General features: G+C 40.7%; 1 protein-coding gene across 1 annotated transcript; it reads right to left on the bottom strand.

The window, feature by feature from the left end:
• Positions 1-8,257: 8,257 nt before the first annotated feature.
• mcu (mitochondrial calcium uniporter) lies at positions 8,258-207,927 on the bottom strand. Its single transcript, XM_034184314.1, has 9 exons — positions 207,754-207,927; positions 96,712-96,822; positions 30,186-30,249; positions 27,466-27,636; positions 27,066-27,170; positions 21,160-21,320; positions 15,911-16,114; positions 10,254-10,370; positions 8,258-10,158 (listed from the first exon to the last, which is right to left on the bottom strand). Exons 1-9 carry the CDS (start codon positions 207,868-207,870, stop codon positions 10,078-10,080), a joined length of 1,131 nt encoding a protein of 376 aa, XP_034040205.1. The 5' UTR covers positions 207,871-207,927; the 3' UTR covers positions 8,258-10,077.
• Between the last annotated feature and the right edge of the window lie 2,233 nt (positions 207,928-210,160).

Genomic DNA, 210,160 nt, shown 5'->3' with positions numbered 1-210,160 from the left:
CATGAATTATTATATGGTATGGGATTTTGCCAACTTCTGATTGGCCCACTCGCCACTTTCTGAGCTGTACCGCATGCCGAGTTGACCGCTGGTGGAGTCGAGTAGACCGCGTGTGCAACTAATCGAGCGACAGCTTCTATTGATAACGACCAATCAGATAAAGCGATACAACACCTACTTTGGCTGTCAGTTTGTTGACAAGATGGCAGAAGACAGGTTTGCGTCTGTTAGCGACGCTGAGTTAAAACGAATTTTACACTAAAAAGATTTGAAGAACACCCGCAGAAATACACAGTCAGCAGCCAACCTGTTTCGCAAGTACGTCACTGAAAAGGGACATGCAGCCAAGTTTGAATCTTATGACAGACGGATGCTTGACGGAGTACTCGGTCGATTTTACGCGGAAGTTAGACAGGTGAATGTCGAACTTTATAAGAAAACAAGCCTGATGACTCTTCGTCACGGACTTAATAGGCATCTCCAGTTGATTGATAGGATGTCAGTTGGTGCAGTATGACAGTAATAATAAAGAGTTGAAACTTGAGATTGATTTTTCAGTTTTAGTATGTTTGACAAACTCCCAATTTTCTTGTTCACCATATAATAAAGCAGTTATAAACTTTTGGTTTCAGTGTACTTGTGATTATGCGGACCTGGTCAGGATGAAGGCCTCGGTGAACCCCATCCTGACCAGGTCTGCATAATCACGGGTAGATCTCATCTAAAGTCTATAATTGTATATTATTTGTATACTACAGTTGGGACAAAGGAATTTCAAGGTGCCAACTATTTTAGTTGCCATTGGTCCCATCCTAGGTAATTTGTTTTTGTATCTGCTACTGAAGTGGTTGTACCAGACAGGAAAGTGAAAAGTTAAAACCATTTCAACCATTGTTGCATCTATTAATTGTGAAGATCTGCTGGCTGACACCAGTGCTGCTGAATTTTCTAAGAAGGGCACATCTCTTGAATAGATACTCTTGTGTTGTAACAGACGCTCCCCTGAGAGTCCAGGATTGTGCTATGTTTTTTAAAATTCTCTAAATTCAATTTTAAATTCTTTAAAAATCCTACAATGTGATTTCCTGGAGTTTTTTCCTCATTTTTTCTCTCATAGTTGAAGTGTACCTATGTTGAAAATTACAGACCTCTCTCATCTTTCTAAGTAGGAGAACTTGCACAAGCGACTGTATTTAGTCAGGGACTGACTAAATACTTTTTGGCACCATTGTATGTGTACACACACACACACATATATATATATATATATATATATATATATATATATATATATATATATATATATATATATATATATATATATATATATATATACACACACACACACACACACATTACTATTTGTTATATATAGCCCTGTGGACTGACACACAGTGACACAAATCCCTGGTGACATTAAAGAAAGTCTCTGACCCAGAGGACCATCCCAGAGTTAATCATCAGATCAAGATTCAACTTTATTCATCCCTAAAAGGGCAATTCATATCTCACCCAATTACATCAGACAAAAAATACAGCAATTAATCTACAATTATTACTATTTGAACGTAATAATGGCACACATCACAATTAAAATTTTAAGACAGTATGAGTGTGGGGGAGCCACAGCAGTCTCCTGCACAGCCGCCAGCTTGGGGGAAAACAGAAAGCTGCAGCAGCTGAGCCGCGCTGCCTCCTGGTGGGGGGAAAGGAGCAGCATTCACAGTCCGTTGAAGTTGGGACTTTGAAGGTTGGAGCAGAGACAGAGAAACACAGAGGAGAGGAAGGAGGAGGAGATGCGACCGCCCTCACCGAAGTCCCAGCTCAGATCAATGAGCCTTTTCAGAACGTTTGTCTTCACTGAACTAAAAACTGAGCGACACTCTACAACCACAGCATACCTTTTAGGATGCATTAAATATCTTGTAACTGTGTTAAATAAAGCCTGTACAGCATCATCTGTGCCTCTTCTGCTCTCGCAAGGAAATTGAAAAGGATTTAACATGGTGGCTGCAGAACAGGTTCATTGACTGGCCAAAATTTGGTCCTTAAGTCTTACACTCTGGAAATTAACCTCTTAAACCCTAGAGTCCCCAAATTTGGGGACTTGCCCTGTTTTGGAACATTTGAACACTCATAACTAACCAATGCTGACACCAGCATACACTTATTATACATCAAAATGTCAAGCGAAGTCTACTCTACAAAAGTATCCACTTCAATCACATATCAACTAACCACAGCTGAAACGCCAAGCAAATAAAGACATAAATCTGAATTCATTTTTTAGGGGGGAAAAAAAAAACTCATTTACTCCTACCAAGTACGAGTATTATTTACTTTCAATTTTTTTGCATCCACAACATCCCCTAGGACCTGTCTTTTAGCTGATCCAAACTTTTGCATTTTTGACCTTGTACAAGTTGAGAAATAAATCATAATGTATGGGCATGTGATTTTGGTGAAATAGGCTCTAGGGCTTAAGGGGTTAATGCAGTAGGCTTTATGTCTGTCTGGTGTCAGCAGTTCTCAAAAACTGAGCAATTGTGCAAGAAGCTGCATGAAAGAAGCCACCTAGACAATTCTGAGTTATAGGTTCTGTGGTTGTGATTTCAGAATCCGTGGAGAGCACGTTTGTCTGTTCACCAGTTATACAGTATCATGGTGGATGGGTGCAGAGAACAGAGCTAAAAACACAAGAAATTTCAGGTATAGGTTGGTTGTCAAAATGCACACAACAGATTCAAGCCTGGATTTGATGTTTTCTTGTATGAACATTCTTCTCTGTTGAACTCTACCGTGAAGCACAGGGCACAGCTTCTCCAATCAGTCACAGAAGCCTGTAAATCCTTCAGAGATGTCATGATTGTCTTGGTGGCTTCCTTCACTTCCTTCTTGCACAGTTAGCTCCTGAGAACTGGCTGCTCCAGATTCCTCACAGCAGATCTGGTACAGAATGACACTGAAAGTTGCCACAATTTTTTTCTTCTTAAATTAGACCAGATGCCCCTCCTGGTATAATTCATTTTATGAAGGCAAACACACCTACAGCACAGTGTTCCTAAGCAAGTCTCCCAGCCAGGATCGACTCTGCTTTACGTCTGAGGTCTGACAGGATCAGGTTGTGCTCAGGGTGGTACAGCTGTGGCATTTACTGAAATCTGTATTTCAGAACGACTGATGTAAATAAAGTCCAGGACATATTCAGTAATTTGGGAGAAAAAACTGGCTGCAAAAGTCAACAATAATGCTTTTGTATATTTGCTTCCAATTATTTATGGGCTCTAAAAATGGTTGGACTCCATATAAATGGTTGTAATTCTTTACTGGTTAACTTCATAAACCTTTTGAATTAAAGCTGAGAGTTCACATTAGAAACATGATCATTTTATTGCATTACTTATGGATGTGACTGTTCCCAGAAAACACAATTGCTTTTAATTAATGCATCAATTTGTAGAAAGTGTCAACAGAAATGTTGTACTCACCTACAGCTGCAAGAATCTTCTGCAGCAGAACAACAATGGACAAAAACATCATGATGTGTGTTTGGTCGGTGTAGGTAAAATCATATCTGAAGCTTTTTTCTGCTTCACTCTTTGGTAAACCCACCTTTATTAGGCGTCTTTTATCGGTCTGTCATGAGTCTGTACAGCCTTGACCTTGTGACCCCCAGAGACGCACCAAATAGGACCACCCTCCCATTGTTCCAGGCTGCACATTCTTCATGCTTTCTTCCCTCCATCTGTACACACACATGCACATGATAACCACGTGCATGTGCTGTCCCTTCCTTCCACTTTTAAGACAACAGTGTAATCTGCAGTAGCATTAATCCAACTGGATTAATCTCCTTTGCGTCGCCGTTAAGCATCTTTTGGGGTTTACAGTCGACTTAGACTTTCACCCGCAGCAAACCTCCTCATCCAGCTCATTACCGTACCATCAATCCAAACCGGACAGCGTATAAACCTCAGCCTTTTCATTCAGCAGCTGCATAAAACAAAAGCTGATGCGGCCACGTTTTGTTTCTCACTTGTAATTAAATCAATGATGTTAATCTATGAGGCTGTTGGGAGAAATGAGGTGGAACACGCCATTCTCCTTTTGTGATTACTCCTGGAAATGAGACACCGCCGGTCCTCCTGGATTCAAGCCACCGCAGCAGACACAGACTCAGCATTTTTTCCACAGTACCGAAAATGTGAACAATTGTAAACAGAACCAGGCTTACAGGGTATAAAATTACCTCCACCAGCCCACAGGCAGAAGTTCTGTGACCATCTGCGTACAAGCTCAGTGAAAAAGTAGACAACAGCTTTTGTGCACACAGTCGTTGCATTGCAAAGGGTTTCCAAAAATTGTTATTCCATTTGATTTCCTGCCACTTTTTATCAGCAGTGTTTCATTAAAACTTTCGTATTTGAGAGCGGTTTGAGATTTGTTTACTTTTTGATAAGCGACCATTCCTTTAAAAGTGGCCTGTAAGTCAGTTTTCATAGAACATTACAACCACAGTGTGTGTGCCGTAACTGCACACATCAAATAACTTATTTTTGGCTATCTTGAAGGACGTCCTGTACAGGGCGAGCTGGAGATCAAGGTTAGCCGGAGGAGGTGGTGACGACCTTGACAAGCTGTCTGTAAACATCTTAAACGTATGAAACCTTCACCACCAGACACCAAAAACCTAAACTGGACCATCGGCTCCAAAACCTGGATAAGGATTTTATTGATAATTGTATTACATTTCTCTTTTATACATATTTCATAAATGATACAGGATTTTACATGTTCTTTTTGCCAACATTACAGCATCATATGTCGAAAAAGGAAAAAGAAAATTAACATAATGGTCAGAACAAAGAACAATATCCTTTCAAGCCTATGTTCTGCTTCACTCTTTGGGCATTTTGATGATATTTTAGTGTAAGTGCACAAAAACAAGAACTTCAAAATAGAACACATGCGCAAAACAAAGATTAAACGTTATTTTGGGTTGAACCGGCTGAAGATGGGTGAAAATGGCAGGAGAGCAGGGCAGAAGAACAACGTTCTCTGACAAGATCATCAAGTGTGTCGACACTTTCCTTTGGACTGAACTCTAGGATGATGGTATCTGAGGTCAAGAGGATGGAAAGCATTTTCCCATTTACTGGAAGTACACCGTGCTAACCAGAGAAAATTTGGCAGTGATGATGGGACTGGCTGATGTTCAATGGATACAAGTTGGTTGGCTGAGATTAAGTCACATTTTAAAGACACAGACCCTTCGACCGGCCTTTAAACTACCAACCTCTACATACCACATTCTTATATATTTCCTTGATAAATCTTTATTTCTTTTACATAATTTCCCATGTAAACATACATTCATGCAACACCCTCTTTTTTGAAAAGTTCCTTATATTTCATATAGATTTTTTTTATATAAGACAGAAAAACAAAGGCAGTAAATGGTGGATGGTGTTATTAAAGAGAAGGATGTGATGGAGAAGTGTGGAAGCAGCAGCAGGGAGGATTGGACAGAGGCCTCCAATCCCCTCAACAAAACATCTCCAAGGAAACACCAGCTCGCCGTGTGTGCGTCTGTGTGTGCTTGTCTGTGTAATTGGCCTATTCTGAAAGAAAGAAGTAATTTAAAGTTAACAAATGCCATAAAGCGGGATTAGGATGAAACTGATTTAAAGCGCTATTGACAAACTGATTCCAGGGAAAGTACTCATGAATGTGCAAATCTGCACTTTGCACTTAATGTAGATTCAGCACGCACACGCACACACACACACACACACACACACACACACACACACACACACACACACACACACACACACACACACACACACACACACACACACACACACACACACACACACACACACACACACACACACACACTGATTTGGACTCCAAAATGTTCATGTTGGTCCTGCTGGATAAAAGGGCTTTTTTTTTTTTTTTTTAAATCATCATGTCTTTTCCAAACTTTGCTGCTTCTATGTGATTAATTTTAAGCAAAAGGCACAGTTTCCTTTAAAAACAAACACACTTAGGATCAGACTGCACCAAATCCTGCACTGACACCTGAATGCTTTACTTTGGATCTGACCTAAAATCATGCATTTTGATAAGAAAATCGCCAGTAATAGACACAGATCTCTTCTGCAGGATTCAGCCGACCACATACAAACAGATGATGCTGAAGTAGAATTTAAGCACAGGGACGTCATGTGGTATTTCAACTCTTCAGGTTTTAGCCTACAACTGTCAGCAAGTATGGCAGCCAGAAAAAGTACAGAAATCCTTTAGCTATTACACATCAATGTTGGAATGGCATCAAATTTTATATATGCCTTTATTTATTAATGCTTCTGTATATAATAAAATAAAAAATTATGCTCTTTAAAATGATAGTGGAAGCTAATCTCTAAAATGCACAAGTAATTGCACTTTTTACTGTAACAGATGTAGATCATCACTTTTACAGCCAGTTTTGTTTAGACAAGTCAGGAGATGGATACATGAACATTTCCAAGTCACTGAATATGTCTTGGACTTCGTTTACATCAATCATTAAGAAATACAAACAGTATGGGGCTGTATATGAAATCTATCTGTAGGAGGCAGTTCTCAAAAACTCAGTGACCGTGCAAGGAGGAGACAAGTGAGGAAAGCCACCAAGACAACCCTGAAGATGGTATAGGTTTCTATTTGTGATGGAAGAAATTGTGGATAGTGCAAGTTTTGCATCAGCACTGATTGCTTCATGATGACGTGCTGTTGAGCATTTTCTTAAACTATGACTTGAAGGTTCAGCTAGTTTGCCAGAAGGCAGCTAGGAGGTGCAAGCCTAAATTTAATCAGTTTTGCTGTATGAAAAACCTTAAATCCTTCTCTGCTCCACTCCATTATGAAACTGTGAGTGGTGACAACAAAATACAAAACTTGCACTGTGCACAATTTCTTCAATCGCAGCCACAGAATCCTATATCTTCATCAGGGTTGTCTGGATGTCTTGGTGGTTTTCCTCACTTGTCTACTTCTTGCACAGTAACTCAGTGTTTGAGAATCTCCTCCTCAAGACAGATTAACTGTACAGTACCATACTGTATAAATTTATTAATGATTGATGTAAATGAAGTCCAAAACATATTCAATGACTTGGAAATGTTCATGTATCCATCCCCTGACTTAACTGAAGAAAACTAGCTGTAAAAGTGATAATTTATTTGTTACACTAAAGAATGCAATCACTTAAGCAACCTATCATTTTGGTTTTTACGAGGTCTGTTAGAAAAGTATCGGACCTTTTTATTTTTTGCAAAAACCTGATGGATTTGAATCACGTGTACTTGCATCAGCCAACCTTGAACCTTCGTGCGCATGCGTGAATTTTTTTTATGCCTGTCGATTGCGTTTGTGTGAAGTCGTGTGTAGTGCGCTTGGCGGATTTTCATTGCAAGGAAAAAGCAGGAACGACTGGAGCAGCACTGCATCAAATTTTGCCAGAAACTGGGCGACAGCCAGGTGGAAACCATTCGGAAGATTCAGACGGCTTTCGGTGATGATCCTATGGGCATCACACAGATTAAGGAGCGGTACAACCGGTTTAAAGACGTCCGCACAAAGGTGGAGAGTGAGCCACGCTCCGGTCGGCCATCAACATGCTGAAATGACCAGATCATTGCCAAAGTGAACGCTGTGGTGATGTGGGACCATCGTGTGACTATCCGAGAAATTGCGGAAGAGGTGGACATCAGCACTTTTTCGGCACATTCCACTGTGATAGAAGATTTGGCCATGAAAACAGTGGAGGCGAAATTCGTGCCGAAGGTTTCGGCACAAAGCTGCTGATGGCGGAGCAAAAGCACCTTCGTGTTGAAGACTCACAGGACATGCTGTGACATGCCCACCTCTTCCACAATTTCTCGGATAGTCACACGAATGAAAAGCCATCGAAAGCCGTCTGAATCATCCGAATGGTTTCCACATGGCTGCCGCCCAGTTTCTGGCAAAATGTGATGCAGTACTGCTCCAGTCGTTCCGTCATTTTCCTTGCAATGAAAATCTGCCGAGCGCACTACACATGTCCTCACACAAAGGCTGCTTACAAGCAAATGACGCAATTGACAGGCATGAAAAAATTCATGCATGCGCACGAAGGTTCAAGGTTGGCTGATGCAAGCACATGTGATTCAAATCCATCAGGTTTTTGCAAAAAATAAAAGGTCCGATACTTTTCTAACAGACTTCGTATATTTTATTTATGTTATGTAGAGTTTAGTTTTTACAGTGAGTTTAAAGGGCATCATATTAAAAATGTTTATATACAGAAGCCTGACATATATTTGATTTTTATGTCATTCCAACATCCAGATGTTTTCTTGACACTGTATATTATGAAAAATAAAGGCTTATAGAAATTAAATGATCAGAGAGTGATGTCAATCCTGGTCAAAAACAAGTGAAACTGACAAGATTAAGTTTCTTTCAATAATGATAATAATAACAACAACAACAAAAAAAAAAATCAGAGGGGATGAGACTTCAGACGCGTCAAAGAAATATGTCCAATTAAGTATAAAAATTGCAATAATGCTCCTACACATTCACAAATTTCTACAGAGGGCATACCACAGCATGCAGTCTACCCTGCCTTGCCATTAAGGGAGCAGGGGGGAGGGGCAACAGTGGGAGGAGATAACTCAATGGCGCGTCTGTGATTGGATGCAGTTTTACATTATTGTGGTTAGTCTCTGAGCTTCACGAAGGAGAGCTCCAAAAGTCATGCTGCTGAATTCAAGCTCAGTTTATATTAGGAGAAAAATTCTGCAAATGGCAAGTTTTTTCCAATAAGAGTAATGCATTTAATTAGAGAAGGGGGTAAAAAACAAACGCTTTTAGCATATAAACAGTGTTTACTTTAATGCCTTGCATGAAGCTCTAAACATTTCTACCAAAGCCTGCGTGATCTGGCTTCAGTTGTGTTTTTGGGAGTCGTGCACATGGGCGGCAGTGCCCCTTAGGAGCCAAACAGTGACTGGATTATATGTCAGAGTCATCAATAGTAAACAGATGAAGATATAAATAATACTATGATGCAATGACATACTGAAGAGAGCTCCTCCCCCCACTGAGAAAAACTAGCCTCTGGTCATCTGTTATTTGATTGTATACATATATTTATATTACTTTCATAACAAATATATTATGGCTTTCAAAATAAAAAGTGCCAAAATATTTTTGGAATAAAAGAACACACAGTGATGTTGTTGTCGGTTGTACTCTCATCTTTGCACGGACCGGGACTTTAGCAGGAAGAGGACACGAGGCATCCGGCCTGTTGTCATTTCTATTTCCTGCGAGCCAAGATGTACTCTTGACAAAGGTTACACTGGAAAGGGCAGCTGTCCATCACCTGGAGAAGGCGTGGCCCAGAGGCAGCAGAGTTTAGCCGCAGGAAGACGGCCGTTCACCTGATGGTGCGTCTGCAGCGTGCACCGCAGTGGGCGTGGTCAAGCACTTCCTTGTAAACTTTGAATGCATGACATAGAGACAATGCTTGCCCCGAACCAGAGGAGGCATGTATGTGTTCACAGTTTGACTGCTGTGATGACAGCTGACAGGACCAAGTCTGACAAAGTCCTGCTCATGCACACAAAAATGGCCAACCCTCTGCAGGTCGCCTGCTGTGGAATACAGAGAAGTGTGACAACATCCGCCGGACCCCTGGAGCTCCCTGCAGTCTGTCCCTCCAGAGTCTTGAGGCATATCCATCTTCATCTTTGTTTTCATCATTTCTCACTTTCCTTTCGGCTGTGAGACGTTTGAAGCTCCCCATAGTTTCACCATCAGTCGACTTTCAGCAGTTTCACTTTGCAGATCCAACTGGAGTATTCAGTAAGGAAAGAAAAACAAAAGCCAGAAAAGAAAAACCTAACTCCCACAGTCAAGAAAAAGATGGGCCTATTGGGTGAGGGAGGGAGGGAGGATGGGATAAATAGTGGGAAAGGACGTGGAGAATTGGACAAAGGGAGGCGGGGCCAGGAGTTGGGGGGGAGCTCGTACTTCTCATCAATTTTTACTGGCGGTAATCTGCTGAATTGGGAGCTGAAGCTGGAGAGGGTCCCGAAGACGCTTTAGATCCAACTCCACCTGAGACAAAAATAGAAAAAGTAAAAAAGTATGAAATTTGCACTTGCTACTGCAAATGCACATACTGAAGTGTAAAACATGAAAGTTGTTAATACCTCAGCAATGGCATCTTTCAGCTTATTGTACTTCTCAACGTCAAAGCGTGTCCTTTTCACCCCCTTATGAAAGAACAGCAGATACTGTCTGTCTCTCGCATCGGGGTAAACGTACTCCTGCAGGAGACGCACACAGAGCAGACTGTAAGTACAACCGATTTAACAGATACACTAATGTTCCACGAAAAGGTGAACAATGATCACTGCCTCCGTTTATCACCACAGTGGAGTTAAAGTAAAACCATTAAGATGCGCTTGAAGTGTTGACTTTTAGCTTGAATTCAGCAGTTTAACAAAAAATATTACAGTAACCATTCAGGAATTACAGTCATATTTTACATGCTTAACCATTTTCAGAGGCCATTAGTAATTGGACAAACTAAAGAGAAGTATTGGTGGTCATACAAATAATCACTTTTACAACCAGTTTTCTTTGGACAAGTCAGGGTTGGATTTCTAAGTCACTGAATATGTCTTACCACGGTTTAGCTGCAGTTTGCCAGAAGGCACACTTAAGCCTGGATTTGATCTGAAGTGCCTCCACCATGAAACGGTGAATGAGAAAGAAAAAAGTTGCACTATGCAGTTTCACTAATCACAATCACAGAAGCCCATAACATTTTAAGGGTTATCTAGTTGACTTGGTGGCTTTCCTCACAAGCCTCCTTGCACAATCTTTCAATTTTTGAGAATTACTTACTATAGACAGATTTATGGTACAGTACGTTACTGTTTATTTTTTTAATGACTGATATAAATGAAGTGCGAGACATATTCAGTGACTTGAAAATGTTCATGTATCCATCCCCTGACACGGGAAGAAAACTTGCTTTGAAAATGATGTTCTATATTAAGAACTTATATTTAGTTTGTCCAATTACTTATGGTGTGACTGTGTATGTAAACGCGCATAATTCCTAAATGGTTAATGTAAACTTTTTTTAAAGCCCACTGAATAAACCTGAAAGTCTACACTACAAACATATTGTTTCATTCCAATTCCATTGTGTTGAGCAGAATCAAAATAACAATTGCTTTACTGTCCAGCTCCCTTATGAGCTGTCTGTACCATATATCGTTTGCATTTTTATCCAAATCACACAGATGGATAAAATCTAAAGCCCCGGTCACACGGCACTAACGAAGGACACCGAAGCCAAAACAAAACAAGAAATCTGGACTTATGTTGACTTTCGGTGACATTATCCATTGTCCGCCTTCATTTTTGTAGCAGGCACTTGTCAGAATTTTCAAACTGTTGAAAAATGTGAACGAATCCTGACGACAACCTCAATTTGTTCATATTCTATTATGCTTTCTGTCTTGACAGTTCGTCATCATTTGCATAGTTCCCGTACCATCAGTGTTCCGTTTTATTGTCGTTCCACTTTGTCCAACCTCCCAAGTCCGACGTCTTGCATGAACATTGATGATATCTGAATGGATCAATAACTAAATATCCAAAGAGCTGAACATGACTCGTCCAAGTGTGAGACGAAAAGCAGCATTTTCATACAGAAACAATAGTGACTCGAACGTTTGATCAACTACTTTAACTATTAACGCACACTGCAGCCATCTCTGGCTCCAACATGCATGTGCGCGCACACGTTGTTGTTGTGAAGACAAACCTGTTGTCAAGACAACGCAGCTGCAGGTGGCTGTGGAGAGCACAGACTCGCTGCAGAAATGATCACAGCATCAAGGTCGTCGTTCGCTTCGTTTTTCTTTTGTTAGTTTTGGTTTTGTTTCATTCTTTTATGCGCTCTGCACTCAGAGGCTTTTGGTGATGGGAGAAGTGCAGGCTCATTCGTCCACTTTTTCTGGACAATTTGTGGCTTTGTGACTGTTTTTCCTTCATTTAGTTAACGCTGTGTGCCGTGTGACCGGGCCCTAAGGGACTCCACACCACTGTAGTTAAAAACAGTTACTTATAATTATCTATGACATCCATCCATCCATTTTCTTCCGCTTTATCCGGAGTCGGGTCGCGGGGGCAGCAGCTCAAGCAAAGCCGCCCAGACCTCCCGATCCACACACACCTCCTCCAGCTCCTCCGGGGGAACCCCAAGGCGTTCCCAAGCCAGCCGAGAGATGTAGTCCCTCCAGCGTGTCCTGGGTCTTCCCCAGGGCCTCCTTCCAGTGGGATGTGCCCGGAACACCTCTCCAGCGAGGCGTCCAGGGGGCATCCGGAAAAGATGCTCGAGCCACCTCAACTGACTCCTTTCAACGTGGAGGAGCAGCGGCTCGACTCCTAGCTCCTCCCGAGTGACCGAGCTCCTATCTCTAAGGGAGCGCCCAGCCACCCTGCGGAGGAAACTCATCTCGGCCGCTTGTACTCGCGATCTCGTTCTTTCGGCCATGAGCCAAATCTCATGACCATAGGTGAGGATCGGAACGTAGATCGATCGGTAAATCGAGAGCTTTGCCCCCCTACTCAGCTCTCTCTTCACCATGAAGGTCCGATACAGCGACCGCATCACTGCAGATGCTGCACCAATCCGTTTATCGATCTCACGCTCCATCCGTCCCTCACTCGTGACCAAGACCCCGAGATACTTAAACTCCTCCACTTCAGGCAAGGACACTCCACCGACCTGAAGAGGGCAAAGCACCTTTTTCTGGTCGAGAACCATGGCCTCGGATTTGGAGGTGCTGATTTTCATCCCGGACGCTTCACACTCGGCTGCAAACCACCCCAGTGCACGCTGAAGGTTCTGATTTGACGAAGCCAACAGAACCACATCGTCCGCAAACAGCAGAGAGGAGATTCTGTGGTTCCCAAACCAGACCCCCTCTACACCCTGGCTGCGCCTAGAAATTCTGTCCATAAAAATAATGAACAGAAGCGGTGACAAAGGGCAGCCCTGGCGGAGGCCAACATGCACTGGAAACAGGTTTGACTTACTACCGCCAATGCGAACCAAGCTCCTGCTGCGGTCGTACAGGGACCGGATAGCCCTTAGCAAAGGACCCCGGACCCCGTACTCCCGGAGCACTCCCCACAGGGCGCGCCGAGGGACACGGTCGAATGCCTTCTCCAGATCCACAAAACACATGTGGACTGGTTGGGCAAACTCCCATGAACCCTCGAGTACCCGATGGAGCGTGTAGAGCTGGTCCAGTGTGCCGCGACCAGGACGAAAACCACACTGCTCCTCCTGAATCCGAGGTTCGACCATCGGTTGAATTCTCCTCTCCAGTACTCTGGAATAGACCTTACCAGGGAGGCTGAGGAGTGTGATCCCCCTATAGTTGGAACACACCCTCCGGTCCCCCTTCTTAAACAGAGGGACCACCACCCCGGTCTGCCAATCCAGAGGCACTGTCCCCGATCGCCACGCGATGTTGCAGAGGCGTGTCAGCCAAGACAGCCCCACAACATCCAGAGACTTAAGGTACTCAGGACGGATTTCATCCGCCCCAGGAGCCTTGCCACCGAGGAGCTTTCTAACCACCTCGGTGACTTCGGCCTGGGTAATGGATGAGTCCGCCTCCGAGTCTCCAGTCTCTGCTTCCTCTTCGGAAGACGTGGCGATGGGATTGAGGAGATCCTCGAAGTACTCCTTCCACCGCCCGACAACATCCCCAGTCAGGGTCAACAGCTCCCCACCCGCGCCGTAAACAGTGCTGGTGGAGAGCTGCTTCCGCCTCCTGAGGCGTCGGACGGTTTGCCAGAATCTCTTCGAGGCTGACCGATAGTCCATAGCCTCCCCGAAGTCCTCCCAGACTCGAGTTTTTGCCTCTGCGACCGCACGGGCTGCGGCACGCTTGGCCTGCCGGTACCTGTCAGCTGCCTCTGGGGTCCCACCTACCAACAAAGATAAGTAGGACTCCTTCTTCAGCTTGATGGCATCCCTTACTTCCGGTGTCCACCACCGGGTTCGGGGATTGCTGCCGTGACAGACACCAGAGACCTTGCGACCACAGCTACGAGCAGCCGCATCGACAATGGAGGTGGAGAACATGGTCCACTCGGACTCCATGTGTCCAACCTCCCCCGGGATCTGGGAGAAGCTCTCCCGGCGGTGGGAGTTAAAGACCTCGCTGACAGAGGGTTCCGCCAGTCGTTCCCAGCAGACCCTCACGATACGTTTGGGCCTGCCAGGTCTTACCGGCTTCCTACCCTCCCAGCGGATCCAACTCACCACCAGGTGGTGATCAGTCGACAGCTCTGCCCCTCTCTTCACTCGAGTGTCCGAGACACGTGGCCGAAGGTCAGATGATACGACTACAAAGTCGATCATCGACCTCCGGCTCAGGGTGTCCTGGTGCCACGTGCACTTATGGACACCCTTGTGCTCGAACATGGTGTTCATGATGGACAAACTGTGACTAGCACAGAAGTCCAACAACTGAACACCACTCGGGTTCAGATCGGGGAGGCCGTGCTTCCGGATCAACCCCCTCCAGGTCTCACTGTCGCCGCCCACGTGGGCGTTGAAATCCCCCAGGAGAACAATGGAGTACCCAGTCGGAGCGCTATCTAGTACCCCTCCCAGGGACTCCAGGAAGGTCGGGTACTCTGCACTGCCGCTCGGCCCGTAGGCCGAGACAATGGTGAGAGACCTGTCCCCGACCCGAAGGCGTAGGGACGCGACCCTCTCGTTCACTGGAGTGAACGAGAACACTTGGCGACTGAGCTGGGGAGCAATAAGCAATGCGACCCCAGCTCTCCGCCTCTCCCCGTGGGCGACGCCAGAAAAATGAAGCGTCCAGCCCCTCTCCAGGAGTTGGGTACCAGAGCCCAAGCTGTGCGTGGAGGTGAGCCCGACTATCTCTATTCGGTATCTCTCAACCTCCCGCACAAGCTCAGGCTCCTTCCCCCCTAGTGAGGTGACATTCTATGTCCCAACAGCCAGGGGCTGTGAGCATGGACCGGGCCGCCGGGCCACCCACCCTCGACCGCCACCCAATCCTCTCTGCACCCGACCCCCATGGCTCCCTCTGCAGGTGGTGAACCCACAGGAGGGCGGGCCCACGTCACTCTTTCGGGCTGAGCCCGGCCGGGACCCATGGGCTAAGGCCCAACCACCAGGCGCTCGCACGCGAGCCCCAACCCCAGGCCTGGCTGCAGTGTGGGACCCCGGCTCCGCCATACCGGGCGATGTCATGGTCCTTGATCTTTTACTGGTCATGGAGGTTCTGAACTGCCCTTAGTCTAACACGTCACCTAGGACCTGTTTGCCTTGGGAGACCCTACAGGGAGCACAAAGCCCCAGACAACATAGCTCCTAGGATCATCCGGGTACGCAAACTCCCCCACCACGATAAGGTGGCAGCTAGAGGGGGAGATTATCTATGACAAACTCCGAAAATTGAATGATAAAATACTGCCATTTACTGTCAAGTTCTAGTGTCAACAGCACGAAATACTGTTGCTGTAAACAGCTGGGGGAGGTGCGGTTTTCACACAGAAATGTGCATGTCATATCCGAAAAATGCAATGTGCACTTGCACATAGGTGAAAGTAAAAAAAGCTGTGGGTTTCCAAGCGTAAACCACCCCCCCAATACATGTATTTTTTTTTCTTCTCCCAATGCACACATTTCACATGAACAGCCCAGGAATTTTTTTTACAACAGTGAAATCCTTTTCAAAACTGAAACATTTCACCATGCATGTGCAGTTGTAATCGCAGTCATGTCATGACCTACCTGGCGAGTAAGAACGTAGTAGGCATACATGGCCATGGCGGTACCATACGTGATGAAGTAAGTGACAGGCTCCATGATATCCCAGGAGTATTCCCACCAGGTCAGCCTGGCCAGGATGCCAAACTGGGTGGCCATGTATGCCATGCCGCCCCACAACACCCAGGTGGTTCGACGCTCTGCCTTCTTACTCAGCTCCTCCTTCGCCTAAACAGAAGAAAGATGTCAGTCGGCCTAAAGCATCCAGAAGTACACAGCTGATGACATTCTAATGAGAAGAAAATATTAAAATTACATTGTGTATTTTCAGTGCTTAATTACGTGGAAGCTGAGAGTAGCTAAAAACACCCAACTCAAATTTTAAATTAAAATAATTTGTGTTGTTATTATAGAAATTTATTTTCAGGTGTTCAAAGAAAATGCCTCATGTTCATGTGCAGTCTCTTGGCAAGCCGTTAATAAACAAAATAACTCAGAAGGATTAAAATGATTTGTTTTTTTTCCCAGATAAAGCTCACAGCATTCACCCCTTAACCAAAATCACTACAGCACGACTGGTTAGACCTTCTTTAATTACTGACTTTTTAATGAGAGAAATAAACCGTGCTTGAAATCTTGCCAGTTGCTCCCAGTGTGTATTGAATACCTTGCATGGCAGCACCCCGACGTCCTTATGTGTGTGTGTATACGCACGCGCATGGGTTAGTGTGAGGGATCAATGGAAAGTGGTTTGATCATGAAAGCACTATATAAATGCAGTGCATTTTCTATTTACATTTTGAGATTATGTAATCAATGTCTGTGCATAAACAAATTTATATCAAATTATATAAGGAATATCTAAAAAATACAAAACAGTATATGTGTTCCTGAGAAAGAAAAAGTTACAGGGTTCATAGGAGAAAACAGTCTAAAAACATGCGGCTAACATGCATAAATCTTCAATTACTGTGTATAAAAACAAAAGTTGTGAAAAATTCCAAATAGCAGAAGTGAACTTAAACAGCCAGCAAAACAACATATTGACACAAATCACACACTACCTGGAACTGTGCACAGGTGCTTCATATCTTATTTTGTACACAAATTTTCAAGCACAGACATGAAGCCCAAAATGCTCACACCAACCGAGAAGAACAGGAAGAAAGTTTTCTAAAAGAGAAATCAAGATTCTTGTGTGTGGTCACAGCATTGGGATGATTAAAAAAACAACAAATGTGGCAAATGGCAACACTAGATGGTGATGACGAGTCCACAAGTTGTTTGGAAATCCAATCATTTGTCATAACATTCACTAACACTGCTGCATGTTGCGTCTCAATTTTGACATTACCAGACATAAATTTAACAAGCTTCTTACCACTAGAATTAGCATAAAATCTTCCAATTAAGAGTATCTAGATAAGTACACCATTATCTACTGTTAAAGTTGTCTCAGAATCCTTTGCGTGATTGTGATGTCACCGCACTGCTGTTTTCATCAAGATAAAATCTCTCCAAATAAAATTTGAGAAAAAAAAAAGTGTTCCCATATTTAACTAGAGCACAACGATAGTACAGCGCAAACCTCCGCCAACACTAGTTTCCAATTCCACAAATTTTTACATTGGAAAAAATTTAAGGTCGAAGTCCTGTTGGAAGTGGGTTTTCATAAGCTAAAATATAATACAAAACATAGATCAAAAGGGCTTTCAATGTTAAAAAGAATCAAATATCCACTAAACCTGCAATACAGATCAGATGCGGATCAAACAGTCCATTCATTGAGAGTGCCAGTTTGCACCTCACTGTCACAAACGAGCATGATTGAGACACTTTTGATTGATATACAATGCAAAATCTACATCATATGGGCTTTTCAATATTAAATTCAAATGTCTACAAAATCCACAATCCGGGTCAGATCCAGATCAAACTTTGTCAGGCGATAGTGAGTGTCAGTTTGCACCTCACTTTCAAATATGAACGTGATTGGGGCACGTCTGATTAACATACAATGAGAAATATGCATTAAAGGGGGTTTTCAATGTTCAATTTAAATGGACACAAATCACAAATTTCCCCTACACAAACTTTGTAAGCCGATAAAATATACTGTCCTACATGAAGCTCTCAAATATGAAAGAGATTTGATCTTTTTTGACAGAGTTATGATTTTCTTTTTTTTTTTTTTTACAAATTCATTAAATGTTAAAGATAGGGATATTTCCAATTATCCAAGATTTTTCCTGACATTGCCGTTGGACCTCTGACCTTGAACATTTAATCACTTCTTGCCTATCAGGATATGAACCTTCAGTAAAAATTTCATGATAGATGAAAAATTATGGGCTCCTGGCTGTTCACAGACAGACAAGCAGAAAAACTAATGAAACAATAACCTTCTCCAACCTCATTGGTCGAGGTAATAAAAAAATTGCAGGTGGGAAACAATTTGTTTCATGTCATGTTTCAGTATATGAGGCAAGACTTCACACACTATCCAAATGATTGTGATCATTTAATTATGTCCAACACTAATATATTTACATTTAGTAGCTGCGGTGCGAGACAGTCCTGTTGAAATATTAAATGTGTGGTTTGATGCAAAATCAGAGTTGGCTTAGGTATTTAACAATTGAATAGTCCATCTGGAATAATTATGGCTCACTATCACATCTAACAATGTTAATTTTTAAATTTCTGATTACAACGTGTGTTATTAAGTTGAATAATATATGTATGAGTTATGACTCGAGCACAAAGCATAATTTTGTGTTTAATGCTGCCACTTACGTTTTCTGACTATCGGGCTTCACTTCACCATCTCAAAAAACTTTGTACGCACGAATCACAGTATGCGTGCAAACCTTTTGCTGCCTAATTTGTTTTTATAAATGACAACATATGCGTTAAAATTGTTGTGCGTCTCTTTTAGGTCTCATTTTGTGCATCCCCTTCTTATAACCCCAATTCCAATGAAGTTGGGACGTTGTGTGAAATGTAAATAAAACAGAATACAATGATTTGCAAATCCTCTTCAACCTATATTCAATTGAATATGCCACAAAGACGAGATATGTAATGTTCAAACTGATAAACTTTATTGTTTTTGTGCAAATAATTGCAAATAATTTGTGCAAATAATTTTCTCATTTTGAAATGGATACCTGCAACACGTTTCAAAAAAGCTGGGACAGTGGTATGTTTACCACTGTGTTACATCACCTTTCCTTCTAAGAACACTCGTTTGACAACTGAGGACACTAATTGTTGAAGCTTTGTAGGTGGAATTCTTTCCCATTCTTGCTTGATGTACGACTTCAGTTGTTCAACAGTCCGGGTCTCTGTTGTTGTATTTTGTGCTTCATAATGCGCCACACATTTTCAATGGACGACAGGTTTGGACTGCAGGCAGGCCAGTCTAGTACCTGCACTCTTTTACTACAAAACCACACTGTTGTAACAGGTTTGGACTGCAGGCAAGCCAGTCTAGTACCTGCACTCTTTTACTACAAAACCACGCTGTTGTAACACGTGCAGAATGTGGCTTGGCATTGTCTTGCTGAAATCAGCAGGGACGTCCCTGAAAAAGACGTTGCTTGGATGGCAACATGCGTTGCTCCAAAACCTGGATGTACCTTTCAGAATTGTTGGTGCCATCACAGATGTGTAAGTTGTCCATGCCACCCCCAATACATCACAGATGCTGGCTTTTGAACTTTGCGCTGGTAACAATCTGGATGGTCTTTATCCTCTTTTGTCTGGCGGACACGACGTCCATGATTTCCAAAAACAATTTGAAATGTGGACTCATCAGACCACAGCGCACTTTTGCACTTTGCATCTGTCCATTTCAAATGAGCTCGGGCCCAGAGACGGTGGCGGAGTTTGTGAATGTTGTTGATGTATGGTTTTTGCTTTGCATGGTAGAGTTTTAACTTGCACTTGTAGACGTAGCAACAAACTGTGTTAACTGACAATGGTTTTCAGAAGTGTTCCTGAGCCCATGTGGTAAGATCCTTTACACAATGATGTCGGTTTTTAATGCAGTGCCACCTGAGGGATCGAAGGTCACGGCCATTCAATGTTGGTTTTTGGCCTCGCCGCTTATGTGTAGAAAGTTCTCCAGATTCTCTGAATCTTCTGATCATATTATGGACTGTAGATGATGGAATCCCTAAATTCCTTGCAATTGAACGTTGAGAAACATTGTTCTTAAACTGTTGAACTATTTTTTCATGCAGTTGTTCACAAAGTGGTGATCCTCACCCCTTCTTTGCTCGTGAATGGCTGAGCCTTTTGGGGATGCTCCTTTTATACCCAATCATGCCACTCACAGTTAGTGTTCTCAGTTCCCAAATGCTTATTGAGTGTTATTAGAAGGAAAGTTGATGTAACACAGTGGTAAACATACCACTGTCCCAGCTTTTTTGAAACGTTTTGCAGGCATACATTTCAAAATGAGCAAATACTTGCACAAAAAGAATAGAGATTACCAATTTGAACATTAAATATCTTGTCTTTGTGGTGTATTCAGTTGAATATAGGTTGAAGAGGATTTGCAAATCATTGTATTCTGTTTTTATTTACATTTCACACAACGTCCCAACTTTATTGGAATTGGGGTTGTATGTATGTATATGGCTTTATTTTGACACGAAACACTCTCCGGTCAAATAGTGTGTCCCTATGAGTACATCAGACGTACCCCTCTCTTCAGTCCTCTTGATGAGTCCAGTGTCTTTCAGGTATTTAAAAAGCCAACACTTCCCCCTTTCACTTGACCTCATGCTCACGGACCCTGATGGTGTATGTTAGAGATACAATGATTAATTAGTTAATAATGTTACTATTAAATTAATCACCAACTATTTTGGTAACCAATTAATCAGTTTGTCTCTCTTTTTTTTTGGGGGGGGGGGGGGGTCAAATTTTGTGATTTCATTTTTTATATGTGAATATTTTCAATATTTTTTTCTCCTCTGCCAGTAAACTTTCCCAGTCTTTTGTTGCCCCGTCCCAACTTTTTTGAAACGTGTTGCAGGCATCCATTTCAAAATGAGCAAAGATTTGCACAAAACAACAAAGTTTATCAGTTTGAACATTAAAAATCTTGTCTTTGTGGTGTATTCAATTGAATATAGGTTGAAGCAGATTTGCAAATAATTGTATTCTGTTTTTATTTACATTTTACACAACGTCCTAACTTCATTGGAATTGTGGTTGTAGTTGTTACTTGGATGCGGAAAAGTGACTGTCACAATTCAGACCTTTTCTAAGGGACGGAGTTGAGAGTTGAGGTCCTCCAGTCGTCCAATAAGCTCCCGTTCTTTGGTGAGCTGGTGCTCCTCAATGCGCAGGGTGGTGTAGAGCTGCTGCACCAGAAACTTGACGTCATTCAGCCTCTCTGCCTCCTCATGGGGCAACAAATCTGTATAGAATAGAATAAAATAGTCTTTATTGACATTGTACCAGGGGTACAATGAAATTGGGGGGGCTCCTGCAGAGCTACTATACACTACAAAAAAAAAAAAAACTGTTGAAAGGGACAAGGAGAACAAGATCACAAGAAACAAAGCAAAAAGAAAAACAAAACAAGGGAGAAATGGTATGGCAGATTGGGGAAGGTATTCTCCAAACACTGACATGACAAGTCAGGGTATAATATATACTGTGAGATGCAATATGCACAAATTGAAATATGTACTGTATACTTTTATACATCAATGTAAACATATGAATAAACTACAGTTTAAGAAAAAGTGACTGTAAAGCCCCTTTGAGACCGGTCCTGCGTAGAATTGCATTGCACTGCGTATCTAGTAAGCAGGAATGGCTGTGTTAGTTACGCACAGGGGGGAGAAGCTTAGCTCCATGATGCTGTTTTTGCAGACTGCCTGGACACGCAGATGGATTTGATACACTGGAAAAAGTCATAATACATTATTTCCAGGAGTTAATGGACTTTATTTAACGTGCCACAATCCTGAGTGAACTTATGGCCCAGTCACACGGCGAGGGAAAAAGTAAAAAACGTTACAATTCGTTGAGAAAAGGTGGATGAATGAGCTTTTATCACCGAGCAGTCTGCGAAGCAAGAGCGCAAAAGGAACGAAAGAGGAACTTAACAAAACCGAAGTTCACGATCTCAACGAAACGCACCTGGAGCCACTGCTGGAGCAGAGCATGTCTGGAGAAACTGCAAACAGAATCTGTGGAGATCTGTGTGCATGTCGATGGACCACCTGCTCTGGTTCCTTGTCCAGAACAAAAGAGGGATCATCTCCATCATCATCAGAATCCACACTGTCTGTCGACACGATGCGTGCTCCAATTAAAAAAAAAAGTGTTCCGTGTTCACTGCTGTATCACTGTTTTATGTTCTAAGACATATATATTGATTTATAACAGAAAACTGTCAAAAGGGAGAATAAATATAAATATAAGTGTAAACAGGGCCGCTGCTAAGGTTTTGGAGGCCCTAAGCATAACTGGTCAGGGAGCCCCCCCCCACCCACACACACACCCACACACACACAAAAGTTCTACTCAAACCGTTACTATTTATTAAAGCGTTTAAGTTTATCGTTTAAAGCTATATCAAATCAGCAAAGCCAACGCAACCTAGCTTAAACAGCACCACTGAACATTAAGTAATCAAAACAATTTAAACCTTTAACACGTACTTACCAGCAAGGGATGCAAGGGCATCATCTTTTTGTTTCTTTTTCCTCCGTTTTTCAGCTCCAGACTCCTGCTGTCGCTTCATTGTTTAATTGTGGCATAGTGGCAACTTGTCGTCTCGTGTCAGAATCGAATGTGGGCTAGCAGTGCTACTTCAGTTAGGTGCAGGGTTGCCAGATTGGGTGTTTTCCCATCCAATTGGTTTGTTTAGGGTAAAAATATGGCACTGGATGAGTTTTTTTGTATAGAATTGTCACACATTTTAAAAATCAGTTCAAATTGCGCAGGATTTAGTGCCTCCATGCATTTTTGAGCATTTATTGGACTGGAAATCGTCACATCTGGCAACCCTGGATAGGCGACACAGCGAACAGAGAAAGATGCAAACAGGGCTGTACCATTTCAGGGAATCGGGGCGGGGGTGGATGGGGGCTTTACATTAAGCAAAAAAACTGTTAATTTGCCACAATTAAGTAATGGGGTAGGGGCCTACACAATGTTTAAAGACAAAAACGATGGGCCTATTCATAAATAATTCATAATGATTTTGAAATGTAATAATCAGTGTTGCCACAGTTACTTTGATAAAGTAATCCAATTACTGATTACTCCTTGAAAAAGTAAGTTAGTTACTTTACTGATTACTCAATTGTACAACCCCTGGCAAAAATTATGGAATCACCGGCCTCGGAGGATGTTCATTCAGTTGTTTAATTTTGTAGAAAAAAAGCAGATCACAGACATGACACAAAACTAAAGTCATTTCAAATGGCAACTTTCTGGCTTTAAGAAACACTATAAGAAATCAAGAAAAAAAGATTGTGGCAGTCAGTAACGGTTACTTTTTTAGACCAAGCAGAGGAAAAAAAATATGGAAACACTCAATTCTGAGGAACAAATTATGGAATCACCCTGTAAATTTTCATCCCCAAAACTAACACCTGCATCATATCAGATCTGCTCGTTAGTCTGCATCTAAAAAGGAGTGAACACACCTTGGAGAGCTGTTGCACCAAGTGGACTGACATGAATCATGGCTCCAACACGAGAGATGTCAATTGAAACAAAGGAGAGGATTATCAAACTCTTAAAAGAGAGTAAATCATCACGCAGTGTTGCAAAAGATGTTGGTTGTTCACAGTCAGCTGTGTCTAAACTCTGGACCAAATACAAACAACATGGGAAGGTTGTTAAAGGCAAACATACTGGTAGACCAAGGAAGACATCAAAGCGTCAAGACAGAAAACTTAAAGTAATATGTCTCAAAAATCGAAAAATGTACAACAAACAAATGAGGAACGAATGGGAGGAAACTGGAGTCAACGTCTGTGACCGAACTGTAAGAAACCGCCTAAAGGAAATGGGATTTACATACAGAAAAGCTAAACGAAAGGCATCATTAACACCTAAACAGAAAAAAACAAGGTTACAATGGGCTAAGGAAAAGCAATTGTGGACTGTGGATGACTGGATGAAAGTCATATTCAGTGATGAATCTCGAATCTGCATTGGGCAAGGTGATGATGCTGGAACTTTTGTTTGGTGCCTTTCCAATGAGATTTATAAAGATGAGTGCCTGAAGAGAACATGTAAATTTCCACAGTCATTGATGATACGGGGCTGCATGTCAGGTAAAGGCACTGGGGAGATGGCTGTCATTACATCATCAATAAATGCACAAGTTTATGTTGATATTTTGGACAATTGAAAGGATGTTTGGGGATGATGAAATCATTTTTCAAGATGATAATGCATCTTGCCATAGAGCAAAAACTGCAAAAACATTCCTTGCAAAAAGACACATAGGGTCAATGTCATGGCATGGCATAGGGTCAATGTCAATGAGCAGATCTGATTTGATGCAGGTGTTAATTTGGGGGATGAAAATTTACAGGGTGATTCCATAATTTTTTCCTCAGAATTGAGTGATTCCATATTTTTTTCCTCTGCTTGGTCTAAAAAAGTAACCGTTACTGACTGCCACAATCTTTTTTTCTTGATTTCTTATAGTGTTTCTTAAAGCCAGAAAGTTGCCATTTGAAATGACTTTAGTTTTGTGTCATGTCTGTGATCTGCTTTCTTTCTACAAAATTAAACAACTGAATGAACATCCTCTGAGGCCGGTGATTCCATAATGTTTGCCAGGGGTTGTAAAAGTAACTAAGTTAGATTACTAGTTACTTTTTTAGTTACTTTCCCCAGCTGCCGACAACAACCCTCTGCCACCTCAACATGACAATGATACCTGTTTTGCCAAAACTCACTTTATAGTCACCCTTTCTTGACTTCAATGAAATACTTGTTTTATAAAAAGTAAAATAATCTTTCTTGACCTCATATTTAACTGTTGACAGCACTGTAACAGTAAAACTTGCAATTTCTAACCTACATTTTTTATAAATGTAACTATTAAATTCTAACATTTTTCTAACATTTAAATTCTCTATAAACATTTTACTTGTCAAAATTATTATTATTTTAAGTAGTATTAGTAGTTGTAGTAAAAAAAACGGCTTCAAAACTGGACCTTTAATCTAGGGGTGTTGTGAGGGGGGCACATCCCTGCCCCACACCCCCATTCCATCTGGATTCGCCCCTGCTTTGGCGTTTGAGCACAAAGAATGGATAACATTTATTTATGCAGAAAACATGACCAGATTTACAGGTAAGAAAGTTTTATTGTGTTTTCACATCATGTGGTCCTCAGAAAGAGAGTTTAGGTGCATCTGAGTGGAAAATAGTGTTAGTTGTTGACGCGTCGCGGAGGATCAGCTGTTTTTAACGAGACGATATGGAGCAGCTCAGCTCAGAATTCTAAATAAAGGAGAAAAAAGCATAAAAATGACTTTGTAAAGCTCAGTGCAGGTGTGCTGTTTTCACCACGCTTTAAGAGGTGACGACGAGTCGTAGCTGATGAAAAGCTCACAGCTCGCTTAAAGTGGGCAGTTCAGTCGAGCCCGGACCTCCTGCCCACGGACCAAGTTTAATGCTGCTGTCGACCCACAATGCAAAAATAACAGTAACGCACAGTGACATGGAGAAGTAACTTTCTGATTACTCATTTGGAAAGATTAAAGCGTTAGATTACTCGTTACAAAAAAAGTGGTTAGATTAGAGTAACGCGTTACCGGCATCACTGCTAATAATGTAATAATTTCAACACATTTTTCAATCAATTGGAGGCCCTGCAAACTAGTGCAACATGGTTGGTGCCCCACGCAGGCTGCGTAGCCTGCTTATGCCGAACGGCAGCGCTGCGTGTAAAGATGATTGAATATAACAGAGCAGTAAATTAATCAGTGCGTGTGAATGCGCGCATTGACTCGTGCGGTTATTTCCACCAGCTGATCACTGATCCACAACGTGAATTCTTCCTTGCAGAACAGCTCTTTATATCATCATTTTGATTCATCTGCCTGTAGCCACATGTACAGAAGGACTGGATTGTCATTCCTACACTCATATTGTTATATTTAATACAAAATAATAAGCGCACGCAGGAGCTCCTGCTGCCGCTGATGCTGCATTCAAGTACTGTTGGAAATTACACAACTTTTTCGTCGTTTCAAATTCAATAGTTGCTTGTGGCAAAATAATTAATTCTATCCACACAAAAGATTAATTCTGACCTATGTAAGGTGACTGAGCCCATTGAAGCTGCCCCCACACAAATAAAAAAATCCAAGCAAGCAGGCTGAGTTTGCCCTGTAATTTCCAACGGTACATGAACGCAGCAGCAGCCTCAGCGCTCACAAACTGGCTTCTGCACTGTGTGAAAACGTTCAGCTGCTCCAACGAAGTCAAATTAAACAAAAACGTTACAAAAACTACACAAACGATTAAAAAACGTCAAGAACGACAGCAAAACGAAACACAGATGAACTGAGGTTTTCGTTGCCCTTCGTTCAAATTTTTCAACAGTTTAAAAATCCTGACGAAGCTTCCGCTGCAGGAACGAAGCTGCGCGAAGGTTAAAGGATGTCAACGACAGTCAACGAAAGTCCAGATTTCTTGTTTCATCACCCTTCCTTAAGTGCTGTGTGACTGGGCCATTAAGGAGATGAAGGCGGAGCTGCAGCTGGCAATTGCACGCAAAAGGGATTTTTTGCATGTGAAGGTTGTGTACAATTTTGGAGGCTTGGTGTACAGTAGTCCAGTGTTGCACACACTTGCATACAGTAGCAGAGTGTTGTGTAGACTTGCGTGGAGCATTGCGTGTGGTGCCGAAAGTCAGCAAAAGTCCATTTCGCGGACCGTTTTGTGCCCCTCAAAGTATTGCCACGTAGATCTGCATAAGACCAGCGTAGTTGGTACGCTGCATTACACAACTCTACGTTGGCCTGGTGTGAAAGGGGCTTAAACATTTGAGGCAGTGATTGTGTACACTGGGGGCACAGAAGCCAGTGCTGTTAAATGACAACACCCCATCCCCCCCCCACTTCTAACTTTTATTGATATAGACTTAAACAGGAACATCAATGCAAGTTCTCACCTCTCCTTGGTGGTCGCACAAGGTGTGTTGTGTCATTGATGACTAACTTGAAATCATCCAGCAGCAGGATGTCTATACCCGTGGAAGAGGCCACTCTTGCTCCATCTGACAATAACAGGCAATAGAATAAGCTCTTCAAATACCGTAACTTATAGATAAGCATTCTGTCTGACCATTATGAAGTACAAAACAGACGCATGTACACACAAAGAGATTTACAAGTTTGTCCTCAACAATGAACCTTTTGAGATGTGAAACAGTTTCATGGAACACAGTCAAAGCTTGTTCAATACTTACAGTAACAGCATAAAAACATAGGAACATTTGAAAGTGCCTATCTACTCAACACTCTGGATCAGTGAGTGGAGAGTTATGTGTGTTTCCACATCTATGAGCGTACCTGTGGAGTAGATAGCTACCCGGTCAATCCCTCTGTCTTCTGCTTGGAGCTGTTGCAGGAAAACTCCTACACAATCACTGAGAGGCTTAAGGGTGAACTGACAGCGCTCCCGTCTGGACGGCAAACTGACAGAGATCACAGGCAGCCCATTCTGATACACCACTGTCACCTCTGAGGGGGTCATAGGCAAGAAAACAGGAGTCATAGAAACAAAAGATGCCAACTTGAGTTGTAACACAGCTGTGTGATGTCTGAAAATTTATTGAGGACGAATAAGGTTTGTCTTAGGTGAGGAAACGTCCCTGTTTATCTTGCACTTTCATGGAACACCTCTGAGAATTAAAAATAATTACGTATTTTTACAGATTTTTTTCGTGCTGACTCCAAATCCACTTGTTGGGGGTCATGAAATCCTGCAGTTTTGTTGTTGTTTGAAAAATGCAACTAAAATAAAGAAAGGAGCCCATACATAACATGCCATATTGCATTGCACTACCACTGTAATAAAATACGTATTGCCCTTATCAGCCAATGAAAGACTGTAGCTTGCACATGTGATCGCCATGGGAAAACATTAAGGCAGCTTCAACGGAGAACGTTATTTTCGTCATTCTGTGGTTATTTGAGGAAAGTTTGTCACTTTTGTGTCATGCATTGTCTTTATATATATATATATATATATATATATATATATATACATACATACATATACATATACACACACACACACACACACACACACACACACACACACACACACACACACACACACAGTGGTCCCTCGTTTATCGCAGGAGTTACGCTATAAAAATAACCCGCTATAGGCGAAATCTGCAAAGTAGTCAGCGTTATTTTTTACAATTATTATAGACGTTTTAAGGCTGTAAAACCCCTCACTACACACTTTATACACTTTTCTCAAACAGGCATTAACATTTTCTCACTTTTCCCTCCTGTGTAAACACTCTCAAAGTTCAAACCTTAGTAGAAAAATAAGTCCAGTATTATAGAATGAAACCAAAGATCAAAACCTGTTTTCAGGCCCAAACATTTTTTTTAAGAAATAAAAATAGAACGTTTTCGTGTAAATAATTATGATGGCTTTTAGAACTAATGAATTTAATTTTAACGATCAACCTACAAGGTTGGACACATAAAAAATTATTAACATGAATGTCTTTCCATACTTCTGAGCTGAGCTCTTACAGCTGTGCTGTGCTGCACGTTAGAATGTAATTCATAAAGAATGCAGGATGTCTCATTTTGGGAGGAAAAAACATTTTAGTCGATTGTAGTTTATTGTCTGTATTACAGCGTTTGGAAAGAGGTGTCATTTTATTTAAAGTGGCAATTCATTTTGAAGTTATTAATTTGGACCGGAGCTGCGCAGCGTTTGGAGCCGTGTCAATGGGACAGTGGACGATTCTCGTTTCTTGACTGCAACAAGAGAAGAGTCCCAGTTAGTGACTTTAATCCACACCAACGTGACTCACGATTGACATATTTTAATGGCTTTGAGAGGGGTTAAGAAGCGGACTTGCCACTTCTGAAGAGCAGCGATTCAAAGAACCAACGAGCCAAAGAACCAGTAAGCCAGCAGATCGAAGCATTGCTTCATTGGGTCATGCTTCAAAGTGGAGTTTCGCTGCAGAAGCAGTTGATTACAGACCCGCTGCAGGGTCTGTAATCAGCGTAGAGAAATGAACATTTTCCTGACAAACACCTTCAAAAACAAGGGCTGCTCTGAAGGACCAATAAGGGAACCGTTAAGCAAAAAGACTTGATATCGGTGGATCGAGTAATTTCTTAACGAAACCCGAAAAGAACTGGCTCTCGATACCCAACCCTAACCGTCTCTAACCCATGTCCTCTTGGTCTGCTACCAAAGAGTGGTTAAAATGAGCCTGCACAGTTTAAACATTATCATGCTGAATGGTCTCTAATGGCAGAGCACTGAATCGATGTGAAGGGCTGCAAGCCCACAGCAGAGGCAATATAAGTGCCCTTGGAGCTGCGTCTTCCTGAGGACCACTGCAGTGAATCAGCAGATCTCACAGTAAGAAAAGAAAAGTCACAGCCGACACTGGAAGCAGCAGCCGGGCTCGTTTTCAAGATGGTCCCGTCAATGATCAAAGACACACAGGCACACCTATTTCATTTCAGAGCAACTACATCAATTATAGTAGCGGTGCAACATTGTGCCCCAAGTGTCAAAGCCTTTCTCTTCCAGCACCTACTCCCTTTGTCCTCTCTGGTTCCATCATCCCAAATGTGCAAAAATTCTCTGCCTGTTTCTGCTCCAGTGTTGTGCCTATTAAAACTCACTTTAAAATCTAATCAGCAGGTTGTGCAATGCTGCTGCGTTTTTGTCTCAGGCCCCCCAACACTCCCCCCTCTGTTCATGCTTTTCACGCTATCCCGCCTCTCACACGTACAAGCAGATGCTACCGAGACAGATTCCACATTATTGACTGCTCACTCCAAATGAGCCTCTCCTGTCTGATCAGTGCTGAATTCCTCCCCAGCGTTGAACTCATTTGTATTAAAAGAGGCAACAACTCTATTTGAGGTTTTATCCAACCACAGAAACAACAGCTATTTTGTACCTGAAAGTTAGTATGCTGATGCACACACACACACAAAAAAAACACCGCTCCAAGCACAGCACACAAGTTTGTCTGCAGAACTAGTGTAAGACTTCAGATAAAATGAAGACCTACCTTCTGGAGCAGAGGAGGTACACAACAGTTTCTGGCCATGCCATGAGGGGGCGCCACTCCAAACCTGCAGACAGGATGAGAGAGAGAGAGAGAGAGAGAGAAGGGTTATTTCATTTTTATGTGAAATTGTCTCAAACATGCTCAAACATGTCACGCTGCAAGCTTGACACTAGGTCTATGCAAATATCTGGCACATGGTGATACAATCCACTGTATACTGCAAACTTTTAATAATTAAAGAAAACCTCTATATTTTTGAGTTCATGTCATGTAAAGTTCTTCAGTTGCAGTAGACAAAAATGCTCCAATTTCCTGACTCAACTGCAGCTGTTCATTCATGGAAATACAGTTCATCCAGAAAGTATTCACAGTACTTCACTTTTTCCACATTTTGTTATGTTACAGCCTTACTGCAAAATGGAGTAAATTAATTTTTGCCCTGTTTTGCCCAAAATTTTACTCACAACACCCCATAATGAAATCACGATAAGTTCTTTTTTTTTGTAAAATTGTGCAAATTGTGCAAATTTATATATATATATATATATATATATATATATATATATATATATATATATATATATATATATATAAAAAACCCGAAAAGGGTTTTATATATATATAAAAAAACGAAAGAATATAAATTACATGTACATAAGTATTCACACCCTTTGCTCTTTACATTGTTGATGCACCTTTGGGAGCAATTACAGCCTGTCTTCTTGAATATGAAGCTACAAGCTTGGCACACCTATCTTTGGGCAGTTTTGGCAATTCCTCTATGCAGCACCTCTCAACCCCATCAGGTTGGCTGTGGAGCACAGCAATTTTTCAGATCTCTCCAGACATGTTCATTCAGATTTAGGTCTGGGCTCTGGCCGGACCACTCAATGACATTCACAGAGTTGACCTGAATGAAGCCACTCCTTTGATATCTTGGCTGTGTGCTTAGGGTCATTGTCCTGCTGAATGAAGAACCGTTACCCCAGTTTGAGGTCAAGAGCGCTCTGGAGCAGGTTTCCATCCAGGATGTCTCTGTATATTGCTGCACTCATCTTTCCCTCAATCCTGACTAGTCTCCCTGTTCCTGTCGCTGAAAAACATCCCCAGAGCATGATGCTGCCACCACCATGCTTCACTGGTTTCCTCCAAACATGACACCTGGCATTCACATCAAAGAGTTAAATTTTTGTCTCATCAGACCAGAGAATGCACCTGAGCTCAATTTTGAGCTTCATGGCAAAGGCTGTGAGTACTTACATTCATGTGATTTCTTACCTTTTTATTTTTAATAAATTTGCAAAAATCGTATTGTCATCATGGGGTATTGAGTGTAGAATTTTCATCCATTTTGGAATAAGGCTGTAACATAAACTGTGGATAAAGTGAAGTGCTGTGACAGTGATGAAAGTGAGTCATGGAAAAAAACAACCTGAACATTTTTGACAAGAGCCAAAGACCCAAAGCCCTGGAGGGGGGGCTGAGGGCTCTCCCATAGAATAAATTTAAATCTCAGATGCATTGTGGTGCATTTTCAGGTCTCTTTACCCCCCCCCAAAATACATTTTTTGTTGGGTCAGGTCCATTTTTCCACCCCAGTCTTTTCACACAACTTGCATTGTGCTAAATGTCTTTAATCCAAAAAATATACATTGTAACCAAGAAAAATACACAGTAAAGGAAATGACAATTCAAAGAACTCAAATAATAATTCTCAGTATCAATTCAAATGGAACAATAGCAGTTTTCTCAAGGTCAGCCCTACATCACCAGGCAAAGTGGCCAATCCGAAAGCGAGAATTCGTCCTTCCATGACTGTCTGCTCGGTGACAACACGCTCGGTCTGTATGCGTTTTTTTTTTTTTTTTTTTTTAAATCAGCTAGTTTTTATTCTCTACCTTGCTTCTAATGGTCAGCTGACAGCTCTCAAACGGTGAGATTTATACCCTAAGATGAGCTGAAATGAACCATTGTACATTACACTGACTTCATTGACGAGTCTGACCCCTTTGAAAAATGTCCAAATTACATGTATTTGCATGAGCTCGGCGATGTTTTCACCGAGAAAAACTCGCCCCTCGAGGTTAAATTGCCTGGATACCGACCTTGAGAATTTGTGGCACAATGCCTCAACTTGTTAAACCATCCCTCACTTCAGAGTTTTCCTAGTTTTGGGGGAAAAAAAAGTCAGGTCACTGTTCTGGTCCTTTTACTCGACCCAGCCCCATTTTCTGATGAACTTTAAATCATCTCATGCAGCAGAACAACATTTCATCAGTTTGTTTTGCAGTTTCAGCACGGCGCGCAGTTCACGGTAAAATCTGTAACGGCGTCTCTCACTGGCTGCCGTGTGGACATGCGATGACACGTTAAATAATCCTGCAGTCTCCATTTCACCACACAACAAGCCAGATTATTCCAGGTGTGACATAAAATATTCAAAACTAGAGCACTGTGCTCACAGAGCGCAAACGTCCTAAAGGATCAGATGTCTCTGTTGCAGTACACACACAGAGTGAAACTCTCGTCGGATTTAATGTTGCATGCTAATAGCGCTAGCACTTTTAGCAGCTGTCGGTAGCTTCACCCGTTAGCTCCACATAATGTATGACTACTGTAAAGACTACGAGGCTCATAACTTTTAACGTCCACAACAAAGTAAACCGTTAGGAGAACCGCCGCACAGCCCCCAAATATATGATTTAATAAACACCCAAACACACGTTAGGTGGTTTGGACTTCATAGAGAGGTGTGTTCAGGTGCCTTTCGTCACACGTAGAGCCACGCACGCTCCACCCCTTAATACATTAATTAGTTCTGACTTTCTGATTGGCTGAGAAATATAACTAATGCTGCGGCCAGCAAAACAAAAACAACTCTTCTTTTAAGTTTACTGGTGGCTTACAAACCAACACAGCGCATTACCGCTGTGTTGCTAAGTGTTTGGGAACAGAACATTAATGGATTTTGATGTATGTTATCAAAAATTATTCAGAAATGTCCACCACGTAAGTAAAAACCTGGATTTCCGGGCAAATTCCGGGAATTTCCAGACAACTTTCATCACTGTATGAATGCAGATGCACTGTACAGAGCGCAAAAAAACAAACAAACCAAAAAAACAAACAAAAAAAAAAAACAGAGGCAGTAGCCTGACATCGGATCTAAATAAAGTCATATCCAGGGGAAATATTACCACTTGGAAGAAAACATGACCAGAGGAAACAGAAATAAGGCAGCCAAATGAAAAACGATTATGAGCAAGAATTTTCCTCGTGTCAGAGGGAAAAGAAGGAGAAAAGGAGAGAGAGAGGCTTGAGGGAAACCCCTTTTCTTTTTATTGCAGCTGCATTCTGGCAAGTGGGAGTATCCACATGTACTACAACTGCAGAGCTCATTTTAGTCTTTTGATGTACAAGACGTGCTGTTGGATCTCTGCTGACTAAGAAGGTGAAAATGACACATTAGTACCCAAGCCAGAAGAACTGCCCAAATTTTAATGTTTCAATTATATGTGCACACAAAAAACATGGTTGCAATGCACACAAACAGTCTGTGTCACAAGAGAAGCGTGACCATTTATACTTCATCTACTCTGATGCAGAGGCTCATTACTAAATCAGGCTCCCAGCAACACATTAAATCTCCAGTTTGTGGAGGCTCAGCATCTTTTTCACACAGGTACTCAAAAAACACGACACTCAACATGCTTCAAGAACAACAGGAAAATGATCTATGTACAATTACACAATTTCTGATAACTAAGAATCGTTCAAATCTGGTTACAAGCACCAAAATTTGACTGTGTATACCTTTTGGTACATATTGTAGAAAAATAACTTTAGCCATTTGAATTTTCAATAGGGGACCAAGTAGAGGTCAACTGAAGAACTGCACAGGGGTCAAAAAAAATGCTCCAATCATATTGAAAGCTATACCACATTATGTGTCTGAACACAAAGATTCCATATAGATGGACCATCTATAACTGAATGTTCTGGAGTTATGGGGTAAAAACAGCAAGAATGGTGACAAAAGTCAGTTTCAGTTTGTACAGGGGTCAAAAGTTAAAGTTGCTTCAGTTTTGGTAAAACGTGGTGCAAATTATTGGTTAAACTAATAGGATTAACAAATGGAATAGTTCTGAATGTGTTGAATGTTTGGTCTCCAAAGTAAAGTCAAAGAAAATCATCGTCCATTGGATTCTATGACATGTGACATATGTTACCCTGTAACATAACTAAGCATGAAACATAGTGCAAACTATTCCTTTTTAAAATCCTACTAACTCAACCAATAATCTGCATCATGTTTTACCATAATTGGAGCAACTTTAACTTCTGACCCCTGTACAAACTGAAAGTGACCTTTGTTGCCATGCTTGCTGTTTTTACCCTGTAACTCCAGAACGTTCAGTCATAGATAGTCCAAACTATACCTTTTTGGAATATTTGTGATCAGACTCATAATGTGATATAGTTTTCAATATGATTGGAACATTTTTTAACCCCTATGCAGTTCTTCAATTGACCCCTACTTGGGCCCCTATTGAAAATTCAAATGGCTAACGTTATTTTTCTACAATATGTACCAAAAGGTATACACAGTCAAACTTTGGTGCTTGTAACTGGATCTGCAAATATTCTGTTATCTGCTGCACTATTAGGTGACATTCAGTTTTTGCGTAGTACAGTGATCCTGGCTAACTTTGTGATAAAAATCACTAACAGACCCTGCTCTGTTTTCTGTAGTGTGTCAACTCATTGGGTCTAGTGACACTAGCAGGGTTTCCAGTACAGATTTGTACAAAAGTTAAGCAATTTTTCAGAATTTTGCCAAAACACTATAGCGAAATACATCATTTCTACTGAGTGAAATTAAAGAACTGCTGGGTTTTGTCCTCAAAATAAGGGCCACTCCAGCAAGGCTCTCACAAGAAATGTAATTCCAGCAGTTTTGGTGACGGATGGGTAAGTTCAGCTAAATATTTGCATTTAGTTTGTTTTATGTAATATTGTATTAACGCCATAGCTTATCAGGTTTAACAACAAACTATCAGACTCTTAATCTGTCTACACATATTACACCATGCATTTTAGAATATCAATTAACTCCTTCTGTACATCACGTGACATGTAATAATGCAAAAATGTGTTTCCCTTCCAGTTTCGCAAAATAAGTCGCATGCAAGTGTTATTTATTTATTTATTGTAATACCTGAGCCCCCTCCAAAAAATGTTTTTCAATTAAGCATATTTTCAATCTGGCACTTCAAATTGCACAGTTTGGAAGGTTATCATCTGTGTAAGTTTGAAAAATAAACCACTGTTCGGACATTGGCAAAAATTTCTCTGTGAAAGGTATGCAAACGGAAAAAAGTATTTGAATGTACTTTGTGACACAATGCATTCCATATGGAAAGCCCTCAGTCAAATAAAAGTAAAATTGCTGAAGTAATTTCCAAAATCTACTAGGCCACCTTTTCTATCCAGTCTGACTATCAAAGTCTAATACTTCAGGCAAGTTAAAACAAATGTGGGAAATTTGACACTGTCAGGCATTAAGAGAGGGCAGAGCAGCGGGATGGACTTCTTGTAATCTTGGTCTCAAACTGATGCAGAGCTCTGTGGCAGAGGTCAGACCTGCAGAGCTGTCAATCACCCACTGTTGATTATAACTGCTGGCTGTTCATCATGGAGAGTGACAGCTGATACTGACTCCACAGCAGTCTAATCCAGGACAACAAGGCCTTCAGTCAGGCAGTCTCAACTACTACAATTCAAACCTCATTAAATACAATTAATGACAATGTGGAAGAGAATGTTTAAAGTCCAATCTCTGCTGTGTCAAAAGCAGAATATGGCTTGAGAGTTCTCCTCAAGCGAATGTTCGTTCAGACAGAATGAAATGTTCCTCCAGCCCACTTGATCATCCCTACCTCCCTGTTTAAAAAGGTCTTTCATTCTATAGGCCCGGCTATTTTAGTGATAATAAACAGGTAATATTTTAAACAGGCAGTCATTCACCCTCTTTTAAAAACCTAACGCTGACCCTTCGGTCCTTCAAAATTTTAGACCAATTTCAAAATTGCCTTTTATGTCTAAAGTTTTAGATAAAGTGGTGGCCAAACAGCTAAATAAGATTTTAATTGAACATAATAATTTTGATAATTTCCAATCTGGGTTCCGTCACTTGCACTCGACAGAGACTGCCCATCTCAGAGTTTCAAATGATATTCTAATGGGTTGAGATGCAGGTGAATATTCCATACTTGTTCTTTTTGATTTATCTGCAGCTTTTGATACGGTTGATCATGGAGTTTTAACTGAGTGATTAAGGACTCGAGTGTGCATTTCTGGGTCTGCTCTGGACTGTTTTTTATCTCCTCTTTTGCACAGGACTTTCGTTGTTGCCACTGATAAATTTATGTCCTCTTCTGCCATGTTATCCTGTGGTGTACCTCAAGGCTCTGTTCTGGGACCTATATTATTTGCTCTATATTTGCTCCCACTTGGTCATGTCCTGAGCTCTTTAAAGAGAATTCTTACCAATGTTATGCAGATGACATCCTGCTATATATTTCATTCACTCCTCAAACGGGTTCCAGAGTTTCTGATCTTCAGAGATATGTTGAGTTTATTGGTGGCTGGATGGCAACTATTTCTCCCTTAACACAGCAAAAGCTGAGGTCCTTGTTTGTGCCCCTGATGAGTTTGTTCTCACTGTGGTTGGGAACCTTGGTTCTCTGGCCCGTCTTGTTAGCTCAGCGGTCCGGAATTTAGGTGTTACTTTCGAGCAATCCCTCAATTTTGATGTGTATGTTACCCGCCTGGCACAATCTTATTTTTTTTTTTTTTCTCATTTGTGTAATATTGCCCATTTGCGCAGGATGGAGATCATCGTTCATGCGTTTGTCTCATCACGTCTGGATTATTGTAACTCGTTGTTTTTTAGCCTTAGCAAGTCCTGTCTGGATCGCTTACTAATGAACCAGAATGCGGCTGCAAGGCTTCTTATGGGGTCATCAAAGAGGTCACATGTAACACTGATTCTTTCCACTTTGAGCTGGCTCCCCATCCATTTCAGACTTCAATAAAAATTTTGGTCCTGACTTTTAGCTGCACAATGAAATGCTACCTTATATCACAGAGCTACTACATCTGTATGTGACAAGCAGGCTTCTGAAGTCTTCGGAGCTAACCCTGTTGGTTGTGCCTAGGACTGAAGACCAGGGGAGACTGTGCTTTCGAGGTGGTGGCTCTAAAATATGGAATATATTGCCTTTGGGCCTACGTTCTGTGGACTCAATTGAAATGTTTAAAGTGAAGCTCAAGATGCATTTGCATAGGCTGGCTTTTACCTAGTTTTATGTTTCTGCTGTTATTAATTTCTTTGTTCTTATGTAAAGCACTGATTTTATCTTGAAAGGTGCTATGTACATACGTATTTGGATAGTAACACAACTTCTTAAAATTTTGCTTCTGTACCCCACAATCCAGATATGACTAAAGTGTAGTCTTTCAGATTTTAATGCAACTGGTTTAACAAAAATATTGCATTACCCATTGTGTGTACATGTGTGATGCTTATAGAAGTCTACAGTTTTGATGCTATCTTCACCAAATTTGGTGTACTGATGGCTTGGGTCACTAGACTCCATATGGACATATTTAAATATGTTATATTATGCATTAAACAGGATACTAATTTTTTTTCCTTCTATCTACTGTATAATTCCCTCAGCTGTGCTAGCGTAGCCTGGGAGGGACAAACAAAGCCCAAACACTCGCCCATCTCAGATTCACCAATCAAGCTTCAGTTAACAAAGCTAGCCTTGGTTTTGGTGATTATTAAACCATATTTTTGTGGACAGTGTGATGATTTGATGACAGCTGGCTTGAGTGCAGATATTAAAAAATTAGGACAAGCTTGCTGACTCACTGTGAAGTGTTAGGGTTAGGGTTTATTGGAACTGACACCAGCTAAGCTACAATAACTGCTAACATAAATCAAATAACACTAAAACTTCACTCGACAGAAATACTGGAGCACCGAGTTTTAGATGATCTGTTAGGAAAATCAACCACACAAGCCATATTATTGTGGACATTTGTAATAAAATGCTTTTTTTTTTGTTCTTGTTTTTAATAACTTGGATCACTGGGTTCTGTGTAGGTATAAGCTTTCTTGCACATTTAACATCTGTTCTTCTATAGCGTTTAACCCATGAGCAGCCTTGCCGTGGCTATAAATAATAGCCAAACTAGAAATGGATAAAGAGGATGAGTGTGGGTATAACCTAGGTGGGAAGAACACAGGCCCATCTCGGAGTTATTGAACAAAGGCAACAGGCTAATGTTTTCCTGTCTTGAAAACAACATATCCTCCTAAAAAAATCATGCCTTCTTGAACATTTGTAAACACAGAATTGCCAGGAATGGGTTGTAGATTACAAAAGTATACATATAAAGTAAAAAGTACCACAGCAACTTCCTGCAGGACTTCTAAAATGACTGAATATTAAGGTTTCACTAGCTCTGGGATCAGAGGATTCCCTAATACGTGCGTGTCCAACCAGTCGATCCGTTTGGGTTCCAGTCAATCGCATCAATAAATAAATAAATAAATAAATAAATAAATAAAAACTTTCACTGGACTCGAGAGGATTTGGTGCTGCTATAACAGACTGATGCAGCAGGTAGCAGCAATGCACCAACAAGGATGCCGGCTGCCATTAAACATCAGAGTAGAAGAAGAGCTCTTCTTCTGTGGTGGATAAGAAAAATTACAATTTTCATCCTGTATTATTTTCATGGCAAATCCATCTGTTTTATCTGTAATGTAAATGTGGCTTTACTGAAGAAAGGGAAATTGGAGTGGAATTTCAGAAAATTCACAAGAAATACAATGCTAGCTTCTAATGCTAACCCAGCTAAATCCCCTCTGCTCGCTTCAAAAGTCCAGGAATTGAAAAGTCAGCGAGCAGCATAATGATTCATGGTCCATAAATATGAAGAGTGATGAATGTGGCAAACAAAATTGCAGTGTTCTGTTCGGGCCAGGAGTCTGAGGATACATTTACTCTGTTCACAGCTGGAGGAGACACACATCTCCTGTACACAGATGTTAGGTGGCTCAGCAGAGGAAAGTTTCTGGAATGGTCTTCTGCCTGAAATTAAAGAATTTCTGAAATGTTCAAACCATCCTGAATATGCACAGCTTTTGGATTTGAAAGAAAGCTTAAAGGCATACTACATGTGCTATCAAGCAGGCTGCAACAGTGTGACCTGCAGAACTTACCACATATGGACACAGAACTTAAGCACCAGGACACAGACTGGGTGGAGGCTGACAGTGCAAGTTATGTTCATCATGTGCAGAGCATCTTGTCAGAATTTGACAGGCACTTTACTGACTTTGCATCCAAAGAGCCTGTTGCCAGTTTTGTCCATTTTCCATTTGGGGAAAAATAGATGTGGACTGTATATCATCCAATGTGGCATCACTTTCCAACCTGGATCCTCACACTGAAAAATGACATTGAGCTCAAATCCAGAGCAACACCTGACATGAATGTCCAAATCTGGAATCTAATGCAGAAAGAGAGTGCCTGAGTGCCTGCTTACGGCTGCTCTCAGCTCCTACTGTCTGGACTAAGAGACCAGCTTCCTCCTCTCGGGGCCAGAAGTCCCACTAAGGTAGGGAACAACTTTGCCAACTTGTGGCCAGTCGTAGGCCTACTTGTGGTTATTCTTTTCCACCATGCACATTTACTTCAATGATGCATTATTATTGTTAAAACCTGCCAGAAAATTGTGTTATTATATTGGTGCACATTATACTGTAGCTACGCTGTGGCATTCAATATGGCTTGGTAGATATCGATATACTGTCAACTTTAAAAATAGATCTTGGTTAGAAAAAGATTTTGCACCCCTGCCCTAATATATGTTTATGGTGATACAGCCAATCTAAGCATAAGAGGAAATAAAGCTTTTGACAGGAAACAGGACCAGAAAACTTGTTTTCTGTAAAGTAATGAAACATGTAAAGAATACTCAGATCAGCATCCCGCGGTCTGAGTAATAAGACCCTGTTCAGATTGGGGGTGGCAATGGGGCACAAACTGGATTCAGCCCAGTCAGGTTTTTTTCTGAATCTGAATGGCACTATCCAGATTTAAGCTGGGTTATTTTCTCTGAGAGGTGGGCTGAGCCGTATCTGAGCAGGATTCACCAAGGTCTGAACACAAACGTGGCTTTAATCCAGGTAACTCGGGAATCATGATGTCATACTTACTATATTTGTGCGCCACAGTGTCCTCTCCACTGTGATGGCATTCAGTGTGGCTGCAACGACGAGGACACCAAACAGTTTTGTTTTCCTCTGTGGCACCTTCTCAACAAAAGAATTTTCTGGGTGCATTCCCTTCCATGTCTCACACACACGCGTGCATGCCTCTTTCGACTTGAGCCGGATTGCTCTTGAATACGTATCTGTAATGAGCCACATTTGAAAAACAGGTCTGAATGCTATCTGGCTAAAAAGGAATCTGGATTGCCAACCTCAGTCTGAACGGGCTCTAAGTGGAGTCCAAACAGTGATTAGACTGCTGATCAGATAACAAGCTGGTGGGGGGGGCTGTGCTGGAAGAACTGCAGAGTGTGCACAGAGTAGCCCAGCGCTGCTTAACTCATTCATTAATTTCAGCTCCTCTGAGCCAACAGGAACAATTTTATTTTGTGCAGATATCACTGACACTGTCCCACGTTTCCTGAGAGGGGCAGCATCACGAACATGTGAAAATGTGGTGCCACCTTTCACACTGTGTATCCACCTGTGCACATATATTCTTGTGTGACATGTACATGTGAACATACCTCTGTGTTTGCAGGTGGTGAGTGGGTGCATGCGTGCTGATGCATCCACCCATCTGTTCAGGAGTCTGGCAGTTACAGAGCCACTGAGTGAGCCCCCTCTCCCCAAACCCCTTTCTCCTCGTTCTGTCTTCCCCACCTTGGGCACAAAACTACTGAAACGCTGTCTGAAACATTTAACAACATAGCAGCAGTCAATAGTACAGCAACCTTGGAACCAATGTCATACAGCTAAGAGAATGAGTCAAGGAACAAAACTGGCATTCAGGAGGAATCGGAAGATGTACAGATGAGTAAGATGTGGGGAAGTGGGTGGACACAACGATAAATGGAGGAGTAGCACAAAAGCACGGGAGATAAATCAAAGCTGGAGTAAAACGGCAAGAGTCACAAGTACACTTGCACTGCTAACCATGTGCTGCATACGCTTTATCCTGCAGCAGGGAAGCCCACCCCACTAAAACATCACTATAGCGTGAGCCACTCTAGCAGACGTGGCAGCAAGCAAGAGAGAGGGCGAGGAGGAGGGATTACGGTACACAAAGAGGAAGCACAGGATGGAAAAGCCTTGAGTGTGAGGAAACCCTGAGGAAGCGAGGAGCGCTAGAGGAGATGGGTGGGGAAACGGCAGAGGGGAGGCTGGGGGGAGACTGCTGATCACTGCAGTAAAGGAATCCCTCATCTTGAAAGGGGGGGTTGCCCCTCGTCCTTCTTCACCTCCCTCCCTCCCTTCCCGTCTTCCTCTGAATGCTGATGTGCCAGTTTGAGCTTCCTTTAACTCCCATCTGCACTGCGCTTAAATGTGGGATGGATTTCATCATACTCCATGTGTACACGTGAGCAAGCCCCTTTAATGAAACAACTCCACAATTAAAAACCTCTGCTTCTCTCCATTTAATGCACAGCAAACTGGGGCACAGTGCGACATACACACTGGAAGCAGAAAATTAATTTGATTGAGAAGCCGAGTCCTCTCTTGATCACAAACACACTGCAATAACATATGCAAGCGATATGGCATGACTCCTAATTAATATCATCAATCGCATAAGGATGGGCAGCAGCAAAGCAAACAGATTTGCATGCCAATTTTTGTGGATAACAACACCAGGGAAATTTGACTGTTGCAGCTCTGACTACTAGCATTATTTACCCCATGTGCAACAGTTTCTTTGTTGGATTATTGCGTTAATTTCAATCCAAATTATGCATGTGGAGAAATTTGCAAGATTTATTAGCGTCCTCCTCCTCCTCTGCTGCAATCACACATTCATAAACTAGCTGCAGAGGGCAGATGGAAGCTGCTGCAATGACTGTACAGAAAGAGAAAAGCCAGGTGGTATTGAAAGAATGCAAGCTTATTTTAAAGAAAGCTTTCAGAAGGCTACAAAATGTGCAACATCTTACTATGTATGTTTTATACATGCACATCCACTGTGCTGCCTGCAGAGCATGCCACGTCTTACTGGCATTGGTGTTACACCTAGATCTGAGCAGAGGAAGGAATGCACCGTATGACAATTTAAAAAGATCTTCCACAGAATATCTTCAGTCCTGACAGACCGCAGTGGGAAATTTAGGTGTAGAGCTTGGAATAAAGACACCAGTGGAGGGGAATAATGTCACTGACATAATTCTCATTTAGTGATGCCCTTGCACAAAAAATGAAAACCTCTGCATTTAATTAGCCGATAGGAGCATCGAACAACTTGGTAATGTGCTGACCTGGGTCCTGACTGCGGACTGGATATCACAGGCAGTCATTGTCAATCAAAGCTGCACAGGCCTGTACACAAACACGGGGGCTGCAATTAACACATATTTTCATGATTAGCCAACCTGTTGATTATTAACTGGATTCATTCAGTTGTTATTTGGTCAATAAAGTGTCAATAAATGGTGGAAAATAATAAATTTTTCTCAAAAGCCAAGGTGATACCCCCAACAGTTTACTGGCAGAGGAGAAAAAAATATTGAAAATATTCACATATAAAAAATGAAATCACAAAATTTCACCCCCCCAAAAAAAAGAGATTCAAACTGATTAATTGGTTACCAAAATAGTTGGTGATTAATTTAATAGTAACATTATTAACTAATTAATCATTGTATCTCTAACATACACCATCAGGGTCCGTGAGCATGAGGTCAAGTGAAAGGGGGAAGTGTTGGCTTTTTAAATACCTGAAAGACACTAGACTCATCAAGAGGACTGAAGAGAGGGGTACGTCTGATGTACTCATAGGGACACACAATTTGACCGGAGAGTGTTTCGTGTCAAAATAAAGCCATATACATACATACAACCCCAATTCCAATAAAGTTGGGACGTTGTGTGAAATGTAAATAAAAACAGAATACAATGATTTGCAAATCCTCTTCAACCTATATTCAACTGAATACACCACAAAGACAAGATATTTAATGTTCAAATTGGTAATCTCTATTGTTTTTGTGCAAGTATTTGCTCATTTAAAATGTATGCCTGCAAAACGTTTCAAAAAAGCTGGGACAGTGGTATGTTTACCACTGTGTTACATCAACTTTCCTTCTAATAACACTCAATAAGTATTTGGGAACTGAGAACACTAACTGTGAGTGTCATGATTGGGTACAAAAGGAGCATCCTCAAAAGGCTCAGCCATTCACAAGCAAAGATGGGGTGAGGATCACCAATTTGGGAACAACTGCATGAAAAAATTGTCCAACAATTTAAGAACAATGGTTCTCAATGTTCAATTGCTAGGAATTTAGGGATTCCATCATTCACAGTCCATAATATAATCAGAAGATTCAGAGAATCTGGAGAACTTTCTACATGTAAGCGGCAAGGCTGAAAACCAACATTGAATGCCTGTGACCTTCGATCCTTCAGGCGGCACTGCATTAAAAACCAACATCATTGTCTAAAGAATCTTACTGCATGAGCTCAGGAACACTTCAGAAAACTACTGTCAGTTAACACAGTTCGTCGCTACATCTACAAGTGCAAGTTAAAACTCTACCATGCAAAGCGAAAGCCATACATCAACAACATCCAGAAATGTCGCCACCTTCTCTGGGTCCAAGCTCATTTGAAATGGGTGGAAAAGTGTGCTGTGGTCTAATGAGTCCACATTTCAAATTGTTTTTGGAAATCATGGACGTCGTGTCCGCCGGACAAAAGAGGATAAAGACCATCCAGATTGTTACCAGCACAAAGTTCAAAAGCCAGCATCTGCGATGGTATGGGGGTGTGTTATTGCCCATGGTAGGGGCACTAACACACCCCCATCAATGCTGAAAGGTACATCCAGGTTTTGGAGCAACACATGCTGCCATCCAAGCAACATCTTTTTGAGGGACGACCCTGCTTATTTCAGCAAGACAATGCCAAGCCACATTCTGCACGTGTTACAACAGTGTGGATTTGAAGAAAAAGAGTGCAGGTACTAGACTGGCCTGCCTGCAGTCCAGACCTGTCGCCCATTGAAAATGTGTGGCACATTATGAAGCGCACAATCCAACGGAGACCCCGGACTGTTGAACAACTGAAGTCGTACATCAAGCAAGAATGGGAAAGAATTCCACCTATAACTAGGGCTGTCACGATTAGGAATTTCTGGAGACGATTCATTGTCAGACAAATAATTGCGATTGAGGAATATATTGTCTATTTTTTTTCCCTTCTTTATATTCTACTACTGTAGTATAATTACACAACTCTGGAAGAACATTTGGCTTCTGTGAGTGGAGAAACTGGGAATGGTGCAACATTTTTATTTTTATCTTCATTTTACATACAGTCCTTCCTTCATTGCCAGTTAAATATACAGTTTTACCTAAATCTGGGTATAGTCAAAACATACACTTGCTTTCTGCTACTTTATTCTGTGACTATTTGCTGAGCTGTGTATTGTTTAAAATGTCTGTGTTCCTCAAAGATAATGAAGATCATGTTGACCACCAAGACAAATTGTGTATGTTGTAATAAGGGGTGGAACAATGCATGTATTCATACCAAACAATCAAGGAACAAACATTACAGTTCAATGCAGATAGCCACAAAAATATGTAATATGTAAATATTTTAATTTTAAATATGTAAAATATGTAATGCAAAACCAAGTTTCACAAGGTTCTAAGGCTCACTCAAAATCATCTGTCACTCTTCTTTTGTTGCACAAACTCCGTGAGTGTCACTCGTGCCAGTGTCTCTCTTGGAATGCTCCACATTCGATCACAAAGCTGTTGCTTTTTAAATACCATACTGTCATTAATATTACACCATTCATCAGCTGTTCACAGACCAAAACCTGTCAGCAAAGACAGAAAGACTCTGCACTGGGTAACACAAGCCGACATACAGAGAAAAAAGGGTATGTATCATTTGTACACCCCAAGGTACAGCTGGAGTGACAAAAAAAATTTGTCCGCTTTTAGGTTCATTCCTGGACCTTGATTTCTTCATGTGCAGCTGCCTTAGGGAGCCAATTCAGTGTTTAAATTTAAAAAGGCCAACCAACAACTGGGAATAGACTGTGTCTACTCAGGCCCCCATCAGCTGCTTTGAGGAACGTGTGGATGATACCCCATTCATTATCCCACTGAGATCCCTGGGTTTTGTATCCTTGGGTTTATGGCTCTGTTACTCCTTTATAGCTCACTAAAATATTGTGGGCTCTAAAATTCCATGGTGGGCTGTAACTGTTGTTTTCTCTGAGAAATAATAAACAGTCGATTAAGTTTAAAAAAAAAAAATCCCTCTTCTGAATGATTATTATTTGTACCTAAGCACAGTGTTTTACTAACTTCCAAGCACTGCAAAATCAAGACTGCAGGATCAGGCATGTGAGATGCATGACAGATGTGGGTTTGCTTTGACAAATCAGAACTGAGCAGAACAATCTTTAACTGGGACAGTGCTATTTTATCCCTGAGACTTGACAGTTGTCTGAATTCTCTTGCAATAGCGAGGACCCTTTCACAAACATATAGCCAGTGTCCTGTTCCCTATTTCATTGCTATGCTGTGGGTCAACTCCTCTCTACTGGTCTGATGGAAAGGTCAAGTCCACTCAGCTCCTTGCCCCAACACCTCCTCACCACGGAGTTTACAAGCTGGAAACCACAGCTGCACTCATTTGAAACCACTCACCATCCCCTACGTGTGCACAAACTCCCCAACAAAAGCATGTACACAGATAAAGCAGCCACACGTCTGCAAAAGAGACTACATTTGAAAAGTGTGACAGTAATCAGTCGGTTTTCCTGCTTTGATCGTGTAACAAAGAAAATACTATCTTCTTTCACTGCTGCTTTCCACCCTGAGCAAAGCCTATATATCAAATCTGCAGCCACATTCTTAAAAACCACAATGATAAGGAATCGCAGCTCATATACTGAGAGGAAATTTTAACAAAAGCACGTGACACCTCATGAAATCTCAAACCGATCTGATCTCACCGCTGCAATGCACAGTCCCTAACAAAAACAAGCCACAATTATATCAACATCCCAAAATTCCAACAATTACTGTGAGACCTAAATGACTCGGACCTAACTGCCATTTAGCTTTAATAAATTACAGGTCCTGGCCATGCTATGATTAATTAAAGCTAGCTCATGGCCTGTTTAAGGGCAGGATGAAATCTCAGCTGTGAAAGAACCACTCTTTAATTTGGAGTACACTGCTCCAGAAGAGTCCAGAGGACTCCCAAAACCACCTCGGACTAGAGATGCACCAATCTACGTTTTTCTCCTAAAACCAATTCCAAGCCTCAAGCATCGGATGATACAAAGTGACAGAAATAGTGCTTAAAATGACATGCATTAATTCCTGTACGGTAGATAATGGGATCATCCTTTTTTTTTTTCCTGAATAAGGCTCAATTTATACATTCTTTCAGAAAAACAAGCCGCAACATTACAGTAAACATTTTGGCATGAGAATAACTGTATCTTGCACAGTTGAAGCAGCATTTGCAGTAATCTAGCTGCATGCGCTTGCATGAGTGCACCCTTCTTTGCCCTCCCTGGGACCAACAACACTGGCACCTGATGCATTATTGAACAATAGTGCAGGCTCACTCTTAAGCCCATAAACGTACTGTAAGCATCAGGACATTACACCTCACAAGGCTTCACAAAATACAGTGCAGATGAGAAGCTAGACCTGCATTTCCTCCCATACTAAACCCTCTGTTAAGATCACAGCTGTATGGGAACTGAAAGTTGTTGATCATTCATAATATAAAGCTGCCTCTCCTGTGTATGTGGTCAGTCTGTAGGTGCAGTGTGATTTCTGAATGCTCACACACCAGATGGCACTAGCTGCTTGTGTCAGTGTTCACGTCAGTGCAGGCCGTCCACAGCAGTGTCTCACCTGCTGGATGAAATGTCTCATTTATCCCCCCCCCCTTCTGGCTTTATTAATGTTCTCCTCTCCCTACAATTAAATAACACCCTAATCATCTAAAGAGTGCATGTCTGTGTATTTATGCATATTCCTATCATAAATAATGTCATTCCACATTGGTCAGCATCACACAGGTGATCAACTCTGTCTGATTCAGCATCAGCAGTGGACAAGGTGAAGGGCTGCAGCTCCTCATTACACAAATCACACATCAGTCAGTGCTGCTGAGTAAGCACGACTTAACTCCTACTCTTTCTCTCTGTCTTCTCACCCAGTGCCGGCCCTAACCAATTTGGCGCCTTAGGCAAGCATTTTTAAATGGTGCCCCTCCCACCCACCAACACACATACCTCTTGACGATCAATGCTTGTCAAAATAAATGGGGAGAAACTCTGCTCAAAGCCTCTACCAAATACTCCCACCCCAATGAAACACAGTTTATTTTGGGTAGGTCAGTTTAGGTAAACCTCACCCCAAAATGCCTTAGGAATTAGCAAACCATGGATGAAGGTACATTAACACTGCGTTAACACTACCTGTTGCAATACAACGGGAAAAAATAATTCATTATATTATTGTTGCAGCTGCATGGAAGAACAAAGACCAAGCCAGAGCTTTTGTCATTTCTGCATTCTGCCACAAGGAGGTGTTTTTGTTTTTACACAACATAGAGACAATGGCAGAAGTCATCAAACATTCTACACTTTACACTTATGGTAACAACAACATGACACTCAATCAAACTGACAACCAATTGAACTACAAAACACAACAAACCAACAACACTAACAACACTGCTAAACTAACATAAACCACAATAGTAACACTTAAACCCTCAAACCCCGAACTCCCATAATGCATTGCAGCACAACAATTTACAGTCTTAGCGTCTGGCCTGGCGATCACGTCATTATTTTTACTGCACCTCTGTCTTGGTCCCGTTTTTCCTCCTCTTGTTTTGTTTTTTTCTTCCCCTGGGCATCAGACAGTTTGGGCCGTTTTGACGCTGTTAAATCACGTAAATTGCAATCCAACACCAGTTTGATGTTATGTCGCAATGACCCAGAAGGGCTCATCAGACACTTTTGGGGGGATGAGGAACTATTGAATGGGCGCTAAGACTGTGAAGTTTTGTGCTGCAATGCATTATGGGAGTTCGTGGTTTGGGGGTTTTACATGTTATTGTGGTTCATGTTAGTTTAACAGATCCCACATGCTCGGGGTTTTTAATGGAAATGCATTGCGATCAGACAGGACATTTTATCCAATGTGAGCACAAAATCAGTTATATACGGTGTTTATTAAATGGAAAACAATACAAAAATATTGAGACTTTTTTGTGCGGTGACTGTGAATATCTGCTTTATACGATGACGGTTTAGGTGAGTTTTACTATACATGGGACTGAACACTAAATTTACCTCTCAAAGCTTTGACAATGAAGTCGCTTCCATCCCACACGGCTGACTATTTTTCCCAAGTTTTTCTTCTGTTCAGATCTGAAGGGAATCTGTACATCATGAAACCTTATTGTGTCTATTTGTACATCCGAATGCACAACAACCCAGCATTTTCAGCGAATAAATAAATAAAACAGCTGGATTTACATGCAGACAGCTTAACAGTGAATGCTATTTTGGCCCCAAGATGACACCACGAGTCACGTGACCCGTTTTATTTTTTCAGCTCGTCGTGCTGCTACTCTCTGAATAAAGGGACTCTACAGATGGAAGCCTATAGGCTGGGCCGGCTTCGTTCTCACAACTACTGTATTAAGCAGCTGCCAATCTACAGTTTTTACAGCAGATAAATAAACTGACATTTTGCACCATTATTTCTGATTTTCATTACGCTATATCATAACAAAAGATAAGAAACTTCCTGAAGGAAGAAATAAAGTAAAACCCTTCCTGTTCTTTCTCTCGGAGATAGCGTAGTGATCCTCTGTGACCACAACACTCCTTGTTGTAGTTCCAGCTTTGGGCAACACATAAACGGCAGTATTCTATTGAGGTTTACACAAACGTTTGGCCTCAGGAAAGCCTGTCAATGCACCGTGAGATTCAGGTCCATAAAAGAAGTGAAAGTACAACTTTTAAAATGTTTCATATGGCCAAACCATTCCCTTAAGGATTCAAAGTTCGTGATCGCATTTATTGAACTGTACACTAAATAAAATATTCTGTTCAGTGCACATGCATTAATACTAGGTCTTCACCAATTTATCTCTCATCTATGATGCTGAAGGGTACAAGATGCTCCACTTTTCCCCTCCACTGATGAATTTCTCACACTGCTTTTATGACGTGACCCCCCCCAAATTATGTGCACACGAAGAGATGGAAAGAAAACCTTGCAACCAACATTTATCTGCATTTGTCTTTGTCTTAATTTCTAAGACACATTGTGAGCTATGAATTGAAATTAGCAGTTCTGATTTGCAGAAATGTTTTGGCAAACAAGAGCAATTATTATGGATAAAGAAGGATGCAAATATTTAGTTGAATAGTAGTGCCTGCAAGTATGACATCATAGATACGAGGGCTGTCAATAAAGTATAGGTCCTTTTTATTTTTTTCAAAAACTATATGGATTTCATTCATATGTTTTTACGTCAGACATGCTTGAACCCTCGTGCGCATGCGTGAGTTTTTCCACGCCTGTCGGTGACGTCATTCGCCTGTGAGCACTCCTTGTGGGAGGAGTCGTCCAGCCCCTCGTCGGAATTCCTTTGTCTGAGAAGTTGCTGAGACTGGCGCTTTGTTTGATCAAAATTTTTTCTAAACCTGTGAGGCACATCGAAGTGGACACGGTTCGAAAAATTAAGCTGGTTTTCGGTGAAAATTTTAACGGCTGATGAGAGATTTTGAGGTGATACTGTCGCTTTAAGGACTTCCCACACAGTGGGACGTCGCACAGCGCTCCCAGGCACCGTCGTCAGCCTGTTTCAAGCTGAAAACCTCCACATTTCAGGCTCTATTGATCCAGGACGTCGTGAGAGAACAGAGAAGTTTCAGAAGAAGTCGGTTTCAGCATTTTATCCGGATATTCCACTGTTAAAGGAGATTTTTTTAATGAAAGACGGTGCGGCGGCACAGGAAAAACACCTCTGTGTTGATAACCATTTGTAAAATCCAGGCGGCTTTTGATGGCTTTCAGTGGAGTGAGTATCTGAGAAATTGTTTAACAGCTGGGCATGTTCCAACTTGTCCTTAAGGCTTCCAACAGAGGTGTTTTTCCTGTGGCGGAGCGTCGCGGAGGCTGCGAGCCGACCCAAACGGTTTTACATAATTATTGTATGGCCTTGCCTTACAATATAAAGCGCCTTGGGGCAACTGTTTGTTGTGATTTGGCGCTATATAAAAAAATTGATTGATTGATTAAGAGCATTAAGAGAAAAATGGTTCACATTGATCATCAGAAATAGACGTATTGTGTATTTAAAGCAAAGCAGTGTGTGTGTTTCATGTATTTTTTTAAAAACTCGGCACTGTGTGTTGCTCACCACCTCACAGGTACTGAAATGAATGATTTTCCTTATAAAAGGAAAATCCTGAAAATTATTAGGGGTGCCCAAGCTTTTGCATGCAACTGATCAGGTCTTGACTTCCTGTTCCGGAGCACAGCGGTGTTCTGCTGTATCTGTTAGCTGTTTGAACTGAGCTGTTTGAGTTCTTTGAATTAACAGTCTTTTTCAAGACTTTTTAACTTTTTTTTACTTTTTCGCCGTGCTCCAACGCCTGGGGAGGACCTCTGGCGGTCGAGGCATTTATTTTTTAGCACTGTTGTCGTGCTGCTCCACAGCCTGCCTAGTGGATTTTTGTTTTGTTTTGGCGCTGTTGTCGTGCGTTACCTGTGCTGCTCCACAGCCTGCCTAGTGGATTTTTATTTTATTTTAGCACTGTTGTCGTGTGTTACCTGTGCTGCTCCACAGCCTGTCCAGTGGATTTTTATTTTATTTTTTAGCACTGTTGTCGTGCGTTACCTGTGCTGCTCCACAGCCTGTTCAGTGGATTTTTATTTTATTTTTTAGCACTGTTGTCGTGTGTTACCTGTGCTGCTCCACAGCCTGTTCAGTGGATTTTTATTTTATTTTTTAGCACTGTTGTCGTGTGTTACCTGTGCTGCTCCACAGCCTGTTCAGTGGATTTTTATTTTATTTTTTACCACTGTTGTCGTGTGTTACCTGTGCTGCTCCACAGCCTGTTCAGTGGATTTTTATTTTATTTTTTAGCACTGTTGTCGTGTGTTACCTGTGCTGCTCCACAGCCTGTTCAGTGGATTTTTATTTTATTTTTTTAGCACTGTTGTCGTGTGTTACCTGTGCTGCTCCACAGCCTGTTCAGTGGATTTTTATTTTATTTTTTAGCACTGTTGTCGTGCGTTACCTGTGCTGCTCCACAGCCTGTTCAGTGGATTTTTGTTTTATTTTTTAGCACTGTTGTCGTGTGTTACCTGTGCTGCTCCACAGCCTGTTCAGTGGATTTTTACCTGTGCTGCTCCACAGCCTGTCCAGTGGATTTTGATTTTGATTTTATTTTTTTTAGCACTGTTGTCGTGTGTTACCTGTGCTGCTCCACAGCCTGTCTAGTGGATTTTTATTTTATTTTTTACCACTGTTGTCGTGTGTTACCTGTGCTGTTCCACAGCCTGTCCAGTGGATTTTTATTTTATTTTTTACCACTGTTGTCGTGTGTTACCTGTGCTGCTCCACAGCCTGTCCAGTGGATTTTTATTTTATTTTTTAGCACTGTTGTCGTGTGTCATCTGTGCTGCTCCACAGCCTGTCCAGTGGATTTCTATTTTATTTTTTACCACTGTTGTCGTGTGTTACCTGTGCTGCTCCACAGCCTGTCCAGTGGATTTTTATTTTATTTTTTTTTAGCACTGTTGTCGTGCGTTACCTGTGCTGCTCCACAGCCTGTCCAGTGGATTTCTATTTTATTTTTTACCACTGTTGTCGTGTGTTACCTGTGCTGCTCCACAGCCTGTCCAGTGGATTTTTATTTTATTTTTTTTAGCACTGTTGTCGTGCGTTACCTGTGCTGCTCCACAGCCTGTCCAGTGGATTTTTATTTTATTTTTTACCACTGTTGTCGTGCGTTACCTGTGCTGCTCCACAGCCTGTCTAGTGGTTTTTTGTTTTGTTTTGGCACCGTTGTCGTGCGTTACCTGTGCTGCTCCACAGCCTGTCCAGTGGATTTTGATTTTGATTTTATTTTTTTTAGCACTGTTGTCGTGCGTTACCTGTGCTGCTCCACAGCCTGTCCAGTGGATTTTTATTTAGCACTGTTGTCGTGCATTGCCTGTGCTGCTCCACAGCCTGTCCAGTGGATTTTTATTTTTATTTTATTTTTTAGCACTGTTGTTGTGCGTTACCTGTGCTCCTCCACAGCCTGTCTAGTGGATTTTTATTTTATTTTAGCACTGTTGTCGTGCGTTACCTGTGCTGCTCCACAGCCTGTCTAGTGTCGGATTCCCTGTTTGGGAGTCCGCTGGCTTGGCGTAGCTACTAGCTCTTGGCCGTTTTGGCATGGCGGCTTCTCCTGTCTCTCCCGTGCTTTTCTGCTCTGGGTGTGAAATGTTTAGTTATTCCTCGGCCTCTTTTAGCAGTAACGGTACTTGTAATAAGTGCAGCTTATTCGTAGCTTTGGAGGCCAGGCTGGGCGAATTGGAGGCTCGGCTCCACACCGTGGAAAATTCTACAGCTAGCCAGGCCCCTGTAGTCGGTGCGGACCAAGGTAGCTTAGCTGCCGTTAGTTCCCCCCTGGCAGACCCCGTGCAGTCGGGAAGGCAGGCTGACTGGGTGACTGTGAGGAGGAAGCGTAGCCCTAAACAGAAGCCCCGTGTACACGTCAACCCGTTCACATCTCTAACCGTTTTTCCCCACTCGACGATACACTCGCCGAGGATCAAACTCTGGTTATTGGCGACTCTGTTTTGAGAAATGTGAAGTTAGCGACACCAGCAACCATTGTCAATTGTCTTCCGGGGGCCAGAGCAGGCGACATCGAAGGACATTTGAAATTGCTGGCTAAGGCTAAGCGTAAATTTGGTAAGATTGTAATTCACGTCGGCAGTAATGACACTCGGTTACGCCAATCGGAGGTCACTAAAATTAACATTGAATCGGTGTGTAACTTTGCAAAAACAATGTCGGACTCTGTTGTTTTCTCTGGGCCCCTCCCCAATCAGACCGGGAGTGACATGTTTAGCCGCATGTTCTCCTTGAATTGCTGGCTGTCTGAGTGGTGTCCAAAAAATGAGGTGGGCTTCATTGATAATTGGCAAAGCTTCTGGGGAAAACCTGGTCTTGTTAGGAGAGACGGCATCCATCCCACTTTAGAGGGAGCAGCTCTCATTTCTAGAAATCTGGCCAATTTTCTTGGATCCTCCAAACTGTGACTGTCTAGCGTTGGGACCAGGAGGCAGAGCTGTGGTCTTATACACCTCTCTGCAGCTTCTCTCCCCCTGCCATCCCCTTATTACCCCATCCCCGTAGAGACGGTGCCTGCTCCCAGACCACCAATAACTAGCAAAAATCTATTTAAGCATAAAAATTCAAAAAGAAAAAATAATATAGCACCTTCAATTGCACCACAGACTAAAACAGTTAAATGTGGTCTATTAAACATTAGGTCTCTTTCTTCTAAGTCCCTGTTGGTAAATTATATAATAATTGATCAACGTATTGATTTATTCTGCCTAACAGAAACTTGGTTACAGCAGGATGAATATGTTAGTTTAAATGAGTCAACACCCCCGAGTCACACTAACTGTCAGAATGCTCGTAGCACGGGCCGGGGCGGAGGATTAGCAGCAATCTTCCATTCCAGCTTATTAATTAATCAAAAACCTAGACAGAGCTTTAATTCATTTGAAAGCTTGTCTCTTAGTCTTGTCCATCCAAATTGGAAGTCCCAAAAACCAGTTTTATTTGTTATTATCTATCGTCCACCTGGTCGTTACTGTGAGTTTCTCTGTGAATTTTCAGACCTTTTGTCTGACTTAGTGCTTAGCTCAGATAAGATAATTATAGTGGGCGATTTTAACATCCACACAGATGCTGAGAATGACAGCCTCAACACTGCATTTAATCTATTATTAGACTCTATCGGCTTTGCTCAAAAAGTAAATGAGTCCACCCACCACTTTAATCATATTTTAGATCTTGTTCTGACTTATGGTATGGAAATAGAAGACTTAACAGTATTCCCTGAAAACTCCCTTTTGTCTGATCATTTTTTAATAACATTTACATTTACCCTGATGGACTACCCTGCAGTGGGGAATAAGTTTCATTACACTAGAAGTCTTTCAGAAAGCACTGTAACTAGGTTTAAGGATATGATTCCTTCTTTATGTTCTCTAATGTCATATACCAACACAGAGCAGAGTAGTTACCTAAACTCTGTAAGGGAGTTAGAGTATCTTGTCAATAGTTTTACATCCTCATTGAAGACAACTTTGGATGCTGTAGCTCCTCTGAAAAAGAGAGCTTTAAATCAGAAGTGTCTGACTCCGTGGTATAACTCACAAACTCGTAGCTTAAAGCAGATAACCCGTAAGTTGGAGAGGAAATGGCGTCTCACTAATTTAGAAGATCTTCACTTAGCCTGGAAAAAGAGTTTGTTGCTCTATAAGAAAACCCTTCGTGAAGCTAGGACATCTTTCTACTCATCACTAATTGAAGAAAATAAGAACAACCCCAGGTTTCTTTTCAGCACTGTAGCCAGGCTGACAAAGAGTCAGAGCTCTATTGAGCTGAGTATTCCATTAACTTTAACTAGTAATGACTTCATGACTTTCTTTGCTAACAAAATTTTGACTATTAGAGAAAAAATTACTCATAACCATCCCAAAGATGTATCGTTATCTTTGGCTGCTTTCAGTGATGCCGGTATTTGGTTAGACTCTTTCTCTCCGATTGTTCTGTCTGAGTTATTTTCATTAGTTACTTCATCCAAACCATCAACATGCTTATTAGACCCCATTCCTGCCAGGCTGCTCAAGGAAGTCCTACCATTATTTAATGCTTCAATCTTAAATATGATCAATCTATCTTTGTTAGTTGGTTATGTACCACAGGCCTTTAAGGTGGCAGCAATTAAACCATTACTTAAAAAGCCATCACTTGACCCAGCTATCTTAGCTAATTATAGGCCAATCTCCAACCTTCCTTTTCTCTCAAAGATTCTTGAGAGGGTAGTTGTAAAACAGCTAACTGATCACCTGCAGAGGAATGGTCTATTTGAAGAGTTTCAGTCAGGTTTTAGAATTCATCATAGTACAGAAACAGCATTAGTGAAGGTTACAAATGATCTTCTTATGGCTTCGGACAGTGGACTTATCTCTGTGCTTGTTCTGTTGGACCTCAGTGCTGCTTTTGATACTGTTGACCATAAAATTTTATTACAGAGATTAGAGCATGTCATAGGTATTAAAGGCATTGCGCTGCGGTGGTTTGAATCATATTTGTCTAATAGATTACAGTTTGTTCATGTAAATGGGGAATCTTCTTCACAGACTAAAGTTAATTATGGAGTTCCACAAGGTTCTGTGCTAGGACCAATTTTATTCACTTTATACATGCTTCCCTTGGGCAGTATTATTAGACGGTATTGCTTAAATTTTCATTGTTACGCAGATGATACCCAGCTTATCTATCCATGAAGCCAGAGGATACACACCAATTAGCTAAACTGCAGGATTGTCTTACAGACATAAAGACATGGATGACCTCTAATTTCCTGCTTTTAAACTCAGATAAAACTGAAGTTATTGTACTTGGCCCCACAAATCTTAGAAGCATGGTGTCTAACCAGATCGTTACTCTGGATGGCATTTCCCTGATCTCTAGTAATACTGTGAGAAATCTTGGAGTTATTTTTGATCAGGATATGTCATTCAAAGCGCATATTAAACAAATATGTAGGACTGCCTTTTTGCATTTACGCAATATCTCTAAAATCAGAAAGGTCTTGTCTCAGAGTGATGCTGAAAAACTAATTCATGCATTTATTTCCTCTAGGCTGGACTATTGTAATTCATTATTATCAGGTTGTCCTAAAAGTTCCCTAAAAAGCCTTCAGTTGGTTCAGAATGCTGCAGCTAGAGTACTGACGGGGACTAGCAGGAGAGAGTATATCTCACCCGTGTTGGCCTCCCTTCATTGGCTTCCTGTTAATGCTAGAATAGAATTTAAAATTCTTCTTCTTACTTATAAGGTTTTGAATAATCAGGTCCCATCTTATCTTAGGGACCTCGTAGTACCATATTACCCCATTAGAGCGCTTCGCTCTCAGACTGCGGGCTTACTTGTAGTTCCTAGGGTTTGTAAGAGTAGAATGGGAGGCAGAGCCTTCAGCTTTCAGGCTCCTCTCCTGTGGAACCAGCTCCCAATTCAGATCAGGGAGACAGATACCCTCTCTACTTTTAAGATTAGGCTTAAAACTTTCCTTTTCGCTAAGGCTTATAGTTAGGGCTGGATCGGGTGACCCTGGACCATCCCTTGGTTATGTTGCTTTAGACGTAGACTGTGGGGGGGTTCCCATGATGCACTGTTTCTTTCTCTTTTTGCTCCGTATGCATCACTCTGCATTTAATCATTAGTGATCGATCTCTTTTTCCTGGTTCTTTCCCTCAGCCCCAACCAGTCTCAGCAGAAGACTGCCCCTCCCTGAGCCTGGTTCTGCTGGAGGTTTCTTCCTGTTAAAAGGGAGTTTTTCCTTCCCACTGTGGCCAAGTGCTTGCTCATAGGGGGTCATTTTGACCGTTGGGGTTTTTCATAATTATTGTATGGCCTTGCCTTGCAATGTGGAGCGCCTTGGGGCAACTGTTTGTTGTGATTTGGCGCTATATAAGAAAAAAGTTGAAAGTTGAAGTTGATGTGCACTTTCAGTGAATCAAGTTTAACAATTCAAAAAATGCCTTTATTCATATTGTATTAGTTTTTAATCGAACAAGTACACAGTGGATTCATCAACGCAGCTTTTGTGGAAAAGCAGCATAGTTTTTCACAGGTTGCGTTTACTCGCATGCACAGCCACTCCACTGAGGGTTTCACCGGCCGCCAGCGCTCACGGTCTGGGATAATTCTGAGACTCATAACGAAGTAAAATAAATAAATAATTGCTTGGGAAAACAAAGTGCAAACACCCTAAATCTGAAAATCTGCATGATAACACAGCACTGTTATGCCGTTACTTAAAGAGAGCCCTGAATCTTAATGCTCGCCATTTACAACATTTAATTTAATGTTCATCACATTCCAGCAAAGTCAGCAAACAGATAAAATTAATGTGGAAACCAAACATTTCTAAGATTGGTAACCTACAATATTTACCTTTAATGATAACCGAGACAGCAAAATGGCGTAGGCTTCTTGATTGCTGCTCTCTACATGCATGAATGAATGAATTTATTTATTCAGCACACAAATCAACCATAACAAAAACTCATAAAAAGAACAACTTAATAGCATACCCATGTGGCTGAAAAGGTGTAGGCAGAAGCAAATTGTAAGCGAAAACAAAATGAAAACAAATAACTGTATTAACCAGTTACCATTATTTTAAAATAAAAATTCTGTTCCAGAACATAAAAAATTTAAAGTTTCTGGTTTCAGTTTTGTTCCTAGTAAAATACCACAAGGTTCTGTTTTTTTTTCTTTTTTACATTTACTGGTTCAAAGCCTTGCTTTAACTTGATAGGGTTACATTCCTCCCGCACCCAACTAATTAGGTGAGGGTGTGAATGTGTTTGTCTGTCTATATGTGGCCCTGCGATAGACTGGCGTCATGTCTAGGGTGTACCCTGTCTCACGTGGTATGACTGCTAGGATAGGCTCCAGCCCCCCATGACCCTTAATTGGAGTAAGCAGATAATTACTGTGTTTTTAAATGTTTCGTGTTTTGTCATACTTTACTGCATTTCCTATGCTACACTAAAAAAATTATTATTATTATTATTCCAACAGTGATATAAACTCTGTGTCAGCCCAGAACATACTTGGGGGAATATGTATCCTTTCTGGTTCAAAATGACCTTGGGATCCCCTGGGAGCTAGGTGTTGAGGCTGGTCTATCTTGTTTATCTTGCTACCCCTGGGACTTGAACAGCCAAACTCTCATAGCCCCTTCAAAGTTCTCGCAACAAGTAATGACCAAGTCCACTCTTCCATGACATGGAATCTACATTACCCCCCTAATGTGTTAATCAACAATGGAACCTCCTTTCTGTACCCTTGCATAGGTCTTCCCATGCTAAAGAGCATATTTCAATCTTACTACCCTTGAAACAGAGTTACTATTTATAGAGTCAAGCCTGGGAATGAATGCTGCTTTTGAGGAACACTCAGTATTTTCTTCTCAGGACCTCTGTGCCTTGAAAGCACACACACACACACACACACACACACACACACACACACACACACACACACACACACACACACACACACACACACACACACACACACACACACACACACACACACACACACACACACACACACACAATGCCAGAAACATGCAGCCGCCAGTACTTTGCCTCAGTGCCTGGGGTTATAGTTGGACTGAAAAATATAAAAATCAATGGCAGCACTCATTAAAAATACCCAAAATATCAACACTTGAGCCTAGCAAACTGTGCGATCTGCCAGGATCCTCTGGTACTCAAGCCAAAAGAGACATCAGTGTAGCCTCTTCAGTGGATGAGAACTAAAATGAGAATAGCTCGCTACCCCCATGTGTCATTCCTTCTTCATTTATACAGCACATGTGATCACATAATATGTAGCTGTACCAGAAGCAATGAACATCACAGGGTTTGCTACAGCAATTTGTCTGTAGTCTGTAGTTCACACAGCAGAATCATATTGTACACTACATTTCACTTGAAAGTAATGTTATAGTGATGTGTGTTAATGAGAAACGTCATGAGTCCTTTGATGCATACAAACGTAGGCTCACAGTGCAATAGAACAGGACAAAAGCAGAGCATAGAGAGTGAAGCTGGGAGGCTATGCTTAAGCACTACGTTAAGTTTTTTTTTATGTTGTCAGAAGCACAGCATAGCAAGTATTTTCGGCTCATTATCCCTCTGGAATCCAGGGCATAATTGGCCGTTTTTGACAACCTTTGGTTTTACCTTCATAATTTACCTTAAAAAACTTTGTACTTTGTCTTGTTTGGTGTCATTTTTTTCCACCACAACTTCATTTGTGTGACTTTACAGTTTTTCTTTCATTCTGACATACTGTATTAATGCAATAAACAAATTCACACAAAAATCCAAATAGAAAAGTTTGGGGTTTTTTTAACTGTAAAAACCACAAACATGTTTAACAAACCATTTTTGTAACTTAGAATGCAAATATAAATTGTAAATTTCAAAAACATATGTATAAATGTAACAAACAACAAAGTTATATAAAACTATTTACATTAAAATGCAGGAAATGCTTCAGGATTTTTTTGTACAACTATTTACAATGCAATAAGGTACCACACAAATTACTTGTGCCACTCAGAAAACAAATTCTGCCCAAAACAAGACCACTCTGATTTGTTTTGGACATGGTCACAGGACAGACATTTTCCTCCTGTTGTCCACCTGGAGGCAGCACTGGCACCTATTAGTCGTTGCTAGCTTTTTTTTTCCCTCAAAAATACTATGTGAGGTAAATCCACATGGGGTTGGTCGTTTTGAATGGTTTACATCATGTGTTTTTCCACCAATGATAAGGGGAAGAGGTCCCACCCCCAACCCCCTGACCCCAGGCCAAAGGTGGCAAAAGAGGAAAATGTTCATGCGTGCGCTGAATGCAGCACTTCCGCAAATACATGGGTCGGGTTTTCATTTTTATTTGGTTTAGGACGTGCATTTTCCATCAAATGATAAAGGGAAAGTCAGGGTTTTTTCCCCTTGTAATTGCTCCGGGCAGAGAGGAGTTAACAGGAAGAGAAGTCCCGTTCGCACATGTGCTGGACAAAGCGATCGCAGGAAGTGTCACTCCATACATTACCATAATAGTCAGGAAAAACCCTGGCAAAAATGATTAATCATTATTCAAGTTTTCCTGGGTCTATCAACAAAATTTTAAAACAGGAATATAGGTTGAAGTTCAAGACACATTCAAACAGAAACTCAGAGTGTGGGTGATTGGATGGTATGACCACTTAATTCAGTCATGTGACTGACGCGTCTCTGCGTCAAACGACTCCAGAGTGTTAAGAAACTATGGCTGGCAGTCACCGTCTATTAGTTAATGGGAAACATTGCTGATGACTACAGTAATGACAAAAATATTTCACAAATTTTGCAAAATAATTCGAATTTTGGTGATGTCAAGGACGTCTAAGTGAACCCAGATATCAGTCACACAGATAGGTTAACAGACTGAAAAAAGGCTGCATTTTATCACATTACACTTTTAAATTGGAATGACAACAATGATCGTTAATTTAGAGGGGCAGATATGAATCAAAGTGACCAAAAAGTTTTGTCTCTGTGGATTTTTAACTTACACACATTTAGGCTGTGTACATAATTACACTTTTGCCCAATTTAATCAATGACAATTTCCACTGTGTGCTGCAGTTCAACCATGTGCTACACAACCCTCCATCAGCCTGGACAGAGTGTAGCTACCATATGTCTCCTCCTTACAGTTGCCAGCTGCTCTTTTAACCTGATAGCAAAGGGTCTTACTGGAAGAGCACAACAGACAGGGAGATACTGTGGTGCCAGCTGAGGTGAAGGCATCACAGCCAAGAGTTTTATGTCCATTATTCCCTCCTGTCTCTATGCAAAAGTCGTGGATAGCGGCATTAGATCAGTGTCTGCACCAATTCAAATCCACATTACAGTCAGAAAACAATAGCAGTACTAAGCATTGCTACCTTGTCTTTCAACATTTGATTGAAAGTATGTTGAAGAGCTTTTATATAGCTCAGCCTCAAATAACTGACTGAAAACTAATGTCCACACAAAACCAGGAAAAATTATTTTCTTATCATTTGCTAAACTTTAACCAATGTTTGCTGTTTCTGAAAATATTCCATATACACATACAATGACAATTGACCTTTTGACAACTGGCAAAGTGTTAATAGACAAAGACCTGACTACCAGTCTGTACACGCATATCTGTGATCACACCTAAATAGATCCTTGTCATTTGATGAATGGTGAATTGTATATCACATGACACTGAATGTCCCATTCTAGTAAGATTTGCCTTGCATTTTTGGCCCTTACTTTTTGCTGTATGGCACGGTGCCATTAGCTTTTCATCGGTTCCCATCAAACAACAGGGCAGTGTTGTGTTCACAACTGTAGGTGTGTTATTTGTTGGTAATAATATTTACTACTCTGCTTTATTGTGTGTTATTTGTGTTAGTGTTTTTTATGTGTGTTTTCAACAACATTTTGGTAGATATTGATGTGGGGTCCCATGTGATTTTGGACCTCTGGTCTGTAGCCCAGGCAAGTGCTTTATTCTACCCCTGGTTCTGTCATTGATTTAACTCAAATATACCAAAATGTCATTCACAGCTGACACAGATCTTAGCTAGTATTTTAAGAAGCGAGATCTGTGATAAATAGAAATATTAAAGTTAATGTGCATGCTGCACAGTGGCTGAAGGTTCTCTGTATCAGCGTCCAGGGCCCCCATGTGCTTTGTTGCACACGAACTCAGCCATATAACTGAGCATGTTCATGCATTAGTACTAGTAGTAGTGGTAATGATAATAATATGATGATGATAAATAATATGAATGACGTTGTGTTCTGTCAGTCGAGGTGCACAGAATACTTTCATTTCCATTTTTGTGCAGCCAAATGACACCATTATAACCCAATTCACAATATAAAATAGCAAACTTTATAGCAGTTTTCATGAAATTTATTGCCACGTTCATTTGAAAATTACATTAACGTACATCAGTGACAATAATGACCAACAGTCGCACTAAAAAGTACTTTGTGTTCAGTGTAGAAAAATGCAGACCTGTTCTCCATTTGTTACAAATGGAAGTATTTATCATTCAAGAAAAACACAAAGTAAACTGTAAATTTTTTGAATGAGTTATATTATTCTGTCAACAAACAGATGACACCTTTTGTAGCCAAGTCTCTTTTCATATAGAAGGCTGTAGCGCAGAGCACACACCTTAGAAAATAATGTTTCAGAGCACATCACAAACCATGAAAGGGCCTTTACCACTCATCAAAACAAGAGTCATCAAGAGCTGACTTATCCCCCCCCCCCCCCGGTCCCCACAAATCAATAATACAAGGTGTCGGGAGATCACCTCCCGACACACGCTTATGCTAAATATGAATTAAATTTGTCAACTGGTTCATAAGATATCACGCTAACAAGCGAAGACAGATGGACATGCTGATCGCTATCTCCCCCACTTCATACCAGTGGGATAAAAAGGGCAGGAATCCTAGTTTTTGCAAGTAGCACAAGTATTTTACATTCACCACTGTGGTGATCCATAAGCAAACTAGGCTTGCCATATTGTGCGTTCAATCACCATGTGTGACGTGGAGAGGGATAGGGTGATCCCTGTGATATTCTGATTTCATAGAGATGAGCTTTCACCACTGTATTTGCACTGTGGTGAAATACTATTCAAAGATTTATTTTCATACTGACATTTTGTCATGCTGGTCTGTCCATAAAAAAAAAAAAAGTTAATTCTCAGCCACAGATATAAAGCATCAAATATTCACAGGTCACTTCCTTTGGAGTGGGGAGCACATTTTGGACATTTTCTTAAAAATGAGCCAGCAACTATCACTCTGACCACCTACAGTGCTGAGGGTATGGAGGTCACTGCAGTTAAAGAAGGAGACAACCCTAAGGAGAGAGAATTCCATCTCCTCTAAGTAATCCTGCATGTGATGTGATGGTCCCTGCCTATCAAGCTGTCATATTTCTCCCTACGACATATAGGAAAACCCCACCCAGAATGCAGTCAACATCCGGGTTTTGTTTTTCTGCTGTCAAAAACACTTCCTGTAGCATTATAACAGCTATGATTTTCCCTTAGCCTGCGCCTGACTAATGTGCTTAATGTTTTTATTAGTAGTATTTGTTTACGGTTCCTTTCACATGTGCTGGCTTAAAGTCTGTCATCATGGAGGAGTGCGACAATTTCAGGAATATGACAATCCCACAGCTGAAAACATTTCTTGCAATAAGTAGTATCATTTAACAAATAAAATTCATTTATCATTTCAAATCCTGAAAAATTTTCTTGTTAATTTCCAACATACAAACACAAATAAGCAAACTCAACAAAGGTGATAGTAAACTGGAGTGGAGTCTGGCAGAGACCAGCTCCGTTTGTGCCTGTACGGGTGACTCTGTGTTGGACTTAGTAGTGCAGCAGATAACTGAAACAATCCCTCACATGGTGATACAAGTATCAAATTCAGCACAAATACTCCGTAGACATTACTCTTTTGAAAAAACCGAGTAGCCACTTGAATTTTCAATAGACGGCCAGGTAGGGGTCAATTGAAGAAATGCACAGGGATCAAAATTTAAAAAAAATGTTCCAATCACATTGAAAGCTATACCACATCATGTGTCTGATCACAAAGATTCCAGAAAAGTATAGTTTGGACTATCTATGACTGAATGTTATGGAGTTATGGGGTGAAAATATTAAGAATGGTGGCATAGGTCAATTTCAGTTTGCACAGGGGTCAAAAGTTAAAGTCGCTCTAATTATTGTAAAACATGATGCTGTGACGTGCCACCGGCATAAAAAATACTGAATACGCAGCATACGTCGAATAAGCTATGCAGTTGTCACACCTTGATGATTTATCCAGTGTATGCTGGCAGCTCCTTTGCCACCAAGCGGTCCGGGTCGAAACAGTTAATCCTGCCCTGGTTTCTGTTCCCACGGCCGGCAGAACCCTTTTGTTTGGCAGGTGGAACAGGTAAATATTGAGAAGCACGTCATCGAGCACACGTACACTGTCACACGGCCCCTCTCCTCCACACAGAGGCCAAACACAGCAAATTATCATTTTAACAATTTTATTTTATTTTTGTCTTGATGGATCATGGGATTTATTTTCATTGTGTGCAGACTGCTGAAGAATCGACTGATGTCTGTGATAAACGCAACCTGGTCTCACGGCAAGTCGTGCTTCAGCAGCACGAAATATACATTAATCTATTGGTTTGTGATATTGTGATGAAACACGCCTCATTTTCATCACAGCAGCACGAATTCATTCTCATTCATTCTGTGATGGCTGCACAAAATTAAAAGTGAAGGGGGGGGGTGGTGGTGGTTATGGTTAGGGTGGGGGGAAGGCATAAGATTAGGTTATGGTTAAGGTTAGGGTCGGGGTGGGAGTAGGGTTAGGACTAGTGAGTTTAAAAAAATCCCCGTCACGAAAATTTGACTCATTTCATCATGGGAGCACGAAATAAAAACATGAGACTGGGCTGGATAAAATCTGACATGAATGAATGCGGCACTGTGACTCTTTCAACTTTTACAATAAGTCAATTTTCTTGTTGTGGGACAAAGCGCCGGTGTTCTCTGTTTCAGGCTGAGTAACGCACAAACCTCCGAGGGACTTCAGTCACGACAAGGAATTAAAGCATTTTCAGACGTCCTTTTCCAAAATCAGGATGCTTTATATGGATACGTTTTCCTCAGGCTGTGATGATGAATCCAACAGAAACGAACAGGTAAGATTAAAACTTTATATTTCCTCCGTGTGTGGATGGTTTTAATATTTGTAACAGTTTGAACTGTTTGCATGAGGACTGCAGCTTTCAGTTGTTCAGCCAATCAATGGACAGCATCAATGGATGTATTTCGACTTATGAGTAACTTACAAGAAACACGTGTCAACAACCACATAACTTATTTACAACCTACAACGGGAGTTCTTGGTCATCCTTATGGCACAGTAGCTTTTGCAGGGAACTTAATCCATCTGACAGTCTTCATCCATAGATATTTCGTGGGTTTTCTCCTCTTCACATCATGTGACCGGCACAGGGAAGCCTCACATAAGTAAACCACGATGCTAACTCATGAATAAAATTACCATAATCTGTGGTCTTAAATGCTAAAATAAACAGTGTTTCAACACATTTGCTCTAGCTTACTTTTTTTCACACCATAGGTTCCACAGGAGGCAGAGGCAGAAATGCGTTTGCCGGTAAACCTTGTAAAAATCAGGCAAAAACAAGTAGTGTGCCCTCATGGCAGTACATAACTACCTATATGTGGTTGGCCAAATTGGGACTAACTCCTCTCCCCTCATTAAAGGGTGGACATCAGAAATTGAGGATGCAAAAGAAGGTCTATAGAGGTAGATGATAATGCAGGCTCACACTGCCTTGCTGATGTTAACTTTAAGATTGTCTCTATTTTTTCCACTGTGGCCAGCTCTCGTCTCTGCCCTTCTATTTGCTCTGAAGAACGATATAGTCTGAAAAGGAAATCATCAATCTCTTCAGAGTTTCCCTATGTAACCCAAGTTTGACACAAAGTAATTCCTGCAGTACGCAAAGATTCTTCCAAGACAGCTAGTACCAAAGACATCCAGTTGTTGCCTTAGGCCATTTGTTACCTTAGGCCACTTGTTAGCATCAAAGTCTTAGCAAAACAGGAAACAACAGGACCTTAAAGACTTAAACTTTGTTGTCCTGCAGGTTTTAGCATCACCAGACACCACAGGTTTTTCCCAGATGTCTCTTGACCTCAAAGACCAAAGATCCAAAGACATGAATGTCCCCAACAAGCTAAGTAAACCTCTTGTCAGGTTCAACACCTTCAAGGCACACAGACACACCTCTGAGGACAAAGTCCAGGACACAATATCAGGCACAATATCTTAATTCTCATCAGTATGCTGCCCATTCTGCAGTCTTTACACTTCGATTCCTTTGGCTGGATTTCATTTTCCATTTTTCTCATGGGTTTCCCTTAATCATGTAACACCCCAGAGCTCTTTTTTCTTTCATCTCCTGCTTTCTCTCTCTGCATGACTGTGTCTTGCTTGGATTTCAGTGAGTGAGCCCAGGCCTCCCACAGCAAACTAAAAGCAGTAACTATATGTTTCCCATTAAAGTTCCCAAAATTAATTCAAGTAAGTCGGGTGCCTTTAAGCAATTGTTAATAATAATACTATGCCTTAGTCTGCAAGTGCTATTACTGCAACAAAAATAGAAGATTGATGGCCCAATAGACATGGATTTCTGGCAGCTGATACTGAAGCTGATATCAGGTAGCAAAACATTTATGACACTGATATATTTGCTAATATATACAGTTGTATGTAAAGGTTTGGGCACCCCTGATGATTTCCATGATTTTTCTTTATAAATCATTGGTTTGGATCAGCAATTTCAGTTAAATATATCATATAGCATATATATGATATATATCATATAGGATTTACAGAAAGTGTGCAATAATTCTTTAAACAAAATTAGGCAGATGCATAAATTTGGGCACCCCCAAAAAAAACAAAAAAAAAAACATTAATATTTAGTAGATCCTGCTTTTGCAGAAATAACAGCCTCTAAACGCTTCCTATAGTTTCCAATGAGAGTCTGGATTCTGGATAAAAGTATTTTGAAACATCCTTCTTTACAAAACATCTCAGATTTGTTGGTTTCCGAGCATGGACAGGCCGCTTAAAGTCACACCACAGATTTTCAATAATATTCAGGTCTGGGGACTGAGATGGCCATTCCAGAACATTGTACTTGTTCTTCTGCATGAATGCCTTAATAGATTTTGAGCAGTGGTTAGGGTCATTGTCTTGTTGAAAGATCCAGCCCCAGTGCAACTTCAACTTTGTCAATGATTCATGAACACTGTTCTCAAGAATCTGCTGATACTGACTGGAATCTATGTGACCCTCAACTTTACTGCACTGGCCATACAGTGCCACAGCATGATGGAACCACGTCTAAATTTTGTCTGTAGGTAGCAAGCATTTTTCTTGGAATGCTGTGTTCTTTTTCAGCCATGGATATCGCCCCTTGTTATGTCCAAATAACTCAGTTTTAGTTTCATCAGTCCACAGCACCTTATTCCAAAATGAAGCTGGCTTGTCCAAATGTGCTTTAGCATACCTTAAGCGACTTTGTTTTTGGTGTGTACACAGAAAAAGCTTCCTCTGCATTACAGCATCATACAGCATCTCTTTGTGCAAAGTGCACTGTATAGTTGAACAATGCACAGAAACACTATCTGCAGCAAGATCATGTTGTAGGTCTTTGGAGCAGGTCTGTGGGTTGACGATGACTGTTCTCACCATCCTTCACTGCAGCTTATCTGAGATTTTTCTTAGCCTGCCACTTTGGGCCTTAACTAGTACTGTGCCTGTGGTCTTTCATTTCCTCACTATGTTCCTCACAGTTGAATCTGACAGCTGAAATCTCTGAGATAGCTTTTTGTATCCTTCCCCTAAACCATGATGAAGAACAGTGTTTGTTTTCAGGTCATTTGAGAGTTGTTTAGAGGCTAACTCATTAGAAGAGAAGCAAAGAGGGGAAACATTTGAAAATAGCCACCTTAAATACCCTTTCTCGTGATTGGATTCATCTGTGTAAGGAGGTCAAGGGTCAATGAGCTCACCAAACCAATTTTGTGTTTCAATAATTACTGCTAAATGTATTCAAATCAATTAAATGACAAGGGTGCCCAAATTTACGCACCTGGCCAATTTTGTTTAAATAATTATTGCACCCTTTCTCTAAATCAGGGCTGTGAAATGAAAATTGTGATATCTGATGAAAATTCGCAGGGGGTCTGCCCCCCGAGGAGCTGGGGTCTAGGGCCTTGTGGGGCCCCAGAAACCAAATTAAATTTTCATCTACTGATACATTTTCAACATCTCCTGGAAGAACAAATCTAAAAAAAATAGTGTATATTTAAACGATCCTAGATTCACCCTTTCATTTGAACCGTCAATGATCATGTTGAAATAACAGAATATGACATGGAAGTAGGACCTGGTATGATTTTCCTTTTAATTGTAAACCAAATTATGCATTAACTCAGAACAATTAAACTACATGAAATTCATGAAGACTGAAAAGACTGTTAAAGTATTTCAAAAACCACAGCTATAGCTTGTAGAATATTTTAAAAATCAGGGTAAAATATCAATAAAATACCTTATAATAAAAAGCCACACATTCTTGTGTAAATTCCTGTAAATCCACTCAAAGCCACAATGTCTTTTTTCCCATGAAAAAAGTCTACATTAATAAAAACTAATTTACATTGTTGCGTAAATTCATGTAGCCTAAATTCATTCGAAGCCACAATGTCTTTTTTTCAATGAAAGAAAGTCTAGATTAATGAAAGAAAAAAAGGCACATAGTCTTTTCTGAAATTCTGTTTGAACAGCACAATGTTTATTTTCCAGAGAGAGAAAAAAAATTCTTACCAGTTCGCTTTTCCCATTTCTCTTTCAGGTGTGTTCATGAAGCCAGCAACAATTCCACAGATTCTTGTCCTTATCAGACTTTTTCAAACCGTCTTTCTCGACATCTTCGCTCTGTCTGATGTCGCTCCGTGACACAGACATGCTGCAAAGTTCTTCTTTTAAAAACTTGAAACTTCTAAAAGGTTTGCGATGTCCACATGCTACTTTTAGCTAAGCTTCGCACAGGAGCCACACAGTGTCACCTCAGCAACCAACCAGTCCCGCTTTACAGCGGGACAGACGTTTATTCTCCTCGAAACTCCGCGGATCCAAGGAAACTGATTTGTATCTGTAACACACAGATCAGTGTCCGTGGACTTATAAAACTTGCATGATGTCGTAAAAAAGAACGCTTTGCGATAAGCATTTTAAAAACTCAGTAACGATCACAATTAAAGAGTACAACACTACCACCCTAGCCCCCCTCCCCATGATGAAATCCGCGGAATCCCGTGGATCCGCAGAGTTTTCACAGCCCTGCTAAATACTAGAAACGTCATTTCACTTCTCAAATATCAGTGTGCCCATCTGTTATACGATATATTTAACTGAAATTTCTGATCCAGACAACCAATGATTTATAAAGGAAAATCATGAAAACTCTGCATACAACTACACAAAAAATAGCAAAGATTCCTAACATTTCATTACCAAATCTTATGCCAAAACCATTGAACTGTATCTGTGGTGAAAATTTCATCATAATCCATGCAGTAATTTTGACATAATCCTGCTACCACAGACAGACAGACAAATAAATAAACGTCAAAGATTTTATTACGTCCTTGGCGGATGTAACAACAACAACAACAACAACAACAAAACCCGGTACCAGCAATAAGGATGGCAATCAAAAACTGGTTCCAGTTGAAAATTGGATCCAAATTTTTTAATCCTTTGGAACTGTATGCCTCAGATGTTTATCAATTCCTGTTATAAATGCCGCCATGTTTTCTGGCAGATTGATGTGGCAAAAACTCATGCCTCATGATAAGACATGATGCCATGACAACAAACTCTGCATCTACAAAGAAAGAAAATGGCTGCATTAATGCTGAAAATGTGGTGAGAGCTGCAATTATCCCAACACACAGAAAGAAAACTGATCAGGAATCAATAAATGAACTGAAAAAGAAATAAAATAAAATAAAAATCAATAATAGCAACACTATCAATAAAATCTTAACAAATCCCATTCATTATCATACAACTGTGGTCAAACTTTTACATACATTTGTCATGGAGATCAATGTCATTGCAACATTGGGCTTTCAATTATTTTCTTTGTTTAAAACCTCAGGAATTACAGAATTCAGAAATTCCAAAATGTATTAATTTGCCACGGCTCCTTAATTTCCTATTAGTGATCATGAGTGACTGCAGCTGCTAATGTCTCTGTGCCAACAAAGTGTTTGACAGCACTTAAATGAATGGACCAACACACAGTAAAATGGTAAAGTCCAAGAATCTTAGTGCAGTTCTGAGAACAAATTTACACAAAGCAGGAACTTCTCTTTAAGCCATTTCAAAACAATTGCAGATTCGAAGACCATCGTCTTTTGGTCATGACAGAAAGATAACTGTATATCTACGAGGTCTGTCCAAAAAGTAACGGACCTTTTCATTTTTTCAAAAACTATATGGATTTGAATCACGTGCGCTTGCATCAGCCAAGATTGAACCTTCGTGCACATGCGCAAGTTTTTTCACGCCTGTCGGTTGCGTCATTCGCCTGTGGGCAGGGAAATGGCTGAGCGACTGCCGCTTTGCTCCATGAAAATTTTTTCAGAAACTGTGTGAGACAGCCAGGTGGAAACCATTCGGAAAATTCAGATGGCTTTCGGTGAAGATTCTATCGATGTCACACAGATTAAGGAGTGTTACAACCGGATTAAAGACGGCCCACACCGGCGGAGGGCGTGCCACGCTCTGAGCGGCCATCGACAGGCTGAAACGACCAGATCATTTCCAAAGTGAAGGCTGTGTTGATCCGGCACGTCGTGTGACTACCAGAGAAATCGCAGAAAATGTGGACATCAGCACTTTTGCGGCACATTCCACTCTTACAGGAGATTTTGTAATGAAAGACGTGCGGAGGAATTTGCGTGTCGGGAGGGAGCCGCTCATGGCGCACAACAAACACCTCCGTGTTGGAAACCATTCGGAAGATTCAGACGGCTTTCGGTGGCTTTTCAGTCGAGTGAGTATCCGAGAAATTGTGTAACAGCTGGGCATGCCACAACATGTCCTGTGAGACTTCCGACACGGAGGTGTTTGTTGTGCGCCATGAGCAGCTCCATCCCGATGCGCAAAGTCCTCCGCACGTCTTTCATTACAAAATCTCCTGTAACAGTGGAATGTGCCGCAAAAGTGCTGATGTCCACATTTTCTGCGATTTCTCTGGTAGTCACACGACATGCCGGATCAACACAGCCTTCACTTTGGAAATGATCTGGTCATTGCAGCCTGTCGATGGCCGCTCGAAGCGCGGCGCGCCCTCCGCCGGTGTGGGCTGTCTTTAATCCGGTTGTAATGGTCCTTAATCTGTGTGACGCTGATAGAATCTTCACCAAAAGCCATCTGAATTTTGCGAATGGTTTCCACCTGGCTGTCTCACACAGTTTCTGAAAAATTTTTCATGGAGCAAAGCGACAGTCGATCAGCCATTTCCCTGACAATGAAAATCCGACGAGGGGGCTGGACCAGTGCTCACTCAAAGCCTGCCCACAGGCGAATGACGCAACCGACAGGCGTGAAAAAACTCACGCATGAGCACGATGGTTCAAGCTTGGCTGATGCAAGCGCACATGATTCAAATCCATATAGTTTTTGAAAAAAATAAAAAGGTCCGTTACTTTTTGGACAGACCTCGTACAATCACCAAAGTTAGGTTGGAGGCATAAAGGTGAAGCATTGAACTACAGGAACACTGTAACACCTGTTACATATGATGGCGGCAGCATCATGCTCTGAGTGTTTTGCTGACAGTAGAATTGATGCACAATTTTTCAGCAAAACCCAAAACTTGGATAAAATTTGGTGTTCCAACAGGAGAATGATGATAAACACACATCAAACCTGGTGGTGGAATTTATAAAGCAAGTCAACATTATACCTGGAATGGCCTTCCTGAAGTACTGACCTCAACCTTACCTACATACTAAGAAACAACTTTGTGTGTGTGTGTGTCCCTGTCATGTCCAAATGGCACCTCGGAATTGAGCCAAACTTGGCACACATATACTTTAACATACGGGGAATGACACAAACTATTGAGCACTTTAGTAGTAGCAGTAGTAGTATTAACAGTAATAGTAACAGTATCTCACACAATTCTTTCTATGTGCGCATGCGCAAGGTCAAGATGTCGTGAGGAGTGACAGTGGAGAGAGAAGCGAGCGTACAATGGCGGAAGTGAAAAAATCCAAAACTTATCATTTTCATCCAGAGTGGGAGGAAGATTATTTTTTCGTTTATTTGAATGGCAAATCCATCTGCCTTATCTAGAATTCAAACGTGTCATTTCCAAAGAAAGGGAATTTGGAGCGGCATTTCAAGATGATCCACAAGAGCTATAATGCTAGCTTCCCGGCAAAATCACCTCTTCATGCCCGAGAAGTGCAGGAATTGAAAAGCCAGCTTGCAGCGCAACAGGCTGTTTTTACCCAGCCAGATACCACAAGTAAGGCTGCAACCACAGCTCCTTATTGTGTCAGCCGTGTTCTTGCAAAAAGAAAGAAATCTTTCAAGGATGGTGAGATTGTGAAAGAAGCGTTCATGGAAGCTGCAGATGGGGTCTTTGCCGGTTTAAAAATCGAAAGAAGATTGTGTCTGCTATTAAGGATGTGCAGCTCTCAAGAAATTCTGTTACATGGCGATGCAAGGGAATGGCAGAGGATATTGAACATCAACTGAGGAATGATATTGAGGCATGTGAGTGTTTTTCTCTGCAATTCGATGAATCCACTGATGCTGTGGACGTGGCTCAGCTATGTGTTTTTATTAGAATGGTTTTTGACGACATGAAAGTAAAAGAAGAGCTGCTGAGCATTTTGCCTTTGACAGGGCACATGAGAGGCACAGATATTTTTCAAGCTTCTATGGAATTTGCTAATAAGAGCCAGCTGCCCCTCTTCAAACTCATTTACATTACCACCGATAGGGCTCCAGCGATGGTTGGACATACTGCTGGGTTCATCGGATTGTGCAAACAGTGTGAATCTTTCCAAGACTTCCTGAATTACCATTGCATAATTCACCAGCAAGGGTTGTGCGGAAAGATTTTACTGCCCCTTACAAAGAACCAAACTGATAAATTCCTCATTTTTAATTTATTGAAGGTCACGTTGAAAACCAGGCCTCGGTCTTCAAAGACGACAAAGATGGCGTTCACTTTTGTTCATACACTGTGGGCATTACAGTGGGTGTGGTTTAGTCTATGTTCCTGGCTCTCACAGACAGGGGGAGCCATCCCTGTATCTGAAACGTGGACATGCGTGATGGATGCGGAACTTAACTCTTATGTTTAAACTTTAAACCAGATCTCAGAGATTCCAAACATGTAACAAAGGCAAATACTTGATCACTAACATAAAATAAGGAATCACCACAGATATTATCTAACACGGCCAACAAAATTGCGTGTTATGGTCGAGCCAGGAGTTTGCAGAGGTGATTATTTCATGCACAGCTGGAGGAGACAGGTGCAGAACACAAATATCTGCTGCTGCACACAGATGTTCGATGACTCAGCCGAGGGAAATTTCTGGAACAGTTTTCTCAGTTGTTGCCTGAAATTAAAGAAGTTCTGAAACATTCAACTCATGCTGAATCTGCACAGCTAGAAGACATTCAGTGGCTCATGTATTTAGCCTTTCTTACTGATCTGAATGACAAGCTCAATAACTTGAATCTAGAACTTCAGGGTAAAGACAAACACATCATCAACATGATCAGCTCCGTGAACACGTTTAAAACCAAGTTACACTTGATATCAAGCAGGTTGCAACAGTGTGATCTACGGAACTTTCCACACATGAACGCAGAACTTAAGCATCAAGGCAAAGACTGTGTGGAGCTTGAGAGTGCACATTATGCTGAGCAAGTGCAGAGCATCTTGTCAGAATTTGACAGGTGCTTTACTGACTTTGCCTCCATTGAGCCTGTTCTCACTTTTCTCTCTTTTCCATTTGGTGAAAATATTGATGTGGATTGTATAACATCCAAAAACAGCATCACTCTTCAACCTGGATAGCTGTACTGTTGAGAATGAGATCCTCACACTGAAAAATGACAGAGAGGTGAAATCCAGGGCAACATGTGGCATAAACATCCAATTTGGGAATCTAATGAAGAAAGAGAACTACCCCAACCTCAGACAAACTGCACAGAATCTGACTGCACTTTTTGGATCAACTTATCTGTGTGAATCTGCCATTTCACACATGTAAATCATCAAGTCAAAATATAGATCCACCATGACGGATGACCACCTTGTGGCCTGCTTATGGCTGGTACTCAGCTCCTACTTTCCGGATTACGAGAGACTAGCTGACTCCTCTCAGTTCCAGAAGTCCCACTAAGGGTAGGGAACAACTTTTCCAACTTGAATAAAGGATGGTATTATTTGAGTTGTTTGTTGTGTTGTTACAGGCCAGTCCTAGGCCTAATGTGCTTATTCTTCACACCATGCACATTTACTGCAATAATGTATTATTACTGTTAAAACTTTATATTTGTGCCAGAAATTTGTGTTATTATACTGGTGCACAATAAATTGGGGCTACGCTATGGTGTCCAATATGACTTGGTAGATCTTGATACACTGTCAACTTTAAAAGTAGATTTCGGTTCAAAAAGGCTGGGCACCCCTGTACTAGAAGCTTGTTGACCGCAACAAATCTCTGGTAAAGGTGAAAATTGCTAATGGTGTTTCATATATAGTGTAACTTTGATTATGTGTTGATTTCAGAACAGTTCAAAGACCTCAATGTGACCTCAATTTGACCATGAATGTACATTTGACATACAACACATAGACATGAACAATTTTTTGCCATTGACACTTTAAGGCTCACTGAAGCTTTTAACACAACAATAATGACTTGCTGAACACTGGCAGGTTACTGTGAGTAATAGGTAAAGGTGAGTAGATCAATAGTTCTTTTTTTCTTGCACTATAGAATACTGGTACTTTGGCAGAAAAGGTCAGATAACATTCTGAAAGGAAATCTGATAAGGCTGCAGTGAATTATTTCTTGCCAAAAACAAATCATCTCTCCCAGTTACTCACACAAAGTTTACTCAGAATGGCAGCCCTCACACATTCTCATTTTATGAAACTTTGACTGCAGGTGTTCTGAAACCTGATTTTCACTGTGCGATACATCACAAGCACACTGATATTTCATTTGGGACCCTCAAAACAGCTGGAGTTACGCAGTCCTCCTCACACGCCCTTCATTTATATGCCGACTTCACAAGTTTGTTTGCACATATTCACACGCTGCGGCTCATATTTGCATTCACCCTGCAGACCCAACGCCTCAAAATGCAAACAGAAATGAAAAAATATTTCCAACATAAAAAAAACCTGCACTATATATTTATTCATGAAATATAGAGTATATTAGAAAAGGCATCCACATGCTTAGATCCATACCATAATTAGATACAGAGCTTGTATCACAGTTTAACAGGCCTGTTAAAGCTTTATTAGGCCAACCGTAATTACTGATCTGTGTGTCACGATGAAATCTATGATGTGATAATGAATTTGACTTGAAGGCAACAAGCACCATGCCACAACAATTTCTCATCTCACTTCCTTTACTCAGCAAAGCTGCACTAACATGAAGTCATTTAGATACAGTACAGTGATTTCCCCCTCCTTATTAGCTGACAAATTTCAAACAAATTAAATTGCATTTTATGTCTGCTCCAGCATACAGATCTGCCTTGTAATTTATATGCACTCTGAACTCCCTTGTGAAGTATTTTCATATCTTTTTATTTCATGATGGGGCCTCCACTCTATTTCTACGTTTACTATTCAGAAATTGTTTGCATGATGGCAACAAAATTTGTCACAGTTGTTTTTTATTGTCCAAGAGTGACACTTCTCAACAGAGAGCAGTAATAAGACATAAATAAAGCTATTTTGAATCACAACCCACACAGCCAATAAATACCCTTTATCAACATGCATGAACACACCATGTCCTGCACCTAACCGGCTGAATGAGCTACTAAAACTAACAATAAAACAAGAGCTCCACAAGGAAGCTCACAAAATTATACCCCGACTCTGGCGTAATAGTTTCTGACATAGTGTAATTCTTTGTCATTCTTTTTGATGAACTTCCCAACTGTTCAAAGTCTGTACTGAAGAAGCCACAGGGCCAATGCAGTCAGCTAGCAGAAATACATATACATATAGAATATATATAGAAGACATAATGCAAAAGAACAAAAACATAAATAAATAAATAAATGCAATGACCACAATAGTCAGAGAATAAACCATTTGAAAAAGACTGTAAATATTGGGTGGTGTAATGTTTTTGTGGGAGAACAATGGTTACGGTCATCATCTTGTACTGTTGCACAATACTCTGCTCACGCAAGCTGAAGAAATTACTTAACTTTGATCAAAGTACATGTAAGATCTAAGCCAGTGGTATAATTTAAATATGCATTTAAGTTCTTTCAAATATCATTACCATCATGTTCACTATTCAACAAGGTCCAGTCATCTGAACACATTAGGAGCGTAGCCGCTTTGAGTGACAGCTTGTGTGTTGTCGATGAGATTTGTGGACAGTCAGAGGCTGCTGCCTTCTGTGGAGGCCAATTTATGTATTTATTTATTTGAGCATTTTATTCATCTAAAATAATATGGCTTGTTGTGTAGATAATTCTCCAAGCATCTAAGAAATGTATCCGGTAGTATTTGCGTTAAGTGAAATGATCTTGTGATGTCATTTGGGATGCTAATGGTGTTAGCATTTTTAGCACTTGGGTCCAATTAAGCCATGATTTCTGAGGAAATAAGCATGTCATAATTTTGAATGCCCCCAACAAAGCAGAACAGTTATGAGAACCACTGCTCAGCTCCCAAACATATGATTTAATAAACACCTGAACGAAGGTTATCTTAGCTCGTCTGTAACTCTCAAGATGGGGGCATGTTCAGGATTCATTTGTTGTGCCCAGATCAGACACGGTCTGGCCCCTGCTCCACCTCATTATCCATACAGTGCATCCATAAAGTATTCACAATGCTTCACTTTTTCCACATTTTGTTATGTTACAGCCTTATTCCAAAATGGAGTAAAGTCATTTTTTTTCCTCCTCAAAATTCTACTCACAACACCCCATAATAACAACATGAAAAAGTTTTGTTTTGGTTTTTTTTTTTTAAACATTTTTGCAAATTTGTTACAAATAATAAACTGAGAAATCGTGTACATAAGGTTCACACGCTTTGCTCAATATTTTGTTGATGCACCTTTGGCAGCAATTACAGCCTCAACTCTTCTTGAATATGATGCCACAAGCTTGACGCACCTATCTTTGAGCAGTTTTGCCCATTCCACTTTGCAGCACCTCTCAAGCTCCAACAGGTTGGATGGGGAGCGTTGGTGCACAGCCATTTTCAGATCTCTCCAGAGATGTTCAATCAGATTCAGGTCTGAGCTCTGGCTGGGTCACTCAAGGACATTAGCAGAGATGTCCTGAAGCCACTCCTGTGATATCTTGGCTGTGTGCTTAAGGTCACTGTCCCGCTGAAAAATGAACCGCCGCCTCAGTCTGAGGTCAAGAGCGCTCTGGAGCAGGTTTTCATCCAGGATGTCTCTGTACCTTGCTGCATTCATCTTTCCCTCAATCCTGACTAGTCCCCCAGTTCCTGCAACTGAAAAACATCCCCACAGCATGATGCTGCCACCACCATGCTTCACTGTAGGGATGGTGCCTGGTTTCCTCCAAACATGATGTCTAACATTCACACCAAAGAGTTCAATTTTTGTCTCATCTGATCAGAGAATTTTGTTTCATGTGGTCCGAGAGTCCTCCAGGTGCCTTTTGGCAAACTCTTAAGTGGGCTGCCATGTGTCTTTTACTAATGAATAGCTTCCGTCTGGCCACTCTACCATACAGGCTTGATTGGTGGATTGCTGCAGAGATGGTTGTCCTTCTGGAAGGTTCTCTTCTCTCCATAGAGGAATGCTGGAGCTCTGACAAAGTGACCATCAAGTTCTTGGTCACCTTCCTGACTAAAGCCCCTTTCACACCAGGCTTACGCAGAGTTGCATTATGCTGCGTATCAAGTACACTGGAATAGCTGCGTAAGTTGTGCGCAGTGGAAAAAAAACCCCTTGCGAGCAGGGTGGGAGAAACTTGGCTTCATGACACTCTTAACAAATTGCTTGAACACACAGATGTATATGATACATTGGAAAAAGTCAGAACACATTATTTCTAGGAGTGAATGGACTTTATTTGAAGTGCCACAATTGTGAGAGAACTTAAGGTGAAAGCGCCGCGGAGCTGAAGGCAGCAATCGCGGGTGATCTATTCATGAGGAGTGGACAGTGGACATGTCCTCTCACTGGCGATCCCTCCATGAAGAGTGGACAGTGGACCTCCCGCAAGATTGTACCCCCCCACCAAGCCATTTGTTTGCAAAGGTGTAAAAACATTTAAAACATCCCTTTTTTAAATCAATACCCTTGCTAAGAAATACATCATTCATCTTTTGATAGTGAGCTACACTGACATTATTGTGTTTTGTCTCTGCCACCACAGCTGTCACAAAAATCAGACATGGCTGATATGAAAATTACTTTTATATAATTTTTAAACCATAAAAAAAATTTAAAAATGGCTTTTGTAATGTTAGCTGGGCTTCAGTGTTGAAGTCCACTACAAACTGTAAAGATGAAGCAGAACAAACTGATGGACTTAATCTAATGCAAAGGTAATTACAGCTGAACAAGTCTGCTTGTGCTCTGCAAGTGTTCAAGTGGAACATTGTGTATGATTGCAGTGGATGAACACTGATGGCTTATAAGAGGTCTGTGATTGGCTCCGAAAGGGTTTTCTTGAGGAAGAACAGTGATAAAAAGATGTGAATCACTGAAATCAGCTACAATTTGTAGAAGGCACTTGGGAGACTTTAGCCCAGATGTGGTCCATTTTCTTGTAGTAAAGCACCACTCCATCATGAAGCTATGTGACTGGTGATGCAACAGATTTGACGTTCCTTAAAAGTTCCTTTAAGGTGTGTTTACACATAACGACGACAAGTCATGAATGCCACGAAGCATACATTCTTGGCCGCTGATCACGAATGTGATTATTCTGGGCAGAGGCATCAGGTGTCCTCAGGAACTGCTGCAACCTGTTACCACACATTATGATTAATGGCACGTGTTGCTGGAGAATTATCAGGAACCATTACGCACGGTCAAGAATAAGTTTCCGCATTGTTGCGCGTAACAGCACATCAAGTTCTGTTACGTTGTGAATGAGGCGAATTGTCTCCACACCCATATTCATCCATCAGCTGCTGAACAATTCAGATCGCTCCAGTCTGCTCCACAGAAGAACTTTGTGACTGCATGTTTAGCTGGGCTGTGTGCCATTGAGTGGCGCAGAGAGGAGAAGGAGACAGAGACAGCCAAATGTGTGGCTCGACGCGGCTCTCGTCTTGTTCGTTTTCCCAAACCTCAGGCACATGCAGCAGGTGGAACACCTGTAGGAGCACGCTGAGGAACACTGGAACAAAACTTTTAGCAGACTTGGCATCACTGTACTCCTTCAGCATACTGCAGCAATGAAATTGAATGCAGTGCAGCAGGGTTTAATTGTGCGCACGTCAGAGAAGAATGCTGTCACGCTTTATTAAAGATCATCACTAATCAAGACGGATCAACACGCTCAGTTGCAACCTCCACGACATGAGGCGAAATGAGGGTGGTGCGTGACATTCGTGGAAGATTTTTTGACAGCCAAAAATATGCTCCATGAAAATCACAAATATCACGCACCAACACGCACTATTAAGAAACCTATTCAGATGGGTTAAGTCACGTTAAGAATGTCAGGAATGTGCCAAGAACGATGCAAATATGACATTCGTAACGCGTCTTGCCTATGTGTAAACGCACCATTAATTTTGAGGTGGATCTCTAAAAGGGGCAAAGATGTAGGCAAATGTTTTACAGATATCACAAAATCGCTAGTCACATTTTATACATATTCATTCATTCATTTCATTTTCTATAATTTATTCCAATTAAGGGTCACAGGGTGGCTGGAGCCTTGGCCAGCAGTCACTGGGCGAGAGGCGGAGTACACCCTGGACTAGCCGCCAGTATATCGCCCTGGCCGACACACAGACTCATTCACACTTGCACTCATACCCACGTAAATTAGAGTCACCAATTCACCTAACCTATGGAAGTGGGGGAAAAAGCCAGAATACCCGGTGGGATCCCACACAAACACGGGGAGAACATGCAAACTCCACACAGAAAGGACCAAGTGGGAAAGGATCCCAGGACCTTCTCATTGTGAGGCAACAGTGCCAACCACTAAGCCACTGCGCTGACCATTTCACACATATTTAGGATTTAAAAAAAAACATTAGTTTAGTGAGAGAGGATGCATCATAATGATTTATGAAGTTGTGTTTACCTGCATTGGAGAATGTGCACAAATGGTTATAACAGACATAAATAGCCAAGACTTTCCTGCATGAGATATGAGTGAGTAAAGGTCAGTCGATCCAAATACTTAAGCTAGAGTCATAAAGTACTGGCTGGCACGGCCATATAAAAAGACTGAAGACTGACCTGAGTAGAATTGACGCAAGAAACTGAGCATCAACAACCTGTTCAAAGTTTTTTTTTTTTATGATCAGAACCTTTTGTTCCCATGTAAAAATTAAAATTATTTAGGCTTTAAATTGAGTGTTGACTTGTAATGGCTTGGCCCAGACTGACAGAGAAGAGCTACGGGTTTGGACGAGCTTCTCCACACTTTATGGCCAATCGTTGTAAATGGAAGCTGTGGCACAGATTCTTGCTGACACGCAACCATAAAAGGAGAGGAAGAAATGGAATCATACACAGAGAAAGAGCAGACGGGAAACAGAACGCACTCCACAAGCCGTGCTTCTGAAGAAGCATTTTGTTTGAAGAAACGGATATGCAGCACTGAGTTCAGCACATCATTTCTTTGGTGAAACAAACTCTTTTTGTGGTTCATTTCAAAAAACACCAGCTCCAGGTGAACAATGTTTTCAACATGAGGCAATCTCACAACACCACACAATGCTGCTGTAAAAATGAACAGTCAGATATCTAATTAAGGTAGCTATAACTGTCCCACCTGCAAGATATCAGACAGTATGTGATTTTGCGTGCATAAGCGAGATCTCAGCACTTTGCTTCCTCATTTTTGCCTCTTACCCTTTCTGGGGTGCCAGCTACTTTTTCAGGCATTACCGCCATGCTTTCTAAAGCAATGACAGTTTCTCCTAGCGTGCAGAGGCACCAAGTTAAATGTAACAAGATTCCTGAAAACCTCTTTACCCAAATGTGTCTATCACAATAAAGGCTTTATAATGGGCACATATTGTGGCGTTTTGGGATTACCTTTCACTGCTATGCAGATGATACTCAGTTATACATGCCAATAACTGCTGGTAATCTCGTTCACATAAAATCCTTAGAAGATTGCCTTGCAGCAGTGAGAGGTTGGATGTCCAGAAACTTCCTACTTTTAAACTCTGATAAGACTGAAATGATGGTTCTTGGTCCAGTGAGACATCGGCATCAATTTGACCAGTTAACGCTCGCCTCGGCTCGTGTGTGATACATCACACTGAAAGTGAGGAACCTTGGGGTAATTTTTGATCCTTCGTTGTCCTTTCGCCTTCACATTAGAAATATTACTAGGATTGCTTTCTTCCACGTGCGAAATATAGCGAAGATTCGTCCCATCCTGTCTATGGCTGATGCTGAGACCCTGATCCATGCATTTATTTCTTCTAGACTGGACTACTGCAATGTTCTATTTTCTGGTTTACCACAGTCTAGCATTAGGGGTCTCCAATTGGTTCAAAACGCTGCAGCCAGACTTTTGACACGAAGCAGAAAGTTCGATCACATTACACCCATTTTGGCATCCCTTCACTGGCTTCCTGTCCCAGTGAGATCAGATTTTAAGGTTCTGCTACTAACCTATAAAATTATTCATGGCCTGGCACCCTCCTACCAAGCTGACCTAATTAAAACTTACGTACCGGCCTGGGCTTTACGTTCTCAGGGTGCAGGACTACTTTGTGTCTCTAAGGTGAATAAGAAGTCTGCGGGTCACAGAGCTTTCTCTTATCATGCCCCTGTTCTGTGGAATGATCTCCCTGCATCACTAAAACAGTCAGATTCTGTGGAGACTTTCAAGTCCAGACTTAAGACACACTTATTTTCCCTTTCATATGGCTAGCATACTGGTACAGTTTTGTTTTACGCTTTTTCTCTTTTAATTCATTTTATTAGTAATTGGAGCGGGCAGCGGCCTCAACTTTACCTAAATTATGGGTCTTTTAGTGAAGTTTAGGGCTAGTGGCCAGCGATCACCTTAGTATTTCTCTGTTTTTCTTGTTGTTTAATGCTGACAAATTATACAGTATTTCTTGTCTTTCTGATGCCTGATTCTGTTTTTTCTCTCTGTTTAAGGTGCAGCTCCATCCAGAGATGGGAGTTGTGTTCGTGTTGGCGATCCTCCTGTCTTGTGCGCCAATTGCATTTCTTGTATATTAGTACGTGAATTGTTCTGTGAATTGTTCTGTAATTTATGTTTTGTAGCATGGTCCAAGCAGAGGGTCACCCCTTTGAGTCTGGTCTGCTTGAGGTTTCTTCCTCAGAGGGAGTTTTTCCTTACCACTGTTGCTCTGGGGGTTGGTAAGGTTAGACCTTACCTGTGTGAAGCGCTTTGAGGCAACTCTGTTGTGATTTGGCGTTATATAAATGAAAATAAATTGAAATTGAAAAATTGAAATTTATAATGTCAAAGCATTAACACGTGCACTGTAAAGAGCTTTACTGTGACAGTCACAGAATCAACATGGCATGCTAATGTTAAGCAAACTTAAACAAGACTTGGACTATGTTTGTTAAAGCATTAGACAAAGACTGTGACATTTGGTGAGGAAGTGGTCTAACAACACCATGTGTCCAAAACAGATTTTGTGATGTGTGATCATAAAGAAGAGTGACCAACTGACAATGTTTAGCAAGTTGGACCTGAAGTTGGCTCATTCAACATCAACAACAAAAGAAAGTGATGGGATGGCAATACAGAGAGTTTGTAGTTTGGTCCAACAATTACTAAAGAAGCTGAGTGAAGTATTTTCTCTCTTTCTCCCTAAAGATGCTGTTTTTCTACCTAGTGCAGCAGATAACTGAAACAATCCTTCACTTGGTAGTACAAGGATCAGATTTGGTATCAATGTTCTTCATAAATCAGTGTTTGAGGGGAAAAAAGTGTTGGCCACTTAACAATCCAATATGGCGGCCAGGTACGGGTCAATGAAGAATTACACAGGGGTCAAAATATAAAAATGCTCCAATCAAATTGAAAGCTACACCACATTATGTGTCTGATCACAAAGATTCTAAAAAAGTATAGTTTGGACTATCTATGACTTAATGGAGTTATGGGGTAAAAACAGCAAGAATGGTGAAAAGGTCAACTTCAGTTTGTACAGCAGCCAAAAGTTAAAGTTGTTCCAATTTTGGTAAAAGGTGGTGCAAATTATTGGTTGAACTAATAGGATTAATAAATGGAATAGTTTTGACTGTGTTGAATGCTTGGTTTGGAAAGTAAATGTCAAACAATGTCAACATACATTAGATTCTATGGCATGTGACATATGTTACCCTGTAACATGACAAATGAGCATGACACATGGTGCAAACTATTCCATTTTAAAACATATTAACTCAACCAAGCCTCCTCCCAATGGGACGTACCCGGAACACATCTCCAGCGAGGCGTCCAGGGGGCATCCGGAAAAGATGCCCGAGCCACCTCAACTGACTCCTTTAGACATGGAGGAGCAGCGGCTTGACTCCGAGCTCCTCCCGAGTGACCGAGCTCCTCACCCTATCTCTAAGGGAGCGCCCAGCCACCCTGCGGAGGAAACTCATCTCAGCCGCTTGTACTCGCGATCTCGTTCTTTCGGTCATGAGCCAAATCTCATGAGCATAGGTGAGGATCGGAACGTAGATCGATTAGTAAATCGAGAGCTTTGCCCCCTACTCAGCTCTCTCTTCACCACGACAGTCCGATACAGCGACCGCATCACTGCAGATGCTGCACTGAGCCGTCTATCGATCTCACGCTCCATCTGTCCCTCAATCGTGAACAAGACCCCAAGATACTTAAACTCCTCCACTTGAGGCAAGGACACTGCACCGTCCTGAAGAGGGCAAAGTACCTTTTTCCGGTGGAGAACCATGGCCTCGGATTTGGAGGTGCTGATTTTCATCCCGGACGCTTCACACTCGGCTGCAAATCGCCCCAGTGCACGCTGAAGGTTCTGATTTGATGAAGTCAACAGAACCACATCTTCCGCAAACAGCAGAAACGAGATTCTGTGGCTCCCAAACCAGACCCCCATCTACACCCTGGCTGCGCCTAGAAATTCTGTCCATAAAAATAATGAACAGAACCGATGACAAAGGGCAGCCCTGGCGAAGGCCAACATGCACTGGAAACAGGTTTGACTTACTACCGCCAATGCGAACCAAGCTCCTGCTGCGGTCGTACAGGGATCGGATAGCCCTTAGCAAAGGACCCCGGACCCCATACTCCCGGAGCACTCCCCACAGGGTGCCCCGAGGGACATGGTCGAACGCCTTCTCCAGATCCACAAAGCACATGTGGACTGGTTGGGCAAACTCCCATGAACCCTCGAGCACCCCATGGAGCGTGTAGAGCTGGTCCAGTGTGCCGCGACCAGGACGAAAACCACACTGCTCCTCCTGAATCCGAGGTTCGACCATCGGTCGAATTCTTCTCTCCAGTACTCTGGAATAGACCTTACCGGGGAGGCTGAGGAGTGTGATCCCCCTATAGTTGGAACACACCCTCCGGTCCCCCTTCTTAAACAGAGGGACCACCACCCCGGTCTGCCAATCCAGAGGCACTGTCCCCGATCGCCACGCGATGTTGCAGAGGCGTGTCAGCCAAGACAGTCCCACAACATCCAGAGACTTAAGGTACTCAGGACGGATTTCATCCACCCCAGGAGCCTTCTAACCACCTCGGGGACTTCGGCCTGGGTAATGGATGAGTCCACCTCTGAGTCCCCAGTCTCTGCTTCCTCTTCGGAAGACGCAACGATGGGATTGGTGAGATCCTCGTAGTACTCCTTCCACCGCCCGACAACATCCCCAGTCAGGGTCAACAGCTCCCCACCCGCACCGTAAACAGTGCCAGACGCCTCCTGAGGCGTCGGACGGTTTGCCAGAATTTCTTCGAGGCCGACCGATAGTCCTCCTCCATAGCCTCCCCGAACTCCTCCCAGACCCGGGTTTTGCCTCTGCAACCGCACAGGCTGCAGCACGCTTGGCCTGCCGGTACCTGTCAGCTGGCTCTGGGGTCCACCTACCAACAAAGATAAGTAGGACTCCTTCTTCAGCTTGACGGCATCCCTTACTTCCGGTGTCCACCACCGGGTTCGGGGATTGCCGCAGCGACAGGCACCAGAGACCTTGCGACCACAGCTACGAGCAGCCGCATTGACAATGGAGGTGGAGAACATGGTCCACTCGGACTCCATGTCTCCAACCTCCCCCGGGATCTGGGAGAAGCTGTCCCGGAGGTGGGAGTTGAAGACCTCGCTGACAGAGGGTTAAGGCAGTCATTCCCAGCAGACCCTCACGATACGTTTGGCCTGCCAGGTCTGACCAGCTTCCTCCCCTCCCAGCGGATCCAACTCACCACCAGGTGGTGATCAGTCGACAGCTCTGCCCCTCTCTTCACCCGAGCATCCAAGACACGTGGCCGAAGGTCAGATGATACGACTACAAAGACGATCATCGACCTCCGGCTCAGGGTGTCCTGGTGCCATGTGCACTTATGGACACCCTTGTGCTCGAACATGGTGTTTGTGATGGACAAACTGTGACTACCACAGAAGTCCAACAACTGAACACCACTCAGGTTCAGATCGGGGAGGCCGTGCTTCCCGATCACCCCCCTCCAGGTCTCACTGTCGCCTCCCACGTGGGCATTGAAATCCCCCAGGAGAACAATGGAGTCCCCAGTCGGAGCGCTATCTATACCCCTCCCGGGGACTCCAGAATGGTCGGGTACTCTGCACTGCTGCTCGGCCCATAGGCCGAGACAACGGTGAGAGACTTGTCCCCGACCCGAAGGCGTAGGGACGCGACCCTCTCGTTCACCGGAGTGAACTCCAACACATGGCGACTGAGCTGGGGAGCAATAAGCAATGCGACCCCAGCTCTCCGCCTCTCCCCATGGGCAACACCAGAAAAATGAAGCGTCCAGCCCCTCTCCAGGAGTTGGGTACCAGAGCCCAAGCTGTGCGTGGAGGTGAGCCCGACTATCTCTAGTCGGTATCTCTCAACCTCCCGCACAAGCTCAGGCTCCTTCCCCCATAGCGAGGTGACATTCCACGTCCCAACATCCAGGGGCTTTGAGCATGGACCGGGCCGCCGGGCCACCCGCCTTCGACCGCCACCCAATCCTCTCTGCACCTGACCCCCATGGCCCCCTCTGCAGGTGGTGAACCCACAGGAGGGCGGGCCCACGTCGCTCTTTCGGGCTGAGCCCAGCCGGGCCCCATGGGCTAAGGCCCGACCACCAGGCACCAGGCCAGTCTCCAGGGTGGGACCCCGGCTCTGCCATACCGGGCGACGTCTCGGTACTTGATTTTTTTACTGGTCATGGAGGTTCTGAACTGCCCTTAGTCTGACACGTCACCCAGGACCTGTTTGCCTTGGGAGACCCTACAGGGAGCACAAAGCCCCCGACAACATAGCTCCTAGGATCATCCAGGTACGCAAACTCCCCCACCACGATAAGGTGGCAGCTAGAGGGGGAGTCCAGAACATTCAGTCACAGATAATCCAAACTATACCTTTTTGCAATATTTATTATCAGACAAATAATGTGTTATACTTTTCAATATGACTGGAGCATTTTAAAATTTTGACCCCTGTGTAATTCTTCACTGACTCCTACCTGACCACCATATTGGCTTATCAAGTGGCCAGGACTTTTTTCCTCAAACACTGATTTATGAAGAACATGCATGCCAACTCTGACGCTTGTACCACCAAGTGAACAATTCTGGCCAAAAATCAAACTTATCTGCTCCACAAACTGTCAACATGTGATTGAGACATAATCATCTGTTTGCAGTTTGCATTGAGCTGCCACTGCACTCGGCTCGTGTAATGTATTCAAAGGGGTAACCGATGGAGGTAAAGACTGAAACACGTTTCATTACTGAATAATTTGGACTAAAATCCTTTCTTAAACATTCGCAAATCCTGTCTGAGTACTGTCATGTAATACACAGTGCTGCAAAATTTTTGGGGGGCATTCTTCTGTTTACAACAGGAACAAGCTCCTCATCAACAATCAACTTGTATGAATATAGAGGAGCGAGGTCATGCCAAATGGGAAGCAAGTTCCTGCCTGTAAATACAGTTGCATAAAAAAAAGTTTCTTCACATTTACTGTGATGAACATGTACACGTGTACTGTATCGCTGTAGGCCTGTTCTCCGCGCTATTAGACACTTTTAATAACATTTTTGTCTACTCAGTGTTGAAACAAAGAGGTTTCTTTTGAGGCATTTAACTTGTACCATAGATTTCATTGTGTAGCTGTGTAGCTCTTGATGGTGTTAAAGTAATGCAATACTCGACTAATCATCCTGAGTGAGAAATTATACCCCCCCCCCCCCCCCCCCCCCCCAAAAAAACATCTAATAATTACGCCTAGGGTGAAAAAAATCTAGAACTGATACATATCTAATACAGTGAGGAAAATAAGTATTTGAACACTGCGATTTTGCAAGTTCTCCCACTTAGAAATCATGGAGGGGTCTGACATTTTGATCTTAGGTGCATGTCCACTATGAGAGACATAATCTAAAAAAAAAGAAAACAAAAAGAAAAAAAAAAAAAAATCCGGAAATCACAATGTATGATTTTTTGATAATTTATTTGTATGTTACTGCTGCAAGTATTTGAACACCTGTGCAAATCAATGTTAATATTTGGTACAGTAGCCTTTGTTTGCAATTTCAGAGGTCAAATGTTTCCTGTAGTTTTTCACCAGGTTTGCACACACTGCAGCAGGGATTTTGGTCCACTCCTTCATACAGATCTTCTCTAGATCTTTCAGGTTTGGAGTTTCAGCTCCCTCCAAATATTTTCTATTGAGTTCAGGTCTGGAGACTGGCCAGGCCACTCCAGGACCTTGAAATACTTCTTACGGAGTCCCTCCTTAGTTGCCCTGGCTGTGTGTTTGGGGTCATTACATGCTGGAAGACCCAGCCATGACCCATCTTCAATGTTCTTACTGAGGGAAGGAGGTTGTTTGCCAAAATCTCGCAATACATGACCCCATCCATCCTCCCTTCAATATGGTGCAGTCGTCCTGTCCCCTTTGCAGAAGAGCACCCCCAGAGTATAATGTTTCCACCCCCATGCTTCACGGTTGGGATGGTTTTCTTGGGGTTGTTCTCATCCTCTAAACATGGTAAGTGGAGTTGATTCCAAAAAGCTCTATTCTGGTCTCATCTGACCACATGACCTTCTCCCATGCCTCCTCTGGATCATCCAGATGGTCACTGGTGAACTTCAAACGGGCCTGGACATGTGCTGGCTTGAGCAGGGGGGCCTTGCTGCCCTGCAGGATTTTAAACCATGACAGCATCATGTGTTACTAATGTAATCTTTGTGACTGTGGTCCCAGCTCTCTTCAGGTCATTGACCAGGTCCTCCTGTGTAGTTCTGAGCTTTCTCAGAATCATCCTTACCCCACAAAGTGAGATCTTGCATGGAATCCCAGACGGAGGGAGATTGACAGTCATCTTGTGTTTCTTCCACTTTCTAATAAATAATCATAACAGTTGTTGTCTTCTACTAAGCTGCTTGCCTGTTGTCCTGTAGTCCATCCCAGCCTTGTGCAGGTCTACAGTTTTGTTCCTGGTGTCCTTAGACAGCTCTTTGGTCTTCTTAAAGAAAAATTAACAGGTCTGTGAGAGCCAGAATTCTTGCTGGTTGGTAGGTGTTCAAATACTTATTTGCAGCAGCAACATACAAATAAATTATTTAAAAAATCATACATTGTGATTTCCGGATTTTTTTTTAGATTATGTCTCTCACAGCGGACATGCATCTAAGATGAAAATTTCAGACCCCTCCATGATTTCTAAGTGGGAGAACTTGCAAAATCGCAGGGTGTTCAAATACTTATTTTCCGCTTGGTTTCAGTGCAGAAGGTTCCGAGTTCAAATCCCACCCCTGCCACATTTCTCCATGTAATGTGGAGTTGCATCAGGAAGGACATCTTGCATAAAACCTGTGCCAATTCAACATGCAGATCCACCTTGGATTTGCTGTGGCGACCCCGAGTGCAAACAAGGGAGCAGCCAAAGGGACTTGCTTTTTATATTAAATAAATATAAACATGTAGAAAGTATGTCCACTTTTACATGTGGGGAGAAAATATTTTTAGTGATAAAACTACATATATTCTTTTAAGTAGTCCTAAAAGCACAATAGATCATTTAGTGTTAAAAGATGTCAGCTGTGGTCACGTGGACTTGACTGTTTTGTACTGACAAGAGTGATTGTGTAGCTCAAACACTTTTCTTTAAATCCATGCAACTGAAATCACCATTGGCTGTGCTGTGATAATTGCCCCTTTCACATGTTTGATCGCCCTTATACTTTGAAAAATTTCATAGGGATTTACTTCTGGTGTGAGAGTGCATATGTGAATGGCAATTCAACAAGAACACACTGTAGTTCTACGTTGCCTTATGCCAAGGGGAGGATATCTTAGCTCCATGCCAGTTAAACTGGTTTTGACTTGGGCAAATGTTTTTACAGCGGCTGGAGTGCTAAGACTGTCACCAAATCCAGGATTCAACATGCAAATTTAAATGTCATTTGGGATTCAGTGCCTTGCTCACACAAAGAGGAGTAAACCTGACTTGATCCCTGACCTTTGGGTTGGCGTACAACCCACTGCGCCTTGTCAATTTAAGGCAGTGAAATCGTAAATCGCTTTGAATACGTGTTCTCAGCAGCAAAGGCGCTATAGAAATGCGGTTCTTTTTGAACAGAGACAGGTCTGGTGAGGATATGAATCACAGAATAATTCAGCATGTCAGTCAAACGTGACTTGCTCCTGAAGTCTCTGTGGACTGCCTTTGCAGCACAAAGGAACATCACTTTATTTTACATAATTTTACTGAAAGTAGTCCAACTATTACATTTCACTTTCAGCTAGTCCTGAAAATCTAATTTCAGTGAGGATCTTATCTATGGCTCTACCGTGCACGTAAAAACCTATCGTTTATGCTTACATATTACGAGACACATGGATGTTTCTGTGTAGGCTCTCAGTTGTCCAGGTGGTTTCCATAGTAGAAGTTCTGTCTTGACTCTTGTAGAGAAGAATAAGAATCATCATTCTTCTCTACAAGAGTCAAGACAGAAGTCAGACCACCAGAGCAAGAATTTTAGCTGAGGAAGCTTCTGCGATTTGAAGCGAAACGTCTTCGCGTCAACCAACCCAGTCCAGTTGAAGATTCAAGCTTCTCTACTATGAGACACATGGAGTAACTAATTGCAGAAGTTAGCTAGTCTCCGGTTAGCAATGCATTTTTCTTTTCATGTGTTTATGTGACATTTGACAACTTCTCCAAACTGTCATTGCTGCCATCTGCCTACTACATCCGTGTGGGGGTGTGTGTGCGTGTATGTGTGTGGGGACGGGGGGGGGGGGGGGTTCCTGACCCATCAGCCTGTGTAGGAAGCTGCAGCCAGACGGATGCCAAAGAACAACAGAGGGCGCCATGAAGGGAGGGAGAGCAAACAAGAGAGGGAGGGAGCACTAAGGGAACTGCATTTACTGCAGAAAAGCAGGTGCAAAGGAAAGTCAATGAAATAAAAAGATTTAAAAAATTAAGCAAAGGCTGCTAAAAAGAATGTTTTACAAAGGGTTAGCGTTAGTATATTTATATAGAGTTCTATATGGTATCAAAGATTTTTTTTTTTTTTTGTATGCCTTTGACAAAACTGGCCTAAAGTCTACCTAAACATTGATAGTAAGCATTGGAAAAGGAAGTACAGCACTATAAATGATGACTGTTTAAATGATTTTATACCCCTTGAAACAAGCATCCACTTTCTCCTCACTTCCCTGGCTCTGAACAAACAAAGTTCTCCATCTGGAGGCTTCATGACAGGGACGGAAGCTCCCTCTCACCACTGTTGTGTTTCCCCATTGTGAGCAAGGTCGTGCTCGGGTGACTGACAACTGATGATTTTACTTCCCCCAGTGAAGGCACTGTAAATGTTTCACTGGCTCCCCAAAGCCTTTGGAACAGCTAGCTGCAGTAGTGTGTGCACACAGTCTGAGAAAGGCCTCTGCTCATTTTTTGCTGTGCAAACACTGCCTGCCTTCTCAACTTCATATAGCATAATGACATATAAACATGTGCCAACACGAGCAAAGCTTCAATGAATGAAACATACGCCAGACATATACAGAAAGAAAAACAGATGATCTAATACACAGCTATTCATAGCACTCCTGCAACACTCAAGGAACAAATATTCTGTTCTAAAAAAAAAATCTTCTCTGCAAGCCAGTTAGTGGTCAAGCACATTTGCTGGTGAAAAATATACAGACTTTAACCTTGAACTCAACTTTTTAATGTAATGCATCAGCTATATTGGATTGCAGCTGCACTTTTGCATAGGAATACAAAGTTGTGGTTTGTTCGAGCCAAGTTGGCAAAGAAACAGAAGAGCAGTGCTGCTGAGAATTCCTCTGGCAGACTGACGAGTGATTGTCGTGTACTTACTGGAAGGAGACCTTGTGTTAAATACTGGGCTATGGCAGCGTTACTCCAGTCATATCATGAAGGAACACACTGAACTCACACTGACTTTCACAGTACACATTTTCCCTCTTCAAGGAGGCTATGCTGTTTATTTATTGATCATGATGAAACCTGGATAAAAGGTTGAGCCCGGAACAGAACCCAATCAATTTGGAGCTGTGTTGGATGAAAAATGTTGACGTATATGCATTAGGGTTGGGCAATGTCCACTTAATTGGAAAGTCACAATGTCTAAACATTGCAATGGAATTGAGAGCTCACAGGTGTACTCTGTACATACTTTATTTTCAACACTTTATGTCTAGTAATAACTTAAATGATAAATTAATTACTATTTGTTTATCATTCCTAATTGCTGCCCCCCCTCCAAAATGAACAACAACAACAACAAAAAACAAAGACAATTAGATGCCAATTGTGTACTACAATGGGCACTGGGGCGCCCTTAGCTGAGCCAAGCAGCATAATACCTCCTGTGGTACACCCCGTCTGAACACGCTCAAACTACCCACCTCATTTCAGAATGAGCACAGCTTGTAACGGCCCAGCTTGTAACTCTTCTTGATGTCTTAGGTTAATTTTTTGTGAGTGGCATGAAAATTTGACAGTTGTGCATTGCTGTAGTCACCAGAACGCTCTGAGCCTTTTTAAAACCCTGTTAACTCAACTAATAATTTGCATCACTTTTTACCAAAATTGGAGCATCTTTAACGTTTGACCCCTGTACAAACGGAAACTGACCTTCGTCACCATTCCTGCTGTTTTTATCCCATAACATTCAGTCAAATATATTCCAAACTATACCTTTTTGGAATCTTTATGATCAGGTAAATAATGTCGTAATAGTTTTCTATATGATTGGAGCATCTTTGACCCCTGTGTAATTCTTCAATTGACCCCTACCTGACCGCCGATTGAAAATCCAAATCTCCAGTCGTTTTTTTCAAAAGAGGAATGTCTAAGGAGTATTTGTGCCGAATTTGATGCGTGTATCACCATTTGCAGGATTCCGCTCTAAATATTTTCTCAACTGCTGCACTAAACCTCCTCTGCTACACTCCATTCAATGCCCATCCAGCTGTTTGCGCTGAAGCAGTTACATCACACTCAAGTTTTATGGATTGCAGGTTCAATTTATGATTACAAGTATCATTTGTTAATAAGGCTTAACACAATTTTCAATTAGTCTCATTACAATCATTGCAACATAGCACGCCAGGAAAGAAATTACTTGCCAAATGGCACCACAATATCTAGAGACAAACGTAACTACAACAGCCAAGTTTGTAACCGAATAAAACCGGGGGTTGGTGTTTCTGCCATAATGTGCTCAGTAAATAGTTCAATCAAAGCTCCCCCTGAGCACAAAAGCACATAAATATCTATATTTTGCTTTTATATTTTATCTATGATGACAACTTAAATATGGCACTAGTTCAACCATGCTGAATTAAAAAAGTCTTGTTATGAATGGCACAAAGGAAACATTTACTCTTTACTTACTTACAACTTACAACCAGGCGCAGCTCACTGCTGTGCAATAAATGTTGGAAGAAATTTAGTGTGTTCACATTCATATTACAGCCGCATGCCATCAAAAATGTTGTAAACTCCATTAAGTAATTACATTCTCAAGACTTGGTGGTGTTAGTAATCACTGCTGACTTCAACACTGAAATACAGTTGTATGCAAAAGTTTGGGCACCCCTGATCATTTTCATGATTTTCCTTTATAAATCATTGGTTGTCTGGATCAGAAATTTCAGATAAATATATCATATAACAGACGAACACACTGATATTTGAGAAGTGAAATGAAGTTTCTAGTATTTACAGAATGTGTAATAATTATTGCAGCAAAGTAGAATTTGTGTGTGTGTGTGTGTGTGTGTGTGTGTGTGTGTGTAGGGGGGGGCACCACATATGTACATGGTTACAATTACCGTATTTTCTAGACTGTAAGTAGCACTGCAGTATTACTCACATTTATTTTTGAAACATGGTAGTACTGCTTCATGCAACAAAAAGCAAAATTAATTTAATCAACACATTATTTATTTACAATACAAACACTGCATTAGCAACTATAAGCTAATGGACTAATTAATGTTACTGTTCCAAGCACAAAAACCTCAGAGTACACTGCTTATTATGCCCACTGAACAGAATGTCACAGGTGGGGTAAATGTGCAATGTAATTCAACATCTGAAAACTTGGCACATTATTTATTTATAACGTGAACACCACAATACCAAGCAGAAGGTAATAGATGAGTTAATACTTTTATTCAAGAGCATGGTCTTTCAGTTTGAAAGCATGATTTATTAAAACCCCTCATTCTCAAGGAACCAGAATGTCTCATTCAAATTATCTCCGTCTTCTTGTTTTATGGCAGTTGGTATCAACCTTAGTGGTGCAGTACCGCCAGCTTCTGCTCTGTACTGTGAATCACAGCACCTTATTCAGTATGCAGAAGCGGCATGTCACAAAGGTATCATCTTGTGGTCACTCGGTACTTTAACATTTCCCATAATCCCCCTGCGCTTCCCAGAATGCACCAGAGTGCCAGCACAGTTCCGGTGTTCCAAAGCCATGTAAACAATGGCAAAGCGAGGATGTGGATGGCGCAGATTCAGCGACTTCACAAGTGATTATGATGATGACGCGTTCCCTCAAGTTGAGAGAGTTATCTAGAAGAGGTGTAGCACCTGTGATGAACTTCTGCTGTGCCCCGATGTTGTCTTGCTGTCCATACTTCACAAGATGTGTTTACATTGTGCCTAGGGATGGGACTGATTCAATCCCAGATCGGTATCGGAAAATACCGATCCAACCTGCGACATTTTCCGATACCAGAGAAAAGCCACTGTGAATCCTCTCAACTGCTGTTGTTTCAACTGATGTTGTCTCTGCTTGTTTACTGCTGAGCAGGAGGAGGAGAGGGGGAGGTTTTTGAAGCCGGGCTGTTTGAGAGAGCTCTCTTCTGCAGTGTTCTAGCGGCAAATTTCTGCTCAGCTCTCGGCTTCAAATTGTCTGTTTGTTGAGCACAGATTTTCCAAAAAATTAACTAAATTGTTGCTGAAAATGTGTGCTAAAAAGACAGCCGCTTCACTGTCCCGAGGCTGTACAACACCAGCTCAGCATGCAGCCGAGAGATTCTGTCCGCTGAAAGGGGAAAAAGTCTCCATTAAAATCCTGTAAGTGAGCATCGCTGATGATACATTTATTTTACAGTTGAAAGGCTTCATGTTTCCAAAACGTTCAGAGGCGAGAGAGAGAGAGAGCGAGAGAGAGCGAGTGAGCAAGAGACAGAAAGAGAGGGAGAGAGAGTGCTGTCTTTTCTCTTTAAATCTATAAAATAAGGCTATAAATGTCTATAAAAAAAATAAAAGTACTTAATTCTTTTACCAAAACATCAAATCTAGGCTTTCATCTTAGATACACCTTCTGGCAAATTGTAGCTCAACTTTCAGGTCTCCTTTTTCAGAAAATCCTCATATAAAATCAACAATAATAATAATATTAAAGCAAACAGAGCTCTGCTATCGGATCGGAAAAGTATCTGTATCAGCAGATATCTAAATTCAGGTATCGGAATCGGATCGGAAGTGAAAAATTGTGGATCGGTGCATCCCTAATCACATGTCCACTTCCCACCGCATTGTCACTTTTTCTTTGCATTTTCACTTTGTTTGCTGTGTAATTTGCCCAGAAACTCAGAGAAAAGACCATGTTTCTGATGGGGACAGATGAGGGATCAGCAGATATCCAAATTCAGGTATCGGGATCAGATCGGAAGTGAAAAATTGTGGATCGGTGCATCCCTAATTGTACCATAAACCGTAACTCTGCTGAAACTGACCTCTCGCGTGAGTCACGGATCGTGAGACAGCGAATACATGATAATGCAGTAGTTTTTCTACATACAATTCTCCTTGGAAAATTAGTCACAGGACCTCCAAAATGAGTAAAAAGACTATGACATAGTACATAAAATATGGTACATAACATATATAGACATTTAAGAAAAATTTATTGCACAGGTACTTTTAATTTTTATAGACATCTCTTTGACTTGTAAATGGATTGCATTTATATAGCGCTTTTCCATCTGCATCAGACGCTCAAAGCGCTTTACAAATAATGCCTCACATTCACCCCGATGTGAGGGTGCTGCCATACAAGGCGCTCACTACACACTGGGAGCAATAGGGGATTAAAGACCTTGCCCAAGGACCCATAGCGATTTTCCAGTCAGGCTGGGATTTGAATCGAGGATCTTCTGGTCTCAAGCCCAACGCCTTAACCACTAGAAAATCACCTCCCGACTTGTGTTGTAATGACATCAAATGCAGACAGCCACACGGGGAAAGGCCGACATTTTGGCTTCAGTTTTCTGGAGCTCTCCTATTGTAAACCTTTATTTACATTATTATACTGATCCAAATGAAAGTCGTTTGGTACACTGTATGATCCAGAAACCAGAAGGAAAGATTCAGTCATTGTTTCTTATTTTAAATTACGTACAGTATGCGTGGTATGCAAACACTAACCTGTGGAGACAGGGCAGTGGAAGGCTGGCTGAACAGTGTGGAGTGGGCTGCTGACCGTATGCCATGTGCTTTCCTGACAGTCTGATGGGGAAAAGGAGCAGACAGTACCTCCTGCAAAGGGGAAAAACACAGATATAAACTTCAAGTTGAGAGCATACAAATGTCACAACTGGAGCACCAAAATCACTAACTAAAAATGAAACCTCAAAGCAGCTACATCATCATGAGTTACAGTAGAGGCCTTTATGGGTTAAAAGTTTGGAACTGAACCAAAATGGATCCAGAGAAGGCCTATCTGAACCCAGACACAAATAAATGATTTCTATGCTGTACCAACAGAGCCAGCAAGAAGATGTGAAGCCTTACAGATGCAGAGGATTTAAACAGCGCCTCATGATCTCAGTGAAAGTCCAACAGTGATGATTTTATGGACACATCACAACCACACATTGCATTTGGAAAAATGCAATGACTCACGCTGCCATCTAAATCCACACCTGTCCCCATCGCTATAATAAATGAACTGACACAGACTAGGACTGCACAATACACAGTTTCAGTATCCCCCATCAAATGGTGTGCATGTGGGGTGTGCAATATCAAGATAAATCAAATCAAACATGTCACAACTTTTTTTCTTTTAGCTTGATTTAAATAAATATCCACCTCCCATGGTTCTCAGCTTCCATGAATAATCTATAAGTAAAATCTGTCTGACATAACATAATTTACACCAATTTAAGCGTGCTTGCATACACAGAGGTTTTGTCAATTTAGGTTTCATTTTTGTGCAGCTGCATTCAACAAAATCACTGTAATCATTATAGAACGAGTGCCCCCCCCCCAAAAAAAATGAACTATTGAGTTTCTATAATCCTGTATTGTAAAGATACACAGATACAGATATGCTGCCAGGGTGTACTCTGCCTCTTGCTCAATGAGCGCTGGGATAGGCTCGAACACCCCCACCCTGACCCACATGCCCTGTGGCCCTTAATGGGACTAAAAAGGGTTCCAAAAATATATGAATGCATAAATAATCTTGGAATTGAGCCAATGATCATGTGGACACAAGCCAGTTTCTCTAACATCCAAGCAACCACCTCCCAACTAACAGTTGCCTCTTTTTCCTTTTAGTTCATACAAAGACTCTACAATTAGAGCTGTTCACATGTTCACAGCTGACAGCGTGTGTGCTCTGAATTCTCAGAGTCAATCAAACTGCAACAGAATGAGAACCAACCTGGACCAGCACTAGACTGACTGGCGCATGGGCCTGATCAGATTTGCGTCTCAGGTCATCAGACCCATGGAGACTTGTGAAGACTTCTAGTCGACTGCACATGAGTATGGGCAAAAAACAGCTTAAAAAATGATCTGTGAAAAGTGGCAGTTCCATTTTATGTGTTGTTGCCAGCAACATGAAATGCAGAAGAGCTATCATGTGACAATACTTGGGTGTGAGGTAGGTGCACGAGAGGGCCTCTACAGCTGCTACTGTCACTCAGTGATGAAAGCTGTCATGTGCGCAGCTGCTGTGTCCGAAAGCTGCAGGATATGTAGTCACTATCTATGAAATGGTGACATTTCACAAACTGGGCCTAAAAAGTGTAACAGGATCAAAATGGTCATGTTTTCAAAATTCATTATGTAAAGTATACACATTTACCCCTTTCAAATGCAACCTTCTGTATTTAATCATTCCATTTAGTTTTAGAAAAAAAAGGCATTTTATGTGACATAAATAAATGGAAAATGTATTGGAATTCAAAACGTTTTTGTCTATTTTCTCGGAATTGACCTTTTTGGCAAAAAATACCAGTCAATTTTCATGCAACATCTATGGAACTGGTGCCAAAATGTTCTGAAGAACCTGTTCTTTCATAACATACCATATTTAAAGACACCTGGCCAAAAAATGACTATGAATTATTGAATTAATTATTGCATCACCTGACAAAATTATTTTAACAGACAAGAAGTTCCTTGATTTATGTCCAAACGTTATGACATACATATCACTGGAAAGAGAACATCCTAAGCTTTAAAATGACACCAAGATTGTCTTGATAGGTCTTCCCTTCTCCAAGAAATTACATCTGATGTTCATAAAAATTAACCAGAGCGTTACAAGTCCAACCTTTTTGATACACCAGTATATGAAATATGACCAAATGTCTTATTGCAGACCAATTCTTATCACGCTTGAGAAAATGCATAAAATGTGGCTGATCTCATGTAAGTATAAGTGCATGTGAGAATTTGTGTCGGCAGATGTATATGGCCGAGGGTTGTGGGAGACCAAATTACTTTCACCCAAGTTATTTTAAACCCTCAGATGTTCCCCACTGAAATAAAGGTTTTTGATGTGCAAAGAAAAAAAGCACCTTTTTATTTTGCACAGTGAGCAACAAGCACTCCCCCTCAACTACTCACATTAGACATATGTACTTAGAGTGGTTTGGCCTTTCAATCAAATTGAAGTCACTTTTACAGCCCAAGCTGGCCCATATTTTAATACTTCACAAACCTCACTGAACTGCTTTGTGTTATGAAAAGGCTGCACGCTCCATTAAGCAATAACAACCAAAAAGGTCAGACTTGAACGCTACATTTTCAACGTTATCAGCCGTGATGTATGCATTGAGAAGGTGACAGCCTACAAAATGAAAGTACACATTGTGTTTGATTTACTCATGCCCAGAGATGTACTGATCTACAGCACACTGAACAGGTAGACATAAGTAAATATGCAAATACTTTAACTGCTTGAAAATAAAGTGAAATTACATTGCTTTTCATGTTTTGTCTTTTTTTTTTTTTTTTTTTTTTTTTTACAAAAAAGGCTTTTGACTGTAAAAGCCAATAAGCCATTAAGTGAAAAGTGAAAGTTACATTACTGAAGTTAATTAGGAGAAACCTGCAGTTTTTGTTTGACCGTTGATCATAATTCTAAACACACTGCTGCTCCTGATGTGAAATTGTAAATTTACACATTTAATCAAACTGGAAGCAGCAATTTGATTAAAGGCCCTGCACACCCACACAAGTGTTTAGAATTATTGGATCTGATTAGACCTCTGCTCAGGCTGAAATAGGTAGACATAACAGGTACAACAAATCTAATTAAACAGTGAGGGCGCTGTCAATGGAGCAAAGACTGTACACGCCCACAGAAGAGACCACGGGGCAAAATAAATGACATCACCCATGTGGGTGGACCATGGGTGCAATTTAGGTAAATTAGGAATTATGCAAATTTAATAAAATGCTTTGTGAAATGTAGGTGATGCAGCAATGTAGCAAAGCTCTCTTCAAATTCCCATCTTAATTGGATTCAACTGTGGCTGCACATTACCTCCATCAGATGGTAACACACAAATGGATTCACACATTCATGTCTCACTATATCACATCATTTTCATGTCCATTTAATTTGGTGTACTGTCGGCAGGAAAGCCCAATGGCCACATTTGAATTCTACAAGCCAACTCATGAGTAGACATTTAAAACTAGACTTGTTTGAGAAAACAGGTTCAACAAACACCTGAGGTCTCCTTGACCAACTTCCAGCTGTCACACTCAGTATTTGATTTCGTAACAGGTGATAATTAGTTTGATCAACTTCAAGTTAAGTTCAACTTGAGAAAAGCAAATATTTGAGGACAAAAAGCCCTCATTCATGGAACACAGCCAACATGATTCACCATGACAACAGGAGAAAAAAAAAAAAAAGAGGGTTAAGCCACCTATTTCTCCTCAGTACTATTAAATATTTAAAAAATGTGTATGTATAAATATATAAATTGAAGGAATAAAAAGCAATACAATATTAGCAGAATAAGAATGTGAACTGGAAAAGCAGAAATTATATACATTTCCCCAGTAGTATTATCAGGGCTGTGAAATGAAAACTGTGAAATCCGAGGAAAATTCCCCCCGAGGAGCCGGGGTGTAGGGCCTTGTGGGGCCCCAGAAACCAAATTAAATTTTCATCTACGGACACATTTTCAACATCTCCTAGAAGAACAAATCTCAAAATGAGTGCATATTTAAATGATCCTAGATTCAACCTTTCATTTGAACCGTCAATGATCATGTTGAAATAACAGAATATGATGTGGAAGTAGGACCTGGTATGATTTTCCTTTTAATTGTAAACCATTTGGTTTACATGCATTAACTCAGAACAGTTAAACTATATGAAATTCATGAAGACTGAAAAGACTGTTAAAGCATTTCAAAAACCACAGCTAAAGCTTGAAGAATATTTTAAAAATCAGGGTAAAATATCAATAACATACCTTATAAGCCACACATTCTTGTGTAAATTCCTGTAAATCCACTCAAAGCCACAATGTCTTTTTTCCCATGAAAAAAGTCTACATTAATAAAAACTAATTTACATTGTTGTGTAAATTCTTGTAGGCTAAATTCATTCAAAGCCACAATGTCTTTTTTCAATGAAAGAGTCTAAATTAATGAAAGAAAAAAGGGCACATAATCTTTTCTGAAATTCAGTTTGAACAGCACAATGTTTATTTTCCAGAGAGAGAAAAAAATTCTTACCAATTCGCTTTTCCCGTTTATCTTTCAGGTGTGTTGATGAAGCCAGCAACCATTCCATGGATTCTTGTCCATATCACACTTTTTCAAACCGTCTTTCTCGCCATCTTCGCTCTGTCTGATGTCGCTCCGCGACACAAAACATGCTACAAAATTCTTCTTTTAAAAACTTGAAAGTACTAAAAGTTTGCAATGTCCACATGCTACGTTTAGCTAAGCTTCACACAGGAGCCAGACAGTGTCACCGCAGCAACCAACCAGTCCCGCTTTACAACTGTCGTAACAGCCAGGCTTTGAGTGGCGTTTATTCTCCTCGACACTCCGCGGATCCGAGGAAACTGATTTGTATCTTTAACACACAGATCAGTGTCCACAGACTTATAAAACTTGCATGATGTCGTAAAAAAAAAAGAACGTTTTGCGATAAGCATTTTAAAAAGTCAGTGACGACACTAACATCCCCGCCCCCCTCCCCATGATGAAATCCACGGAATCCCGTGGATCCGCGGAGTTTTCACAGCCCTGTATTATAGCCCTGCCAAAAAAAAACAAAACATCCATTACCTATACCCGGTTACTTCAATTAAGGGTCAGGGCGGGGCCTATCCCAGCAGTCATGAGGTGTGAGGCTGGGTACACCCTAGACAGGACGGCAGTGTATCACAGGGTCACATATCACACAGTTTGGAAATCAATTATTTTGGCGCATCTGTGGCATTTTAATTCTCTCTCACTCTCACACACACACACACACACACACACACACACACACACACACACACACACACACACACACACACACACACACACACACACACACACACACACACACACACAAACTTACTTCTGTCGATGGATGTGGATGGTGCAGAGCTTGTGAAAATTTGAGGTCAAAATGGAGCATTCTGAGGATTCCTGAAGGACTGGAACAACAACAGAGTATGGGAGCTGCATATAACAGACCACGCTTACACTTTCTTACGGTCATTTCTGCCATGTTTTTAGTATTTTGGGGGAAAAAAGGATGCTATTTATTATGAAGGGGCTTGCTAGTTGATAAATAAAATAATAAATAAATAAACAAACAAATCGCCATTTCAGCAAGGGGGTGCAGAGCCAAAACAAGGTGGTGCACTGCTATTTCCCAGTTTAGAAAATCCCCTGTGAGAGCACCATGTTTTTCTGCACTATGTGCCTTGTGATCTAGGTTTTGGTTGTTTTTGTTTAAATGGACTGCATTTATATAGCACTTTTCCATCAGCATCAGACGCTTAAAGCGCTTTACAATAATGCCTCACATTCACCCCGATGTGAGGGTGCTGCCATACAAGGTACCCACTACATACCAGGCGCAACTAGGGGATTAAGGACCTTGCCAAGGGCCCTTAGTGATTTTTCAGTCAGGATGGGATTTGAACCGCGGATCCTCTGGTCTCAAGCCCAACGCTTAACCACTAGATCATCACCTCCCCTTTTGTTTGTTTGTTTTTCACTAAGTACCAGCAGGCCTGAAAGCAATTCTATGGGAAACACTGCACACACATACATAGGAATTCCATCATCTACAGTCCATAATATAATCAGAAGATTCAGAGAATCTGGAGAATTTTCTACACGTAGGCGGCAAGGCCAAAAGCCAACATTGAATGCCCATGACCTTCGATCCCTCAGGCGGCACTGCATTAAAAACCAACATTGTGTAAAGGATCTTACCGCGTGGGCTTAGGAACACTTCAGAAAAACCATTGTCAGTTAACACAGTTCCTCGCTACATCTACAAGTGCAAGTTAAAACTCTACCATGCAAAGCGAAAGCCATTTGAGAAGTTAATGGCCCCACCAAAATTCTGCTGGCCCAGGCATACATGTGCAACACAAATGACAGCTGCAAAAATTTTAAAATTTTGATGCAATTGGGCACTCTAGTCTTGTTTGAAGGTCGGCGCTACAGGGGTTAAATGAAAGAGCATAATTCTACTTACAGGAACAGCCCTCATCTGTCCCCATAAGAAACATGGCCCTTTCTCTGAGTTTTTGGGCAAATTACACAGCAAACAAAGTGAAAATGCAAAGAAAAATAGACGATGGGTGGGAAGTGGACATGTGTTTAGGGATGCACCGATCCACAATTTTTCGCTTCCGATCCGATTCCAATATCTGCTGATTCTGATACTTTTCCAATCTGATACCAGAGCTCTGTTTGCTTTCATATTATTATTATTATTATTATTATTATTGTTGATTTTATATGAGGATTTTCTTAAAACAGGGACCTGAAAGTTGAGCTACAATTTGACAGAAGGTGCATCTAAGATGAAAGCCTAGATGTGATTTTTGGTGAAATAATCAAGTACTTTTTTTTTTATAGACTTTTAGAGCCTTATTTTTATAGACTGAAAGAGAAAAGACAGCACTCTTTCTGTCTGTCTTTCCTTTTCAATTTCAATGGAGCTTTATTGATATGGGAGACATATGTTTACTAGAGGTGCACCGATCGATCGGGCACCGATCATTATCGGCTGATCACGCCTTGACTGGTTTGATCGGTGATTGGCAAAATGCGGCGATCAAAAGGACCGATCACAACAGTGCAGGCAGTAGCGCAGGGAGCACATGGTCCTGTCATGACACGCTTTCCTCTGTGACGTAAACTCATTTTGACTTCTGATATGAGCTGGACAGACAAGGAGAGCAGTCGCCATCATCTAATGTAGTCCATGTCCATCCAGCTCATATCAGAAGTCAAAATGAGTCAAATGGCTCTGAGAGATCTAAAGAGACTGCTGTGTAATGAATGGAACCACACTGCCATCTAGTGGATATCCAGTGTGCGTGAGTGTGTATTTGTGAATCAGTAGGCATTTTGATTTTGTTTATTTTTTCATATGAGTGTAGTGGTACAGAGAGTACAAAGAAGCTTTGTTCATTTGATTTGCTTATATTGTGAACTGCCATGATACTGGAATTGACAACTAAGTTCGAAAAAAAAATTGAATTGATTGATTGATTTGTTTGTGGTTCTGTGGATTTCACGAAACGAATGTCTCAAAATTACGTCACAGAGGAAAGCGATGAATGCATGTAATTGGTGATCCACAAATGCTGAAACTCAATTCACATATACAATTTCCAGTTTTACAAATATAATTTTTTTTTTTTTTTTTTTTTTTTTTTACAAATTAAGTTTTATATTTGCAAATACAACATTATTTGCAAAGACCAATTTACAAGTTACAAATATGAAATTTGCATTTGTGGATATCTGAACACATTTGCAAATCAATGATTATTTGTAGATCACCCTGTGTGCATTTACAAATATTGAGACAATTTTAACCCCATAGAATGAGGGCTGTATTTTACATTCTCAACGTATTCTCTGTAGGCTGTAACCTGAGCAACATGAAACATGGAAAAAAAAAAAGCTTGCTGGTAGAACAAAGTCGGTGTAATAAAACAAAAGTTGGCAGTTTATTCTAGTGTCTTTATTTGTCTTCATCATTAAGTTTTAATGCAAAAATAATCCTATACATTACACCTATATTCTTATTTTGGGCATGAGCCAAATGTGTACTTGATCGGTATCGGCCTTGATCGGTATCGGTAGATCAAAATTTCAGTGATCGGCCTAAAAAATCCGTTATTTTCCGATACGTCAGTTACGTCGGTATCGGAACCCGATACACATCTGTGATCGAATCGGTCACATCCCTACATGTGTTGCAGTTTGTTTATAACCCAGAGCTCAAACATGTCGAGGTGGGTGTGCAGACGAGAAGCCGTAGGTACTCTGTCAAGGTGAGTAGGCTAAAACCTATCGATACGACCTCTCCCATTTGCCTTGTAAGAAATTATTTTGCCAGAGTACTGAAACAGTAACAGTTAATAGTGAACAATATTATTTTTAGGAGATACTTCCGGGTCTGCAACAAAGATGGTAGCTTGAGATCTGTGCTCTCCGACGGTTTCACAAATTAACCCTGATAACCCCTGAGATAAGTCAAAAGTAAGTGTTTTGTAAACGCGATGATGAACAGGGTTAGCACAAGAAATGGTAAAAATGTGGCCACGACAGTAAATACTGATGAAGGCATGCTACAAAGCGATGCTAGCCGAGGTAGCTCCCTAACTAGCAGGATGAATGAGAACGAAGACGCCAGCATGCGCGGCATATTGAACGAACTGCGGGACTTCAGGCGAGATAATAAACACCAATTCACAGAGGTTAAACAAGACCTACACAAGACGAACGACAGGCTGGTGGAAGCTGAGACACGAATTGACGAAGCAGAAACAGCATTACAAGCGGTGTCAACGCTACTAAAACAGCTCTCACAGCGCCAGGCTGACATGGAGGCTAAACTGATCGATCAAGAAGGACGGACTCACAGAGACAATATTCGAATATACGGCATACAAGAAGGCGCAGAGGGGAACAATATCCCCTCTTTCCTGGAAAACCTATTGAAAGAGTCACTGGGATTTCCACCAGACACAGAGCTCAAAATTGAGAGAACACACAGGGCTCCGGTGCCCAAACCCACCGACCCACAAGTAAAGCTCCGGTCTATCATTGTAAAGCTCGCGAGTTACAGAGTGAAAGAAGAGGTGATCCGGAGAGACTGGCAAAAAACAGAGGTTTTCTACAACAACACCCACTTCTACACAGACCATGACTATCCATCTGCAGTCCTCAAGAGATGTGTGGAATATGCAGAAGCAAAGAAAGTACTCAAGAAAAGGAAAATTAAATTCCAGACCCCCTACCCAGCACGACAGAGTTTTTTATAATGATGGCACCTGCCTGTATCAGAATGCAGCAAAGGCGACAGAGGACATGGCTTCACGCAGTTTTCCGGTGACCATCATCCCAGCCCCAACCAATACGGATCAACAAGAGACCCAACTCTTATCTACATGGCAAGTGGCAGTGCGCCGTCGGGTCGGAGCCAAGAATACCACCGCTACCACACCGCAAAAGAAAAAAGCCCCTCACACGCAGTACAAAGAGAAACTCCAGGAGTTCAGACGTAATCCTCCTCTAGAGTGAGGGACATCAAACATCTTACCAAGTAAAAGATACAGATAAGTCTGCTCCAGTTCACAACTTATTTCATTAGATTTATGGACCAGATGGTCTAATTTTATTTTGGACTTAAAGACTCTTATAGACTAGGCTGATTTTAACTGCCTGGATGCCTGAAGTCTCATATGGTTCATTCTGATTTCATTTAAAAACCTTCATTATTTACCTTAAAACTGTGTAAAATGGTCGGGACACAGAAATGCTTAAGCCATGACTGTAGAAGTTATGCAGTTATCTCAAAGGGCCCTACTCTTAACGAAGAGCTGGCCATCCCTTTATGGGGGGGTCTAACATCTCGACTCCCTCAGACGCTAATGCAGAAAGAGCCTCAACATTGGAAGAAATAAACTCTAAAGAATGTAAAGACATTTTGCTAAGTTTTGTGTTACTGTTCCTACTGAACTATGTTCATCTCTCGCTGTTCATGAGAGTTTCTGGGATGTATGAGGTTACAGAATCTATTCATGATGTAGGGAAAACCCAACCACACGCAATACAAATAGAACATTATGGTTAATCAAAATATTAAAATTGTTTCATTCAATATAAATGGGGTACTGAACCCAGTTAAGAGAAGCAAGATATTGAGTAAAATGAAAAAGGAGAATGTGCACATTGTGTTTTTGCAGGAAACTCACCTCAATTCTGTAGAACATGAAAAGCTGAAAAGAATGGGGTTTTCTCAAATGTGCTATTCATCCTATAGAGCAGGTCGTAAGAGAGGGGTAGCCATTTTACTATCTCAAAGAGTTAAACTTGAAGAAATCTCACAAGTAAATGACAAAGAGGGAAGATATTTAATAATCTCTGGCAAAATAGAAGGAGCTCAAATAACCCTTAATGTTTATGCGCCTCCTGGCAGTGACATAAGTTTCTATAGAAAAATCTTTGACCTAATGATGGAGGCAACGGCATACTTATATGTGGGGGAGACTGGAATATACACCTCAATCCCAAACTGGATGGTTCCAAAGACTCTACCCAAACCCCCATACACAAGAATATCAAGATCCTTATGGCAGAGCTGGGAGTAATCGATCTCTGGAGAGACTTCTACCCAACAACCCGAGACTACACACACTACTCCCATTCACATGCTGTCTACTCCAGAATAGATTACTTTTTATTTTCAAAAAAGATCGCCATAGAATACATGACTGTGAGCTAGGTAATATCAACTTGTCAGACCATGCACCCCTCTCCATGTCACTGCAAATAAATAACAACCCTGGAATCTTATTATGGAGGTTAAATACAAGTATTCTTAACTCATTGAGTGCCAGCCATTTTCAAAATTCAGCACATCCCAGTGCCAGGATTTTTCAGCATTTGAATGTTTTTTTCAAGACCCATAGAAAATTGAGTTCTATGTCCATGTCAACAACAAACATACCAAAAGAAACTTCAGACTTTCCTTTATCATCAGAAAAAAAACATTTGTTTGTACCTCTTTCCATTCTTTAGTAATTGTCTGCAGAACATGGGTGGTATCACTAAAAATGCTGATTTCTGACAAAAAACTGAGAAAACTGTCTTTTTGTGACAAGCAACATTTCAAACAGAAAATGTCTTTGATTATAATTGTTTTTGCTTCAGTGACATCTCAAACATTATGAAAAGTGATCCTATTGTATAATGCACAAAAAAAAAAAAAAAACGCCAGGGGAGGGACTCCGTCTGGCTCTTCTCTCGGCGGCATGCCTTTTCCCTCTGGCTCCCGCGTATCGGACCTTTTTATTTTTTTCAAAAAGCTGATGGATTTGAATTACGTGCTTGCATGAGCCTGTCGATTGCGTCATTTGCTTGTAAGCAGCCTTTGTGTGAGGTGTGTGTCGTGCGCTCTGCGTTTTTTCATTCCAAGGAAAAAGAACGACTGTAGCAGCGCAATTGCAGGAGCGGTACAACCGTAAGACGTCCGCACAACGGTGGAGAGCAAGCCGCGCTCCGGTCCACACTCACACTGCTACCACCCACAGAATGGGTTCCCTTGTGATTACAACTCTAATTTTTTTACACAAGCTAGATCAGATGATTACCCCGCCACCCCCATAAAAAAGTATAATTGACACGATAACGCGTCTTTGGCAGTGAGCGTTACTATCTGAAAAGACGTGTTTAAGTGGCAATGGCACTCAATAGTGAACAATTTAAAACAAAAATCAAAGAAGAAATCAAACACTATATGGAGGAAAACAATAACAGAGACGTTGGCCCAGAAATAGTATGGGATGCACTAAAAGCGGTTTTCAGGGGGAAAATTCTATCTTTTTTCGCATACCAAAACAAACAAAGGCAGTTAAGATTATCAGAATTGAATAAAGAACTAAAAGAACTCGAAATAAAACATAAGAAGGGATCTAACCAAAACCTCACTTCAAAACTGAAAGAAGTTAGGAATGAAATTAACACCCAATATACACAAGAAATACAAAAAAACATGATTTATACAAAACAAAAGTATTATGAATCTGGCCCCAAATTTTCTAAGCTACTGGAAAGGAAACTGAAAAAACAACAGTCAGATAACACAATCTACAAAATTAGGGGCCCACACTCTGAATTATTACTATATAAGCAAAACGAAATACAAATGGCATTTCAAAATTACTACAAACATATACCCAACCAAAATTAGAAGAGGAACAGAGAATAGAGCAGTTTTTAACATCCCTTAACTTACCCACTCTATCAGAAGATTAAAACAGAAAATTAATAGCTACGTAAAATAAAAGAAGAGCTGAACAGTGCGATTTCAAGGTTAAAAACAAACAAATCACCAGGGCCAGATGGGTACCCTGCTGAATGGTATAAGATCTTCAGAACCGAGTTAACACCAAACCTCCTTAGTATATTTAACACAGCTTTAAAAAAGGGGAAAATCCTGCCAACCTGGAGAGAAGCTACAATCTCGGTCATTCCGAAGGAGGGAAAAGACAGATTAGATTGTGGATCATTTAGACCAATCTCTGTCCTGAATACTGACTACAAATTGTATACATCAATACTTGCCAAGAAGGTTGAAGAGGTTCTTCCTTACTTGATACAGACAGACAAACGGGCTTTATTCCCCAGAGACAAACTCATGATGATAATAGACGCTCACTACATATTATAAACTATATACAAGAACATAAGACTCAGGCCTTATTGGTAAGCCTTGATGCAGAGAAGGCCTTTGACTCTGTGAGTTGGAAATTTTTATATAAGATTCTCGACAGATTCGGCTTTTATAAAGAATTTTTTCAGGGAATCAGCAGTCTATACAGTAATCCATCTGCCCGTATCAAAATAAATGGTCATCTCTCAGACACAATTAAACTAGAGCGAGGCACTAGACAAGGTTGCTGTGGACTGTCACCACTCTTATTCGCACTGTATATAGAACCGCTCGCTCAATGGATTAGGCAAATTGACAATATTAAAGGTATTACCATAAATGGAGATGAACACAAAATTGCACTGTACGCGGATGACATCCTAATATACCTAAAAGACCCCGCTCACTCATTTCCTGAACTATTCAAGCTCCTAGATAGCTTTGGTAAATATGCGGGATATAAACTGAATGTTCAGAAAACCCAAATCCTAACACATAATTATATTCCATCCAAACAAATTAAGGACAAATTTAATCAATTGAAATATCTAGGTGTACTGTTTCCAAAGGACATTACCACATTAGCAAAGACTAACTATGACCCACTCCTTACTAGAATAAAACTAGATATACAAAGATGGAACTCCAACCCCTTTATGAACCTTACTCAAAGGGTGGAGACCATAAAAATGAATATACTCCCGAGATTTATTTTTCTATTCCAGGCCCTCCCAGTTGAAATAACCACAAAACAATTCTTCGAATGGGATAATATATTTTCCAGATTCATTTGGCAGGAGAAAAAACCCAGGGTAAGGTTTAGAACACTGCAACTATCGAAAGAGAGAAGAGGAATGGCTGTACCAAATTTAAAGGATTATTTTTTCTCATCCCAAATTAGATCATTGATAAATTTGTGTAATCAAGACTACCAGGCCAGGTGGAAAGACATTGAAATGTCACTCATTAAGGACCCCCCAATTCAGGCAGTATTGGGTAATAAAGACCTGGGCAACTGCTTAAATAAATTGCAAAATCCATGGACAAAATTTCAAATTAAAATCTGGAACTCTGTTAAAGATACATATAAACTACACAACAAGTTAGGAATAATTAGATGGTGCGCCTACGACCCTGACTTCAAACCGAATCAACTGGACTCTAGATTTAAATACTGGATAATCAAGGGAATAACAACATTTCACTCGATAACAAATAAAGGACAATTTAAAAGTTTTGAGACTCTGAAAAGGGAACACTCTCTGGAAAAGCAAGACTTTTACAGATATTTACAACTACGTAATTATTTTAACCAGGTGATTAGAAATTTTACAGTGGACCCTGGTGATCCAATACTAAAAGAGGTATTACATGCTTATTCATCGGAATGAGGCAAGGGCAGTGGTGGGCACAGATAACCAAAAAATTAACTTCGATAACAGTTAATAAGATAACTGGAAAGTTATCTTTGATAAAGATAAACCGATAAACCCACCCAAAAATGTATCGGAAGTTACAGATAATCGATAACCGATAAATTCCAGTGTTGTCTATGGGACATTTGCAGTTACTAAAGAGCTGAAATTGATTTTTAACACGATCGCTTTTGAAAGCATCAAAAGCAGTGAAAGACCTAAAGAATAAACAAGAATGTTTGACTATGCTGCCCCCTGCAGGAAACAGCACAGACAAATCAACTCTTTATTGATCATAATCATTTTTCTTTCAACATTCTGCCCCTGCTGGAAGCTCTTGTTTACAACAACGCTCCCACCACAGAGGCACACCGAGAGCAGCCATAAAGCCAGCTCCCTATCAATTTCAACACTCCGGTCAGGCGGAGGTCTTGAAAAATAAAGTCATACTAACTTATGGTTTTTTGAAAATACTTAATTAATGTCAATTCTGTCATTTGTACAAAGTTAAAATATAACATATATCTTTTAATGTTGAATAAGGCACTAATTCTGAGGTTTTGTAACAAACAGACCACAAAGCATTCTGGGTAAAAGTGCTAAACAGTGATTGGTTCAGTAATCCATTATGTAAACCAACACATTAATGTGACATGTGTCATGTGTTGGTTTAAAGATAAATGTGCTTTTGTAAAATATTCCATTTTTATTTGTAAAAACAGGCATTTTTACGGAGCCCTGGAAGTGTCATTGCAATTGCATGTTTTAAAACTTTTATGATGTTGTAAAACGTGCACTCAATATTAGCAAGTAAGTAAGTAATTTTATTTATATAGTGCCTTTCACAGACATAAGGACATGTACACACGTTGTCGGGTATTTGTAAAACCGAATATCTTACCCTTTCAGTTTGGGGAAAAAACTTCATCCACACTACGTCGTTTAAAAAAAAAACCATCCACATCGAACCGTATAAATGTGTTGTAATTAGTCTGCCAAACCTTTGGGTGGCGGTACTGATTAAAATTCTATCCAATCAGGAGCCTTATTCTCTTGTCGTCACTTCCACAAAAACTAAAAACATGGCGCCAACCTCGTTCGTGTGGACCGATAAGGAGTCGGAATTACTTCTAACCGTAGTTTTAGAATACAAAGTTAACAAATATATGTGACATATATGTGAAATTATATATATATATATATATATATATATATATATATATATATATATATATATATATATATATATATATATATATATATGTCTGAAATGCATTTGTCCTGTCGTGAACGTCTGAGATTACCTTATGCTACTCATAATGCATTGCTGCCTGGCACAGCATGTGCTCACAAAACCTTAAAAATTAGCACATTACTTTAAAACGAAAACATATATCTGATATTTTCACTTTATAAACTTCAGACATGACAATAATTTTAAATAACGTGTCTAAAATGAGTGGTTAAAATTTGAACCATAAGTTAAACATGTATGCCTCTGGATGACTTGGTGACATTGCGATTATATTAGTATGGTGTTAAAGGAAATTATTTTTTTGTCACCAGTGTCCTTTGCTTACAGACGATAGAGTGGTTTCTGTTTGCAGAGGGTAGAACAACATGCCTATTAGGAAACTTTTAACAGGTAGGTCTCAACAGCTTTAACAGTTTTAAAAATGTTTTTCACTGTTCAACTTAGTTTAGTACGTTATCGGTCTAAAAGTTATCGGACGGTAATTCATCGGAAGATAATTAGTCCGATGATGGTTTTTAAATTTATCTAAAAAGATAATCCGATAATGAAAACATTATCTTCAATAATTATCTGTTATCCGATTATCGGAAGTGTGCTCACCACTGGGCAAGGGTATGATATCTAGACTATATAAGAGCTTTATGAATAAAAAATCTTATTCTACAGATTATATTAAAGATAAATGGGAGAAGGAATGTAATTTGAAATTTCAAGAGAGGAATGGGACAGTTACTGTGAGTTTCAATGGAAATGCACCAACTCACATACATGGAGAAAATTTGCATGGAAATGTCTAATCAGATTCTTTGTGACCCCCAAGCAGAAAGTTCACTTTGCAGGAGGAGACCCATTGTGTTGGAGGTTGTGCGGGAGCTGGGATGCTAATCACTGGCATATATTTTGGGAATGTCCAGTAATTTTAAGTTTTTGGTTTGAGATACACAAAATATTAGAAAACATGTTCCATATAAAAATACCATTTCATTTCAAAACACTTATTATGGGAGAAGTTAACTTTCTCAAAGGGCAATTCAGCAAATACTTATTTGGTGTTTTGATTTCTGCCGGCAAGAAAACTATCACCCGACACTGGCTACATCCCGACCCCCCCACAAGAGGAATGGACAGATATTGTTAATGAAATTTATATAATGGAAAAGATTACTTTCTCACTCCGTCTACAAATGAATAAATTCACAAGGTCATGGTCAAAATGGGTCTAATATGTACGAAAGGTATAGGCACACCCTACAGACTTAATAAATTAAATCATCTCTTCCTTTTCTCTCAAAAATTCTTGAAAGGGTAGTTGTAAAACAGCTAACTGATCATCTGCAGAGGAATGGTCTATTTGAAGAGTTTCAGTCAGGTTTCAGAATTCATCATAGTACAGAAACAGCATTAGTGAATGTTACAAATGATCTTCTTATGGCCTCAGACAGTGGACTCATCTCTGTGCTTGTTCTGTTAGACCTCAGTGCTGCTTTTGATACTGTTGACCATAAAATTTTATTACAGAGATTACAGCATGCCGTAGGTATTAAAGGCACTGTGCTGCGGTGGTTTGAATCATATTTATCTAACAGATTACAATTTGTTCATGTAAATGGGGAATCTTCTTCACAGACTAAGGTTAATTATGGAGTTCCACAAGGTTCTGTGCTAGGACCAATTTTATTCATTTTATACATGCTTCCCTTAGGCAGTATTATTAGACAGCATTGCTTAAATTTTCATTGTTACGCAGATGATACCCAGCTTTATCTATCCATGAAGCCAGAGGACACACACCAATTAGCTAAACTGCAGGATTGTCTTACAGACATAAAGACATGGATGACCTCTAATTCCCTGCTTTTAAACTCAGATAAAACTGAAGTTATTGTACTTGGCCCCACAAATCTTAGAAACATGGTGTCTAACCAGATCCTTACTCTGGATGGCATTACCCTGACCTCTAGTAATACTGTGAGAAATCTTGGAGTCATTTTTGATCAGGATATGTCATTCAATGCGCATATTAAACAAATATGTAGGACTGCTTTTTTGCATTTGCGCAATATCTCTAAAATTAGAAAGGTCTTGTCTCAGAGTGATGCTGAAAAACTAATTCATGCATTTATTTCCTCTAGGCTGGTTATCAGGTTGTCCTAAAAGTTCCCTGAAAAGCCTTCAGTTAATTCAAAATGCTGCAGCTATAGTACTGACAGGGACTAGAAGGAGAGAGCATATTTCACCCATATTGGCTTCTCTTCACTGGCTTCCTGTTAATTCTAGAACAGAATTTAAAATTCTTCTTCTTACTTATAAGGTTTTGAATAATCAGGTCCCATCTTATCTTAGGGACCTCATAGTACCATATCACCCCAATAGAGCGCTTCGCTCTCAGACTGCAGGCTTACTTGTAGTTCCTAGGGTTTGTAAGAGTAGAATGGGAGGCAGAGCCTTCAGCTTTCAGGCTCCTCTCCTCTGGAACCAGCTCCCGATTCAGATCAGGGAGACAGACACCCTCTCTACTTTTAAGATTAGGCTTAAAACTTTCCTTTTTGCTAAAGCTTATAGTTAGGGCTGGATCAGGTGACCCTGAACCATCCCTTAGTTATGCTGCTATAGACTTAGACTGCTGGGGGGTTCCCATGATGCACTGAGTGTTTCTTTCTCTTTTTGCTCTGTATGCACCACTCTGCATTTAATCATTAGTGATTGATCTCTGCTCCCCTCCACAGCATGTCTTTTTCCTGGTTCTCTACCTCAGCCCCAACCAGTCCCAGCAGAAGACTGCCCCTCCCTGAGCCTGGTTCTGCTGGAGGTTTCTTCCTGTTAAAAGGGAGTTTTTCCTTCCCACTGTCGCCAAGTGCTTGCTCACAGGGGGTCGTTTTGACCGTTGGGGTTTTTCTGTAATTACTGTATGGCTTTGCCTTACAATATAAAGCGCCTTGGGGCAACTGTTTGTTGTGATTTGGCGCTATATAAATAAAATTGATTTGATTTTGATTTCCTTCTCTGCCCTTTAACATTACTGGCTAATTTTCGTTGGTTTAAAAAGGATTGTTCAGTCTTGTATGTACTATATACAACCCCTGGCAATAATTATGGAATCACCGGCCTCGGAGGATGTTCATTCAGTTTAATTTTGTAGAAAAAAAGCAGATCACAAACATGACACAAAACTAAAGTAATTTCAAATGGCAACTTTCTGGCTTTAAGAAACACTATAAGAAATAAAGAAAAAAATTGTGGCAGTCAGTAACGGTTACTCTTTTAGACCAAGCAGAGGGAAAAAAATATGGACTCACTCAATTCTGAGGAATAAATTATGGCATCATCCTGTAAATTTCATCCCCAAAACTAACACCTGCATCAAATCAGATCTGCTCATTAGTCTGCATCTAAAAAGGAGTGATCACACCTTGGAGAGCTGTTGCACCAAGTGGACTGACATGAATCATGGCTCCAACACGAGAGATGTCAATTGAAACAAAAGAGAGGATTATCAAACTCTTCAAAGAGGGTAAAACATCACGCAATGTTGCAAAAGATGTTGGTTGTTCACAGTCAGCTGTGTCTAAACTCTGGACCAAATACAAACAACATGGGAAGGTTGTTAAAGGCAAACATACTGGTAGACCAAGGAAGACATCAAAGCGTCAAGACAGAAAACTAAAAGCAATATGTCTCAAAAATCGAAAATGCACAACAAAACAAATGAGGAACGAATGGGAGGACACTGGAGTCAACGTCTGTGACCGAACTGTAAGAAACCGCCTAAAGGAAATGGGATTAAATACAGAAAAGCTAAACAAAAGCCATCATTAACACCTAAACAGAAAAAAACAAGGTTACAATGGGCTAAGGAAAAGCAATCGTGAACTGTGGATGACTGGATGAAAGTCATATTCAGTGATGAATCTCGAATCTGCATTGGGCAAGGTGATGATGCTGGAACTTTTGTTTGGTGCCGTTCCAATGAGATTTATAAAGATGACTGCCTGAAGAGAACATGTAAATTTCCACAGTCATTGATGATATGGGGCTGCATGTCAGGTAAAGGCACTGGGGAGATGGCTGTCATTACATAATCAATAAATGTACAAGTTTACATTGATATTTTGGACACTTTTCTTATCCCATCAATTGAAAGGATGTTTGGGGATGATGAAATCATTTTTCAAGATGATAATGCATCTTGCCATAGAGCAAAAACTGTGAAAACATTCCTTGCAAAAAGACACATAGGGTCAATGTCATGGCCTGCAAATAGTCCGGATCTTAATCCAATTGAAAATCTTTGGTGGAAGTTGAAGAAAATGGTCCATGACAAGGCTCCAACCTGCAAAGCTGATCTGGCAACAGCAATCAGAGAAAGTTGGAGCCAGATTGATGAAGAGTACTGTTTGTCACTCATTAAGTCCATGCCTCAGAGACTGCAAGCTGTTATAAAAGCCAGAGGTGGTGCAACAAAATACTAGTGATGTGTTGGAGCGTTCTTTTGTTTTTCATGATTCCATAATGTTTCCTCAGAACTGAGTGATTCCATATTTTTTTTTTCCCCTCTGCTTGGTCTAAAAAAGTAACTGTTACTGACTGCCACAATTTTTTCCTGATTTCTTATAGTGTTTCTTAAAGCCAGAAAGTTGCCATTTGAAATGACTTTAGTTTTGTGTCATGTGTGTGATCTGCTTTTTTTCTACAAAATTAAACAACTGAATGAACATCCTCCGAGGCCGGTGATTCCATAATTTTTGCCAGGGGTTGTACATATCTCAAAATGAAACAATATAACTGTATATGTCCCTACAAAAGAATCCACTTCCTGTTATTAGCCCATACATCCCCTTTTAATTTATTGTTCATTGGGTAGTATTTATTATTATTATTATTATTATTATTGCCCCTTTTTCTTCCTCTCTCTTTCTTGGTCTTGTCCTTTTACAAATATCCAAAATACATGTTGCAGTTTTGTTCTCATCACTTTATTAAACATTACACAGTAATAGTATTGTTACTAACAGCAAGATTTTTTTTATGCTGTTTTTTTTTCTTTTCCTTTTATTCCTTTCTCCGGGTGACCAGTAGTGGTTGTGTAATGTGATCTATATATTAATAATGAATTGTGGAGATAAGGGAGGGGAGAAAAAAGTGTGGGAAATTCTACTAAACTATATTCTCTTGAATAGCCCTGTTCAATGCACACTCCACGCGTGTGGACAACATGCATTTCTTTGACCTGAAATCTCATTTCCTCAACTGAGCATGCGCAAGACTCTCCGGGAGCGTGGTGCGAGACAAAAACAAACATGACGGACTCACTGAAGTCTGATGACATGGAGATGTAGAAATTAAACTTTGCCGTTGGAAAAAATGGTAAAATAAATAGAATTTTGTGAATATTTCTAGTGGCCCGGCCATCATTTTATAAATTCTACTAGGCCGTAGTAAATAATTGGTTGTCTGGATCAGAAGTAGTAGTAGTAAGTAAGTAAGTCCCTTCGGCTGCTCCCTTGTTTGCACTCGGGGTCGCCACAGCAAATCCAAGGTGGATCTACATGTTGAATTGGCACAGGTTTTACGCCGGATGCCCTTCTTGACGCAACTCCATATTACATGAGAAATGTGGCAGGGGTGGGATTTGAACCCGGAACCTTCTGCACTGAAACCAAGCGCATTAACCACTTGGCCACCACCCCTGCGGTTTTGTGGATCAGAAATTTCAGATAAATATATCATATAGCAGACGAACACACTGATATTTGAGAAGTGAAATGAAGTTTCTAGTATTTACAGAATGTGTAATAATTATTGCAGAAAAGTAGAACTTGTGTGTGTGTGTGTGTGTGTGTGTGTGTGTGTGTGTGTGTAGGGGGGGTGCCACATATGTACATGGTTACAATTACTGTATTTTCTGGACTGTAAGTCGCACTGTAGGCTTCAGTTAAAGAATAGAAAAGACTGTTTAAAAAAGGTTAGCTTCACAGAGTATGTGAGCACAGAATCCAAGTTGAAGTGGACTAGCTTTTTGAAACTGAAAAGCCAGAGTTAAGTTTCCCTCAATCTGCTCTTTGAAACAGGGGCCTGGTGTAATGTGGCCAGTCTGGTTTTGCAGCTTCCTTTCTTTTGTAGTTTTTCTTTCTGGTTAATCCAGTGGACCATCAGAGAATGCCAAAATATGTTTGTGATGCAGAAACAGTCAACAGTGGATACAAATCTTCGTTTTCAATGTATCAATGTGTTTTACAAATTGGCATCTTCTGTATACATTCATGTCTCTATGACACAGCTTTGGATGTTTGCATAAATTAATTTGTCGATCATCAACAGAACAAAATTTTCTACGTTTTAAAGGTTGACGTTATTCCGATTTATTCTGCAGCAACAAGCATTTGCATAAATTTGTGTGACAGAGAAACAGATTGTCATTGCTTTTCAATATACTCCAGTATGCTGAAAACCATGTTGTGAACACAAATTTAACATTTTCCATATACATTTGGGGCCACATGCCACAAACAGCTGCAGATTCTAATTGACAAATTGAAACACAGGACAAAGTTGAAGCCACTAAAATCTAGCCAAAATCCTGTTAAACTACATGATTCAAGACATTAGCAGACAAAAGAAAGCCAGAACATGTATGAACAAATCAGTCACATGACCACATAAAGGTGAGGACTGGAAGCAAAGGGTGACACCCATATGTGCTACACCCATTTAAAAAATTGTTTTTCCTGGTGGTATGTCGCTGCTTTGAAGCCAGTTTAAAATTCAGCAATCATTTCCAAAGTTAGAAGCAGGGTTAAACCTCCTAACCCCCCCCCCCAGATGTGCCAGTGACTGACATTTTTCCAAGGGAGGTAATAAATTACGTTTCTATAATGAGTTAGAATGGCACGTGAGACCAGAATATTTTTAGAACCACAGACCTCAACAGAACTCAACACTTTTATTTCCTGTTAGTTACATATTTTTTTTAATGTTACTTTACTGTCTTAATGTATAAATTGTTTAGGTTCTTGTCATCATATACACATTATATCATCCATGTATTTTTAATGTATTTACAATTATGTAATTACATTGAACTTGCTAAATAAAATCATGCACGCACGCTTTTAATATATAAATGATTTACCGTCGACTGCTGGAATGGCGTGCCAGTCCAGAGCATAATTACCAGTGTCCATTGTTCAATGTTGTTAGCTAATTTGTAGTTTGTCCAAAAACTAATTTCAGCAAATGTCAGCTCTCCACAGTTTCTCCGTGACTGAAGCCATACACACACACACTCACACAGAGGCCACTTGGCTATCATAATATAGATGGATGGATGTTCAATACCTAACAGCCCAACCCTACATCCAACCTACACTGGATGCGTGGAATTGTGTGGAACCCTGTACTCCTCCTTCTACTTAAAAGTATGTACATATTCCCCAGAGCAATATGAATTAATTACACTGGTCAACACAATTTTTCTTGCATGGAGCTTTTCCAACAGATTTTTGGTAATTTGGGGGCGCAGAATCTAAATCTTGCTTCAAGCACTGAAACAAAAGCTGCAGTCTCACACACCTCTTTGGTGCCATAAACGATATTACGGCTCTTGTTAACATTCCGTGAAGTTGGTTTAAAAACTATGCTTTTGAAGTGTCAAACGCATGAGTGAATGAGCAACTTTTGCATAATCCATCAATAAGGATTATGCAGACTGCAAAAAAATGTGATGTGATAGAGAAAATCTGAGCTCAGATTCAGATTCAGCACTCCAAAATTACCTTAATTTAGAAAAAAAATGTTTTTGGAACATATAATGAAACTGATTTTCACCATTTATAAGTGCAGAATGCAACAATATTAATAATCTCACAGAAATCACAATCAAACCACACATACAATCTTACATGTTTAACAACTTCAACAAGCACATCATATTAAGATGGTCAGTTAACCAGGGTAAGGAGACAGAATGCTGTGGCAGGATTATTGCTTGGTTCTTATCTAAGGCACAGAACACAACTCAAAGGAAGGGCTTGTGTTCAGGACTCAAGTGACTATAAAAAGGGTCCATGAACTGCCAAGATAGTGTCCTGCAGTCTGCTAGTTAGGACAGCATTAGTCAAATTGTTGACAATCTAATTGGGAATGTTTGCTGAAGCTACATTTCTGCCAAGCACTCAAACTGCTTGCTTTGTTTTGGTGTTTGGTTTTTCTTCTATCCCATCTCCCTCCCCATTTTATATAAACATCGTGTATGAATGAAAAAGCTCGTGTTGGAGAAACACAAGTACTGCAAGGGTGATGCAGCTGAAGAATATAAAAATATTAGTAAGAAAGTGTATCTGCAAATATGACATAAAAAAATTAAACTTGGTGCAGTAAAGCATCATAACCTTTGATGTGGAAAATGTACAAAATCACCCACTGACTAAATAACTAAACCACTAACCACAATATAACCTTTTCACAGGATTAAGTACCATAACTAAACAAGAACTTTCATTGCCATACCAGCAAGATAAAAATTATGCCTTATAAAGTAATTACTACTTCACATAAATATGATCAAAAACCTAAAACATCATGAGTTGTTCTAAATGTATACAACCATAGGCTGCAGCATACGCGAGACGTGCCTTTGAACATTTACTGTGACCTCTTCGTACCTTATAGCCTACAGCTCAGTGAGGGACAGCACCATCTATTCCTGCAGATTAGATTGTCACAGAGGACAACGGGTGCTCTGAGTAGATACCAATGACCACAACAAAGCTAAGTACGGTGATACAGAGTGCACGCATGCTCACAACACACAACCTATTCTCCAGACACAAAGGCAGCAGCTGGCTTAGCCCATCACAATTCCCGCCACAATACCCATGAAAAACAAGCAACAAATGAAGAGGAAGAGAGACAGAACCTCCTTAAAAGTCAAAGAGGAAAAGAATCAACATGACAATCTATTATCAAGTCCAATGCTTTACCATAACAGTACAGGAGAACCCCCACCAGGTCTGAAATGGTTTTGAACAGTGCAAACAAAAATTAGTGTTGACAAAATACAAAAACTGCCAAATATCCATCCATTTGAAAATTTGTAATTTGGAGCTCCAACAGCACTCCAATCAGCACTGAGGCTGTGAGAATGAAGTTGCCGTTGTTTGTTTTATTGTTGTTTTATTGTTGTGATTCGCACATCTGTTAAAAACTTTTCTCAAAGTTATAACTTGCTATGAAGTGATTTTCACATGAAGAAATAAGTGTTGTGGGAATATGGTCTAAAATGTGATTCTGTTGCATGAACCAGCAAAGCTTTGCGCTGGACGCTTGTTTAAGCTTCAACAATTCTGTAATTAAACCCCATGTATTTGATAAACATACAAATATGCAAAAAAAAAAAAATTTCATCCAAGTTTTAGTTTTCAGGAAGCAGATTTGAAAATTAGAACAGTCTTGATCAAATATGCACATTATTCAAAGGGGCATAAAATGCAAAACCACTTTTTATCCCTCTGGGGCCGGACGCCGTCGTATACGACGGCTAAGACCAAGCTTTACTAAATTATAAATAACTTTTGAATGATATGAGATAGAAACTTACTTTTTTTTTTTTTTTGCTGAAAATTTAACTCCGCGGACTTTCGAGCCAGCCATCGGCCATCTTTGTACTCCTTATATAAGCTGTGTGATGACGTGCGCAATGTGAGTGTCCAGTCGGAATTCGTTCACCATCACATGGTTTTCCAAAATCCAATTGTAGGGCAGATTTACCTCACGTGAAAAGCCAAAGATCGCTTTCAGGAGTGATATGTTACTAGTTTACTAGTTTGAATAGACCCCTGGGTGCTCCAATGAGTACATACTATTAGTACATACTTAGTGTGCCCTGCACCATTACGCACAGCGATCAATGAAAGCAAGAGCACACGGAGAGCCTCTGATGACAATCTCACATGCTCAAACAAAGAGTGTGTAACTATCAGGATTGCTCCACTAGTTTGCATGTGAATGTTAGTGGATAACTCTGTTGCTTTCTCTGCATAAAGCACTATTTACCATATCAATGGACAACAAAACACATATGCCATTTTGTATATATTGTTTAAAATGTGAATTTGTGTTTATTGTTTGAACCTTTTTGTTGAACAGCCTTTCACACAAGACCTCAATTTACCTTTATAAAGTGTCAAAACAGTTGTTTATTATAGTTTGCTATGTGTTTTGAATACTTGTGTGTGGAAAATAATAATTTCCTTGCCTATTTTTGATTGTAAACCTTTATTACACTTATAAAACACAACAAAAACATATATATTCTGAAAGCACAGGTTGTCCTGAAAATAAAGAGACATAAACTTGATTGTGGGATGCAGGGAGAGTTGTTAACAGCAATAATAAAACATTTATGCCAGGCGAGTGAACTGTCCAAAAAATGCCCTCGGACCCCAAAGGGTTAATCTGCCTTTTACATCTTCATGTATTTGAAGATAAACATCTCTAGAGTTCCACAATTATGCATTTTTCTCAGTCGTGTTGTTGCTATAAACATCATTTAGATGCGACATAGCTCGTTTGAGACATCTGTGACATATGAAACACAAGTACCTCCCAAAACCTTCATTTTGCCTCAGTTTATTACTGTAATTTCCGGACTATAGAGCGTACCTGAATACTAGCCGCACCCACCAATTTAAAAAGAAACAAAATTGTACATAAATAGGCCGCACTTGTCTATAAGCTGCGTGTCTCCACGTTGTAACATGAGATATTTACACAGAAAGAGTTTTTTAAACTTTGAATTAAATACGTACCGTAAATGCTTTTTTCCCGTGAAGTGTTACACGTAAATACTGACGAACATGTCATCCAGCGCACGCACAGTGTCTCTGCTCTACACGAACTGAATAATTTGAACTTTTTCTAACATTCATTGCATGCAGCCGCGATCGGATGGAGTCTGTGGTACATGAGAAGTTAATGAGGCGCTGTGACTTTTCACCAAGACCGAGAACCGGTTTGGAAGGGTGAGAGAAGGCTTCACTCCACTAACTGATCGGATGGCGCAACTCTGGAACAAAGTGCCGGAGAGGGACTTTTTTTTTTCGATAAAACGAACAGGTAAGACCTTATAGTTACACTGTGTGTGAATTTACATCGCACGAGGACCGCAGCATTCAGGAAATCAATTGACAGCATCCACTGACGCATTTCGACTTATGAAAAAGCCTGTAAAAATCCACAAATTAGCCGCATCATTGTAAAAGCCGCAGTGTTCAAAGCGTGTGAAAAAAGTAGCTTACTGTCCGGAAGTTACGCTAGAAATCATAGAAAAAAAATAAAACTCTGACAAGCAAAGGGAAAACTGCTACATCACATAGGAAAACCACCTTAATTGAAAATAGAGCTGAAACAATTAGTCGAGTACCTCAAATAATTCAATTACAAAAAATGTTTGAGACAAATTCTGTGCCTCGAAGCTCTGTTTAACATTGTAGTACAGATGCCAGGCCTGTGTGTGGCACTGTAACATCCCCATGAAAAAAAAACAGAAGAAGACTAGAGCATGTGCATAAGCAGTGCAACAGCTAATCAATTTAGTACTAAAAGCTACAGCTTTCCAATGTGACACACAGAGGAAATAACGCATTTTAAGAGAAAGAGAGTCCATGCTGATCATCTAAATAGACTTGCTGTGCATATAAAGCGAAGCAGTGTGCTTGTCTATTTTTGAAAAGCATATGGTCTGCTCAACGTGGGGAGTGACTACTGACCCGGCAGCAGGCTGCTGTCTCTCTCTACCCGGTGTGAGGGACTCAGCACTCACCTCACACCAGGTGAGTCAAAGCCACATTGACAAACAGTTTCTGAAAGAAGATCCTCTCAGCAGAAGTCCACTCTTTCTCCTGTGTTTTGCTCAGACTCACACTGAGTGCTTTGCTTTTTAATTTTCACTTTTTTGGGCAACACACAACAATTCACAAACACAGTACCTTAAAAAAAAAAAAAAAAAGTGACTGCGAGGCTTGTATGTTCAACCACCAGCTGAAATGCAGCTACTGAATTGCAAAGAAAGAGGGATTAAAAAAAATTCACACAGTGACCCAGTCCACCAAACTTAGCAAAACCTGGGGGGCGCTGTTTGACACCATGGAGTGAAGACGTGCCTCACAAGGCTCCGCAATAGCAGGAACAAAACATTAATTTTAAAGCACACTTTTACTTTTAAACCAGCCTCCAACATGTTTTTTTAGTTGTACGCTATTAATTTTTGGGCCGCTTGATTCATTTGCGGGCGACAAACTTCTTTGGCGACTTCTGGAACAGGCCACGGCCGCCACCTCGAGCTTTGCTAGTTAGCATCAGTAGCGGCTGTAGCCACAACCACGCTCAACCCCGGGCCAGGAATGGTATTTGTCCTACACCTTTGGGCTGGCTCGGTGACCCCCACACTGTGGCACCGGGACTAATTATTGTCGCGGACACGGGTGAGCATAAAGTGACTTTTCCAAACTTCTGAAGTGTTAAGGCTAACCATTAGCCCCGTTCGGCTGGCTACAACAGTGACGTCACCGTGTGCGCCAGCTTTCTCCCTGTCAGATTTGTTTTGGACTACTTTACGACTACTCGTACTCACTAAAAGCTCCTCTTTGTGCAAAATGGATAAGAGGGAAACGAAGGGTCGACCTAAATGTGTTACTACCGAGGTGGGTGTAGGAGCTGGTGTTCCATGTCAGGACGAGGCTCTGGTGGAGAGAGACAAACAGCGCTTGGACGCACCGCTCAGTGTGGCAACATTTACCAAGGTGCTAGAGGGCTTGAAGCAGGATATTTGTATGACGTTTGACTCCAAGATTGATTCCCTTACCCTCACACTAAGGTCGGAAATATCATCTGTGAAAACTGAGCTTAAGGCCAATGTAAACGCCATCCAGGCCCTTGTTGGTGCTCAGGGGACCACCATCAAGGAGCTGGAAATTTCTGCCACCTCTTGCAGTGATGATCTGACCTCTCTTCAGGCCTCTGTGTCTGGTTTGGCAGAGAAGGTCAAATATCAACAAGTTAAATGTGATGATCTTGAGGGAAGATCGAGACGCCACAACCTTCGCCTCATCAGGCTGGCTGAGGGGGTTGAGCTGCCCAATTCCAGAGAGTTTGTCTCACAACTTCTGTGGGACCTCTTTAGATTGGAGGATGCACCACTGTTGGATCGAGCTCACAGATCTAACAGGGAAAAGCCTAAAGCAGGGGCCCCACCACGACCGACTATCATCAGAGTGCACTATTTTCATGTAAAGGAGCAAATACTGCGTCATGCGGGAGCTGCTGCACCTCTTCTGTATCAAGGCAAGAAGATCTCCAATTTTCCTGACTTTACGCCATCAGTAGCCAAAAAACACTCACAGTTTGCTAATGCTAAACGTCTCCTACACTCATGTCCTGGCGTTATGTTCGGCTTATTCTACCCTGCGGAGCTAAGGATCACACTACCGGATGGAGGGGTACTCAAGTTTTCTGACCCCAAGGCTGCTACAGATTTCATTAGTAAGACACTGGGGACCACGACTTCTTCAGATTTGTAGCTTTAACTTGATTGGAGGCTGATGGGACTCTTGTTCATTATTTTTGAACCCATATTGGTAAAAATTTATTTTATTGAAAATCCTGTGTTAAGTTCCCTATCAATGTAGGGTGTGCTTTAGCTACTACATTTTGTTTACTCAATTTTTTTTATTAGTATCTTTATTTTAAATTTTATATTATCATCATTCTTACTATTATTCTTTTTTAGTTCTACCTAGCTATTTTTAATACTATATATACACCTGGAAAAAAATCTTTTAGTTTAGTTCAGTTATTAGTTTTTATTAGGGGGAAGAGGAGACAAATTTGCATATTTGTTTTTTTTTTGTTATTTCTCCTTTTTTAATTATCTTTTTTTTATTTATCTATCTTTAAAATAATTTTATTTTGTTATTATTATTTATTATTATTACTATTTTCTAATTTTATTTATTTATTTATTTAAAAAAAAATCTCTTTTCCCTCTCCCTCTTCAAATTCCTTTTTCTGCCTTGTTGTTTTATTTGTACTTGGTTATTACTATTCTTTGGTCAATTTCTATATGCTTAACTGTGGAATGAATGTATATATATTTTGTTCCTGCTTGACGGAAGCCTGAGTTCTGCTGGGTCACTGGTTGAGTGGAAGGAGGTGCCTAGTGGATAGCAAAAGGGGGTGTGCGCGTATCTTGTTTGGGAAGATGCTTCGGCAGTTAGGGGTAAGTTTGATTGTTCTTCTTTTGTTGCACTGTTTTGGCACAGGTTTTTTGGTCTTCAAGTGCTTGCAATGGGTCATTCCTTTTTTTTTTTTTCACTTTATTTTATTTATTTATTTGGTGTTTGTTAAATAATGTCACAATCCAATAAGGGTAATGTACTGAAGGGTCAAATTCTCAGGTTTTGTAGCTGGAATTGTAAAGGATTAAATCAACCTATTAAAATGAGTAAAGTGCTCCATCATTTACAGCATTTAGGCGTTCAAATAGCTTTCTTACAGGAAACTCACTTGAAAAGCTCAGATCATTCTAGACTTCGGAAGGGCTGGGTGGGTCAGTTGTATCATTCAACTTTTCAAAGTAAGGCCCGGGGTGCTGCCATTCTGATTCACAAATCTGTGCCATTTGTTTGTTCTAATGTCATTGCTGAACCTAATGGTAGATACATTATTGTTAGTGGAAGTATCTTTGATACAAAATTAATTTTGGCTAATGTGTATGCGCCCAATTGGGATGATTGTAATTTTTTTTAGTTCCTTTATCACAAAAATTCCAGATTTATCCTCACATTTTTTGGTTTTGGGTGGTGATCTCAACTGTTGGTTGAGTCAGTTGGACCGATCATCAAATAATTCTATCAGACAATCGCATTCTTCCAAAGTTGTAAATAATTTTCTCAAGGAATTATCAGTTGTTGATGCCTGGCGTTCTCTTAATCCTACTCGGAGAGAATACACTTTTTTCTCCCCAGTTCATCATACATACACACGTATTGATTACTTTCTCCTGGACAGTCGGCTCGTATCTCATATCCGTGCTTGTTCTCATAATGCTATTGTCATTTCAGATCATGCCCCAGCGACATTGGACTTGGTAGTGGGCGGTGGCGCTTTCTCTTTTGTCCCGTGGCGCATGAATACGCGCCTGTTGTCTGATGATAAGTTTGCTGACTTTGTTGTTGCCACAAACAATATACCCGGTACATCGCCTTCCCTTCTGTGTGAGGCATTTAAGGCTTTTATACGGGGACATATTATTTCTTACAGCAGTTTTGATGTGAAGCAAAGAAAGGCAAAGTTATCAGAACTTACAACTCCAATTCGTCAGTTGGATGAATTGTATGCCGCCTCTCCTTTACCCGAAGTATATAATGATAGTCTTTGCAGGCAGAATTTGATCACTTATCGTCAGTTCAGGCTGAGGAGATGTTGAAGGCACAATACACCCAATACAAGTATGGTGACAAGGCCAGTAAACTACTCTCTCATCAGCTTCGTAGCGTGTCGACAGCACATCTTATTCCACAGATCCAGACCCCTGGTGGTGTTTCATCTGACCCTCAAATAATTAACGATCAGTTTCGAAACTTCTATTCATCACTTTATATCTCTGAATGTCCTTTTAGTACTCCATCTTTGGACTCATTCTTTGACAACCTTGTCTGTCCTGTATTGGATAGAGCACAGAATCTTAAGTTGGAGGAGCTTATTGGTGTCGGGGAGGTTCTTCGTGCTATTAATAGTATGCAAAGTTCTAAATTTCCTGGGCAGGATGGATTCCCTGTTGAATTTTATAGAAAGTTTATTCTTAAATTGGCCCCACTCCTTTTGAAGATGTTTAATCACTCATTTGAATCTGGATCTCTTCCTGCCTCTTTATTACAGGCCTCCATATCCCTAATCCTGAAGAAGGATAAGGACCCACTGTCCTGTGGCTCCTATCGCCCGATTTCACTTCTAAATGTAGACTATAAAATTCTTGCAAAAATTTTGGCCCTTCGTCTAGAAACCGTATTGCCATCAGTAATCACTCCTGACCAGACTGGATTTATTAAGGGTAGATATGCCTTCTCTAAACTTAGACGCTTGTTTAATATACTTTACAACCCTACAGACTCTGGTGAAGCCGAATTTGCACTTAGTTTGGATGCTGAGAAGGCGTTTGACAGGGTCGAGTGGGGTTACCTTTTCTATGTGCTTGAACGATTCGGATTTGGTCGTAAGTTTGTCTCATGGATAAAGCTTTTATACACTACCCCACTTGCCTCTGTCAAAACAAATTCTATTTACTCAAATTTTTTTCCTCTTTTTAGAGGCACTAGACAGGGCTGCCCTATGTCTCCATTACTTTTTGCGACTGCCATAGAACCATTGGCCATCTCACTTAGATCTAATGCACATATCATTGGAGTCACGAGACTTGGCCTTGAACAAAAGGTTTCCCTGTACGCTGACGATTTGCTTCCCTTCATTTCAAAACCAGCTTCTTCAATTCCCACTGTTCTCTCAATTATTGACCAGTTTAGCCATATTTCTGTCTATAAATGAAACCTAGGCAAAAGCAAAATCTTTCCCTTGAATTCTGCAGCTCAAAGTTATTCATTGGCTTCCCTTCCGTTTCGGGTTGCACTTGAAGGTTTTACATATTTAGGGGTGAAAGTTAAAAGTAAATTTTGTGACCTTTTCAAGTTTAATTTTGAGCCTCTTGTGGATAGGGTTAGGCAGGATTTAGACAGATGGTCCTTACTTCATCTATCTGTTGCTGGAAGAATTAATACAGTTAAAATGAACGTGCTTCTGAAGTTTTCTTTTCTCTTCCAATGTGTCCCTGTTTATATCCCTGTCTCTTTCTTTAGTAAACTGGACCAAATTATTACCAGCTTTATTTGGGATCATAAACCATCTTGGATCCGTAAATCATATCTACAGAAACCAAAAAATGTTGGTGGAATGGCATTACCAAATATTATGTTTTACTATTGGGCCTCTAATATCCATATTCTTACATACTGGCTTAAGTCAGATGACTTGGACAATACCTCAGCTTGGCTTAGCTTGGAAACCTCATCGTGTGCGCGATCATCCTTAACAGCTCTGGTTTATGCTCCAAAATCATTACCAGCCACTGAAATCTCTAATAATAAAATCGTAGGAACAACTTTGAAGGTTTGGTTTCAGCTTCAGCGCTACTTTAAATTTAACTTCTTTTCTTTGCAATCCCCTATTTTAAAAAACCCTTTATTTTGGCCCTCCCTGATAGATTCTGCATTTTCCCTCTGGTTTTCTCTTGGTATTAAATCATTCAATGACTTGGGCTTTGCTATCCAGGATGATTTATGGGAAAAAATTCTCCATCGGGTACATGGTTCTTCACTGTGTGCCAGGCATGGATTAATTCAATGTAAGATAGTGCATCGCACTCACTGGACTAAGGCTAGACTCTCTAGGGTATATCCTAATGTTAGTCCAGATTGTGACCATTGTCACCAAACGCCTGCATCGCTAATCCATATGTTCTGGTCATGCCCATTACTTCAACAATATTGGACCAAAGTTTTTGCAACATTGTCAGAAGTTGTCCAGCTGATCATCCAACCTGATCCTTTAACAGCACTGTTTGGGGTTTTACCTGACAGAGTCACCATACAAAAACTTAAAGCTGATCTTGTCGCATTCCTCACTTTGTTGGCAAGACGTAGAATATTGTTGTGTTGGAAATCAGCCTCTCCTCCATCATTTGAAATTTGGATCAATGACTCTTTATATTTCAGTAAACTCGAAAAAAAATTAAGTTTACCTTACATGGATCCAAAATTTATTAAGATCTGGCAACCTTTTTTTTTTTTATCATATTCGGACACTGCAGACCCAGAAGGTACCCACGTAACCGTAACAGAATTTCAGCTATAATCACATATTTTATGCTTGACCCTTGTATTATTGCCCTTTATATTATCTGGATTAACTCAACTTTAATTATTTGGTCATATTTAGCTTAGTACTTACTGGCCCTTTTATCTCAGTACTTTTTCTTTTTGTCTTTGCACAATGAAGACCCCCTCTTTTATTTTTTTCTTTTTCTTTTGTCTCTTTTTTTAAATATATATATTTATTTATTATTATTGCTATTATTTTTTTTAAGCTGCCTACATTGCACATCTTAATACTTTTGTTAAGATGGGACTTCTTTCTTCAGATTGTACCTTTTGTAGCTGTTTTTTTATTTCAATATTTTGTTACTGAGGTGTGATTGTGCTGTGCATTGTGGAAGGTTGGTTCTGTTCTGTTCTTTAAAAAAAATGCATATATATTTTGTATACCTGTATTCTGTGTTATTGGTGTAAATATCCAATAAAAAATATTTAGGAGAAAAAAAAAAACACAACAACTGGTCAACCACTTCTTCCGTGGTTTGAAATGGCACCAAATGTCAAACATAATAATTTTTGCATGATCACTGATGAGTTCAGGATCAACAGGTGGCGCAACGTTTGGCATGCAAATGGGGGTTTGACAGAAATAAAAGTATGAGTTTCACCGTGCAGTCAACTTTCAAACATCACATATATGACAAAACTATACTTGGGTGGCATTCAACTAGTAATCTGATTGGGTAACTGAAGCATACTAATTCTGTATACCTCTTGCTTCAAGTGTTGTTTATCCATTACGTCTGACAAAAACTGCACCGACATGTGTAAGTGTTGACATCAACATGCAAATTGTTTGGCACCTCAGGCATCAGGGAAATGCAACTGATCTGTGTGACTGATCCTCACACACCCGCGAACACGACAGCCGACCGCCAACTTTATTTTCAGCTCTCTTAGAGCAGAACTTGTTTGTGCTGTTTCTTTCATCTGCACTACAGAAGCAAAGTTGTGTAAAAAATATTACTACTACCTAAATATGCTCAACAGTAAGCAGATTTTAATCTATAGACAGCTATAGCTCTTTTCTGCAAAACCGTGAGACCGGAAATGCAGCCACCACCATGTCTGCTTTAATCAAATGTACTGAAACAATACAGTTCAAAGCATGGCCACAAGCCTCAAAGTCAAACTTGGACACTGCTCAAAATAATGTTAGTAGGCGACTCTGGTATTTTTTGATTGATCAGCCTCTGACTGACTGATCAACCATTCAGAAAAAAATTGTTTCAACTCTAAGGTTGGTACTTTATTTGGAGGAGAACAGTTGGAATGATATGTCTCTATACACGACACCCCAACACTACCTGATCCAAGGCAACATATACTCTTGAGTTATTAGATCGCTCTGAGCCAGGGCCAATCTCCTGCACTTTGTCACCGCTGCACATTCCCGTGCCTGTACTGACATGATCCTCAGCAGCCTTAATTACTGGAAATGATTCATCAGCAAGGAGCAAAACGACTCCAGTGCGTTCTTACGCAAGATATTTCACAGCTCATATTGGCTAATGTGTTGTGTGTTGGGGGGTTTGGCTGGATGTTTTTGTGTTGTTTTCTTTTCTTTGCTCTCCAGGTGGTATGCAAACTGGTTTTTGTCTGTGGAGAAGGTGCTGGCAGAAGAGTCCTTCACCCTCATCAGCATTATTAGCTGCACCTGTGGATGATGCTCACGTGTAAACTTAAAGACTTTCAGCTGAAGCAGATAATGAGATGGCGTTCTGCATTTAAGCCATGAGTGGTTCAAGCAAAATTGCCGGGAACTCGACCTTGTGACGTTCGTTTGTGAGACGCTGAGGACCGCGCCAGGGTTTGACACATCGTGCCTGTGAAGGAGGACGGGTGAGGGACACATGCTGTCAGCACACATCAGAGGTGATTATTGTCTGAATGATCGTTAATAGTAATTTGGTATTTTGTTACGCAGTGTATTTGAACATTGATGAGAATTGTGCAGTTTGCTTCTCACTGCCGTGGCGTACAGACTGATGATCCTCCACCTGTTGTGAGAAGCTGCTCATTTACATAAAGCTTAAATTCAGACCTGAATGTGTTGCTGATAGTGTGTGCCTCTGAGGGATATTTGCTGTAGCTCTGTTGACTTACTTTCCATCCTTCACAGAGTCAGTTTGTCGTGTCCACCTGGGGGGTGTTTGGCGGTGAATCTGAGTCCAGAAGCGCCGAGGCTTCGATCCTTTTGGGCGCTGGAGAGCGCGCCGTCCTTCACTCCACCAGACAAACCACATATTTATGTTGTACACTAATTATTGCACTAGAGGGGGAAATAAAATCGTTTTGTTTGTGGAACCGCTTTCTGGTTATTTAGTGCTGGGTTCGGTCAGACGTTGGTCCGCTCCTCAACCTGCGTCTGCACATAACATAATGGTTAATCTTATATGACACAGCTGCTAAGTTAAGTGGGCCAGGTAAGAGAACTAAAAAGACTTGCAAGACAGCATCATGCTTTCAGCACCACACATTCGGGTGTAGGTTGATGAACCTAACCCTAAGCCTAACCCAACTTCATTTGAATAAACCCTGACAGGAAAATGTCATGTCTTGCCTATCCTTGACAGTGGAGATGATCAAGTCTCTACTGAGGTAGATGTCAGCAAGTAAAAGCACCAAATCTTAAAAAGACAGATTTGTTGTTGTTTTTTATCTTGTTTTGTTTTCACACACAACTATAATGATGTCAAAACACTGCCAGCAAACGTGTTTGAGTTCTGTACTTTCCTTGGGTTTCCCCTATGGGGAAATACTACGGGCCTGGTGAACAACCAGTTCAGACATATTTTTTTAAATAATGCAAACAAAAAATAATGCTGATGAAATTACAAAAAAAAGAACCATTAACTTGACAACTAAAACCATATTTCCAGAGTATAAGTCATTTTTTTATACTAGCTTGAGAGGTCATGTAACTTATACACCAACAAATCATGAGTCACAATCACAAATTTTCATTACAGTCGAAATTAGACTGCCCTTTTTGTTTGAAATAAAGGAGACAAGTGAAAACTTTGGAATGGGGCTCAATTACTTTCACAACGCGTTTAAAACTGAGTCAGGTCAAACTTAAAAGTGTTCATGTACAGTACGTGCGATTGTGATTACGTCACTACTTTGAGCTTTCCTCATGCCGAGCTCCAGAGATAAAACACAAATAATAATATGGAATAAATGTAAATATGAAGAAATGTCTTCATCAAACAGCAAAGCAAGTTGTCAAATGACAAAACAACTGATTAAACGGCTGGTCCAAAAGATGATGCCTGTTATGACTCTACTGGTGGTTGGCTCTCACTGCGGTATTGTATCACTTCCTGTTCCGGAGCACAGCGGTGTTTTGCTGTATCTGTTAGCTGTTTAATCTGCGTAGTTAAATTGATCTAGATAACTAGATAACGATTTATTTCACAGTGTAATCTTCACATGCCTTAACTAAAGCACCCTCTCTGCTGAATCACCTCTAAATTATTTTCACATTCTTCACTTTGTGTGTTTTTAGGAATCCGCTAGCTTAGCGCAGCTATTAGCTCTTAAGTAAGTAAGTAAGTAAGTAAGCTTTATTTATAAAGCGCCTTTCACAGACCAGGGTCACAAAGCGCTGCACATGGCATACAAAAATAATCTAAAAATAACATACGAAAACAATAAAATACATTAGGCTAAAAAGCTAACTTAAAGAAATGCGTCTTTAGTTGCCTTCTAAAAGTATCTATACAATCCAGAGAACGAAGGGCACAGGGAAGCTCATTCGAGAGGCTAGGCGCCACCGCTTTAAAAGATCTGTCCCCGTGAGTTTTAAAACGGGTCCAAGGAACCATCAACAGGTTCTGATTGGACGACCTGAGGCTCCTGGAGGAAGCATAAGGCTGGATCAGGTCCCTGATGTACTCCGGTGCCTGTCCATGCAGAGCTCTAAAAGTCAATACCAGGATTTTGTAATGAATCCTATAGGAGACAGGCAGCCAATGCAAAGTATTAAGAATAGGAGTAATATGGTCCCTCCTGCGGGTGCGGGTAAGCAGGCGCGCAGCAGAATTTTGCACAACCTGCAGGCGGGCCAACTCCTTCTTATTCAGACAGGTGAAGAGACTGTTACAATAATCCAAACGCGATGAGACGAACGCATGAACAATCATCTCAAGCTCTTTTAAAGTCACCATCTTACGGAGCTTAGAGATGTTCCGAATTTGGAAAAAAACAGTTCTTAACCAGGTAATTTGTGTGCTGCTCCAAAGACATTCCTCCATCCAAAATGACACCCAGGTTACGCAGGCTGCTTTTGACCGTACAGCTTAGGCTACCGAGATGCTGCTTAATTCCAGGTACAGCACTATCTGGTGCTACAATCAGAGTCTCAGTCTTATTGGAATTTAACTGCAGACTGTTCTCAGTGAGCCATTCCTTAATTTTGGCCAAACAATTTGTGAGAGAGCAGAGTTTCTGTGGCTCAGTTGTCTTAAAAGAGCAGTACAGCTGCAGATCATCAGCATACAAATGATAGGACACATCACTGAACTGCTGGATCAGCTTGCTGAGAGGAAGGAGATACAATGAGAACAAAACAGGTCCCAAGACCGATCCCTGTGGCACACCCCACAGAAGATCTGCAGATTCCGACACTGCATTGCCCACCGTCACACTAAAAGTTCTACCAGTCAGGTAAGAGGTAAACCACTCTAAAACACAACCTGACATTCCAACCAAATCCCACAATCTGTTCATCAGAATGCCATGGTCAACGGTATCAAACGCCGAAGACAGATCAAACAGAACCAGCACAGAACATTTGCCAGTGTCAGCTGCCATCATCATGTCAATAGACACCTTCAACAGGGCTGTTTCAGTAGAATGAAACTCACGGTACCCAGATTGAAAAGTGTCATGGATGTTGTTAGCCTGCAAAAACGATCTCAACTGAGCACAGACTACCTTTTCCAAGACTTTGGCCAAGAAAGAGGTTTTAGATATTGGCCTAAAGTTCTTGAGCTCTGTAGAATCCAATCCAGCTTTCTTTAACTGTGGTTCCACAATGGCATGTTTAAAATAACAGGGAAACACACCACTCGACAAAGATATATTAAACATTTTAGCAATGTAGGGCCCGATGGAGTCAAATACATTCAAAAACAGTTTAAACGGAAGAACATCCAAAATAGCAGAGGATGGCTTCACTTTATTCATGATGGTTGAGATGTCCTCTACAGTAACAGGCTCAAATGAGGCCCAGCACTGAGTGGGACGTTCCCAGTGCTGAGGACCATGTACTTGTACTTTATAACTCTAACCTTATCAATAAAGAAATCCAGGAACTCCTCACAACTAGTTTTAGAGATAACAGGAGTGATGGCAGCAGGTGACACAAGAGAGCTGATTGTGTCAAAAAGCACTTTAGGATTTCTTTTATTGGAGGCAATCAGGCGATTAAAATAACTCGTCCTGGCCTCCTCTATTGTATTATTTAAGGAAGATATTAAGTCTCTTAATTGTAGCCTGTGAACCTCCAGTTTTGTTGACTTCCATAGGCGTTCAATCTGGCGACATGTTCTCCTTAGAGTCATAATCCCATCATTTATCCAAGGACAGAAACTTTCACGAGGAGCTTTATTAGCCTTAAGTGGTGCCACTTGATCCAAGATAGTGGCACAGTGGCTATTAAAGCTATTCATAAAACAATCAGTTTCAGTGAGATTACTAAAAAGTAAAGGGTTGAATTTATCACAGAAAAGCGTAGCTGTTGTCTTTGTGATAATTCTCCTTTCTGCCTTAGTAGAAACAGGTCGAGGCTCAGATGGCACCATCAAATCAAAGAAAACACAACAATGATCACTCAGAAGAACATCCTCCACACATACATTGGTAATTTCCAGGCCCAGTGCAAAAACCAGATCCAACGTGTGACCCTTGTTGTGAGTGGGATCTGACACATACTGTTTAAAATTAAAAGCCTCTGTCATAGTTATAAGCTCTCTTGCTGAAGTAGAAGAATCAACATCAATCTGGAAATTAAAATCACCCAAAATTAAGACCTTTTCCAATCTAATTATAGACGATAAAAAGTCAGGCAAGCAGCAGCCAGAACACACACAGGCGCCATCTTGTCTTGTCTAGTCAGTTCTTAGACGGTTTAGCATGGCGGCTTCACCCGTCTCTCCCGCACTTTTCTGCGCTGGGTGTGAAATGTTTAGTTATTCCTCGGCCACCTTTAGCAATAACAGTACTTGCAATAAGTGTAGCTTGTTCGTAGCTTTGGAGGCCAGGCTGGGCGAATTGGAGACTCGGCTCCGCACCTTGGAAAATCCTACAGCTAGCCAGGCCCCTGTAGTTGGTGCGGACCAAGGTAGCTTAGCCGCCGTTAGCTGTCCCCCAGCAGATCCCGAGCAGCCGGGAAAGCAGGCCGGCTGGGTGACTGTGAGGAAGAAGCATAGTTCTAAACAGAAGCCCCCTGTACACCACCAACCCGTTAACATCTCTAACCGTTTTTCCCCACTCGGCGACACACCCACCGAGGATCAAATTCTGGTTACTGGCGACTCTGTTTTGAGAAATGTGAAGTTAGCGACACCAGCAACCATAGTCAAATGTCTTCCGGGGGCCAGAGCAGGCGACACTGAAGGAAATTTGAAACTGCTGGCTAAGGCAAAACGTAAATTTGGTAAGATTGTAATTCACGTCGGCAGTAATGACACCCGGTTACAACAATTGGAGGTCACTAAAATTAATATTGAATTGGTGTGTAACTTTGCAAAAACAATGTCGGACTCTGTAGTTTTCTCTGGGCCCCTCCCCAATCGGACCGGGAGTGACATGTTTAGCCGCATGTTCTCCTTGAATTGCTGGCTGTCTGAGTGGTGTCCAAAAATGAGGTGGGCTTCATAGATAATTGGCAAAGCTTCTGGGGAAAACCTGGTCTTGTTAGGAGAGACGGCATCCATCCCACTTTGGATGGAGCAGCTCTCATTTCTAGAAATCTGGCCAATTTTTTTTAAACCCTCCAAATCATGACTATCCAGGGTTGGGACCAGGAAGCAGAGTTGTAGTCTTACACACCTCTCTGCAGCTTCTCTCCCCCTGCCATCCCCCCAATAGCCCATCCCCGTAGAGACGGTGCCTGGTCCCAGACCACCAATAACCAGCAAAAATCTATTTAAGCATAAAAATTCAAAAAGAAAAAATAATATAGCACCTTCAGCTGCACCACAGACTAAAACAGTCAAATGTGGCCTATTAAACATTAGGTCTCTCTCTTCTAAGTCCCTGTTAGTAAATGATATAATAATTGATCAACATATTGATTTATTCTGCCTTACAGAAACCTGGTTACAGCAGGATGAATATGTTAGTTTAAATGAGTCAACACCCCCGAGTCACACTAACTGTCAAAATGCTCGTAGCACGGGTCGAGGAGGAGGAGTAGCAGCAATCTTCCACTCCAGCTTATTAATTAATGAAAGACCCAGACAGAGCTTTAATTCATTTGAAAGCTTGACTCTTAGTCTTGTCCATCCAAATTGGAAGTCTCAAAAACCAGTTTTATTTGTTATTATCTATCGTCCACCTGGTCGTTACTGTGAGTTTCTTTGTGATTTTTCAAACCTTTTGTCTGACTTAGTGCTTAGCTCAGATAAGATAATTATAGTGGGTGATTTTAAAATCCACATAGATGCTAATGACAGCCTCAACACTGCATTTAATCTATTATTAGACTCAGCTGGCTTCGCTCAAAATGTAAATGAGCCCACCCACCACCTTAGCCACACTTTAGATCTTGTTCTGACTTATGGCATAGAAATTGAAGACTTAACAGTATTCCCTGAAAACCCCTTTTTGTTTGATCATTTCTTAATAACATTTACATTTACTTTAATGGACTAACCAGCAGTGGGGAATAAGTTTCATTACAGTAGAAGTCTTTCTGAAAGCGCTGTAAATAGGTTTAAGGATATGATTCCTTCTTTGTTATGTTCTTCAATGCCATATACCAACACAGTGCAGAGTAGCTACCTAAACTCTGTGAGTGAGATAGATTATCTCGTCAATAGCTTTACATCCTCATTGAGCACAACTTTGGATGCTGTAACTGCTCTGAAAAAGACAGCCTTAAATCAGAAGTGCCTGACTCCGTGGTATAACCCACAAACTCGCAGCTTAAAGCAGATAACCCGTAAGCTGGAGAGGAAATGCCGTCTCACTAATTTAGAAGATCTTCATTTAGCCTGGAAAAAGAGTCTGTTGCTCTATAAAAAAGCCCTTCGTAAAGCTAGGACATCTTACTATTCATCACTAATTGAAAAAAATAAGAACAACCCCAGGTTTCTTTTCAGCACTGTAGCCAGGCTGACAAAGAGTCAGAGCTCTATTGAGCCGAGTATTCCTTTAACTTTAACTAGTAATGACTTCATGACTTTCTTTGCAAATAAAATTTTAACTATTACAGAAAAAATTATTCATAACCATCCCAAAGACATATCTTTATGTTCGACTGCTTTCAGTAATGATGGTATTTGGTTAGACTCTTTCTCTCCGATTGTTCTGTCTGAGTTACTTTCATTAGTGACTTCCTCCAAACCATCAACATGTCTATTAGACCCCATTCCTACCAGGCTGCTCAAGGAAGCCCTACCGTTAATTAATGCTTCGATGTTAAATATGATCAATCTATCTTATTAGTTGGCTATTACCACAGGCTTTTAAGTAATTACTTAAAAAGCCATCATTTGACCCAGCTATCTTAGCTAATTATAGGCCAATCTTCAACCTTCCTTTTCTCTCAAAAATTCTTGAAAGGGTAGTTGTAAAACAGATAACTGATCATCTGCAGAGGAATGGTCTATTTGAAGAGTTTCAGTCAGGTTTCAGAATTCATCATAGTACAGAAATAGCATTAGTGAAGGTTACAAATGATCTTCTTATGGCCTCAGACACTGGACTCATCTCTGTGCTCGTCCTGTTAGACCTCAGTGCTGCTTTTGATACTGTTGACCATAAAATTTTATTACAGAGATTAGAGTATGCCATAGGTATTAAAGGCACTGCGCTGCAGTGGTTTGAATCATATTTATCTAATAGATTACAATTTGTTCATGTAAATGGGGAGTCTTCTTCACGGACAAAGGTTAATTATGGAGTTCCACAAGGTTCTGTGCTAGGACCAATTTTATTCACTTTATACATGCTTCCCTTAGGCAGTATTATTAGAAAGCATTGCTTAAATTTTCATTGTTACGCAGATGATACCCAGCTTTATCTATCCATGAAGCCAGAGGACACACACCAATTAGTTAAACTGCAGGAATGTCTTTCAGACATAAAGACATGGATGACCTCTAATTTCCTGGTTTTAAATTCAGATAAAACTGAAGTTATTGTACTTGGCCCCACAAATCTTAGAAACATGGTGCTTAACCAGATCCTTACTCTGGATGGCATTACCCTGACCTCCAGTAATACTGTGAGAAATCTTGGAGTCATTTTTGATCAGGATATGTCCTTCAATGCGCATATTAAGCAAATATGTAGGACTGCTTTTTTCTTCTAGGCTGGACTATTGTAATTCATTATTATCAGGTTGTCCTAAACGTTCCCTGAAAAGCCTTCAGTTAATTCAAAATGCTGCAGCTAGAGTACTGACAAGGACTAGAAGGAGAGAGCATATTTCACCCATATTGGCTTCTCTTCATTGGCTCCCTGTTAATTCCAGAACAGAAATTAAAATTCTTCTTCTTACTCATAAGGTTTTGAATAATCAGGTCCCATCTTATCTTAGGGACCTCATAGTACCATATCACCCCAATAGAGCGCTTCGCTCTCAGACTGCAGGCTTACTTGTAGTTGCTAGGGTTTGTAAGAGTAGAATGGGAGGCAGAGCCTTCAGCTTTCAGGCTCCTCTCCTGTGGAACCAGATCCCAATTCGGATTAGGGAGACAGACACCCTCTCTACTTTTAAGATTAAGCTTAAAACTTTCCTTTTTGAAAAAGCTTATAGTTAGGGCTGGATCAGGTGACCCTGAACCATCCCTTAGTTATGCTGCTATAGACTTAGACTGCTGGGGGGTTTCCCATGATGCACCCAGTGTTTCTTTTTATTCACCTCTTTTTGCTTTGTATGCACCACTCTTTTAATCATTGGTGATTGATCTCTGCTGTCTTCCACAGCATGTCTTTTTCCTGATTCTCTCCCCTCAGCCCCAACCAGTCCCAGCAGAAGACTGCCCCTCCCTGAGCCTGGTTCTGCTGGAGGTTTCTTCCTGTTAAAAGGGAGTTTTCCTTCCCACTGTCGCCAAGTGCTTGCTCATAGGGGGTCGTTTTGACCGTTGGGGTTTTTCCGTAATTATGGTATGGCTTTGCCTTACAATATAAAGCACCTTACACTCAGGTTATGCCTGATGCTCTTCCCAATGCAATTAGTTGACTGGAATATTTCATCTTTCACAGAATGAAATCATCTTTCCATTGCACGAATGAAAAAAAACATTCATTATTTGTTTTATATAACACCTAATAGATCCTTGTCATTTGATATTTTATTAATTTCTAAACATGAGAAAAGGGACTTACATGTTGGTGTGCGTCCCTGGTCCTTTGAGGTCAAGAGGTCCCAAACAGTCCAACACAAACTTTAAATATCTAATTCAATCCAAAAGTGTTCTGTAAACTTGCAAAAACAGTCAGATAGCTCAAAAACATCCATCCATCCATCCATCCATCTTCTACCGCTTAGTCCAATTAAGGGTCGTGGGGGGCTGGAGCCTATCCCAGCAGTCATAGGGCGTGAGGTGGGGTACACCAGGACAGGACGCCAGTCTGACTGCTGTCTGCTTTCCTTAGTCCAGCAAAAAAATTGCGACAGAAATTTGTCGAGCTCTTCATCCAACAGCGGTTCTACTCCAGATAGAGACGTCCATCCAGACATCCAGCAAATATTACCAATTCCTCCACATGGCTCGCATAGGTGTCAAACTGATTCCAGAAAGGGCCAAGAGGGTGCAGGTTTTCTTTGTAACCACCAACTCCACCAGGTGATTTCACTGATGAACTCTTCCCATCTACTCAAAGTGATGTTCATCAGTGGAATCACCTGGTGGAGTTGGTGGTTACAAAGAAAACCTGCACCCTCTTGGCCCTTTCTGGAATCAGTTTGACACCTATGGATGGTGTACTGGATTTGTTTTTCAGTCAGAAGAATGAGCTCCGTCAATAGGCTCATTCAAACCCCGCCATGTTTGTTTTTAAACTAAGCACTGTCGCTGTGTCAAGGTGGTCGCAGCGTGCAATAGTGCAAAAAGTATGGAGCCAAAATCGCACAGTAAATGGAACAAAACGGCAAATGGAACAAATGATCCATATCACATGACATACAGATCATTAATCAAATGACAAGGATCTATTTAAGCATTACACAAAACTAAAACTTATTTTATTGAAGTAGCTATACACAAAACTGTTGCTTGTATTTTCTGTAATTAATGAGTGCAATTAAATCAGAACATGTTATTTAAGTGAAAATAACATTACTGCTTGCAACAAGAGTCATCAGGAGATGACATATCCCTCCGGTCCCCACAAATCAGTAATACAAAGTGTCAAGGGATCACGCAAGTACACCCTTATGCTAAATACTCATATGAATTAAATTGGTCAACTCGTTCTTGAGATATTGCACTAATCAGAGTGGCAAAGACAATATCTTGAATATCGCTGTGACCTTGAAATTGGGATCATCCAAGTACACCCCCATGGTAAATACGAATGAAACTGGTCAAATGGTTCTTGAGGTATTGAGGTATCGCATTGTTTTCTTTAATTATTAGAGTTTATTTTGTTGAGTGTTTTTATTTCTGGGATAGTGCTATATAAACAAACAGTCATAATACACCACACTCATCTTCAACCGCTTAGTCCAGGAAACCGGAGCACCCGGAGGAAACCCATGCAAACATGGGGAGAACATGCAAACTCCACACAGAAAGGCCACAGGCGGGAATTGAATCCATGACCTTCTCGCTGTGAGGCAACAGTGCTAACCACTAATCCACTGTGCTGCCCAAAATAGTCATAATAGTTATTATTAAATGTGTAATTTTTCAGTATATACTGTAAGCTGCACTGAAGCTTTAGTTGGACAACCTCCCATACTAGTAAAAAAAAAAAAAAAAACCTGCAACTTACGCTAAGGAAAATACTGTAACACTCCAGTGTGACATGTAGTACAGAAAATGCTATAGTATTTTTTTAATGCATTACAGGGCTGTTGCATAGTCAAGCATATGCACTGGGTTGACTTTCATGTGCTTCCAGTGTGCCTTTTCAAGTGTAATATTTAGAGAAATACAAGTAATACAAAGCAAATAAAATTAAAATAAAAACCCTGATGGGCACATCCCTAAACACACTGACTTTATAAACAGAAACATTTCCTTGTATAATTTATGGGAGCGAAATCTACTGTTTAACACCGACAGTAACTATTTTTAACTGAATTTCATCTTACCTTCAGCAATACAAAATGGACTCTTACAGCCCCTTTTGTAAAATATTAATGTGTACCCTCACCGAAGGCTAGCCTTTAATAAATAACACATCGAGCCTTTATGACAATCATACTTCTCATAAAACTAAAAAATAAATATAAAAGACTGTTTTGGCATCACACCAAGACAAATACACCCAGATTTTGACAAACATTTATTCAATATCCATCTATGGGTTGATGTGTGAGGAGAATTTGTGAGATTGTTGCAAAAAGAGAAAAGCTGCAGTAATGTATTTCTACAAGGCCTCTTTTGGCTGTCAGCATTAATGCTCATAGCTCATATAGCACCAGGACCAGTGGTTTATGCTTTCACAGACTCCTCCAGCTTACACCCACAGCCTGCTATTCAGCAGACCAGGCATCGTCATCTTACAGTCTGACATACATCAAAGTTGACAGGCGAAATCACAACCAAACGCATGCTGCACAACGAGACATGCAGTAAATGTCAGAAAGCTGTTAATGCACAATGAACCCGCAGCTTTAGGCTCTTCTTTTGAGCTGTAAGTGACGTCCTCATGTCCCTGACTCTGCTCCAAGCATGAAAGAATGAGAATTTATTGTTCTTGTCAATTTAACTGATTCGTATTTGATCTGTCATCTCTCCACTTTCACTTATCTTTCTCCTCGCTCCTCCTTCTTGTCTAGCTCATTTGTTGTCTGTGCACTTCTCTCACCCCCAAGTACAAGAAAGACAGTCAAGCCTAAGAACATTGGAGATGAGGGGTGAGTGGGAGCTGAAGGAAGGGTAAGACAAGCAAAGGGGGAAGGTTGCAGGCAATCAGTGACCACAGAGAGGATAGATGAAGAGATTGAGGTAAGAGAAAGAAGAGAGTTAAATGAGATTTCAGTCACATTAAGCACCCCCTGTTATCTAGTGTCCGCCTGCGCAGGATACAGAAGGCTGCGGGGCTACTGGCTGAGTTCAGGCCTGTGAAAGACCTTAATGGCCAAGAGCAACTTAAAAATGTACCAGGATTCCTGTACAGAGAATTAAAAGTTACATGGTCTATTAGAAAAGAATCCGACCTTTTTATTTTTTTCAATCATCAATCAATCAATCATGTGCGATTACATCAGACAAGCTTGAACCCTCGTGGGCATGCATGAGTTTTTTCACGCCTGTCGGTTGCATCATTCGCCTGTGGGCAGGCTTTGAGTGAGGAGTGGTCCACCCCTCCCGTCTATTTTTTCATTGTTTAGCAATGGCTCAGAGACTGCCGCTTTGTTTGAGCAAATTTTTTCAGAAACTGTAAGGCATATCCGAGTGGACACCATTCGAAAAATTCAGCTGGTTTTCAGTGAAAATTTTAAGGGCTGATGAGAAATTATGGAGTGTTACTGTCGCTTTAAGGACAACCCACGGAGCCGGAGGGCGCGCCGCGCTCCGAGCCGCCGTCGTCAGCCTGTTTCGAGCTGAAAACTTCCAAATTTCAGCCTCTGTTGACCCAGGACGTTGTGAGAGAACAGAGAAGTTTCAGAAGAGGTCAGGATCAGCAGTTTATCCGGACATTCCACTGTTAAAGGAGATTTTGTAATGAAAGATGTGCGGACGGATTCGTGCATCGGCAGGCAGCCGCTCATGGCCCGGCGCCACAGAGAAACACCTCCGTGTTGATAACCATTCGTAAAATTCAGGCGGCTTTGGATGGTTTTCAGTCGAGTGAGTATCCGAGAAACTTTAACAGCTGGGCATGTTCAAACTTGTCCCGTAAGGCTTCCAACGGAGGTGTTTCTCTGTGGCGCCGCGCACATGATTGCACGTGATTCAAATCCATATAGTTTTTGAAAAAAATAATAAGGTCGGATACTTTTCTAATAGACCTCGTATTTTAGTATTTCTGGAAAGGAACGTTCATGACTAATTGAATAAAATAAGCATGTTATGTATTGAAGGAGTGCAGGGGGTGATGGCCAGGTGGTTAGTACACTTGGTTTCGGTGCAGAAGGTTCCCGGTTCAAACCCCACCCCTGACCCATTTCTCCATGTAATGTGGAATTGCGTCAGGAAGAGCATCCGGCATAAAACTTGTGCCAAATCAAGATGCAGATCCAAGGTGGACCTGCTGTGGCAGCCAAAGGGACAGGAGTATTAAATTGTTTAAAAAGCACAGTATGACTCTATAGTGAAGCAGCATCTGGGAGTCTGCTTGAAATGCTACCACCAAGCTTCTAATGCAAAACAGAGGGAACATGTAAACATTTTTTTAATGATGAGTTTGATTAGGTTTAAACAAACACTAATCAGTAAAAAAAAAAAAAAAAAAAAATGCCTTTACCGAGCCAATACTATCAAGAATGGGGTGCCTCCTGGACCACTGCTGTTTGCGCTTTATGTTTCATCTCTTGGTGAATTACATGTAACCACAGGTTAGATTTTCACTGTTTTGCTGATAAGATTTTGTTGTTGACTTATAAGGCTCTGAACGTTTGATGCACCCACCTATCTGGCAGAACTTAAGCCTTATGTGCCTTCTCATGCCATGTGGTCTCAGGATGCGGAATTACTTTGTGCATCAAGGACTAAAAAGAACAAGATGTAGTGGCTTTGTATATCTTGGTCATACTCTACATAACAGTTGTTTCGGTCTGTTGCTTATAATTAGTTTATGGTTTTACCGTATTTTAGCGATTTCTCTGTATATATTGGTATTGTGTGTGATTTTAATTTGTTATGAATGTTGGTGTTTTGTTTTAATGCTTGGTTTTAATGCTTTTTTGCAGGGCTCTGAACCAAATTTTTTTTTTTTTCCCAACTGGTTTGTTCCAAATAGGATCGGAATTTTAACGTTTCCAGCTCCAAAACTGACATTCCTGAACCAGTTAGAGCAAAAAATTTGTTCCTGAGCCAGTTAGCTAACATTCCATGTTAGCTGTGGGACACTGAAAACACTGCATATGCCAGACCTGTATGTGGCACTGTAACGCTCCCATGAAAAACAGAAGACAATAGACCATGTTGTAGCAAGCAATTTAATTCAATTTCAATTTATTTCATTTATATAGCACCAAATCACAACAAAGTTGCCTCAAGGTGCTTCACACAAGTAAGATCTAAGCTTACCAACCCCTAGAGCAAGCACACAGGTGACAGTGGTAAGGAAAAACTCCCTCTGAGGAAGAAACCTCAAGCGGACCAGACTCAAAGGAGTGACCCTCTGCTAGAGCCATGCTACCGACACAAATTACAAAACAATTCACAAAACGAATATACAGGAAATGTTGCCGGTGCACAGGACACCACACCCTCTGGATCAAGCCGCACCTCAAACAGAGAGGGGGAAAAAAAAGAATCAGGCATCAGGTAATGTGGTCAAACCTGCTGCTTCGTGTCAAAAGTCTGGCAGCAGCATTCTGAACCAATTGGAGACACCTAATGCTGGACTGCAGAAAACAACAAAATTTAACATTACAGGAGTCCAATCTAGGAGATGCAAATGCATGAATCAGGGTCTCAGCATCAGCCATAGACAGGATGGGACAAATCTTCGCTATATTTCGCACGTGGAAGAAAGCAGTCCTCGTAATCTCTAATGTGGAGGTCAAAGGACAGCGTAGAATCAAAAATTACCCCAATGTTCCTCACTTTGTCAGTGTGATGTTTGACACACACATTCATTCATCACAAGCTGCCAGTGATCCACAACATGAATTCTGCCTTCCAGAACAGCGCTTTATATAATCATTTCAACCATCTACCTGTTGCCACATGTACATAAAGGCTGGATTGTCATTCCTACACTCATATTGTTATACTTAATATAAAATAATAAGCGCACGCAGGAGCTGCGGCTCTCGCTGCGTTCAAGTACCGTCGGAAATTACACAACTTTTTGTTCTTTCAAACTCAGCAGTTGCATGTGGCAAAATAATTAATTGTATCCACACAAAAGATTTAATTCTGCCCTATATAAGGTGCCTGAGCCCAGTGAAGCTGACCTCCCACCCAGAAAAAAAAAATCCAAGCAATCAGGCTCAGTTTGCCCTGTAATTTCCGATGGTACATGAACGCAGCATCAGCAGCAGCGCTCAGAAGCCGCTTCTGTACTGTGTGAAAACATTCAGCTGGTCAAACAAAGTCAAACTAAACACTAACGTTACAAAAACTAAGCAAACAATTAAAAAAACATCAAGACGACAGCAAAACGAAACATGGACAAATTGAGGTTTTCATTGCCCTTCGTTCAAATTTTTCAACAGTTTAAAAATCCTGATGAAGCGCCAGCTGCAGGAACGAAGCTGAGCGAAGGTTAAACAATGCCAGTGAAAATCCAGATTTCTTGTTTCATTAGGGCTTCGTTGCCCTTTGTTAAGTGCCGTGTGACTGGCCCATTAAATAGGGTTAATTATCTTTAGACAAGGTATTCGGTGGTGAAGACAATCTGATAGTACTGTATTGTCTGGAGTATAATTCATGTTTTGTTTTGGGGTTATTAACTAGTTTGGAAGGTCCTGCGACGTGTATCACACATTTGTTGTTGATAATAAATTATAAGGGCTGAGTGGATCCTTGTCATTTGATAGGTGCTTTGTATGTCACATGACATGGTTATTTGTCCCATTTGTGTTGTGTTGCATTTATCATGCAAATTTGGTTCCATTGCACGCTGTAAACCCCGCCCACGCACACACTAGTGGGGGTGGTGTTTCACTACACATGGCTGAGTTTGTTTTGTTGACAGACGACGATTTGAATGAGCTAACTCTTCTAACACACACACACACACACAAAACACTGGATTGGTCTGCGAAAGTACCCAAAGTCTTTTTTGAAGTCAGTACACGGACTACATCATCAGAATTATTTTTGAACTATTTAGCTGTTTTTCCAAGTTGACCGAGAACAATTTTAGACTCTTAATTAAAGTTTGTGTTGATGTTGACTGTTGATGTTAAAGCACAACTGAAGCACTTCAAAATGTAAGTCCTTTTTTATTTTAGCCATTATATAAAACAAATAAGGAATGATTTTGCATTCTTTCAATGGAACAAATATTTAATTTGGTGAAAGCTGGAACGTACCATTCAACTCTGCTTCACCTCATTGAATGGAACATTTCATCTTTCACCTCATTAAGTATTCATACTATTGAAATCATAAACATTCATTATTTGTCATTTATATAACGGCTGAGTGGATCCTTGTCATTTGACTGGTGCTTTGTATGTCACATCACATGGATTATTCTTCCCATTTGTGCTGCATTACATTTAGAGTGCAATTTGGTTCCATTTAGAGTGCAAATTTGATTCCATACGTTTGGTACCTTTGCACTCTGCTCGCGCGCACACGCACACACACACACACACACACACACACGCGCGCGCGCGCACACACCCCTATACGCACACACACACAAAACAAATCCACTGTGCTTTAAGCTGTCTGGAGGCAGTTAGCAGGATGTTAGAATGAAATGTTGGACTAATTTCTCGTGATATTTTTCGCTGCACTGACGAAGTACACAGTCTGTTGTTTTTTTGTTTTTTTTTGGTAGTATACGCATGCACAAGCGCTGTCCTGGGACAACGACAAGCGAGATGACGATTTCAGCTGAAAAGCTAAAGAGCTGTCATGATTTTTGGCTGGACTGAGGAACTACACAAAGTTTTTTTTATGGAAGTACAAAGTCAGTGCACAGCATCACCGGACTACACGTTACAATTTGGACTCCTATTTAAAGTTCACGTTGGACTTTAGCAGCAGTGGAATGCCAAAATGTAAGTCCCTTTTCTGTTGCTTATAAATTAATAAAATATCAAATGACAAGGATCTATTTTTGCTGTTATATAAAACAAATAATGAATGTTTTTACATTCTTTCAATGGAACAAATATTTCATGAGGTGAAAGCTTTACCACATGAAATATTCATACCATTGAACTCAAAGATTCCTTATTTGTATATTATTATTTCCTTTTCAAGGGGCCTTTTCTTAATAGGTGCGACTTATACTCTGGTGCAAATTATACTCCAGAAAATACACTATATTGTTCAGTTGGCCTGTGGAACATTTCCAATACAAAATGCAAGAAAATTATTTAAGAAAAGCAGCACAAAATCTACTTTTTATTCAAGACATTACACTGTTTGTAGTTGTAGTTGTAGTCTGTAGCTGATGAATATAGGCTGTGAAATTCAATAAAATATCATTAATGAGCTGTCAAGGCAACAAAGATTGTGTTCCTACAATTCTCACTGCTGCTAAATTAGTACAGGCTTTAACAACACATGTTCTACTTATTGTTTTGAAAGGCTATTTGAATGGTTAATGGATGATTATGAAACTAATTTGCACTTCAAAGCTGCAGGTTAACATTACAAAGAGATGAAAAAACAGATTTTGTGGTTTGAGGGTTAAGGACTACAAAGATGTTTGCTGGATCCGCACCTCTGTGAACAACCTGCCTCCAGGAAAACCCACCCACTCATTCAACTATGTACCCCCACCACCACCACCATTGTTGCTGCACAGCTTAACCATTGCAATGCACAATAATTTCCACTGCACTGCAGGAGTGACTGCAATAACCTGTCCTGTCTCTACTTGGGCAACATGTTGAGACGGTGCAGACTTTGCGTTACTGCTTCATTTTAAACTTTGTATACACATTGTGTGCTCCCATTGTGTGAGGTTTCACTGAGTTTAATAAACAGAAGGGCAGACAGTGTGATATTCCAACATTTTGTTTTCAGGGGATATAATGAACTGGAAATGCCAGGATCTGTGGGTTCAGGGTGTGGTGACATATTCAAAACCTGAGCCAACAAGATTGTTTGATTTGTAATTGGAAATTATGAGCAAGGTTTTTTTTTTTACATATGTTAGCTCTGCTGGTGTTACTCATTTGGTGACCCATCAGATACTGTAAATAAAATTTTATGATCCATCTAAAACTGTGAAAGGGTTTTCAAACTCAAAATGTGACAGTAGTCAAGAATTTGCTGGAATTGTTATAATTTGTAATCAGTTAACAACGGTTTACACTGGCGATTTAACAACTGTTATCTTAAACATTCTTAGGTCTACATTTATTTGCATTTCCAGATCATTTATGTGCTCCATCACTAACTGAAAAGTCAACTTGTTCACCAGTACTTCCTGATGCAATATGATGTGATTCCGCACACATCTGGTCCAGTCTGTTCAGTGCAGGTTCCTTCCTGTGAAAGGAAAAACTTAAATGGATGGATAAGTTTGTTGTGTACCTGATATATATTGGTATAGGCTAGATCCCACCACTGTGGTTTGACTGAACAGGAGTCTTGATCTAAGCAGGGAGAGATGGAAAATGTGTAGGTTCAATGGTACCTCCAAAGAGACCCCATGTCTCAATACGAGAAATTGAATGCTTAATTAATTTAGTGCACTGGCTGGAAAGAGCGTGAATCAACAGGGGAGGTGATGGTCTAGTGGTTAAAGCGTTGGGCTTGAGACCAGAGGATCCCCAGTTCAAATCCGAGCCTGACTGGAAAATCACTAAGAGCCCTCAGGCAAGGTCCTTAATCCCCTAGTTGCTCCTGGTGTGTAGTAAGCGCCTTGCATGACAGCAGCCTCACATCGGTGTGAATGTGAGGCATTGATGTGTAAAGCGCTTAGAGCATCTGATGCAGATAGAAAAGTGCTATATAAATGCAGTCCATTTGACCAAACAAATACATTTTTGACAGCGAAAACTCATACCTTGTCACTAAAAGTGCAGTATATGCGGTAGACGGTATAAATATTTATTTATTTTTATCAATTTAGCTTTGCTAAGGGACTATTTAACCCATTCAGAAACATTTCCATTATACCTTTTACACTTAATTTTATATTGTGACACATACCGTTACCATGAAGGGATTCAATTTATACAGTGATATTCATTTTAGGTCATATCGCCCAGCCCTACTTGTCACTAAAACCTGTACAATTCTGAAGTGTTATTTCTATTAAAGAACATTACTGATACTGCTACACAATAAAGTTTTTGTTTGTGTGTTTTGTACTTTCTGACAATGTGCAAGCACACAGACTACATCTCAATATGAAGAGGGGAAATTTGAATCAATTTATTTGGACTTAGGCAGAAAGAGGGAACTAGAGCACCGCACTCAGAGCACAAACCTCTGCTAACACCAGTTACAATTCCACAAATTTTTACCTTGCAAAAATTTTAAAGGTCAAAATCTTGTTAGAAGTGGCTTTTCATAAGCTAAAATATCTGTGTAAAGCAAGATGCATATGTGTATGTGTGTGTCTGGCTTACATATCGCTGTTTGTCAGATCGGTCTCAGCTTTCGGATTTGGCTTGCACATGGCAAAATTCTCTCTCTCACAGTTGAAGTGTACCTACGATAAAAATTACACATCTCTCCATTCTTTGTAGGTGGAAAAACTTGAAAAAGTTGACAGTGGATCAAATACTTATTAGCCTTTGGAAAAGACCGGGTTTATCCACTTGCTGACAACTATAGACTCTGGGTATATGCTACCTAGCCACAAGTATTTTGCTGAAGTTTCCTTGCCCCATCTGTACAACAGTACTCGTGAGAAAATCAGCAGAGAGCTGGAGGGGGTGCCATTTCATTCTGCAATGACAGACACGTGGTCCAGTCGAACGATGCAGCCATACATGAGTTTGTTGGTGCTCTTTATCAGCAACGACTGGGCTCTGCGGAATATTTGCCTCCCAACACCGTACTTCTCCAGAGGATCACAAAGGTGAGCTTATTGCCCAGTGACTGAAGAATGCCCTGGGCTCCTGGAACCTGGCTGAGCATCGTCTAATCTGCATGACAACTGACGTGGCACCAACATGATCAAAGCTCTGAGAGGGGACGGCTGGCCCAACCTCCAGTGCTTTTTCTTCTCATCTGAGGGTGACAGTTTGGATCTTCTTCCATACTTTGCAAAGTGGTGATACAACTGACTAACTTGCACTTATGTACAATTCTTTGAACTGATGATCTTGGAATCTGCAGGGGGGTTTTTTGTTTATTTGTTTGTTTTTTTTAGAAATAGCTCCTTCCTCAAGTGCATTTATCTACAATTCACTGAGTTCCTTGGACTGTCTCATTGTTTTGAGTGTTGAACAATCCAATGAGTGCTGTCAAACAGTCGTTTTATGCTGGTAAAGAAAAACAGCCAGTTGTAGTCTGTCATAATCACTTACAAGGAGTTATTGAAAGACATTGTAGAACCTTATGAAGAGTGAACTTTATGTTAATGTATGTAAATGCAAATGCATTTGTAATGCATTTGCAAATGCAAATGTAAATGCATACATTTGAGCCTATATGTGTAATTTTGACCCTGTGTGGAAGAGAGACGATCTGAAATAAATTCAAACTTTTGTATGTTGTAGAATCATTCCACCCTGAAAACAGAACAGTTCAAGGACATCATTAAAAGCCCAAAATTACCATTACATTTATGCCCATGCTGAGTGTATTTAAACCTCTGACCACAACTGTACACAACAAGAAGACCAAGTAACAGTGAAGACAGAGACAATGAGATGGTGTAATTTCTATCGAAAAATTTTTCCGGCACAGCACAACACAGAAAACATTTACTCCAAAAAGTAAACCAAACAGTACTAGTAAACACGAGAAAGCATTGTTGGATAACTTGAAGTTGCTGCTTCTAGTTTCATAATTATTAGTAGAATTTGTTTCACCATCTTACAGGGTTTTTTTTGTTTGTTTGTCAGTTTCGGCTTTCTAGGAAGTTACACTTAATTTTCTTGTGTCATCACACACTACAACTGCATTCCACTGAAAACAATTACGTAGTCTGTAAATAACAGTTAAATGTTTGCGTTTAATGAGTGACTAACAATGATGTTTTATAGCATCATTTCAGAATTTATTTAAGGATTCTTACAGAAATTATTCACTAAATACCATATTTTTATTTTTTTTTTTACCATTTATGTGTAACCAGGATTGATCTAGGATAGTTGCTGCCGGTGTGTAGTGAGTACCTTGTATGGCAGCACCCTCACATTGGGGTGAATGTGAGGCATTATTGTGAAGCGCTTGGAGCATCTGATGCAGATGGAAAAGCGTTATACAAATGCAGTCCATTTTCACCATTTTATCGATTTTGTCTTATTATTTTATAGTTTATTTGAAGGCCTTTGGTATTCCCAGTATTATTTTACATTCCAATACTCTCATTTAATGAATTAATTTTCTGTTGCTTAACTAAGTCCAGGTCACAGTAGCATAAGATGAAGCAACTCCTCCCACATTTCCCTGTTGCTGCAAATTTAATGAATGACTATCCATAAGTGGCCCAGCCAGAGCCCAGACCTCAACCCAATTTAACATCTCTGGAGAGATCTGAAAATGGCTGTGCACTGATGCTCCCCATCTACCATAATGGAGCTTGAGAGGTGCTGCAAAGAGGAATGGGCAAAACTGCCCAAAGATATTTGTGCCAAGCTTGTGGCATCAGCTTATGGTTTTATATTTTTAATAAATTTGCAAAAAAAAAACAAAACACTTTTTTCATGTTGTCATTATGGGGTATTGTGAGCAGAACTTTGAGGTGGGACAAAACAAATTCACTCCATTTTGGAAAAGACCTAAGCCTGTAACATAAAATGTGGAAAAATCAAAGCCCTGTGAATACTTTCCGGATGCACTGTAATTCAAAGCTGGAAAGAAATCTGCCAAGGTCTGTGCATTCTGGCATTATATTTATTCCAAACAGCCCATTGAAAGGGAAGAAGCAAAAACAATTTGGCAGACTACACCACACACAACTGCCTAGAGATGTGCTCTAATGGCAGAAATGCTGTCAAAAATAGAGGTTTGAATATTCACCTAAGTACAGAATGAGAGACAATAAGATGGATAACCTTCAGATTTCTTGTGGAAAAAAGGACATCTGTGCTGAGTTACCCAGTCAACAGCAACATCAGGACTTCTGAAAAGCTCCAATAATGTGTATTTACCTACCTTGCTTTATCACTTCAACGCATCTGCTACAGTACACATACTTGCAATTAAAAGCTTTGATATCTTTTTACAAGAACATTTTCTCAATTATTATACACACACAATGTGCATGGGAAACACACACACACAAACAAACTAGGGATGGGTACTGGCAAGGACTTCATGATATGACACATACATAGCTGACTGTAAGGGGTTGCTTACCTGGATAGTCTAAATTTAAAGTGGGTGGGTATAATTTTATATATATATATATATATATATATATATATATGTACACACACACACGTATCTACATGCATTCGGTGTCTCAGCGTTTCCTATAATGCCCCTGGCAGCCGCCTGTGCTTCCCAGAATGCACCGCGGTGCCAGCAGAGTTCCGCTGTCTCACAGCGCATGTTAACAATGGGAAAGCGAGGATGTGGTTGGGGTTAATTTAGTGAGTTCACGGGTGATTGTGATGATTATGCACTCTCCCAAGTGGAGAGGGTTATCCAGAGAGGTGTAGCATGGACTTGTGCTGTGCCCTAATGTGATGTTATTGTCCATACTTCACAAGATGTGTTTATACTGAGTGCTGAGACTCTTGACACCGGAACTCTGCTGAAACCGACCTCTCGCATGAGTCACAGACGGCGCAAGATTCATAACTGCGAAACATCGAATACACTAACGCGTTGCTTGTGGGGATCCATGGGCCCTAGATTGGGTAGTGTTTATAAAATATGTAGCTGACATTTTTCAAGGGTGGAAATGAATTATGCAAAGTTTCTATCATGTGTCGGAATGGCGTGTAAGTCCAGAATGTTTTTAGAACCTTAGACCTCAACAATTTTTTAGAATAAGAACTCAACTCTTATTTTCTGTTAATTACGTAATTTATAATAGGGCTGCAGCTATCGATTATTTTAGTAATCGGGTCTTTTATTGATTATTCGAGTAATCGGATAAAAAGTACTTTTGCGTTTTCAAACATCATCAATAGTCCAGGGCTCTCCCTATGGGTCCTTTCACACATAGTACCAGGGCTGTGAAATGAAAATTGTGAAATCCGACAAAAATTTGCAGGGGGTCTGGGGGGCATAGGCCCCCAAGATCCGGGGTCTCGGGCCCCCTGGGAACCCAGAAACCAAATACATTTTTTATCTATTGATACATTTTCAGCATCTCCTGGAACAAAAAGTCTCAAAATTAGTGCATATTTAAATGACTCTGTATTCAACCTTTCATTTGAACCATCAATGATAATGTTGAAATAACAGAATATGACGTGGAAGCAGGACCTGGAATGATTTTCCTTTTAATTGTAAACCAAATTATACATTAACTCAGAACAATTAAACTACATGAAATTCATGAAGACTGAAAAGACTGTTAACACATTTCAAAAACCACAGCTAAAGCTTGTAGAATATTTTGAAAATCGTGGTAAAATATCAATAACATACCTTATAGTAAAAAAGCCACACATTCTTGTGTACACTTATGTAAATCCACTCAAACCCACAGTGTCTTTTTTCCCCCAACGAAAGAAAGTCTAGATTAATGAAAAAAGTCACATAATCTTGTCTAAAATCCTGTTTGAACAGCACAATGTTTATTTTCCAGAAAGAAAAATTCTTACTGTTTCCTGAGTGCACAGTTCACTTTTCCCATTTCATCTTTCAAATGTGTTGATGAAGCCAGCAACAATTCCACGGACTCTTGTCCTTATCAGTTTTTCAAACAAACAATCTTTCTCGCCATCTTCTCTCTGTCCGACACCGGTCCATGACACAGACGTGCTGCACAATTCTTTTAAAAACTTTAGAGCTCTAAAGGTTTGTGATGTCCACATGCTACGTTTAGCTTAAACGTCGCTGCAGCAACCAACCAGTCCCGCTTTACGACAACTGTCACAACGGCCAGGCTTTTTTCTCCTCGAAACTCCACGGATCAGAGGACACTGATTTGTACCTGTAACACACATCAGAAAACAGTGTCCGCGGACACACATCAGTGTCTGCGGACACTGTTTTATAAGAACGTGGACCGCCGCGTTCTTATAAAACTTGCACGATGTCGCAAAAAAAAAAAAAAAGAACATTTTGCAATAGACATTTTAAAAACTCAGTGACGATCACGATTACAGAGTAAAAACACCCCCACCCCATGATGAAATCTGCGGAATTTTGCGGATCCGCAGACTTTTCACAGCCCTGTAGTATGAATAAGTACAACTCAGAGCAACCCACGGCGGAACCGCTCGTATGAGCAAACCACGAAAACATCGCACCAACGGGCAGGCGTGCACGATCCTGTTGACGTTTCGTGTAAATAAATGAGGGAAGTTTAACTACATGTGTGAGTACTGACAATTTCTTTTTTTGGGGGGGGGGGGGGTGGACATACAACAGACTCTGAGCTTTAAGATCTGATGTTACGAGCCCTGACAAGGCAGCAGTGCGTCCCACTGTACATCTGCAAAGGCGAGTGCCGTTTAAACAACTGACTGCGGTTCGCTTTAAATACGCAGTGTGCATTTAAAACGAACCGCAGTCAGTCCATTTCAGATGATCAGCATGGACCCTCTTTCTCTTATAAGGCTTTGTTTTGTGTGTCGCATTGGAAAGCTGTAGCTTTTGGTGCTACATTGATTAGCCCTTACAAGAGTTATGCGCATGCTCTAGTCTTCTTCTGTTTTTTTTTCTGTGGAGGTTACAGTGCCACACACAGGCCTGGCATATGTACTATAACGTTAAACGGAGTTTATTCGAGTTACTCAACTAATCATTTCAGCCATAATTTCTAAAATTAATTTACCGTATTTTCCGGGACTATAAGTCGCACTTTTTTTACATGTTTTGGCTGGGGGTGCGACCTATACTCCGGTGCGACTTATAAATGAAAAATATACCGGTAGGATCTCAATTAATTTACTGTAACAAAACAATTTTACGTGACAGAGTCGATCTATGTTTTAAAATGGCCACCAGAAAAGGAAATGCAATGCATCATGGACACTGTAGTATGGCGGCCGTCCTATAAGTCACGCTGGTCGCGATAACCAATCAGAGAACAAAACGTTGGACGCGTATTCCTCACCTCACCCACAGCGTGTGAAGCTGACGAATACGGTGCTTGCTGTTATTCCGGCATGGCGAACAAAACAGCTTCAACCCTTGGATATCAGTGTGAGCAGAGTGTTTAAGTTGACGCTGAGAGCTGCGTGGGAGCACCGGGTGAGCGACGGCGGAGGATTAGTGTGTGCACTTGGAAGGAGCTGGCGTCAAAGATTGTGAATAGCGTTTGAAGCAGACGAACATGGTGTTTATTCCGGGACGGCTAACAAAACAGCTTCAACCCTTGGATATCAGTGTGAGCAGAGTTGACACTGAGAGCTGCATGGGAGCACTGAGCGACGGCGGAGGATTAGCGTCTGCACTTGGAAGGAGCTGGATCGACAACGCTGGGTGGTCATGAGCTGCGCAGGTAGGTGCTGCATGGTTCGGCTCGCAATGTGGTCCGCAAAATACAAACATATCTGTAGGTAAAATGCAGCTCACGAGAGGGCACTCGAGGCTTGTGTGACTGTTCCTGCGACTTCTGACTACCATAGAAAAATAAAAATTTCAACGTTACTGATAACTTAACAAGACAACGGAGAAGGCCCGAAAAAATGCCACCAAAAAGAAAATCATACTCTGCAGATTGTAAGTTACGACTGGTGAAATATGCATCTGAAAACGGTAGCCGTCACAATATTATCATCTGAACTTTTCATGTTAAGTTAACATACCTGTATGTCCATGGGACTTATAGTCCAGGGCAACTTATTTATGGTTTATTTTTCTTTATAATGATAAAGTGGCTGGTGCGACTTATACTCCGGTGCGACTTATTTATGGTTTATTTTTCTTTATAATGGATAAAGTGGCTGGTGCGACTTATACTCCGGTGCGACTTATAGTCTGGAAAATACGGTACTCTTAATGTATTTATAAATGGTTTAGGTTATTGTTATTGTATACACACACTATTATTATTATTTCATTTTATTATTACTTCTACTTTCTCATTTTATTTTTAATGGACCACAATGGAAATAAGTGTTTTCCCTTTCTTGTGTCATCCATGTATTTTAATGCATTTACAATTATATTATGTACTTACATTGAACTTGTCACTCATACATATAAACAGCCGAAGCTTGTATTGTAAAATGTCACAAATAAAAGATTATTTCAATCAGTTTAAAAATAGATTTAGTATTGTTGCAATCACTGAATCTTGGCTTAAAGATGATCTCATGGATGAAGTTCAAATGGAGGGATATGAGCTGTATTTTGTAAACAGAAGATATAAAAAAGGTGGTGGTATTGCTCTGTATACAAAAACAGATCTGATGTGTACAACTGTTGAAGAAATGACAATTATGAATGATGTCATAGAAATTTTAACAGTGGAACTTGTACATGAAACATCTAAGAATATTCTAATCAGTTGTGTATACAGAGCACCAGATTCTTGTGCTGTGAAATTTACAGATAAAATAATTGAATTATTCCATCAAATTAAAAACGAAACGCTTTTTATGTGTGGGGACTTTAACATTAACACAGAAAGCTCCAGTTGCCAAAGATTAAGTGATTTTGTGAATTCAATGTATAGTTTGGGGTTATTCCCCTTGATAACAAAACCAACGAGAATTACATCGCAAAGTGCAATGGTAATCGATAATATATTTACAAACAGAACAGATGAAATTATCAAGAATGGGATCTTCATGACAGATATTAGCGATCATTTACCAATTTTTTCAATATTTAAATATAAAAATAGGTACAACAAAAAAAACTGTTATAAACTTTAAAAGAGATAAGTCAGTAAAAGCCTTAGAAGCATTAAAATATGACCTTAAAAATCAAAATTGGGAAGACGTTTATGCCAGTGATGTTAATGTAGCATATAACTCATTTATGAAAATATTGATGAAATCATACAATAAAAATTGTAAATTAATTGAAATTAGTAAGAAAAGAGTAAATAAACCATGGCTGACAAAGGGAATAAAAAATGCTTGTGCAAAGAAAAACTATTTATACAGGTGCTTTTTAAAATTGCAAACAAAGGAATCAGAACATAAATACAAAAAATATAAAAATAAACTATTAACAATAATTAGGAAACAAAATAAAAAGATTATTACAGTGAACAACTAAATAAGAGTAAAGATAATATGAGGGTAACATGGGGAATTATAAAAAGTGTGATTGATAGTGATGGAGCAAAAGCAACTATTCCAAATTACTTTGTTAAGGAAAGTAAAGAGATATATGATATAAAAGAAGTTGCAAATGGGTTTAATGATTATTTTTCAAATGTAGGATCAAGTCTGGTGGGAAATAAACCAATAACAGAAGATAAATTACATACATTGGTAAATACGGTCAATAGTATTTTCATGGACAATGTGGAAAAAGATGAAATAAGAAACATTGTAAAAAACTGTGTAAGCAAAAGATCAACTGACCATGAAGATTTAGACATGATGACTGTAAAAAGTATAATAGAAATTGTTATTGAACCATTTACTTATATTTGTAATCTGTCTCTGTCAACTGGGATTTTTCCAGATGAAATGAAAATTGCTAAGGTAGTCCCATTATATAAAAATGGAGACAAACATAATTTTTCTAATTACAGGCCAGTATCATTGCTTCCACAGTTTTCTAAAATTATGGAAAAAGTTTTTGTGACAAGATTGGATAAATTTATTGAGAAACATCATATTTTAAATAATGCTCAGTAAGGATTTAGAACAAAACATTCAACAGCTATGGCAATTATGGAACTAACAGAGAAAATAACAACAATAGATAATAAGGATTATTTTGTAAGTATTTTTATCGACCTGAAAAAGGCTTTTGATGTTATAGACCACTCAAGATTGTTTCACAAGTTACAACAATATGGAATAAGAGGTGTTGCACATCAGTGGGTAAAAAGCTACTTAGAAAACAGAAAACAGTTTGTTCAGATAAATAATACCAAATCAGAATTGTGTAACATTATTTATGGAGTACCACAAGGATCTGTACTTGGACCCAAACTGTTTATTTTGTATATCAATGATTTTGTGAATGTATCCAATGTGCTTGGCAGCATTTTATTTGCAAATGATACAACGCTGTTTTACTCTGGATCAGATATACAGGAAGTAGCACAAGTGATAAATACAGAGTTGGAAAAAGTTAAAAATTGGTTTGATATAAACAGATTGTCACTAAATATTAATAAGACAAATTTTATATTGTTTAATGATAGAGCGAAAAAAAATAATGTGTCATTACAAATAGATGGAATGGATATACAAAGGGTAAAAGAAATGAAATTTTTAGGAGTCATGATTGATGAAGATCTTACATGGAAGTCACACATAAATTACATAAAAGGAAAAATAGCGAAAGCCATTGCTGTTTTGCATAATGTAAAATATTCATTAAATAGTTATGGTTTATTAACATTGTACAATTCATTGATTGTCCCATATTTAACTTATTGTGTAGAAATCTGGGGATCAACATATACAACCTATATACAACCTTTATTTATTTTGCAGAAAAGAGTTTTAAAAGTGATTAGTAACAGTGGTTTTAGAGATCCATCTAATCCATTGTTTATTAAGTATAGAGTACTTAAATTTCATGATTTAGTCGATTTGAAAATATTACAAACAATGTACCAAGTTAATAAAAGTACTTTACCAACAAACATTCAAAATATGTTTGAAAAAAGAGAAAGTAGTTATAAATTTAAAGGAATAGAAGTCTTTAAAAAAAACAAGATTTAGAACCAAAGTAAAGGAAAGGAGTATTGCAGTAAATGGTGTCAAATTATGTAACAATCTTAATAAAGAAATTAAAGAATTAAGGTCGCTTAAATTATTTAAAAAAAACGTAATAAATTAGATGTATTAAGTAAGTATGAAACTATGAAATAAGTCAGTGGGCTGCAAGAAAGTTAAAAAAAAAAAGAAGGTAAACTGTTAATAATGTTTGGAGTGTCTTAGGTTTAAATGTAACCTGTCAGAGATGTAATCTATTAATTAATGGTCATAATTATGAAATGGGTCAGTGGTATGTGACAAGTTAAAGAAATGCAATCTGTTAAATAATGTTGACTATGATGCTGGATATTGAAAGATTGTATTGTTAAAAGGGGCAGAAATCATAAGACTTGTTCTTCTTTCTGCTCCTTTTCATTCTGGTATTGTGGTGCTTTGTTTTTTGCTTTTCTGTTTTTCTTTTAAATTAATGAAATAAATATTAAAGAAAGAAAGAGAAACTTACTAAACAAAATCACGCACTCATGCATGTTTTTAATATAAAGATGATTTACTGCCCCCTGCTGGAATTGGCGTGCGAGTCCAGAATGTAGTTAGCAGCGTTAACTAATATCTGTAGCTTCTCCAAAAATGTTAGTCCTATCAATGTTCCGTTGTGGCGGCGTTCATCCTTGACCAAAATACATTAGCATACCATACTACAAATGTCAGCTCTCCCTAGTTTCTCTGTGATCAAAGTTACACAAAGTCCAGTCATGTAACTGGACATTTAGCACTGTCAATCACATACACGTCATCACTGTGGCGTTTGAAATATTGTGTGGGTGTAATTAATTGTTGTTACCACAAGAGAGTGTTATATGCGTATATATATATATATATATATATATAAAAGACTATGACTGCAGAGGGAGGCAGAAAGGTTCCTTGACACTTGGACAAATTTGATCCACGCACTGGCACGTAAACTGCTGTGTCAGAAAGTAAACACGAGGTAAACTCTTGTAAACTGTGTGCAAGTGCGCAAAGAAAAGTTTCAAAATGTTTAAAATCTCTGGTACGCATTACTTTTCTGAACTGCATGTGAACATTGCAGAAACAATTCAAAAACACTGTGTGCCACTGCGAGTCAATGTGTCAGTGCAGCTCATCTGAACGATTATGACGAGATGTTACAAATACTCATAAGAAGGAATGAAAACACAACTGTCCACCTCATGAAGAGAGAGAGAGAGAGAGAGAGGAAAAAAGCTGCAGCTGTAGAAAATTCCTGTGATTCCGGTGCGATTATAGGTCTTTTCATCAGCCAAGTTCTGAGAGCAAATGATTAATCCACTACGAAATAATTATTTTATATAAGGCAGCGTCCAGCAGCACAAAGCGCAGCATCCAGCGGAACACAGCGGGTTGCACTGGTACAATGAATTGCACAGAAGGGCAGGGCTTATGCGTGCAAGTGTCAAGGTGCCTCAAGTTGGCAGGCAGAGAAGCTGGGTCCTGCAATGCTCGTTAATAAATGTTTGCCGTGTTCTCATGCAGATCATCGCACCATCCTTGGAATAATCAAATTCAATTTCTGTAGACACAACAGTCACTGCAGCAGATGTAATTTACTCATGCGTAACAATCATACGTGCCGCTCATCAAGAAGATTTAGTTCAGCTATACCGGACTGACTCAGAAGGTGGCAGCAATGCACCAATAAAGATGCCACCTGCAATTAAAACCCCAAAGAAGAAGAAGAAGAAAACGACGACAAAGAAGATTGTACACACTGTGAAATTTCATTACAAAATAACCCCTTCTCAAGGCGTTCACTGGAAGAGAAAAACAGGATAAAGGAGCTTGGACCTGACTTCAAGCATCTGGACTTCATGTTCTTCCTCCAATGTTTCCATGACATCATGCCACATGTGGACCTCCTCTATGCCAAGCTACAAAAGAAAACCATTGATTTGGTTCATGCCAATGGGTGTATCCAGCAGTTCCAACAGGACATCCAACTGATGATGTTTTATTATTATGATGGTGATGATTCACTCTCTGCCTTTATTATTAATCCTATTTATTTTTGGAAATATTTTGTCATTTGCAGCTCAGTCTTATCTACAGCAAGGAAGAATTCAAGGCCTGCTGTGGACCTTTTCCAGTTGTTCATGGAAAATAATCTTGGAGAGGACTAAAGATCCTCATCACCACACCCATGACCACTGCAGAAGCTGAGAGGTGCTTCTCCACGTTGAAAAGAATTTTAACTTTTCTCACAAACACCATGAACCAGGACAGGCTGAAGACAATGGCCATGCTGTCAATCAAAAAGAGATGATAGCCTTCAATCAGAGGGTCATCAAGAAATTTGCAGTCTAGAAAGAAAGGAGGGCAAACTTTCTGTTCAAACAGTGCCTCTGAATGATGTTGGGGAACAATAAAGTAGGTTGTATTGTGATTTTGATTTGTTTTTAGTTTATACTTCTGTTGCTTCCATATGAAGTGCTTTTTTATTTTGTTTCCTACAAAGGTGCTTCCCCCTTAAAAGTTTTAGCACCAGCCATCACTGATTATAACTACTGTTACTAATGGCACAGTATGAAAAACCTGCTGAACGACAAGGAGAGAGTCAGTGCTCAAAAAAAAAAAAAAGAAAACAGACATGAAATCTAGGTTAGACGCTGCCATGTGCCTTTGAAGGAATTCTAGCCTCCTTTGTAACAGTGGCTTCTTCAGTGCCCAACAACCGTCAAGTTGTGACTGGTGAACCAACAGGGAAGAGGTTATGTGCAAACAAGGGCTGGTTATTCACAAGGAGCTCATATATGGGCCGCATACAACTGTATTGAGATATGATATATGTTGTAATACTCCACATATTTCCCTGCAAGTTTAAAAACAGAGCTGAGAATACACTTGTTGTGAACCACCAGTGTAGTCTAATATTTACATTACATTATACTGAGAACTCAGCAGAAAAATGTATTCAAAACTATTTTAAATTTCCCTTCCAGTTTATTAGAATGGTATATACGAATGCAATAACTGTAATCAAATAATACATTATTTTGAAATGGGCCATTCTACACAGTGAGTACATTTTGATGCCAATGCTTCTATGATTTTACTTAAGTAACATTTTCAATGCGGGACTTGTTTTATTCTTTGTCAGTCTAGTAGTAAACAATTCTCGGTGGCAGTAATACACTAAAAAGCTTGCCAACTGTCATAAATATTGTCGGAAGATGACACTAACACCATGGCAACTTAAAGTTTTGATTAACCTAACTTCTACAGTAATACAGTATTATCAGTTTGCTGCCATAAAATGGTCATGAAAAAATGGTTTGGACTCGCGGATAACCACAGTGGTTAATGCAAAATTTATTAACTTTACTGCAAAATGTTCTCAAAATACCTACAGAATGTGAATTCATGAGAAATGTAAATTATTTTCTGGTCATTATGAAGCTATGGTGACTATGGTAAACCATGACTGATGGGTGCCAGATACTGGGAGGCAACCAGCCTAGCCTTACAGCGACATATACAAGTTTGCAGGAGATTTAAGGACATTTTAAATCAGTTTAATGTATCAATATGAGTAGCGGGAATATTAATACAGTATTGTGGAAGAAACTATTACAATATACACCTCTGTTGATTTTTTGCACAGGCCTACTGCACACAACTTCCAATTACAGCCACTTAATTTGGAACTCTAACAGAACTGTCAGTAGGGATGGGTATTGATAAGATTTTATCAATTTCAATGCCATTATCAATTCCACTTATCGATCCAATTCTTAACGATTCCCTTATCAATATCTCCTGTGAATTTTCTGTGTACAAAAAGTAGGCTTTACAGGTTTTCAATGTCAACAACATTCTATTGAGTCTTAACGTAAATAAATATGAAATTGGTCACTGGATCCTTGATCTCTGGACATAAATAAAAAGTAATAAAATCTGTACATGGTCACTGGATCAGGTTCATCCAGGAGTCGGCAAGACCTTATTTAGGACATTGTTTTGGTGATTAGGGATGTCGTGTATTGTAATAAATATTCCAGAAAAAGGCAAGAGCTTCTCTCAGAGTTTAGCAGAACAGGCCTGAAAGAAGTTTTTGTTGGAAGTATTTTAGACATATGTTCAGCAGGTTAGGTGAATTGGAAACTTTATAATTGTCCAGATCTCACTTGTAAAAGAGATCTTGATATCAATGGGACATTTGATTTGTTTCACAGGGCCGTGTTTTGAGGTCGGGGCACATTTCTGCATTCACAAAATGCCTCAAGAAACCACAAAAAAAAAAAAAAAAAAATGCATAAAAGTACTAAATTTACTCATATTTGTTGTCAGTATCGGTAAATCATCAGACTTGGATCCATTGCTTGTGCATCTAATCTCGTTTCCTCAGTGGAGTGTGCGCGAGGGTACATTTGATTTATATCACAGGAGCGAGTTTCTACATTTACAAAATGCCTCAAGAAACCACAAAAAAATGCATAAAAGTATTTAAATTACTCATTTGTTGTAAATTGTCAGACTCTGACCCATTGATTGTGCAGGAATCTTGTTTCCTCAGCGGAGCGTGCACGAGACAAAAACAAATGTGTTTTCGTCATGACGGGTGGTCGGAGCTATCGCCGACCACCCGTCATGACGAAAACACAGCTAGCTCCGGTGTAACGTGAACTGAAGAACCAATAAGGAGATTGTTAAGCAAAAAGGCTATTGCTGTCAGTGGATTGAATCATTTCTTATTGATTCTTAACAGGAACCAGTTTTCGATACCCATCCCCAAGTGTCAGCAGTGCCATGGTGGATTCCATCATTAAAGCCAACCTTACAGGTGTGCCATTGCTGGAATCCGCCCCCATTGTGTGCAAGATTCATATATACAGCCAAATGAAGGCAGCAACAATTACATTCATACCTCACTTGAAAATCCGGTCAGATCATTTCACTTTGCAGCTGTTCAGTCTTCCGGTTTTTCCCTTTCATGAATATCTCATTAACATTTGAGAGAGAAAAAAACCCCCATAATTGCTTTATCCTCATGGTCATACATAATCATTGTTTCACTCATGGAGAAATTTAATGTGTAAGAGGGACTTCAGTCTCCTTCAGGCATCAACATTACATTTTTGAAAATGACCTGCTTTAGGCATATTTGTGATCATCCTTTTTCCATTTCTTAATGACAGACTTAATGGAACTCTATGGGATCTTTAACACTTGAAATAATCTCTCGACTTTGAATAAATGGGGGACTGGCACACAACAGCATAGTAATAGTCACACCTGACTGAAACAACACAGTAGTGAAATGTTCAATCACCTATGCACACAAAAGTGATTTCGATACAGTACATAACTATGTTTTGCTTGCGCTATCCATTAAACTGGTCCAGTACAATGATACTGTAAACTAGAGATGCACCGATCCCGATACTAGTATCGGGTGTCGGCCCGATCCCGTATTCATTTACTCGTACTTTTAATCATAAAACACCTCAGATATTATGTCACCTGATAACCCTTTACAGCAGTGTGATGTCAACCTCTCAATGTGGGATTTTCACGCACACGCTCTATAATTTCCGGACTATAAGACGTTACTTTTTCATACGTTTTGAACACTGCGGCTTAAACAATGATGCAGCTAATTTATGGATTTTTACAGGCTTTCATTTAATGCTGTCCATTGATTGGCTGAAAGCTGCAGTCATCATGCAGAGTAAATTCACACAGAGTAATTTATTTACTTTGTCTTACCTGTTTCAGTGGAATTCATCATCACATGATCCTGAAGAAAAATAATCCACATAAATCCTCCTGAGTTTGAAAATAATTGCCTGTGTCACTGAAAAAGTTCCTCCGTGACTTCGGCACTGGTGAAGAAAAATAATCCACATAAATCCTCCTGAGTTTGAAAATAATTGCCTGTGTCACTGAAAAAGTTCCTCCGTGACTTCGGCACTTTGCACCAGTTCCTCCATCAGAACTCAGATCACAGTTTCAGCAGCGGAGATTGTCCATCAGATTGGTGAGTTTCGGACCCTCCACTCACCTCCATAAGCCGCAATTTGTGCCAGAAGTTGAAGCACTGCGCCTTGTTAACGGCTCATTTACCACAGGCTATTCTATCTGAACATGAGGAAATTATCCCATGATCCACAAAGAAAAAATAAAATAATGTTAAAATTACTCCGTTTTGCCTCTGTGTGTTGCGGAGATGCCGCACAACTCCATGTGTGCGCGCACGCCATGCTCCTCCAATAGTACATGTGCCACGTTTGGAGGGGAAAAAAATAATGGTTTGTATTTGTGCATGTTACTGGTACGCATTTAATTAAAAGTTTAAAAAACAGTGTGGAGAGTGAAAGGCTGTTTAGCTCAGTGTCACATTGTAGATGAAAACAGAAACAGGCTCACAGCCGACAACACAGAGAAGCTTCTTCTTATCAAAAAAGATCTGCCCTCATGTTTTCAAAAAAGGCTTTTAGTGCTCACAGACATAAATAAAGTGAGTGATGGACAGTTTCAGTTCAGTTATTGGCGTTGTGTATTTTGTAGTGCTGAAATCCACAGGTTACATTTCAGTGAGATGTCTGACAGTGTCATGTTATTAAGAAACACACTATTACCGTTAAAGGGCAATTTGTTGTCATCAAAAAGTGAAGTTAGATGATTTAAGTGAAATGTTTATAAATAAAAACAAAGCTAATAATATTGCTAGCAGTTACAGTCAAAAAGTAAGGAACAACTGATGAATAAAACATGTTTTCAAAGTCATCATAAAACTGTAATGTATCATTAAGTATTTGTATCGGTACTCGGTATCGACGAGTACTCAAATGTATGTATTCGTACTCAGTCTGGAAAAAAGTGGTATCAGTGAATCCCTACTATAAACAATCCAAAGGCCCAATGAACAATGTCTACACTCAAAGTCATATTCCGACAGTTTCTTCTTCACAATCCCTACTAACCTATTTATAAACTGGTGAGGCACGAGCGTAAAGCATGAGTAACACTGTAGTGAGAATGGTATCTTCACATCTCCTTGCTACCTGTCTTCTCCCTAAAAGCTTCATTTTAATTCAAAGGCTTTGATCAAGCATTCATAGAAAGGAAGGCGAAACAACTGTCTGTCACGCCAGAGAAAATAGGTTATATCTATATGTCAGAATGATGCAGGTCTTCAGTGTGTGTGCACCGATACAGGCAGGACTATGAATGTGTGTGTATTGGGGGGGGCCTCCTCTGGTAATCTCCTCTGGTAGCAGCGTGTGGCACCAAGCTTTTTGAGCTCCTCGCGTGAAATTAGGATATTAAAACCACAGGCATTTTCTTCTCTTTCAGTTTTAAGAAAACATTTTTGTGCCTTCACCTTTGTGTATGTTAAGTTACATGAGCCTTCCTGTCTTGTCTCTCTCACTCTCATACACACACACACACACACATTATGTGTATCAGTCTTTGACAGTACTTATGACATACAGTGCTGTGAAAAACTCTGTGCTCCCCCTGAGCTTTTACACATTTAAAATTTTGCGACATCGACTTTCAAAAAGAATTCAGGCTTCTTTGTATTAAAATTTAAAAAACAATGACCTACCCCTTTACAGCCACCCCCAAGCTCGGTGGGGTTTTGCATATGTGGTAAGGCCCACTACTGCACATACATATTTATTTATTTAGTAATTTTTATTTTATTCCACCCCCCCCCTCCGTCTGCATATATAGTAATGATAAATGCCACACTGGCAGAACCCTTTTAGATTAATACATATGCAATTTATTCTTGCAAGACAGAAGGTATGTAGTGCGTGAGTGAATGTGGTGCACGTGTGTGAACCCCATCCGTCCTTCCCGATCAGCCTACACCATCCTACTCAAAGGTCAACTGACAACTTCTATCAGGAAGGGCCGACCACCAAAACAACACGAAGACAGACAAGAACGAAAGACAAGTGGTGAAGACAATAACTGTGAAGTGATGAGAAGTGACACACCAAGGAGACAGGGCCCCAACCGTACAACTGACCAGGACAAACAACCACACATGAACAGGTAATGACAGCAACAGTCTGTTGTCTACTTAGTGAGCATCCATACCTTGATCTAGAACACCAGAGTCTTGATCCCATTGAGATCACCCAAAACCGAATTGTGGTGATAGTCACAAACTCATAACCATCCACAGAGACCCAGCATGTTCATACTTAAACCAATACCTGCATGTTGTACTTCTAGAATCAGGCAATCTCAAAGAAAACAACCATCAACTCCAATCTAAGCCAACCATCCACCACAAACACCAATAACTAATAACTTGTCACTATATTAGAATCCATAATTTTCCATTCTTACCTTGTGCGGTCTTCTGGAGCTCCAAAAACAAGTCGAATCCAGGCATACGTGGACTCATTTTGTTTGTGACACTCCACAGAAAAATAATATCCAGTTGTACAAGGTCTGTTAGAAAAGTATCCGACCTTTTATTTTTTTCAAAAACCATATGGATTTGAATCACGTGTGATTGCATCAGCCAAGCTTGAACCTTCGTGCGCATGCGTGAGTTTTTTCACGCCTGTCGGTTGCGTCATTCGCCTGTGAGCAGGCTTTGTGTGAGCAGTGGTCCACCTCTCTCGTTTTTTTATTGCGAATAAATGTGTGAATGATTTGGAGCTTTGCTGCATCAATTTTTTTCCAGAAACTGTGAGAGACCTCCAGGTGGACACCGTTCGGAAAATTAATATGGCTTTCAGGGAAGATTTTATGGGGATTACACAGATTAAGGAGTGCCCCAGACAGTTTAAAGGCCGCCCACAACTGCTGAGAGCGCGCCGCACTCCGAGCGCCGATCGACAGACTCAAACCCCGCTGAAACAACCAAATCATTTCCAACGTGAAGGCTTTGTTGATCTGGGACGTCGTCTGACTTTCACAAAAAGGCAGAAGGCGTGGATATCAGCACTTTTTCGGCACATTCCACTGTTACAGGAGTTTTTTTTCATGGAAAGAAAAGCTGAGGGACGCACCATGGAGCCGTTCATTAAGCGGCACAAAACCACCTCCATGTTGGTCTCACAGGACGGCTTTCAGGTGGATTTTAGATGGCTGTCGGTTGCTTTTCAGTCGTGTGATTATCCGAGAAATTGAGCATGAGCTGGACATGCCCCAACATGTCCTGTGAGGCTTCATCACAGCGTTGCTTTGCGCCATGTGGCTCCACCACGACGTGCGGAATTCCGCTCCTCTTTCCATGACAAAAACTCCTGTAACAGTGGAATGTGCCGTTCATTTCTAAACTGGACGCTGTCTTGATCCGGTATGTCGTCTGACTAACACAGGAATTGTGAAAAGACGTGGACATCAGCACTTTTTCAGCACACTGAGACAGACGTGCGGAGGAGTTCGGCGCGTCGCGGTGGAGCCACATGGCGCAAAGCAACGCCGTGATGAAGCCTCACAGGACATGTTGGGGCATGTCCAGCTCATGCTCAATTTCTCGGATAATCACAAAACTGAAAAGCAACTGACAGCCGTCTGAAATCCACCTGAAAGCCGTCCTGTGAGACCAACACGGAGGTGGTTTTGTGCCGCGTAATGAACGGCTCCATGGCGCGTCCCTCCGCTTTTCTTTCCATGAAAAAAAAATCTTGTAACAGTGGAATGTGCCGAAAAAGTGCTGATATCCACGCCTTCTGCCTTTTTGTGAAAGTCAGACGACGTCCCGGATCAACAAAGCCTTCATGTTGGAAATGATCTGGTTGTTTCAGCGGGGTTTGAGCCTGTCGATCGGCGCTCGGAGCGCGGCGCACTCTCAGCAGTTGTGGGCGGTCTTTAAACTGTCTGGATCACTCCTTAATCTGTGTAATCCCCATAAAATCGTCCCTGAAAAACATATTAATTTTCCGAACGGTGTCCACCTGGAGGTCTCTCACAGTTTCTGGAAAAAAATTGATGCAGCAAAGCTCCAAATCGTTCAGACGCAACCGACAGGCGTGAAAAAACTCATGCATGTGCACGAAGGTTCAAGCTTGGCTGATGCAATCACACGTGATTCAAATCCATATGGTTTTTGAAAAAAATAAAAAGGTTGGATACTTTTCTAACAGACCTCGTATATATACATATATATATATATACACATATATATATATATACACACATATATATATTATATATACACACATATATATATACATACATATATATATATACATACTCAACAAAAATATAAATGCAACACTTTTGGTTTTGCTCCCATTTTGTATGAGATGACCTCAAAGATCTAAAACGTTTTCCACATACACAATATCACCGTTTCCCTCAAATATTGTTCACAAACCAGTCTAAATCTGTGATAGTGAGCACTTCTCCTTTGCTGAGATAATCCATCCCACCTCACAAGTGTGCCATATCAAAATGCTGATTAGACACCATGATTAGTGCACAGGTGTGCCTTAGACTGTCCACAATAAAAGGCCACTCTGAAAGGTGCAGTTTTGTTTTATTGGGGGGGATACCAGTCAGTATCTGGTGTGACCACCATTTGCCTCATGCAGTGCAACACATCTCCTTCGCATAGAGTTGATCAGGTTGTCAATTGTGGCCTGTGGAATGTTGGTCCACTCCTCTTCAATGGCTGTGCAAAGTTGCTGGATATTGGCAGGAACTGGTACACGCTGTCGTATACGCCGGTCCAGAGCATCCCAAACATGCTCAATGGGTGACATGTCCGGTGAGTATGCCAGCCATGCAAGAACTGGGACATTTCAGCTTCCAAGAATTGTGTACAGATCCTTGCAACATGGGGCCGTGCATTATCCTGCTGCAACATGAGGTGATGTTCTTGGATGTATGGCACAACAATGGGCCTCAGGATCTCGTCACGGTATCTCTGTGCATTCAAAATGCCATCAATAAAATGCACCTGTGTTCTTCGTCCATAACAGACGCCTGCCCATACCATAACCCCACCACCACCATGGGCCACTCGATCCACAACACTGACATCAGAAAACCTCTCACCCACACGACGCCACAAACGCTGTCTGCCATCTGCCCTGAACAATGTGAACCAGGATTCATCCGTGAAGAGAACACCTCTCCAACGTGCCAAACGCCAGCGAATGTGAGCATTTGCCCACTCAAGTCGGTTACGACGACGAACTGGAGTCAGGTCGAGACCCCGATGAGGACGACGAGCATGCAGATGAGCTTCCCTGAGATGGTTTCTGACAGTTTGTGCAGAAATTCTTTGGTTATGTAAACCGATTGTTTCAGCAGCTGTCCGAGTGGCTGGTCTCAGACGATCTTGGAGGTGAACATGCTGGATGTGGAGGTCCTGGGCTGGTGTGGTTACACGTGGTCTGCGGTTGTGAGGCTGGTTGGATGTACTGCCAAATTCTCTGAAACGTCTTTGGAGACGGCTTATGGTAGAGAAATGAACATTCAATACACGAGCAACAGCTCTAGTTGACATTCCTGCTGTCAGCATGCCAAATGCACGCTCCCTCAAATCTTGCGACAAAACCAAAAGTGTTGCGTTTATATTTTTGTTGAGTGTATATATATATATATATATATATATATATATATATATACATATATATATATATATACACACACACGTGTGTGTGTGTGTGTGTGTGTGTGTGTGTGTGTGTGTGTGTGTGTGTGTGTGTGTGTGTGTGTAATTCGGTTCTTTTATCTTTCGGATGTTCATGAAGATATTCATTGCCGATGTTAAATTCAAGCCAGCACCATTTCCCCGTATTCTTGATTCAGTTACCCTTATCCAACATTTTGGCAAGATCTTTCTCTCCGTCCTCCCTGTGTGACACAGACATACTGCAAAATTATTCTTTTAAAAACGTGATAGCAAATGATGAAATGAAACATGTAGAAAGAGCACAGCGATAAAATGGAAAGGGAAAACGATTCACGCTGTGCTGTAATACAGTCTTCAATGTCATAAATAAAACTTGTACTATGTCATAAAAAAGAACGTTTTGCTAATCCACAGATTTTTCACAGCCCTGAACTTTAAACTCTGTATGCTTATTGTCCGTATCGCCAGTCACTGATCCACTTGTAGAAATATAGTTGCTAATTAAAATAGACAGGGCCCACAGCTTTCACCCCATTTTCAATTAAAAGTACAAATGGTTGACAAATTAAAAGGAAAATGTTGCAAAAAAGACTGGAGAAACAACAAATGCAGATGCTACCACACAGGTACACCACATGCTACAATTACACAATTAACATCCAATTATGCTCCGAGTCGTGGAAAAATGATTTGGACCATGTGTTAGCAGCGCTCTCCACCACCAAAATCTTCAAAAACACCAAGTGATGGAATATTTTTGAGAAGATTGGTGCTGTCCCTGCAATGGAGTTTCTCAGACTTGCAGAGTAAATGCTAAGGCATGGTGAAATGTTTGTGGTAGCGTGTAGTGGCTCGACACCTTACGAAAATACTTTTTAGTGTTTTCTCTACATTTTTCCTGTAGCTGATACATTTTCAGAGCCAACGGGCTACTTTAGAAACTAAGTGAAGGACTAACGTAGCGACAAAAACCTAACATGTGTTACAGATAACAAAACACAATAGAAAAAATTAGTTGGGTGACATTAATGTGACTTGTCTCACCAGCAAACCTAATTATTACAATAGAACAATAAGAATTGAGGGCTTACAACAAAGAGAGAGAGAAAAAGTTGTGCAATTCTGTTTGTTTTCTCCATGATGAATCACCCCTTTGTACATATTCGTCTATGGCACCTCTATTGTCTGAGAATTAACATTGCAAATAAGCTAATCACCAGGCTGAACAGGAAGTCCTCCTTTGAGGGACTCTCAGACTCCTAGGATGTTCTCACAGTCTAACCAGTCTCTCTTAAGCTTCAATTCCTTCTAGTTGCATGTTGAGATTGTAACAGGTATCACTGAGAGGTCTTATATCAGACAGAGCGCCCCCAGTATTAAAAAAGCAAGGACATGGAAAATGGAGACTTCTGTTAGTCACCGTTCATGGGCCTTAAACCTGCTGTAAGAGAGGAGAGGACAGCTCAGCTTCTTTCACAGGAAAGTACAAGGCTGCTCTTAGGTGAGAGGCTTTTTTTTGTTTGTTTGTTTGGGGGGGTGTCATGATTATGTTACCATTATGCTACCAAGCAACCAGTTGTTTCTGAGGCAGAGTTGTTTCACATTAAAAGGATCAAGCAAGCCCATTAAAAACATGTTGTCGTGTAAAATTAAAATGACTAGAAGAGAATCATTCTGATGAATGATGTTCATTAAAAACTTGAGAGCAGGGCTGGATATTGATAAGGTATTCGATGGGGAGGTGATGGTCAAGTGGAGAAAGCGGTTCAAGTCTCTGTCAGCCCAGAAAATCACTCTGGAGATTAAGGACCTTGAGCATCATCCACAGATTGCTCCTGGTGTGCAGTGAGAGCCCTGCATGGAGACATCCTGACACAGGCGTGTGAATGGTTGAATGTTAGGCATCACTGTAAAGCCCTTTGACCACAAAACACTATATAAGTGCAGGAAGAAGCAAAAAAAAAAAAAAAAAAAAAAAAAAAGCTATATGAATGGAGTCTTAGAAAGACAAGAACAGATGGCAAGCTTTTTAACCTTGCTCTTTACTGATGATTTTGCATCAGTAGCCATAAATGGCCATGACATTCAAATTAATGTGAACTGCATCTCTGAAGTCGCGACTCTCTTTGGGCTAAAGATCAATGTCTCTAAGACAGAACTTCTCTACTAACCTCCCCCCAAAGTACCTTATCCATATTGGTGAATGGATCGGCCCCGGCTCAATCTGAGTGCTTTACCTAGTGTAGTGTAGTCACAAGCACAAATTCAGCCAACCTGGAAGTTGGTCACCGTGTACAAGGCAAGCAGCCACCGAAGTCGTGAGATCCCTACAAAAACTGTAGTGTTGGCATGACGTTAAGAGGAAAACAAAAGTGAAGGTGTACAAGGCAGCAGTACTGCCATCACTGCTCTACTCAACAGAATGTTTGACCCGCTTCCAACAGCACATCAAAAAATTGATTAGAACACAGCTTTATCACCTCCGTCAAATACAAGGGATTCACTGGGAGGAAAAAATACTTGAAGTTGAGGTTCTCAGAAAAGCCAAGACAGTCAGCGTCAGCATCCCAACTTCACTGGGCAGGCCACATGCACACACAACACTTCCAAAGTTAGTTTTCTATGGTGCGCTGAGAGAAGGAAGAAGATCACAAGGTGACCAGAAATTGTGCTTCAAAGATGTGTTAAAGCAACACATAAATGCTGGAATGAACAACCACATATGGGAGCAAGATGCTGCAGACAGAAAGAGGGGAGAACAATGGTGAAGCAGGAAAACAACTGAAAGTATCAAAAGCACACAAGATGACACTCCGTGGCAACAACAGGACTGACACGCTGCCACAGCAATAGGTCCTGCCATTTTCGTACTGGCATAGTGCCCATCAACGGTCCTGACAGACAGATAATGCAATGATCAACATTTGATTTGACGGACTGCTGAAGAAGCGAGAATATAAATGCAGTCCAATTATCATTTTACCAAGGAACTCACAATGTGACACCAATCATGATGCATGGGCCACAATACAAATGTATTGTATTACATTGTGATATGACACGTATTGTGATACACTGCAATACTCTCCATAACTCACCGCAAATGAAAAAAGACAGCTGAGAACACAATGTTTCTCCTTCTGGGTCACTGAATATTTACAACACATTATGCACAGTTATCAGTGTAATCAGCAACATTTATTCAAAACCATTATATTTTAGATTACCATTTCAATTAGAACAGAATTTGCATTGCAGTATCACTGAACACACTGAAGTAAAATATGCCATAAAATCATATGAAGTGCAAATATATTACTGTATGACTGAACTACAATGCAGATCCCATAACAAAAATAAATAAATGAAGTGCTTCGGTTTTCTTTCACCTCTTCAGAAATCTCTGCACTCTGTCACGTATTGGTGATTCTGGATTGCAGAACGTAACGTGGCATCAAAATTTCTACCATATGCCCGAAATCGAGGCTGTCCATGACACCATCCAGTGTTGTGGTTGGTCTAAATACTTTCTCATGATGTACATCCTCACATCATCACCTATGTAGGCTGCGTCTCCCCATACTTCACATTGATTGGCTTGTAAACATGCGTGTGTCTGATGCTTGTTTCTTGTCAATTTGATTGGAGAAAAATGAATGAAGAGGTTTTGCATAAAGGACCATTATTTGCATTTGTTTGCTATGAGCTTCCATACATTTACGTTGAGTCTAGTCAATGAACTCATTTGTTTCTTTTTCTGGCCCATACGGCCATTACTGGACAGCACCTTACAGAAAGTTAAACATTTTTCTTTTTTTGTAGCGAGTGGTGAGTAATTTCCCAACACTTGCCCAGTGTGAATGTATTCAATTCAATCTGTGTGAAGTGATCTTTGCGCTAGTGCAATTGGCTATTGTTGTTGTTGGGGGGGGGGGGGGTGCACCAACTTAATCAGGATGTACACTGTAGAGCTGCACAATATGACCTAAAATTCATATATATAAATTGAATCCCTTCATGGTAACGGTATATATCACGATATAAACCTAAGTGTAAAAATTATAATGCGTTTTTGAATGGGTCCCTTAGAAAAGGTAAATTGATCAAAATAAATAAACAAAATAACAAAAAAAATAAAAACAGATATAATGTAATTTTGAAAACATTATTATTATTATTATTATTGTGCAGATCTCAAAACTACAGGTACAATTTGCCGGAAGGTACATCTAAGATGCAAGCCTAGATTTGTTGTTTTGGTGAAAGAATTAAATAAATTTATGGTCAGCGGCTGAAGTTTCATCACTTGAACACTAGATGACACACCCACTCTGAATACATGAAGCACTTTCAGGATGGTCACTTCCTAATTTACAAAACTCAACACGAAACCACCAAAACATTTTTTTTTTGCAAAAACCTGATGGATTTGAATCACGTGTGCTTGCATAAGCCAACCTTGAACCTTCGTGCGCATGCGTGAATTTTTTCACGCCTGTCGATTGCATCATTTGCTGGCAAGCAATGTTTGTGCAAGGTCGTGTGTAGTGCTCTCGGCGGATTTTCATTGCAAGGAAAATGACGGAACGACTGGACCAGCGCTACTGCATCAAATTTAGCCAGAAACTGGGCGACAGCCAGGTGGAAACCATTGGAAGATTCAGGCGGCTTTCGGTGACGATGCTATGGGCATCACACAGATTAACAAGTGGTACAACCGGTTTAAAGATGTCCTCACAATGGTGGAGAGTGAGCCACACTCCAGTCGGCCATCAACATGCTGAAATGACCAGATCATTTCCAAAATGAGCGCTGTTGTGATGTGGGACCGTCGTGTGACTATCCGAGAAATTGCGGAAGAGGTGGACATCAGCACTTTTTCGGCACATTCCACTGTGACAGAAGATTTGGCCATGAAAAGAGTGGCGATGAAATTCATGCCGAAGCTGCTGACGGCGGAGCAAAAGCACCATCGTTTTGAAGTCTCACAGGACATGCTGGACTCCGAAAAATGATGCCCACCTCTTCTACAATTTCTCAGATAGTCACACAACTGAAAAGCCACTGAAAGCCGTCTGAATCTTCTGAATGGTTTCCACCTGGCTGTCGCCCAGTTTCTGGCAAAATCTGATTCAGTAGCACTGCTCCAGTCGTTCCGTCATTTTTCTTGCAATGAAAATCCGCCGAGAGCACTACACACGACCTCGCACAAATGCTGCCTGCCAGCAACTGATGCAATTGACAGGCGTGAAAAAATTCAAGCATGCGCATGAAGGTTCAAGGTTTGCTCATGCAAGCACACATGATTCAAATCCATCAGGTTTTTGCAAAAAAAAAAAAAATAAAATAAATAATAATAAATAAGGTCAGATATTTTTCTAACAGACCTCGTATTTGAAGTCAGTCTGGAAAAATTGACGTTACCTGGCTGATTTTGTCTTTCTGCTCCGGTTTAAAAAAAAAAATCATTGCGTTATTAAAAGTGGTGCTTTCTCATATGTTTTATACAGATTGCGACGGAGCCTCCGCCTTCCCCCAGTGCATCCGGCGTCTCACAAACTTACATGAACAGCAGTGAGAGTCACCTCATCTCAGAACATCCCTCTTGGCTGCAGCAAACTGGTTCACACACACACACACTCGCTTCACAGAGGAGTTTCCTGGATTGAAAAACTCAGCGGCCATTATTGCGATTAGTCAGTGGGGTCCTAATCTCTACAGTCGGCCAAAATTATACCGTGTACTGATTAAACCGTGCAGGCCTAGTACACAGGTGTGTAATGTAAAACATTTGGGAACCACTGTTGTACCACATCTGGCACAAATTGAGTCATGCTGCAAATTTGCCATAACGTGTACATAAATCCTAAAGTACTTCAACTTCTCCACTTGAGGCAAGGGGACAGTTGGTTGGTTGGTTGGTTTTCCTACACTACAGGAAACCTTTGCAATCATTTGACAAATGCATATAAGTGTATCCATAATGTCAACATTATCAATAGCCATTGCTGGATTTAGTATGAGTTTGTCGTCAAGAAAACTGGTGGGCTGTTGACCTGCAATAAAAGCTTGTGCACAGTTCAAACTCTTTTTTCATAACATGATTATGTATTTTATCAAAAGAAATGGAAAATTTCATCATGTTTTTTTCCTACAAAATAGTTTCTAAAAACTGAAACTGGTGTCTGACAAAAGAATTAAGTCTATTAAAGCAGTAGCTTCTAATTTAAGCTCTCAGACACATAATCAATTCACAACACCCACTTGTGAGAGCAGTTACAGGTTCACAATTACTCCTTTTTTAAAAGAACCATGTGATATTATCAGGGGTCAAAATACATTTTTTAACCTACTTGCACTGGTGCTAGTAACAAAAAAATTACTTGCACCAAAAAAAGTCATATCAACCTTCAAATTCCTCCTCTGATGTGTCAGACTCTTCCTCTCTGGGGAGAGTAGCAGCAGCGGCAGACAGTTTTTTTTTTTCACATGCGTGCGTGAACTAATCGTCCGTGAAGATAATTTTATTAACTACACAGATGTATAATAAAACAAATGGTGACTGGTTTATAACACAATGATGACAGAGTTTGAGGGGAGAGAGAGCAAGGAACCGCAGCGGCAGCCAGATTTTTTTTCTTTTCTTTGTTTACATCTGCACGCGCGAACGGACAGGAGCTCCTGAAGCTCCAGTTACTTGCTGCAGCTCCTGCAGCAAATAATGAAACTCCCCGAATTGGGAACATCTCATGAGGATGTTGTGAACCCAGGGACAGCGCCACTGGCGATTTCTGTCAGCTTTCCACAACAAATAGTGCACAGCAACTCGCTCCGTGTGTGAGAGTCATAAAACGCAGGGAAAACAAAGACAACACACTGGAAATTGTTTTTTTCCTTATTTATTCCTTTATTGGTTCATTCTACTGGTGCTTATAGTTGCTTGGATAAAGTTACTTGCACCTGTGATAGTGCAGTATAAAATTACGTGCACCGCTCAAATAATACGTGCACAAACTAGCACATGCACGTACTAATTTGACCCCTGATTATAATAAACACTCTTAGTTAGCCATATTCAATAAGAACACAGTAAAACACACAAGCCAAAAGAGGATCCATTGTGATAGCTGCAATTAATGCACTTCAGCGTAAAAAGGTTGCAACATGGGTCAATGCTATTAAACCAGCCAGCCTGGGACCACAACAGTATAAGCCACCATGGAGAGATCATTTCTCACAAGCTGGCATACACTCCAGCCTTACTACAATGACCTCAACACATCTCTGTATATATTGTTTGACCACAAAAAGCAAGGCCCTTATTTCTCTTGCAACCAAACACCTCCTGTAACTTGCTTTGCACAGATACAATGAAATGAAGGCAGATTACTTGCCAGCATAGCAAATTCAGAAAAGAAAAGAAAAAAGGTGAGGCACACCTGGAAAATGTCACAAAGAATCCATCTTAGGTAGTGAGCCAAGTAGTAGTAGAATTTATTTATCCTTCATCATGTCTCCATCATCTGCAACATCCTTCTATTTTTGGCTACATTATAAGTTAATGAAGCAGGCACTAAATGCCAAATAATGTGTTACCTGTTTGAAGTATGTTGAAGTGATTTGCATGTATGCATAAATAGCTTACTCCGTAATTATACTTATGTTACTTCAATAATCTTAAAAGCGCAAGCTATAGTGACATATGTAATAAATTCCAATTTGTGAATCATGTGGAAAATGATGCTCATTAAATTTTGAGCAGTGCTGTTCACATGTGAAGTTTGGAGGAACAGAACTACCAAGCCAAAAAAAAAACAAAAAACCTTAGTTTAAAAGTTGAGGGTGATTTTCTTCCAGTTTTGCCTGCAATTGTAATGGTTTTCTGAGTAAAAACACATTTTCAAAGTGAAGGGAGTTTTTTAGCTAGTCCAACACAATAATCCTTTCACAGAATGCTGAAATTAATCATCCAGTTTCTCTTCAAAAGAAAGAGGTCAGCCCAAGGCTAAGGGAATTGTGGCATCCCAACATTTCTTAGAACAACTTCCCAACCATTACGCCGTCACTAAAACAGCACGCATACATATCAAATATTCCAGTTAAGTACCACCACCCTGCTCACAGTTTCATCACTCCTACTCTCTGTGCTACAATAATGAACCTTGTATTGTTGTTCAGACCTGATAAGATTGTTTTGATTAATACAGCACAATTCTATTTTATGAGCTACCCAATTTGAAACTCTGTACTGGTTTGATTTCAGTAAAGCAGAACAATGCACATAAGTGGTTGTACTGCACAAGACCACAACTTGATCATAAGCCTGACAATATTTACATACACACAGTAACTGCTACTACTTTGATTAGAATGTTATGCTTTTTAAATCACATTCCATTAATAAATCCTGTTGTCCTGCAGTTTTACAAAACTGTACTTAATAAGCCATTTTCTTCTCAAAAATAGATATTGTCTGCTCAGAGACCTTCAAAGGGGAGGGCCTGACATTAATGTGACATCCCTGATATCAGAGCATAACTGGTATAAAAGTAATTTACAGACTGGTGACGAGCAGGTTAGAGAAAAACGAGGTTGACCATACATAAGCAGGTGGTGTCACCACATCTAGCTACCAACAATATAAACATAGCTAGATATACACAAATACAGACATACATACTAGGGGTCGATTGGCTGGGCTGATATTTGGCATTTTTTGCAGATATCAGTATCGGCCATTTCTACCAGCCGGTATGTTTATTTTGCAGTGCTGCATGTAGGGACTCACTGGGTGCAAAGTTCCATCTTAACGCCTACATTCTTTAAAAAGAGACAGCCAGTCAGCATCTTTAGCCTTCTGTGAGGCCACAGCGCTGTGTAACAACAGCTCAAAGGTTTGAACACAGCTCAAAGCAGCATCTCTATCTGAGATAAAGAAGGAAAACTATCAAAATCTTTCAGTAAATAATTCAGAGCTCCTCCTGCATCTGTAGCTGCTGTTACATTCAGACAGTAAAGGTTTATTTTACAGTTTAAAAAAGCTCCAAGTATCCTCGAAGGAGAAGAACACAGCATAGACAGTGTGAGCGAGGGAAGAGGGAGTGAGAGAGAGAAAGAGAGAAGGTTGAGGGGGTTCACTCATTTTAACATGAAAACAAAACTGAATAGCTTTCATTGCAAATGCTTATTGTGTTAAATGCTTACAAACAATCACATAATCATTTGTGTGAACAGCTGACTTTAGCCCTAAACGCTCCTCAATGCAGCAATTTAATGATCAGTCTTTAGCACAAGCCTCACTTAGTGAAACAGGAAAATATTAAAAACTATGATTCAGAAAGATTTTCATCCAGGTTTTATCCGTTACAATGAAATCAGTCCAGGTTCAGCTCTTGTTCAAATAGGAAAATTATTAGTTTATATTGATAGAAAAAAAAATGAAATGCTGTAATCCCATTCAAAAATGTTGAAAGACAAAAAAAAGCTACTGTGCACCATTTTTTGAACATGAGAGCAAATGCTCTGGTGCATGTGGAAAGTATTCGCAGCACTTCACTTTATCCACATTTTGTTATGTTATAGTCTTAAGCCCCTTTCACACCAGGGCTGCTCCCAGTTGCTTCCTGTGGTGTCATGACGACGCAGGAATTTCTGCGTCAGGTGCGCGCAACAGGGGGCAGAGAGGAGGTGAGAACACAGCCTGCAGGTTCTCTGCACAGAGAAGTCAGAGTGCACAGTCTGTCTGCAGCCAAACTGTGCACTCTGACTTCTCTTGTTGTTGTGCTGAGCTGCAGGGCTGCGCTCTGAGTTCTGTTATAGTTTATCTTTCCTCCCTTGACCGCGAGATGCGCGCACATGCACGCGTGCACGAACCGTCCTTGAGCAAATGTGGAGATGTCTGGAGTTCTACTTGATGTTGACATGTCCTGGACTTGTGTCCTTTTTTAACTGTGATGAGAGAGTCTGGAGAGAATGGAACTAACTGCCTGCAGACAATTCTTTTTCTTTTCTTTCCTCCTTTGACCGTGAGATGCGCGCGCGCGAGCGAACCATCAAGCACATGTGGAGATGTCTGGAGTTCTACCTGATGTTGACATGTCCTATCTCAGGACTTATGTCCTTTTTTGTCCTTTTTTAACTGTGATGTGAGAGTTTGAGCAGCAACAAGGAACTAATGCCTGCAGCCAGACTTTTTTTTTTTCTTTTAATTGTTCACGTGCGCGCGTGAACGAACGTCCATGAGTGGACTAGAGATGTCCGGACTTTTTACTGGATATTTCTGGCAATCATTCTCCTTTTTTTTCCTTCAGCATGTAGTTTTTACTGCATTAAGTACATGGTATAAAAACAATCCTGTGTGATTTATACTGCGGGAACAATGGAACACAGCAGGAATCATAAATTGGCTTCCGAGTCACGCCGGGTAACGCCTCTTTGCCCCGAGTTACACCTCTTTGCCCTTTGCGCTGGAACCACTTCCTTTCTGCGTCGAGCACAGGACGCCAAAAAAATTAAACAGGTTTAATTTTTCGGCGCCCGACTTGCTTCCTCCTTTGCACCCCTTGCGCTGTTGTGGCGCCGAGTTGCATCGTCTCGGCACTGAGTTGCTTCCACGCGGAGTCATCATAATGACGCACGGCGCAACCGGGAGCACCCCCGGTGTGAAAGGGGCTTTATTCCAAAAGGGAGTAAATTAATTTTTCCCCTCAAAATTCTACTCGCAACAGCCCATAAGACAACATGACAAAAGTTTTTTTTTTTTTTTTTTTTTGCAATTAAAAATAAACTAAAATAAATTACATGTATTTAAGTATTCACACCCTTTACTTAATACTTTGCTGATGCACCTTTGGCAGTAATTACAGCCTCAGGTCTTCTTGAATATGATGCCACAAGCTTGGTGCACCTATCTTTGGGCAGTTTTGCCCATTCCTCTTTCCAGCATCCCTCAAGCTCCATCAGGTTGGATGGGGAGCGTCTGTGCACAGCCATTTTCAGATCTCTCCTGAGATACTCAATCAGATTCAGGTCTGGGCTCTGGCTGGGCCACTCAAGGACATTCAAAGAGTTGTCCGGAAGCCACTCCTTTGTTATCTCGACTGTGTGCTTAAGCCCCTGTCACACCGGGCCCACTTCGAGTTGCGTCGTGTGGTGTCATGACGATGCCACGTGGAAGCAACCCAGTGCCAATACAATGTAGCTCAACACCACAACAGCGCGAGGGACGCAAAGGATGAAGCGATATCAGACGGCAAAAACTAAACATGTTTAATTTTTTTTGCGTCCTCTGCTCGACAGAAATTAAGTGGTTTCAGCACAAGTCAGAGCAACGCCACGGTAGTCAACATGACTGGAAGCCACACCCTCACAATCCAATGTTACCCGACGCCAATTTTGATTCCTGCTGTGTTCCATTGTTCCTGAAGTATAAATTACACAGGACTGTCTATATACCGTGTACACAATGCAGTAAAACTACACGCTCAAAAATAGCACAGAAAAAAAACTGCTGATTCCAACCTGACTGCAGCTGCTCGCTCTTAAATTCTCTCACAAACATGTTTAAATAAAGTCCACAAAAGTCCTGCTCACAAAGTGATTGCCAGAGACAGGACATGTCCACATCCAGTAAGACGTCCAGACATCACCAGTCCACTCACAGATGATTAGTTCGTGCACGCACATGTGAACAATTAAAAGAAAAAAAATTAACTGGCTGGCTGCTGCCTTTCCTCACTCTCCCCTCAAACTCTCTCATCACTGTGTTAAATAAAGGACAAAAAAGTCCTGCTCGCAGACTGATTGCCAGAGACAGGACATGTCCACATCAAGTACAACTCCAGACATCTCCACATTTACTCACGGACGGTTCGTTCGCACTTGTACACAGTGGTACAGCAGTACTCAGTTTTTCAAAGGAGTTCATGTCTACAGATTATTTGTGCTGAATTTCATGCTTGTATCACCATTTGCAGAATTCCACTCTAAATATTCTCTTATCTGTTGCACTATACATGAGATGTAAGATGCTGCTCCTCAGTCGTTCTCAAATGCCCTCAAAAGTATTGGAACACTTAGAATAAACAAATTAAAATGTGTATATACCATTTCAAATACATTTTTTTTCTAAAATTATCTTCCTTAACTCAAACTGAAAGCAAACCTCTACAACTTCATATAAATGAATAAAAAATATAAAATCCAGCTTCCTGACGAAGTGGTGTAGAGGAAGATTTTCTTAAAAAGAAGATGTGATGGGGGGGGGGGGGGGGGGGGGGGGGGGTCAGCTGAAAAGGCAAAAAAAAAAAGAAAAATGCTTAAAAAGGTGGGCGTATGGGGTGCAGAGCCCCTCCAGGAGCTGAAAGGCAATATAAGGAAAATGCTTGGGGGGGGGGCCTCCCACCAGGACCCCCCCCCCAAAGCTGAAGGGTTTTAGTTATGCTCATGCTCCCAAGAACCATTTTACTAAAAAAAGAGTTTGAAGGACCTAAAGGACATGGTTAGAGTGTGAGGAGCGTCCAGGCATGTGAGAGGCAAATAAAGAAAAAATTTTAAAAAGGTGGGGAATCTGAGGGAGCACCCCCCCCCCGAAGCTGAAATGTTTTAGCCATGCTAATGCTCCCCTGAAGCATTTACTCCAAAACAAAGTTTGAAGGACATAAATGACATGGTGAGATGCTGAAGAGCTTCCCTCGTTCATGTCCGTGACATATGCATATTAATAATCAGTGTTTCCACAGTTACTGTGAAAAAGTAATTCAATTACTGATTACTCCTTGAAAAACTTAGGTACTTTACTGATTACTCAATTGTAAAAGTAACTAAGTTAGATTACTAGTTACTTTTTAGTTACTTTCCCCAGCTGTCGACAACAACCCTCTGCCACCTCAACATGACAATGATGCTTGTTTTGCCAAAACTCACTTTATAGTCACCCTTTCTTGACTTCAATGAAAATAAATACCTCTTTCTTGACCTCATATTTAACTGCTGACAGCACTGTAACAGTAAAACTTGCAATTTCTAACCTACATTGTTTATAAATGTAACTATTAAATTCTTTCTAACATTTTTCTAACATTTAAATTCTCTCTAAACATTTTACTTATCGAAATTATTATTGTTATTATTATTATAAGTAGTATTAGTAGTTGTAAAAAAAGCTTCAAAACTGGACCTTTAATCTAGGGGTGTTGTGGGGGGGGGGGCACATCCTTGCCCCACGCCCCCATTCCATCTGGATTCACCCCTGCTTTGGCATTTGAGCACAAAGAATGGATAACATTTATTTATGCAGAAAACAGGACCAGATTTACAGGTAAGAAAGTTTTATTGCGTTTTCACATCATGTGGTCCTCAGAAAGAGAGTTTAGGTGCATTTGAGTGGAAAATAGTGTTAGTTGTTGACGCGTCGCGGAGGATCAGCTGTTTTTAGCGAGCAGATAAAGCTCAGTGCAGGTGTGCTGTTGCCACCGCGCTTCAAGAGGTGAGGACGAGTCATAGCTGCTGTAGAAAAACGTGGATGAAAAGCTCACAGCTCGCTTAAAGTGGGCAGTTCAGTCGAACCCCAACCCCCTGCCCACAGACCAAGTTTAATGCTGCTATCGACCCACAATGCAAAAATAATAGTAATGCACAGTGACTTGGAGACGTAACTTTAATCTGATTACTAATTTGGAAAGATTAACGCGTTAGATTAGAGTAACGTGTTACCGGCATCACTGTTAATAATAATAGTAACAAGAGCAAAGCGACGCAAGCTCACTTATGGTATAGGGTGTCCCAAACAGGAAGTGGCCAATTTTGAGTCTACAGTGAAAGAGGAAATGTCAAATGTTGAACACTTCCTGAACTGATACTTCCTGGATGACAATAGAGGAGATGTCATAGGATCTCACGGGAATTCAGTGGCAAGTTGACACTGAAACAGGAAGTGCCAAATTTTAAGCCCACAGTGAAACAGGAAATGTGAAATGTTGAACATGTCCTGCATCGACAATGGAGGAGATCTCGCGAGAATTCAGTGGAAAGTTGACATTGAAACAGGAAGTGACAAATTTCGAGTCAGTGACTATTTAGTGTGTAAATGTAAAAATGTCAAAATATTTTGCTCTTTGAAAATAAGTAAAACAAAAACCTTTATTGACAGACCAATTGACATTTCGAGCCAGGGCCCTTCAGACGAAGTAAGAATCAGTGGACACAGTAGATGAAAATCTCTTCCTGCACATCAACACCAGAGACAGAGTACCCTTACAGAGATTGTTTCACTGAGGACAGAGAGCAAGCAGGATCCAAGACATTCCAGCACACCCTTCAGTTAAGGGCTTTGAATAACTATCTTGTAATCATACCACAAACATTGTTTCCATGTAGTTCGCTGCCTTAATGCCATGTTTTAACTTTTATTTCCCCATTTCTTTTTTCTTCTTAAATTAAATTCAAGTTGGGGTGTCCCTGCTTAGATTTGACCCTCGTAATTTTTTGACAACCTTATGCATCAATCAGTCTACCAATAGCAGCCACCCAGTCAACTGAGAGACAGAAGAAGATGCAGAGGTGAAGACGAGATACACTGGTCTCAACAGTAGGACGCCTCTATACATACATAGGTGACTATACATATCATACATTTCAACATTTGTGACCATGCTGGCTAAAAAGATAACATTTATTTTGATGTCACAATTGTGAGCTCATTCCCGTGTCCTTGCCTCAAAATGGTGAACCGCCGATGACCTTCAGGTTGCCACAGCAGCCTCACCTGCCCTTCTGGCATGAAGCACATTCACCCAGACACGAGAGGGGGTAACCAAGCGTTACATCCATCCATCACCACATTACACAATTTGGCCCAGTTTCGTGTCCTTTTCAGCCTTGACTGGATACACAATGGGCCACACAGTAACATGGGAAGCAGCTAATTAGTCTATGTCAACAGCAGAGGCTCACCAATCATTTACCACTTCAAGAGTGAAATCCTTCCATAGTATTAATGAGGGCTTTGTGCAACACAAAAGCCTCATCCATTAGGTCGACACAGTACATCCATAGCGAGCAGTAGATTACAGACACCTGTGACCACACGCCAATTCAGTTTCACAATCATGTACGTATAGCAGCTCAAAAAAGGTGAAAAGAAACAAATGGAGGGGGACAAGCTCTACAAAGATGCCTCTGAAATACTGAATACTTGCTCCTTTAATATGGGACCTACTCACCTCCCAAGACATTTTTGCTTGTTTTCGCCACAGGGTAAACAGCTAGTATGAAAAAAATGGTGTCACGCTGAGCAGTTGCTGCAATGTGATGAAATCAAGAGAGCAGAGAGAAACTTGGAGCATATGGTTGGGGGTATCTTTCACAAGTGGGTGACTTAAAAAATAAATGCATTTTCCATATACGAGGTCTATTAGATAATAAACCAACACTTTTTTTTTAACTATATGGATTTGAATGACGTGCGATTACACCAATCATGCTTGAACCCTCGTGCGCATGCGTGAGTTTTTTCACGCGTGTCGGTGACGTCATTTCCCTGTGGGCAGGCCTTGAGTGAGATGTGGTTCAGCCCTCTCGGCTGAATTCCTTTGTTTCACACGCTGCTCGAGACGGCGCACGTTGCTTTATCAAAATTTTTTCTGGACCTGTGAGGAATATCTGAGTGGACACTATTCGAGAAATTTAGCTGGTTTTCTGTGAAAAGTTTAACAGCTGATGAGAAATTATGGGGTGTTTCTGTCGCTGTAAGGACTTCCCACGGAGCGGGACGTCGCGCAGCGCTTCCAGGCGCCGTCGTCGGCCTGTTTCGACCTGAAAACATCCTAATTTAAGGCTTAATTCACCCAGGATGCCGTGAGAGAACAGAGAAGATTCAGAAGAGGCCAGCATGATGACTTTATGCGGACATTCCACTGTTTAAGGACATTTTTTAATGAAAGACGTGCGCGCAAATTCGCCGAGTCTTTTCCGTGACGACTCGGCGAATCTGTGTGCGCCGCGACAGGAAAAACACCTCCGTGTTGAAAACCATTTGTAAAATTCAGGCGGCTTTTGATGGCTTTCAACAAGTGAGTAACTGAGAAATTGTTTAACAGCTTGGGCATGTTCCAACTTGCCCGTTAAGGTTTCCAACGGAGGTGTTTTTCCTGTCGCGACCCCCCGCGGTCGGGTCCGGCCCGACATGTGACTCTGCCCGCACGTTCTTTCATTACAAAATGTCCGTTAACAATGGAATGTCCGAATAAACTCCTCATGCCGACTTCTTCTGAAAGTTCTCTGTTCTCTGACGACTTACTGGGTCAACAGAGCCTGAAATGTGGAAGTTTTCAACTTGAAACGGCGAGACGCTGCCGCCTCGAAGCGCAGATCACAGTCAGGCGCCGTGGGCCGTCCTTAAAGCGACACTACCAGACCAAAATCTCTCATCAGCCGTTAAAATTTTTACCGAAAACCAGCTGAATTTATCGAATGGTGTCCACTCAGTTGTGCCTTACAGTTTTGAAAAATTTTGATCAAACAAAGCAGCAGTCTCTGAGCCATTCCTAAACAATGAAAAAAAATCGACGAGAGGGTGGGTGACTCCTCACTCAAAGACTGCCCACAGGCGAATGACGTAACCGACAGGCGTGAAAAAACTCTCGCATGCCCACGAGGGTTCAAGCATGTCTGATGTAATCACACGTGATTCAAATCCATATGGTTTTTAAAAAAATAATAAGGTCGGATACTTTTCTAACAGACCTCGTAGATACAAAACAACTAAAGTAGATCAAAAGACCTTGTCTTAGATAAAATAATGCAGCATAAAGCAATGGTGTGTGAGGCAGGACTGGTTAGCGCACCTGAACCTGGTCACCTCTAAGAAACTACTCATATCAAGTGTTCTATGTTGAACCATGAGTAGAGACTACAAATTTGCACTTTTCCTCTCAATATTATGTCTATCTCACAGAGATGACTCGATTTTATGCTACTGGATGATTTTAAGTTCAATGTGGCATCTCAAGCTTTAGGACAACATTGTGATGTGCATGTAATGGAAAAAGGATAAGGATGATGGGAAAACCTGCAGAAATCACGGGGGGAAAAACAAAAACAAAAAAAAAAAACAGATGTCGTGGTAGAGGTGGGGGAGTGTGACAAATGTCATCGTGCTTCTCTCTACTGCAGTGAAGAATGATTGTCAGGTCAACCATACAAGTCCCAGTCTGTGACAGACACTGATATTCACCGTGGTTCCTGCTCACCGTAAGTTCTGACACTGCTGCCATCAGAAGCAAAAAGCATCTAAAATCATCAGCATGCTCCCAGAATCTCTGCCCTAACACAAGAGATGACAACATATGGTTTACAGTCAGTCTGACTGTTATTACATGTCAGTGTATGTTAAACAGTTCATTGGTAATACCGAGCGGATTACCGGTTTCACTGCAGAGATGTTCCTGGGTATGCAGAGTGCAGCTTTAATTCATAATTTTCATGAAAAGATGCATTGAATTCCATTACAGTGATCAAGACTATATTTTAGAGCATTAAGAAGTAATCCGAATGTATAAAGCGATAAACACTGCCTCTGGGCCAGTATCATCCTTATTCCCCTGATCAAAACTTGCATGCACCACTGCTGAGTGCACCAAAAAAAAAAAAAAAAAAAAAAAAAAATTAGAAGAAGTCCAAATTTGGCCGAGCCAACAGCCAATTAGGCTCTGCCTTTTGATCACGTGACTCTTTTGAAATAATGGGGGGCAAGAAAAAGTAAAAGTAGCATTTTGTCAATGTCATATTGGCAGACTTTACACATTGCAAAATTGTTAAATATGAAAGTTGAATAATAATTCATCTCTACACAATGCCTCTCCCACCCCCAAAAATAAAAACTGCAATTCTGCAATACTATTTTAAATGTATTATGAAGGTTTTCATCACATCTCAATGTAATACCAGGGGTCAAAATACATTTTTTAACCTACTTACACTGGTGCTAGTAACAAAAAAATTACTTGCACCAAAAAAAGTTACTTGCACAACCAAAAGTCAGTCTTATATCAACCTTAAAACTCCTCCTCTGATGTGTCAGACTCTTCCTCTATGGGGAGAGCAGCAGCAGCGGCGGCAGACAGTTTTTTTTTTTTTCACGTGCACGCGCGAACGAATCATCCGTGAAGATTATTTCATTTATTAACTACACAGATGTATAATAAAACAAATGGTGACTGGTTTATAACACAATTATTACAGAGTTTGAGGGGGAGAGATAGCGAGGAACCGCAGCGGCAGCCAGTTTGTTTGTTTTTTCACGTGCGCGTGCGAACTAATCGTCCGTGAAGATAATTTTATTAACTACACAGATGTATAATAAAACAAATGGTGACTGGTTTATAACACAATTATTACAGAGTTTGAGGGGGAGAGAGAGCGAAGGGCCGCAGCGGCAGCCAGTTTTTTTTCACGTGCGCGCGGAAACTAATCGTCCGTGAAGATAGTTTTATTAACTACACAGATGTATAATAAAACAAATGACTGGTTTATAACACAATGATGACAGAGTTTGAGGGGAGAGACAGTGAGGAACCGCAGCGGCAGCCAGATTTTTTTTTCTTTTCTTTGTTTACATGTGCACGCACGAACAGGACAGGAGGTCCTCAAACTGGAGCTCCTGCAGCTCCAGTTATTTGCTGCAGCTCCTGCAGCAAATAATGAAACTCATTATTATAACTCATGAGGATGTTGTGAACCCAGGGACAGCGCCCCTGGCTACGTTTGTCAGCTTTCCACAACAAATAGAGCACAGCAACTCGCTCCGTGGGTGAGAGTCATAAAACGCAGGGAAGACGAAGACAACACACTGGAAATTGCTTTTTCCTTATTTATTCCTTTATTGGTTCATTCTACTGGTGCTTATAGTTGATAAAACTTGGATAAAGTTACTTGCACCAGTGCTAGTGCAGTATAAAATTACGTGCACCGCTCGAATAATAAGTGCACAAACTAGCACATGCACGTACTAATTCGACTCCTGAATACACAAAGTGAAAGTCCCAATATACATTCTGTATGTGACAAAAAGCTTTATAATTCTTGTAATATATTATGGTAAGTCAGGTATTTACAAAAGGTGTTGAGACTGGCCACGGACAACATTGTTGGCCCATACTTTGATTTATTATGAATGGGCCATTGGCCCGTTGGCAGTTTTACCCAGCAACATCCCTGCACAGTATACCACATTCTGAAAATGCATTGATTCCACAACTGCAAAGATTTCCTGTTGGACCATATGAGCTACATTAAAACCAAACAAAGAACATAATGTCATTTCACATGATTCAGTCAATGAGGTTTCCACTGCATAAACCTGTGTATCACAGCCAAATTGCAGCTTTATGAATGCGTATGCATTTTTCACCTTGTACACAAGTACTTAGTCATGATTCTACAGCATTTTATAAATGAGATCCCACAAGCAGATGGGCAGCACAGACTGTATGAGTTTTCAGTAGGGTTAAGGGAACACCTCTCTCATAGTCAATAAAAGTAATAGCTTCAAGATCATAGCACAGTTCAAATCACTCTACATTCCTATCAGGTTTCCTCATACAAGTGTAGAAAGAAAGACTTGCACATATAAAAATATAACTTGAAATGTCCTATAATCACCTTGAGGATCTACAGTTCCCACATCCTCAACCTTCTGCATGAAGTCTTTAAATTGCATGTGGTGTAATGACTTTAAAAACAAACTTCTGAACAATACAATATATTTCATTGTCAATGTTGCAAACCTCTCTCTCTCTCTTTAAAACAAAAAAATACACACACACACACACACACACACACACACACACACACACACACACACACACACACACACACACACACAATACACAGCCCAAAGTTCAGCACATGTAAAATACTCTGGGTTTTGTTTTTCATTGGAGTCTTTTTTCTTCTTCTTCTTCTTTTTGTACCCCCTAGTTATTAGGTTAGCTAAGCAATCATTTTTGCAGCCTTTTACTGACTGAAATCCAATCACATCACTTTGACTCATGTGGTCTTTTGAGACAGAATACAACACCACGGGCATTCTGAGATCAATTTTCTTCCCCCTGCAAAAAAAAAACTAATTCACAATTCATGCCCATTAAAACTGCCTCTATGTACAGATGGAAATCCTACATCAATGAATAAAATGGAACTATTTCAAAACATTATCATAATTCACATCCAGCAAAAGTACCAGACATACCTGAATCATAAACAGCCACTTAGCTGAGCACTGAAATGTCAATTATTTTCTAAAAAGCAGAGGTGCATATATCTGTCACTCACTCATCTTCAACCACATACTCCAATTAAGGGTCGCGAGGGCTGGAGCCTATCCCAGTAGTCATAGGGCGAGAGGGGGGGTACACCCTGGACAGGACACCAGTCTGTCACAGGCCCACATACAGACAAACACTTTCACACCTGCATGCACACCTACGGACAATTTATAAAGTTTCCAATCCACCTGACCTGTATGTCTTTGGATGTGAGAGGAAGCCAGAGCACCCAAGCAAACACGGGGAGAACATGCAAACTCCACACAGAAAGGCCACAGCTGGGAATCGATCCCATGTCCTTCTCGCTGTGAGGCAACAGTGCTAACCACTAAGCCACCATGCTGCCATCTGTCAGTCATTAAAAACAAAATCAAGTTATTAATTAAGCCAAACTATAAGTCAGGTCATGGCACTGGTACCATGTGTTACTGCATTCACCACACTATCGTACACTATCCACACTATGGGTTGTGGGTAGCAATCACCCAGGCAGACAATCAGTCCATCCCCACCTTTCAAAAGTAGACATCTATCTCCCATGGCCAGGTGAATCCCCTTGGCCTTTTCCAGTTTCTCCTAGGGTTCTCAGTGTTGAGGACCCAGAGTACATAAAACAACTAATGTAAATTCTATTTAAAGTCAGTGTTGGGCACAGCTAACCAAAAAGTTAGCCTCGATAACCATTAATCCGATAACTGAAAAGTTGTTTTATGACTCTAAACCGATAAACTGCTAATATATATTTTATCTATAATGTTATCTATAATGAAGATATATATATATATATATATATATATATATATATATATATATATATATATATATATATATATATATATATATATATATATAACCGATAACTTTTAGTATCGATTTGGACATGGCCACATCAAATTACACTGTCGGCTTCTGATAAACCAGTTTAATTTAAGCGCCACAGGGGCTGCTGGGTAAATTCAAGGATCACAAACACAAAAAGAATGCACAAAAAAATGAATTAATAAAAAATAAAGCCCCAAACAGTGTCATCATCTCTCAAAAGCAGTAAAAGACAGTATTAGAAGTCACAGATTATCTCGGTATTATATACACCGTCATTTACAAACTAAAAGCTGATGCTTTTTTTCCCCACAGGTTTTGAACCCTGCGGCTTTAACAACCAAAATACGTCCATTAATGCATTGATTTGCAGAGTAAAAGACACGTAGTAAATATAAATTCTTGCCTGTTAGTTTCAGTGGGATTCATTAAATTCTAAAGAGATAATCCACATAAAGCATCCTGATTATCCAAAACGGTGTCCCTCTGTAACACACCTGTGTCGTGAGATCTCCTCTCTCCCACAGAGTCTAGGCAATTAAATTATGCCAACAGCCACAAAGAAATAAAATTAAATAATGTTAAAATTAGCCCGTTTTGTTTCTGTGTCAAGCAGACTGTAACACTCACTGTAATGTCCAAAGTGAGCCTGAACAACACTACCCACAATGCTCCCTGCGTTGAACAGCCAATCACTTTTTGCGCCTAATGTTAATGTCATCAGCAAGCGACAGCCACAAACATACAACAGACGGACTAAAATCTTTGATTTTTAAGGTTTACAAACGTTTTTGACCTTTAAACTTTGCTCACTTTACCAGCAAAAAAAAAAAAAAATGTTAGCAGACTGAAAGTTATCAGAACTAAATTTATCGGACGATAACTGGTCTGCTTTAAAAGTTATCTGAAAAGCTAATCTGCTATCAAAACATCAGCTTTGATAATTTTCGGTTATCGGATTAGCTGAACTGTACCCACCACTGTTTAAAGTGAACACATTTCAACTGGATGCCCTTTTCTTCCTTTCAATCACACGTGTAAAGCATGTAGTCAGAAAAACTGCCGTAAAGGGGAGGATCACATTCAAGCCTCTGAGGAGGGGTTTAGCCATCACTCAACCATCTTATCACCTTTCCAGCACATAACAGCCACAAGCTGGCAGACACTCTCTTATCACACTAATCCAAATAACTTCAGCACTGTGGCTGTGAAAGCAGCAGGAATAAATTAGTTTACTCCTGCACTGATTGGATTAAAACCCAGGAACAGGTCCCCACCTCATGGCCTCAACAACTACAGCCCTCAATTGCTCAGTTTTAATGAACATGTCATCTTAAATAGAAATAAGTAGGAAACACAATATGATCTTTTTACATAGAACCTTCCACTAGCTTTTAATGCTAAAATCCACCACCTGCAAACCCAGAGTTTCAAAACTTGAATCAGTTTTTAAGTAGCATTGCAGAGCTCAGTTTCAGGCTGATTTATAACCCCTTTTTGTTGTTTATCTGCAATGACTCAACTCCTCTTGCTGCACTTTCAGACAGAAGCATTTTATGTGACAGCTGACTCAACTCTAATCAGGTACAGGTTAAATGTGGCCCACAATCAGCTTTGGATCTCTGGAGAGTTAAGTCTTTGTCACACCATGCCAATCAAGAAAATAGCATCGCATTTCCAATGTCTGAAAAGTAACACACACACAAACATATTTAACGATGACAAATATAACAAGGTATCGAGATGACTGTCATGACTCACCGCTGAAAGCTAACTTTTCAATTTTCCTTGTCATCACCACGTTACATCAATGACGTCAAAGATCTGGTACATTTATTAGCACCGGGACAGCAAAGGTCTATGCACTAAACTATGTTTCACTATGTTGTCTAGTTCCTGAGATGTAAGAAGAAGGGAAGTATTATCAGTGTCAACAAAATATGTCTGCATTTAACCCATAATATATATATATATATATATTTTTTTTTTTTTCAAAGGATTCAAAAGAATTTTATTGTCATATGCACAAAGGAACATGTTCCCTGCACAATGAAATGTGTCTACTACATTTAACCCATCCTAATTGCCAGTTAGGAGCAGAGGTCGTCTTTACGTGCCCGGGGACCAGCTCCAGATGTATATCCCTGCCTTGGTCAACAGCAGGGCTGAGCAAACCACGATCGGCCTCATGACGACAGACGACACACACATAACACACAACACACATAAGCCGGCCAGGTACATGAACACATATAAAAAGCACACACAAGGTAAAACTTGGGAAAGAAAAACCTTCATAGCTGCTGCATTGAATCATACAGCAGCAATGAAGGAAAAAACCCATCAGCACAATGAACAATGACCACACACAACAACAGGACGAGAGATGACGACCGAGATTTGTAAGAGTCCAGTTATCAGACAGAACACTCCGGCGGCAGCCTTTAGGCGCCATCAACGGCCTTGTTCGTCCAATCTGGAGAGAGGAGGTGCCCAGCCCTGAACAGTCCACTGTCCACAGTCAACGTCAGAGCTGGAGAAGCTGAGGGCGGGGGAAGACCAGGGAGTGAGGCTTGAGTGTTGTTCTTCTCCAGGAGGTTTTTATCACAGCGGCCTTGAAGTGCAGCTGTGTTTTGGGAAGCCGAATGAAAATCCAGATTAGCAGACGCTTGAAAGATTCCACAGTCTGAGACAGAGTGGCTTTCAATACATCTGAATTAGGAGAGGAGATGTGGTCATTACTGACGATCAATGCGGTTTTCCAGTGCAGCCATTGTGCAGCCATTCTTCCCGAGATGGTATCCAACGCGCGGTTAACACCCGCCAACTGAGCTGACACTGCCCTTCCAATCGAATCAATCATGTGGGGCAGCCTGGACGGGCCAATTATTGACGCTTCCACTTTCTTAATTTTCCGGTAAACCAGCGCTATGCCCGCTCCACACAGCAGGAACCCGGTCACCACCGTGCCAGATATATACACATCTTTGACGTCCTCCACAGACAGCATGTAAAGGCACATGACCTGCCATTTCCTCCAACTGTCCATCACGTAACCCATCACATGTGTCCCGGCAGGACAGGTCGGGTCCTCCACTCCCGAGTGTCTTGTAGAAAATATAGTGGCAATTGCGTTCAGAGTAGAGGTGCACCGATCGATCGAGCACCGATCATTATCGGCCGATCACGCTTTGATCGGTTTGATCGGTGATCGGCAAAATGTGCTGATCAAAAGGACCGATCACAACAGTGCAGGCAGCAGCGCAGGGAGCGCTTGGTCCTGTCATAACACGCCCAGCCAAGAGCATGTGTAGTTTCAAAATGGCTTCGCCGGTCTGGACTTTTTTTGCGGTGTCAAAAATAGACATGAAATTTGCTATTTGCAACACTTGCGACTACAGATGGGTATCGAGAACCGGTCCTTTCGGGTGTCGTTAAGAAATGATTCGATCCACCGACATCAATAAGCTTTGTGCTTAGCGATTCTGTTATCGGTCCTTCAGAGTGGCCGTTGTTTTGGGGGGTGTTTGTCAGGAAAATGATCATTTCTCTACATTGATTACAGACCCTGCAGCGGGTCCGTGATCAACTTTTATGCAGCGCGGCTTTGCTCTGAACCTTGAACCAATTGAAGCAGTGGTTCGCAGATTGAAGCAATGCTTCAAGAGCATCCTATGCAATGCTTCACTCTGTTGCTTCGTTTATACTTTCTTTCTTTTGCTTAATTTTCCCCCGCTAAAACCCCAAAGAGCATACGTCTGAGTATTATTTACCTTTTCTATGTTAAACTGACCTGTTATGGTCTTCTGAAACAGTTGATACATGTATTTTATAACTTAAAAACGGGAGCGATGCTAACGCATTAGCATGTCTATGGCATTTTCAATGTTAAAAGTTAGCATTACGCATTTGCAGCTGTCATCACGTTCGGGTGCATTTGTTTTCAAATTGTAATATTTCTTAAATTTATTTTTGTTTATATATTAATAATCTAATGCTTATTATATACAATTTTAGAGAAAGAGACAAAAAGAACCTGAATAGAAACATAACGGAAAATATAAAAGCAACTAACAATGAACATACATAAATAAATAAATACATACATACAGAAATACAACCCCTGGCAAAAATTATGGAATCACCGGCCTCGGAGGATGTTCATTCAGTTGTTTAATTTTGTAGAAAAAAAGCAGATCACAGACATGACACAAAACTAAAGTCATTTCAAATGGCAACTTTCTGGCTTTAAGAAACACTATAAGAAATCAGGAAAAAAAAAATTGTGGCAGTCAGTAATGGTTACTTTTTTAGACCAAGCAGAGGGAAAAAAATATGGAATCACTCAATTCTGAGGAAAAAATTATGGAATCATGAAAAACAAAAGAACGCTCCAACACATCACTAGTATTTTGTTGCACCACCTCTGGCTTTTATAACAGCTTGCAGTCTCTGAGGCATGGACTTAATGAGTGACAAACAGTACTCTTCATCAATCTGGCTCCAACTTTCTCTGATTGCTGTTGCCAGATCAGCTTTGCAGGTTGGAGCCTTGTCATGGACCATTTTCTTCAACTTCCACCAAAGATTTTCAATTGGATTAAGATCCGGACTATTTGCAGGCCATGACATTGACCCTATGTGTCTTTTTGCACGGAATGTTTTCACAGTTTTTACTCTATGGCAAGATGCATTATCATCTTGAAAAATGATTTCATCATCCCCAAACATCCTTTCAATTGATGGGATAAGAAAAGTGTCCAAAATATCAACATAAACTTGTGCATTTATTGATGATGTAATGACAGCCATCTCCCCAGTGCCTTTATCTGACATGCAGCCTCATATCATCAATGACTGTGGAAATTTACATGTTCTCTTCAGGCAGTTATCTTTATAAATCTCATTGGAACGGCACCAAACAAAAGTTCCAGCAACATCACCTTGCCCAATGCAGATTCGAGATTCATCACTGAATATGACTTTCATCCAGTCATCCACAGTCCACGATTGCTTTTCCTTAGCCCATTGTAACCTTCTTTTTTCTGTTTAGATGTTAATGATGGCTTTTGTTTAGCTTTTCTGTATGTAAATCCCATTTCCTTTAGGCGGTTTCTTACAGTTCGGTCACAGACGTTGACTCCAGTTTCCTCCCATTCGTTCCTCATTTGTTTTGTTGTGCATTTTCAATTTTTGAGACATATTGCTTTAAGTCTTCTGTCTTGACGCTTTGATGTCTTCCTTGGTCTATCAGTATGTTTGCCTTTAACAACCTTCCCATGTTGTTTGTATTTGGTCCATAGTTTAGACACAGCTGACTGTGAACAACCAACATCTTTTGCAACATTGCGTGATGATTTACCCTCTTTTAAAAGTTTGATAATCCTCTCCTTTGTTTCAATTGACATCTCTCGTGTTGGAGCCATGATTCATGTCAGTCCACTTGGTGCAACAGCTCTCCAAGGTGTGATCACTCCTTTTTAGATGCAGACTAACGAGCAGATCTGATTTGATGCAGGTGTTAGTTTTGGGGATGAAAATTTACAGGGTGATTCCATAATTTATTCCTCAGAATTGAGTGAGTCAATATTTTTTTTCCCTCTGCTTGGTCTAAAAAAGTAACCGTTACTGACTGTCACAATTATTTTTCCTGATTTCTTATAGTGTTTCTTAAAGCCAGAAAGTTGCCATTTGAAATGACTTTAGTTTTGTGTCATGTCTGTGATCTGCTTTTTTTCTACAAAATTAAACAACTGAATGAACATCCTCCGAGGCCGGTGATTCCATAATTTTTGCCAGGGGTTGTAAATAAGTGTTTCCTGTGAACACCTAGTGACTCTTACACCTCCTTTTCATCCCTCTCTTATCTAAGTTTAATGACAGTTTGTTTCGGTCAAACCATATTTTCAATGTGTTAATTTCTTCCGTGATTTCCTCCAGAACTATCTGCCAAACTAGAAAACTACTGCATCCTAGTAAGAGCAGAATACTACTGGAATGAATTTAAATAAGGAAAGTTGTTTTGTTTTTTCTCACTAAATGGATGCTGCACTCACTCCAGTTTATCATCTGGAATAGTCCCAGATTGCATTTCAGAGCTTCTAGAATTCAAACATTTTCGTGCAGGTGGTGTTAGGGGGTAATTTTGGGTTTCAGCTTTTTTTGTTTTTCACCACTTTCATCCCTGAATATGTCAATCGTGAGTCACGTTTGTGCGGATTAAAGTTACTAACTGGGACTCCTGTCTTGTTGCGAGAAAGAAACGAGAATCGTCCTCCGTTCTGTTCACACAGCTCCAAACGCTGCGCGGCTCTCTGACAAGTCAAGTTAGAATGATAGAGTCCAGTCTGAATCACTAACTTCAAAGTGAAACACAGTTTTGTTTATTTTTGTTTTTGCTTTCCTCTGTGACGTAAACTCATTTTGACTTCTGATATGAGCTGGACAGACAAGGAGAGCAGTCGCCATCATCTAATGTAGTCCATGTCCATCCAGCTCATATCAGAAGTCAAAATGAGTCAAATGGCTCTGAGAGATCTAAAGAGACTGCTGTGTAATGAATGGAACCACACTGCCATCTAGTGGATATCCAGTGTGCGTGAGTGTGTATTTGCAAATCAGTAGGCATTTGTTTGTGGATCTGTGGATTTCGCGAAAAGAATGTCTCAAAATTACGTCACAGAGGAAAGCGATGAATGCATGTAATTGGTGATCCAAAAATGCTGAAACTCAATTCACAAATACAAATTTCCAGTTTTACAAATGTAATTTTTTTTTTTTTTTTTTTTTTTTACAAATTAAGTTTTATATTTGCAAATACAACATTATTTGCAAAGACCAATTTACAAGTTACAAATATGAAATTTGCAGTTGTGGATATCTGAACACATTTGCAAATCAATGATTATTTGTAGACACCCTGTGTGCATTTACAAATATTAATGAGACAATTTTAACCCCATAGAATGAGGGCTGTATTTTACATTCTCAACATTCTGTAGGCTGTAACCTGAGCAACATGAAACATGGAAAAAAAAAAGCTTGCTGGTAGAACAAAGTCAGTGTAATAACACAAAAGTTGGCAGTTTATTCTAGTGTCTTTATTTGAATGTATGTTTTTTGTTTTCATCATTAAGTTTTAATGCAAAAATAGTCCTATACATTAGACTTATATTCTTATTTTGGGCATGATCCAAATATGTACTTGATCGGTATCGGCCGATCAAAATTTCAGTGATCGGTGATCAGCCTAAAAAATCCTGATCGGTGCACCTCTAGTTCAGAGACCACTTTAACAGATCCATTTTTGCTGTTTCCAGAAGAGCAAAGCTGGCAGCCTCACAGACAACACGCCACAGAAGCAGGAAAGATAAGGAGGGAGGGAGAAGAGAAAAATGTGACCGTCTCGGCCGAGAGCAAGGAGGCAAAAAAAAATATATATATATATATATTATATATTATATATATATATATATATATATATATATACACACACATACACATACACACACACACACACACACACACGAGGTCTGTCCATAAAGTATCGTACCTTTTTATTTTTTTTAAACTATATGGATTTGATTCATATGTTTTCACGTCAGACAAGCTTGAACCCTTGTGCGCATGCGTGAGTTTTTCCACGCCTGTCGGTGGCGTCATTCGCCTGTGAGCACGCCTTGTGGAAGGAGTGGTCCCGCCCGTCGTCGGATTTTCATTGTCTGGAAATGGCGGAATGATTTGGGGTTTTTTTCCATCAGAATTTTTTCAGAAGCTGTTAGAGACTGGCACCTGGAAACTATTCGAAAAATTTATCTGGCTTTCAGTGAAAATTTTACGGGCTTCACAGAGAATAAGGTCTGTTAGTACAGCTTTATGGACCCCTTTAAGGACGCTCAGCGCGCCGCGCTCCGAGCTGCGAGGACACGGCACAAGCCACCGGACCATTTCTGAGCTGATGGCTCTGTGGATACGAGACCGTTGTGTGCTCTTTCTCTGGTTATCACAAGAGCTGGACATCAGCCATTTTCTGGCAGATTTCACTTTTAACAAGAGATTTTGTCATGGAAAGCCACGCAGAGGCTTCGCTCATCACGACCGATTCGCTTTGGAAGCGAGACAAAGGAACACCTCCGTTTTGGCGTGTCAGAGGACAAGTTTGGACATGTCCAGCTCTCCACAATTTCACTGATACTTACTGGACTGGTAAGCATTGAAAGCCGAGATAGACATGTGATAACCAGAGAAAGAGCACACGACGGTCTCGTATCCACAGAGCCATCAGCTAAGAAATGGTCCGGTGGCTTGTGCCGTGTCGTCGCAGCTCGGCACGCGGCACGCCGAGCGTCCTTAAAGGGGTCCTTAAAGCTGTACTAACAGACCTTATTCTCTGTGAAGCCGTAAAATTTTCACCGAAAGCCAGATAAATTTTTCGAATAGTTTCCAGGTGCCAGTCTCTAACAGCTTCTGAAAAATTCTGATGGAAAAAAACCCAAATCATTCCGCCATTTCCAGACAATGAAAATCCGATGACGGGGCGAGACCACTCCTTCCACAAGGCGTGCTCACAGGCGAATGACGTCACCGACAGGCGTAGAAAAACTCACACATGCGCACAAGGGTTCAAGCTTGTCTGACGTGAAAACATATGAATCAAATCCATATAGTTTAAAAAAATAAATAAAAAGGTACGATACTTTATGGACAGACCTCGTATATAAACATGTAAGGCTGACCATGTGTCTGTGTGTTCACGATGTACAGCAATTAAGCAATGATGCCAAACTTGCTATAGTGGCTGGAGGCACCAAGGGAGAGGTTACTGGGGCCCTTAGCCCTTAGGTTGAAAGCGTGTATGTTCACTATGCACAGCCACAGTAATTAAGCAATCAACACCAAACTTGCTATGGTGACTGGGGGCACCAAGGGGAAGGTCACTGGCGCCCTTAGTTTGAAAGCTTATGTGCACTTTAATTACAATCACGACCCGATTTGGTGGAGCCCTTATTTTCACAGTACAGGTGGTACTCATTACACTTTACTTAGTATGTAGTAGCAGCTGGCTAGGGTGCACTTTAATTTGAATCCAAAAGGGACAGAGCATGTCATGTGAAAGTTAAAGTGCACGTTTTTGCAAATATCCCTCCCAAAAAGTCGCTGGGACCGTCACTGAAAGTGGTTGGGCTAAATCTGGACACACCATGCTTCTCACACAGTCACCTATATGTAGGATGTTGCCGAGCTGGTCATCCTGACGGACTTTTCATTTGTGCACCTAAGGGTCACACTAAGAACATTATTTATCCCAGAGCACTGGCGTGATATGACATGCTATCACCTTTTTATCATCACTCACTTCAGTCTCATGAATATCACAAATTGTTCTATGAAAATTAATGGCAACTTACTACACCTTAACTAAAGTGACATGAAATATACAATGACATGGCTACAATTCTTCTCTATTACCAGTGCACAGAACGAGTAACTCAGCTAGTATACACACACACACATATATATATATATATATATATACACACACATATATATATATATATATATATATGTGTGTGTATATATATATATATATACACACACATATATATATATATATATATATATATATATATATATATATACACACATATATATATATATATATATATATATATATATATATATACACACATATATATATATATATATATATATATATATATATATATATATATATATACACACATATATATATATACACACACATATATATATATACACACACATATATATATACACACACATATATATATATATATATATATACACACATATATATATATATACATACACACACATATATAAAAATTACACACAATCCAACCACTAGGAACAGTGAGCAGCCACAGTTCTGCAACCAGGGACCAACTCCAGATCTACATACACTGTCTTGGTAAAGGGCAGAGAAAGGAGCATGACTGTAATGTGCATGTTTTTGAATGTGGGAGGAAAACAGAGACCCCACGGGAAACCCACGTAAATGCAGGAACAACACCCACAGAGAAAGAACTGGGCATGAGTGGAAATGAACCTCAGACGTTCTTGCTGTGAGGCAGAATACTTGGCACTGAACTACCATGCTGCCCATGGTCATTAATGTATTTAAGACAACCTCTGATTTGACCTTGACCTTAGACCTGTGACCTTGACCTGACCTGTATTGCTAGAGGACAGTCCACAGAGTTTAACAACCAAGTTTGGTTAAACAACTTTTAGATATCGTCACAGACAGTAAGATGATGTGTTGTGATTTGAGCTCAACCTTATCTTGATATGATCTGTGTTATGACAGGAAGATCCTCAGAGTTTACCCACCAAGTCTGATTGAAACTGATGTATGCATTTTTAAAAGATAGTGTCACAAAAAGGCAAACAAACAGACAGGCATGGCCATTAGAATAGCCTCTTTTTTTCTCTGCAGCAAGGTTAATAAGCAGCAATAAGTAAAATAATAAGCATGTGTCCCAGTAAAGCTTTAAAAACAAGTGAAGAGAAATAGTTGCCATACTCTAGTGACAGATGCAAGAGCTGTCTTGGCTGTCACAGAGAGACAGGCTCATATTAGAAGCTGCAGAAATCACACGTCAATGGAGGAACACAAAATATGGACAAGCAAACACGACTACAAACAGACAGAAATATCATAAAATAGTATTACTGACTGTGCTGACAGGCAGCAAGCTGAAGCTCACACCCTGTTAAAAATCACTTACAGTTTAAACAGACAGACATATTTTAGAAGAGGGAAGAATATTACCTCTCCACGGGGGTAAATGCATCTGTTGTAATAGCGCACTGTGGGTGTCAGTGCTGGGGCTCTTATACAGAAAGAAACAGCCACACATGGTCCCAAACAGCTACTTAACCTCCAGGCCTGCTTCACAGTCACCCGTTTTAACGGAGACGGGAGGCTCTAATTTAAAGCCGCAGCAGAAAATTATGAATTCATAATGGCTTAATCTGTCAATTATTTTTATGATTAACTTTCAAATCCAGATGTTACTAAACTTTTTCTATCAAATCCCTGTTTTGAAGTTGAAATATATCCAGGCCTTCCACCACATGCACTACCCTCTTTGAGAAACCCATTTAATGTTTCTTTCTAACGTCAACGACATGACACTGTGATGAGGGACAACACTTACATACTGAGGAAGCATCGGCTACGGCAATTTCCACATGTGGCACATTTCTCTGGGCACAATCTATCAGCCGGGGTCCTCAGTGTTAAGGACACCAGTAAACGGAAATGGTCAAGGGGACGCCCGTGTTTCACTTAGATGTTTCAGACACACACAGTTACTTTTGAGATGTGGGTGAATTGGCTGTCTGCCTGGGTGGCTGTCATCCAGTACCCAAAGCAGTTCTGTGTTATGGCGGACACAGCTACACACAGTACCCAAACTTCACTTGAAGTGACAAGATAAACACAAAACCAAGCTGAATTTCACAAAGTTAATAAAACACTGTCCAGGAAGCGGCAAACAATAACCAGGTTTACCTTCTACATTAACCGCCCGGCAGTCGTTGGTATTGGCAGTCAGGGGTGGTGGCCAAGGCGTCAGTGTGGAAGGCTCCCAGTTCAAACCCCACGCCTGCCACATTTCTCAATGTAATGTGGAGTTGCGTCAGGAAGGGCATCCGGCATAAAACTTGTGCCAGAATCACCTTGTGGCGACCCTGAGTGAAAATGAGGGAGCAGCCGGAGGGACTTAAGGCACGAATTTGATCCGCATACTTGCACGCCATCTGCCGTGCAGGAGAGTAAACTCGTTGTAAACTGTGCGTAGCTTTGTGCAAGTGCGCAAAGAAAATTTTGAAATGTTCAAAATGTCTTCTATGTGAACTTCAAATGAACATTGCGCAAACAATTAAAAACACCGCTTGCAAGTGCTTCAGCGCACCGCATCACAGCGCAGCTCATCTGAACGATTATAACGAGATGTTAAATCTATCATAAACAGAATTTTACAGCTACTCATAAGAAGCAATGAACATGCAACTGTTTTATCAAGCTATTACAATATAAATATTGCAAATAATTACCTTTTAGATAATTCTAAATGCATTCTCCACCTCACGAAGTGCACAAGAGAGAAAGAAAAAAAGCCGCTCCTGAAACAATCCTCTGTGATTCCGGAAGCGATTAGAGGTATTTTCATCAGCCAAACTCTAAGAGAAAATGATTAATCTTCTACGAAATAGTTATATTATATAAGCATCGTCCAGCGGCACAAAGTGTGACGTTCAGCTGGGAACACAGTGAGTGGCATTGTCGTGATGAATTGTGCGGAAGTGTGGAGCCAAAATGCATGCAAGTGTCAAGGCACCTTCATAGTCGCTGGTATTGGCAGAGAGTGCTGCACGCCAATGGTTGCCGCTAACATGGCATTCACACACCTTCTGTGAGAAAGGGACTTCTCTGCTAAGGTTTATGAGAGACAGGCGACATGCCCAGAGTATGTTGAGCCTGTCACCAAATGCCTCTGAAATGCTTAGTCAGGATAAGGAGATATAGATAGTTGATGAATAATTGTCTTTAAACTGCTTTGATGACCAACTATAACTAGAAGATGGAGTTGAAGTCAGAGAGGGCATAACTACATTGAGGTAATCCGTCAACCTTTCGTATACCTGCATCGCCTTTGTTACATAATATATTAAGAATTCCAAAGTATATAAAAAGAAATTCTAACAATGTTAAAATTTTGAAAAAAAGAGATAAATAAAAATATTTGAAAGCAAAGATGGATCACCACCAAAATATGGTCAACTCGCCCTTGACCCAGAGACCATCTTCATCACATCACCAAAAATAAGTAAAATTTCACACAAACAGACACATGGGATGATGAAATAACCTCCACCGTCTTCTGAAAGTTGGAGTAAACACTTGTGCAGCTATACAAAGACAACATCAAATAAAAAGATCTTACACCTGGACATCTTTGTTTTAATCAAGTTGCACATCCTTGCACTTGGCACTAAGTCCTCCCAAGCAGGCACACCACTTGGGAACAGTTGTGTGGAGTCTGGGTTGTTTTTTTTTTTTTTGCATTCATACAAACTTGACACACCTGTGTTCAGAATGGCCTGGAGCAGGAGTGGCAACTCAATATACCGCTGGACAAAACTTTGCATTCATTCCAGGCCAGCCAGTCCTCCAGGGTTCATTTTTTTCCATGTCCAGCATGAAAATTAAACACCACGTTTGTGCCAAATCTGCTGCAGGCTGTCCCGAGTCAAGTGTGGCTCAAGCCACAGCTGCAGAAAGTGCAGCCAAGCTTCCAAAAATGCATCGTGTTCAAAACCTTTTCTGATGTGACCAAGCCACACTGAGCAGCACACCGGTTTCTCCACCCCGACTCATTCCCCGGAGCCATTCACAAGTGCAGCCAAGCTGCTGCTTGGGAAAACCCAGCACCGAACACATCCAGACATAAGAACTGCTTTAGTTTTATCACCGGAAACTGGTCAATGATATCATAATTTAAATCAAACAGCTTATAGCCAGTGTGTTCATCTACAACAGTAATGAAAGACAGGAAAGCAGCAATAATCCCATACATGTCCACAATGCAATGACTTCCTTATTCCTCCACACTGAACTCCATTCCCGTGCCTCAGCCCCCAGGAAAACCTTCAACCGACTGCACATGCAAGACGTGCAACTCTTGCACCATAGTGACAGTTACCTTCCTGTGACTGTGGAGCTGCATGCAGTGCTACAGCGGGTTATTAAAGGACCTGCATCAGCATGCAGGAAAACCCAGGATCTCCCTGCTGACTGGGGAAACACTGACAGGGAGGGGCGGAACAGCAGGCTGGAGAGCCTGACATCATCTCAGTGTGGGCTCCCGTGTTTCTGTGTGAAACCAATAAACAGTGTGCACGCCTCAGACACAACTGGACAGTCGCCCCCCTCCCCCAGGTGTTCCTACAGACACATAGGGTGAGTTTGTGTTGCTGCTGCAGCGCGCGGGCGCTAACAAGCTGACTGTCACACCGAAAATCAGACACCATCCTCTGCCCTCACTCAGCAAAGCCAATAAAAGACACGTCCGAATTTACAATTACAACCTTCAAGGTGGCCGCGGTTAAATCTGGAGCCATTAAACCAGAGCTGGGTGTTGGAATATAATCTGAAAGTTGAAGGACGCGGCAGAAAAGCTTCGATGAATGAGTGTTGAAGCGTTCTGAGTGTCTTTTACAGTAAACGGTGGGGCAGCGCCAGTGGGCTCCAAAAAAAAAAAAAAAAAAAACTGCATTGCTACTGTCACAGATTTACACCCCGCTGTGGATTTAAAACAACCCAACGCGAAATATGTTGTCTTATATGTCATGACTGAGTTTTTTTTACCTCACCTCACTGACATTCTCACAGCAAGAAAAGAACGGAAAATCTTGAGGCTAGTTAGCTTTACTTCCTTAGCCAGCCGTCGCCGCCGCTCCAGCCTGCCCGGGGCTGCTCCTCCCCGTGTGCGGACCCACCTCCTGAGACTTACCGGTCTTATGTGCTGGCGGTGTCGCTGTGAAGAGCCGACAACTGCGGGGAAGCTGCCGGCCACCACTCCGCTGCTCCGGGACAACAGGAGTACTGATCTGCACACTTTCGCAGCCATCTCTGTAACGAACCCTCACCGGGAAGGAGAGAGAGAGAGAGAGAGAGAGACTGCTGCGGGCGGACCGAGGAGACACACCGAGGGGAAGAGGGAGGGGTGTGTGCGAGTTGCAGGGCAGGACTACGGCTTCCACAAAACACTCCACCGCCAGCGTGCGCGCACAATGTATGTAACACCACCACCAGTAACAATGGTGTTGCAGCGCTGTTGAAAGTCACAAACTGGAAGGGCACTCACAGCACATATACTTCCGCCAAAGGAGAAACTACGCTGCACTTCCAAATTAACACCGATTTAACACTAGTCAAGTAGCCTGCCTGACATCACCCGTTGGTTTTCTATTGACGCCTTTACGGTGTCAAATCTCGCACATAATCACTTGCGTGGTTATGAAGGTGAGTTCAACCAAAATATGTATTTAGGTGTTCAACTAAGATAATCGTGAGTCTTTAATGTGAGTTTTATATATTAAAAAAAAAGTGTGTTGCTGTTAGTGTTGTGTGTTGGGAACTGGTTCCTTTCGGGTATCCTTTAAGAAATGATTCGATCCATCAACATCAATAGGCTTTTTGCTAAACGATTGTTTTTGGGGGTGTTTGTCAGGAAAATGATCATTTCTCTACATTGATTACACACCCAGTGGGTCTGTAATCAATCGTCGTTTCTACAGCGCGGCTTTGCTTTGAACCTTGAGCCAATGAAGCAGTGCCTCGATCTTTGATCTGCTGCTTTGTTGGTTCTTTGTTTTATTTCACTTTATCTTAATTTTTCCCCGCTAAAACCCTGAAGAGCATATGTCTGTGAGTAATATTTACCTTTTTATGTTAAACCGTCCTGTTCTGGTCTTCTCAAACAGTTGATAGACATATTTTGTAACTTAAAAACAGGACCGATGCTAACACATTAGCATGTCTATGGCATTTTCAATGTTACAGTTAGCATTAAGCTGAGCTATTATCAAGCCTCCCTCCCTAGCGCACAAAGGATTCTGGATACTCTAAAATCGTCAATTGAGACCTGGTGTCACCTAACTCGACAACCGGCCTGGCTATGAAATGGGCCAATACTGGCCTCCATTTTGGAGTGAGATCTCCCACTCCTAAACAACCAATAGGAGAGCAGCACTTGCGCCACATCAATGTGAGGCTGATGCATTGGCTGACATCAGCATCTCAGCTGCCAACCAATCACAGTCTAGGAGAGAGAGGCCAGTATCTAGTCCAATTCAGGACTAGGTGTCACCAAATGGTCCCCCCTAAAAATTGGTCCGCCCTGTCTTCACTGCGCATGCATAATTAGCCACAGTTCACAGATTATCACCTCGTTTCAGCTTCAAACTGCACTGCAGTCATCATCTATCTCAGCAATAGATATCTGAAGCTTTTGTGCAACAATCATTCCACATAAATTTCATCATAAAAGACGGATGAAGTGATCAGAGTGCCGCGGCTGCACAAGCCGCTAGCTCATGCGGTCACTGCGCGTCGGTCATTTCAAAGCATCACAGAGTTCGCCTCATTTCTGCTTAAAACAGCCTCGTTTCTGCTTAAAACTGACTTTAGAATGATTTAAGAGTTTTTTTTGTCATCTGATGGTTAATAATCCCATTAATCCATTTGATCGCTTTGGGTGAAGAGACTTTGTCTCAGACGAGCTGCTGTGGTCCCAAATGGCACATGCTCAGTGAAGGCAGGCGGACCGATTTTTAAGGGGGATGTTTGGTCTGCAACACCGGTATCACCGAACGGTCCCCCTGCTTTCACTGCGCATTCGTCATTTCGGAGTGTCGTTTCTGCTTAAAACTGCACTCCAGTCATCGTCGATCTCAGCGACAGATATCTGAAGCTTTTGTACAACAATCATTTCCACATAAATTCAGCATTATTTCATAATAAAAGACGGGGACCGATCAGAGTGCAACAGCAGAGTCTCTGAGACTGACTCTCTGAGTCTGACTCCACACCCAAAGCGTTCTAAGGGAATAATGTAATTATTAACCATCAGATGACAAAGTAAAACTTCTTAAATCATTCTAAAGTCAGTTTTAAGCAGAAAAGAGGCGATACTCAGCTAATCACTTATGATGCTCTGAAATGACGCGTGTGCAGTGAAGGCAGTGGAGACCGATTTTTGGGGGGGACTGTTCAGTCTGCGACATAGGGAGCAGCCAAAATGAAGCCTGTGAGCGGCCTATGTTGTGGATGGTGCCAAGTTCACAGCAGCAGTATGATGAACTCATTAATGCATAAAGGGGTGGAGCATGCATTCCATGTGGTACGAAAGACACCTG

The sequence above is a fragment of the Thalassophryne amazonica genome, chromosome 13, assembly GCF_902500255.1.
Source record: "Thalassophryne amazonica chromosome 13, fThaAma1.1, whole genome shotgun sequence".
In the NCBI taxonomy this organism is placed as follows: Eukaryota; Metazoa; Chordata; class Actinopteri; order Batrachoidiformes; family Batrachoididae; genus Thalassophryne; species Thalassophryne amazonica.
The sequence above is the reverse complement of the archived record's forward strand: the minus strand, read 5'-3'. Positions and strand labels throughout refer to the sequence as shown.

What these genes read in the sequence shown, in the direction of transcription:
- mcu (XM_034184314.1), bottom strand. Translation starts at nt 207,870, where the DNA reads ATGGCTGCGAAAGTGTGCAGATCAGTACTCCTGTTGTCCCGGAGCAGC. An exon ending in GGTAGCTATCTACTCCACAG is followed by an intron (nt 27,171 to 27,465) that starts GTACGCTCATAG and finishes TGTTATTGTCAG; the next exon opens with ATGGAGCAAGAGTGGCCTCT. An exon ending in ACTACGTTCTTACTCGCCAG is followed by an intron (nt 10,371 to 15,910) that starts GTAGGTCATGAC and finishes CGTCTCCTGCAG; the next exon opens with GAGTACGTTTACCCCGATGC.